At 43.1% G+C, this 288,358-nt stretch overlaps 1 pseudogene; it reads left to right on the top strand.

Moving 5' to 3' along the window:
* The first annotated feature begins 57,111 nt into the window (after nt 1-57,111).
* On the top strand, nt 57,112-233,086 carry LOC149870321 (uncharacterized; annotated as a pseudogene).
* The last annotated feature ends 55,272 nt before the right edge of the window (nt 233,087-288,358 follow it).

The raw sequence follows: 288,358 nt of genomic DNA, 5'->3' as shown, positions 1-288,358 counted from the left end.
AGAGAGCTAGACAGGCCGAACAACGTCTGGGATATCAGTGAGACGTGGGGTGTGGTAAAGGGGTGGTTGGAGCCACGCATAGCCCATAAGGCTGGAGTGCACCAAGTCATACAATTCAGAACAGGGGCCAGGATACATCAGAGTACCATGTCCAAGGGGACAAAAGGCAGCTTCCCTTATAGATATAAAAAAGATCAAGATGTGGCGGGTGAGAATGAGGGTGCTTTGAGATGAACTTGGCACAGTAGGGGGTGCTAGGAGAGATCATAGCCTCCCCTAAGACCCTGTGCCGTGACAGTATCCTTATTCCAGTGCAGGTTGAGTGAGTCTGCTAAGGGTTGGGTGCTGGCAGACTGGGTGCTATTTAGATGCTGATGGGTGGGGTGCTCACAAGTTGGGTGCTGCTGGGTATGGGTATGTGGGGGTTAGATAGAGCCAGTCCAATTCTTTGTAGGAGGCAGGTAAGGTATCTGGTGGGGTCTGTGCTGTTTGAGTAAAGGGGGTAGGGTCTGGTGGCCCCACTATTTTCCATATCCAACAGCATGGTTCTCACCAGAAACAAAGCCCACCAACTCCCCACCCCCCACCTTCTGCAAAACTACTGACAAGGACCTGGCCTTTTGGTAGGGGTCATGGTGGGGAGAGGATCAGGGAGCTCCTGCAATGCTAGGCGTAAGACAGGGTCAGGCTGGGACTATAAGGAGAGGGGTTGGAGGGTTCCAGAAATTCTGGGGTTGGGGTAGTTGGCCCATGTCAGTTGGGTGGAGTCAGTACACTGGTCTCCTCCAGTCTTCAAAGCCCACAACTGTATCCCATGTTTGGGGTTGTAGGTATACAACTCTGAAGTGCTATGAATGTGGGAGGGGGTCATGGGAGGCTGCCCTCCCACTTCTAGCCAGAACCTGTGGCCTTGCACATGGAGCTCTAGGTACTGGCTTTATGCCCTGTGGGGTGCTTACAGGCCTGAAGGATCTGGCAGGTGGCTTTCCTCCATGACTGCCTAGGATCAGGGGTGTAAAAATGCAGACCCTAGGGCTATCAAGAGGGACTGGGTTTCCCCAGCCCAGGGCTGATAGGGGGAAAAGTTTGGTCTGTGATTCAGCTGTAACAATGGAGTCTGGTCTAGTTAGACTGCTCTTTTCTGGAGGAGAGTTGAGGGTGGGATGCTAGAGGACAGCAGGGGAACAGAAGTAGATGTATTAACTCATTTTTAAGAGATTCAAGTAGTGTGGAATAGATTTGCACTTAGGCACATAAGGCCACTTACATGTCTAATAGATAGAATAGAACTTTACCCCTATTATTACTTTAACTTTTGTATATAATACCCATAATGCCATATGATAAGGAAATTGGTGAAAACATTTGCAGAGATTGAAAAAATAATAATAAAAATCAACATATCAGAGCATAATTCTACCATATTACATGCATCCAGACTACAAATTGAAGCCAATTAGTGTTAGGGTCTATCTATATCCTAAATCTGGTTAAGTCCTTGGCGATTGAGCACTCATTTTGAAGTCACTGAAGTGACTCCCTTTCCCTTTTCCATCCCAATTTAATTCTTGTTTTAACCATTTCTAGTACAGAAGAAATCATGACAACTCAGCTAAGTGGTTCTGACGGGTAATTCCTCTTATAGTTAATAATTTTGTATCTGTAGTCTGAATATTTTAACTTTAACTCTCAGGCATTGGCTCCAGCTTTTGCTAATGGTCTTTGTTGTCAAATGGTTGTTTCCAATATAGATACTTCTAGTCTCTAATCAGGTTACCATATAACCTTCTCATTGAGAAGCTAAACATGTGAATCCCTTTCATCTCTTGATATGAGACATGTTTTCTAATACTGTAATCATTTTTGTGATTTGTCTCTGACCTTTCTCCAAGTTATCAATGTACTTCTTGAAACACCTACTTGAAAGAATATGCTACAGTATTCCAGTAGCAATTGTATTAGAGCCTTGTTACACCTTATGCTGTGAGCTGCAGAAATATTGATGGGCATTAGTGATAGCTTGAATACTGTAAGCCAACAGGGGCCGGGAGGACTGAAAGGTAAGAATTTCCCTGCTCCTATTATGAGCTTCCCCCCTCCCAAACCTCCCCCACATCACCCTTGCCTGCCTGCCCCTCCCCCTGCCTCTGGGGCATTACTTACTTGTAGTTGCCCATGCTATCTGTCCCAGGGCAGCAGGCAGGGAAGGGTTAACTGGCCTGCCTGCCACAACTGTTGCCAGGCTGCTGATCTTCTGGCCCAGAGAGCAGCAGTTGCAGCAGCAGTGGCAGCCCGACAGGCAGTTTAACCCTTCCCTGCCTGCTCTGCTGGGACAGACAGTGCAGGCAGGCACAAGTAAGCAGGTGTTGGGGAAAAGAATGTGTGGGGATCTGGGTTGTTGGGGAGGGTGGAGACAGGGGGGAAATGAGCCTGATCTGAGACAGAAGGGCAGGAGGATGAGTAGAGTTTTTTCACTATGGTGTAGCCTAGAGTGGCTCTAGAGTGCCCACACCTTAGTGCAGGGGCAGGCAAAATAAGGCCCATGGGCCACATGTGGGCTCCACCCCACCCCCGGCCATTCTATCCGGCCCACAGGGCCCCTAAAAATATTAGAAATTTAATATTTATCTTCCCCTGGCTGCCTGTCATGTAGCCCTTGATGGCTTGCCAAAACTCAGTATGCGCCCTCCGCCCCCAAAAATTGTCCACCCCTGCGCTTAGTGCAACATGAGCGGAATAGCAGGGATCAGAGCTCTGGAGTGGTATAATTTCAGCCACATAATGAGTGCTTAAAATCAGTTTCAGGTGTTAATGAGTGAACAAGCTAGGAGTTAAGAGTTCCAGAAGCCGCCAACAATTACTATGTACAAAGGCCCTTAGTGTTAAACTGTATGAATGTTGCTACTGGCTTCAGTATGTGAAGAATTAGACTTCAGTTATTTTCACTAATGTTATTTGCCAAAGAATACAAAGACTAAGCATTTTTAGTTTCATCATTCCATAACTTTTTATCATTATTCTTCCCTGATGTTTCATGATCATAAGTGACTAGTTTATAAGTACTTATCATCCCAGAGGAAGTGCAGGAGCTGTAAGTCTGTCCACAACATATTGAGGTACATGGACAGAATGTAAGTAGGACACACTCTTACTACAAACCAGGACTCTCACTTCATTCTCTTGTGCTCATCCCTAGAGCAACAGGGTCCATATTCCATATATATCACATTTATCAGGTTGCAGTTATTTGCAGGACAAGATTAAGGTTTTTTACTGCCTCTCATCCCTTTAGCATTTGACTTCATAAAATAGATTCTCAATCACTAAAGGCCAGTGGGATTCATGGGGTCTTTGGATCTTTTTTCCTTTTGAGTTATATAAAGATATTCTGAAGCTGATTCTAAAGCATTTTCACACTAACTGGATGTACTTGTGTATTTCTTTTATTTTCTTTCTTAAGTATGGGGTGAAAATTATGTACAAAAAGAAGGAAGCTAATAAACCACTGGAAATGATAAATTATTTCAATTACTTCCTATTAGAATTCAGCAGGCAATGCAGTGACTTTTCCATGAATAAGACCATACACCTATTGAGATTAGACTAGATTTGGCTTTGTATGCTGATATTCTAACCATGTTAATGGAAATGATTACTGAGAATCTGCCAGTACCTGTAACTTTGTACAAGAATTACTTTGATGGTCATGACATTTCTTATGGTACTATTTTGCTATAGTTATAACAGTTCTTATTTTAACTTGTCTTTAGTTACTGAATACTACCTGAAATATATATAAAACACCCAAAAAAGTATCTCAGAAGAACGCTAAGGTTGCAAAGACCAGCAAAATTACCTTTTCACCTACAGAATTATGTTAAGAGAACATAACAGTTGCAAAGTTATGTCCTCAAAAGAAAGGAAGTGACAAAATCAATCTTGTACAGGTAACTTTATCTCGGTCTTTGATGCTATGGGGACTGGCTCACAAACCGTAAAGTAAACGAAAGTGGAAATTTTCAGTGTGTCAGCTGCTCTGTGGTAGTTGTCTGTGTACATACTTGTGAAAGCTACCCAAATAAAACCTTTCATTTAGGGATGAACTACTGCAAGTTAGCTTTTATTTACCATGGGCTAAGAACCATGGAAGAAATGAATGCTGCAAATCCTTATCTCATTTATGTCAAGGTAACATGGCTCTGTATGCAGGCTCAGCATATTACAAAGAAGTCTTTAATTCCATGATCAAGTATCAGTGATCAGATAATACAATAACTATCTCACTCAAACAGCCTCCATGTTTAATGACAAGAAACCATTCTGTAACTCACAAAATGCAGGATATATGTCCATCTTTCAGCTGAATTTCTTATGCCTCATTAGTTTTGTTGTTCTAAGTTTTTATTTTTTTCACGTATAGAGCCTATGGTGGATTTTTCACTTGCATTCATATAACACAGATGCACAGATAGGGAATCTCCCTCCTGATGGATACTTTTTTGTCCACTAAAAGTTTATGTATAATATAACAGGAGTTCTCAGTCTTTTTCTTCCTGAGGCCCCTCCTACCGTGCTATAAAAACTCCATGAACCACGTGAGCCACAACAATTATTTTTATGAATATCCAGTGTGCAGGGGGCATAGGCAATCTGCAAGGAGGAGGTGAGGGAGCATAGGTGGTGTGTCAAGGAGAATGGGGGGCATATGCCCCCCCCTCAGATTTGTGCACCCACAGCAGGCACAGGGCTTCCCCCTGGCTGGACCTCTGTGGCCCAGTAGGTGGGAGCATGGTGGGAGGGCAGAGCAGGGCAGTGAGACTTGTTGCCACCACTGAGACCCCCACATCACCTGCACCACTAACAGTGCAAGGAGTAATGGACCAGGGGAGTGGGGGTAGGAGGTGGGCTGCATTGCCCTCACCTCCTCCTACCTCCACCTCACCACCATGGCCCAGCCACTGCTTTCCTCAGGCCATGGCTCTACCCCAGAGGAGGGGTGGGGTGGTAAGCGGTGTGCACCCCAGGTTGAGAACCACTAAATTATAGTATAGTATAGTATAGTAATTTTGTAAGTGAAATATATATAGCTATCTAACAAAGAACACACACACACACACATATATGAAAATTATGTGTGTGTATGTGTGTGTGCGCCTTTGTGTGTGCAATAGTAGGGAGTCTAAAGCTTGTTACAGGACAAGGTTTTAAAATAATTTTCTCTGCATCAAAATTCTGACTCCTTCCCTGAATTGGAAGTCAAAGTAGCAGACTAATATTGTGGGAAGGGCTCCCAGTGCATGTATGTATGTACAGACATGCAGACACACATGTGCATGCACACATGCACATGCACACACATGAACACACACACGGAATGTTTAGTGTGTGAGCTAAATTATATATACTTTTATTTATTTAAAGCTTGAGGACTTTCTTTTTGATTTGTTATACCGTAGCCAAAACTAAGCAAGTTTAAGGAGCCATTAAAAGTGAATTGAGTGATTTAGAATAAGTGTTTCAAAACTCAGAACCAGATTCTTTTAAATGTGTATATATATTCAAATTACACACATGCATGCACACATATATACACTTATTCATATATTTATTCATTGGTAATGATCCCCCCAAAGATCAGTAGTTCATTCATAGATGCTAACAGGGATAAGATTTCTTCAGGTCTCTTCTTCACTGCGTGAGATACAGGAAATGATATGTGATGTGTGTGAACTTTGTAATAGGTCTACTGATTATTCACCATTTCTGTAATACATTTTAAAGCATTAAATTGGAGCGGTCCTTTAGAATGTAGCATACGCAGATCCCATAGGAAAAAGGGCATAAAAGTACAAACAAGAGATGAAATTTGACAATCAAAAGTGTAAACGTGGGCTATATAGGGGGAAAAAATTACTTTCAGGAAAGGCCTTGCCATTTTTGCATATCTATGAGCAATTATGTTATGACAGAGACAAGTATTATAAGGTAAGTACAACAGGCTTCTCGTGCACTCTCTGATGTGAAACAGTAATGCTTAAACTATGGGAAGAGCATCTTTTCAGCAAGGCCTGCTAACCTGATGAGGAGGGCTTTAAACTAGGTATGCTGGGAGTTGGAGATCAAAGCCCTGAGGTAAGGGCTGATGCCTCTTCATCCTTCCTGAGAAAGTAGGGCAATCAGCTAGTTACCTCAGGAGTCTGTACACAAATGTGCAGAACCTGGGAAACAAGCAGGAAGAATTGGAAGTCCTCACACAGTTAAGGGACTATGATGTGATTAGAATAACAGAGACTTGGGGGGGATAACTTGCATGACTGGAGCACTGTCATGGATGGGTATAAACTGTTTGAGAGGAGGAGACGGGAGAGAAGAGGAGGAGGAGTTGCATTGTATGTAAAAGGGCTGTACGGTTACTCAGAGCTCCAGAGATAGGTCTGTTGAAAGTCTCTGTGCTAAGGTTAGATGGGAGAGCAACAAAAGTGATGTTGTGCTGGGTGTCTGCTATAGACCACCAGATCAGGAGGATGAGATAGATGAGACTTTCTTCAGACAACTAGCAGAAGTTTCCTGATTACAGGCCCTGGTTCTTATGGGGTACTTCAATCACCCTGATTGAATCACCCTGAGATCTGCTGGGAGGGCAATAATGCAGTGCACAGGAAATCCAGGAAGTTTTTGGAGAGTGTTGCAGGCAACTGGTGTTGGACAGACCAACTACGGGCCATGCTGTTCTTGACCTACTGTTCACAAACAGGGAGGAAGTGGTGGGGGATATAGAAGTGGGTGGCAGCAGTGACTATGACATGGTCAAGTTCAGGATCCTGACAAAAGGAAGAAAGGGGAGCAGCATTTTATGGACCCTGGACTTCAGTAAATAGACTTTACCTCTCTCAGGCAACTGATGGACAGGATCCCCTGTGAGGCCTGCCTGAGGGGAAAAGGAATCCAGGACAGCTGGTTGTATTTTAAAGAAACCTTTCTGAGGGTGCAGGAACAAACTATCTGGAAGTGTGGGAAGAATAGAAAATATGGCCAGCAACTGGCTTGGCTTAGCAGAGAACTCTTCAATGCATTTAAACACAAAAAGGAAGCTTACAAGTGAAAGCTTGGACAGATGACTATGGAGGACTATGGATGAATATTGGTCATGCATGCAGCTATCAACAGATGTGAAGGGTAATAAGAAGTGTTTCCACAATATGTTAGCAACAAGAGGAAGGTCAGGAAACCTGTGGGCCTGTTACTGAATGAGGGAGGCAACCTAGTGACAGATGATGAGGAAAAGGCTGAAGTACTCAATGCCTTTTTTTACCTCAGTCTTCACAGGCAGTGCAAGCTCCCAGACCACTGCACTGGGCAGCAAAGTTTTGGGAGAATGTAAGCAGACCTCAGTGGTGAAAGAACAGATTAGGAACTATTTAGAAAAGCTGGATATTTACAATTCTATGGGGCCAGATGCACCAAGGGTGCTCAGGGAGTTGGTGTGATTGAAGATCCACTAGGTATTATCTTTGAAAACTCATGGCAATCAGGGGAGATCCCAGATGATTGTAAAAATGCAAATCTAGTGTTCATCTTTAAGAAAAGAAAGAAGTAGGATCCAGGGAACTACAGACCTCCCCTGAGTCCCTAGAAAAATCATGGAGCAGGTCCTCAAAGAACCCATTTAATAGATTTCAAAGACATTAGGGCCTGGATGGGACTTCATGAGATTGTTGGGCCCAGCTCCACCCCCTGCCCCCTGGCCATAGGTGGTAAGTCAGCTGGGATCAAGTGACTTCAGCAAGAAATATTTATAAGCACTTAAAGGAGAAGAAAATGTTCAGGCACAGTCAGTATGGATTCACCAAGGGCAAGTCATGCCTGACCAACCTGATGAACTTCTATGATGAGATAACTGGCTCTGCAGATATGGGGAAAGCAGTGGACATTGTTGGCACTGGATCACACAGTGATAGCAAATAAGCATAACGTGAACAAGTTTATATCTACCAGTTGTAGTTGCAGAGAGTCAACGTATGTCTGGCCAGTACGTGAGCTTCACTTTGAGGTTCTCTCTTAAATGTCAGTAGTTAGCAGCCTAAAGATTGGAGGTCGAGGGTCCTCCCCCCCCCCATTGGGTGGGTGAGATGGGCTGGTGGTATGCCCTGTATCCATGGTGGCTTTGGGTTCCCCTCTTGGGGACCCTTTTCTGCTCTGAAATCCCTCCTTTTGTATCTTTTTCCCTCTGTGATGATATTACATCTTTGGGGCCTCACTGATTGGCCTTTCTATGGTCGTCATACTGTCCACATTCTGTCCTGTCAGCACATTCCATTGTTTCACAAACCCACCACATGCACATATCCTAATATGGTCTTTTTTCCAGTCTTCTCCTAATTTGGCCTGTTCCCCAAAACTGGAAATCCCAAGGGCTCTGCAACTGGGCACTGTGACCTGGTGTTACCTTATCTCATGTTATGAAACAGTGTGGAACATGTCTTCAATTTCTCATCTTGTGTGGCTGTTTCCTGTTTGCCTGTGTCAGACACAGTGGGTCTTGAGGAAACTTTGTCACAAAACAGGCTTTTTAGAAATCGATTAACCCTTGAGATTGCCCTGGACCATTGTTCTAATGCACATATACTTTACAAGCTAGTTCCCAAAAACAACCCTCTAAATAGCTTTTTCTAGCCATCAGACATAATACACCTTAACTTTAGCTAGGCTTTTGATACCACATCCCACAACATTCTTGCAAGCAAGCTGAGGAAGTATAGGTTGGATGAATAGAATTTAAGCTGGATAGAAAGCTGGCTGGATCATCAAGCTCAGAAGGTATTGATCAATGGCTTAAGGTCTAATTGGAAGCTGGTATGAGTGGAATGCCCCAGGAGTCAACCCTGGGGCTAGTTTTGTTCAATATCTTCATTAACAATCTGGAAAATGGGATGGACCATACCCTAAGCAGCTTCGCAGATGACACCAAACTGGGTGGTGTAGTAGATATGTTGGAAGGTAAGGCTAAGATTCAGAGTGACCTAGACAAATTAGAGTATTGGAGGAAAAGAAATCCCATGAGGTTCAACAAGGACAAGTGCAAAGTCCTACACTTAGGATGGAAGAGTCCCATGTGCCACTTGGGACCAACTGGCTAAGCAACACCTCTGAAGAAAAGGACCTGGGGGTCACAGTGGACAATAAGCTGGCAATAAGTGGCAAATTGCTAGGGTTGTATAAATACAAGATTCAAAAGTGCACCCCTGTTGCCAAGAAGGCTAACAGTATACTGCCTGCATTAGTTGGAACATTGCCAGCAGATCAAGGGAGGTAATTATTCCCCTCTTTTCTGCATTTGTGAGGCCACATCTAGAATACTGTGTCAGTTTTAGGCCCCCCACTACAGAAAGGATGTGGACAAGTTGGAAAAAGTCCAGAGGTGAGCAACAAAAATGGTTAAGGGAATGGGGCACTTGACTTCTCTGGAGAGGCTGAGGGAACTGGGCTTATGTAGTCTAGAAAAGAGAAGACTGAGGGAGGATTTGATATCAGCCTTTAACTACCTGAAGGGTGGTTCCAAAGAGGATGGAGTTAGACTTTTCTCAGTGGTGAAAGATGATAGAACAAAGACCAATGTTCTCAAGTTGTATCAGGAGAGATTTAGGTTAGATATTAGGAAAAGTTTTCTTACTGGGATGGTGGTGAAGCAGTAGAACAGAGTGGTAGTGGAATCTCCATTCTTGGAGGTTTTTAAGACCTGGCTGAACAGAGCCCTGGCTGGAATTATTTAGTTGGACAGAGGGTTGGACTAGATGACTTCCTGGGGCCCCTTCCAATCCTAATTGTCTATGATACTATATGTCAGTATATTGCTGACCAGGTAGAGCCTAGTGAGCCAAAACTAACTCAGTTGTCAGTCAGCAATCCACTACATACCTTGCATCTTTGGGGGGATATTTTGTCTATTCTTTTGGGTAGTTTTCATTGAAAATTTCACACCAACAGATTGTCTTGAAGACCAAATTCTTGAACATATTGGATGCTTATACACATACAGAAATGCTGCTGCAATGCGCTGTAATCCAGTGGACTCCAGTGTTACATGTAACATGCTGAAAAATGGTAGTGGGGGTGCTTTAACTAAAGCTTGTTTGACATAGGGATGTGTATAAATGCCCATTTAATTTGCAGCTTTACATTTACTTTTTTCCCCATGGCTAAAATATACTGTGACTAAGAGAGATCCTGTAATATTTGAGTGATAGTCCATTGCCAAATGATAGTGTATATCTAAAGCAAGTCTTGTACACAACCCTACGAAGTTGCCATTATTTAAATACTAACCCTTTCCCAAGTCATATCTTCTAGGAATGGCTGGATAAACAGTCATTCAAAGGACCAGCTTGATTATCACTTCAAATGTTTGCTTTCCTAATTTGTTTCCTGTAAAACATGGGTCAGATTCAGTTCTTAATTATATTAGTGTAGAAATATCTAGGGGTCAAAAAAGACCACTCCACAGAACAGCACGGCAAGGCATGGTCCCAAACAGTGTGTGGAGCTATCAGGGAGTCAGTCCTCCAGGAGAGAGACTCTGGTTTCTGGCCAGAGCATCTCCATGGTGTTCCTGCTGCCCCAGCACTGTCAAAAGTAAATTAGGGACATGGGACTGGGGGTTATGGGTGTGAGTGGGAGAGCATGGGTGTGAGGAGTAGCTGGAGGGTGTTGGAAGTGGAGGGGGTTTTTGGGGCCTAGGGGGAGTGATGGGGGTTTTCGGAGGGTGTCAGGGGCTGTTGGGGGCTATGGGGAGTGGAGGGGGATGTCAAGGGGGTGTAGAGAGTACGGGGCTGGGAGCATAGTAGCCCATGTGGGGATGTGGGGGGGTGGGGGTGTAGTAGCTGTGGTGAAGCTGGTGATGTGTGGCGGGACCTGGCCCCACCTGGTTCAGCTCGCTAGTCTGGCTTTGCACCTGAGTGGATTCCATGGCTCTTGGAGGCATGCACTGGAGCTGCGCCTCCTGGAGCCATGTGGCCTGCTTTGGTGCAAAGCCAGACTAGTGAGCTGCACTGGGCTGGACTGGGTCCCGCCATGTGCCATGTCCTTGTGGGCACAGCAGGGCAGGCAGAACCGCTGCTGGAGGCAGGACCCGGTGCAGCACACAGAGAAAGTGCACTGAGCCCAGCCGGGCTCTGCTTGCTCCAAGGACCACATGTCATGCCGGTCCTGCCACCATCAGACCAGCCTGGCTGGGCCACAGGGCCAGTAGGACCAGGCTGGGCTTGGTACATGGCCCCTGAGAGCTGGGAGCTGGCAGCAGCGGGCTCAGAGTGCCGCACTCCCACTGTTGCTGCAGAAAGTAAGTTATGGGCCCTGTGGGGGGGGCGGTCTGTGGCCCTTCAGGGTGCCTGGGACCCTGTGCAGGGGGGGCTATAGCCCTTCAGTGGGGAGCTGGGGCCCTGTGTGAGATAGGGGCTGTGGCCCTTCAAGGGGGAACTGCATCCCTGTGGGGGATAGGGGTTCCAGAGGGGAGCTGCAGCCCTGCAGGGAGGGCAGTCCATGTGCTGTGTGGGGGGGCTGCACCCTGTGGGGGCCAAGGGAACCACTTCTCCTGAGAAGCCCGCTGACAAGGTCCCCTACACCCACAATCCCCACATCAATTGGCCCACACCTACCCACACACCAGCCTACATCCCTCCACACATACACACCCGCCTTCCTCCATGCCCTTTCCCACCCCTTCTTGCAAATACCACATGCCCCCATCACACATCCATCATGTGCAAAGAAAACCAAAAGCACACATATAGGTATTTAGAATTTATTTTATCATGATGATAGAGCCAGTGGTAAGCTTCTAAATTGCTTTAACATTGTAAATATACCAATAAAGCATTGCCCAAATGGTCTCTCTCTCTCATATAAATACACACACACACACACACCCATATGTGCTCTGCTGTGGAGTGTTGTACTCAGCAGCAGGATAGTACTTGTGTTTAATGCAGCACATATTTACAAGTACTATCCTGCTGTGGAGTAAATTAGTTTACTCCAGCTTTGTAGAGGCACATGTGTAGACATTTGCTGCAGAGCTAATTGGTCAACAGCTCAGTAAACTTCTCATGTAGAAATGCCTTTTGTGTTACAAAAGAAAGCATATTTACCGATGTTTTAAATTTGGTGTCCTAAATTTGGCCTTAAAACCTTTTATGGTCTCCACATTATCTCAAAAAATATTTTAATATTTTTCAGCAACTGGTAGATTTGTATATAAGCATTACCTGAAGGACACAGTTGACCTGGTATCAAGGTCCTGCCACTTCAGCCTTATATTCTGCTGCTAGCCACCACCAAAGCAAAAGTAGGTCTTTTATCTTTAACAGCAAAAAGTGCTAGCTTTTAAGAACAGGTTCTGATTCCACGAGTTCTGATTCCTTTAGTTTCTAAGAAGATACTCTGTACACTTAATGTACATGCATAAGACACCATTTGGTGGTTTCCTCATGTAAGTTAAGACTCTTGATGTATCCTGTACCTTGACATTTTAAAATAAATCTCTGTAAATGCATATTGACAAACAGATGCATCTCATGCTGTATCTATCTCCACTTTGAGACCTGAGACTAGTTACAGATACAGGATTATCACTCCTTCACAGCAAACCCTTACTGCTTTTCTATACCATTTGTGTCCTAATTTTCCTTTTCTATGGGAAAAAGAAAATCTGAACTGGAGTTTAGCTGAGCCTCAGGCACTCGCTTTGAAAAGCTGCCAACCAGGGGAGCTGAATGGGTGCCCTGATGTGCATTTGAAGAGTCACTGCCAGGAGATACTGAGAGTTTCATAGTGCAGTTTCAGTAGAGAAGGACTTGTATCCAGTCCTTGATGGAAGATATATGAGGAGCGAGTTATCTTTTTTCTTATTTAATAAGAAAGTATCAAGCTGGATGGGTGAAATATAGAGGCAGGAAGAGGGAGTGAGGGGAGAAGGACTTGGAGAAGTGGTGGCTGTGTGGCTTTCTCCAAGGAGGAAGGAAGTTTTTTTTGGGTGAGAGCTAACTTGTGCCTGCAGGTGTTTATTCTGGATTGTTTTCTACTTTCTGCTGAGCTCTATGATGCAGATCCACCTAGGGCTTTGAAACTTGTGTTGCTGGAACCAGGGTAAAGGTGTGTTTATTTTGAATTATGTTTTTGGCTGAGCCCTGTACAGCAGAAGAACCCTGAGCCTTATAGCCTGTATTGCTGAGCTTGGAGACAGACTGCATTGCTGAGGTAAGATTAAGGGAGTGGGTTAAGGGGTTCAAGGACTAACTTGTGCCTGGGAAGTCAAGTTAATACAGACCATGCTACACTTAACCAGACAAGACAGGACTGGTTTGTAGGGATATGTAGCTATTCAATAAAGTGTTGCTTGTTTGGGGTTTTTTTTGGGGGGGGGGGTCCTCCTAAAAAAGGAAGGGAAGTGTCTTACACTAAACTGCTTGATATTCTCACAAGTGTGCATCTTAATCTAAGTTTGTTAGTAAGGGGAATCCATGGTCTTTATAACATGATCTCATCCACATCTTGCCAATTCCCAAAAGAGCCAGATTAGACCCCCTGGATGAAAAGCATAAAATTAGCATACCAAAGAGAATCCTGTTGACTTGACAGGTTTTTATAGGAATGAAGCCCTGACTTGCATTTCTTAGTTCTGATTTACTTCAGGAAGAAGAGACTCCAGGTAAAGCATGCTGCTTAATACTTGCAGGGGGCTTACTGTGGGGTGTATGTATGGTGGCTCTTCATATAAGCAACGAGTTATACAAGGCAGGACCTTGATACCAGGTCAACTGTGTCCTTCAGGTAATGCTTATATACAAATCTACCAGTTGCTGAAAAATATTAAAATATTTTTTGAGATATTATCATGAAGGTAAATTCTTTCTCTTTTTTTCTTGACTCTACTTAGGACCATGAAACTTGGTGTTTGAGTTAATAAGTTTTAGCCAGAAAGTAGAGGACTATACACAACTTGGTGCTGGAAAAGTTCCATGGAAAAACTTTCTAACTGTGGATATATGAGTATAATTGGGAACCTACTCGAATCACTATTCACAGGTTTCATGGAAACCTTGAAAAACAGTGGTTTCCATGAACACTGCAAAATAGCAGTTTCTGCCATCTGCATGGAATTGCCAGAAACAAAAAAACCTACTAAACATAAGATGCTGGTTCCCCAGTAGGGGTTGCTGGTATGAAGAAGGGCAGCCAAGATAGTGGCCATCCCTTCCTTCTGCTGATTGACAAAGAAGACTGCCCTTCATGTTGCCGCACTCCTCATCGCTGATTGATAGAGGGGTGGGGCCACACGAGGCAGCTAGGGGCGGGGCCATGCAAAAGACATCCCTCTTATCCAATCACCAAGGAGCAAGGCAATTGCAAGGCAGCAATGGGAGGGACCACTAGGGCCCATTAGCCAATCACCAATGGCGGGGAGGGGCAGGCTGGCCCTGTTAAGCCTGCAAAAATAACAGCTGGTGCCATCATTGGCCTGCAAAATTACCTGTCTGCCACCTTGCTGTCAGCAGGTTTCTATATATAATCTACAAAGAAACACTTTATATTGACTATTTTGATCAGCTTATTTAAGTCTGTAGAGGAATTAACTAAATGATGGCCTTGTATGATTGGCAGTCATTCATCACTTTTTTTCATTGCATTCTATAATGATGATATGAATTATTGGAAAAGGATAGACGGGAACAAAAATGTGGGCCCATTCAGAGGAATTTAAAAGATTTCTCTTCTCATTTGCATGAGAAACTCGCATACATTTTTTAAAATGTATCTATTTTTTTTTCCTAAATAAGAATACAAGTGTGTGTTTCCCTAGTCAATCATACCCTGATCTGAGAAATTCATGCTGCTATCATTCCCTCCCCCTAGAGAGAGGTATTTAGCCAGGGTAAGTTAGTCTGAAGTCAGGCAGAACACGACCGGGTGCCGCCCTAACTGACTGAGGTAAGCATAAGCTTTTGTAGGAGACAGGATGTTGACAAAGTAGACCATTGCCTATGGAAGTTTATGCCTCAATTAGTCTCTAAGGCCAAGTACAGACATTCATAAAGCCCAAGGTAGAAGCAGTCTAAGCTTTTGTACTTTAAGTACCCTAGGTTAGGTCAGATTTACCAGAACAGATGTTTACCCTTCAGTATAGGGAGGACATGGAGGCTGCCTACATTGGCCAAGGCCATCAGATTGGGGTCACTCGAATGCTTCTTGGCATGCCCTGCAAGCTCCCTGGGCTACTGGAGACTCCCAAGCACAGCCCAATGGCTGATCCACCCCTGATTAGCTAGTGAACATGGGCAAGCATGTCCCCCTCCCCCTGTTATGTCACCACAGACCCTCCCACCCCCTTGAGCCCTAGGCTTCCAGGAGAGCCCAAGAGTGACTTGCACATGTCTCCTGCTATGGCATCCTGCTGCTCATGCCAAAGCAGGGAGATTCAGCACCTGGAGGCTGTGGAAACTTATGAACACCTGGACCTGATGAGGGTGTGGATCACCACATCATGCAGCTTCATACCCAGGAGCCAGCAGCCCCACATGGGGCCACCCACCACAGCTTGTGCCTGGTGAATGTCCTGGACTAGGACACTGACTTCCTTGTAGCTGACAAGGATGAGAGCACCCAGGATGCCATGGTCACCAGGATGCTGTGGCACCACCTCCAGAGGGTCAAGCAGCACTACTATTAGGCCCATGCCATCAGCAGCAACTGGTAGGAGCAGATAGTCTTGGGCACCTGGGACAGTGAACAGTGGGTTCAGACTTTCTGATTACACTGGGCCACCTTCATGAACACTGCCATCCAGGTGGCTCCCCTTCTTGTTTGCCAGGATGTCAGCAAGCAGTATCCCCTCCATCCAGAGAAGCAGATGGCCATCTCCATCATGAAACTGACCCCAACCCCCAGCAGTTACTTCTGTGTTGTGAACCAGTTCAACATGGACAAGAACATGGCCACAAAGGCAATCTAGGAGTGGAAACTGGTCATCCAGGACATGCTGGCCAACTGCTTCATTGACCTTGTCAACCTGCAGGAGGTGGTCTCTGGCTTCTGCCACACCAATTTCCAAAACTGCGTGCCCACATTTTCTGAAACTACCTGCTCCACAGTCTGATAGAGAGTTAGTGCCAGGGTCCCAGATTTCATCATTAGCAATATCACCATCTCATCATTCCCCGCCCCCTCCCCCAGGTGCTGGCTTATGAAGCCATATAAGGGCAGCTGAATCTCTGGAAGGAGCACTTCAGCTACTGTTCAAGCAGGTGCCACATGACTGTAAACTGTGCCTTCAGCCACTTCCGGGCATGCTGGCAGGCTCTTGGCATGCATCTCAAAGTGGATTACTGTTGCATGTGTTCTCCACAACAACTGTTAGACAAGGGATGAAGTCTTCCTTGAAGCCTGGGTTGAAGAGGCATGGTGCATGGGCAAGGCATGGCAGCACAAGCATGTGGTGCAAGGATGGAGGAAAGGGAAAGCCCCTACTTGATAGTTGGGATGCTGGCCCCATACAGCAGCAGGCAGTCTGGATCCATGAAGCCCTGGCTGACTATCTCCTCACCCTTGGGCACTGGGAGCCCTTCTCAGCTGAGTAGGTCTGGAGAGCTTTGAGTTTGTGTGGTCTGGCACCAGACCATGGTTTTCCTGCTTGGGTTCCTCTGCCCCTGCATTCTGGAGATTGCCTTGGCTACCTTGGTTGTGGGCAGCACTGTTCCCCTTCCCACACCTCTCCCTCTTCTTTCCCCCCCCACTCCACCCCCCCAGGCACACATCGGGATACAGTAGAATATGATGTGAGGAAGAGATGTGCCTCAGTTTAATAAAATGTTGCAGTTGCCAAACTTTCCATGTGTAAAAGAAAACTTCTTGAATGTTGCCCATATCTCCATTTGATCCCTCTTCTCAGTTAACAAAACCCATAAAACTTTGGAGGGAGAGGGTTAAGAAAGGGGTGAAAGAACCTGGAGGGTGCAATTAGGATGGGGAGGAGGAATGCTACAGGGGCTGAACTCAACAAACACAAAAATGGGGGGAGCAGATTTCTGTGCTTAGGAGCTGGCTGGGTGGTTGATCCTGGAACCACCATCTGAGAGGGCTACAGGGTCAGGTGGGGGTACAAAGTGATTGATGGGCTGGTGGGGAGAGGCACTGGGGCAGCAGGAATACCTGAGCAGGCACTGTGGACTTCTGGTTCTCTATCATGGTACTCCCAGCCCCTCAATTCCAGCCCCTGGGGCCCATTCTTCCCTCTTCAAGGACTCCAGATCTGGGGCCCCTGGCCATGACTTCAAAGGACCTAGGCCAGGAGTGGGGCTGTGGGAAGCAGAGAGCTCATCCTTAGGCCCTCTGGTTGGGGGGGGGGGTGAATAAGCTGGGAGCAGGAGGCTCTGGTGCCAGATGCTATCCCAGTGATAGCACATCTTAGTGGGCTGTGCTTTTCTCCTGATTCTTAGCACACCTGTTCCCCTTCAGGAATGACTTGAAACTGCTTTGGGGGCCTGCACACAAAGGGTGATAGCCAGCATGGGAGGTAATGGATGGCTCTGGGTGGGAAACAGTGTCCCTGATGGCACTAGCATGAAGCCCCAGGAAGCTCAGTTTTGCTTCCCTTACCCACCACTGCCTGCTGGAGTGGCCCCTGTCTGGTGTCTTTCTTACTTCCCAAACCACTCCTTATGTTCTAGCTCCCCCACCAGCCTTACCAACTCCCAGTTAGGGTATGGTGGGGAGTGTTACTCCCTGGCCAGAATCCAGGGGTCCCTCCAGTAGGACCTCTTTTGATGCTCCTGGGAAGAGTCCATGGAGCAGGCTGACATGCTGTGGTGGGTAGGGTGGCAACCTCTTCCACCATTCCTGGCTAGGAGGGCTACCAGCTCTCCATGGAAGGCAGTGTTAATGCCAGTCAGGGGTGGGATAGTTGGCCAAGTGGTCAAGGAACCTTTCCATAAACTCTCTCTTCTGGCACGTGACTCTCAGCTTCACACTGTGTGAATTACCTCTTTCAAACAGTGGGAGGCCATCTTGACCCCCTGTTCCTGCACCCTGGAAGGTTGTTCCTGCACCTCAGTAGCCTGCATGTAGGCATCCTGCAGCCTGACCATGTCTCTCTCCATGTCTCAAACCTCTCCTCAAGCTGGTCCCACAGCTCCTGGTATCAGGAGTTGGCAGTGTGTGCCTAGAGAAAAGAGGCAATGATCAAGACTGGCAGCATCTCCTTGTTTCTTTGATACCTCCTCTGAACATTTCTCATGTGCTTTGCAGCTGTTCGGGCCCCTGGTCTTGGACTGCTATTGCCTCTCTCATGCACTGTCCTACCTTACATGGGTGGGGGGGGTTGGGAGGATGGACTCTGGAGGAAGAAAAGAGAGGGCAGAGCTTTTGTGTAAGATTGTAATTATGAATGATTAAAAATGAAGTATAAAGGGAAGCATCTCGGACCTTCCCATCACTCAGCTAGGCAGCCCCCACAGAGACACTGAGGGAGCAATGGTGAATCCTCTGTCTGGACCCTTCCCCTGCTTAGGGTCAGGAGCCATGCCACTGGTCTCCACCCAACACAGTGGAGACCGTGGGTCCCAGCTGCCCAGGTGGATGGGCAGCCATCCCTGCAGCAGGGCAAGAATGGGTCGATAAGAGAGGAGATGGGCGGCTACCTGCTCTACTCCCTCAGAGGGTCTAGGGATCATTGTTCCTGTGGGGTCTCAGACCATCCCTGGAGCAGTCAGGGACTGACTGCTCTAGAGAATGGTGGTGGAGGTCTTAAACATCTCCCTTCCTGTGCCCTTCTCTTTCAGGAGAGGCAGATCAGTGCAGAGGCCCTGAAGGAGTGGCACCTAGGTCATGACATTGCCCTGGTGAGACCCAGCTGGGACAGAGGAGTGCTTATACCACCTTCCAGGAGAGATAATAATGATATATCAAGTTTTCATATTCTACCTCGGAAATGGCTGCATTATAATGACAGTTGAAATTACTTTTATATTTTTAAATAACTCTCCAGTTCTGAAGCCAAAGCTTTTTGGACCCTAACTTCTGGGAGATGCTATAATTTATACCAACTTACTATGACATCAACAGACCACGCTGTAGCTGAGAACTGGTGAAGCATGGATATCTCAAAACATTTGCAACTGTGGACATGGGGTAAGTAGATTATACATACTTGTCCCTCTATAGTAGGGAAATTCTCAGTTGTTAGTTAGGGCCATATTGTAGCCTAAGTTTGTGCAAAACTGGTGGCTTCAGGGTGGGACCTTGGTCTGTAGTTTTTAAATTTCCTGAAATCCTCCAGGTGGGGCTACCATGAAAATGCAAGTTTTTATTATTTATTTGATTGATTTGCTTCAAGAAATTCAAATGGTACCTAAAAAATTAACAAAATAACTGCATATCTTATGAAACAAGCATTTTTTCCCTCTGATTTCCATTGGCTTTCAGTGCAGCCACACTTAAACGAGAATTTTAAAACAAGTGTTGCAAAGAGTTACAATGCATTGACATTTGCATAATTAAATCACATAGTGGTTCACATCTCAGAAACACAAAGGAAGTGGCAAATTGTTTGCAATGCTCCTTTGTAAAGGAAGAAATATTACATCATCACCAAAGCAAAAGAAAGTGTGTGTGTGTGGTTAGTCGTAGGTTGGAAACATAGTATTTTTGCTTGCAAGTGCAAAAGGACTCCATATTATTTACCTTACAGTACTCTAAAATGATTATATGTATGTACAAAAATTGAGAGGCAAAGAAAATATATGGGGTTTGAAAATGTATGGTTTCTGTATATATGTTTGCAATTGTTCTGAATTTTCCTAACTCTTAAATAAATCTTTTTTTTTAATCTTTCGTGCCTGATAGGTTTCATTCACTCTGTAAATTCTCTCACTTGTTGTCTGCTTTTCAGTAGATGGGCCTAAACAATATAGTTCTCGAAGTATAAACTTGTCTCATGCTCTTTAAGGATATATTAATTTGCAGCTTACCTTGAGTCTTTAGCACTCAAAGGTCAAAGCTTTTCTGGTGTATATTGGCTTTGCTCCATTGACTTTAGCGGCATACAATAACGTACAATAGTTTAAGTCAGTTTATCCATCAGTTCAGTCAGATAAAACTTACTTATTATTACTAGAGCCCCTAGTAAGACAGGAGGAGCAGCAGCATTAAGGCTAAATTTAATAAAACTGTAGATTTGTGAGGAAAGAGAGACCCGGGGAAGAGGGGTAAGACCAAGGGTGACCCTTCTCTACAACTTACCCAGGCAGAGCAAGGAACATGATTGGGAACTGGAGCACCAGGCCATGCTTCTGGAGTCAGTGCTTGCTCTGTATTGGCAGTGACTAAGTCTGATGAAGTACTTCTAGCTGTGGAAAGGGGCAGCTGGGGAGAGACTGCAGCAATATCACAGAAAAGATGCTGGAGGATTCTTCCACTCATGCAAGTCTGTGGTGACTGGCTGGCAAGCATGAGCAACTGGCATAAACGACTGAAGCAGCTGGCATAGGCCAGCTGAGGAAGGTACCGGTGGTTAGGATGCTGGAGTTATAGGCTTAACCATGGTGGAAGGCTTGGGCTAAAGAGGAGCCAGATTGGGAGTGGCACAGGATGAACTGAGAACTGGGAGAGGGGCTGCTCCATGTGGAAGTCACTAAGAGGTGCCTATTTTTTTGTTGCTAAAAGACTGAAAGTAAAATTGAGGAAAAGCGGCTCAGAGAACATTGAGAGGCTTTACAGCTTATCTCACTCTGTGGATGGGGGTTTAATGGATGCAAGTACTTTGGGGTTTACCACTGATGGAAACCTAAATTGATGTTTACGTTTGGCCCTCTATGGGTCTGTTACAAGAGCAGTTGATAGGGGCATTGACCCTGAAGTCTAGGCATCCACTTCTTGAATTGATTCTATCTTGCTTCTGGATTATTAAAGGGAGTTGACTTTTCAGTTTACACGGGAACCTTGTCAGTGAACTCAGAACAGGGGAGAGACCATTTTTTGTTAATAAAAGCATCTTGTTGGACATCAGTTGAGGATTTGACCCTCAATTTCTTTGGGATACCCATATCTTTCAAACACGTACAGTGTTAGGTCATCTATATGTGTAGGGATTTCCTTCCATTGCATATCAGCAGCTTAGAGATATCTTAACATGTATAAGGCATTATACAACAATTATCAAATACATGCCAATATAAATGACAAGCCAGATTTTTTCTACAATTTGTATTCAAACAACTACAAAACAACACTGTTCATTTTCCTCTCTTTCAGGAACAATTGTCATTTACTGAAGTAAATGTAGTTAATACATATACGTCTTTTCACTTTTAGCGACCAGATGCTTTCTTTCATTCTGGATTGCCGTAGGAGTACAGAGCTAATGAAAATACATGCCTATAAAGCCCCATACTGAAATAAGTTTTTAGAAAACATGCTGTTATAGCTTTTAGAAATAAATAGCACACTTCTTATTTTTGTCCACTGTTAAAGTAGTCATCTTTCAAGAGAGCAATTTCCTTTTCCATTCATGTTGCTAGTCATGTGCTATTTGTCTTGAGATACTCCAACAATGGTATCCATTTACATATCAAAGTCATTGGAGAGAGATGCCAGATTTTGATAATATGTAGCCATATGCATGCTTTTTTTTAAAAGGCACATTTTACTAAATTAATTCAGCTACATTCAGGGAATTTCAAACGACAACCCTCAAAATATTCTCCTCTAAAAATCTTTGAACAAGCCTTAATAACAAAAACTAGCAATTCATTGATAAAAACAAGACAACATTTACTTTCTATATTGAAATAAATACACATACTTGTAGTCAGCCTGTGTTGTTTAGTAATCACTCAGAGCTACTGCATATGACTGAGGTCTGCTTTATTTAGTGTCTAAGTTCCATGTTTATTGGATACATCTGAGCAGCACTGAAGAACATGAACCTCTGCATAGCATAAGTATGTCTCTTTGATTCATGTAATCAAAGCCAAATATTTGTGCTTCTTTAATAGTGCATATAGTTAAATATTACAGTAACTGTTAATTGCATTACATTAAGTATATTATTATATGTTAATTAATTGTTAATCTTTACATTATATTAGTAATCATTAACAATTAACATTAGTATAATATGTTCTTTTAAATACCTGCACGTAATCTGTTAACTGTACTAGTTATCAATATGTTTCAGGTTTCCACACTGGTTTATGGACCTGTGGGTCTCTTCTGAGACATCAGCTCCACTGTTTTAGTGACATGTCCATTAGTTCTGATTGTGACGTGTCAGTCTGCTGCACCGCCTCGTTGTCAGATGAGACAGCTAATCAGTGTTTATTACCTCCCTTCTTTATGTGAGACTGTGTTGCATATTTTGTTGCAGGATGGGTAGTGTCCTTTCTTGAAGCAATGACAACTTATAGGACCTACATTATACCCAAGATTTTGTTTTATTTGCACCTTGTTTCGCTCCTTGCAGTTTGGGATTTCTACCAAACTTATGGGGTCCAAGCACTATCCATACACCATAAACTTCATTCTGGACTAGTTGACTTCGTTAACTTGGCACATTCTAATTGCTTTCTTAATGATGATGATATGAGACTACTGAGCATTCCAGTAGTCTCTCTCAGTTTAGTCTCTTGTTAAAGGCTCAGTTATCTCCAAATTGTAGGGTTCTCTCTATAACTTTAAAAACTTCTTTTTAGCTTTTTTTCTGTATACTTTGAAAACACGTTATTCATGTTTTATTTTTAGTTAGTCGCTACTGCCCAAATAAACTGAAAACTGTTAAGCACCTCATGTGCTTCAGAACTGACTATTGCCTGAAATTAGGTTGCCTGTAATAGGGTGGTCTGTCCCCTTAAAAGGAGGCAGCCAGCCCTGCTGAGTAGCCTGGAGAAGCCCACAGCCAAGCCAACCTGTTTACATTAGCTTGTTTTCCATTTTGCTAGCAATCATTACCTGGAGACTTATATTGAAATGCTGTTTAATCTTCTCTAGGTATGCCCATCATTTCCAAAGAGTTTCGGCTATGTTGGAGCTTCTAGTGATTCATACCTTCCATTAGGATATTTTTATATTTAGTTTAACTCTTGGTGCCCTGTGTTGCTCAGTAATCATTTGGAGCTGAATTAACTAAATTCTGATTCATAGATTCATAGATTATAGAGTTGGAAGGGACCCAATGGATCATCATGTCTGACCCCCTGCCCATGGCAGGAAAGAGGACCGAGGTCAGACTTGGAGGTCTCCTCTTGAAGACCTCCAAGTTTGGTGATAGTACCACCTCTCTTGGAAGCCCATTCCAGACTCTGGCCACCCTTACTATAAAAAAAAAAATCTTCCTAAAGTCTAACCTAAATCTACTGTCCACTGGTTTGCACCCATTTTTCCTAGTTACTCCCTGGGGCACTCTGGTAGATAGCACATCCCCAATTCCCTTCTGTCCTCCCCGATAAACATATAGGTGGCTACAAGGTCACCCCTTAGCCGTCTTTTCTTTAGGCTGAAGAGATCCAGATCTCTCAACCTCCCCTCGTAGGGTCTTTCACGGAGACCACTAATCATGCAAGTGTCCCTCCTCTTAACCCTCTCCAGATTCTCCATGACACAATACTCCAACTGTGGTCTGAGCAGTGCCTCATAGAGGGGGAACATGACCTCTTTTGATCTGTTGGTCATGCATCTGCTAATACACGACAAGGTGCGATTGGCTTTGTTGATGGCCTCATTACACTGCTGGCTCATGTTCATCTTGGAGTCAACTATGACTCCAAGATCTCTCTCAGCCTCTGAGCTGCTGAGGAGGTCATCCCCCGTGATGTGAACTTTGTCTAATGCAACATATTAGATTTGGATCATATCTCTTTTAAAGGCATAGTTCCCAACATAGGCCAGCATCATGTTGAGGAATAGTCATAATTACATTAAAAAAACATTTAAAATAGTGGTTCTCAGACTTTTTGAATGTCATACACCCCCTCCATACTTTTGTGACTTGAATTGCACCTGAACCTGTGTTTACCTGCTTATCCCCTCACACTTCATAGGACCTTTCAAAGGATCTGGCAGCATCACAAAGTGCTGTAGAAGTATAGTAGAGAATAACTGATCTAAAACATCCTTGTCAGGACTACTATCATAAGCTTCATTTTGAATGTGTTAACTCTGTAACAAACAGTGAATAGTGCCTTAAAAATTATTCTTTGCTTCTACAAAAACAACATGGAAACCTTAATGTTAATAATAAGACTTTGCAGCATGATGAGCTGTTATTCTTGTATGGTTTTGACACATTCTGATGATATTAAGAAATACAGATATTGCCTTATCTTAAAGTTGCACATTCTCTTTCATGCCATTCCAGAGTGGTGATGCACTTCCAATATCATGATGGTGCCAGAATCATGAAACCCAATCTAGGCACAAAACATGAAGTTGACTGTGACCCTATTAGACAAGATTTAAGAGGTATATGAACTACATTTAGAGATTGTGATGAGGATTTAGAGTTGGCATAAGACCAATAAAGAGGAAATTATTTCAAAGAAATCTCCTTTTGAAGCTTATACATTATGTAATAGTCTTATGGTGATAGATTTCATAATGTTTTCTATATGTTCAATTTTCCAGTATACAAGTGTTCTCTTTTATTAATAACACTACTAGAAATTCAGTATTAGCATTTTGAACCTAAGGCTCCTTAATCTTTTTCTCCTAGCTCTCACTACTTTTCAAGTTAATGTTTTCCCAGGTTCACAGGTTTCAGGGCAAAAAGAAGCTATTATGATTATCTACTCAGATTTGCTGCATAAGAACAGGTCAGAGCATTTCACCACATCCATAACTTCTGGTTGAAGTACAGCATAGTTTTAAGTTGTATTCCTGATTCTACCACAAACTGCTGGATGACCTTTTGCAATTTGTTTAATTTCTCTATACTTCAATTTCCTTATCAGTTTCTTAACTGCAGAGAAAAGTGGTATAGATAAAATGCATTTATGGCTGGAAAATGCTTAATGGTGATGGGAGGTCTATAAGTAGATAAATAGGGGAAGTACTCTGATCATCAGGGATCTGTTCACTGTGGAAAAATGTGGAAAAGTGTGGATTTCCCCCTTTTAGGGAGAAAAGCACAGGAAGCAGTGGGATTCCCTTTACAGGCTGGCAGAATTCCAGCTTTCAAGAGGCTGTTTGGGGGTGTGAGAAGTGGGAGGAGGGCAATCAGTCAGGGGGCATCATATGCATGTGCTGGAGCAAGATTGAGACCCCCATGATGAGGGAGGGAGGAGGTGGGGCAGGGCTGGAGCTGGGGCACTGCCCAGCTTGGACAGTAAATAGGGCCTGGGGCTAGGGTTGGAATGCATGGCTATGGGGCGTGGCCAGGGAGCAGGACAAAGCCATGGGCTTGTCTAGGAGGCCAGTGGGGGATCTGGCTCTCCACCACTGCATGTGCTGTTCGGGAGGGGAGAATGGATTGTGGGGGATGTGATTCCCAGATTTGCGTATGAGCTGCTCGCTGAAGGTTTGGGGCTCCCCACCCAGCTGCCCTTTCCTTGGGGGCCTCCATAGCCCAATATATGGGACCCAGCATGAGAGAGAAGAGCAGGGTGGGCGGGCTTGGTGCCGCTGGTCGGAGCTCCACACCAATCATGTCACCATGATAAACTGCCACCTGCCTCTTGCCTGCCTGGCAACAGCTGAGGGCACTGTCACCCCCACTGATGCTGGGCAGTCAGGGGCACCTTGCTATGAGAGTACAGTGGCCATGGAGCCCACAGAAGCAGCATCAAACCTTCGCATCCCACTCAGCTCTCCTGCACTGAATCCCACCCAATGGGCTGCAGAGGTCCCTTGGGGAAGAGTTGGGAGTTAGGGAGGCTGGCAGGGCTAGAGAGCTGCAGGTGGGAATGAGGGGCACTGGCAGTGCTGATGGTGGGGGCTGTGACTTGGGAATGAGGGGCAACAGATGGCCAGGGGCAGGGCACTGGCATATCAGGGCTGCTCAGAACCACAAAGCAACAGGGGTGGGGGCAGCCACAGCTGGTTCCACATGCTGGTAAGTGGAGGAGGCAGGGGAAGCTCTAATTCTCCATGATAAAAAATAAAAATAAAATCAAACACCAAAATATACAGGTATTTACATTTTATTTTATTATGATGGACAAGTTTATTTGGGTAAATATGCTATCTTTTATTAGATCAACCAAATAGTTGAAAAAATTGTTCTTGCAAGCTTTTGGGCACAAACACCCTTCTTCAGGCATAGGAAGAGTCTGTTGGTATTTGTGTGCTCTCCTGGGTAGAATAGAAGCATAAGCCAATAGGCAAAATGCAGGTCTGTGAAAATGCATTGCAGGGAATATCAGAGGGGAGATAATGTCAGAGGTGAGACAGGTAGGTGCAGTGGGGGAAGGGTGGGGAGAGGAATACTGACCTGGTGATAGAATCCAGCTGGTAAAATGTAGAGATGCTACCTGGGGTTATCAGATGGCTGGCAGGTTATAAAGTTCCAGAAATCCAATTAGTCCATGATTTTTGGTATCCAGTAGATTTATGAAGTGAAGTTCATAAGCTTGTCTATGAAAGATGTTTTGTAAATTCCCTTTGATGATTAGAACTGAGAAACTGACAGGAAAGTGCCTGTCTTGTGAGAAGTGTGCATCCATAGGTAACTGGATATTTTTGTCTTTGATAGGTTTTTTGGTGTGTTCATTCTGGTATGCAGTTGTTGGTTTTTCCCACATATTGTTCATCAGAGCATTTAGCACACTGGATAAGATATATTACATTTCTGGAGGTGTAGGTGTAAAACCCAGGAATGCTTATGGTTCTGTTGTGGGGTGTAGTGATTGTGGGAGTGATGGAGATGTGTTGGCAGGTTTTACATTTCTTGTCATGGCATGATCTGGATACATTCGATGTTTTGGGCTATAGGAAGTTTGCTTCTGGTGATGAGATTGGTGAGGCTTGGTACTTGTTTAAAGGGTAGGATGGGTGGTTCTGGGAAGATCTCTTTAAGAATTGGGTCATCTAGTGTGGGTTGCAATTGTTTGAGGATTTTCTGTATAAATTCCAGGGAAGAATGGTACACCATAACCAATGATGTGTGATTTGTGGGGATTTTCTTTTTGTATTGCAGCAGTTCTTCATGTGGTATTCGGGTGGCTCTTTCAAAAGTGTGATCTCTCTCTGGAGGAGCAGTGCCGATGTGTAGGGAATGCACAGGAGTTCACGTGCAGTACCAGCGCACCCCCTGTCAGGACATGCTTGCCATTTAGATGACTGGTAGGGGGGCAGGCAGGAGTGCCAGTGCCCCCCCACAAGCATCATCAGCAAAAGAGGTCATGCCGCTTCTGGAAGTGGCTGCAGGACTTTTTGATGAGTGAAATCAGCTGCCAGGGAGCCCCCCACCCCCTTGGTTACCTGGTCGCTGACTTGAGAGGTACCAGTCGCCCAGGTGGAGGAGTGTCCTTGTTGAGTGAAAGCTCTTTTGAGACTTGTGAGGTGACAATTGTAGGTGTTCTCATCAGTGCAAATTCAGTGGTATGGGAGAGCTTGGCTGTAGATTACAGTTTTCTTGGCGTGTTTAGAGTGATCAATGGTTCTGTGTAGATATGCTTGTTGGTCCCTGGGTTTAAACACCAGCAGACTCTCCCTATGACTGAAGAAGGGTGTTTCTGCCTGAAAGTTGCTTAAAAATGTAAATATATCAATAGAACACTGTGTTCAATTGATACCTATATTTATAGTGGTGTTTCATTTTAATTACATAAAAATGTGTATTTGGGTTTTTTATAAGAGAATTTGCAATTTTTAAACAGAAAACCAGGATTCCTACTGATCAGCTAATTACATTGCCTTAGAAGTCATATTGGCTAATGGAAAGGAGGAAAGGGAAAGAGAAAGGTAGTTAGACAAGAGCAAATGTGTGATTTTTCTCCTCCTAGCAGTAATCTCCTTTGGGTGCCATTGTGAAGTCAGTTGCTAGTTCATTTTCTATAGCCTTTCTCTCACTGATATTTTCTTCCATTTTAGAAAATATTATTAATGAGAAGAGGGAGGGAGTTTCCTTAAAGGCTATGGACCTAAAGGTATTAAAGTTCACCATGTAACAAAAACAAAGAGAAGGGAATATTATGGATACACAGGAAGTGATTTATCATAAGTAAACCCAGATGGGGGATGACTGGGCTTGTGCAGAACTGCAGTTGACTTTGAGGTGTTGTTCTGTTGGCTTAGGTTTGGATGAGAGCCTGGGTTGAAAATGGATGAGCTGTTTCTTTGCAGCAGGCAGCAAGGGATAGTTGATGAATGGCAGTAACCAGTCCCTGTGGCACATTTCAGTAGCGGTAAGAGCAACAACCCTATGACTTACATCCTAGACCTGCACTGAAAGAAGAAATTCACCAAAGTTCAGCAAACCCCATTAAGCCACAACATACTCTAAATACCAGGACAGTTCTAGAGGAGTAGTGAGTATTGCCATCCTTCTCAGTCAACATAATGAAACATTTTTTACTTTACTGACTTCTGAAAATTATGGTTAATAATAATGACTTGCAGTTATCATAGTATATGCAACTGCCATGAGACTCAAGTAAAAGAAGAATTCCTATTTCCTGTGGAAGATCACAAAATGTTTCCCTCCAGCACTCACTAGCAAATTTAGAGATTCTTATCCAGTGTTTTAGTTATAAGGATCATAACAGAAAAATAGGAAACATTTACTTCCTTCCTAGCCAGAGAATGTATCATTCTCCTCTGTATATTTTTTATGTGCCAATTTGCTGCATAAAGTGTAACAACTTTTTCCACAGTCTTCAGTCTGGAGGCCTTCAGTGGTGTGCCCCTCTCTAGGAATTTTCCAATAAATCACTGATTTTATTCCATATTTTTAGGCTAATCCAAGGGGAAAAAAAGCTACTCTGAAGCTTCTATTTTACCTGTGTACTTCTACCACAGACACAAACATTTTAAACATGGGAGAAAACCATCAGAATTTGCTGTTGTTATTATTACAGGAACGAGAACTAGTGATGGTAGCAAATTGCAAGAGGTTAGTGACTTTCATTAGATTTTATTTTCAAAACCAGGGGCTCTTATTTTTCCCAACAGCAACAAAAGAAAAGCAGGAACCAGCTAGAAGTCTTTTACATGCTTTAAGAACCTATTCATTATTATTAACCATAATTTTCAGAAGTCAGTAAAGTAAAAAATGTTTCATTATGTTGACTGAGAAGGATGGCAATACTCACTACTCCTCTAGAACTGTCCTGGTATTTAGAGTATGTTGTGGCTTAGTGGGGTTTGCTGAACTTTGGTGAATTTCTTTTTTCAGTACAGGTCTAGGATGTAAGTCATAGGGTTGTTGCTCTTACTGCTACTGAAATGTGCCACAGGGACTGGTTACTGCCATTCATCAACAAATTCAATGATGCACACTTAAGTTTGCCAGTTGTTTCTGTTGCCCTTTCAGATTGTCAGCTTGTGCAAAATTAAAATGTATGAAAGCCAGGAAATGAAGAATTTAGGTATTTCAAATTCAAATGGAGAAAAATAAATATTTAAATTGCATGCCCATACAAGTTTACTCTTCCTTCTTTTGAATGACGTGCACTATTCCTATAATGTGCCTGTTCAAGCTTTGCCTTTGCACTGCGCTGAACAGGACTGTCTCCCTCAGTACGTTCTCAGTGGTCAAACTATAGCCTATTCTATTCCTCTCCAGTGGATATTCTGAAACTGCTGTCATGAATCAAGCCTCATCCACTGGCTCTTACTCTACATGTTCTTCAGAGGATCTCTTAGGATCCCTATCTCTGGTATTCTCCTAAGAGTAACAAATGATTTGCCTGCAACTTCTTTCATAATAGCCATAAGCCATCTCCTCAGTGTGCAGCAGGGAGAACTGATCTCTCAGTGATGTATAAGGTCTTCAGAGGGAGCACTGCAACTGCTAACTTTCCATATCAAGAATGGGGTGCTTTTGAGTCTCTTCCTCTGCTCCTCCCCTCCTGCAAGTGACCTGGCAATTGAGGCAGCACTATTTTTCTGAGTATTGGCCAAAAATGGTGTGCTTCAAACATTTACTAACAGATTGTGTGGGGAAAGGGCAGCACAAGCCCAGGTGCCAATTATAAGGGCACATCAGACTCTTCTCCTCTCCCCAAGCCTGTACCATAGCAGAGATAGCACTGTGCAGCCCAGGCATTGGATTCAGGCAGTGCAGACCTGTACCCAACAGTTCATTGGTGATAGGGAGGGGAAAGGAAAGACTGGATTGTTCCCCCCCACCCCCCTGGCATTTTTTTTTCACTGGTGGTGCAGCCCTGCACCCAGTAGCATATTGGGTGGGGGTGGAGAAAAAGGAGCACCGGGGAGCCTGCACTATAGGTTTGCTGCCACTGAACTCTCTCTGTCACTGCTACCTGAGCTCTCTTCAAAGGGAAAGCAGTGGCTAGTGCCTTTCCCATGCAGAGAGCCCAGACATGTAAGACTTCCTTTCCCCTTACCCACCCACCCACCCTTCCTCTACAGCGTTCTTGCCCTGGGCAATGATAAACATATACCGCGCTGAAACAAGGAGGAACTGTTGACATATTGCAGGCTTTCAAGCATAGGAAATGGGGAAGAGAACACCCAATGACCATAAAGGAGTAGTTCACACCTCCCAGACCTATCCTTACTTAAGTACACAAGTACTATTTCACCTCTAAATCCAAATGTGAGTAAGCATCATTATTTACAGTTTGAAAGTTGATCTAATCACAAACAGAAATTTGAAGCAAACTACAGGAAATGCACTATAGTGAACCAACTTATAGTGAACGTGCTGGACTTTAGGAAAGCTGATTTCAGCGAACTCAGGCGATTAGTGAAGGACGCACTGCAGAGTAGTAGTTTTGAAATGATGGGAGCCCAAGAAGGGTGGCTGTGCCTTAAGGAAGCTATCCTTCGAGCACAAAGCGAGACGATCCCTGTGCGAGGTAAAAGAGGGAAAGGGGCCAGGAGGCTTCCCTGGCTGACCAGAGAAATCCAGGGCAGACTAAGGGCCAAAAGGGGAGCACATAAAAAGTGGAAACAGGGAGAGATCACCAAAGAGGAATATACCTCTTCTGCTCGTGCTTGTAGGGAGGCAGTTAGACAGGCCAAAGCTACCATGGAGCTGAGGATGGCAACTCAAGTAAAAGACAATAAGAAATTGTTTTTTAGATATATAGGGAGTAAAAGGAAGGCCCAGGGAGGAATAGGACCCCTGCTAAATGGGCAGAAACAATTGGTGACGGACAGAGGGGACAAGGCTGAACTCCTCAACGAGTTCTTCGCCTCAGTGTTCCTAAGCGAGAGGCATGACAAGTCTCTTACTGGGAGTGTAGGGAGGCAGCAGCAAGGCACCAGACTTCCATGCGTGGACCCTGAGGTGGTGCAGGGTCACTTGGAAGAACTGGATGCCTTTAAGTTGGCAGGCCCGGATGAGCTCCATCCGAGGGTACTGAAGGCACTGGCCGACATCATTGCAGAGCCACTGGCGGGAATATTTGAACGCTCGTGGCACACGGGTCAAGTCCCGGAGGACTGGAAAAGGGCCAATGTGGTTCCCATTTTCAAGAAGGGGAGGAAGGAGGACCCGGGTAACTATAGGCCAGTCAGTCTCACCTCCATCCTTGGCAAAATCTTTGAAAAAATCATCAAGGCTCACATTTGTGAGAGCCTGGCAGGACAAATTATGCTGAGGGGAAACCAGCACAGGTTCGTGGCAGGCAGATCGTGCCTGACCAATCTAGTCTCTTTTTATGACCAGGTCACAAAACGCCTCGACGCAGGAGGAGGGGTGGATGTCGTATACTTGGACTTCAGGAAGGCCTTTGATACGGTATCCCACCCCATACTGGTGAACAAGTTAAGGGGCTGTGACTTGGATGACTGCACAGTCCGGTGGGTGGAGAATTGGCTGGAGGGTCGCACCCAGAGAGTCGTGGTGGATGGGTCGGTTTCGACCTGGAAGAGTGTGGGCAGTGGGGTCCCGCAGGGCTCGGTGCTTGGACCGATACTCTTTAATGTCTTCATCAGTGACTTGGACGAGGGGGTAAAATGTACTCTGTCCAAGTTTGCAGATGACACTAAGCTATGGGGCGAAGTGGACACGCCGGAGGGCAGGAGCAGCTGCAAGCAGACCTGGACAGATTAGACAAGTGGGCAGAAAACAACAGAATGCAGTTCAACAAGGAGAAATGCAAAGTGCTGCATCTAGGGAGGAAAAATGTCCAGCACACCTACAGCCTAGGAAATGACCTGCTGGGTGGCACGGAAGTGGAAAGGGATCTTGGAGTCCTAGTGGACTCCAAGATGAACATGAGTCGGCAGTGTGACGAAACCATCAGAAAAGCCAATGGCACTTTATCGTGCATCAGCAGATGCATGACAAATAGGTCCAAGGAGGTGATACTTCCCCTCTATCGGGCGCTGGTCAGACCGCAGCTGGAGTACTGCGTGCAATTCTGGGCGCCGCACTTCAAGAAGGATGCGGATAATCTGGAGAGGGTCCAGAGAAGGGCCACTCGTATGGTTAAGGGCCTGCAGGCCAAGCCCTACGAGGAGAGATTAGAGAAACTCGACCTTTTCAGCCTCCGCAAGAGAAGGTTGAGAGGCGACCTGGTGGCTGCCTATAAGTTCGTCAGGGGGGCACAGAAGGGAATTGGTGAGTATTTATTCACCAAGGCGCCCCCGGGGGTTACAAGAAATAATGGCCACAAGCTAGAAGAGAGCAGATTTAGATTGGATATTAGGAGGAACTTCTTCACAGTTCGAGTGGCCAAGGTCTGGAACGGGCTCCCAAGGGAGGTGGTGCTCTCCCCTACCCTGGGGGTATTCAAGAGAAGGTTGGATGTGTATCTAGCTGGGGTAATGTAGGCCCAGCACTTTTTCCTGCTTATGCAGGGGGTCGGACTCGATGATCTATTGAGGTCCCTTCCGACCCTAACATCTATGAATCTATGAATCTATGAAACTTGGAATCAACAGTTTCAGATATATGGTTCCCTTCTCCAGGATCTACCATGAGCTTTCCAGGTAATTTTGGCAAAACATGTAACCCTCCTGGCTGTAATTATAGCTGCAGCCAAACGAGGCACAGTTCAGGAGTGAGGGTTAGCCTAGCAAGATATCTAGGGCAGCTTTGTAGCCCCCACTAGATTCAAAGAGATATTTCCTTATAGCAGTCCATGATATACACAATACTCATATTGCTTATGTTTAGAATAATTTTGGGGGGCTCCTACATGACAGACGTTAGTAATATTGTTTAGTGCGCTACAAGAAGGTGCTCAGATAATGTCCTGATACCGCTTGTCTTTGTAAGAACTGATTTGGAATAGAATGAGGTGTCTTGTGACTGTGTTACTGGCAGTAAGGATTAGAAGTAATCTATTCATCAAAATCGTTGTGATTGACTCTGCTGAAGCCATAACAAAATGCTAAAAAGAAGATGGGCTATTATAGCTTTTTGAAACCAGGGACTTAGATACGCATACCATTTTCAAATAGACAGAGAAACTTCAAGCTCTAAATCAAGCAAATTTAGGAATCGTATTAAATAAAGGATCCTCTTTTATTCATTTATGGTGAATCCTTGAGGACTTTAAACTCCTAGAGGGGATGATGACTCTGTACAGGAAATCTAATCTGCATAAATTTAAACTTTTCCCTGAACTGTGAAACATACAATAGGACTTGATGAAATGGCAACCTCTTCCCTGCTAACTTTGGGGAGAGCAAGTGTAATTAAAATGAATGTGCTTCCTGGGTTACTAGTAATGTTTCAAACCAAATCTTTTTCTTGATGGTTTACCTGTCCTGAATTAATACTGAATTTCTCATTCACTTTAATAGAATAATAAGCTCTGCAACTGAAAAAAAAAGATGCATCTGCAGGGGAAAGAGAGATTCACATATTAATACTGTAAAAAGTCTATATTGTCAATTGTCAGGTCTCAGTAATTTCTGGCTGATGGAGAATAGGTAACAGGGTGAAAGAATCCATTTACTTGTGGAGAGTTGCCATATTATGTGGTGCCGGTTCTCCACTCTGAACTCGGCTAAAGTGCATTAAGAGATAACTAAAGCATAATGGATATTTTCTTAATTTTTTTATTTAAAAAAATTCTGTTGTTACCAAGGCAGTGCAATGCAATAATGAGTCAGGGTTTTTCTTCTTTTTAAAAAAGTTTGAGAAACTCTGTTCAAAATCATATTCGGATAACTGGGTGATGCATGTCTCACTGCCATAACCAAACAACTGATGACAAGGTATGGATCCTGGGAATGGGGTGGGGGGCAATGGGTGCACCTGTACCCAGCTTTGATTCCAGGTCCACCCAAAGTTTAAAGTTAACTGTTTGGTAGTGGCAGCAGCATTTCTAGTGAGGCAGTCCTGAGGGAGTCAATTGACTTCATGGCTGGTTATAATCTACATGATCCCTTCTAAATTTGTAATTACACAGGTGTTAATGACCCTCCCTTCTTTTTAATAGTTTTCATGTGCCTCCAATCAAGCTATCCTTTGCTCTTCAGTTCTCCCCTCTGTTAGTTGCTCCTGATAATGAAGCTCTTATTTCACATCCCCGCAGATTTGTTTTTAAACTCATTTGAATGAAGTTTTATTTGTCTTAGCTTCAATCTTAAAATGAATAATGTAGCCCTAGGCCCCTAGCATATTAGTAAAGCTTCTAGTCTATTTTTAAGTGGAGAAAAATGTGTTGTTTCATATGTAATAATGCTCCTCGTCATCTACACCCTCACCTTCTCACAATTTTACATCTGCTCATGAGCTGATGGAAGGTGAAATAGTCATTTCTGTTGAGGGATAGGAACCAAATATCTCTCTTTCTGCATAAATCCAACCTAATTTTTCAGGGAGGGCCATCAGTGATTACATGCAGCTGAAAATGCTGCATGCTCCTGGCACACTACCTTGCACTTGGCTTTGGATTGATCATCAGGGGGCCAGGGTGGGGTGGGGAACAGCCTACACTCCTGTGGCTGTGAGCGCTGTCAGCTGATTGGGGGTCTCCAGCCAGGGGAACTCATTGTGTCTTTCCAGCTGGGACCCCACCAGCTGGCCAGTACTTCTGGCCTTTGGAGCACAAGGAACTGTGCTCCAGAGACTGGGAGCCCTGGCCACACATGTTCATTTAAAGGTTTGGTCGGAACCAGTGACAAAGTTATTACACAGTTTTTTGTATAATGTTTAACATTTTGTGTGACAGAGACTAGGAACAGGTGTTACATTTGTTCTTCAAGAAGTTGTGCCTGTGTTTGTCCTGGGAAAAAAAAGCATTCTGGGATTGGTGTGTTCACATCACCCTTGTAATAAGGATTTAGTATGGAAGGCGTGCCACTTCTCTGCCATTGATTCAATGATGCAATCCCAAGATAACTGTACAGACATCCTTTGCAATCTCCTGAGATGAACTGTTACTATCTCTTATCTAGAAAACATTTTTAGGATTTAACTTAGGACAATGGGTGCGGACATCTGTAAAGTTGCATTTTGTCCCAGGATAAATGCAATGTCTGTTTGCCATCACAGTGTCTTAAATCTAGCTGTGGTGATACTCCACATTTCTACATCTAAGCCTAGTGCCTGGTAAATTCCTGATGAAATAAGTGTGCAATTTTGAAAGAAATAGTGTTTTCTACTTTAAAGACAAATCATAGAGAAATTACAATGTGACACTTTGCCACATGAAGCACCCTCTTTATGCTTTATATAAAAACTGTAACCACATCATAGAAAATCTAGATGTATAGACATACATATGGATGGACAGATAGTCAAACTGTGTGGTTGACTGATCAAGTCTGAATGCTCTATGAAAGATTATCTTTCTTTCATGGAAAGGTTAGAAAAACAATAAAATCATTAGACTAGGTTATAGAAATGTAAATCTAAGGTGTAGTTCATGAAATTCTCCCATATATACTCAGAAATAAAGTGCCAATAGCTTTCCCAAAGAGTTCCTCTTTTAATGCTCTGATTGCACAAGCTGACATCAAAGGCCAGATTATTTCTGAGGCCAGGTTATTGCTGGTTCTGTACAGCTTAGAAGAGAGCAGACAACTTTTTATAGTTGTATTACTTTATAAATAGCAGTCTACTTTTGCCTTCCAACCTAAGAGTGAACTGCTTGATTTAACAGGAGCACAACTTATCACATCCTTCCACAACCTCAGATCTGAGTAGAATAATTAGGAACAACCAATTAGACATGGTCATAGTGTGTCGTGGAGTACAAAAGTATTAATAGGTGCATGATCATACTATAAATATTGCCATACTCCAATGTAGTAAAAAGTATATTTAAAGGGGGATAAATATCAGTATTATTTTTGTTACTGAAATATGAATGACATGAGGCAGAAAGACTGTATTTTACTTTTCAAAAGCTGTATAAATGGCCTGTAAAGTTTTCTTTGCTACATTAGAAAAAGCATAATTAAAAGTCTGCCAAAACAAAGGAATTGTACATTGAACACTGAGGCTTAGTCAAGCCACCAGAGGGAGTGAGTTCTATAAGCAGGGCCCCCATTATTGAAAGTGCCATTTATTAAAAAAAGCAACCCAACCATTCACTACAAGGACAGAGTCTCAGTGTGGTCCCAGGTCCTATTTTTGTCCAGCTTCTTTATATAAAAATCATGCATGTACTTACATTTGTCACTTTGCCTTCAGTTCCAACCAGGTTGAAACAGGAAAAGCAACTTATACAAGAAATATTCTGAATGTTCTGGGACCTGATTACAAAAGGAGCTGCTTCTGTCTGTGTGCTCTCTCATGATGCTTATGATTTGCTAGGGTGCTTCTCCTGTCAGTTCCTGAGATAAAATCCATTAGGACCTAGTGGATAAAGGAGGATATTGAACTGCATTATAAAACTTCCTTTCCAATCTACCTTTCTCTCTCTCTGTCTTTGGTTTATCTGGGTTTGCAAAAATTGATGATAGACTGAGTAATTTTTTTTGTAGTAGACGTCAAGATTTTTGTGCACCCCTCAAGGGCTATAAAATATACAACTTTAAAGATGTATAAATACATGACCATACTAGTGGGGATATTTTGCAGGTCTGTGTCATTAGATAACATACAGCTAAACTGTACTACTGGCCTCCATGACTTGTAATCTGGCTAGCCTTCTCTGCTCATCTAAAAATAAAATTTTTTTAATTCTACAGAAGAATTTACCTAGTCTTTATCCTTGTGCCTTTTCTTTATGCTGGCATTCATGATAGCCAGGCTAACCACTACATATTTGTGGGTATATAGGAATTTATTTGATATGGTACAAAAGACCTGTTTTTTTCCTTCTGAAGTCAATGAGAGTTCAGGATAATGAAAATTGTCCAAAAATTACTCAGTGCCTTTCGGAGTCTGGCTCCATGTTGAACAATTATAGGCACTGTCTCTCTAATCACACAAAATAGTTGTTTTCATTTGCTGAACAGCATGATGTGTATCAGTATTGGCCATTTTAGTTCCTGGAGACAAGGTAAGTTTAGTGATTGTTAAATTAACATCGACTTGAAAAAGGCCTAAATTGTGTTTTCTGATGGCAAAGCACAAAATGTGTCTGAAGCATATGCCTTTGAATAAATACCACCTGCTGGTGAGAATTATTCCCTGGTTCCCACTTTTAATTAAATATTTTTGTTCTCAAGGCTTGCCTTTTAACAGAGAGTGCTTGTGGTGGTAGTAATAATAATAAAAGCTACAGAGAGGAAAGGGTTTAGCTTTAAAACCTTAAAAAGCTAGTTATTTGCAAAGAGATGAAAGTGTATTCTGCTAACCCCATTATGTAGCATGATGTATGATAGCAATAAATGGGCAAAGTTCTTGGCACTATTTTTGAAGGATGCAAGTAATATGCTAATTTATTATCACATGCCAAATTAAAATACTCTTTTAAATAAAGAAAAACAACAACAGAGTGTATCAAATGTACTTGAAACAGTGGTAAACATTAAAGTACTCTTGCCAGTTTTCAGCAATCAATATTCACATTCATTTCCTCGTTCCAAAATACACAAGGCGGGCTGGAGAGATGAAACAAGTTCTCGTAGATAACAGCATTATTAAACCTCAGAATATGCCCGACAAATGCCTATGGGCCATTAGTTTATGAGGAACCTTGAAGAAAAGATACCTCTGACAATACATATGGTCTACTTTATGTCACAGAAATTCATAACCGAGTTGGTTATCATATTCTACTCCTGTCCCCCCATTTCACCCTGCAGACAACTGGAAACTCATTTTAAAGATATATATTGCACACTTTTTTCTTTATTATCTCTCGTTACCCTTTATAAAACATTCATCCACCTTGTTGTAACATATAAATCCTCATGTACAAGTGATGAGGCATTATAATATGTTAACTGGTAATAGGACTGAGATGTCTTCTGGGTTGACTAGATTTTTTTTCTGCATTTTGTAGCTAAGCAATATTTCAGGAGGAATGACAGTGTTGATAAAAGCGTTTATATTGTGAAGCAGTCTTTGGATCCAGGTATGATCTGAAGATAGAGTAAGAAGAAACAAATCTCTTTGATAAAGATTACAATTTTAATCAAAGCAACAGAATTATAGCGTGTGTTCATGTGTACTCTCGCATGTATATATGTAGTACATGACATTATAGAAACATTGTTAGGACATGAAAGCTTTGATTCAGAATGGAGAATGTAATCATTCTTATCAGTTAATGACAAATTTATTAACAACAGTAGTGTTTATTTAAATCTAAGCTAAACGTTAGTTACCAGTCATGGATGAAAACTATTTTATATATAGCAGATTATCTTCGACTATTAAGATTTTGGAAAAATACCTTGAGAAAGCATCCACATCACCTAAACAATAAAAAGTAGATGCTGGAGCCATAAATAAGCAGCAATGAACAAAATACATTTTTTTCTGTTGTGCTTTTCCACAGAGTATTCTTCCTCCATGAGAGTACTTCCGCAGCCAGTAAATCATTTTATATGGACGTCGTGTAAGTGTCTGCATCTTATATTGGGAGCCTGGTGATCTTACTGTAAATATCATGGTAATAAAATGATGGCTTGAATTGCTTGATTATCACTTAGAAAATGCATTACCCAAAAAGCCAAGTTATCAGAAACATTAATATTGACAAAAAGTAAGTAAAACTGAATATCTATCAACTTCCCTTCATTTCAAAGGTTATACAGCAAAGAGTAAATTTGTGTTGTGTGTGTATAATATTTTATATGGTTAATCCAATAATAAATCATTAGGGCTGTGTGAAATTTCACTGAGTGTTTCATTTTGAAGGTGTTTCAACGTATTTCGAGCTTGAAAGAGCAAAATCGAAACAAAAAGTTTCGAAACAACTTTGAAATGAAATGAGAACACTTGAAATGTTTTGTGTTTCGAAGCAGCCCAATGGTAGGAGGTAGGGGAGAGCCAGTGTGCCACCTCCTGCTGCTGGGCTGAGCTCCACGAGGCTGACAGAGCTAATTGGAGTGCAGCTTGGCAGCAGGAGGTGGGGAGAGCCAGAGCTGCAGTCAACCAGCTCCATCCACCCTCCCTGCACTGCTGGACTCCTCCAGGGGGTATAGGACCCCAGATCTGCGTGCCAGGTGACAGGAGGCTTTTATTGCTGCCTGGGACCAGCGGCAGCAGCAATTTTCCCTGGTGCTGGGCATGGGCTGCACCCAGCACCCGTCCCAGGTGGCAGTGGCAGCCTCCTCTCATCCAGCATGCAGATCTGGGGGCTTGCACCAAGAGGAGTTTGGCACAGCCTCACAAGACTCCTGGGGGTGCAGGCTTCCAGATCTGTGCACCAGATGACAGGAGGCTGCCACTGCCAGCAAGTGTCATGAGTTTTGCTTTGAAAAGTTTGAGGTACAGTTTCCCAGAAACATCTACACCTACCTCCTTGCAATTTGGCAGGCTTCATGCCCTCACAAGGGGCAACCATCTCTGCATGTTTTATCTGAATCAGGCAAGAAATTATAACATTTCAGGCATTTTCATGATTCCTCATTAGCCCATGGGCAAAATGTCAAAACAGTAAAACAGTTTTGATTAAACAAAAATCGAACAGTGCTTCAAAATGAAGCGCAACACTATCCCTTCAAAGAGGCAAAATGGATGTTGAAAGAAACGGTACTGTTTCACACAGTCCTAATAACTATACATACATATTCACTAGCTTTCATCCCTAAGGCTCCCAAAATTCTTTACAAATAGAGATGAATTATTTTACCTACCATTGAAATATAAGAATTGGAAATGCCTCAAAATGAGGATGTCAATCTTTCAGTAGTTGGTAAAGTCATCAGTGAGTCCATAGATGGCTGAGGCGGCTGCCATGAGGTCTACACATTCAACTACAGAACATGACAAGTAGTTCCAGGAGGAAGGAATCACTCCCAGGAACCCATATATAAGACTGTAGCAGCGTGGAGTCCTAGGGGTGGCAGTGATCACCCCTACTGCCCCCTACCATGCCAAGTCGGTGTTAAAGCAGCCTCATAATCTTGCCTGCCACATCTCTGATGTTTTGTAGTTATGTAGGGAGGGTGCCCTTCGTTCCCTTGGCTACTGTCCTGCTGGTTCCCCCTGCGGCTCGGTTCTATAACGGGGTCCCGGGCACCCAGCCTTATGGGCTACACGTGGCTCCAATCACCCCTGTACCACGCCCCAAGCCTTGCAGATGTACCAGACATTGTTTGGTTGATTTCACTCTCCTGCGCCCCACCAGTGCTTCTGGCTTGCCTCGCAACTGTGCACCCTGGCACTCGTCAACAATCTCCGCCCCCACTCTGGTGCTTCTCGCGCTGCCCGCTCTGGCACTGGGGTCAATGCACCCCAAATACTGTGCCCTCTCTGGCACCAGGGTCCCCACGCTACCATGGAGCCCTTATGAGGCCTCCTCCAACTCCTAATAGCCTCACCCAGTCCTCTGGTATAAGAACAACAACAAAAGCAATAACACAGGCCAATCGGCTATAACCAAATCTAAGCCTCCTGGTTAAACTTTGTCCAAACCACACCACATCTCTCACCCCTGTACCTAGCTGCTTGTACATCCAGACCTTTTCTCTTTCCCACATTCAGGGCCATGCTCTTTCACTTGGTGAGGCAGTACTCCTTCTTCCTGGCTGTCGGTTGAGAGAGAGAGCTTACAGCCTCCAGTCTGCGTTTTATAGTAGTCAGCCCTTCCCCTTCTGGTCAGCTGACTTACCAGGTGCGGGGCCCCTAGCTCCTCCTGGTTGCCCGGAGCAACTAACCCCTGAACCCATACTGCTGCTTTTCAAGTAGCAGGCACCTTAGTGCCCTGCTACAAAGACATTATGGAAAAGTTGCCAAGGTTCATCCAAACCATGAAATGATAAGAGTTCAAGAAAGTCTTAAGGAAAGGAAGGTAGGAGAGAAACAGAATAAAAGTCCTGGATTTCAGAAAAAAACAGGTTTTAGCAAACTCAGGGAACCAGTGGGCAGGATCCCCTAGGAGGCAAGTTGAGGGGAAAAGGAGTCAAAGAGACCTGGCTGCATTTTAAGGAGGTTTTGTTAAGAACACAGAGGCAAAATATTCACATATGAAACAGGAACAGGAAGTGCAGCAGGAATGACCTGGATAAATTGATAAAATTAGTTGGTTGAAATTCAGCCAGGATAAGTAGAAAGTCCTGCACTTGAGATGAAACAAGCCCCTTCCCTGCCATCCACCTTGAGGTGTGTGTGCAGCAGCCACGGGGAATGAGCTGGGACAGGGCTCCATGGACCCTGATGCAGCAACTTGCAACCTCCCTATTGCCTTCTGTAAGCAGCCCCAGTTCTGTGGCAGGCAGCAAGGGCCTGCCCAGAGCCTGGACTGGTTCTGGCAGGCAGCCAGGAGGCTGCAAGCAGCTGTACCAGGATCTGTAGAGCCCCAGCCCAGCTTGTTGCTGGCAGTGAGTAAATGCATGTTTAAGGGCAGACAGTGGGGAAGAAGTTTGGACTGTGCTGCTACAACAAGGATTGCAACCCTTGCAGCTCTCCTGCTGTTTGCCCCTGGCATGCCAACATCTTACAAGTCAAGGTTGGGGGTCTTTTAAGCACTTTTCCCAAAAATGTTGCCAACCCCTGCTCTATAAATTGTGGTACTCTGTATGGTTCTAATTATGAAGATGCTGGGGCATGAAGCAACCCCACTGGGAGCCATTTTGCCCCTGATAATTAATGTAGTTGTCCACCAAAAACTTTCCTGCCCCTAGAAGTAGACTGGGTATTTATAGTGAATAATATTCCTATTTTTTGCCTTATTTTTCTGCTCATAAATCATCCCCCAAATGGATTTTGACTTTTACCAGTATATTTGTTATTTGAACCAATTCATTGAATCAGTTGAACTATTCAATGAATTATGAACTATTATTTGGGTTTTGTTCTTAAGTATGTTTATTTGTTTGAGTGTGTGGTACGTCATGTAAACTCTGGTATTACTTTTGCTCCAGGATTGGTTTTTCTCCTGTGTTAATAAATGGTTAAAGATATTTTAAAATAGTGATGTGGACACTTACTAAGAATAAATACAACTACCTACACAGACTTTTTCTTTCTTCAAAAAAAGGTCTAATTTCTTCAAACATACAGAGGAAAGAAAATTGAAAGGTTCTTTACACCGTTAAACTGAAATCAGTTTTTATTCAAATGAATACAAATGAATACATTTTTGCAGTATTTGTTCACCTTTAATCTCCATAACACCAACGATCCTTTAAGAAGCAAATGCTATTTCAGCTTAACCACAGCTGCAAAGGCCATATCTGGAGTAGAACTAGTTTACTCAGTTCCAATGTGGCTGGTTCATTTGGACATCTGTTTCCTTTTGCCTAAGGTGTGGGTGTGTTCCAGGCATACTACAGTATTATACAGATTTGGAGTTGGCTGAGGAAAGGTGGGATCATGTTCACTCTGCAAAGCCACAAGACAAGTAGGAGGCTGGAGACCGTGAAGATGCTTCTTTGCTTAGAGTAGCACCTGTGGAGCAGGTCTGTAGCTGCAGCCAAACCTGAGGACTATGTCCTCTCACCTAGGGCTGTGTGAAGTTTTGGTCGCTGATTTGATTTGGCAGAGATCCTGCCTGATTCGGTGGCCGGATCTCCGAATGTGAATCAAATCAGAAGACCCATTATTAATCTCTCCAAATTGAATCGGAACCCTCCAAATTGATTCAGAAAGATTTGATGATTTAGACATAGACACAGCTTTAAATGTATTTTCTAATACCTCAGGGTACCAGGTGGTGTGTGAATGCTGAGATGCTGGGCCAGATGGAGAGTCACACACTCATACATAAAGGCTATGCAGAGTTCATTCACTTACGTCAAGCAGAAGGATACAAAATGGAGTTTTCAAATTGCTTACAGGACAAGACTAAGATGGTTATATTTTACTATTATTACACTCTATGTTAACATCAGCTACATTAGTTAAGTTCATGCTACATGTCCCCTCTTTGACCCTTCAAACATCAGTGATGAATGGGTCATAAACTACATTTGTTTGATAAGATATTTTGTTTTCAATTGCAGTTTTGGATACATTGATTTTATTTAACAACACATATAACACACGTCAAGAAATAAACTTGTTATTATGATAAATAAGGCGCAGCATGATATTAAGAATAGCCATCCTGGAAGGAGCCCATTTTGTGACGATATCATACTAATGATATGCTAACATCCATTTGGCTTGTTTTGAAACATTTAGGATTTTTTTGCCTAGATGCAACATAGAAATACTTTCCACCTGTGCATTATGAGTGGTTAGTGGTTAATTGGGTTATTTGCAAATTTTGCATTAGAAGGTTGAGCAGTGCTGTTTAACCAACTTTTATGGAAACATTAAAATGTAGCAAATTGTTATTTTTATACCTATATCCTTAATTATTTGTTTTGTGAAATAATATGTGAAAAGTGGAGTTTGAATAACAGTGACATTATACGTACATTGCTGCATGGGGGGAAATGAAACATTTTTCCCTTGTTAAATAATTTGTTTGAGTCCTACCACATACACAATTTATTTTATTAAAATACAGTTTGGTTGTGCTATTATTCAATTCATCCCAGTAACATGTGGATAGTCCATTGCTTTGGAATAAGCAGGGTTTTTCCAAGAGTGGCAATGTGGGGCATATCCATTGATTATTGGTCCATTTACGACACATACGATGACTGACAGTTTTGTTTTGGTTATTTAAATATTTGCCAATTAAATGAGGGGTTTAAATGTGCTTTTTTGAACAAATGGGAGGGTTATGAATGACTATAGTATTTCTGGGTGTGTGTTTGGTAATGCTTGAATTATCTGCATACTTAAGAGACCAGTTCGGGAGGTTACACATACTTTTGAAATTAAGGGTTTACTTAACAAAGCAAAAAACAAATGACTCAATAAGCAAAACTAAGTCAAAATATTATGATATACAAATATATTAAAATAGGAAAACACAACAACAAATACAAATCAACACTTGTTTTCCTTTATCGGTGTTTAACAGCCACTGTTCTTTTAGTTCATTGGTGTCATTGGCATTTTGTGACTTTTAAATAAATTTAATACAGTATATTTCATACACCACTGAATAACTTTAACTGAAATACATGTATTTATTTTGGGGGGGTTTAATTGTATTTTATACCACTGTGCTAAGATGGTTAATGATATGTCCAATTTACTTGGAATTTAAAGTAAGTTTTTTTATCCCAGTTATAAATACATAACTGATTATTAACCACAACATAAAACCTTATTCACCCCCACATGCATTCTCCACCAAAAATGTTACACAAATTGCCAATTGCTCAAATTACATGCAAGACTTCAGAAAGGGGGGATAAGGCAAGGTGCCGTGTTTATTGATTACATGAGTTAGACATAGAGGTTTAGACACACCATTTATACAAACACACACAAATAATCATACATATCATTACACACAGGAATACACATACACAAAACAACCATTTCATCCATACATACACCAGATATAGTTACCAGCAATAGTTGCTCAATATCAGCCCAGGGTGGCCAACCCAGACTTATTGAGTAGATGATGATGATTTGAAGATAGCAGATTTGAAGATAACAGCTGGAGTGGGGTGAACAGATGTATCTGTGCTCCAGTGAAACAGCAGTAGAGAAAGAGACTCACCCAACTTGGCATTTTCAAAATGTTCTTTTATAGGGATTGGCATCCTTTGTTTCAGTGCCTTGGGATTTTTCCATACCCAGCTTCTTTTTTTCAGTTGTTCTTCTTTTGTCTTCAGCTTATCTTAGCCGTGGAGTGTTCTTGTTGCCTGTCTGACAGAATTTCTTCTTCTGTTATCTCCTTTGTGCCCTCAAGCTTTAAAGGGATTCTTCAGCCGTTCATTAATTAGTTTACTGACTGGTAACTTACATTTGGTGCCTTGTTGCTTACATAAACAGTTAAATCTTTTTATTCCATCTCTATGCCATTCTCTCACCATTCACCCTTTTACACACACTCATACATAAAGTCTATGTCGAACTCATTCACTTATGTCAAGCAGAAGGATACAAAATGGAGTTTTCAAGTAGCTTACAGGACAAGACTAACATGTTTGAATTAGTGGGCTGGACAGGCAGGACTCTGTCCTGCCCAAAGAAGAAAAAAAAGAAAGGTAACCTTGTAGAAGAGGAAGATAGGGATGGGGGAACGCTCTTCTCTTATAGAAGATATTGGGACTGGGGCATAGCTGTTGGGGACGACATATTCAGAAGTTGGTTAGACACATTCTTAAAAAGGGAAACAAAATTCATAAAGAGAGAAATCACTGCAATTCTCAAGGAATAGAGATCACACTGCAGAGATAGAAAAGAAAAATTAGAAATAGAGTTCAAAGAAATAGAGTGCAAAGAAGACAGGATTGTCTTAAAAGTCATTGATAAGTAGATTGCTCTCAGTCAGTTTGGTGCTAGAATATCAATAATGGGGGCAATTCTTATTTAGGTGTTCACTGCCATTAAGACTGCCCAGGGACTACATGGTGCTACGCAATATCCATGAAGTTTAAAAGGGTTTGAAATAATAGGTTTCTCAAATTATATAAGGGTACTAGGGGATGCATCTTCTTATTTTGGCTCTTCCTCCCACCTTACATCTGTATGCTGACACAGAAAAACATTTCCATAGGTAGACAAATGCTGGTGAATAACCAAGGACATTTCGTAAATGTTATTATTGCTGGATCAGAGAAACTGCATTATACCTGCATTTTTAAAGATGCCAAACATTTTAAAATGATGAAAGTAAAGAATTTTTCCCCAGACTGGCACAATCACATTTTTTGGACTAGAAAACCAACGGTGATACTGGGGGACATGACCTATACTGTCTTTCCATCTGGTTTATGGAGAAAAATGGACACCTGGACAGAAAGGTAAGAGGCTGAATATCAGGAAGTCAAATATTCCCATTAGTTGCAATGCATGTGTTAGCCTTAATATTTGTGAACTGGAACAGAAAAACTATCTGATGATTTATGGTGCTGCAAACCTCTTTGTAGCACCATAAACTGCATGTGTTGCACATTAAACCATGCTCAGAGCTACTAATTTGCAGTACCAGAGCAAAGTTTGCTACCAGGATTTGCTACCAGAAAAAACCCCCAAACCCCTGAATAAAAAAAATGTTGCAAAGCACACCACAATGCATGTGCTAAGACAAATGTGGAGATAGAGCAGTAGACAGTTCTGGACTGCCTGCTCCCCTATCTCCCAGGGCTGTGGAGCCCCCCATGCTGAGGCACCCAACACCCCAGCCAGCTACTCCATGACTGGCTGGGGCTCAGTATTCCTCGAGACAGGGGAACAGGCAGCCCACAGCTGCCTGTTCCCCCATCTCTGCGTTTGTCCCAGAGCATGCCACTTTGGAATTCTTTATGCTACTTTTTTATTCAGGGTTTTGGGTTTTTTTGCTATTGGGAAATCCCAGTAGTAAATTTTGCCCTGGCACTGCAAATTCACAGCACTGCACATGGTTTAACGTGCAACATTTATGGCTTGTGGTGCCACAAAGTGGTTTGTGGCACTACAAACCACGTGAGCCTGCATATCTGGATCTGGGTCTAGGCGTTGTACAGCTGAGAGATTCTTTAAAAGATCACTTTACCAGTGTAAGATTGGACACCATCTTTCTTCAATAGGAACTCTTAGTTTAAAAGTTGGCTTTCTTTTTTCTGTATGTGCCAAACAAAATGTTTGTTTTTAATGTTTTAATTTATTGTTGCATAGTATTTAAAAAGTTAAAATCTGTGAATACCATTTTTTCACATATAAAATGCACCTTTTCACTTAAAAATTACCCCCCATTGGGGGACATGTATTAAAGGAGGAAACTGATTTTATGCCTTGGAAAGAGGCATTCATCTTTGAGTACTGCTTCATTGTGCAGTAGCCATTGCATTAGTATTCAGGTAACTGGCAGAGTCAATTGATTTCAAGACTCCTTGCTCTTCATTCTAGAGTTCTTAAAGATAGTCTCTCTTTTTTAATGGTATTGATGTTCCACTAATAAAAGTAGCCTGTCTTAGAGCAATTTTACTGTCTGCTAGCAGCTCCTGGCCTATCTCCTTGTTTCATAGCCCTGGCAACTCTTTAGCTCTTTCCAAAACTCATAGATCCAGTCATGGAAACCTGTCTCCAGCAGCAAGGGTTTCAGAGAGGGTGGCTGAGCTGAATATTAGGCTCTCTTCCTGTTCTATATAGCAATATTGCTGGAAAAATCTTTTCTTCTTCATTCTGCTTTTCAAAAACAGGGTGTGTATTATATTCGGGAGCATGTTGTATGTGAGAAAATACGGCAACGCAGTCTCAAAATGGACCACAAGCTTTTCATGTTTCAATATTCTGAGATAAACACAGCAAGTTTCATATACTGAAAATATCCATCCTATTGTCTGTATTCTCCTTTATTTGATGACCTTAGTTTTATTGTTGCCATACTGCTTATTACTACAACAACAATTTTCATTTCCTCAAGTATAATACTAAGGTGCCCATAATGCCAAGGACATCTATGAATATCACAATGAAACAATTTTAGTTTTCTTTGTTGCCTTGGAGGGAATATGCAATTCTATTCTGCATCCTCTAAGGAAAAAAAAATATTAAACTAAACCTTTCCAAGAACCTCTGTTTTGACTGCATTTCAAAATTAAATAAAGGGGTATTAAGTGACACAGTGGGTTAATTCACCAAGGCTTCAGATTCATAAGCTCAAGCCTCAATCTTCGCAGTAAAGCACAATGGGTTATAAGTGGGCTTCTAAAGTTGAGAATTTTGTTAGATAAATGCTTTCAGGCACCCCAGAAGTATGACTGTTGTAACAGTGTATACCTTTGATGGCCTTATTGGTGTTCCAAAATTGATTTATATTTTTATAAAACAGATTACCAAGGCACTTTATAAAAGAGTTCAGTCTTTGGTCTGCCAGTTTGTTTTATGTCATCTCATTATGCTTTAGAAACAGTTCATAAAGAGCTTGATCTTTTAAGGACAGGTCAGGAAACATTTTGCTTCAAAACTGTTTCACATAAAAGTAACATTAGTTCCACTACATTTTTTGGTTGGGACAATTTCAAGTGAACATTTTATTTCTTCTCAATATGCTCTTCTTTTTTTTTTATTAGTCACATAGCCTAAAAATTGTAGTAAGATTTGTTATAATATACAGTTCTCTCTAATTTATTGAATCTGAATTGCCATCAGAAAGTACTTTAATCTTACATGTAATCTTTATCTGATTTCCTTAAAGCTGGAATGTTCAAAGTACACTTTCATAACCTGCAGAATCTCACTTATTTTCCAATCATAAGATTTTTAGTAATGGAGATGCTATATGGGAAACAGCAGAACAATAAGCCTCTTAAATGGTGTTTTAATATAGTCAAATGCAAGATCATACATTTAAGAGGGAATGTAAGTCTCTCTTAAAAGATGTGGTCAAGTTTGGCATAAATCAATTATAGGACCAAGGAACTTAGAAGGCAGGTGCTGCAATACTCAATTTGTGCATAGCCAACTCCTCAAATAAATTTCAGAAGATAATCAGTTAAGGTCAGTCGCAATGCACACAGGGTGCACAGGGATGCACATGCACCTCATTGAGAGTGCTGGTGCACTGCTTGGCAGGCAGCATTCCCCACTTAGGCGATGGGCGGGGGGCAGGCAGGAGGACTGGTGCCTCCCTGAGAGCACTGGCTGGGGAGTGGGTGTGATAGGAAAAGCGCTGCTGGCACTTCTGAGTTGGCATGCACCACCAGCATGGGGAGACCCTTCCTTCCCCCCCCGGTCAGCATCAGCAGCAGCAGGGGAACTCCCCCCAGCCCCAGTCTCTGACTGGCCACTGTGGGGGCAAGTGTTCCCTGACTCAGGAGGCACCAGTCCCCCATGGTTAGGGTCCCTATATAGGAGAGCTAGCTTCTTTAGAAGTTGTCAAGGAAAAATCTTAAGTTTGGTGCTGCCATCACAGGGAGTTGAAACTATAGACAGGCCCCCAGAATGTGCCCTCTGGGTGACCTGGAGGCTTGTCAATCACAGAGCATGAGGTAATCTGATCTAACGCACATGCTCAGTTCACTGACTGCATGATGTAATTTGACTAGAAATTTCTCTGTGAAGAGAGTTCTGATTGGCCACTAAATTCTTATAAAAGGTTTGTGAGCCGCCACCCGGGTGTGGTGAGGTAGTGTGTGTGTGTTTTGGAGGAGAGACTGTGCTTGATCCTGCCTTTGCAGGGACTGTCTCACAGGGAGAGAACGATCGTATGAGCAAAGGCTGCAGACGGCAGGGACTGTGAGGCGCAAGCAGAGGCTGCGGATGGCAGGTGGAGCGACTCGTCTTTTTGATCTCGGTTATGGGACTGTTTGGCTTCGATTTTGACTTTGGCTTACTTTGTTCTGGCTTCTCATCTCTGACCTCGGTTTACGGACTGTCTTTTGGACTGGCGTCACGACCCCATTCCTTGATTCACTACGTTACAGTTTTGTTGTTTGTTATCCCGTTCATGAGCTGTTGACCAGCCCTGAGACTAGCTAGTGGGCAGCGGCACCTATCCCTCAGGGGGTAGAAAGCAAGGGCTTGCTAGTGAACCCCATGGGCCAACAGACCCCTTTGTTGTTCGCTATACTGTAACTGAAGAAATATCTGAGCCTCCACTTCCCAAGCGTGAGTAAATAAATAATCTGTGTTTAAACTTCCTGTACAGCTCACACTCCACTGCTGCTAATCCCACCTGTTCATATTCCAATTGCCACCCCGGCCCACCGTGACCTTGGGGCCTGATTCACTTGGTGTTCGGTTACCCTGACATGGTGTCACAAACAGGATTCATGGGAGGCGAGTTTGAGTCTGAGTTGATTCAGAGCTGCCCATGGCGCAGTGGAGTCCATCCAGCTGGCAACCCAGATGACTTGTGGGCCCATATCGTGTATCATCAGGCCCCAGATCCTGCCGTGAAGATGATTGATGGGTACCTGTCCCTCCGTGGGACAAGTGGGAAGGAATGGGCCATACGGCTTAGCCCCGGAGCCCTAAGCTGTGTTATGCGGGACCCCTGAGCCATTTATCACCCAAGGAAAGAGACAGGGCCCATTTCCCCAGTCTGTGTGAAAACTTTGGGCTCGACAAGCTCCAGCCCAATGCAGGAGTTTGCCCGGTGTGTGAGGTATATGAAGGAGGGAGGAGAGGACACCCCTCTGGACCAAGCCTCATTGCTGGATCAAGGGGGCACGAGCTGCTAACCCACCTCCGTGAAAGCCTTGAATGGGATGGAAGAAAAGAAAAGTGGATAGGGCTTAAATGGGAAAAGGGTCAGATGATAAATGTCCTTTTCCAAGAGTACTTGGTGGTACTGAAAGAACTCTGAGAATTTGGCTGAGCTGCCATTACAAGATGGCGCCAGCCGCTCTGAAAGCGCGCCAACCATTGCGCTGATGTCACTGCCCGCCAAGATTCCTCCCCCCCTTCACGTCACCCGCTGTCCCGCCCACCTGGGATCCACTTCCTCTGTCGTTCATTACCACCCCGGATCGCCTCCATGACATCATCGGTCTCCTGCAACAGCGCCACCTCCCGAGCCAGCATCACCGCCCCCGTACATGGATCAGCACCAATTAGAGGACGTACACGAGTATTGCAACCACACAAGCTGTCAACCTGCAACTAAGAGCATGGGAACAGAAACAATGGAGGAAACAAACAACTGCCGGAACACAAACACGATTGAAGCCAACAGAAACAACGAATTGGAGTGTGTAACTGCATACCCAATTGCAGTACAAAAATTTGTAACAGGGCCATAAGGACAGATGCAGACAACAATAACCACAAGATCTAGAAACCGATTGGAAATGAGTGAGCTCAGGAAAGATACTTAGATCCGTGACCATGAGACACCTATCACATGGTTAGGGTGTCTAGTAGTGGAAGCTGGTAGCGAAACTGTTAATCAAAAGAGGCACTACAGCTAGTAAGGAATTCTGGATGGAGTAGAGCGAAGGTGGTTGATCCCGTTCCGGTATTGGCAAACCAATATTGGCCAATACCAATACCTGCCTTGGCAGTAGAAGCCTTACAGCGAAAAGTTCACGCCTGGCATGAGAGTTCAGCTGACTGTGCCAGTGCTGCCTCACTGGTATACGCTGTGATCGGGGCATCTTATGCTCATTGGAAACCTACGTGTCAACCGTTAAACCTGACACCAGCCCATGTACAAGGAGCATGGCCGCACCGGTATGCTACCACCCCTGGAGATGTACCATGTCTGGCTGAAGCCATCGACGCCGCCACTGAGATTTATGGTGGGGACCAAGGAATCACTGCTAAGCTGCTATTAAACACTTCCATCAATGGTCCTGTCATCCACACTCTGGGCCGGTTGGACCAACTCCAAGGGGTGATAAAGAAAGCGAAAGTGAACCTCGCTTCTAGAGAAAAGTATGAGACTATCAAAGCATACCCAGTGGAGAACTGAGATTTAGGAACATGACAGGTCACCGTCATGCCCCTTCGGAAGACCCATGCAGCGGCTGTGATTTCGGCCCTAATCAGTATCTTTGCAGTCTGGCAAGTACCTAAAGTAATTCAGTTGGACGGGGGACCACCCTTCACATCGACTGCCATCGAGAAATTAGCACGCCTCCATAACATAAGCTGGCACCACCATATGCCCAGTCCAACAGGGTGGTGGAGCGAGCCGTAGGGCTGTACAAGGAAGCTCTGTGCCTGAAGCGACAAGGGTCATACAAAAATTGGACTAAATTTAATCATGAGGTCCTCATGAATTTAAATACCAGGAAAGAGATGTGGAATCAACGAGACATTAAGCCAGTGGAACCATGGAAACAGAAATTCAAAACATCTGAGCTAGTGTGGGTCACACTCCCTAACCCAAAAAATTGCCATCCAAAGGTCCTAAAGGGCGTAATAGCAAAAGTGGAATATTATCCTAACACTTACATGGTGGAGCTCGGAGAAAGTGGGCAAAAACTATTAGCTCACCATAACTGGCTATCTAGGCGGTCCAGCACTAACACCGTTACTTAGGCCCGTAATTTAATCTTATATATAGTTACATTATAGAACATAGACTGTCCTGTTTGTTTTGTGTTGTTCCAGGTTCACCGCCAAGACGTTAAGAAGCGTCACACAAGCCTGGACATCATGGCTACAGGACCAAGAAACGATGGATGTCGTGTTATGTTATGTTTCAACTCTTGTATTGACAGCAAGGGAGCATGTCAAGGAAAAATCTTAAGTTTGGTGCTGCCATCACAGGGAGTTGAAACTATAGACAGGCCCCCAGAATGTGCCCTCTGGGTGACCTGGAGGCTTGTCAATCACAGAGCATGAGGTAATCTGATCTAACGCACATGCTCAGTTCACTGACTACATGATGTAATTGGACTAGAAATTTCTCTGTGAAGAGAGTTCTGATTGGCCACTAAATTCTTATAAAAGGATTGTGAGCTGCCACCCGGGTGTGGTGAGGTAGTGTGTGTGTGTTTTGGAGGAGAGACTGTGCTTGATCCTGCCTTTGCAGGGACTGTCTCACAGGGAAAGAACGATCCTGTGAGCAAAGGCTGCGGACGGCAGGGACTGTGAGGCACAAGCAGAGGCTGCGGATGGCAGGTGGAGCGACTCATCTTTTCGATCTCAGTTATGAGACTGTTTGGCTTCGATTTTGACTTTGGCTTACTTTATTCTGGCTTCTCATCTCCGACCTCGGTTTACGGACTGTCTTTTGGACTGGCATCACAACCCCATTCCTCAGTTCACTACGTTACAGTTTTTGTTGTTTGTTATCCCATTCATGAGCTGTTGACCAGCCCTGAGACTAGCTAGTGGGCAGCGGCACCTATCCCTCAGGGGGTAGAAAGCAAGGGCTTGCTAGTGAACCCCGTGGGCCAACAGACCCCTTTGTTGTTCGCTATACTGTAACTGAAGAAATATCTGAGCCTCTGCTTCCCAAGCGTGAGTAAATAAATCATCTTTGTTTAAACTTCCTGTACAGCTCACACTCCACTGCCGCTAATCCCACCTGTTCGTATTCTGATTGCCACCCCGGCCCACCGTGACCTTGGGGCCCGATTCACTCGGTGTTCGGTTACCCCGACAGAAGTGTAATCCAAAATGGTCAGCAGGCTCAATAAGAAGTTACCTCCAGCTAACTGATAGGAAATACTGAGGACACCAGAACACCTCAGAGTGTAATAAAATTTTGGTAACACGCTCACATCTGTAGAGAAACATATTTATCTGCCTGGGATCCAGAGCCTAGAATCATTCCCTCAAGGTAGTTACCAATGAGCTTTTCTTCAAAGAACTGAGAAAGGTTTATTCATTCTTTTAAAGTACCCCTGCTGCTGCTGGTGGTGCCTCGCTTTCATCTAGTATCACAGTGGTTAGAACATATGACCATAAAATGGGATACTTCAGTGAGTACAAATCCACATCTCCCCCTGCTTAACTATCAAATTTACAGGATAGTTTTGAGACATTCTCCACCCTCCATCAATCAAAAAAGAATTCAGTATTCATAGAGCAAGAAACAGAGAGCAGAAGAAAAAGTGTGACTCTATTCTTGTTGTTAGCTCACTCACCTGCGAGGGAGAAGTATGGATTCTGATCCCTGCTCCCTGAACTATTTCTGTATTTTATCCAATGGCTCTTCAACATTAAAAGAGGCTGAACCAACACACGGCCACCAAAGGGAGAAATTCAAAAGTTTTTCACTTTAGAGGAGTATGGCTTAAAAAGAAAATGCAGGATTGTTTGTGGAATCCATGCAGGTGAACTTGAAACTTGTTCTACTGTACTTTTGTTTAGACTTTTTTATCTCAGGAAGCAAGGACTTTTCGTTTTACTGAAGAGCCATAAGAAACTGAAGCAAACGAACATCCAAGCAGGGAGCTCCCAAGAGGAATTTTGCTGACCAGCAGTAAACTTGGGAAATGGCTGCAACTGATGCTTGATTAGTAGCATCCCTCCCAAACCAGATTTGTAATCTGTTCCAATGCAAGACCAGGAAGTTTTTTTTATAAGCTGTGAAGTTCACTCATGTGACAAAACCAGCAATGGGCTTATGCTGTTTTAAGTCTAATGTAAATATTCAAAATAGGACCTACTGATGAGCCAGACTTTGCCCTGTCAGTCTATATATGAGTGTGGATTTCCAATACTTTTCTCATAAACAGCTTCCATTAACTCCAGTAGGAATTGAATGTTTTGTGCATTATTTGTTGTATATCTGATCTAAAAGAAATCCAGAAATAGCTGACCAGAATGGACTATTTTATCATGTCAGCCTTTTAGGTTTTTTTCTGTCATCTAGAAGTAAAACTTTTGCACTCACATCTGCCCTAACATATGGTCATTATCACATCCTGGAACTAAAACAAGTAGTTGATTAGTAAAGCTATTAAAGAGATGCATATTCAATACTTTTCTATTTCTGTATGGGGATTTATATTCAAAGACTGTGTACAGTCTGTTCCATGTGATTTCCATTTCATTTTATGTAACTGTTGTTAATTATTTGTGTGTGACCCATTAACAAGTTATATACATTTACTCCACTTTATGGTTATACACTAAAATAGCATGTAAATCCCATGTCTGTAAATAATTTGTTGAATATAACATATTTACAGTAAAAGCTGCATTATCCAGCACCTTACAAGCTGGAATGCTTTATTAACCGGCACACCCACTTGTAAGGTAAAAGCAAAGCCAGAAGAGCCCTCTGTGGTACTTCCAGTTTTGATAAGCCCCCATGACCCGGAGCAAAGCAGCCTGCACTTCTGACCCCCACAGCCTGGGGTAAAGTAGCCTGTGCGGGGCCTGCTTCCCTGTCCCTCCAGGCCTGCAGGAGGGGCGGCGATGCAGCAGGACAGGCAGCGATGCTCTGGATGTGGTGGGAGAGGTGGTGGCCCATACAGGCAAAGATAATTGTTTGGGCCTCTCAGGTAACTGGCATATTTTGTTATCTGGCACCCCCCATTCTCCATGGGTGCCGGATAACAAAGCTTTTGCTGTACTACAATATTGCTAGACTTCATTTATATCTATTGATATAATTGTTTAACTTCTTTCTAAAAGCCTGTCTACCATTTCAGTCACATGCATCCAATTGGCATCATCACATTTCAGAAAGCAAATGGGTTTAGTTAAGTGAAATAAAACTATGTTCTGGACAATCTACAAATATTCTAAATACAGAATAATAATTTCCATGTTAAAATATGGACTCAAATATATGACAACCATGATTATAAGACAATGCCCCAATAGTTAGATTTTTTATATGGAAAAAATATGAAGTTGATATAATTTTCCAAGTATAGAATCCAATTATTGGCAGCGTCTTTTGAATTTGTCAACCTCCTATTGCTACAGCTAGTAAACTAAATCAGAAGTTCAGCTAGCCCCTTAACCCCCACCCTCAACTATTTCCCCCTCCAGCCTCTATGCTCCAATCCTTTACTGTCAGACCCTGCTCCCCTGAGCATATGGAAGTGAGGAACAACCCTGAAAAAAACGACCTTGAAATAAACATGGCTGTAGCAATTTAGTACCCATAGACTTAATTCACCCAGAAGTGATGCATTTTACCATTTTTTAAACTGCTGCAAGTTTTAGCACAGGTACTCCATAGCATACTTTAAAGTGGCACTTTAGCACCTACTTAGAGTGAATACAAACTGAGCACATCTACATGAGATATTTACAGTGGATGACTATAAAACACATGGCCTGCCTACCAAATATATATATGTACCCATCTGGTTTCAAACATCTGGCCACGTGCTATACATCCTGAGATGTTCGGGGTTGTCCGCCCATCCATCCCTGTAATCCCGACGAGTTGATGTCATTGACCCAAATCGTCTCTCCCCAATCTCGCTTGCCATGACTTCGATCTTATCCCAGTGGTGGGGTTTGACTATCGGTGCTTCTTGTCCAGGGGACGCAGGATGACAACTTTCTGCAAGGCTCCACCTCCCCTCTACCTCGCCCTTACACCCCACCTTGCTGAATGTTGACGGTCTTTGGCCACGTCCCTCCGATAGTTGGGGCTTGGTGCCCTTTTCTTAGTACACTATAGGAGTCAGGCTAAAGGCTCCACCCCTTCTCCCCCTTCCTCCTAACAGCTATACCTCACAACCTCTCCAAAAGTGGGTAACAAAAACAAAGGAAAACACAAAGTATATCACTGGCAGAGAAACATCAGTGACAAAGGGATGCCCTTTGCCCCCTTATATGCCTATTCCTGCAGCCTGCCCTATTGCCACCAGCTGCAGCCTCTAAGGCCCTTGACCTGCCTAGACTCGGTCTGGGGTCAGCCTCCTGTATTCTTGGTGGATCCCCTTGGTGCGTCTCCCCATGGCTCTAGGAGAGGCAATTCTGTATGGTCATTGCCCGTCTTCTATCGCCTTTCCCGCATCTGGTGCCCTTCAGCCTCCACTAGGAGTACCTCCATGGGGCTGTCTGAGCCCTCTGTGATCCCACCTGATCCGGTGATCTGGCTTCTGCCACCTCGTCTGATCCTTTGTGGGCACCTCCAGGTCTCAATGTTCTCCAGCCCTCTTCTGCGTCTGCATCTCGGCTCTGCCTTCTTGCCTCCTGCCTTGTTGCCAGCAGAAACCTCCTCCTGCAAGGTCTCGCTCTCTCCACCAGGGCTGCAGGCTGCAAACCCCCGCAGTGCTCCACTCCGAGGGGACCCTGAGAGTGCTTCCCCCTCCGGCGCTCCTGCTGGTCTCCTCCCACTCTCCTTGCACACGACTCCTTTTAACTCCCCTGACCAGTTCCTGCAGCTGCTGCCATTAGCTGGCCGCAACTTTATAAAAATGTGGCTAATGAGCCGCTCGGGTCCCACCACCACTTTTGGTTTCATCACGGTTCTAGCTAAAGGTAAGAACCTTTCTGTTTGCTTCTCTTTTCTTTCTCTTCTTTCTCCACCCCGTTCCTGCTGCCTTGATTCCCCCTGGGCTCCCCGGGGTTTTCCCCTTGGTTGCTCCCTGGGACAATACATATATTTTTATTTTGGTAGGTTCCCATCAGCATGTTTGTCCCAATGTAGGCTACGTGTTTTATAATCACGGTCAGTGTTGGCAGCATTTAATCAACTTTACACTTGGATTCCATTACTGAGCAGTTCAACAATAGGCAATATATCTAATGTGACTTCCTTGTATGCAATTCTTAGACTTAGGCAATACCTATATTGGGGCTAGTTTTCTGAAATGCCCTATACTAGTTAAAAACTATAAATTCAGGGATTTATACTACTAAATAAAATCAACTATACCAGTAAAAGGCCTTTTTACTAACATAACCAGGGCTAGCCTTATGGTAGCATAACAGAGTATTCACCTCAGCCCTTGTGAAGTGTGTGGCACAGCCCATTGAAACCCAACTGAAGAATTTTAAAACTATAAGGCAACAATACATTTGAAAATATTTTAAAAAAAGAATTAATAAAGAACTACCTAAGATCAAATATGAGCCCAGAATCATTTAATAGTTTAAGTTATTCCTCAGCTAACAGATCAGTATGCTAGTGTCCTGTGTTTAAATGATCTTACATTTTACTTTTTTCCTGGACCCTGCAATTTGTAACACCATCTCTGAATATAAGTGCATCTGAACTAGGACTCTTTCTAGAGTTGTTTTGTCAGCCAGGGGTGGGAATTTTTGCACATTTTTAGATAGCAGAGCTGTATTGTGGTCAGTAGAGAAAAGAAGAAGGGTCATAGCTTTTCCCTTTTATCATGACATCCCACCACCATAAGTGACACTCTAATCTCTTGCCTGGCACAAATGCTTGGAAAAAGATTGTGACTTTCATCTATGCAGATACACATGGGATTTCAGGACCCTTCTTTGCTCATGCTCAAATTAAACTCAAGAGATGCATCAATTTTAATTCTGGAAAGGGCGATTTAATGACAATGTTGACTTCTTGTATATTACAGGCTTTAGATTTTTCATTCATTTACCAATATATTGTTCATGACTAGAGTATAATTACCTAGAAGGCATCCACAGGGTTGATTTAAAGAAATCCAAAGATGGAGAATTCAACATTTTTCTTGACTCTACAGTTTCTGGCAGCTAATCACCTTTCCTGTTCAATACTTTCACCTATTTGTAAGCAGATTTTTTCTGACTTTAGCTTCCAGACATTAGTTCTTTTTATGACCTCCTCTGCTAGATTAGATCCAAATCTTATTTTGTCATGGCATGGAGAAATATGAAAAACACATTTCTAACATCATCTAAACAATTTACCAATTACTGCTAGGTATACTTCACTGGAGATTTATTGTGTTAAAGAGATTTTCCCTTATTTAGATTTAAGTTAAAAGGCATTTCTTGAATTATTCTGAACTAACCATTTGATTTTCTGTATTACAATATAGCGTTAGACTACTCTGTTCTGAAAAATGTCTCCCACTATTTTATAAGAAGATACTCATTTTACAGTAGAAACGTAACTAATGATGATACACTTCTGCACTCTGTACTTAAGATCTAAGTCCTGTATCCAGCACTGGCAGATCCTTAGGAAGTAAGGTGAGAGTAGAGGTGTGCAAAATGGGCCCTATTCAAATTGGATTCAGATTCAGCCTGAATCAGGGACAGTGATTCAATTTGTTGATTTGGATCACTGTCCCAATTTGATTTGGCCAAATCCAAATCTGAAGATTCAATGCTGATTTGGAGAATCAGTGATTTGGCCAGTGTGTGTATGTGTGTGTGTGTGTGTGTGTGTGTGTGTGTGTGTGTGTGTGTGGTGGGGGGGGTCTAACCCAGTGCACTCTCCTAGGCTTTCGTAGATTGGATTGCACTGTCTGACATTATAATGGTATTTACCGATTCTCACCTGCCACATCTTGATCAATAAATGACATTATAAGTCAGGAGGTGTCAGTAATTATCTACCATTGTAATAGCTGGCAATCTACCTTGTGGGAGAGGATCATCTAAGTACACCCTTTGCATACCCTTTTACTTTCTTTTGTTTATTTTGTGAGGTGTCTAAGTGCCGACCATCAATTAGCAATTATAGCCTTATGTCATTCAAGTCTGGTTTACAGTGTCCTTTATTTATCAATATTCAAACTTACATCTATTATTGTCCTGCTATTTGCAAGACTATCTTTACTTCTTTACATCAATTAAGCCTTAACATCAACTTAAACAGAATCCTGCTCAGATATAAATTCAACTTAGCCGATTTCCTATGCATTTGTGGTACCATAGTTAAGGAACAAATGCAAAAAGAAGCCTTCCCCACCCCCCAAGTTTCTCCCTGTAAACAAAGCAGCTCAGTATAACTGCTTTCACAATGGAGAGGTCTTATAGTATTTAAGAAGGATGAAGCTGTACAGTTTTACATACATTTTTAAAAGGTAGTACAGAAATTACCCTGCAGAAACCTGGAGAAATTAATAATGAATAATATTCTTCCTCTGGTTTTTGGAATACTTGTACAGAATTCTGTAGTAGAAATGAGATTATAAGAAGTCAGTCTGGCCCTTTAAAAAGGAAATTGGCTCTTTTGAGGAAACCCAGCTTTGGGGTATTTGATAATGAGGGGAGCATCTCACTGGGATCTCAAAACCCCAAAGGAAAGAGCAGAAAGGTAGCAAACTATGAGGGAATAATTTGCCAGCAGGAGGCAAGCTGTGAGCAAAGCAACTTTATTACAGGGAAGGGCCAGGCTGCTGTGCTGGGGGCAGTGCCAATGGGCTTGTCTAGATGCCTAGGTGCAAGCAGCATGGTTTGATTTTGTTTGTTGATTTGTTAAAGCTTGGTTGCTGCTTAAAGGCTGTGTTTTAGTCGGAGAACTGCCTGAAGAACTCTTCAGGGAGCAAAATCTGCCTGCAGAAACCAGCAAGTTAGGCAACTCAGTTACAGTGGAAAAAACCTATAGAAAAATTGTAAGTTTCTAATAAAATCTATGGTTCTTGTCCATCTGACATGGTTTTTGCTGCAATGATGAATGTTCCTCAAGAAATAGTTAAAAGCAATGTTGAAGCATAAGTTTAAGCATTTTTTCTGCATTGGAGGCTTAAAGTTTGTTCTATTGTATTTGTTTATTTAGCAGGGAGGAGTATGTCTATATTGATATTAAGGCAGAATGGAGGGTGCAGCTACGTACTTCTCTCTACTGGTATTAAAATTGACTATGAGGTTGCCCTAAATCAATCCAAGCTATATAAGCTATCCTTGCTATTTGTATCATATCTTGCCATAAGTATCATACCATATGATCATACATTTTGTATGGGTTAATGGCATCACACATTAATGTACGTGAGTTTTGTGGTTTAAAATGAGTTTTCATTGTTGTAAACTAAGCTACATCCCAATGTAGTTTAGTTTGCAATTTTGCAACTCGGAATGCTACAGGTATTAGCCAGCTCATCCCTCAGCTACAGAAGAAGTGGGCAGGCTCCACAGAAAAAAAGGATCGGGCCCCTTGCCACTTTTGTCTTCAGATGGCTCCTGCAGCTGGCAGAATACCTGGGGCCACTCAGGAAGGTGGCAGGAGGGTGGCTGGGTGTGCTGGTGGCTGGAGAAGGTAGCGGGGACAGTGCACAGGGTGCTGGAAACCCGGGCAGGCTCAGGGAAACTAGTAGCCCACCTGGGCTGCTGTGCACCCCGTGCATCATCCCTGCTGCTTTCTCCAGCTGCCAGCACACCCAGCTGCCCTCCTGCTGCCTCCCTGCACTGCCCCAGAGACAAGCCAGCCCATTCCTAGGAGCTCCCAGGTGTCCTGCCAGCCTCAGGAGATTGCTGAAGACAGAAGTGGAAAGGGGCCCAATCCTTTTTTTCTGTGGAGCCTTCCCACCTCTTCTGTAGCTGGGGGATGAGCTGACAAATGGCTGCAATGTTCCAAGTTGCAACATTGCAAACTGAACTACATCGGGATGTAGTTTAGTTTGCAATAATGTAAACTCATTTTTAACCCCCAAAACTCACATACGTGTAATGTGTGATGCTTAAGGTTCTGAGCATTCTGGGTCCGTCCCATTAAGAATGTGAGGACTGGCTTTAGTACTTTGGTGAATCTAGACCTGATGCCTACAAAGGCTGTACACTGCTTTGGCATCATATCCTAATGAAATATCTTATTATTTTCCATATGAATAACAAGGAACATTCTTCTTGAATTCATAATCTTTTCCCAGGGTGCTTTCAGAGCAATTCACAATAAAACAGATGTGAATTAAGTTGCAGTTAAGGTTTAAAATATACAGCATATGTTGATTTTGAAACCTATACCATACAAAAACAATTCAAATTATGAAATCAATCACATCATTTTCGTCTTAATCAGAATAACACTTGAGTCTGTAATGAAATTGATATCTTGAAAGAAATATTAGCTTTCTTTTTATGTGTTATCATTCCCAGGAAACTGCATACACATTTACTTGCTGATAATTCAAATTAATTATGAGTAGACTTTTTAAGAAGTTATGTTTTCTTCACTTTCTTCACTTCATTATAGTTTGATCAAAAGTTTGGTAGAGTTTTCTTTTTAATAAAGTGGGGATAGATTCTCTGGTTACTACAGAATTAGATTTTTATGTCTGAAATTATTCAGAAACTGATTTAAGATGTGATGAAACCTCTTCAGCTTGCAGTCATCTAGTGTACACTGTGGTAAATTTTGACCTTGTCATGTGGAGACAGTTGAATTATGATTCCGCTTCTGTGAAAAATGATATGTCTACAATATTAGATTAATTTCCTGTAAACTTCACCATTTCACATTACCAAACCTTGTAAATGTCATCTTTATCAATCATCATGAAATATTTTGATGTTGCTTATTCAGTAATTCTCATTTCATTTTCAGCTTTTCTGAAGTGTGGATTATTTCCCTATAAGATCACCCCCCCCCTTTAAAGTTCTGCATTTTATTAGTTTTTTTGTAAGAATACACAATAATTCTTGAAAAGTTAATAACCATAGCTTGGTTTCATTGAAAATTAGTTGACAGTGCCTCTTCCTTCAAGAAACCTGGATTTCTTTATGTTCATGTTTATGGGTAAAAAACACAAGGTATTTGTTTTTGTTGATGTTAAAGCAGTAACAGAAGGTTATAAAAGAAGTTCAAAGCTAAATCTAAAGTTCTATCCTTTAACTAACTGGTATCCCATCTTTAACTCATCCTATCACTTCATATCCTAAAGCATAGAACTTTGATCTAGGGAACATGGAGGAAAAACAGAGTGAGTTATGGATTAAGAGACAAGCTATTGAAGGTAAATATCAGGTTTTTAAAAATGAGGGCCTACAGTTATGGTCTTCAGTTCATATGTACATATTCCTATCTGTATGAAAAATGAAGTGAAAATGTGTACTGGTGAATCAGATAATCAGACACATAAGAAAAATATCATACTACTCAGAATTTGTATAAATTATGAAAGACAAATCTTTTAATCCATTTTAATCCATTCTTCTAAAATTAAAAAGTATTGTTATACATTACAGTTGATATAATATTGTGATATTATATTTTATATCTAGGAACCCATTATTATAATTAAAACTAGATTCTGATTCCTTAGTTTTATTCATATGATGGTATCTCAGCCCACAATTTTGCTCTACTAGCTAATGATCATCCTTTATTGTCTTTTTTGCAAAATATTCAATCAGTTTTTCTTTTTACCTTACCTTGTTGAATGTTATTCTAATTTTTATCGCTGTGTCCACACAAGCACGGCAGTGCGATATGTGGCACCGCAGACCCAACTGTGCTGCCACATAAAAACTGGCTGGCTGGAAACATACTTTGGCTGCTGGTCTGGTTCCAGGATGCAGGAGGGACAGAGCTTCAGTTTCCCTGGCACCGAGAACCCCAGGTAAGGCTGCTGTTTATGAAACAAACAAACAAGACAGAATCAAACCCTTTTCAAAAGTGTGGTGTTTTTATAAAATTATTTTCAGTTTAGTTTTTTAAATTTATCTTTTTCCAGAAAACAATTTTTACTGATAATTTTATATAAGTAAAGTCATAAAACTGACATTTTGTTGGCTTTTATTTCAGGTTTTTTCAAGAAAAAACTGATTTTATAATAATAAATGGAAAATAAAAATGCTCTTAAAATTACAAAAGCGACTATTTTATATTTTGATTGGCTTGAATCAAAAATACTCAGGAGTGAATATTCAAATGTCTTCCTTCCTTCCTTACAGGTTTCTTCAAAATAATAGGTTCTTATGTTCTATATGGGTCAGAAGATGGAAATATGACCTCCCTTGATAATTCAAAATGTAACAATAAACATTAATATTTACACAAAAATGATAAGGCATTTCTCTCCCAAGCTGAAATTTTGTGACTGAATGAATGCATACAGAACATGTAACCAAATCCAACAAAATACATTCTAAGAAAATCATGATGATTTGATTATGAATGTATAACTTTCATTGATTTTAGTGGGAGATTCTGTAAGTGTATAGTGAACTTGGCAGAGACCTAAGCATTACTAATGCACTATTAAAATGATCAGTGTAGCATTTTTTTTCTCCTGTCACAGTTCTAAGACTTTTGTATTTTTTCAGTAGATGGATTGATTCAGAAATTTGAATTTGATGAAGAATGCATTGCATTTAAGAGCTTGTCTAACTTTTATCCCAACCACATAGCTGGTCCAATAAAGAGCTCACTCCCCCAAAATTCTTGCCTCTTGCATAAATCCTGGAGCATCACAACTAAAATATTACTCTAACACTTTTTAAATCACATGCATTTTAATTCAATTTTATTAATGTTTCTATGATAAGAAATGCTTTTGAAATGAAAATCTTATAGTTTGAGTATTGAAACACAGCCATAGTTCTTTATACATTTTTAATAATAAATTGATATTTCCAGGAAAATACTAGGTTTTTACTGAATCAGTACATTCATGGTGTTATAGTTCACATTTTAAGTTGAAAGGTAAAGAAGAATGGTTGAAAGGAAGATTTTCAGCATAAAGAATAGGAATCACAAAGGCTCTTTTGAACCTCCAGTTCAAACTTACTGACTTTCAAAAACTGACTCTTTAGAACCAGCATCTTCAAATCCCTGAAGACTTCACACAACGGTAAAACTTTCTGTATGGGGAAAAAATCTAGCCCAGTATAATAGGAATGACACCCACAGGTCATGAAGAATGACTCTTATGTCATGACTGTCCATGTTAAAGTTAGGCAGAAGGCAGGATAGAGGTGCACTTTATAGACTAACTGAATCAGAGATGCATCAGCTTTCATTTGCAGGGTCAAGTCTTGCATTTTCACATCTAAAATGTATTTATGTTCCAACTTGAAACCAAAGGTGCAATTAAGTGAAATAGTAAAGCGTATAAAGTGGAGTTTTTTTTCAGTTCTCTGCTCCTTCTCAGTATTGCTATTTGGAGACTACTGCATCAAAATGGAGCCTGAATTACAGTGCAGAACAAGAGAACTGTGCTATTATGATGCTCTTTTTTCCAATCAGGTACCTAAAAAAGGTCTATTCTACATGTCAGTTTAAGAAGAATTTGGCACAGCTGCAGGGTGTCTTTATTCCTGGAAAGCATTTTTGGGGGTGATATCTTTTATTGGACTAACTGCATGGTTGGGATAAAATTAGACAAGGTTGCAAAAACAATGCATTCTTCTTTACAACCTGAAGCTGGTCCTGAAGAAGAATGCTTCTCTTTTGAGTTTGTCCAGCTTTATCCCAACTGTGTAGTTGCTCCAATAAAGGGTATCACCCTTCCTTTCCCCTTGCATAATTTATGGACCATCAAGGCTCCAACATCATTCTAACTCTACTTCACACTCATTCCTGTCATTTTACCAGTATGTGTGTACAAGTGAATTGCTGTAAAAAGATAACTGCTCTAGCAATTTGCAGTGGTAAACTAATCTTAAGGGTGAAGTGTGTCTTATGAAGTGCTCAGCACCTCCATCCTACATTAACTATATAGGAAGTCATAAGTAGGCAGCTCTCTCATGCTAAATCAGTTGTCTTGGGCTAAAACCAGAAGTGAAGTTTTTCCTGGGTCTGATTTTCCTGGGCTTGGATTTCCACCAAAACACCTGTGGGATAGCCATACACATGCAACTTGAATGGGCATTAACTCACATTAACTCTGATTATCCCAGGGGGAAAAACTATTTTAGTTCTTCACAGATACTTAAAAAGGGACAATGGACTTGTACATCTGTAGGATCCTTGAATAAAAGGCTTTGTCCCGGGAGATAGCCCATGTCTGCTTTTAGCCTCAGTGGATTACTCAGGTTTCTGCTTTGTAAAGGGATTTGAGATAATGTGGGTTATAATTCAGTAACACATTTAAACACATGCTTAAATCAATCTCTATTTGGAAAACAAATTAAGGATGGTTGAACTCTTATTGCTTTCCAAGGGACTTAAACTCATATTAAAAGTTAAGTGTATGATTAAGTAATCTCCTGACCAAGGATGTGTTCTCAATCAAAGCTTTAATTTGAAAACTGCTACATGATGTTTTCCTTTGTAGCTTTATAATATATCCTATTACAATTCAAAGCCTAGAACATGCACAGAACACAATTCTATAAGCTTTATTAGCATTCCTGTCTTTGCAATAATTTGTACATAGTGCTGAAGTAATGATGCATCACGAGTTCTATAAATGATATCTGATCATATCTAATATAATCAGAGATTCAAAACTGTATAAAAATCAATAATACATTAAGTCTTTAGCTATAATAAGCAAAGCTGGCCTCTGAATGGCTGGCTGTCCTCTTTACCTAGCTGTGAACGAATAAAAAAAAAATCTATTATTATGACATATGAAGTAGCAAAGGGGAAATCCATTTCCATCTTCTTCTAGTTATGTTAAATCCTGTAGAAAATCTATATAACAGTCTGTGTCTGAAATGATTAAAAAATCAATAGCACACTTCTTTGAGAATTGTGTTTTGATAACCTTTCTACAAGTACTGTTCTGGACATCCTTCACCACTTGCCCAGTTGCATTATCTGTAATTGTCTTTTAATAGACTGAGACTAAATTATTAGAAAAGAATTGCATCACCAGGGAGTAAGGGTTGTCAGATACTACTGAGATGTAATACATCAAATGCTGTTGTGTATGGCCTTATCTCATAGGCTGTTTGTTTTTAGGAGACATATTAAGAAAAGAGTTTTTGACCCTTATAACCTAGTCTAGTTCAGAATAGGTAAAATAATGAGCCCAAAACAACATGCAGTTCCATAGACCTAATGAATCAATGGCAACATCGACATATTGGATAAAGAGTTTATGACCTGAAACGGAGATAATGGAAACTTTCTTTCAAGTCAAGCATGTATTCTGTTGCCCCAAAATTAATTAAAAAGTTTGCTGCTAGGAAAGTGTGTTCACATTTACTGTGGTGATGCTAGACATTTACTGACTTCTTCCAAAGTACTTTTGGTCTTTTGCAAATGCGTAGAGGTAGTAGTTACATTGTCATCTAATAGTCTTGACTCAAGTTTCTACTTCTGACTATGCAATTTACTCTCTGTCTCTGCTGAGTAAAGAATTTAATATTTCCATGCCTCAGGTTCCTTTCTGTTTAATACAGGTGGTTGGTAGAACTATCTGTAAGTTTGACAAGATTTACTGTGTGTATAAAGCTTCAAGATCCCTCACTTAAAGTAATGAAAGAAGTACACATTTTTATACATTATTATTTTATATAATTTATTTACATTATGGCATGTAATTATTACAGACATGCCTATGATAAGTTAAAATTAAAAGGGGAAATAAAGGGTGGCTGCAAACTTCATCAAGAGATTCAGCCTAAACTTCCCTGGAGATTTAAAAACAAATTTAGTCAGGACCTTTTGTCCTATACAAAAACTTCTGTACCTAGCTGGATGGAGTACAGCATTACATAATTCCAGAAGAAGAACCACAGGTTCTGCTTCTCAAAGTGATTTGCCTGATAGTGAAAAAGTGGAGGAAACACCTCCCCCCCATCACATTTCTGTCTTTTTAGGGGTTGCTTAAACTGCTGAGGATATAGCAGAAGCAATCCTTGAGCTCAAGGAAAAGCAGAAATAACACAGCTAGAGAAGGGGGAGTGGGGTGCGTATTATTTGCTTTGAAGATTGGAGTAGGAGTGCAATGGTACTGGCCACTCCTGTGATCCAGGAATTTTCTTTCTGATGCTGGCAGAATGGTTCATAGTAAGGATGTGAGTATGTTGGTGTAGGGAAGAGAGCAGTGGAGTCACAATACTGGATATATGTTTAATCTCCTTTTAAGAGGAGCTATGGCAATCATTTGCTGGGAGTGGAGTTGCCCTTTTTTCTAGGCAACAGCAAACTTATTTCCTTTATACGCACAGAGACTGAGCTCTCTTCCCCCTATTCTCCTGTATGTGCAGAATATATAGGAAATTTGCTTTGTTGTTACTGTATGTGGGTGCACTGGAGGGGAAAGTTTTCATACAATTTCACCACTCCCCAGTGCACCTTTGCAATATAAGGTACGATTTAGCCTTTTGAAATGATTTCTAAGCCTCTAGCTAATTTTTATGTTACTGTGCTCACTACACTGTTCTTTACTGATGGCACACTCTATAAATGTTTCCCTTTGGCATGTATGACACTCATAATTTTAAAAAGAAATGGCATGAGAGAATATTTCTTGTATGGACAATCATTGTGAAATAAATGCAATAGGAAATACAATGGCTGATCCTCCAGGATTTCACCCATGAAGCAGGTAGCCTAAAATGCTGGTAGCTTAGAGGTCTCAAATGTTCAAAGTCTGAATCAAAAGAAAGAAATACATTTGGAGGTTTTCAGACTGAAGATTCAAGCAGTCATGCTTTCTGTTTTCTCAGAGAATTGCTTCCTAATTTAACATTCATTCATCAAGTAAATTCATTACTTTGAGTTCTTGAACCCCAGGTTGTTGGTAACATCAGACTAAAAGGTAATTATATGGAGAGCTGAAAAAAACAATGAACATATTTCTTGAACAACCTCTGGGTTCTTTTTTTTTTTGGTAAAACACCCATTTATACAATCCTGATAAGAACAGCTTTATTACTTGACTGCATGAAATATTTCTACCTCAGAGCCAGGAGAAGTAACTGACAATTCTGCCACTGACTTGATCTTTCAAGACACAGTGCAAAAATCTGCATGTGTTTCTAGACCTTTGGGGAAAATAAATTTGGTTGCCTGTAGTTTTTTGGATATTTTGATAGTTTGTATTAATTTATGATGGATTGAAAGTATAGTGGTTCATAAAAAATGAATGAGTGAAATCCTGGATCTGCTAAAATGAATGAGAATTTCCTATTGACTTAATCCTACCCAAGTTTTCATCAGTTATACCACTTTCCAGATGCAAGCATAATGATTTAGGAAAGCAAGGAAGCAAGAGAATTGCAATCATAATATTAGGTCTGCAGAAGGCCCTTTTGCAAAGGTCACAAAGTGATTGTGTTTCTGTTGTCATTAGAAATTTGAACTTGTCTTAAATATGTACACCGTCTTTTAATATGGATTAGGTAATTCATGTCGGAAATACATGGTATTGGAAATATAGATTGCAAAGTACATTGTATAGTATTTGTTTTATTATTTCATGCATCAATCACACACAAGAAAAAAAGGAAAAGGCCTATCTTTGATATTCTAAGAAAGATACAGTATAGAGTGTACATAGTTTATGAGGCCAATAGAAAATATCTTGAAAATTGAAAATCAATCCAGAGCTTACAAAGAAGTTTTGACTAACCTTGTGGGATCTTTTGCTTGCCTTTTCTTTAGATACTAGAGTCAAGAATAATGAGAGAAGCATTTAGCACAAGTTTGATTTATGTTTCCATTTATTTTCCTATTGGAAAGGATGGATGTGGGCTGCAAATAGAATAAAATTTGCAGAATTAAGTCTGAGGTTAGCAGCGCAGCCAAAAGTTTTAAAAACACTCTCCCCTGAACATGATCAGCTTTTTTATTCAGCATTATGCTGTAGCCTATGTTGACTTTGCATTTTTAGCAGCTGTTATAGATGTTGCCTTTCTAGGAGAGGGGATGAAGTTTTCTTACATGGTGTATACTACCCAAGTTCAACTGGAACAACAAAATAACCAGTGATTTTAAAATATAAAGTAAGGTAGATAAGGTAAAATAATAGAACATGTAGACTTTCCTACAGTAGTCATGTTGAATGGAAAGCGCCCCCCTCCACCCCACTAAGGCATATCTAACTGCAGAACCTCTGGAATAAACACAATGAGAACTACTCTGTTGACTTTGTTAGAACTTGAATTATGCTTCTAACCCCTACTCAGGCTGAACTACACATATGCCCCAATGAAGATGCATTAATGTGTATTAGCATAATTTAATGTGCATTATGGACATGTGTAAACACATGCATGACCTTAATGTGCATGAAAAATGGTGAAATCAGGCTAATCATGCCTTAATTTGATAGCTGCGCTGGAAGTACCTTGTGGAAGTACTAAAGCATGGCACAATAAATATCCTTACTCTGCTGTGTGTATAAAGGTAGATTTCGCTGCTGTAAACCCATGTTATCACTGCGTCACTGTAGTGTGCCATACGGCGATGAAAGTGTTGCTACATTGCTGTAGGGCAAGATATAGATGTGCCCATTAACACATGTGTAGACATGACCCAACACTATTTTTAGTGCTGGGTTTGCTCAGCCACTATAGGCACATGGCAGGTCTGCAGGGACTTGGCACTGACTTTAGTACCAAGTGCCTACATGTGTAGACACCTGCCAAAAATTGTTTAATGGGCATTAAATTTAATTATGCTTAAATGCACATGTAGACATGACCATTAACTACTATTAGTTAAGGCTTTGGTCATTGGCTTAACTGGGACTATTCATGTGGATAAGTGCTACTCAAGAAGACAAGTGGTTGAAGATTCAAGGACTCTTCCTGGAACTATATTAGGATTTAAATGGGATAAACACAGAAATCCAGATTTATAAATGGTTTTAGATTTTTATAGAATTAGTTTTTAATTAAAATTAATTTCTTATTTCTTTGAATGTTTATGTCTTTAATAATTGCATAGTAGTCACCAGACAAAAAACAAATACCACATAGGTGCCAAAGTTATTCCCTATGTTAAGAATAAGAAAAATAGATCTTCAAGTATCACTGTACAGAGAGAACTGGCAAGTTACAATTTCATAATGATGACTACCATATTTTAGATTCTTGTAGCAATAGGAATAATCTCAGGATTATTTCTGGGGTACTTTTTCCAATGACTAATATAAAAAGCTGAAAAAGTTCAGAGATCAGAGCCCAGGACATCTCCCTTTCACATGAATGCTGTAAATGTTAGGCAACAAAGTCACGTTCCTTCTTGCTTGATTTCCTGTGTTTTAATTAGAAGAATGATCCCTGTTTAGTTAGTTCAAAGAATGTCTATAGATATGTACTTCCTAGATTGGATTTGAATCTCTGGACCTGACTACATCTTTTGCTACCCTCACTCAGATGCCTAAGCTCCAGAGAATGATGGGATTCCAGATGCACCTCTCTGTCTAGAGAGGTGGTTAGCTGTCTTAGTGTGTAGTCCAATAGAAGGTTGGGCGGAGTTTCATCTTAGGACGCATCCACATATGCAGGCATGTGGACTTGCAGCAGCTCAAATAGGAGTGGCACAAATTTGTGCCAGGGATTTTTGCCTCAGTGCACATGCCTGGACATGCACTCTAGTGTGGGGCAAGTTGTATCACTTGGGGCAAAATGACTCTGAACAGCTCCTCCCAGATCTGCAGCCAGAGCCTGGTGCTGGCCACATCAGTATAAAAACCTGCTCTGTGCTGGCCCCAGCAGCATAAAGAGCTGCCCTGGCAAGCAGCTCAGGGCTGCTTGCTCTCAGGAGCTTCTGGGGGCATAACTGGGGCACCCCAGTGGCTGAGTCTATACTCCACCCTCATGCCACTGGGGACCTCAGCTAGTGGCTCCTCCATGAAGCCATTGCCATGGGCATGTATGTGGCAAGCTTCATGGACACCCCTGTCTCCTGCCCCTTCTGCAGGCAGAGGGAGACCATTGTGCACATGACGCTCAAGTGTCCCCTCAGGTACGCTTATTTTCACGTTTTGACCCTCTGACCCACACAACACTCCTATCCTGTTTTTTTCATTACTTGTCCCAAGCATTTAGTTGTTCCATTCATCCATTAGCTCTTGTTAAAAAAGGCTACTAGTTAGCCAGGTGGGCCTTGCTCATGCTAATCAGATGGAAAAATAGACAGGAGCTCCTGGGGGCATAGCTGGGGCACCTCAGTGGCTGAATCTGTAATCCACCCTCATTCCACAAGTCACTGGAGACCTCAGCTGGCAGCTCCTCCATGGAACTATTGTCACAGGCATGTATATGGTGAGTTTTACTGACACCCGAGCCTCCTGTCTCTTCAGCGGGCAGAGGGAGACCTTGGCACACATGAAGCTCAAGTACACCAGGCTGCAGCCCTTCCACTTCTGGAACCTCTTTCTGAGGTTCTGGATGAACTTTATGCCCCACCTTTTTATTTTTGGACACCCCATTTCTAGCACCACCAAGTCCCAGGACCTCCTGGTCCACCTCCTCCTGGCTCTGGCCAAGTGGGCCCTGTACATAACCAGGAAGGAGGGTGGAAGGTGAACAGTGATCACTTTCCTCTCACTGGTCCACACATGCCTCCAAGCAGAGCACCACTGAGCAGTGTCCACAGGCTCCTTGAACACCTTTGAGGACTGGGGGGCTCTGCTTGGTGTCCCCCTCAGAAGCACTCATTTACATGTTTTGACCATTTGACCCTCATGGCACTCCTGTCCTGTTTTTTGCCTTTGTTATCCCAAGAATTTTGTTGTTCCATTCATCCATTAGCTCCTGTACAGCAGGGACTACTAGTTAGCTGGGTGGGCCTTAGAGTTCATGGTAATTGAATGGACAAATAGACAGGAGCTTCTGGAGCCCAGCCAATTGGTATCTGGGGACACTAGCCCCTTGTGCCAGCTGGATTGCTGAAGCAGACCTAACTTAGCATTCCCTATACCTTCTACCCACTGCAGCAGTCTGGCAGTGGGGGCTGCTTCCTGGATATGACCTACTGCCACCTGTGCCAGCATGTGGTCCCAAGGCCACCCTCCTGCCTGGACAGGGACCACACGGCCACAGAAGAGGCATCTGCACCTCTGGGCCAGCTGTGCTGTGGCTGGACATCTGGCCCTTATGCAACACTGCTGCATTCATGCCCTGCCCTGCCATCTGGGCAGCTATCACCTGGAAGATGTTCTCAGTGTGGTGGCCTGTTTTGGACTGTCAAAGTATGTCCTCCTGGCCACAAGTGGCTAGGAGGTCAGCCACCTCATTTGCCCACCAGCTAGGTCCTGGGTGCCAGCCATGAACAGGCTCCTCTGTCTGGGTCCTGCCACTTGCCTCAGTAACAGGTAGCCTGGTGTTCCCTATTTAAAAACTGCAAATTCTCTGATTAAAAAATATTTCAAATTCACTCTCAAATTCAAACATTCTTCCACATTTAAAACAAAAGACCTGTGTGTGTGTGTGTGTGTGTGTGTGTGTGTGTGTGTGTGTGTAGAGAGAGAGTTGGTCAATGTTTCATTGATATATTTACAATTTCTAAGCAATTGGAAGCCTACCAGTGTCTCTATCATCACAATAATATACACTCTAAATATCTATATGCTTTGATGTTTACTTTTGGCTTTCTTATTGTAAAAAATTAGAGCTCCTCCCTGACCCCTTCAGTAACCAGGATGTGAGGACAGCTGCCCTGCAGCCACAGCTCCTGCCAGCAGGTCTCATCCCATCTGGCAGCTGGGCATGTGATAGGAGGGATGTAAGGTTTGCGGGAGTGGGGTGGGAAGAAATGGTGGGTGTAGGGGTGGTGTGGGGTGTGCTGGTGGGTTTGGGGGGATGTGGGGTTTGCAGGAGGAGGATGGGGGATATGGGGGTGGTGTGGGGTGTGTGAGTGGGTGTGGCATTTGCTGACCCTCAGGGAGAATGTGCCCCGCTGGCCTGATGTGACCCTGCCCAGCCCGCCCAGCTAGCGCTCTCCTTTGGACAGGAGCTGCAGGTGCCAGAGCTGCTCATTCCAGTCCTGTGCAAAGGCGCACTAGCAGGCCATGCTGGGCTGAGTCAGGTTGGGTCTGGGCCCATTCTCCCTGCATGGGTCCAGCAGCACTGCTGCTGACATGGCCTGGGTTGTGCTGCAAGGAACAAGTGGGGTGACCATGTGGCAGCTCCCCCACAAACCTAACATAGCTTACATATTTCCCACACCCCCTGCCACTACCACACACCCTACACCCACAAATCCTCCCAGAAACCACACAGGATAACAGAGCATCCTTGGAAGAACCACCTCCAGTTTGCCTTAGGGCATGGTCCTGGACCATGTCTTGCCCTGCTTTTTTTCTGTGGATTATTTTTTGATACCTGGATCTCTAGGTATCTAATTTAGAGTCAACGTTGCAAATATACAGTGGGGGAACATTTTTTGTTCCCAGCATGCCTCTTGTGGAATCTCAAACTGATTTGAGATGCATATGGTTCAGTGAAGTATGAACCAGTATGAAGTAAAGTATGAACCTTACAGGCTAACTGGTTCAGTGAAGTATGAACCTTTGTAGAAAAACACCTACTTTTCCAGATACTATCAGATCAAATAGCATCAACTGTGAGTCATATAAATAGCAGTTATGGGTGCAACACAAGTACCTAGTATGGATGGTATCCTAGAAAAAGACACATGGTCCATGTCCCGACAAGCACAGCTGTGTTATGTGGTGCCACAAACATCTGCAGCACCACATACTGCACAGTCAGATGTACTCTTCACTGCGAGGGAGCGCTGCCCAAGCGTGCACTGCTCCTCTTTTTTCTTTTCCCCTGCAGTATTTTTCTAACCCCCAGATATCCAGGAGTCAAAAAAACCTGTGGAAAAAAGGTGGAACAATGTGTACTGCTCAAAAGTGGATATGTGCTATGGCTGCCAGCCAGGCTCAGCACAGCAGAATCACTACTGCTACAGTTCTGGGAGGCCCCACAGGACCCCAGGTAAGGCTTCTGGGACCAGCTCAGTGCTGGCCTCAGCCTCCCGTACCCCACCTGGAGTAACCTGCCGTGCACCAAAGTGCACGTGGCACAGGCATTCCCTGGGGACAAGTAGCAGTGGCACAAGGTGTACCGTTGCTACTTGTCCCTGGGGAACCAAACATCCATGCCACATGTGGATGCAGCCATAGATGTCTTTTGGTGAAGTGGAGGCAAAGAAAAAGGAGGAAAAATAGAAGAAGAGAAAAGGTTAGAGCTGTAGGCAAGAAATAAATACAAACACATTGAAGAATATAAATTTTAACTAATCAGAGAACAATGAGTGATCAGTAGAGGAATTAAAAAGTGGGAGGGATGGGGTCAAAAAGACAGGTCAAAAAGGTTATTTTAACAGCTATTCAGACAGTAAATGAAGGCAAGGTGGATGACAACAAGATCAGTAATGGAGTGACTGAGTAGTTAGGATAGGACTAAGGTGGATAGGATTTGGGTAAGTGATTTCACTGCATGGTTGGAGAGACATGTGCCAAGAATAGAAATGATACAATATTGCTACAGCTTCATTGTGAGAGGAATCAATAATATCCAGGTTGGAGCTTTGAGTGACTGGTAAGACACGGGTGTTGTCAGTTGTGAAGGATAAAAGTATAGCCATAGAAAAAAAAGTTAGGCTTAGACTGATAGTTATACTGAAGTAAAAGTGAAATGGCATGATGGGTCTAAGAACTACTGCTATCCATTGGCAGATGACAGAACAAGGAGCAAAGGTTTCAAGCTGCAGCAAGGGAAGTTTAGGTTAGCTGTTAGGAAAAACTCTCGTTATGAGGACAATAAAAGACTGGTACAGGTTACCCAGAGAACTTGTGCAGTCTCTGTCCTCGGAGGTTTTTAAGACTCAACTAGACAAAGCCTTGGCTGGGATGATCTAGTTGGGGACAGTCCTACTTTGAGCAGGGGTTTGGACTAGAAGACCTCCTGAGGTCCCTTCTAATTCTAATTTTCTGTGATTCTATGATCATCAAATTATCTCTTAAGTAGAAGGGAACATATATAAGTGCAGTGTATAGCTGTAAGTTTTGTATGATTACTACTATCCTAAAAGCAGAATGGTTTCTGGTTTTCCCTGATAAAAATGTGCAAATTCTCTGATAAAAAGAATCATAAATTATCTGATAAACCTCCCAAAATCCATAATTAAAAGTAAAGCTACCCCCCCCCCCACCAGCCGTACTGGTACCACTCACTCACCCCACAGCCCCTCTAACCCAGCTGGTCCCCTTTACTCCCCACAACAGCACCCCAACCCTACTGGTGCCCCTTACTCATGACACAGCCCCCCCTAGCCCTGCTGGAGGGGGGCCCCCAGCTGCCAGGGCTCAGGGGCCAGGGACCCAGGTCAGCAGCCCCCTGTCCCTGACACAAGGCAGAGGCTGTAGCAGAAGAAGGAGCATGGAGCCATCTCTCCCACTGCTCTCTGCCTGCTGAGGGCTTTGGCAGGGTTGGAGCTGTCTCCCAGCAGCAGTACTCACTCCTGGGGAGTAAAGGGGAGCTGCATCCCCCAGGTCTGTACAGGGGAGAGGGGTGGGGCAGGGGTGTGCTCCAGGCTCATGCTCCCCACCTGGCTGCCCCCCCTCCACAGGCCCCTGCAGCACAGTGTGTGAGACCTGGCATGGCAGAGCACAGCAGGCGGTGCTGTGAGCTCCACGCTGCCCTGGCAATGTTTCCTCTGCATGCAGGGGTAGCAGTGAAGGGTACAACCGTGCACCGCTGCCCATACTACCTGTGTGCATAGGGGAACTGTCACTAGGGCAGCATGGAGCTCACAGGGTCAAGCACTTTCCTGCACAGCCCCGCTCTGGCCTGCTGTACCAGGTTGCACACGCTGCACTGCAGAGGCCCTGGGGGAGCATGGGCGCACAGTGTGCAGCTGCCTTGCCCCTGCCCCGTGCACAGACCTGGGGTGTGCGGGTCCCCCTACCCCCCAGGAGGGCACACTGCAGTGGAGAACTGGCCCAAACCCCCAAACAAGCCACCTGTGCCTGTCCTGCTCCCTGCCAGGGCTCTGAGGCTGCATATTGCAGCCCTGGACCCCAAGTCCCACACACTGCCCAGCAGCTGCAGCCCCAGTCCCAATCCTTCCCAACTCCCTCCCTATGGGGGCCCCATCCCCCCTCACTTATTGGCAGGAGCTGCTGTCCAGGCTGCCTGGGGCCATGTGCATGCACACGCCCCCTTCCTGACCACCCTGCTCCTGCTCCCTCCCATTCCCGTGCAAGGTGGAAATATGCTAGCCCACAGAGGGTTCACTGCAAAACTACACAATCCACAGGTTTCTCTCACAGCACAATCACTCAAATATACTCATTTCACCTCACATGTTTTCCTGCCAAAATATGGGCACCACTAAGCATGCTCAGCAGTGATAATTAGGGCATCACTTGATTAAGGTTCAAGAGTTCAGCTCTTCCAGAAACCTCTGGGTCTGAACTCCACTGAAGCAACTCAAAACAGGAACAATTCTGGGAATTTGTCCCTTACACATTTCCTTATTAAATGAGCTTCATAAGTAACTTATGATAGATGAAAGGAAGTCATATCTCTTTGGGCCCTGCCACTTGTTCAAATTAAAGCTGGATAGAAATTGTTTATAGAGTTGTTACACATTTTCAAGCAATAACTTTATAGCTGGTTTGCTCTTTTTATAGTCATTTTTTAATTGTGTGATAATTACTTTGCACATGTGCCTGGTCTAAATTTATTGTGTGATTAACCAGTTAATTGTATGAAAATTGCTTTGCGCTTCCGGCTGGTGTTACTTTGCACCTGTGGCCAGTCTAAATTCATTGTGTGATTAACCATTTAATTGCGTAATATATGTAATGCATAGCAGGAGGCTTTAACTGCTATGTTTCTGTCCATCTCACTGCAGATTCAGAGGATGCCTATTTGAACTCTAAGACCAGAAAAATGCCAAATCTGTTCAATCAAACTTCTAGAAATGAAATATGAAGGATTTTATTGTGTTTTTTCTAGATATGTATTTTGTAAAAGGTGTGTTTTTAATGAGCATGAAGTCCCTAAGTGTTATAATTATTTGGACCATTTTTAAATCTGTTGAATTCTAAATAGTCAGAAGGGCATCAGTTTGTGCCAGGTCTACCTTCATTATCAGAAGGACTAAAGAAGGATTTTTTTTTCTTTTTTTCAAAAGACGTGAGAATTGAAAGAATGCTGTATAAGCCCTAACATTATGATTTGCCTGTACCTGGAGAATCATCATGCCCTTTAATTATTACTTATTACTCTAGAATCATGATATTTATTTTTACGTACTCACAACTTTCTCAGAATCTCTAATTTGTAGACTCCCTCCTTTCTCTGACTGATCACATAAGTTTGCCACAGGAGTTTGATGGTAGTTTGTCAGGAGTTTGATGGTAGCTAGACAGCTAATCCCTTTCCTCCAGTCTCCGAATCACACCTTATTAAACTATTTCTCTCTGCCTCTTGTCATTTTAGGGTTTGTCACATTTATCAAGGAAGAGAAAACTGGAAACAAATCTGAAACAGACTTGCATGCAAAGGCCAATACTTTGACCTTTAGCACATGAACAATACCTAAATCCATTATTTGACTTGAACTTTAGTCACCTAAGATTAAAATAATTGCTGAGATTAGTAAACTGCTTTTAAAAAGACTGGACTCTGGAGGAGAATTCAAAGCCCAGGACTACCATTAAAGAATTAAATCACATCATAATATAAAGATGGAGTACTGTGGAATTCCAGAGGGAGCTGTGAACCAGGTGTTCAGCTGTTAACTCTTAAGTGCTGCACACCACCTCTCCATTGTCAACTCTTTGAAAAATTCCATTTATAAAGCTTACTGATGTCAATAATCTTTGCATCCCTTGAAGCAGGGACAGAACACCACATAACAGTACACACCATGTAATTAGGAGATGGCCCAATTTGATTATTAAGCTATGTATATAATAGGGTGAATTAAGAAGTGAGGTCAAGATTCAGGGTACTAATATATTGTCTATTTATTAAGTGTCTGTACTCTATTCAGAAGAAGGTAAAATCCATGCCTTAAGGTACTTTGCTGTCATGCTTATGATTAATGAATGTGGCAATCACATGGACTTGGAAAGCTCTCAGTTGCAGAATCTACATTGCTTCTTAAAATAAATTCTCATCGATTATAAGCTTTTGCAAGATTTGCAGCATAGCTGTTCCTTTTGCAAACGTATCTTGTCTAAAATAATTGTTAATAGAAATCTTTAGGAACAGTAAGAAATTCTACTAAATTCTGTAAATGACTTGGTTGATAAATCATTTTGTTTCTTTATAACTCATTACTATATATTTATGATTGCTTGATCTCCTTGGACACTGAGAGAGCTCAGCATTTAGGGTGCCTGTAAATGTGCGGGACATCTGCTTCAATTCACTATTATTAAAGTGTGGAATAGACTGGACTAATTAGCATGATTCAGCAGCCTTAGTGTTTTGTGTATTCGGTTTGTCGAACAAACATTAGTTCAAGTGCCCCCACTGCCATTTTGAAGTGTGGGACACTGGCTACAAGTGATCTGCGAGTGCTTCAATTACAGCGGCTTTAATTATAGCACCCCCCCCAGCCCTGGAACACATATAAAGATGCCCTGAAATTCTATTTTAGAGGCCTTTACCTGTTAGTAGAGAATCCCTTGCCAATGTGTAGTATCTAATAGGCAGCAGTCTAGGTTCGCTTACTCTTTGTTTATATTCACTAATTCTACAGATTTAACTCGACTGTTAGGTTAAAATTAGACTCCATGACAACTGTAATTGTAACTCTGGTCCCTTTCTTCCTATGGCCGACTTGATTCCTTTTTCTGTCTGATGAATTCTGGAGACGGACCATTTACTATATTTGCTGCAGTTTTTCTAATGTACAAACAAAAGATGAATAAACATGTTATATAATAAAAGGCAGATTCAGTAATGAAATAAAATCTCTCATTTCATTGATTGGCAGGGCTAAGAGCTATCATAGAATATTTGATCTCCATTTTTTTTACTGACTCCGACTAGGAATTCTAAAGAGCATTATAAATGGATATCTAGTATTTGTATCTGAATCATAACTGTATTTGTTCTGAGGGAACTAGATCTCATTTGTATACTTTTTTTTTGCATTATGGACAAATTAGTTAACCTGTTAATTAAGAGGTATCTACCTCTTGCCCTACTAACACAATTGCAACTTTACATGACCTTTAGATTAAAAATACATAGACAAATGCTGGAGGGTAAAGGAAAAGAAACGACCTACAGGAAAATCTTGGCCTTGTGAAAGATAGTTCTATCTTTGTCTTCAGAGGAACCAAGATTCCCAAGTGTGGAACTGTGGTAGCATAATGTTCACTCGCACATCTCCTATTTTTTCTTAGCTTGGAAAAAAGAGACTGGGGACAAACCATTTACTATATTTGCTGGAGTTTTTCTAAATGGGAGGTGAAGGAAGGGAAGGGAGCACTAGGCTAATGGATTATTTTCTTTAACAAGACACTGGGCATATATATCTACGTGAGATGTTTATTGAGGAGTAGACTAATCATTAGTTCCAAAATAAATGTCTTGCATCTACAGATGCAGGGCTATTAGGCTGCAGTCAACTAATTAACTCCACAGCAGGACAGTACCTGTAAATACAAGTACTACCCTGCTGTGGATTTTTTTACTCCACAGCACTACACTTGCAGATGCTGCAAGGGCTGGCTGAGGCACAACGGTGCTTCAATGCAGGGGTTGCCTGCTGGCTAGCCCTGCACTGGAGCACACTTGTGCCCCAGCCAGCCCCTCCACAGCACGATGAGCTGGGCACGAGCAGTCCCAGGCTGGCAGGCTGACCCCTGGTGCCCCCTGCCAGCTGGGTCTGTTCTAACCTGACTCAACATGCAGTAACCCTGGGCACATATTTGAACAGTGTGCCTGGGAGCAATAAATTCTGGTGCAATAAGCAAAAAATTAGGTTTTGAAGACTATTCTGAAGATGGTCTAGCTTTTGTTCAACTCTATACAGAAACAGCACTGTGTTGTAAATATTTTAGAGATGGATGCATTTTGAAAGTTGCTTTGTTCAGTTATCTTTCACAATAAACTAAGTATTCTACATGTATTAATCCCACTTGCATACATAATCCAGAGTAAAAACAAATTAATGTAATTTAGTTCAGAATTGGAGCTAAGCAGGCATCACAGATATGGTATTCAAACTGATCAAAATTTAAATGAAGAAAGATATCAAAGCTCCTATTCATGAAACAGTGATATGGCAAAAACTTGACGCTTGTTGTGCTAAAAGACTGGAAACCTATCTGATTGAATTTAATGAGAGAGATTTCTTTAAAAGAGAACAACCTTTAAAAAATTCAGCCAAGCATGCTGTCTTCAGAGCAATTTGATGGATGTTTATGCAGTTAGCCAAAGTCTGTTTAATCATCAAGGAAACCTTGCTTTCATCTTTCCCTGGTTAATGAATTGTCTGGCAGATAATTATATCACTCTTAAGGTTAAACATGGGATTCTGCTTCTCTTTTCTGTTGGTGTAGATTGTGGTCCAAAATATGAGGCTCTCTTTGTTTGGTTGCTTTGGTGCTTTACTAACAATGCTAGAGGGTGGAGAATCTAAAAGCTGGAATAGGAAACAAATTAGTTTGGTTGCTGGAAGGAGAAGATCACTTCCTGAGTAGAACTGATGAGCTGCCAGGACTGTCATAAGGAAATATACCAATGCCTCCTAAGGGATCATACCGCAGACTGCTTTTTCAACAGGCCTTTCAAAGGATTTTGAATAGACTGGTACCAGATCTACAATGAGGCACTCCACAAAATTGTATACAAACCTACCAGTCAGTCAGACTTTAAAACACTTTAAGCAGAAGGCATTAGCAGAGTACCATGAGCATAAAAGAAGGCTTTTAGGCATTGTTTAAATCAGAGATCAAGTTATTTTCTTTTTAAAGAAAACTTGAAGAATATAAATGGTCCAGAATGCCACATTAGGTGAGCAATTTCTCTTTGTTTTTTCCCCTCTCCTTTTAAGTTTCTGTAACAAAACAAACATATAGACTTCAGACTCTTTTGTGCTAGTGCTGATAACTTATCTATTGAAATGCTTTCGGTATTTTGCTGTCGCAAAATGTTTTGTATATTGGGAATTTTATCTGGTTATTTTTCCCTTTTTGCTTTTAGAATTCATACAGATTGTATCACTTTTATTCAGGCATTTAGGTATTTCTGCTCCCCAGATTTGCTTCCAATCTGTAGCAAATGATTTTCCAATTCACTGTGAAATAGATTATTTATGCAGAACACCATTTTATATTATTAAAGAGGAGTCTACAATGATGATTCAAGCAGAAAACTAGCTTTAAGTTTTCACTATATGGGCTAACACTTCAGAATATTCTGGTAATGTGCTGTAAAACTTTTTGAAAATTGTGAAATATTAGCAACAATTTCACTGTCATCTCTGATATTAAATATTATCTCAAACGTGGGAGAAACTACCAGTTTGTGGCATATTGTTTGGCAGATTAGAGATTTTCTATGTACTCTGAAAATTTTTCATGCTGTCTTTATACTCACAAGAGGGTGCATCCACACATGCAAGCATGTGCGTTTGTAGCAGCTCATATAGAAGCAGTACAAATTAGTGTCAGGGCTTTTTGCTTCAGTGCACCTGCTCAGACATGCAATTTGGTGTGGGGCAAATTGTGCCACTTGGGGCAAAATAACCCTGCCAGTCTCCTGGATCTGCAGCCAGGGGGAGCTAGAACCTGGGGCCACCACCTGTGCTGTCCCCAGCAGTACAAAAAGCTGCCCTGTCCTGGCCCCGTCAGTACTTAAAGCTGCTCTGGCAAGTAGCTCAGGGCTACTCGCTCTCAGGAGCTCCTGGGGCCCAGCCACTTGGTACCAGGGGACACTACCCCTTGTGCCAGCTGGACTGCTGAAACAGCCCTGAGAGTTCCCTGCATCCTTTACTGGTGTTTCCTATTGGAAAACTGAAAAGTCCCTGATAAAAAAATTCCCAAAGTCACTCTGTAAAATACCCTGAAATTGATATTCCTCCACAATTAAAACAAAAGACCACAATATATATTAAAAAAAAGAAAAAAGAAAGAAAAAAGCCTCTACTCACTGTAGTAGCAGGAGCTGTGGGAGCTCTGGGGCCTCCTAGAAGATTCCCCCCCCCCCCAACAGCAGGGGGCAGTGGGGCCTGGGTGGAGGTGCTGAGACTGTTGCTCCCCCATGCTGTATGTTGGGGGGGGCAGTGACCCCGACAACAACTGCTAGTGCCAGTCAGTGCAGATTTTTTTGTTTTGTTTTTTTACTTGCTGGGATGCTGGAGAGGTAGGATGGGGGGGATGGGGCCGGGTAGGGCAGTGATGAGGGTACTTAGGGGGCAGGTGGGGGTTGAGGCCAGGTGAGGCAGGAATCGGGGATGGGGATAGGAAACCGAGGTCCCCACCATGGTTCTCTCCCCACTCCTCCAGGCCCTGCAACCTCTTACCTGCACTGCAGCCCAGGTCCAGCTCCCTGTAGCTGGCATGCTGCCTGACCTGCATGAGTAGGCAGTGTGCTTCAGCACCAAGGCAAGGGCCAGCTATAGAGACACTCTGGCTGCTACCAGAGCATCTCTGTGGAGGACCCAGCCTCCGGTTGCCTCAGGGCATGGACCAGGGACATGCCCTGCCCCAATTTTTTTCTCTCTGTGTTTGTTTTTTTTGTTTTGTGTTTTTTTTACCCCTGGATACCCAGGGGTTTAAATCTGAAGCACAGGGAATGTTTTCTCAAGAACCACAAAACAGCTGGGCATAATGCTTCTTTTTATTGTGTATTTATAAAATAACAGAAAAAAATTAACATGCACTTTTAGTTTGTCAAACATAAAATTGAATTATATCAAAAGAAAAGAAATCACTGAATTAAGTCTCCAAGAGACAGACAAATGAAATTGGAAAAGGACATTAGTAAATAAGCACATTTTCCTTTGATAGGTTATTAAATGGCTAGTTTATTTGAGAAGCCATTAATACATATATAGAAGTTTATAACAATCTTCAGCACTCCTTGGTATAACTTCTTATGTCCAAATTTATGCAAAATGATTTAGGGATAGATTTTCTTTATAATAATATGAAGATGTTATATAAGAAGTTCTAGGAAAAGAAAGATCATAAAATATCTCATTAGTTTAAAATATTTCATTTAATTAAAAAATATATATCTACTAACAATCCTTGTATGTATTGAAGTCAGACTTTTCAAATGTAGCAGCCTTCCTGTACCAACATTTTACTTCCATGAGTGTACATATCCAGGCTTTTCTTCCAGAGTCAAGATGGCTGCTTCAGTAGAAAAATAACTTGGGCACACCTAGTGTTAAACTACTTCCAGGAGAATTTCTCCTGGGAGAACCAATCTCTCTACATGCTATGGCTTTTCTCAGAAGAGTCCTCCAACACCCCCAGGGAGATTGTGAGAGACTCACTGGACTCTGCTGCAAAACATTTAAACACATTTAATATTAAACACATACCTTGATTTCCTGGGCGCATCCAGATGAGTGCGCACATACATCTTGCAGCATCTCAAGGCCATTTGAGATGCTGCAAGAGGCACATGCACGACCAACAAAACTATGGGGAGACTGCAGGAATTCTTTCTTCTCCTTGTCCATGCACATTTTGAAGCAGAACACCAGTGGGCAGCATCCACTAGCTCCTTAGATCCCTTTGAGGAGTGGTGGGTGCGGCCCAGGGGGCTCTGCTTGGTGTCCTCCTCCAGAGAACTTCTTTTCACATTTTAAACCTTTAGCCCCCCATGTCACTCCTACCATTTTCTCCCTTAGTTGTCCCATAAATAGCAAAAAGAAAAAAAAAACCCAAACAGTTGTTTCTTTCAAACTTTGGCCGCAGACAATGGGAGCTATTAGTTAACTAGGTGGGCCTTAAGACCCATGATCTCTGAAAGATACAAATAGATAGGAGCTTCTGAGACCCAGCAAGTGTTGCCAGTGCTGCTCTGCCCTGCAGGGAGGGGTGGGTGCCAAGCGCCTCGATGGCTGCGGCTGCTGTGGGAGGGGGGTGTTTGGGCCATGCAGAAGGGCAGGCAGAGGACCCAGCCCTTCTGAGCATCCCCCACAAAATCACCCACACCCTCACAGCTGCCCCCCACTCTAGTCCCCCCCCCAAGTCCCTACTTACCTGGGATGGAGCCTGGTTCCAGGTTACTGCAGCCTGCACCACTCTTTGCCTTGCACATAGAGGCAACATGGTGAAGCACCAGGGCAAGGGGCAGCCCTAGAGACAATCTGGCCATCTACCAGAGTATCTCCTAGGAGGAAACCAACCAAAGGCTACTTCAAGGCATGCTACAAGAGCATGCCTTGCACCATTTTTTTCCTGTGAACTTTTTTTTTATACCTGGTTTTCCAGGTATCAAACTTAGAGCCCACACTGCAATATTTTTTTGTTCCCAGCGTGCTTCTTGTGGCATCTCAAACTGTTTTGAGATGCCACAAGAGGCATATGTGGGCTTATCTGGATGCACCTGTTCAGTTTTTTTATTGCTTTTTTGGCTGTTGGACCCTTGAGTTTTTGTTTATATACCATATATGTCTGCTGCAAACCATGGACACCTTGTGCCCAGGAAAAAAAAATGAACAGTTTCCATCTTTCATGTCTCCACTGTATCCTAGGCATAATATGGCATGACAAAATCTCCAACTTTGCTGTTCTGCAATAGGCCAAGATACCCAGTATGTTTGTATTCCTGAGACAGAGGTCTCCATTGGTTAGCATGTGTGAATTGTACAATAAAAGCCACATTATCTGGCACTTCATTAACCAGCATACTCTATTAATCATCATGCTGGTCAACACTGGTTAATGTGGCAAAAGTAAAACTGGAATTGGGACTTCTGGTTTCACCGAGTCCTACTTTGGGCCATGGCCTAAAGCAAAGCAGCCTGCACAGGGCAAAGCAGCCTGCATGGGCCCCCCACTTCCTGTCCCCTGGCACACTGACACCAGGAGAGGGATGGGAGGGGTAGCTCAGTGCCTGTTCCCTGGCACACTGATGCACCGAATGCAGTGGGAGGGGCATCTTTGCCTGGCCAGGCAAAGATGCCTCTCAGGTAACCAGCATATTTGGTTATCTGGCACCCTGCATTCCCCATGGGTGCCGGACAATAGAGCTTTTGCTGTATAAGCAATGACTGAACACCCAAAGACATACTCTATGGTAGGGGTGGGCAATTATTTCAGCTGCAAGGCCACTTAGTAAGTTTTGGTGAGCTGTCAAGGACTGCAAAGGGATCCCTCCCCCTTAACAGATGTTCCACCCCTTGGTCACCATCTTGGGACAGGAAGTCCTTCCCCTAAGCCCTGATTTTTGATGCTAGATGACTCTCCTCTTGCCCCTGGGAGTATTCTTTGGAGTGGGAGGGGAGGGGAAGAGGGTTCTATCTTGGAACCAAAAAAACCCCCAAATCATCAAACCTCTACACAAACGCTCATAGTATGGGAAACAAGCAGGAAAAATTTACCCTCCTGCTAGCTAACACCAACCCAGACATAGTGGGCCTCACAGAAACATGGTGGGACCCAACGCATGACTGGGCAGTGAATATCAAGGGCTACAGGCTGTACAGGAGGGACAGGACAGGGAGGAAAGGCGGGGGTGTGGTGCTCTACATTAAGGAGGAATACACATCCTCATCAAGTAGCACAGAGTCAGATGAGGGGCACACTGAAGTGCTCTGGGTTAGAATACAAGGCAGTCAAGGGGAAAGAGACTTAACGGTGGGGTCTACTACAGACCATCCAACCAAGGGGAAGAGCTAGACCAGGGATTCTTAAGTCAGCTCACAGAGGTAGTTAGGTCAAAGGACATGGTCATCATGGGTGACCTGAACTTTCCAGACATCTGCTGGGAAGAGCAGTCAGCCAGGTCTGACCGCTCACATAGGTTCCTGGCTCAAATGTAGGACCTCCATCTAATCCAGGAGCCCCATCGGTGCACAGCCCCATCGGTGGAGATGCCTTGTTGAACGTGGTGCTGGCCACGGGTGATGACCTGGGTCGGGGGCTGCGGGTGCTTGACCACCTGGGTGACAGTGATCATTGCCTGCTGGAATTTACCATCCAGCACAAGGTGGCAAAGACCTGCAGCAAGGCAGCAGCCCTAGATTTGAGGAGCGCAGACTTCAATGAGCTAAGGAGAGTAGTCGCGGTGGCACTGAGGTCCTGCAGGGGAGGGGAGTCAGGTATCCAAGAAGAGTGGCCGCTCCTTAAGGATATGATCCTCCAAGCCCAAAGGGAGGTAATCCCAACAAGGATCAAAGGGAGCAGGAGACCACAAAAGCCCCCATGGCTCACCAGAAGCATCCGAGAATGTCTCCTAGCTAAAAGGTAGGAATACACCTCACCAGGGAGGACTATACTGTGGTTGCTCAGGAATGCAGGGGGCAGTCAGGAAGGCCAAGGCAGAGATGGAACTGGGACTAGCTATCCGGATCAAGGACAACAAGAAGTCCTTTTTTAATTACATAGGGAACAAAAAGAAGGTACTGGGTAATGTGGGGACCCTGCAAGACACGCTAGGAAATGTGGTCGTCACACCAGATGATGAAGCTAACCTATTTAACGACTTATTTGCCTCTATTTTCCTGAGCAGGAACCAGATCAGCCCCTCCCACAAGGGCCCCCTTAGGCCTCAGGGGAGGTGCACCTGGGTCAAGGGTCAGAGAAGATCTAGTCAGGGAACTTCTGGAGGGACTGGATGTATTTAAATCTTTTGGTCTGGACAATCTCCACCCCAGAGTTCTGAGGGAATTAGATGAGAGACCCCTGGCACGGCTTTAAGAGCACTCGTGGTGTTCTGGTATGGTGATGGAGGACTGGAAGAGGGCCAACATTGTTCCTATCTTCAAAAAAGGGAGGAAGGAGGAACCAGGAAACTATAGGCCAGTTAGTCTTTCCTCGATCCTGGGTAGGCTTTTTGAGACAATTATCTTGGCACTTGTCCACGAGGGGCCAGCAGGGGACATTATGATTAGGGGCAACCAACACAGGTTCATTAGAGGCAGGTCCTGTCAGACCAACCTAGTGGCCTTCTATGACCAGGTCACCAAATCCTTAGATGCAGGGGTAGCAGTGGACATAGTCTTTCTTGACTTTAGGAAGGCCTTCTACACTGTCTCTCACCCCATTCTCATTAAAAACCTGGGGGACTGTGTTGTTGACACCTAGACAGTCAAATGGGTCACCAACTGGCTGGAGGGCCACCATCAGAGAGTGGTAGTGAATGGATTATTTTTGACCTGGAGGGATGTGGGCAGTGGGGTTCGCAGGGCTCAGGGGTAAATAGCACGCTGTTCAAATTTGCTGATGACACTGAGATGTGGGGGGATGTGGGCACGCTAGAAGGAAGTAATAGGCTACAATCAGACCTAGACAGGTTACAGGGGTGAGCGGATGAGAATAGGATGGGATTCAACAATGACAAGTGCAAGGTGATGAATTTGGGGAGGAAGAATGAGGACCATACCTACAGGCTGGGGAACTCTCTTCTTGTCAATGCGGAGGCAGAAAAGGATCTTGGAGTCATCATTGATGCCAAGATGAATATGGGCTGGCAGTGTGAGGATGCAGTCAGGAAGGCCAACCGCACTTTGTCATGCATCCACAGATGCATCTCGAGCAGGTCCATGGAGGTGATACTCCCCCTCTGTGTGACACTGGTCAGGCCACAGCTAGAGTACTGCATCCAGTTCTGGGTGCTGCACTTCAAGAGGGATGTGGACAACATGGAGAGGGTCCAGAGGAGGGTCACTCACATGATTGGGGGTAGCAGGGCAGGCCCTATGAGTAGAGTCTATGGGACCTGAACCTGTTCAGCCTCCACAAGAGAAGGCTGAGGGGGATCTAGTGGCCTGTTACAAACCAGTCAGAGGGGACTAGCAGGCACTGGGGGAGTCTCTGTTTCCCCAAGCACTACCAAGAGTAACTAGAAATAACGGTCACAAGGTGGCAGAGGGTAATTTCAGATTAGACATCAGGAGGTGCTACTGCACTGCCAGGGAGACTAGGATCTGGAACCAACTTCCAAGCAAAGTGGTGCTGGCTCCTATGTTCCAGGTCTTTAAGACAAGGCTAGACAATCACCTTGCTGGGGTCGTTTGACCCCAGTACTCTTTCCTGCCATAGCAGGGGTGCAGACTTGATGATCTGCTCAGGTCCCTTCTGACCCTACTAACTATGAAACAAATTTTAATTTTATTTCAAAAAATATTTTTGCCCCATTTATGTGTGTTTGCATAGTTTATATAGAGGTCTTACTCTTGTATATTGTGTGTGGGGGGTGAGTGGATTGTGTTGGGGGTGTGTATACAGTGGGTTGTGGGATTTATGTGTGGATGGATGTGTGTGTGGGGTTTGTGAGGAGATATGGCTGTGTTAGGGGGTGTATATGATGCAGCCAGGTACCTTGCCTGCTGCCACATGTAGCTCCTGGGACTCTGCCAGGAAGCAGGGATCAGGCCATGAGCACTCTGAGGGTTCACCTTCTGTTGCTGCTGCCATTAGCAGTGAGAACTGTGGGTCTTGGGAGAGGCCTAGGTGGGGGGATAATTACACACCCCTACCCTCCCTCACACCCACACCCTGCCCACCCAAGCTCCATGCTCCCACTGCCCTTCTGGGTGCAGACCCCAGGCTCCATGCTTCTGCCAGTCCCAGACTCACACTTCATGTTCCTGCTCAGCTGAAGCTTCCCCCCACCTCCCTACCTGCTACCTGGAGTGAGGTCTGCAGCAGGCACATAAGGAGGACCCTCTGAAGGCTAGAAAAGCTGAGCAGGTCCCTTGGCAGTTGCAGCAGTGGCCCCACCTTAAAGCTGTGCATGTTGGCTGAGGCCAGGGCCAAGGCCTTCCCATGCACAAGGGTGAGAGGGAAACACATGGGCTGAGCAGTACTGGATGCCTGAGGGACAGATGAAAAAAAAAATCACTTGACAGGCCAGATTCAGCCCTTGGGCTGTATTTTGTCCACCCCTGCTCTACAGTGAGCTAGTCACTCTCAAGCATCTATCATGATCAGGTCCAAAGAGGTGATCCTCCCCCTCTATGTGACATTGGTTAGGCTGCAGTTGGATTACAGTGTCCAGTTCTGAGCATCGCACTTCAGGAGGGATGTGGACAGCATCGAGAGGGTCCAGAGGAAGGCTATTTGCATGGTCAGGGAGGCAGGCCCTATGAGCGGAGGCTACAGGACATGAACCTGTTCATCCTCCACAAGAGAAGGCTGAGGGGAGATCTGGTGGCCATCTACAAACTGGCCAAGGGGGACCGTCAGGCAATGGGAGAGTCCCTGTTCCCCTGAGCACTACTGGGAGTAACAAGGAATAAGGACCATAAGTTGATTGAGAGTAGATTCATGCTAGATATCAGGAGGCACTACTTCACTGACAGGGCGGCTAGGATCTGAAACCAACTTCCAAGGGAAGTGGTGGTCACTTCTACCCTGGGGCTCTTCAGAAGGAGGCTAGATAATCACCTGGCTGGGGTCGTTTGATCCCAGCTTTCTTTCTTTCTTTCCTGCCAAGTTCATCATGGGTTGAACCTGATGATCTGCTCAGGTCTCTTCCAACCCTACCAACTATGAAACTATGAAACTTGGATAGGTCAAACTCCATTTTGTCATTGTCTGCAAAAAGAAACTTTGTGAGCTCTGCATTGATGGCCAACACTGTGAATCAATCACTTCAGACTGCTGTAAGTAGAAAGCCACCATGAAGTAGGACCTACATCATTTTGAGCTGAAGAGGGTTAATAATGAGATAGAGAAGAGGTCTCAGAGGCAAGTAAAACAAGATGGTACTCAGCATGCTGGTGCAAACTCAACTGCGTTTGTATGCACAACTTGCCAGAGGATCTGATTGCTATGTATCAGACTTTTCAGCCACTCAAGTAGCTGTGGTGGTGCTTGGTAACCCACCAAAAGGCACAATCTCCATGGTCTCCTGAGACGAATGGCTGTGAATGAAGAACCACATCTAAACATTTAAATAGTGTATTTTAGCTGCTTTCAGAAGATGATTTCATCATTGTGTCTCTGAAATTCAGTGGTATATATAAATATATGGGACACCTTATGACTGAGTTCATAGCAATGAATAATTCTTGTTTCATCAGCAATATACTAAACATATCCATCCAAAATTTTACTACATTTTCATTAAAAACTTTTACAGTATTGAATATTCTAAAGTTTTTAATGAAAATGTAGTAAAATTTTGGATGGATATGTTTAGTATATTGCTGATGAAACAAGAATTATTCATTGCTATGAACTCAGTCATAAGGTGTAGATTGAATATTCTAGACAATCTAGTTCAGAAACTTAACATAGAATCAAACTTTTTACAATTAATGAAAGTGCTTCTGTTTTTCTTCAACTTTTCAATATTAAATTTCCACTGAATGTATTATGAGATTGCAAGATTTTATCTAAATTTGGAATATCTGTTACATAAAGACTACTGTAATAAATTGAAAAGTATCCCCAGTATCCTTGGGGGCTTTACCACTCCTCTGCGAGTATTCCTAATTTCTGGGATTGGGTGATTCTGAATTTCTTTAAGTTTTGTGGCTAGCAAAATGTGTTTCCCTTTATAGTGTCTTGATAGCAAAATTTCTTTGTGTAGCTCATGACTTGCTGTTTTCTCTGATGAAACTTAAATTGAATTTGCCTATCAAATTTGCCCCAGAATTCTAGTCTAACCTCTCTTTCACTCCCTCTGGGTAAAATATTAAGATTATTTGATTTGCTGTTCAAGTGCTCATCTGTGATGCAAGCTTCCTTTTCTCTTTAATTCAACTTTTTTTTTTACAGTTAAGATGTCTATCCCATGACATTGTGCTCTGAATACTCAGTTTACCATTATCCTCAAAATACTATGTTATTTATTTTAAATTATTCTGCTATTATTGGAGACTATCTAATTTTCAGTTGTACTTGAAATCACTTTTCACATATTAAATATCAGTTTAACTACACTATGACTAGTTTGAGTGAAACCATCTACAGTAGTTCTGATTGCTTTTAGAAGAGAATTAATAGTAAGAAGTATATCTGTCTATCTATCTTATGCATATAGTATGAGACAATAAACAACAAACAAAGATAAAATAAAATGATAGTATTTTTATGAGAGTCTGGTTCTTTCCAGCTGTCATTTAGTACTAACTTCATAATTTGTTCAAGGAGATATTAATCCATCCGTTTTTGTTATCTCTTGTGCCTTGTTTATGAAATAAACATTTTCATTTCATACAATGCTGAGAATAGCTAAAATTGTGAATACTTAGATTTCTCCTTTTTAAGTTGATAGCATTTTAACCAGCATCAGAGTGAAGTAGTCCTGCAAGTTGCAGAGCTGCTAAGAATTTCACTAATATTAATGAAAAGGAATGCAAGGTGCTTCTTGCAAGTTCTATCAATAGTTAGTGCCAAGACACATAATTCCTTCCACCTTTATTTTCAAGTAAGGTAATCTAAATAAAACTGGATGTATCCTTTTATATATATTGACAGAAATCATACAACTATTTGCTGTGGATTGCTTGCAACCAGAGCCAGAGTTTAGTATCAATTTTGGATAAGGTTATATATCTCATAGGCAGTGTGACCAAAGAATCAGAACATAGGGGTACATCAGACCAAGGGAAATTGAGTTCTAGTCATTGAATCTTCTACCGACAGTGGCTTGCTTTAGATCTCTAGAAATAAAATTCTAGGATGTGGCATTTAGTCTTCAGCTGATCGCAGGTGACAATGTCAGGCAAAAAGAAATTCTTCCTTAGTTGCACTTGTGCCCAGCCTTAGTAGATCTGATAATTAGAACCATTACTTTCAGTTATATTCTGGAAGACAGTGTGTTATTTGAAACTGAAGTGCAATATGATCTACGTGAGAAATAGGTCCTGATGATATCCAAGCTCCCCTGAATATGATGATATCAGAGTTCTCCAGACATGTAAATACTTACCTGATAATGTTTCTTTTATCCTGTTTTTATCAGGTAAAAAGAAAGGTATTTCTCTTGTCTGTTAGCTCTCTGATAATTTTTTATATCCTGTTTTTATTTACACAATTTACCGAAGACTTTGTTCTGCCTGCTATTTACCTCTGCTGTGCTTCTTTCATTATCAGAACCTGAGAAAGGGTATAGTAAAGCATACAATCTTGTCTAAATTTATCCCAACCATGCAGTTGATAAAATAAGAGATATCAAACACAAAAACTTTTGTCTCTCTCACATTTCCTTGGACTATCATGGCTTAAACATCACTTCAACATTACCATCATCATTGAATACATCTAAAGTGTGGGAAACCTTTTTCAGGTTTTATCTAGGTGGAGTGCATTGGAATAATCTGATTTGAAGGTGGCAAATATATGAACTATTCAGCTGATGTCTATATTTGGTGGGGGTGGGGGATGAAGGACATATCCTTCTTACTGAGTGAAGAATAGATCTTTGGCCACAGCTGTAATAATCAAGAAACTCAAGTATCAAGAAGATTATGGCTGGTATCTATACTACCCCTCAAACTATGATCTTGAACAACTAAGGGTATGTCTATATTCTTTCCATATCCTCCCATTCTGCACCCACTCCACATAAACCAAATTCAGAGATAAGACCATGAAGCAAACTTGGAGCATCCCTTTGCTATCACTGTCAAGCTCTCTGCCTCTGGTATGTTCAAGAGTAGTTGCTGACAACTACTTCAGAGTAGCTTCACCAATTCATTTTTGGGTATAGAAGGAGCACATGGGAATGGGGGGGTGGGGGAAATGTGCTTCTTAGCAGTGCTCTCAAGAGTACTACAGAAACAGTATAGACAATCTAAAAGGCAGCATGGGTCCTTGGTTAGGTATGATTCCAGGCATTTCCTTCTGTTATTTTCCATTTTTCTACCAGTATTACTATAACTTCTGTTAACTGACTTATATATAATTAACAACACATGAAAGCCATAAAATGTAATAGACAAGCAATATTATCATCCAGGTCTACTAAAAAAGTGAGAGTTAAGGTTATGTATCATTACAATACAGATGGGACTGCAGCTCATCAGGTCTCACAGAAGCAGATTTTCAAACCCAATATACAGACTTTTTTCCACTGCTAAGAAAGAACTATTGTTTTGATTTTGGCCATTTAGCTTTTTGGAATTATGATGTCATAATTATTACTGACTTTTGTTGAGTGAAAATATAATAGTATATATTATAAAAATATAATATTCCTAATGTCACAGATTCACTTCTGCTGGCAACGCTTTACTAATGCAGCCCAGTATGTGGTTAGTTTTCTTCACAACATGGACACACTGTATTCGCATATTTAGCTCTCTGGCCACGGAAAGGAGAATAGTCAGGGAAGCACTGAGGTCCCAGGGGGGAGGGGAGCCAGGTGTCTAAGGAGAGTGGTTGCTCCTTAAGGAGACTATCCTCCCAGCCCAAAGGGAGGTAATCCCAACATGGATCAAAGGGAGCAGGAGGGCACATAAGCCCCCATGGCTCACCAAAAGCATCCAGAAATGTCTCCTAGCAAAAAGGGAGGCATACACCCAATGGAAGGGAGGGGCCATCACCAGGGAGGACTATACTGTGGTTGCTCGGGTATGCAAGGGGGCAGTCAGGAAGGCCAAGGCAGAGATGGAACTGGGACTAGCTTCCAGAATCAAGGAAAACAAAAAGTCATTTTTTTAATACATAGGGGTCAAAAATAAGGTTCTGCGTATTGTGGGGCCCCTGCAGGACACGTTAGGAAATTTGGTCATCACATCAGATGACAAAGCTAACATATTTAATGATTTCTTTGCCTCCTTTTCCTAAGTAGGGACCAGAACAGTCACCCCCCGCTCTGGGCCCCCCTTAGATCCCAGGGGAGGCGCATGTAGACCAAGAGTTAGTGAGGAACTAGTTAGGGAACTTCTGGAAGGACTGGACATATTCAAATCAGCTGGTCCAGATGATCTCCACCCTAGAGTATTGAGGGAATTGGCTGAGGTCATTGCGGGACCCCTGGCATGGCTTTACAAGCACTTGTGGTGCTCTGGTGTGGTTCCAGAGGACTGGATGAGGGCCAATGTGGTTCCCATCTTCAAAAAGGGGAGGAAGGAGGACCTGGGAAACTATAGGCCAGTTAGTCTTACCTCAATCCTGGGAAAGCTTTTTGAGAAAATTATTCTGGCGCATATCCATGAGGGGCCAGCAGGGGAGATTATGCTTAGGGGCAACAAACATGGGTTCATTAGCAGCAGGTCCTGTCAGACCAACCTGGTGGCCTTCTATGATCAGATCATCAAATCCTTAGATGCAGGGATAGCAGTGGACATAGTCTTCCTGGACTTTCAGAAGGCTTTCAACACTGTCTCTCACCCTGTTCTCATTAAGAAACTAGGGGACTCTGGTGTCGACACCCACATAGTCAATTGGGTCACCAACTGGCTGGAGGGCCGCACCCAGAGAGTGGTGGTAGATGGGTCATTTTCAACTTGGAGGGATGTGGGGAGTGGGGTTCTGCAGGGCTCGGTCCTTGGGCCCGCACTGTTCAACATCTTCATCAGTGACTTGGACGAGGGGTAATAAGCACCCTGTTCAAATTTGCTGATGACAGTAAGATGTGGGGGGATGTAGGCACGCTAGAAGGGAGGAATAGGCTGCAATCAGATCTAGCCAGGTTACAAGGGTGGGCGGATGAGAATAGGATGGGATTCAGCAACAACAAGTGCAAAGTGATGCACCTGGGGAGGAACAACCGGCACCATACCTACAGGCTGGGGAACTCCATTCTTGTCAGTACAGAGGCGGAAAAGGATCTTGGAGTCATCATTGACTCCAAGGTGAACATGGGCCGGCAGTGTGGGGTTGCAGTCAGGAAGGCCAACCGTACCTTGTCATGCATCCACAGATGCATCTCAAGTAGGTCCAAGAAGGTGATCCTCCCCCTCTATGTGACGCTGGTCAGGCTGCAGCTGGAGTACTGTGTCCAGTTCTGGGTGCTGCACTTCAAAAGAGATGTGGACAACATGGAGAGGGTCCAGAGGAGGGCCACTCGCATGATCAGGGGGCAGCAGGGCAGGCCCTACGAGAAGAGGCTGTGGAACCTGAACCTGTTCAGCCTCCACAAGAGAAGGCTGAGGGGGGATCTAGTGGCCTGTTACAAACTAGTCAGAGGGGACCAGCAGGCACTGGGGAAGTCCCTGTTCCCCCGAGCACTACCAGGAGTGACTAGGAATAATGGTCACTAGCTGGCAGAGGGTAGATTTAGGCTAGATATCAGGAGGCGCTACTTCACTGTGAGGGCGGCTAGGATTTGGAACCAACTTCCAAGAGAAGTGGTGCTGGCTTCTACCCTGGGGGTCTTTAAGAGGAGGTTAAATGAACACCTTGCTGGGGTCGTTTGACCCCAGTACTCTTTCCTGCCATGGCACAGGGTCAGACTTGATGATCTGCTCAGGTCCCTTCTGACCCTAGAAACTATGAAAGCTCCAGGTACTTTTCTGCAGAGCTGCTGCTTAGCTAGTTGATTCTCAGCCTGTATCAATGGAAGGAACTGTTACATCCAGGACTTTGCACTAGTCCTTATTGAACCGCTTAAAATTTGTCCAATCTTCCAATTTATTATGATCTCTGAATCCTAGTCCTACCCTTCAGCATATCTATTACTTCCCCCAGCTTGGTGTCATCTGCAGACTTGTTGAGGGTGCACTCCATCCAATCTTCCAGGTCGTTGATGAAGATATTGAAGAAAACTGGCCCCAGGACTGACATGTGGGGTATTCTGCTTCATACTGGCTGCCAACTAAACTTCAAGCCATTGATTACTTCCCTCTGAGCTTGATCATCCAGCCAGTTTTTTATCCACTTTACTTCCTTAGCTTGCTTGTGAGAATGCTGTAGGAGACTAGCAAAAGCCTAGTAAAGTCAAGGTATATTATGTTCAGTGTTCTTCCTACACCACAAATCCAGCCATTTCATTACAGAAGACATCAGGTTGCTTAGGCATGACTTGCCTTTGGTGAATCCATTCATTGTTCCTAATCTCCTTCTCCTCAAAGTGCTGAAAAATGGATTCCTTGAGGCACTGCTTCATGATTTTTCCTGGGACTGACGTGAGCTGTAGTTTTCCAGATCCTCCTTCTTTCCTTTCTTAAAGATGGGCATTAGATTTGCCCTTTTCCAGTCATCTTGGACCTCTCCCAGTTGCCATGAGCTTTCAAAGATACTGGCCACCGGCTCTGTAGTCACATTAGCCAACTCCCTCCCTCCCTTGGGTGCATCACATATGGCCCTATGGGCTTGTACACATCCAACTTTCCTAAATAGTTCCTAACCTGTTCTTTCACCACTATTACCTTCTCATCTCTTCTCCAAACTGTGCTGCCATGTGCAATAGTCTTGGAGCTGACTTTGCCTGTGAAGACAGGTGAAAAAAGGCATTGAGTACTCTTCCTTAGTTGTTTGTGCAAGTTTCTCCTTCCTGTAAGCTTCCTTTTTGCGTTTTAGCTCACTGAAGAGATCCCTGCAATGCTAATTTGGTTTTCTGCCATACTTGCTAGTCATTGTGAGCACTGGGGTTGTTGATTCCTGTGCCCTCAGAAAAGCTTCTTTAAAGAATAGCCAGCTACCCTGGACTCTGTTATCCTTCAGACTGGTCTCCCAAGGGATCCTGCCCAATTTCCTGAGTGAGTCAAAGTCCGCTTTTCTGAAGTCTAGGGTCCTTACTTTCATCTCCTTCCTTACTTTTCTGGGGATCTTGAACTCAATCATTGTGTGATCACCGCTGCCCAGGTTGCCATGCTCTTCTATGTTCCCTGCCAATTTTTCCCTGTTTGTGAACACCATGTCAGGAAGAGCACGGCCCCTAGTTGGCCACTCCAGCAACTGCAGTAAGAGGTTGTCCCCAACACTATCAACACCTTCCTAGATTGCCTGTGCACTGCTGTATTGACCTCCCAGCAGATGTCAGAGTGACTGAAGTCCCTCATGAGAACAAAGGCCTATGATCAGGAAACTGCTAGCTGTTTGAAGAACATCTCATCCACCTGGTCTGGTGGTCTATAGCAGACATCCACCACCATATCTTTCTTGTTGGTCTCCCCTCTAATCTTAACCAAGAAACTTTCAACAGGCCTGGAGCTTTGAGCATTTATACAGCTTTTACATAAAGTGCAACACCTCTTCCCCTTCTCCTCTTCCTGTCTTTCCTGAACATTTTATACCTCTACTCATGCAAGCTATCCAACCAAGTCTGTTAGTCCAATCACATCATAGTTCTGTGACTGTGCAAGGACTTCCAGTTCTTCCTGCTTGTTTCCCAGGCTTTGTGTATTTGTGTACAGATACCTGAGGTAACAAGCCAATTATCCTATTGTAACAGGCACTCATCCAGAAGTGACTGCAATGCACCTGATAGCCACTCAACCCTTGCTCTCATTCCTCAGGCTTTCTCCCCTTCAAGTCACATGCCATGCCTTGTTGTTTTTAGTTCTTTAGAGAGGCTGTACATAGGCTTCCTGATCCCATATTGGTATTCAGGTGTTTCTACTTCACCATGCTCATGCCTCACAAATGTCACCCTTCGTTATCAAGCTCACTCTCTCTGCCCACACCTGGGCACTTCACCCACCTTGGGTGCTCCCTGGTGTGGCCCAGGTCTCTGACTCAGATTTCACTTCAAAGGCACTGGACCACTAGCCCTGACTCTACCTTTCTCTGGGCTGTGGGGCCCTGACCCTTCCTTGACCTTTAGCCCGTCCTGGGACCTGGCCCTTCTCCTAGACTACTTTAGATTTCCAGGATCCCTGGCCCCAGAAGTCCCAGCTGTGGTGTATCCTTGACCCTTGGCCCCTCCTGGCCCCACTCATTGGCCAGTTGAGACTGTTCGGCTCCCTGGCCCTGCTCACCTCTCCTGGGCTATGTGTCACTGACTTTGCCTCTTGCCCCTTGCAGACTACAGATCCCTGAATCTCTTTGCTCATGATTCTTCCCCTATGGCCGTGGACCTTGGCCTTGGCCCCTATCTGTTGGGCTTGGCTCTGCTCCTAGGCCAGTTAAGACCACCACCACTCCTGGTCTTAATCCCTAAACCACTAGTCTGCTTACACCAGATTAAGTGTTTGCCAGGAGTCTGGCTGCAGCCCTGCTGCTCAGGAGGTCTTCACATTTTGGTTGCCAGGATCATAGCCCTGCCCCAGTTCTGACTCTGGGCTTATAACCTGAAAGCCCAGTCCCCTTTTGGATTACATGACCCCTGATTGCCTTCTGCAGTGCCTGCAGACTGCTTCACCTGCAGTCTGCCTTCTCTTAAAGTAGCAGGAGCATCAAGCCTCTTGCTACACCTATTTTATCAGGAAGAATGAGAAGGCCTTTCCTATTGCCCTTTTTGTCTGTGTTTCCTCTAGATCACCTGCTCCCCCTCTTACCTCAGGGCTTTGGTCTCCATCCCCCAGAAAACCTAGTTTAAAGCCATCCTCAGTGGATTAGTGAACCTATCTGTTCATATATTTTATATCTGTATATCTTATTTGATAAACATGTATCTTTATCATTTCATGATGTAACCAGAAGATAATCAAGTGAGGTATTTAGCACACAACCAAGGCATTGTCTGCCTGTGGTGGGGAAATAAGAAATGGCCCTCTGGCCAGAAGAATTCCAGGTTCCTCAAGGTGACCAGAAGTTTCTACAGGATTCTGGTAACTCATGGGAAATTAGAATAATGCATGAATGAGGACACTTTGGATGGTTTTTACAGTCTACCTAGGATAGAATCAGGGTCTTTTAGATCCCAGGCTTTGGAGGTTCAATGGCCCCAGTAGCTATGGCTAGCTGAATCAGCAGGAAGTCTAAGTTGTGGAAACACTGATGGGACTCTCAGAAGGGCTAGGGTGTAGCCTGATGACAGGGTAATATACCTTAAAAAATATTTATGTCTTTAAATCTATAGTAACTTCTGTTTGCATAATTCTTTCCCCATATATAATAAATCATTCTGCTCCTTTGTCTTCTCATTGATTACCTGTGATTTCTGGGTGAGTGATATTCCAGACTAGCCCTTTCTATGGAAAGGGGGACCTCAAATTTCTTTCACAACCCAATGGGGAGGCCATCTAGGGCTGGCAGACATTCCTTTGCTTCAGTGGAGAGGTCCAGTATATGGATAGTGGAGCTGAGGTTTACTGGGGTAAAGGGTGACCTCAAGGAAACCTCTATCTGTTCCTTGGAACAAGTGGCAGCACAGCGGGAAGAAACTCAGTGCTCTGGGGGCCTCCTGTGATTGGTTTTGTTATGAAATTTAATTATTTCACTTTCTGAATACAGATGTATGTGTAAAGGTGCTGAAGGGTTTCCTCAGAGCTTGCAAGCTCAATCAGGGTATTTGCACTCTTGAGAAAAGATTCTGCAGCAGGCTTTGCACACAGAATGCATGCACATGATTGAACAGCTGTAACTCCAGGTCAGGAAGGCCAGGAAGAAACAGGAGACTAGCTGGGGAGGGGGTAGCTGAAGCTGTGCAGAGAAGGGCTGCTGCTCAGGGGTCTGCCAGCAGGACAATTGCTTCTGAGTGGACGACTGGCAGAAGAATTGTGACTGAATGAGCTGCTACAAAGGGCAGAGAAGCCACCAGCTGCTGAGTACCCAGGATCACCTGGTTTCCTTTACTAAAGGAGCAGGGGTTGTGCAAACAGGTTCTCCTCCCCACTCTCAAGATCCCTGGGTGCAGGGAGTCACTGGAGGGAATCAGGGACAGGGGTTGCTAGAGGAGGTTTCCTGGGAGAGCTAGAGAAAGCATCAGGGAATCGTGGCTGTGTGGGAGCTCCAGCAGAGAGGTCAATAAAGTGCAGTTGCGAAGGGGCACTCCAGATGCCAACCACGGGGGAGCTGCCTTGGGAAGTGTCTGGGGAATGGGGTGAATGATTGCAGGCATCCAGGAAAGACTGGACAAAGGAAGAAACCCCGGTCTCTGGAGCAGCCACACCTGAAGTCCTGACAGGAACCTCCATCTTCTGTCCAGATTATGGCATCGCTACCCCTCTTCTGAGGCAGAGCGAGCGCTACTCCTTGGGGATCCAGTGCAGCCACTCCACTGTGGGCTACTTTGCTGCAGGCAGAGTGATTTTTGTGGAGACCTGGATAAATAAGTGTATATACCTATTATAAATTGCCTGAGTGTTAAAGTTAATAATGTAATTGCTTTTATTATATGATATGTTTTTGCATTATCTGCTGGTATAGATTATTATTGAGCTTATTGAAAATAATTTGTTTGTTATTTATGGGATGTCACATTTGTCAATCTCTCAGTTACTATTGTAAAAAAATATTGTAAATAGTTATTTAGTGTGTGGTCTGGCATAGGGAGGACCACAGGGAGGTACTCCCATGAGTGGTAGTCCCAGCCAGTAGACAGAGTGGGAGTAGACTGTGACCTATTGGCACCCCAGGATCCTGAAAATTTGGACATGGCTGTAGGTAGCACTGCCGCCAGGGTTACATTTGTATGTAGAGATTATGAAGGGAAACAGGAGGTTTTGGTACTTGACTAAAAAACCTTGGGTGACATGGGGGCATGTTTGGCAGTTAAGATAAGAATGTTTCTGTTAAAATGATCAGCTGTGATAGTGATGTTGTTGGGATATCAGCTTCAGATTCCAGAGATAACAATACAGACAACAATACTGTAATGACATGAAATGTTAGAAAATTTGCACTCATATAGTGAAACTTATGTAGACACCTAAAGTAAATTGCAATAGAAAACAAGTGCAGTAACCCATAACAACAGTATAATGTTATACCACCAGTATATAGTGTCTACATTAGGGGTTTACACCAGTTTAGTAAATGTAGGTAGACAGTATACATGGTTCACACAGATAATTTATACTTCACAGTCATGACCACTAGAAATATATACTGTGATAGAAGCTCAGCTTCTGCACAACAGTTCTGTGGTCAAGAATGAGCAATGAATATATTCTGAAGCAAATACCTATATCTGTGATTTATCAAACCAGGAGATCTGCCTATAGTTAAAGATGATATACAGCATGCTGCTTCTAAATGTCCTATGGGAGAGATCTGAGGCTGATAGGATGATTGCTATACTAAATGTGCTGTTCTCTAAAATGCTGTTGAAAAGATGTAGTATGTCTCGAGAGATTCCCAAGTTGTTGTTTTTTTAAAAAATAGGCAGGAAAAGAATGAAAATGTATACAAGCAGACAGAGTTTGTTTGTTCCTAAAACTGGACCACCACTGCAACAAAATAATTGTGAACTAAAAGAATATGGTGTTTTCATTCTGCATCCCACCCAAAATTCATTCATTCTCTTAGCTCTCAGTTGTATTTTAAAGGCAGTGGCATATTCTAGGGTCAACGCTGCATGAACTGGAACTCCAAGTAGGATTGAGACCTCTTCTTACCTTCTTTCTGTAGCTTATAGTGTGGAGAGGCTGACAACAGATATGGGGCCTTCTGCCTTGTTTCTGGGATTCGGCATTGGCTGAAAGAGTGTGAGGGCCTGGGCATGTTTCTCAGTGGTGGTCTGGGACCTATGAGGAGAGAAACTATTGGAAACTGAGAAGAAAGAACAAAATGGAACCTCAGTGGAACACAGTGCATAAGCTTTCTTTGCTACAGGTTGGAGTAATTCTGGGAACAAAATGGTGCTACACCCTATACACCTAGGGCTCTAAGGCTGAACTACAATTAGAGCATCAAAGTTGCAGAGCTATGTACAGCACAAATTCAAGAGTGTGAAAATATTTATTGACCTAGAAACAGCTCTGTTTCTTTCCTTCTTTCCAGAACATAAGTATTATGCATGGTTCAGTGGAAAAATGCAATTTACATTTTGCAAACATAGGGAATTCACAGTAACTTGTCATTCTCAAATGATATCCACAGGAAAGATACACTTTAAAAATTTAAGCAAGAAAATAAAGTTTAAAAAACTCAGTAATATTTTTGACAGATAATTTTTCCTGTTTTTAGAAAGAATAGGCTTCACTACTGTAAAAAAACATAATGAGATAAGCATGTTTTTAAAAAATATAACATAAAAGCATAGTACACACAAATGAAATCACAACTTTTTAGCTAGGGGCATACATTAAAAAATCCTGAGCCTGAATTGATTCAGCCTTTGTAGGCTAATCTAACCTGGCTAGGCTAAACTGGTTTGTAACTACACAGACATTGTCTCTGGACTGAGGAAATTCAGGCACTTGTCTTCAGTGGCTCAGGCTAGAAGATGGGTGGGGGGGCAGGTGCTAGAACAACCCTCCCTTCCCTTCCACTATGCAGATCATAGGAGGGATATGGCCAGGCCAGGCAGGACTGCTGATCAGGGAGGTCTTCCTGCACCATCCCAGGCTTTTCCCCACTGGCTTGCTCAAGGGGTGGGAGTGTTGCCAGCCCCCAGCCCCAGACTAGCACTTTGAGGCAAGGGGGTGGGGATGCAGTGCAGTTATCAGTTGATGATATGGAGCTTTTCAATCTCCCTCCCTGCTTCTTTATACTGTCTGCAGCAAACTGACAGGCAAGCAAGCCAACAGGGGGCTGATAACAGTGTTTATCACCCCATCAGGAAAACAATATACTCTCTCCATTAGTCCAAGATCTTCTTAAACAGCTTTTTCCAAGGAAGGAATTACCAGCTGACCTGTTGATTAGCTACAAAAAGCCCTAAGCAGACATTGTTCTGTCTGGCTGTCCCAGTGAAATTGGAAATACACACACAGAAGCCTCTCAGCGTTAGCTAGTATACCACATGCCTAGGGTCTGTGGTGCTGGGGGTCTGTGCTGTGGGAGATGGGAGGGAGGGAGGAAGGGGGGATCCCTGCTTGAGCAGTGTGGGGTAGTGGGGCAGGGGGAAACCAGGAAGACCCTGCTGTACCTGCAGTCTCTGCCAGAGCTCTGGCCAGGGACCAGGGACAGCTCTGCTGTCTGGAGCAGAGAGTGCAGCCCAGAGAGTATGCCAGGATGCTGGGGGAGTCTGGTTTAACTTAAACCAGGAAGGGATCTGGGAGAGACATTGCATAAACTGGTTTGACCCAAATCAGTTAAATCTGATACTACATTCAACCAGATTTATCTTAAACCAGTTTCAGCCATTTTGAAACTGGTTTATGTGCACTGAACTTATGTTCTGTTACAGGTTTAAACCAGTTTCTGATCACTTAAACTAGTTTATGTGTAATCTCTGTCCCTAGTACTTAACAACTTTCTTCTCCTAATGGATAGCACAGATGCTAAAATATTCTGACGTGCCGTAGCTTGAAACTGTTGGAAATTATTTAGGACTAAAGTGCTTCTTTATGTTTCATCTGATTTAAGGTAAACCTGACTGGAAAAGAGAAGCTACTCTTTCACTGATTTTGTGGAATAACTCTATAGATGCTACTCCATATGACCTTTTTGACCTTTGTGAATTGGTTGTTATATAACTTTTCTCATTTCTGGGCACTAAAATTGTCACCGTTCTTTATTGGTAACAAATGAAGAATCCAGAATAAATATATAATTGCACATAATTTTCACCAATGTCATTAGAGCTACTTATAGTATTTTCTTTACATGTTCCTGACCTCATTGCCTATTAATAACTGGGCCTCTCTACATGTGGCTGTACAGTACCATTGTTACTGTGCCATCTTTTAGTACCTACTTTTGGAAGTAACAGCCTGTAACTTCCTTTTAGTCTTAGTCTTTTAGTACTCTTTCTGGCAGTAACAGCCTGTACTGTGCTGTGTCAGCCCAGCACAGTTATTTGTGGCTGCTACATCATGGTAGCAATGTGTTATAATGAAGGAGTGCATTCCTACAGTGATGTAGTGGTGGCATCATGATTTTTGCAGATGGTATATTGCTATAGCATCATAGTGCCCTGTGTAGATGCGCTCACTGTCTTTTAATCACCTAGAGGCACTGAGAGTTTCTTACAGAATTTAATTGTTTCTTAATACAAAGTCAGTGATCTTGGGTCAAATTTTTAAGGACCTTTAAGCTTCTGAAATTGTAGGGGCTAAAAGACACTTAGTGGGATTTTCCAAAAGCACCTATGCGTCTAAGGGTAGACAAAGATTGAGGAGGGATGTGGCTAAGTGGGATACAGGTGTAATTTAGCTATGTAATGATGATATTCAAAATATATTCATTTAGTACCTACATTTTGAACTGCTGTGTCCCATAGATATTTAAACTTAAGCTTCCACATATGTTATGTCCAAGGATTCAGCAAGGTGCAGTCATAGGCCGTGGCTAGTTTTAACCCACTCCCACTCCATTTCTAGGCTCTCTGAATCACCTGTAATTGGGAAGGCCTAGCCCCATCTATTTGGATTGCTCACCTGATGTTACACTCTATTTTAGACACTGCAATACCTAAAGTTGAGGCATATAGCATTCTATCTAGATTTGGTCCATCACCCATAATTCGCAATAGGCAATAAAATTTCAATAGGCAATATCTACTTAAGTCCTTTTGAAAATTGTACTAGATGCCCATCTTCATTTTTAGAGCCCTCAGTAGGTATAAAAATATGGTCTTATGTACATGAATATGTTGACTGCTAGTAATTTTAATATTTGTGTTACTGCAAGAGAATGTAAAATTACATTTATGAAATATTTTTTCATCTGATTCCTTGGCTTGTGAAGATAGTTCAAAATTTACGGTGATGGATTATCTAAGTAGACACTGAATCATTCTTTTATTATACATTTGGTACCTGATGAATAGTTGAATAAGAAAGAAGATATTCCATTTCTTATGCTGTCCTGGACAGAAGTGGAAATGCAATAAAATGATGAGAAAAATGGAACAGAGGGACAGTAAAATGGTAATAAAGATGCTTTCAACGTGGTTATTTATACTTTGTTGTTGCCAGACAGCTAAAAACAAGCAAAGGGGTTTTACAGTATGGACAGCACATTATTCAAATGTATACAGCAGAAAAATTGCAATATAGCCAAAATGAAAATCCTTTCACTTTTTTTTTTATTTTGTTACTTTATCTTCCAATATCTCAGTAACATGAGTGAGAACCGAGTTGTGTGTGAAACCTCACGATCTTTGATAAAGCACAGTATTTACCAGGGCAGGAAAATTAAGAATTAGAGAATTATAATCCATGGCAGTTGCTATAATCATGATGTTTGCGAGGTTTCAGATGCTCCCCAAAATAAGCATGTATGTCCCTAATACCAAGTTGACAGCAAGCACACTGAATTTTTTAGTGCTTGTGTGACAATTATGAGGCAACTGAGAAGACTCACCCTTTTGCCAGTGATTTTAAGAGCCTTGTTTTCAGCCCAGAAACTGCTTATTTGGTCGGAAGGGGATATGCTTGTACTGTCTCAGACCTGGCTGGCGTAGAGTTCTATAGGATCCCACTGTAATTATATGCAGCCTCAAATTATGACTCGGTCAACTCATTTCTTATTCCAGTTTATATTTGTAATTGTACTGAGTTTAGCTTTGTAGATAAATATGGTGTTTGCTGAGGTGCAAGCAATATTAATTTAAATGACTTCAATATCCTTATAGCAGCAGCCACAAGAGCAAATGAAAGGCAACAGAATCTAGAGTTTAAAAAGTGAGGGAAGAGGGTCTGGTGCATGCTCCAAAATAAGCCAGTGACTTTGGCTGAGTTTTTATGAAGTTTTCTTTTTCAGTTTTTTAACTTCTTTGTTATTCGGAAACATTCATAGAAACATAAGATATATTAAAAAGTCAGTGATACTAAAATTATTGGATTGTAATTTCAATCTCTAAATTAAAGACTGCCTCCCTACAAAATAGTTCAAAATGTATGTAAAAAAATGTCTTTCAGAAAATGGACTTACTTTTCTGGAAGAGTTTTTTCATGCCTCATAGGTCTGGTATAAAATTTTAAAAAACCCTGTAGATCTGAATAGGACCATGAAGATGAAAACAAATGAATTAACTTTATGAGTTGTCTTCCCTTCCTTCCAGAAGATTTTAGGTTCTGGCCAATCAAGCCATTTTCCATCTCAGTCAGGAGTTCACTTCTCCATGACTTTTGTCTTTTTAACACCATTTGCATTTTATTCCACCCAAATACTTCTATTGGGATTTCTGCAAAACTCTGTACTCCATAAAACAGAGTGGAGGTATGAGGCAAAAAGGAACTAGATAGTTAAACTTTTTAAAAGATTCTAAATCAAACGATAGACATTGTTGATCTTATTGAAAAAGTAAGAGCGGTGTGTTATTAGTATGAAGTAAAGAAATAAAAAATTGTGTTACAAGATTTTTAAATCTCTGTTGTTAATTTTCAGGCCACAGCTAACAAGTGTTTTATTTTAATTATAACATTTTGATTCAACCCTTTGGACTATTGAAACTCATTAAATTATAAAGAAACAAGTATAAATAATTCAATCAACATAAAAATTAAAGAAAATGTGGGATGGATGACAAAGGAAAACATTCTAACAGACTGAAAAAGAATTAACATAACATACTTTTTGTGATCCTCTCTGATTGTCTCGAGGCAAGGGTATGCTCTGCGAATGCGAATCACTATTACTTTTGAGCATAATGACCACAAAATATTTTTTTCCCAGAATGTTCCTTTTTTAGCATTTGTTTTTCATCTTGGAGGAAGCACTGCACCCAGATTCGCCAGAGATTCAAACTATGTTTTCATATGACATATCAGTGTTATTAGCTTTAAGCGCTTGAGACCACCCCCCTCCCCACATCTGAACCTCTCTTACAAAATAATGCACTTAAGAACTTACCTAGGGGGAGGTATGGCTCTCCTCTGAAGGAGCAATATACATCTTCCATAATCAAGATGGGATCTTAGAAGAGGCAACTTGAGGTATTGTGGGTCAGAATGCAAAGGAACTGGGGGGAAAGAGACTTGGTAGTGGGGGTCTACTACAGACCACTACATCAGGAGGAGGAGTTGGATGTGGAATTCTCCAGACAGCTCTCAAAGGCTGTACGGTCAAGGGACATGGTTGTCATGGGTGATCTAAACTACCCGGACATCTGCTGGGAGGCACAGTTGGCTAGATCCAACTGTTCATGTAGGTTCCTAACCTACATACAGGACTTTCACCTAACACAGGAGATATACAGTCCCACTAGGGGAGAAGCCTTACTGAACTTGGTCCTGGCTACAGAGGATGATTTCATGGGGAATCTACTGACATGAGGCAATCTAGGGGACAGTGACCATCACTTGATTGAATACACTATCTGGCATAGGGTGGGAAGGAAAACCAGTACGGCAAAAGTACTGAAGAACAGGAGAATTTGTGAGATGGAAGACCCGGAAGACTAGTCATTCCAAAAGGGAGCAGTCCTAAAGGAGCAGAAGAATGTCATGGAAAAACTTTGAGTATATGCTGCCAGCACAGAAGAGGTTGAACTGACATGCGCAGTTTGAAGCTGTGAGTGGAAATTTCCAAGGCTTACCCAGTCCTTGCCCCCTGGGTGACCTGCGGAGCTGTCAATCATTGTTGACCTACTTTCCCCACAGACGCATGCTCAGCTTGTGTCAGCTCCTGACTGAGAGCATGCTCAGTCAGAACCTGACATGAGGTAATCGGACTAGAAATTTCTCTGCGGAGAGCACGTTGATTGGCTACCAAATTGATATAAAAGTTCTGTGAGACCCTCCCTCGGTGTGGTGTGGGGGGAGATTGCGTGGACTAGAGACAGAGGCTGCTGCTGCAGGGACTGCTCTCTGAGTCAGGCTTTAGGGCCTATTGATCTCCTCCTTTGCCTCCTTCGCTTAGTATTTCGTATCACTCGTTACCATTGCGGTTTTCGACTACGTTTATCTGGCTCCTGATTTACCTTTTGAACTGACTAATGGCTTACGATTTCGGATCACCCTTTGGACTTTGTTTAACCCGGCTCTGGATCATCAACCTTGGCTTCCTTCACTAACTACGACTCTGCTTATCCCTCCAACTGACGTCTTCGCTGCATCACCTCCTGGCTACCGACCCCGGCTTCTCGTATTCGACCACCCGATTGTCCACTGCTGTGGACTGGCGTCACGCGACTCGTCACCTACGCGTTACAGTTTGTTTTATGTTATACCCATTTATGAGCTGTTGACCAGCCCTGGGACTAGGTCTTCGGACTGAACCTTGTGGGCCAACAGACCCCTTTGTTGTTAATTGTTTGTTTGTGTTTCAAAACTGTAGCTGAAGAAGCAACTGTGTGCCTCCGCTTCAAAGCGTGAGTAAAATAAACCATCTTTATTAAATCACTACGCCTGGGTACTTCTCAGACTCCAAAGCCGCTAATCCCGCCTGTCCGTGCCAATAGCCACCACCCGGCCAATCCACCGTGACCGCGACCCCGAGCTTGGCTTGCCAGCTCTGCCGGGTTCCTCGCGACAAAGAAGACTATCCCCTTGTGCAGGAAAGGGGGCAAAGAGGCTAAGAAACCTTCTTGGCTGAAGAGGGAAATCCAGGGAAGCCTTGGGGCAAAAAAAGAGGCATATAGGCTCTGGAAGCAGGGCATAGCTACCAAGGCAGAATATACCTACTTAGGCCGCACTTGCAGGAAGGCAGTCAGAAAGGCCAAAGCAGAAATGGAACTTAGGCTGGCAACAAAAATTAAAGACAACAAAAAGTCCTGCTTCAGGTATATAGGAAGCAAATAGAAGGTGCAGGGTAGCATAGGCCCCTACAAGACAGACAAGGGCAATTAGGGATGGATAGGAGGGACAAAGCTGAGCTTTTCAATGAGTTTTGTGCCTCTGTATTCCTGAACTTGGATCAGGACAAATCTCCCAATTGGATCATATACAGGCATAACGGGGGAACCAGCCCACCAACAGTTAGCACCAATTTAGTGAAGAGACACTTGGAGGGACTGGGTGTGTTTAAGTCAGCAGGACCAGATGATCTTTATCCAAGGGTGCTGAAGGAATTGGCTGGTGTCATAGCACAGCCACTGGCACAGCTGTTTGAGCACTCTTGGAGCTCAGGTTAAGTCCCTGAGGACTGGAAAAGGTCCAGGAGGTTTAAGCCTGGGTGGGGGGCACTACTTGGAGGCTTAAGCCTGGGTGGGGGGGGGCACTTCTTGGAGGTCCTTGCCTATCTCTTAGGACTGACTCCTGTTCAACTGCTGTTCACATGGAATCCTTCTCCACTTCGGCCTTCAAAGTTCTCATTTGAATATTTGCTACTACCACCAAGATCTGCACCTGCGGCGGCTCCACCTGGGCCCGCGCCCTAGGCTTCAAGGCCCACCGCAGCAGCCCTCCTACTGGATTATTAAATACACAACAAAAAGATGTGTGCTACCTCAAAGAAGTTTCAAGAAAATCATGGAAACTATGGACCCATATTGTTTGGTGGATTAAAACCGTATTGTCCACTCCTGTATGGTTTTGCATGGTTTTCTGCTGGCAACAACTCATTCTTCGTATAACTTGGAACTCCATGTTCTTTATTAAATGCTCTTTCCTTTCTTCAGAGTTGTTTGTAAATTTCCACTGTTTATATTTGTTTTGGATGTTCCCTCAGTTGCCTTCCAATAAAATAAAAACTAATGCATATGAAAAGAAGAATGTATTCTTTCTGGGGACATTTTAAAATTCAAGCTTAAAGATAGAATCAGTCATATTGTCCTCCCAAGTTGATTCTAGCAATATATATTTTTCTGATTTCTTGGAGGATATTTGCAGGCTGTAAAAAAAATGGATTAAAAATATGATCTGTTTATATTATGGATAATTTAATATTTTGATCATGAAAGCATTGCATTTCTGGAAGATATTTAACACATGCTTGCAAAAATGGTAAGATAGCTGGAGAAGAGATTTTTGACAATAACCTGTAATATTTATTTTATATATATTCAGATGGAGAAACTGGAAAATTAATTTGTGATACAGTATGTGACTGAATTGAGTTATTTATATTTTGTGGCTAAGATTTCTTTTTAGCATTCAATGCAATGTGAATCATTTAATCAAGACTACAATATAGAGAGAATCTTGTTAAAAACAACAACAACAAAACCCCCTAGAGTAATCTGACAGAGGCTGTTCACTTGGAGAGAAGTTAAGCTGTCCTTCCTGTTTTTCTTTTTGTTTCAGTTCATTGCCCTTATCTGCTCATAGTGTTATCTTAGCTTTTTAATGCAATTTCTTTCCTATCTTTTTGAATTATGAAAATTCATTTGCCATAAAAGCTCCTACTGAAACCTCATATCAAAAGTGACATTAGAGATATTTAAAGTATTGACATGAGATCACTTTAAAATATATTATTTGTTGATTAAGGGTTAGAGATATACCTCTTCTGAGATCAAAGTAACATTCCAGCATGTCTGAACATAGGTGTTTTCTTTCTTTTCTGTATGGATAGTTCCAAAAGCAGCATTTCTGGGAACCACACAGTAACAGTGCTGATCAACTGATTGGATAATGCTGCATGAAAACCATATTTAGAAAACATCACAGCATGGCAAATATGCCTGCACTATAGGAAACAATGAACCAAATTCATCCCTGGCCTAACTTCATTTAGGTTAATTTGGACCAACACATGCATCTGTGCTTTATCTAATTCATCAGCTTGAATTCAACAGCCAACAAAGGCTTCTGTACTCCTGTATTACACTGTATTGCTGCTATAGTGCTTCTCAGAATGACACCATTTTATGAAGGCCATGGCAGTATTATAAGTCATCTGTGGGTTTACAAATAGCTAAAAGTCAAAATAGTCAACTATCTTTACTTTAAAATTACTTTAAATCAAAACAAAATTGCTTTGCCCTGCAAAACTTATATCCACCAAAATTATCTCATTCATTAAAATCAGTATTAGCAATTTTATGTATCAAACCACACACAGTTTTTATATATGTTTTATATATATTACATTTATCTATGTTACAGTGGTGCTGTACAACCAATCTCTGTCCATTATTCAAGGAGAGAAAGGAGCTTTCCTTTGAAGCAAGTTATTTAAAGAAACAATAATCTAAATGAAAAAAGACCGCACGTTTTACTTTTACTACTAGAAATTACACCATTACTAGTAGCAATTCTAGTAGAAATGATACTCTCTACTTTTCTGAACTAATGTATGCCTAGTATTCCTAGTATGCCTGTAGATGTGTAATGAGGCTGCTCTGATACACTACGCATTGGAGCAGACTTGATTAATCAAATTTGCTGAAGTGTGGTGATTACTACACTCCAGCAGACTCCAGAACCATGTGTATCAGCATCCCCCCACTGAAAAATGGCAGCAGGGAAGCTCATTCAAGCTTTAATAAAAGTGCCCAACCCACCATTTTTCAGAGCAGGGCACATGACACTCTGGGTGCTTTATTAGAGCAGATCTCGGAGCTGCTCAAATTAAATCGCCCTCCCCTCCACTGTGTATAAATACCCCTAATTTTCAGATATTTTCATGTGGCTTAAAAAGGCTGAAGTATCAAAATTGGGACCTTGTGGTAGACTGCCATTTCCCATAAACATTAAATGCAATTAAATTACAATTTATTTTTATATCCTGGAGTTTCCTTCAGTCAGATCATCAAAAGATACTTACTAGAGAGAGTCAATCATAACCTAGGGACAGAGGGAATGTTTATAATGCTCGCTTCAGAGAGAGGGAGAGAGACTTGACTTTTTAAAAACTTTATTACACAAATATGAAAAGCAAATGGTGAAAGTGCAAAGATATGTGGCCCCCCCCAGGGGTGAAGCGTAACACGTCTGTCAATGACAAAATACACCAGGTCGCTGTTGCTTGAAACACCTCCCCTCTTCATGGAGTTACACATATAGGAACAACTGTCCATCATCCACCTTACAGAATGCGCCCTTTGCTCAGTGCAACACAAACTGGTCCATGTTTTGTTGCAATATGGAGTGACCAAATTCAAATATGATATGTGCCTAGACCAAAAAGCAAAAGAGTTGGAGAGCATCACTACAGCTGGCACCTGTGAGCTGATTTTGCAGCTTTTTAAAGTTGCCATCTTTGTCTGGTCCAGCAGGAAATCAGCCAGGCACATCATGCTACATTTGGCTGCTCAGTACAGGATAGAGAAATTGTACACAGTCTCAGAGAAGGCTAAGTTGAGTGCACGAAAGAGTGTGCTGTGGGCAGGAAAAAGTGGCTGCACCCTGTGGAAGTCCAGAAAGGCATGGAAGAGTCTTGTCCACCTCCTTCTTAGAGAAAGGGCAGGCTATTTATAATGCCGGGTCTAAGAGGTGGACAAAGGTGCCTGTGACCAGGGCCCCATGCATCAGTCATCTCTGGAAGTTGCCACTTCTTTTGTTTATGGGCAGATTACATAGGGAGGCCCAGGGTGGGTAGGCTTGCTTTGGTGCTGCTGCTGCTGCTAGGCATTGGCTCCAGGTCATGTCAGGGTGGGCAGTGAAGACAAATGCATGACACACTTTGATTGGCCAGGTGCAAAGAACTTTTCCAGGCAGGATCTCACTACAAAGCAGGTCCCACTAATGTTTTTGTTGGGCATGGGAAGAAAAAGTAGGGGACCAGGCCCATGACTCATTGCTGTCCACAGCCAAAGAAGCAGGCAGTGCCATCAGAAAGGGTTTGTGCATGGAGGTAGTCTTCCAGGCCCCTGCAGTTTTCACTTCAGCCTAGTGGCATGAAGCAAAATGGACAGACTGCAGAACCAGTCATTTGGCCAGGGCTGTGGCTGAAAGCCAGGTAGACAGCTTAGTTGAAGAGATGGGTCAGCTTGATGGTGTGTGACTGGATTAAGGAAGCAATGAGGCTTCTGCAGGCAAGGCTTAGTGCTCTCTTCTGCAAAGCCAAGTTATGAGCAGGGACTCCTGCAGCAGCTCTGAAAATTACAGGTACCTACCCTGGGTTCTCAGTTGGAGGTAGGTCTGCCAGTCCCAGGTTAAGTTATGGTAGAAGAGTAGTAAGGTGTCCCAGCCAAGGTAATCAGGATATAACAGAAAGACTTCCTGATCAAGGTTGAGGTCCCCTACCTACCACAGGAAACAAAGGCCACTTTTTGCTAGGGGAATGCTTCATCAGTAAAGAGCATGTATGGAAGGGCTTGAGGATAGAAGGCAACCATCCTATTTGCCAGGTCAGTTAGTCCCTGACCCTCCTCACTGGGGTGGGGCAGGGGCAGGTAGAGGACAGCCCACGGAGGCCAGTGGTGCCCATTCCAGAAGAAGTCCACAAAAACCTTCTGGAGCCTTTTAAGTAGGGTAATTGGTGGGTTCAGCACGGCACAGGACATGACTCCAGGTAGATCTGGGCACTCAGCATCAGCCCAGGTGTGCAACAGAAATGTGTCACTTTTGGATGAGTTGGCTAAGGTGGCATGCTCATAGGCCCACTGACACTTGATCAGAGATTGGATGTTACCATCACTGCTCACAAAATTGATCACATCATTGGCACATGTTGTCACCTAACTGGAGTTTCAGCCAATGGGAGGGCTAGGCCCATCAGGCACTGCCTCAGTGCATGGAGCAGCAGTTCAATGTTTAGTGTATAGAGCTGATTATAGTTGACTCCAAGATGAACATGAATCATCAGTGTGACACTAACCACACTTTATCATGCATTAGCAGATACATGACAAACAGGTCCAGGAAGGTAATGCTTCCCCTCTATGCAGCGCTGGTCAGGCTGCAGTTTGAGTACTGCATCCAGTTTTGGGCACCGCACTTCAAGAGGGAAGAAGAGATTCTTGAGAGGGTTCAGATGAGGGCCACTCATATAGTCAGAGGCCTGCAGGCAAAGGGCTATGAGGAGAGACTGAGGAATGTAGATCTCTTCAGCCTTCACAAGAGAAGGCTGAGAGATGATTTTGTGGCTGCCTATAAATTCATCAGGGGAGGGCAGCAGGAAATAGAAGATGCTGTATTTACTAGGGCACCCCCTACAGTAACTAGGAACAATGGCCACAAATTGATGGAGGACATATTTAGATTGGACATTAGAAAGAACTTGTTCATGGTAAGGGTTGCCAGAATCTGGAATGGGCTTTCAAGGGAGGTGGTGCTCTCCCCTACCCTGGGGGTCTTCAAGAGCAGACTGGACAAGCACGTAGCTGGGGTCATCTGACCCCGCACTTTCCTGCCCAGGGACTCGATGACCTACTGAGGTCCCTTCTGACCCTAACATCTATGAATCTATGAATCTTTATGCATGTGTATCTCATTTGATGTAACCTTACTGTGTAGGTTCAATTATTGTTCCGTCATTGCCAGATGTTCCTTTTGTTGATTTGGCTAACGTGTGTTTTATCATTGAGTGCTCTTTCAGTAGCTGCCTGGAAGGCCCTGTCAAAGGGCAGGGGCTGCATACTAACCAGAAGGCCACAGAAGTTACTGACTTTGTAAACATAAATTTGTAAATAACATATATATATGTGGCAGCATCTCTATCTTAATGTAACCCAGGTGGTACGCAAATGGTACCCCCTCTCCAAATGAAGGGATGTCAGCAGGTGTGTGTATGCTGTTGGAGCATGGCTGCCTAGCTGTAGACTAACCTACCTTCTTTCCCTACAAGAGCACAGCAGAGGAGGGACCAAGGATATCTAGTGATACTTAACTATTTACCAGTGTAATGACTATACCTTGGTCTCTGCTCTGCTCTGTTCTGCTCTGCTCTTCTTTGTAGGGAAAGGAGGTGAGCTGATCCGTAGCTAGGCAGCCGAGCTCCCACAGCATACACACACCTGCTGACATTCCTTCAATTGGAGAGGGGATACCATTTGCATACCACCTGGGTTACACTAGGATAGAGATTCTGCCACATGTTAGATAGGCTTACTGCTTGTAGGAGAGTCTTGAGCGGCTGAATATAGGGTGGGTGAGGCTCTGTTGAGCCATTCCTGTTATGCCTTTCCTGAAGGGTGCAGTTAAGGCCACCCCCTAGAATAAGGAGGTCATTGTGATTGGCTACAGTCTGTAAGTGGTCAGACAGCATCCTGAAAAAGAACACCCTCTCCTGACCTTTGTTGGATGCATACGTATTAATTAGGACATGATGATGCTGCATCAAAGTGGCTTGGACCATTAGCAGGTGACCAGAGATGATTTCCCAAGGAACCACAGAAACCAGTCTCATTTTGGTGAGAAGAAGATGCAATGGAGGTTGTGTTATGGCATAGGAAGGCTTTTCCCCTCTAAGCAGCATGCCAGTCTATTTCAATGGTCCTATTTGTATGCATCTCTAGTAACAAGGTGACCATTTCTGGTTCAGGAACTCAAAGAGAGCTATTTGCTTTCCTGCATCTATTTGTGTTGAGTGAGTCAAAGGTAAAGGTCAGCATTTTGAGAGGTTTGAGAATATGAAAGCAAAGGCAGACAGAAGATGAAGAAGGAAGGAAGAGCAGTGAGTCAGAAAGTCGCCCAGAAAGGTGACCAAGCATCCAAGGAGTTTGTTCTCTACTAACAAATTGGTCTTTTTTTACAATTGGTTTTATTTTTGGTTTCCTCTTCAATTTGTTGTGTTATCTTTTTTAGTCTGAAAGCATACTGTTTTGTTGCTTCCACAGCTGGGACTTTCTTTGTCAGACTCTGAGACAAGCCTAGGAAAAGTTTACAGCAAGGGAGCCATTCAGGTACTTGGCTGTCAAGCTCCCAGTGTCCCTTTGTTTCATCAAGGAACCTAATAGTTTTTTTCAAGGTAGTAACCTTCCCTGAATGCACCTCCCCAAGGAAGCTTCAGAGGACTCTGCAAAGGAGCATCATCCCTACTATGGTATAATCATTTCTCTCTTTGAAGCAGTGAGCTCTCAGACATGGTAGGGCCTCCAGAGTCCTTGGCTCCCCTTCTTTCATCTTGTCCTCAGACCCTGAATAAGCATACAGTTATGAATGGGAGAGGGGGATGGCCTCAAGATTGCTGTGAGTGGGATCTGAAGCTTGGAGGGAGTCACCTTCCTACCAGCACTGTCAGCATCCTCCTCTGAGGGTGCTTGTTTCTTAAGAGTATCTCTGAGGTTTCTGTCAAACCCAGTCTTGCTTCTGGCTCTTGGCCTTGCTTCACCTTTAGGCGTTGGGTTGGGGAAATTTAGCTCCCCAGTGCTAATTACCTCAGCTACCAAAGGGGTAAGAGAAAAGCCCTGGGAGAATTTTGGGGCAGCTGGGGCAGCTTTTTCCTGCTTCTGGGTTTGATTCTAGCAGTAGGAATTGGGGTTTCTCCTTAATGGTTTGGGTTCAATGAGAGTCCAGCTTCCCGGTGCCAGTAGCCCCAAAAGAAGCAGGGTTTCACTGCATGGGAGGCCTGGTTGTTCTGTCGTTCACCCCATTTTGGGGTAGTGTTGTTCTCCCCCTGGTTCAGATGGTCTTTGCTGCAGTTTGTTTCTTCACTGGGCACTGAATAGCCAGGGCAGTGGGGTTGCCACAACAAAAAACATGTCTTGTCTGTGGAGAGGTATACCACATGCTGCTGTCCATCCAATGTGTATCACAGGGTGGTTTTCAGAGCTTTCCCCCACTATCTTTTAGGCTTATAAAGACCTGCTTTCTGACATATAGGACATGCTTGATCTTAGGCGTTATACAGCCAAGCAAGATTTTACAAACGGGGTTCATTATCCTAACATAGCAAGCCAAATTGTCAACTAGCTCGTCATCACTGAGATAAGGGGCAACAGTATGGTATTAGTGTCTTGGTTGTCCAAAGGCAAAGTGGTGATGAAGGCATCCCTGATTGTGGCTTCTTGCTCAAAAGGTTTGGGGTACGTAAGAAAACCATGGGGACTCTGTTAATCTGAGAGGCATACCTGACGTGGTAGCCCACAAGTGTCCTATATAGCAGGCTGCATTCCTCTGACAGTCAGGAATGAGAAGCTACGGACCATGAGCTCTTGAAGATCTCTGACTTTCTGAGGTGTCCATTTTAACGTGGAAGTGGTTAAGCAAAAGAGCTCTCTGGCTGCTACTCCGGAGAAAGGGCGGGCTATGTCAGTGTTTGGGGGGGAGGGGGGGATAGTGGCTGAAATGAAAGTAGAGAAGAAAAACATTAAAAAGGGTAAAAAACAAAAAGGAGGGGTAAAGGGTAAACACCACAAAAAGCCAGTAATTATTAGTGTAGGGAAGGAAGCTTTAGTTTTGGTCAGGAATGGAGGCTGGTGGTGGTGGGGGGCATGGATGGGAAGAGGAGGGGTGCTAATACAAGAAGCATAAGACCTGCAAAAGAGGGGAAAGCTGATAAAAAGAACAGAATCTAGTTCAGGAGGGGGAGCCATACAGCACAAAATTGCAAAAGGCAGCAAGAGGAGAGGCAGTTTTGAAAGTTATCTTGGCAAATACCTCAGCAGAGCTGGGAGCAGAGCTGCTCAGTATCTGTCTCGAGATAGAGAAACATTGTGACCCACAGGGAGAGGGAAGGAGTTTTAGCTCATCTGGGAAACAAAGGAAAGCATCGTAGATAACTACTGTGAATTAATATAGAAAGAAGGAGAGAAAAAGTTGTCACTGAAAGAGGTGAAAAGAAGGGAGAATGGGAGTAGGCAATTTTGAATTACATTTGGACATGGATAAGGATGTAATGGCAGTGATAAAGGAGAAAGTTCAGGTCTTTGTTCAAAAGTTTGGAGGGAGCATAGTAATCCTGTCTGCATTCTGAACACCTGACAGCATAGGGTGTTTTTGGAGATGCTTAAGACAAAACAACTTTAAATGGGAGGAGAAAAAGTCAGATGATTTAGCTCTCACTTTCAAGTTTCCGGAGGTGCCTGGTAATGAAAGCACAGCATAGCTGGAATATAGCATCTGTACTGTATATGGGTCTTCATACTCACAAAACATTGGAATAGGCTGCAAAGCAGGTGGACCCAGATGATTCATACTTCATGGACCCTCTGAATCCTATTCTCAGTACTGAAGTGACCAAGTAGATGTCACAGAGGTTGCATTATCCATTGTCTGGATGGATTTGTAAAGAGCCTATTTCCTTCTATTATGGCAGTAATAACTGGAATTTTGGCTTCTTAGCAATGGGCTGGGCTGGGTGTGGTGTGCCTGTCAAGGTGCATGCTTGATAGCCCAGAGGTTATAAGTTCAAGTCCATAGCAAAAGGTCTCACAGCATAGCCCTATCAAATTCTAATGAATCTGCAAATTGTCCTTCTTGTTACACAGAAGGAAAGTTGGGACTGAGCCTTTGGAGTTGCTTGAGTGTGTTCTGGATACAACTTACAATGCTGTAACAGCCTTAATTCTTTTCTTTGGCCAATTGAATGGAAAAGAAAAATTCTGTGCCTAACCTACACTAAATTAATTGCTATCTTCATCAAATTGCCACTGAAGTTAAAAGAAGTGTTTTCATTGCCTTTAAAGAGCATTGGCTCATAACCCTGAGGGCAATGCCCCTTTGTGCAAAGCATTTATTGAAGATACAAACACAAGAGTAAAATAAGAGCAAGAGGAGAAACTCAGTCACCAGCTGTCATTCCAGTCTGTTCATCCTCCACTCTTGTTCTTCAGATCTCACAAATCCATCTGGCGATAGCACTCACAGGTGTAGTTGACAGTACTAGCAAGTCACATCAGATCTTCAGTTTTGCTGATATCAAGCCTAGAGCTCCAGTTTATAGTAGTCAGTGGCTCCATCATATAGTAGTGTAACTAGTGGCAGCAGCAGCCACTGCAGATTTGTGGGAAAACCCAGGTGGCAGCAGCTGCAGCTGGTGTGTAGGGAGCCAGCCCCCAATATGAGGGAGACACTCCTTTGCTTTGGTCTCCCCTCCCCTCCCCCTCTGCCAAAGGGCCAAAGTTCCCAGTTATAACTCTGCCCTCATAGGAGGAAATTGTTTCTTCAGAAATCCATGCTGGCTGTTACTTATTACCTTGATTATCTTGTTATCTTCTAAGACTGGTCTGTATCACTCTGAAATTTCCTTCTCTCTTTTTTCTAAAATATAGATGTTGTATTTCCAGTCTTTTGAAACTTCAGCTATTCCAGGCTGAGTTCTTTCCCCCTTATCACTGATGCTAATTGTTACCCATCAAATAAAAGTTACATCTTTTAAATATAGACTAAAGCAAAGGGAAAAAAGGAATTGAAAATTTGTTATTCTCAGCATTATCATCAAATTTTTAATGTTCCTTCCCTAGTTAATAGTGGACCAACATTTTCCTTGGACATTATTACTAATGTACTGATAGAATCTTTTGTTGTTAGCATTCCTGTCCCTTGGTAGTTTAATCTAGCAATTTGTGTTTTGATCTTTCTGATTCTGTGAATACACACTCTTGCTGTACCTTTATATCCCTTCTGTATTTTGACTTGTTTTCCAATTTTTGTAAAATTCCTCCTTGCGTTTCAGGTCAGTGATTTAGTGAAGATGATCTTTTACTACATGTCCTGTCTGTTCTATTCTCATTAGGTTAGTTTGAGTGCATACTGGGAATACCATTTCTTTAAGAAGCTGCCAGCTGTCCCTTACAGTTGCTTCCAATGGGATCTTCCTTACTTATAATCTGAGGGTGCTGTTACAGGTTACTTTTAACATATTTTAAATCTGTGGAGTATTATGCCATCAGACAGTTTCAGAGAGGTCACAGATGAAGGTGTAATTCTGTCTCAGACCTTCACAACTGTGACTGACTTGCCAATAGGGACATTTGGGGGCATTAGGGGGCATTAAATTGGGGGACATATGGGGGCATTAGGGGCATTAAATTGAATCAAAATGGCTGCCCAATATCAGTAAGATGATCAGTAAGATGGGGAGCTAACAGGGAGGTTGGGGAACCAGCAAGTGGGAGGGTATCAAGGGACTGCCAGGGGATGGGAAGGAGTGGGGGCAGGCATGACCCATGGCGGGGGCGTGGAGGGTAGGCGTGATCCTCATATGGAGTGGGGGGCAGGCATGACCCACAAGTTTTGGAGGTCCTGACATGATGCAGGGGTGGGGTGGGAACCTACACTCCTATCCTTTCCATCGTTCCCCCCCCACCCCCACTGGGACTTATTTTGCTTAGCTCCAACAATGGCAAGTGCTGATAAAAGTGGCTGCATGTGGAGTGGCTTGTGGAATAGAGGTTGAGAGGGCTGCCTGGTCAGGAGAGGTGGGGAGCAAGGGGTCGGAGGTGGCAAAAAATAGCCCAGTGCAGGGGGAGGGGTGAAAAGAACAGCCCTGGGGCTAGGGCTTGTAGCTGGGTTTTCCCAGCCCTGGTTCTGTGCAAGGAATGTGTACAGAAGTTCCATGCACCACTTTGACCTAAATCTAATACATTTGCTACTACATAGATCCAATTTTATCTTAAACTGGGTTCTGCAATTTTTAGACTGGCTTCTGTGCATGGAACTTCTGTACAGTTACAGGTTTAGACTGACTGCCAGTCACTGAGACAAGGGTCTGTAAGTGTAAGGTCAGCACTGGGACAAGCTAAGTTTAAATTGGGCAGAAATTTTGAGCCCAATTTAGCCTCCCCAAATGTCTGTACTTAGCCAAAAGGGCTTGGAAAGCAGTCGCATGGACAGGAGCTAAGACTCTCTCCTTGCTCTGCAGTGGGAGAGGAGGGAGGATGGCATGTAGGTTGGAGGTTTTGTGGCTTCCTTTACTCCACAGCCAACAGGAGCCAGCTGGACTTTTGGGCAGAAGGGGAAAAAAAAAGAAAACTGTTTGAAGTGAACTGGCAGGGGGAAGAGCTACAGAGAAAGGAGTGAAAAAAAAAATATATATATATATTTAAAGGACCGAAATATTGCACTTTTTACTGATTTGGGATTTGTCCAAGGTCAAGGGTTAAGATATTGGCCCAGGAAGCAGAGCTGATGCCATATCAGGGTAGGAGTTGAGGTTAGCACTCACACCAGGGCAGAGTTGAGACTCAATGGGCTTACTGCATTGGTTGAATAAAGGGGGTGCTGACAGAGCCATTTCTAATGAACAGTGATTATGTTCAAATGAATACTTCATTTCTGTTCAAATGTCTTCCTGTTTGAAACATCATTCTGGGAAGCCACAGCCCTCCCAGCAACACCATCTGCACAGTCCTGCATTTTTACCAACATGCGTCTGTTCCTGTCTAGGCCAATATCTTGACTAGAAGGATAAAAGAGAATGCTACTAGATCCAGCATTTTCATTGTCACTCCCAGAGCCTTTAGTCCCCACTGACAGTCAAGATCACACCTGGTAGCATCATTAGTGCCCACATGACTGAGTAGCAGTTACAGCACTGGTTGAACCTTGACAACCTGTTTGTAATGTCACAGATTTGAGCTTTGGGATGCCCCCAGCCCTGTTTCCTGAGAGATTTTTCCTGCAGGCATCTCTTACACCAAACTGTTTTGCAGCTTGGTCTGCTTTGACAGGAACATGCAGATCGCAAATCACAATCAGGAACTGGGTACAGACATTCAGTGTTTCTATTACTGTGCCTTAGTGTCGACTCCAGGGTCCATAACACGAAGCAACTTCTCTGTCATATCACCTTTAATGAAATCATGGTAGAAAAATTGTTCATATCTGAGTATAATTGGGGAGCCTATTTTAGACAAAAACAACATTAAAGACCATCCACTAGTGGTAGATCAGTCATACATATTATCTGTTCTCATATTAAGATAGGACACATGTAGAATTAGGATGTTCAGGCTGAAGAATGACTCAGTCTTAGTATTTAAAATTAATCTAGTTTGGTACAATTTTTAAGATAACAGAAAAATGTTGAGGTAGATTAGATACAGACTCTGACATTTCCTTAAGTTAATTCTTTGAAAGGTATGCTTCATTTTCTGTTTGTATAATGGAGAAAGGTTTGTGGCAGAGCATTTGACTGTTTGACAGTGATCTGTAAAAAGTCATGTGTTTTTGATGTGGATGATTGCTAATATCAATGTTGTTATATGGAGATTACTGATAGATGTACAATCTTTAAGTAAATGGAAGCCATTTCATATGCAAGGCAATTTTCAAATACAGGTAGTTAAATATTGTATTTTTCTGAGGAATCTCCATGGGACTAATTAAGGAACAGCCTTTTTTTTCTCTATTTTACCCTCATCTCCCAAACTTCCACTCTTGCCCAATCTAGTCTCTATCTTATCCTTGCAGTGCTGGTAAAACATGAGGTAAGCCATTTTTATGCAATGACTACAACACTTTGGTCATGGACAAGTTGAAACTTGAACCTATTCTTCATTGGATGTACCGGCCTGCATTTTCTGTTATATCAATTCTCATGTTGGTGCTATTCCAATTCTATTTTTAAAAAATAATTCCGGAGATTTGACTCAGTTTCCCTATTCATCTTAATCACTGTTAATCTCTCTGATTCAGTTATTTCCCAGTCAGCATCACCAACTTAACCCTATTTAGTTCAATGGGTAAATGCATAAATAGTTTTTACAATATCTGTGGACATTTACCTTATTCTGGACTCATGTGCAGATTTTATTCCAGCTATTGTGGTGTAACAGAAATTGGAATCTAGTTCTGCATCTTAAGCCTTAGTGTTCTATATACTTTTCCTAATGTGCATTAAATTTAGTACCTCCAATGTGAGGTACTAAATTAATGTGCATTAGGCTGCCCTAATGTGCAGTACCACAAGTGCATGCTTTTTAGGTGACACTTAATGCACAGTAGCCTATTTTATGGTGCATTAATATAATAGTATTTTTTTTATGCCGCACTTTAATGTGTAATAAAACAGGCTATTGCACATTAAAGCTCGTGTGTAGATTCTCCCACTATGGCCATGCCTATATAATAAAAGACTTTTTACTGAATATGAATTAACTTGCCCTTCCTGGTTTGCTAAGTAGGGGCGTTACATGGGCTAACTGGGGCTGGATTCCAAAAGCAAGGTGAGGACGCTTATATAGAAAAAGTCCACTAATTGTTTGTTCCCATGCTGACCTGTGAATTGATAGGAACTGCTTTAAACCATTCTTCTATAGATATATTGTACTTCTGTGGCTGTTTTGAACTCGGTTATATTTTGTGTGAATATTCAGATTTATATGCCAGGAATCATGCAAATTCGATCGCTTCCCAGTCTGAACAGACATTTCCTCATTTTCATTCTCCCTGCTACTAGCTGCTTCACTCTCATTTATTTATTTGTTACCATACACTTTCACAAAATGGTCCCTATGGTAACACTTTTTTCTTATCGCTCTATATGCTTTATATTGCCCATTATCACATTAATCTTTGTAATACCTACTTTTAAATTCAGCTTCTACGTATCGCATAGTACACATCTCAGTACTGGATTTTGTCCCAAGTCCATTCACTTTCTCAATGAATTTACCCTTCATGAATTTCCTTGGGGACTAAACTCTTCTATTTTTCCAAAGGAAAAAAATGTATTGCTGGCAGCAGAAATGCACGCCTCTTCCTAACTGCCCAGCTAATATGCTTAAACTGTAAACTGGAGAGATTCCATCTGGGGCTCCTAACTCATCTGTCTAATCATGTTTTTGTACCCTCTTCAGTGTAGTAACTGCCAGCTCCCAAGCAATTAACAGTAACTCCCACATCTAGTTCTGGGAGTGGTGATTTCTGTGTTTGTTCTTATCTCTTGAGGGAGTGAGTTCCATTGTCTACACATGAGCCTCCCTCAGTTGCTTGACAGTTATATTGTTCTAGTGGAAGGTAGATGTGGGAACTCCTGGTCCTGAAAGCAAAGGCAATAACTAGTGCCAATCCTATGAAACAGATTGGAATATTAAATTTAACTCTGCTCAATATGGAATTACTGCAGAGCATTAGAATATTATGATCATAGCAACTTGTGATGCTAAACAAACAAATGGCTACATTTTGTACAATTCAGAGCTTTTTCAGAGCTTAATTCCTAAATATGAGTTGTAATAATTAAACTGAGAGACCATGAATATACCAGTCAATGCAACTTGTACTGTGTCTGATAGGAAGGCACACAATGCTTTGGACATGCATAAATAAATAAATAAATAATTGATATATGACTGCAGTGACTGTTTAGAAATTTGGTACCACTGAGGATTCTGTGGCAGTGCACCTTTGGGTGCCTGCCACTTTAAGGGATGGGTCAGGGATCCAGCAGGTGCCTGATGGTAGCAGTCATTTTGGAGAACAAGGTATATAAAGGCCGCAGTTTGCTGCTGCCAGCCCAAGCAGAAGTATTACCTGTCTGAGCTGCAGCAGGAACACTAGGAGGTAAGGGGAAGAGCTTATGTGGATGGCTAGGAGGCTCTTGGTTCTGGGCGTGACCTAAAACTTCACCCTGCTAGGGATGGATGGCCTGGTAGGGCTCCTGGTGGTGTGGGAGCCCCCAGGAAATGCCAGGCCAGTTACCACCCTGATGAAAAGTGGGTCGGGGCACCTTAACCTCTAGGCACACAATTCAGTGGGTATGAGGGCCAGGCATGGCTATGGCTACCTGAACCCTAGGGAGTGGAAGACCCCGGTAGAAGAACGGGGCCAGGCATAGCTGCAGCCACCTGAGCCTGCAGGGGAGGAAGTAATTTTGTGGCCTTGAAGAGTGGGAGCTGTTGTGTAGTGTGAGAGAGGGCAGGTGTGAAGGCTCTGAGAGGACAGGGATGTAGGTGGCCCCGTGCGGAGTAGGGCTGAACTGGGAGTAAGCCTAAAAAGCAGCACAAGGGCCAGCTCCATGAGTAGTTGAGTGTGAGGACAATGAGAAGACCTGAGGGTGGGGCATGGTGTAGAGGCCCTAGAGTGGGCATAGTAGGAACCCCATGTGTGGGGAAGAGGCCAAGGTATGTTCATGGATGCCTGAGGCTGTAGTTGGGCCTGAGTCTGAATAGAGGGGCTCAGCCAGGAAGCTAAAGGTAATTCCTGACCCCGGTAAGTCCTCCACCACAAGGAGGTGAAGTGTGGGTCAAAAGAAAGACCTAAAGGTTGAGCACGACCTGCTACTTGAGGGAGGGAGAGTCCCTGTGAAACCCTGGAACATGAGTCATGGTATGGGCTAAGAACATCATGCAAATGCCATCTGTGAGGCATGGGCTGCAGTGTAGTGTCACGCTGCTGTCTGATCGCAGCACAAGGGACTGCAACGGAGGGGTTAGAAGGGCTGATTAGCTCTCTATGGGACGGTTAACGTGAGTCCAGCTCACATTGCCTGAAGAGACTGGAGGTGAGGTGACAGTCATGGAGACAGAGAGTAGTTGAAGGTAGAGGTTTATTCACTCACAGTGAGCGTTGAGGAGAGAAATGATATGCAGAGAAGTAGACTGCTAAACATGTCAGGACTGGCAATGAAGCGGCGTTCGGCGGTTGCTAATTGCGAACGGGAGGCGGAAGCTAGGTGACCAGGCTAGCGTCCCTTGTGATAATTGAAGTGGGTGATAAATGACTTGGGTGCAGTTGTGCACTCCCTTATATAATTCAGGTGATGTGCTCAACGGTGAGCTGGCTGTTTTCACCTATCACCTCTCAGGGTTCTGTATCCCGGCCTTATTTGGAGTTGCAGACTAGCTGACCTCACCTATGTTGGTGATGCTATGATAATGAAAGTAGTGGTATGGCAGCGTTTGTTTTACCCTTTTGTGATGGTTGTGGAGAAGAAGGGCGGGGCTCACCATCTTGGTGCCTCACGCGTCAATGCCACCATTATGGTGTGCATGTGACATGTAGGAGAGGTTTCAGAGCCATAGATAATTCCCCCTGGCATCAGGGCAAGAAATAGGCAGTATCCTACCTGGGTAATATCTTAATCACTTTCCATCAATGTGTGGCAGGAAAGAGAGGCAGGTGGTTAGCTCAGAAACAGGTGGGTGGGCCCACTTCTAACCAGCCCTAGGATGGCCCCTTGTTACAGATTCCAACTGACCTCATGTAGCAAACCAATGGATCATTTGGAGGGGTAATGCTATCATTATGGGCAAATGCTAGGGAAAAGGGCAAGTTCTTTAGTGCACCTATTTCTACTAGCTTTGCTTTAGCCATGCCTGTATTTACTAGGCCTGTGAGAATAGGGAAGTATTCAATTCCAGGGACAGTGATTCAATTAGAAAGTTTGGATAGACTGTCCTGAATTGATTTGGCTTAATCAGCTTCAGAAGATTTGGTACTGATTCAGAGAAATTTGGTGATTCGGATCGGCTGGGGACAGGCAGGCATAGCTGGGTGGCTGCAGGTTTCCCTGCAGCTCCTCCAGGTGTGCCTGCCTTTTGCCGGGCAGGGGGAGCCATGGGAGAAACCCCCCATGGCTGCCCTGCCCAGCTCCATCTCCTGACTAGCCTAGCCTCTTGGCACTTAAAAAAAAAAAAAGGAAAAAAAAGCCCCGCATTCACTAGCTGTAGCAGGGGCTCTGGGGCCATGTGGCAGAGCATACCCCCCCACACATCTCCAACTCCTCAATCTGCCCTCCTGCCCAGCCCCTCCCCTGATACCCAACCCCCTCCGACTGGCCCCAGCATCCTGGTACTTAAAAGAAAAAAAAAGCCCTGCACTCACCGGCTGTGGCAGTGGAGATTGAGGGCTCATGGCAAAGCACCCCCCCATGCAATGCGGGGCAGTGGGGGGGCCATCCCACCTGGCAACCTGGCACCTGCTCCATGGCAGGGGTGTAGTGTGGCTTGGCAGGGTGCCACAGGCTGCCTGGAAGCTGGGGCTGCTGGGGCTGATTGGTGCCCCAACGGGCTTACCAGCTGGAGGCAGCTATGTCAGCTGCCTGTTCAATCTATGGTTGAATCTCCAAAGCAGCCACATCTTTTCTGAAACTTTCTGAATCAATTTGGAGCTTTTTATTGGCCTCCCAATTTGATTCAGATTCGGTCCCTGACTCGGGCCGAATCTTCTCCTAATTGAATCAGCTACTGAAGCTTTACATAGCCCTAGTATTTAGCTTTAGTCTATTCTTTGCTGCCTAGAGACTGAGAGCTGGACATTTTTTTTATGTGAAGTATGGATCTGAGTCTATGCTGACACTTCAAGGTATAAGATCCTACCTGCTGTTATATATATGTAATGTTATGAGTGGTGTTGTGAGAGCTAATTTTTACACAGTAGTTTGAATACATGAAGTCCAATATAAAAAATACAAAATATAATTTTTAGTCCTATAGTAAGGACTATTGTTCTTGTCTACATTGTCAAATAACTTTCCTTCCCATAGCACCTTAATGCTTTCTAGTAGCATTTTAAGCATCTGTCTTCTTTGGTATATTTTCTCACCTTCTTTTCAGGGTAGATATATGCATTCATGTATATTATCTTGGTTTATTGGGTTCATAAAAATGATTTTATTTAAACAGAACTTGTTAAATCAAACCCAATTAAGAGTAGCTTCTTCTGTAGTCCAGTTTAAGCTTCAGTGGCAAATTTTTCCTCAGAGGCAAAAACAATAACCGACTTATTACATAGGAACATGGGACTAAAAGAGACCTCTTGTACAACTCTTGAGTACAATCCCCTGCAACTGATGCCAGGATATAACATGAACTGAACTTCTTAACACGAATACATTTTATTGCCTTAATCTCCTTATTGGAAGGTTGATCCAGAACTTCAAATCTTGGGTACATAGAAACAATTTAATTATTTTCAGTCTTAATTTCCTAGTTTTGCTCAGTTTATACCAATTTGTCCTAATGACACATTGTTTTTTAGTTTAAATATTTCTTTTATCTTTAGTGTTGCCCAAATGATAAATTTTTAGAAAACTTAAGTATGCTAAACAATTCAAGCTCTTACTGCCCCTTCTTATATAATAGCCTCCAATTTCCCTGAGAATTTCTGCACCTCTTCCAGTTTGAGTTCATCTTTCTTGAACATGGGTGACCAGAATTGTGCACACTATCCCAAATGAGGTCTTACTAGTGTCTTCTCCGCTGACATTAATACTTCCTTAGCTTTGCTGAAAATACTGCTCCTAATACAACCAAGAATTGCATTTGCCATTTTTACTGCTTCAGCACACTTATAATGATTTATAGTTATCCTATGATAGACTAGTACATCCTAGGCTTTTCCAATTGCTGAGCTCCCAGCTTATTTTTATCCAGATTCAAAAAGGGATTGGGCAAAGGGTTTTGGTCTCCCTGCTACAGAAAGGGTTATACACAAATTGAGAGTCCAGCAGAGGGCAATAAAAATGGTTAGGGAGCTAGGGGACATGATTTATGAAGAGAGGCTGAGGAAACTGGGCTTGATTACTCTGGAGAAGAGAAGAATGAGGGGAGAATTTAATAGCAACCTTCAACTTGATGGGTAGTTCTAAAGAGGATGGAGCGATATTCTTCTCAGTGGGAGCATCTACACATGCAGTAACTTAGTTTACTGCAGTCACTGAAAATTACTGCACACTTTGGGTACAGATTTACATGTGCATACCCATACTGCACTGTAACTGTGATTTATGCCCACTTGGGTTAAATTTGCTACTGCACAGTAACCCTGTGTGGACTGACTTGAGACTAGTTTTAGTCCCAAGGCAGTCTGCACATAGGATTACTATGCTGTAACACCCTGCATGTATAGACATCAATGTAAAGGCTGCTTACTGCACAGTAAATGAACATGTAGACTTGTCTAGTGATGGCAGATTACAAAACAAAGAGCAATGGGCTCAAGTTGCAGCAAGGGAAGTTGAGGTTAGATATTAGGAAAAACATTCTCACATGGGGCGTAGTAGAGCACTGGAACAAGTTACCCAGAAAGGTTGCGGAATCTCCATCCTTGTAGGTTTGTAAGACTCGGCTAGACAAAGCCTTGGTTGGGATGATATAGTTGGGGATGTTACTACTTTGACCTGTAGGTTGGACTAGATGATCCCTGAGGTCCCTTCCAGCCCTAATTTACTATGATACAGCCTCTGAATCTGAACATCCTAGACTTTAAATGCTGAGGTCTGCAAGTGAGGAAGAAACAGCTCACTCCCCATTTCATCATCCACTGTCTGCCACAGTGTGATACAGAATACTAGTCAAGATGGACCAGTAAATGACAGCCCTTATATTCTTACCACAGAAATTCTTATTCATCTTTGAAAACATTTTACACTTTGTACTATTGAATTATTGAATTTAATTCCATTTCTACACTTCAATACTAAAGGTCATCAAATCTCTTCCAGATGTTCCAATACTTCTTTATATTGATGATGCCTCCTAATTTTGTATCATCAACAAATTTCATTAGCATTCTCTTAACTTCTGTGCCAAGATCACTATTAAAATATTGAGTAAGATTACTAGAGAGGGGAGCTCTAGTAATAGCTTCCCTCTAGACTGATATGTCTCCTGTCAGCACAATCCATTGCCAATTTCCCCCTTTGCTTTCCTTCTTACCCACCATACAACTCAACCCCATCTTCACAGCATAATTAATAACTTCCTATATGGCATCATATCAAGTGCTTTACTGAAGAATATATTGATTAGATCTACTGCATTTCCTCTACCTAAAGTTAGTTTTCTTGTCAGAGGAAGATCAGGTTAGCCTACTATCATTGATCTTTGGCATGCATATGCTGTATTTTATCCTATTTTCCATTTACTTTAATCTTTTCTTCAAAATCTGCCATTAAACCTTGCAAATTATTCAGGTCAGATTTAAAGTCCCAAGTTGTCTGTAACAATACTTTCTTAAATATATATATTTATATATGTACCAACCTGTGATTTCCTTTGCTGGTTCTTTCAGAATTTTGTATGGAAATTATCTCATCCTAAAACCTGAGTGCACGAAGTTCTTTGATTTTGTTTCGGCTATTTATATTTCCATAACTTCTTTACTATTATCTAACCTGATTTTTCTTCCAGGGTCAGCAGCACGTTCCTTACTGAAAAGTGAGACAAAACCATTTAATTTCTTGATTCATACCCAAATTATCTTTAATCTCATCCCTATCTTTACTATTTGACTTAAAGTCTCCTTTCCCTACTCTCTTTTTATTTATATAATTGAAGACGCTTTTGCTATTTTTTTCAATATCCTTTGCAAGGTCTAACTCAGCTTGAGTTTTGGCAAACCTCACATTATGCCTTCACTTTTTGACCTCTAAGACCTAGCTGTCTTTGCTGATCATTCCTTTTTGCCATTTGCTATAGACTCGCTGCTTATTTCTGATGTTCTTTTGCAGGTACTTATTCATCCACTTCGGTCTATTTTTTTTTTACCCTCCTTGCTTGAGATATTTATAAACCCTTCCAAAATTGTTTCATGAATTATAACATCTACAATATGTTTGTATTCACAGATTTTGGAGGGTAGTTGGAGGTCTGTTACAAATTGATAAAATGTTTCCTTTGCCTTTTGTTGAACAGACGGAGTGCAAGCATGTTATTTTTTTTATGAAGTCAATCTTCAAACATTTTGATCAAAACATTGATTTGGTTCACTTGCTCATTTTCAAATATGAATGTGTTGTAAATCTCCTGGGCCTGTTTCCCCTGCACAGTGCAGTAATACTGAGCATTACATTTTCCCCCTCATTTGAAGCCCTTCACTGTTATGTTCATATATTGCTTGAATTGTTGTATCCACCCTTTCCAATGTTTTGATATATTCCCTTCAAAGCTTAACTGCTTAGGTGTATGAAATTCATCTGTCTTCTAGCAAAATCCTGACTTTCACGTCTAACACTTTATTCCGTGCATTTATTATCCTCGGTGTGAAATACTTCTGCTCCAGTTACCTTTATTTACTGTATTTACTTTCCTAGCTTTTAAACTTTTTAAAAAAAATCAATTTCTGTTGTTCAGACTAAAGTAGATTTGCCAAATTTTCAAAGATGCTGATGTCAAAGTCCATATTTATTTTTTTTGTCTCTGAAATGTATGTATGCGATGTCTGATGCAGCTTGATTATCTATCAGTCCTCTACATGTACTTTTCTTTTTTTGTATTCCTGCAAGTCAGGGGAAAAAGAATAAGAGAGAGAGATGCTTATTTCCCCCCCACCATTTCTAAATGTTTTCCATTTATATTGTATTTCCTCTCAGCAAATGCACTGAACACCATGGAAGAATTATTCATCAAATCCTTGATCCAGCATAACACTTAAGCATGCCTGTAAGCATGCTCCTTTTATTCACTGTATGGAACAGGGCAATTATTTTCATATTATAGCCTTCCAACTGAAAACATGCTTATGTCGCCAGCTGAACATTTTCACAGCTGGGTTACTACAAGTTCCACAGCTGCAGTGGACCTCATCTCAGTGTTTTATATATAGAAACTGCACATTTTCTGGACACTAATTTTTAATTAATCATTACTTGCTCAGTATTTGAGGTCAAATTAAACACCCTTACCAACTAAAATAAGGTTGTATGTGGAATTGAACTTAATTGTATTTTAGTTTATTGCAGACTTGTGTTCACACCAGGCAATTTTTTTCAGGTCTGTATGCACCATGCTTATACTTGGTATTTTGGGGGCTGAATTACATGATTAACTTGTATGTTTAGCATTACAAAAGCTTTATTGTCTGATGAAAAAAATGAAGTTGAACACTATCAATTGAAAATGGGGGATAAGAAACATGTCTCAGCCCTTTAAAAATATCTTAAGACTGATTACACATTCTGGACCTGTGCAGAATAATTTGCTGAATGATTAAATTCAGTATTATGTAAGAGCAAGCTCAGACCTATAGCAGTTGTAGACTATAAGAAGAGGGATTAATGAACCTATTTTGGGATTTCCATTGTTTGCAAGGGATTAATGTTCTTTGAGCCCAACCATGCAGGGAATGTAGATGGGTCAACTGATGAATACCTGTATCCCATAGTAACATGTTCATTCAGTGGCATGTAAAACTAAGACAACAACAAAATTGTTATTAAGGGAGAATATAAGATGTTTCTATAGGCATTGAATAATTGTTATAGTTGTTATATTGTATTATATGGCTATTGGGATTTTCAAAGCACACAGGGCAGGCAGGGACCAACCCTCATTGAATTTCAGAGTTCCCAATTACCTCCAGCACTTAAAAAATAATTACATACCTAATCTTTCTGAATATATTCTCAATGTATTGCCATAAATTGTCCTCAGCAAAGAATAAGAAAGACACTTTGACCTCTGGTGAAAAATTGCTGTTTTCTTCCCTGCTTATTACCCTATTCATTTTCTATCATAGTGGGGTGCATTTTGGATGACATACTTGCCCTACAGAGAGCTGCAGGACTCTGCAAAATCTGTACAGGACCCCCCTTCTCCATCATTTGTTGAGTCCTAACTCTTCTTTACATCACACAGAAAATTAGGGATTTGAAGAAATTCATGCTATAGGTGGATAAGGTAATCCAAAGCCTAGTTATAATTGAGGGTACATGCACACATTCACAAAACCTGAGCTGCAGTCATGTGGCTTAAAGTCATGTGATTTTTTTTTTTTATAAATAAGCTCTTGCTTGTACAAATGTTCACTGGTGCTATAAGCCATGCTGAAAACCTGATCTAAGTAAATTGGCATGCAGAGAGGGGTGGATGAGATCACAGGGAGGTTGGCAATTCCAGTGGGGGTTGGCAGAATTTGGGGGTTTGGGGGTTGGTGATATAGCCAGATTAATGCATGGGCCACCAGGGCCCGGGCTCAGGGGCCCCTGCCAATCAGAGTCCCTGCTTGCCCCTTGTTCCTCATCAGCAGGGAGGGGAAAGCTGTGGTTTTAAACCTGACACTGTTTTTGTCTCCCCAACAGTAGGCAGCAAGCAGCAGGGCCACCAGGGCCCCTCAGCCAATCAGCAGTGGGAGACAAAAACAGTGACAGGTTTAAAACTGCAGCTTTAGCTTCTCTGCTGAGGAGGAAGCTGTAAGCAGGGCCCCTCCACCAATCAGCAGTGGTGGGCACATGGTGGCACTTGCAAAATTAAAGGTGCTGCTGTGCATATGGCCAGGAGCACAGCTGGGCAGTCAGTGCCCCGCAGGTAAGTCTATGTGGGGGGAAGGGATATGGGGGAGGGAAGGGGCATGATGGGGCAGATCAAGGCTCCCATCTGAGGGAGGGAGTGGGGCAGGGGCAAGCACTGTCTCGCCAGGGTAGTGAATAGGACTGCAAAGCCAGGAGTGGGATGGGGTGGCTGGCAGCTTATCCAGGGGGTGTAGATGGCAGGTGGCCCCAAGCATCCCTGGGAGAGACATGGGCTGCATGTATCCTCCTCGATTTCTGCATGGAGTGAGGGCAGGCTGCTCATTGCAGGCTCAGGGCTAGGGGCTCAACTAGCCTCTTCCCAGTGTGGGGGCTGTGCCAGGGCTGGGCTCAGGGTGGGCTCAGTTGTGTGGAGTAGGCAGTAGTGGAAGCACTGGGGGGCTACAGGGAATTTTTGGGTGGATCTGGCCCTGCTTGGGGCACTCTGCATGGGGCTCCCAAGGGAAACACAGCACGACAGAGTGCTCTAAGCAGATGCAGTACAGGAGGGAGCTTGGGGGGCTGTAGCCACCCCCAAATTCCCCATAGTCCCTCCACCCCTCCCAGCAGTGCTGCCACCTGCCTCATGCTGCTGAACCCACCCCAAGCCCTACCCCTCTGCTGGGAAAAGTCTGGCACCACCCCTGGCCCTGAGCCCACAGTTGGCAACCTACACTTACCCCACACAAATGAAGGGGGGCACATGCCCCCCATGCCTCCTCCATGAATGCACAGAGCAGTGGGGAGACACCCCACCACACATACCCCACCCTTGGATCTGTCTGCTGCTCTATCCCACTCCTGGCTCTGGGGTCTTATTTGCTGCCCTGGCTGGGCACTGCCTGCCCCTGTTCCACTCCCTCCTTCCCTGTGGGGACCTCCATGTGCCTGCCCACCCTTTACCTCCCCCACACCCCTTCCCCCCCACCCCAGATATTTAATGGCAGGACACTCCTCTCCAAGCTGCTCAGCTGCATTCCTGGCTGTGTCCACATGACATTTATCAGTGACATTAATTGGCTACACTGGCTGATAGCAAAAAAAGCTGATGGCCAATAATGTTAATTTTCCTTTTATCAGTGTTGATCTGATATGTGACCAATATATTCATGATCCTCTAAAGGGGGCCCCCAATTTTGTGTTTGCTCAGGGCCTCAATAAATCTTAGTCTGCCTCTGGCTGGTGGGTTTGCTGGGGCAAGGTTGACGGATCTGTGGGGGTTAAATCCAAGGGTGGGAGGGTTTATAGCTAAAAATAGCCCAGTCATGGCTGGGGGGCAGGGTAGGAAGAGCAGAGCCCTGGAGCTGTGGTGAACAACTGGGCTTTCCCAGCCCTGGGGCTGTGCTCTGAATATGTACATAGATCAAGCGAACCCATTCCCAGGCTAAAGGAGTTCACCTTCTCAGGTAAACTAAGTTAGGTCAGACCTCCCTGAATGTCTGTATGGATCAGCCCTTAGATGGACCCTAAACCTAGTTAGGTTGATTTAAATGTAACATCTGCATGTACCCTGAGAGTCACAAGAGTCTGTGCACCTATTGTTTGAAACTTTAAAGTGATACTTTGTGTCAATTACTGCAATATTAAATGACCTGTCAAGTGTGAGCATGCAACATACAAAATACTTTTGTTCTCATACTACAGATTCTTTTACAAAGCTGACATCATTCATCCTTCCGATCAAGGCTTCAGATCCATTGCCCAGAAAGTTTCATAGCAATGTCCGAATACAGATATAGGCATGTCCATTGCATGAGGCTAGTGGAAAGTACCTTGATACAGTGTTTAGCATGGAGAACATCACTTGTCTTCCAAATAAGGGTTTTAATTAGATTACATTCAAGGTTGCTAACTACAGTGGAGAAAAAAAAAATCACCATGAAACACATTTGTAGAAATAGCCACAAATACACAACATAGTTTCTAAGAACAAGCTAAAGTAAAAAAAAAAATACTGAAAACCCTCAATGTTCAATTCACAATGGATACTATTAAACAGAAACATTCTCAGGAAAAAAAATCTCTCTGTTCTCCCCTTTCTTTCTTCCCACTGGCAAAGGAGATACCAGCTATTAGTTTATTAGGGGTTTTGGTCTTGTATATGTTTGTTTCTTTGGGCATAATTCTTTTGCCCTTGAGATGAGTGTGTCTGTGTATATGTAAAGAACAGATTATGTTAAAATTGTGGTAAGTCAAAAAAAAGATCTTCTACACTGAAAATAGTGAGTCTTATAATAATTAGCTTCTTTTGTGGATTCCAATATATAGGTCCTGTTCCAATGAACACGTTTGTGTAAAATAGTCAGGACTCCATTGACTTCAGTGGAACTATGACAACTTAAATTTTATAGCTGATAATTTGGCTGCCTTCTCTCTCTCATAACCATGAATCTCTCCTACTAATCAACAGTTTCACTGTTCTGGAATGTGGCTGTTGTCACAAGTGCTGAGGCAACTGCTTTAGTAGCTTGAATTAATTCAGCGGAGGCATTTGAATGTAATAACAGCTTGAAATGATCTCTGCATTAAATAAGAAATCAATACATAGAATAGATAGCGAAGTACTGTGCTCACTATAGCTTGTGCTATTGTGTTTTGTCCCAATTGGTGTCTTTTGGAGGAGTGAAATTCCTTGTATATCTAGGAGTGAGGTACAATTTAAGACACACACTGGGAACGTCTATATGTGATCTTAATGCAATGCAATAAATTCTGGCACAGTTTGTGCTGAAGTTTGTTGCTCCCGGGTGCAGCATTTTACATGTGTAGCTGGGACAGCAACATGTTGAGCTGGGGCAGTGCAGTCCCAGCTGGCAGGGGGTAGAGGGTTGTCAGCCTGCCAGCCCAGAAATGCTTCCCCCCAACTCAACATGCTGCGGAGGGGCTGGCTGGGGCACAACAGTTCTCCAGTGCAGGGCTAGCCAGCAGGCAGCCCCATGCTATAGCACCCTTGTGCCCCAGCCAGCCCTGGTCACTGTCTACACATGCATTGTGAAGAAGTAAATAATAAGTACTTGTGTCAGGCAGTACTATTGTATGGCAGAGTTGATTCATTTCCTCCAGGTAATACGAGTGCACGTGTAGATGGTGATGCTTTACTGCAGAGCTAATTAGTCAACTCCACAGTAAAGTGCCTCAGGTAGATGCACCCACTGACTTTTGGTATATGGATAAAGAAGCTAGATACATGAAGGATGTTGAATTGCTGTATCAAGACAGATGCAGAACAACTGGAATGGTCTGGTAGCTAGAAGAGCACATACAACCGTGATTCCTGCTTCTATCTCCATTCTTATGCAGCACAAGCAACATTGTGTCTTTTGCTTAACTAACAAGAATTTCAATTTCTAATGGCAAAATAGTCTCAAACTGCACCAGGTCCTGCTGGTGTTTCCCTCTGTTAGCAGCAATAGCAGTTGTGAGCACGATACTTATAAATATCAAATGGCACTCGGGTCACAGAAGTGAAAATCCAGAAATGGTCATCAAACTAATAGAGGAGTTCCGAGTGAAATGTTGGCTTGTTAACAGAAATACAATTTCCACTATAAACAACCAGAATATGTAAAAACCCATGTGTCTTTAATATGTTGTTCTTCTCTGTTGGAAGGCCTTTTTGTGGCAAACCTCATAACCCCTTCCCCCCTGCACCCCATAAAAAAATACTATTTATTCTATTGTGGGAGCATAGCCAAACTCCCTTCAATAAAATCACATGATCTAGGGTTCACCTATGCACAGGAAAACAAAACAGGGAAGCATTAATATTTTATCTCTTTCTATTTTCCTGTACATAGTAAAGAAGTTTTTTAGAGTGCTTTAACAAAAAGCAAAATTACTTGGTAAGAGTTAAGTGCTCCCTGCATTTAAATATTGGTGAAAGCAACTTCCTGTGACTCATAGTTCCACTACTGGGTCGGTGTGCTGACAGATCGAGTCAGTATCAATGAGGAGGTTGATTTCCACATCCAGAAAGTTAAATGCAGCCTGTGGTAAATTGACCAAGCAAGTCTGAAGGAAATGGGGAATCAAGGTCTCTATGAAGGTTAAAGCTTATAAAGCTGTAGTTATTATTTAGCATTGTGGATATGAAACCTGGAAATTGCCCAGGTGACTTTTTTGGAAGCTAAAGAACATCTAACAATATTTTTGTTGCCTCTAAAGGATGAGAAGATTGAACTGAGTAGCCCATACTGAGGTACTGCGATGAATCAACCATCTCAACATTGAAGCATTGATGCATAAGCAACACTTAAGCAGCTGCTATGTTGAAAACTGGAAGGTGATCAGTGAAAATGAGAACAACCACAGAAGTATTTTGCACCAGTAAAAGCCACCTTTAATTGTTGTCTTCTGAAGTTGAACACAGTTAGGTTGAGTGGCCTCAGATGCCTGAATTATTCCCCAATCCTGGGGAACTGATGACTTCAATAACCATCTTTATCCACAAGGAAGCACTGCTTTATACAAGGTGAAGGAGAAAAAAAAAGATTGATCATCATCTTGTTCTTTACTGTTTCTTTTATGTAGTTTGTCAGTGTTATGACAACAATGGTGAATAACACAATTCAGTGGTACTAACATCTGTCCTAAATGCTGGTTTCCAAGAATAGCATTCAAGGCTTAAAGAATGACAGCTTCTGTGGTCACAAATCATACATCTGACAAAGAATTGTAACTGGGTACTGAAAAGTTATAGCAAGCAGGTGGCTACTCCAATCTGTAGAAACTGGTAAGCTGCTGACTAGCTAAGTCCTTGGAGGTGTCTCTGCCTGAATATTACATGGTAGGAATTGAAGGGCAGTCCTCTATCCTGAAATTGGGATAAAGGAAGCTTATTTTCTTGGATGAGGCCCTGGGATAAAGAGACATCACACCTGTCTCCTAAGAGAACTACTTTCTAAGCATAGGATAACCACTACTCAAATCGGACAAAGGAAATGCAAAAAATATACTTGCGCCTGGGAGGATAGGTGTAAGCCAAACATCAGGGACTCTGATCTCTTGTTCAGGTCTTCCAACAGCTCGGGTCCATTATTCTCTGCTTCCCCCGGGTATACAATCATATATACAATTATTAATAGCATGCATTTATCTACTACCTGACTGGGTATGTGCTAATGAAAGGGCTTGATCATGAAGACCCTCTCCTGAGCTAAGTGAAGAATTTATGACAAATACTTAACTGTATAACTCAGATGGCCTCAGATGTTATCAGTTAGGTTACAACTCTAAACAATTAGAGACATTCCTTATGATAATGGGTTTCAATTGCCTTTGCGTGACTATAGTCAAATGTCCAGGATGTCTAATTTACATAAGCAAAAACAAGGAATCTGCCCTTGCAAGCCTGTCTTTCTACAAGGTTACCCAAAGTTTGTTTCAACAGTTATATAATGGGGGATGTCTACAAGATGGAGGCACTTGTGCTAAGATCCCTAATGCATTCCTTACAGGAGTTCTGCTGATTAGGGTCATAACTGGCTTGCATTAGTGGTGGACTAAGAGCAGCAATTCTCCTGGTAGATGAGAAGGATTAGGACTAGAAAATCAACTATATGAAATAACAGGAGCAGCATCCACTGCAGCTCTGTGCCTTTTGGCTGTTTCAAACAGGATAGTGATGTATTGGAGTTCAGCTACTGAATGAGGTACAGTAATAACAATAAGTAGTAATATAGATAACAGCTGGTAGAGATAGTTCAGCTGGATGCTCTGGGATCCATGGCTCTGAAGTGTGAAAATGTGGGGTTTCCTTTTTAGGACACTTTCTTCTCTGCCAACCTCCTCACCATTCTCTTCCCCCAGCTTTTTTCACAAGGGAAGATAGTTTAGCCTAAAAGTGAATAATGATGCTAATTATAGTATGGAGCTCATGTCAACATCCATCATATACTCTATATAAATATTTGTCACTTACACAACAACTTATAAAGGGGGTATCAATTACTGCACACATGGCTATATTGGATACTCCCAGAGATGAACCTAGAATTGCTTTCACATTAGTAATGACTGTTTCACAGTTTGCTGTGTTTGTAATTTCAAAATAAGTAATGCAATTGCATTTTTGTCTCAGACAGAAATAATTAACTTCCTCTCTACATTACTTCCATTGCACGTATCTGCCAGTGATTTAGGTTGTTTGTACAGTCATGCTACAACATGCAAAGGGGAAGGGACAAGCCATCTGTCATTTAATTTATTTCTGACTGCATTATGTACATAAAGTGAGTGTTTGTGCATTAACATCAACCAAATAAAAGATTTTTTTTGCAAATATATATGTATATTTGCAAAGAAATGTATATATGCTTCTAAAATGTATAAAGTATATAAGCTTCTAAACTGTCATCATTTTTATAGCCTTATATTTGGAAGATAAATGAATGCTTTCTGTTGGCCGCCTGTAGTATAATATTCAGAGATAGGTGTTAGGAAAAGAAATGAAACAAGCTAATAAAGCCATGTACAATATGCCCTCTGAAGGACAAAATTGTCTAATTTATACTGACATCTGAAAAAGACTTTATTGATTCACTTGTCATGAGTGAGTAGTCCCATATGTGATCTTCACTACCAGTCTGTACAGGTTCATCTCATAGCCTATATTACTGACATCAGTTAAGAACTAAATTCTGATTCAGACACTACTTTCTGTGAAATGCTGCTTCACTTCTGTATCACTTTAGATACTTCATACCCTTTTAGTTATGTTCTTTTTTGGGTTTAACAAGTTCTAGTTTAGGTCTGATAACTATGCTTATTGTGAGTTTCCCTCAAACTAAACACAATTAACTGAAGACTCCAGTTCTTTTTTCTTTGCCCTTTCTGAAATTACTCTTTTTAACTGTTCTCTGAAAAAAAAATAATCCCAGGCTACATCCACACGAGTAAGCATGTCTCTGTTACAGCATCTCAAAGCAGTCTGAGATACTGCAGCAGGCATGCCATGAACTAAAAAAATGTTCCCCACATTGCATGTTTGCAGTGTGGACTCTAAGTTTGATACTAGGGTATCAAAAAAAAAAAAAAAAAAAACCACACCAGAAAAGAGTGGTGCAGGACATGCTCCAGGAGCAGCCAGAGGCTCGGTCCTCCAAGGAGATGCTTTAGTACCTGGCAAGTGCCAGCAGGCTGGACTGGCTCCATGTGCCACATGTAGCCCCTGGATCTCAGGAGCCATCATGTGCTGTCAGGGGCTCTGTCTAAAATGGGCCATGAGAGTCCTGAGGGCCTGCTGCTGGCTGCTGCCATCAGTGATGGGGACTGTGTGCCATGGGTGAAGTGGGGAGTCAGGCATGTGGAGGCCTCCTTCACAAACCCCACAGCCACAACTCCCAGCCATGAACCCTCCACAATCTACCTACAAACCCCACACCACCTCCACCAACATACCCATCTACAAACCCCACATCAACAACCCCCTCCATAATCTCACACACAAGCCCCACAGACCCCCACATCCCTCCCACAAATCTCATACCCTGTCTGCCCAGCAACCAAATGGGATGGAACCTGCTGGCAGAAGCTGCGGCTGCAGAGGCAACTGTCACAGTGCAGCCCTGCCCTGTGCCCACACCAGTTCTGGGACATGTGGCCCCAACGCGGGGGGGAAGGGGGGAGGGTGCTCCTGGTCTGAGAAACCACTTTCGGGGTGTGATGGAATAGGGAGAGAGTGGAGGTGTCAGTGGGCTGGGTGGGGGGGAGGGATTGAGGTGGCAAAGGGAGTCTAAGGGTGCATGTAATGGGTCGGGGTGGAAGCAGGGGGGGTGTGAGAGAGAAAGATGGGGTGGGGTATGGGGGGAGTGCTCTGGATAGGAGCAGCCACCAGAGTCAGACTTGGAGACCCTCTATCCCACTAGAGAAGCCTGTGCAGGGGAGGCCAGTCTGGAAGGAAAGGGGCTTGCCCAACCCAGATGCTGAGCCCTAGTCAAGGGCTTCCCTTGAAGGGCATGGGGATCACTGAGGCCTGGACACATGCACAGGGGGGGCTGGAACTGCTCAGAGCCACAAAACAGCAGGTGGGACAGCTGTAGCTGAACCCATGTCCTGGTGCAAAGAGGGAGCTGTTGCCAGGAGGGAGCGAATGAGGGTGCAGGCACGGGCTGCGGGTCAGAAGTGAGGGACACTGGCAGGGCTGCAGATTGGGAGGGAGGGGCAAGGGCATAGGTAGGGACAAGGCACCAGTATATCACTGCTGCTCAGCACCACAAAGCAGCTGAGGGTACAGCTGCAGCTGTCCCCACATCCTAGTGAGTGAAGGGGGCAGGGGCAGCTCTGATTTTTTTTTAAAGATTTAAAAAAAAACAAAAGGAAAAGCTAAAGTGTATAGATATTTAGAATTTATTTTATTATTATCATAGAGGCACTGGTAGGTTTCCAAATTCTTTAAAATTGTAAATATATAAATAAAACACTGACCAACTGATCTTTTTATATATATAGTTGTGTTTCTTTTTAATTACAGAAAAATACATATTTTGGGTACTTTAATGATAAAATGTCGGCTTTTTATCAGAGAATTTGCAATTTTTAAACAGGGAGCACCAGGATCCTTGCTGATGAGGCAAGTGGAGGGGTCTGAGCTACAGAGCATGCCCAGGACCAGCACTAGGGACCCAGCTGGAGGGCAGATGAGGTGGATAACCTCTTGGAACAGGAGGACATGCTTCAACAGTTCAAAGTGGGCCACTGTAATGAACACATCTTCCAGGTTATAGCTGACTAGATGCCTGAACGGGAGCATGGACACACATGACAGTAGTGTCACATGAAGGACAACTGCAGCCACAGCCAAAACTGGCACAGATTTGTGCTGCTACTACTTGAGCTGCTGTAAGTGCATGTGCCTGCATGTGTGGCTGTGCCCCAAATGATCTGTTCTTGCCACAAGATAATAACCACATCAAGTGCTATTTACAATAACTTTGTTTGAATACATTTATTATCATTATTTTTTATATTGCCGTAGGTATGGGATAAAGATAGGGTTACCATACATCTGGGTTTTCCTGGAAATGTCCTATTTGGAGTCCTCCAATCCCCATCCAAGTGGGTATATCAAATCTGACCAAATGTCTGGGTTTTTGCTTTGCCCCTCTGGTGAGAGTGTAACATAACCCCCAGGGTTTTTTTTGTCTTTTTTTTCATATGTATATATATAGAGAGAGAGAGATCTGCATTCCCTTCCGTTCCCCAATGATTTTTTACTTTTTCTCTCCCTCTCTATTCCCTATAGATAAGTATAAATGAGCTAAGACATAGGATAAGCTTCAACATTTTATTTTGGCAGCAAGTTGTATTTGTTTTGTTTTTTCTCTTTCTTTATATTGTATAATTATTATTGTATGACATTATTAGGTTTATATTTTTAGTGTTCTATATTACTGTTTTACTGACGCTATATGATTTAGGCCTACATATATAAGTTAGCATAAGTCATGTCAAGTTTCCATTTTGTTTGTCAAGTCTCCATCCTTTCCCCACGCCCGATTGTGTAACCGATGACTCACACCTACCCCTCCTATGCAACTTGGTTCCTGAATGAATGGGGAGGAATGAGGCTGCTTGAGAGACAATGGCAGATCTAAAAATCGCTCACTCTGAATGACTGAACCATCTTAGCATTCAAGAAACAAAAGATGAGGCAACCCACCATTGTGCCAAGGATGCACGTGCTCAGTAAGAACACCTGGAACCCTGTGGAATAGGACTGACCTTGCCTGGACAGGCCCTCCCCAGAGGCCCTGCCGGTGACCTCCTCTGGACAACATTGAGCTGAAGGAGACTCCAACTGGCCATCAAGGATCAACCTTCAGCCTGGGATATGTAAATATCACCCGCACACTTCCTCCTACACTTTAACTCTCTCTCCTCCTGGACTTCAGCCCCTGCACCAAGCCTCTTTAACCCCTACTGCCACTTTGTGTGTGTGTGCATGTGTGTGCACAAAGGAACCAATAAGATATTGTGTCACCAGCTCCCTTGTTCAATAAAACCACTGTCATTTGCAATCCCGAGTTGGTTTGTGTTTTACTGAACTCTGGTCCCTCCCCTATTTTAAATTCAAGTCTCTCTCTCTCTCAGCTCCAGCCCCGCCTCACCCCGCCTTCATTTCCTAATCTCCCCTTACTTCCATCTCTCCTTTTCTGTCACCTTTAGCTTTCTGGCCCTGTTCTTGCTGTCCAGTGCTTCCTTCCTGCCATTTCTGCTGCTTTTAGCCTTCTGGACCCACTCCCACCATCCACCGCCACCTTCCTGTTATTTCTGCCACTTATTAGCCTCCAAGCCCTGCTCCCACTGTCCACTGCCACCTTCCTGTCATTTCTGCCACTTTCAGCCTCCCAGCCCCACTCCTACTATCCACCTCCTTCTTCTTGCCATTTCTGCCACTTTCAGCCTCCTGGCCCCACTCCTTCTTGCCTCTTGCCACCTCTCCCTATCTCTCTCTGACTTTTCTTCCCAACCTTTCCTGCCCCCTCTCTCTCTGTTCTCTGGTTTTCCTCGCACCCTCTCTAGTTGCCCCCTCTCCTCAGGGTGGCCCCGCAGTTTTCCCAGCAGCTGGAGCCCTTCTCCAGTTCCTGGCACCAGCAGCCCCTCCTCCCTGTAGCTTCCTGAGCTCCCTGCCAGTCCCTTTCCAGCACCCCTGGTTCCCTGAGCCAGCTCCCACTTCCCTCCACACTCTATCTCCCCTGCAGCCCCAGTCCCAGTTTCCTTCTCCCTGCTTACCTTTTGTCTCCCCTGTAGCTCCAGTCCCAACCTCTGTGCTGGCTTCTGTCCGGCATCACTCCCCTGTTCTGCAGGCTTTGGGCGTTGTCCTTTAATTAGTTAAGGTCAATTAACCTAAAGTAACCCCAAGCTTCAGTTTCTCAGCCGGCTTCTCTCCAGTATACCATTCTAATCCCAGTTCTGGCAGCTTTCACTCCTTACACTTTAACTCTCTCACCCTTCCCCCTCCAACTATCCCAAGTACACATGTACCCACACCGTACCATCCAAGTTAGGAACTCACCTGTGTGTATGTATAAGTGGGTGGTTTGTGTGTGAACTGGTGAATATACATATACATGTCACCAGGTGAATGATATACAAATTAGTGATCCATATATGTGTATTGGGTATGCAGCTATTGACAATTGATTTTTGTCTAACTCTTGATGTGTGTAGTATATGTGCCTAAGTTGTTAGTGTGTGTGTGTGCGCGCGCGCGCGCGTGCGTGGTGGGGGTGTATGCACCCAGAGTGTGTGTGTGCGCCTGGTGTGGGTGTATGTGTCTAGTGTGTGTATGCTCCTAATTGATTTTTGAGTGTGTGCATGTGCAATTTTACACCATGCCCTCCTGTCTAACAGCACAATATTGGGATCCTGAGCATTGGCCTGACCCCACAGGGCAACAGGAGCAGGTGGAGGGGTGATTGTAGGCAGAGAGCACCATATGTGTCTGTGTGGACCCTGAGACCTGCAGGTAGGTAAGTCTGGGTTGCGGGGGGGGGAGTAGGGGGGTTGCTTGCCTCTCCAGTGGGGGAAGGAGGTAGGGAGGCCTTTTGAGGGTAGCAGGTAATTCTGTGGCTGGGCTAGCAGCACAGGGGCTGGTGCCCATGCTTGCAGGGGTGAAGTGGCCAGGAGACACTGCCTAGGAGAGGGAGCCATGACCAGGCCAGGCCTCCTGGTGCAGCATGGCAGCCCCACCCTGGGCAGTGGGTGCCAGAAGCCTCTCCTCCTCTTCCCTCCAGCCTGTGCCAGGGCCAGATTTGCTCCGAGTCACCATGCTCTGGCCCAGTTCGTATGGGGGCAGCTGGGGACCCTCTGACAGGGCTAGGGGGAGCAGGGACCTGCAGGTCAGGGGTGAGGGGCACCAGCATGGCCCAGGGGGGCAGGGTATTGTGGTTTGGGAGTGAGTGGCACTGGCAGGGCCAGGATCTATGGGTTGGGAGTGAGGGACAGCAGCAGGGCTGGGGGGGCGGGCAGTGGCTTGGGAGTGAGGGGCAAAAAAATGGGCAGGAGCAGGGCACCCACATACCACTTCCACCCGTCCTGCCCAGTAATATCCCCTCTCAACCTATGTAATTTCTGACTGTTAAGCCTATGTTATGATTTTGAGGCCTTATGATTTTTTAATGCTTGTATTTGCCAGTATTGGTTCAAATAAATGTCATGGTTGAGATTTAAAGCCAACTGCAAAATTTAGCTATATTATAACTAATAAAATGAATGACAGTTATATATTCAAATTTCCTGGTCAGTTTAAATAACTTTCTTAAGTCATTTGATAGACTCATATTTTATGTGTACTCCTATATCCAGTGGGGGTGACCATGCTGCATTTCTTTATAGCTAATTCTACAGGGGTCCCTAGAATATTTCTACTTGTGTGACTTGGGGTCCTGGGATGGTAATGCTTTGTAATGCATTAAAATCCTTTGGATTTAGAGCCTTTATTGAATCTACATCATTTTACATGTAAAGATTAGGAAAATATTTAACTTGATCAAATATTAAATCTTTTTTTTTTAGTTTTTCTGTCTGAGTATTATGTATTGCTCATATATTATTAATATTGCCATTAAAGGCTCAGTCATAGACAAAGACCCCATTTTGCTAGACACAGTACAATTTAAAAAATAAGAGTCACAGTTCTAAAAAGTGTAAGACAGCAGGTGGAAGCAGACTAATGGGGGGCACATCTATAGGAAACGCTACATTGCCATAGTGTCAGTGTGCACTAACTGTGACACCTCTGCTACTGTGCAGTAGGGTCGGAAACCACCCTTGCACTGCTGGGACTATAGTACCAAATTCATAGTGGGTTGTGTGTGTAGATATTCCCAGGGAATACAAGGAAGTAATATTAATTCACATGTGCAGCGGTGGCCTCAACACATACTTGCTTTGCATAAACTCTTATTGCAGTTCAATGAGCCTCATCAGCATTTAACATTTTATGTGACTTTTTTTTTCTTCCTTAATAATAAAAGGTAATTGAAAATTACTGAAAATTGTGGAATACTAAGCACTTTCTTAATCAGAAGAATTCACTGGAGGTTTTAAAAACAAAGCCGCATTGGTATGTACCAGAGTTCGTTCAGAAATATTGAATTGTTCATCTATGCAATAGGGCTGGACTAGATGACTCTGGAGAACACTTACAAACATGAGGGATTTTTAAACTATTACTATGCACTGTACTGCAAACTGTCCCTGGCATAAGATGAACATAACTGTCTTCAGCAGTATAAGTGCATTGCAAAGGGATATGCTCTAGTCTCAAAAACCCCCAGTAAAGGCTGTTCTGCAACATATCACCTCTACTACAGCAGTAATGCACTGCTTCATTTTCAGGTCAGGATTTAAACCATTTAAGACCATTATCAAACCTGTCTAGTGGCCTTTATCATTAGAGTAGCTATTTTTGCTTTGTAATTTATATATGAGGAATAGCCCTAAGTAAAGCAGTATACTTTTTCAGTACTATACTTAGTGCCCTTTTTTACATATGTGCAACTTAAGGGTTGCCTATCCTTGCTTTGAATCTTGTATTGTAAAACTACTCTCAATACAGAACAGTTCAAATAATGTAATCAGATAATGACACAAAATAATTTGGTACAACGTCATCTATATAGTAAATAGCATTAAAAGTCAACAGCAACATCAGTGGAAATTAAAATATATTAATAGACTCATATTTCAAATGTGGGGTAGTTCTTGATTAACGCTTTGTAAGTACTATTGGGATATATGAGCTGTGTCTACACAAGACACTTTACTGTGCAGTAGATTAATCTACTGAATGGCAAAGCATCACTATGTAACTATGTGCAGGAGCTACTACTCAGTAGATTAGTCTAGTGTATGGTTTTCTACTACCTGTAAAAAAAAGTAGTAGATTTACTAGGGGGGAAGTGGGCAGCACAGTCCCCTAGGGCTCAGTCCTGGGGCCTGCGCGGTTCAATTTCTTCATCAGCGATTTGGACGACGGGGTGAATTGCAACCTGTTTAAATTCACTGATGATACCAAAATTTGGGGTGAGGTGAGCACGCTAGCAGGGAGGGAAAGACTGCAACAAGACCTGGATAGGTTACAGGAGTGGGCTGACATAAACAGGATGCATTTCAATACTGATAAGTGCAGGGTGCTGCACTTAGGCAGTAGAAACCAGCAGCACACTTATAAGATGGAAAACTCTCTTCTTGAGAGCATGGAGATGGAGAGGGATCTTGGAGTCATTATTGACTCCAAGATGAATATGGGCCGACAATGCAAGGTCACGGTTGGCAGGGCTAGCCGGACCTTGTTGTGCATCCACAGGTGCATCTCAAGTAGAACCAGGGAGGTGATCCTCCCCCTCTATGTGACACTGGTCGGGCCACAGCTGGAGTATTGCATCCAGTTCTGTGCGCCCCATTTCAGGAGGGATGTGGACAACATTGAGAGGGTCCAGAGGAGGGCCACCCGCATGATCCAGGGACAACAGGGCAGACCCTACAATGAACCTGTTCAGCCTTCACAAGAGAAGACTGAGGGGGGACCTGGTGACCATCTATAAACTCACTAGGGGGGACCAGAAGGGTTTAGGGGAGACACTGTTTCCCCTAGAACCCCCTGGCATGACAAGGAACAATGGACATAAGTTATTAGAGAGTAGATTTAGATTAGACATCCACAAGAACTACTTCACAGTCAGGGCGGCTAGGAGCTGGAACCAACTTCCAAGGAAAGTGGTGCTGGCTCCTACCCTGGGGATCTTTAAGAAGAGGCTTGATGACTACCTGGCTGGACTCATTTGAGTCCAGTCTTTTCTCCCGCCCAGGCGGGGAGTCGGACTTGAAGATCTACAAGGTCCCTTTGGACCCTACTTCTATGAGTCTATGATTCAGTCATTGGACACATCTACATGAGACACTTTACTGAGCAGTAGCTAGTTTACTATACAGATATACACATGTGCATGCATGCTTACTGCACAATAAATGACACTGCTTGTGAGTAAATTAGCTACTTGCAAATGCAAGTAGTAAACTTACCAGTGAGTAATTACTGCACAGTGACACATGGGTAAACTGGGAGCAGATTCACTCCCTGTCAGCCCTGCCACTAGGGGGACAGTCTGAGGCTAGCCCCAGGGCTCTAGGGCTAGGAGCCTCTCTTGCCTCAGGGCTTGGCTGTCCCAATGGCAGCTCCAGCCTCAGACCCTGAAAAGCCTGCAGGCATTTTGAGCCCTGGGCCACACAGGCAGCCTGAGGCCACTCCAGGCCCCTGTGTCCTCCTGGACAGGCCACAGGACATCTGCCCAGGCCCAGCTACACAGAGACAACCATGCAGAGGCCCAAAGAGGCAGAAAGGAAGCCCCAATAGTCTCACTGTTGCCACATCTGTGCCCTCCACCCACAGCCCCAACTGGTCCATGGAGACGATTGGCAAGTGGCAACAAGTCCATGCCCTTTATGTGACAACTGACAGAAATCCTTATTCCTATACACCCAGGCTGCAGCCATTCTGTGTAAAGCAGCATGGGCAGCCTGCCCAAGCCCCCACCCTAGCCTGGCACCCATGGTGATGTGTCACCAAGAAAGGGCCCCTTGGGGTGGCAGCAACCCATCTCACTGAGCTCCCCACCTTCAGCATCCACCAGCAGCTAAGAAAGCCTGGGCAAGTACTTGCCCTAATAGCTCTGCAGCCTCACCTCAGCCATGAGGCATGACTGCCATATCACCACCATCTGCCAGCATGCCACTTCCTGCCATTTAAGGACACCACCTGGAGCTCCACAACATTGCTGGCAGCCAGGACAGAGCAGAGCCAGAGCTGGGTCATGCCAGCCCCAGCCATATGGTAAGCCCTCCCCCAGCCCAAGCTCCCCCTTCATGCCTCAAGCCCAGGCACCATGGGCTTGGAGGCATCACAGAAGACAGGATGGCCTGTAGAAGGAAGGGGTGAGGGGCAGTGAGGCCTGGAGTCATGGCAGCAGGTGGTGTCAGGAACCTGTCCTGTCCCACTCTTGGGATGGGGTGGGGGAGGCAGGCAGATGTGGGGCTTGGCCAGCAGCTGCCTAGACCTGGGCCCCAGCATGCTTGGTCCCAGGGCACCCATGCACGCCAACCCCCTGATTTGAGGCTGGACAGTGCATGGCCCCTGGTATAGAGCATCTTATTTCAGACATGTTGCAGACTCTCACCAACAGCTTCTTTCTCATGGCTCTGCAGGGCCTACAGCTGCACATGGGGAAGAAACTGCAGTTGGCAACTGTGATGCAGGTGCAGGGTCATTGCCACCCACATCCAGGGCCTTGTGGATGCTCAGGCTCCACAGAAAGACCCAAGACCACACCATACTCCTGGATCAGCAGGTGATGGCATGAGAGGACCATCTGGTGAACATGTGGGCCTAGTGTGTGGAGGATGTGGCCCATGAGGAATCGTTGGACTGAGAAGACTGGGAGTTCCAGGAACAGATCTTGGCTCTGGAGTGTGAGTGGCTTCAGGAGCAGACTGCGGTCCAGGGCAAGGCAGTGCATGTTACAGATGGTGACTGCCAGGTGCTAATCACTATCCTGGCCCTGGCAGTTGCCTTCATGCTGCCTAGTGCCCAGGCACTGACCCTAGCCCTGCCTGACCCCTGAAAACCACCCACCACCTAGCAGCAGCCCCCTGCTCTCCTCCCCACCCCTCCAGCCTGAGCAGAATTCCAGCACCACCTCCACCAGCCAGGAGTCCCTGGCCCAGCCCCTGCCTTAGGTCCTCCACCACCCAGCCCCCATGCTTGGCCCAGGCCCCAGCCCAGGCCTTGGCAGAGCAGGGTAGGAGCAGCCCTGTATCGGGCTAGAAGCAAACTTGTAGACATGCCCATTGATACCTATAGCACATATAGACATGCTCCCCAGTAGGCTTACTGCACAGTAAGCCTACTTCAAATTAAAAGCATGTAAAGATGTGCCCACTGTTCCTTTAATGGTAACATCTTTGCATGCTTTTAATTTCAAGTATTAACCATTTAGCCTGACCTCTGAAGTTAACCATTTGCCAATACTTTTTTTTCAATCTTTGTCTGGACGTGGTCTCAGTTTTGACTTGGAAGATAACATTTATCTTAAGATTATATGCGTCTCAAGAGTAAATTGGATGCTTATCTTGCTGGGATCCTATGACCCCAGCTGACTTCCTGCCCTTTGGGCAGGGGGCTGGACTCGATGATCTCCCGAGGTCCCTTCCAGTCCTAATGTCTATGAAATCTATGAAATCTATGAAAGTCTGTATATACTTCAATAATGAAATTAGTTACCAACAAAACCTCCTAAACACTAATGAGGACTGATTTAAGCATAGGAAAACATAAACCCATTGGGTTAAATATGTTGATAAGAAGCTACATTTGTCATATATTTATATAGTAAATGATCAGAGTGGTCCCATCTTGACTTAAGATATATAAGCCTAGGAAGCCATAATTAACACACTCATTATGTCCTGTTGTTTTGTTATTAGTCAGCTGAATCTTATTTTTGGTGGATTTCATTCAGACTAATGGAAACAAATATTGAAGAACTATGGTATAGAATGTCATAATCTATTTTTATACTTGCAAGATAACTGAAGAGTTACCATAGAGTAAATACAAAGGGCCCTGAAGAGAATTTCTCTATTCCCGAATTAGGCCAAAGGGAGTGTACTTTGTCAGAAGGGAGCCCTGAAATAGAGAGAGAGTATGTCTGTCTCTTCCACTTTACTGGAAAGGAAAACATGAAGTTTAACTAGCATTTGGATGAGGCAAAAGAAATGCAAAAGCATACTCAGGCCTGGGAAGATGGGTATAGGTCAGACATGTGGATAACTGAATTCTGGTTAGTTGTTCAGGTACTCCAACAACTCAGGTCCATCATTCCCCAAATACTCCAGGTTTACAGTCAGGATTGCCAACTCAATAATTTTTTTATTACAAACTTCTTATTGATAACCAAACTGCTTTACTGACACATGTTTTTACTGATAAATACTTTATATAATGTGACTCTCTGCCAGGTGCTGCCCTGCTGCCAGGTCCCAGTAAGAAGGGCTGTTTTCAGATTTAGGAGTTTAACAACAAGCATAGAAAAAAAGTTTTTAAAAAAGTTTGGTTGTTAGTAAAAAGTTTGCAATAAAAATAAACTTCTTGGGTTAGCAAATCTGTTTAACTGAAGGAATTGGTTTATACCATGTTGCTCCCATTCCAGGGGTCCTCTAGTCACCCTCAAACCCTGATTCCCCCAACCACATCCTGCACCATGCTGGCCACCCAACCCAGCCTGCTAGGCTTACTTCCATTGCCCCCTCTCCCCCAATCCTGGCATAGACCCCTGGAGAAGCTTAGTTGTGAGCCAGCAGTATTCTAGGATGGGAAGGAGTGTCAGTACTGGTTAGTGGGGGAGGGGAGTAGGAAAGAGGAGGGGAAATCTAGCAAAACCTGAGAAAAGGTGCTGCTCTCCTACTAAGACAAAAGGTGGTACTACTGCACTCTCTCTTTCAACCAGTCACTAAGAAGAAGCTTCAAAAAGCAGCTAGAGATTGGTTGTTTTTATGGACATCTCAGATCTATTACAGACTTTATGGACAAGAATTTTTAGCCTAAATCTTTAGCAACAGTCCATAAAGTTATGGACAATTGGCAACCCTGCTTAGGTCAAGAGATATACAATCATTGGGCATTTATACACATACCTTTTTGTCCTGCAATGCTCCAGAGATCCAGTGGGTCTGAGCAGACTCAATCAAGTCTGCTCTGCATACAAGCTGGCATGCACTGCGCTGCACCATGTGCAGTTGTATCAGAGGTAAAATGCATGTCAACAAGCAGAAAATGGCGGCAGTGAGCTTTTGAACTAAAACACCTTCATTGTGTTTTAGTTTAAAAACACACCACCATAATTTCCTCAGTGCTGACACACATTTCGCCACTTATACAACTACATGCGCCGCAGCGCAAGCATGTGTACAAAAGCTCATTAATCATATGCAACTATCTACATTTTGGTTTAGGTATATTCAAATGTATTTGTTTCACTTTGGAAATGGACTAAGTAAGTTCTCTTGTGAATGTGGAAGGTGTCAATGGGCACATCTACACAAGACGCTAGAAGTGAAGCAGACTAATTCTACTGCATATTAGTGTATCATGGTGAAAGCTATGTTAATGTGCAGTAGAATTAGTCTACTGTGCAGCTGTGCTGATCACAGAGCATTAAGTTAGTATCTGTTATTATGGCTCATTAGTGCACATGTAGACGTGCCCAATTAGTTGGGATTTATGTTTTTGTGTAAGTTACACTTCTGGAAAGAAGGATTCCTTATCTCCTTCCTTCACCAGGATGGAATGTTAATTGCCACTAGTTTATTTTCTTGTTAACTTGTTTGTAGTCTTCATTGATATGACTGCTCTATTTTTTTTTTTACAACCCATCAAAGAAATTTAACACAAAACTACCTCTAATACATTTGGTTACATCAGTTATTCTTACTAATGTGTATAAATTAGGATGTAGTATGTGTGGATTATTCTATTTAAGGCTTTGTACTCTATTTAATCTGATCTTGTTCAGCTAGCATGTTAGTTGCTTGCTTTCTTTTGCTGACCAAGCTAGTTGTTTGCCAAAGTTCACTTTGTGCTCACTCAAAAGCAGGCATGTGGGGCATTTTGCTTTAACCACACTCCTACAGTTTAACCCAGAATTTCTATTATTTAGTTACACAGGACCAACATATGGTTCTGATCGTTATATAAATGGATAATATATACACAAGTTGAAGACACTTAGACTAAGGCCTCTAATGTGTTCCTTACAAGTCCTATGAGCACAAAATGAACACTGTTGTTCTGATCCTGCAAAGACATATGTACAGACTTAAGTGAAACTAGTTCCACTGATTTCAAATTCTATGCAAGTTAAATATGTACCTACATCTGTTCAGAAAAAAGCTATCATCCCCATATTTGATGATAAATAATATTGTGGGACAGAATGATATATGAACAGTTTGTAAGGTTACTTTATTGAATACTCTCTATTAAAATTATATGTTACAGTCCAAGATTCCAAAGGGTAGTCTCATTTTGATACACAAGGAATTATCTAAATGATAATTATCTGTTCACATTTTGCTGCTGAATCAGATTTTAAAACCCTGGTCATCAGAGAAAAAAATCATTATTTGAATACAAAGATAAAGCCTACTATGTAGCACAACTTGCCTGTGTTCTGGGTTTGGGTAACCAATCAATTCCTGGATAAATATTATGTAATATGTATAAATATTATGTAGTTTTCAAATTTGGCTGAAAAAAAATCATTTGTCTTTCCACTGGGACTAAAGTTTAAAAAAATCACTTAATTTTTTTTAAATGTGCAACAAAGGAAAAGAAAGAGGTCATAAAACAGTTATATGTTATGAAAACAGACCCTAAAACAAGACTTGTCTATATTTCAGTCCAGTACTCATTATAAACATATTTGTGTTTTAGCACTCCCTTATTGCATTGCTCCTAAAGTGTTTATTATTATGCTTATCTGGGTTTCAGGCACTCTAAAAGTATGCATTTAATCTGTTAGCTTTCAGTGTGTGTGCTTTACAAAATTGTATTGCTTGACTTGCTTGGCCCTTTCATCATGAATCATACTTATTTTTCATTGCAATCCGTCATTTTTCTTTCCCTCTTGTTGAATAATAAGTGATTAAGAGTCAGGTAAACTAAGATTTGTTTGAAAATATTTTGTGTGAATGCTTATTAGTTATGCTTATGTAGTCAAAATATCTGTTTTAATAGGGGGGTTTTGGGGTTGTTGTTTTTTGTGAAAAGACAGTTATGCTAAACTGAGCAAGACTCCCTGAATGCTTGGATACTTATAGTAAAAGGTAAAGCTAAACTTCAGGCTTTTGATATATGGGAGTCACTTCTGTTGGGCTCATTTAACTCTCATTCTAGTGTGTAGGTTTTTCAAAACAAATATAAGCAAGAGAAGGTTGCTTAAACTATACGGAAATGAATAATGCCTAGAATAAGGAACTGTTTAATCATTTGTAGGAATAGAATAAGTAAAATCATAGGCCCCTTCTACATGTTACAAGTAGCACACAAGGAACTGGTTAACTGTGCAATTACTTTGAGACCAGCTACAAATCCAAACTAGCTACAAAGTTAGACCTCAAAAATGTGTACTAACTTTCTAGTTAGTTGTTACTGAGCTCTAATTTGCATATGTCAGCTGGTGGGGTTCCCAGCCAAAGGGGCGCACCATGCCCAACTGGAAGTACTGCAACTTGGTGGAGTTTCAGCCCTGGAAGCTGCTGGGACTCAGCTTGTGGGGGGAGGGGGCGCAGCACTGGGAAGGCTACTTCAAGGATGCATGAAATCCCCTAGGGCTGGCGGATAATGGTTTCTGAAACCTTCCAGACTTGGAGGTATGTGAAACCCCTAGACATATGGGATTGTGGCTGCCATGATCCTGTGGCCTTAGGGGTTTCACATACCCCTGATGCTTAGAGATCACAGCTGCCATGATCCCCCAGCCCCAGGGGATTCATACAACCTGAAGCTCAGAGATTATGGTTGCCATAATCCCTCAGTCCTGGGGGTCTGTGGGATACCCCCACAGCTGGAAGCCCCTCAACTGAGAGGGCTCCTAGCTGCAGGAGTTTGCTTCTTGCCTGTTTGCTTCTTGACTGAGACTGTGGGGGCTGCCAGGCTTTATGAGGAGAAGCCATGCCTGTAGCACAGGGATGCAGTGTGCAGGGCTGGCAGCCAGGTGGTAGAGCTAGTCCCAAGGGTCACCGCTGGATTCTGTGAGTCTGCTGAAACCAGCACAAGGCCATTGCTTCAGGATCTGATGGCCAGAGACAGGCATCCAGTGGCACAGGCCCTGGTGTTACACTAGGAATTTAAAGGCTTGGCTGGGTCAGGCAAGAGCCATCCTAGCCCCAGGGCTGAGCCTTGTGTCTTTGAGGCAAGCCTGACGGTGGCCTCCTGGTGATGGTGCTGACCAGGAACAATTTTGCTACTAGTCAGCATCTACACATGTGCTACTGCGCAGTTAGTTTACTCCCTGTATTTGCAGATAGTAAACTGACCATGCAGTAGACTAAATTACTGAGCAGTAAGTGCTTGCACTTGTAAACAGTGATGCTTTGCTATGCAGTAGATTAGTCTATTGTGCAGTAAAGTGTTTTGTGTAGATGTTCTTAGTAGGTATATATTTACAAGGACTAGAGACAAGTAATTGCAGCAGCCTCATACAAAGAGGCACAACTGTGGAACAATACAGGATCCAAGAAAGAGCACAACCACGGACCTGATGACAAAAAAAACAGCTTATCTGTGCTCTGAGTTTGGATAACTGATCAATTCCCAGTTATGTCACCAAAATCTGAGTCAGTATCCATGCATGCTAGCATTCTCCACTTGCTGGGAGGAGGCATGGGCAGCTAGAAGCAAGTCAGTCAGGGAGAAAAGGGGTATGTAGGGGTTGGCAGGTCCAACAGGGGCTGGCAGTTCTGCAGCAGGGGTTGGCAGGTTTATTGGGATTGGGGGAGATGGTAAAAAGAGCCTGGTCAGGGTCAGTGGAGGCAAAAACAACATAGTCCTGGGATGTGGTGAGTAGCTAGGCTTTCCCAGCCCTGCTGCAAATATTCACTAGCTGGGTTAACTCTTGCTAGACCATATTAACTTTTGCTGATCTACAGCTTGATCTGAACTAACTTTAAATTGGGTATGCCATTTTCAGAGTGACCTTTAAGCCCTGTGAGTACTTACATACAGGGGCATTTAGATTATCCTAACCTTGGTTTGGACAATCTACATGTAGTGCTTGCACATACCCTAAGAGTCTCTCTCAATTCAATTTACTCTTAGAAACATATTCTAATTTGTGGATCAAATTTTGCTCATTAAATTATGTGTCACTTTGTCTATTGGTAAGCTATGCAAAAGGTGTGGTGACTATGTATGCATGATTGTGTCCTATGAATCTTTTCCCCATGTTGGGCATCTTTTAATGTGAAACATTAAGCAGAGACTAATCATTAAGCACTTTTCTTTTACACTGTGAATATGTTCATTCAAATTATTTTGCTAGTTTGAACATATATTTCTTATTTGAATGCTAAAAATGCGTCTCTGTTACAGCTCAGGTTCTCCTACAGTTAACAGAAAGATGCTATTCATGATGTAGGTCTCAAGGAAGTTTAATATCCATGTGATCAGCTTAGAAAGGTATAGTTTTTTCCCATCAAATACATTTTCCAAGTGTTCATTAGTTATACGAAAGCATATTTACCCTGAACAGAAAATCTGTTATTTTGTACTACTAGTAATATGTTAAGAGGAATAAATTATGGCATGCTGGCTGGATTGCCAAGTATTTTTATTGAAGTGTATCAGAATGTTGTCCTGCAGATCTTATAAGTATAGACAGGAGACCGACAAGATTCTAACTGCATTCATTATTCAATATATGACGCTAGTACTTTAAATGTTTATATACATTCTTATGTGTTAAGCACCTATGGTACACAGCTCCTGTAAGTTACCATGTAGTGCTATTTCAAATGCCACAGTTATGTATGGTGGGAAAACACTGGTTACTAACCCACATCAAAAAGTGACTTGTAATGTGTCTTTTATTTGGCTATTCCCAAGAATCATGATGTAAAAGGCAGAGTGAATGTAGGAGATGCCTATATGTCCTTATAGGATATGAAAATAAATGTTCATGTAATTTAGAAAAGTAAACCAAAAATTGTGTTTTTCTCCCCACTACCCCCTTGTATAGGCAGATATATATTTTTATCTGGATTATAAAATACAATTTTTATGAAGTAAAGTAGGCCAGGTTTGTGAACATGGATTCAGCATAGTAAACCTTAAAAGAATCTTAGGGTTTCTTCAACTAAACATCAACTAACTGTTAACAAATCAAAAATTTGTGCATGCTTGAAATTCACAAAAAGTGTAGGCTAGAATTTCAGTAAACCAAACTCAGAACTAACAATATTCAGAAACTTTCATAATCTTCACATCTTTCCATACCAATGCTTTCATTGGGCACAGGCAGGACTGTAGATCCTGGCTCAAACTCATGGTCATGCATAGAAAGCAACATGAGTTAGACTGATCCTCCCAACCCAACAGACATTAGCTGTTGGAGCCGGAAGGTGGAGGATGAGCTCTAACTTGGAACTGATCCAGGGAAAGAGACTGTCTCTATGCAGCTTCTCCCCCTAGCTCTCCCTCCCCCACCCCCCACAGCTCACGGGAGAGGGGAGAAGGCGGGGAGGGAGATACATCTTGTGGTTTTCTCAGCCCCACTCGAATGTGGGGAATGGGGTAGATCTGAGCCTCCCTGAGCTGGATTGGGGCTTCAATCCACGCCCCCCCACAAATCCAGCAGGGCACAGAAGACCCCAGAATGGACTTCCCTTCCCTGCCTTCATACCCTCCCATCCAGAGACAGCAGCTGGGGCTGGGCTATGCTGCAGCTGGAGCAGACATAAATTAATAAAGGTGTTCCAATTTGGGACATCTTTATTTGAATCCTTCTATAATGAGGGTTAATTTGTTACACAATCAGAGCATTCTGCAACTGTGCTCTTCTGTTTGGACATAGCTTTAGAGCGCTTTCAAGGGGCTTTCATGAAGAGAGGGAAAAACCCCAGTACATTTAGGAATCAACCGAACTTTTAAACTAAAACCAGATACCAATGAATTTTCTGCCTTAAAGAAATTGCAAGCCTTTCAAAAACGATAGTCTATTCCTAAGCCAGTAAAGTTCTGATTCTCGCAACATTTTTCTGAATTGTTTAATACGTTTCATCTCATTTACTTTTGGACTTCTATTCATAAACTGATTGTACTTTTGATATGCTTCACTTCTGCTGGGAGTGGGCTTTTTTATAGATTAGACACACTCTGCAGACATTGAAATGCCTTACCTGTAATCAGAAATTTCCCATGAAGTCAGCTGTGGTAACAGAGATGATAGTAATCTCAAGTGAAATGTTTTTATTTGATCTATCTTGTAGCCAGTGATACTTTTTAATTACCATTTTAGGATTACATTTTGAAAGGAAATACTTAAAAGTAATTGAATTACTTCAGTCTCTAAGAAAGTAAACTCATTTCTGTTTTATTTCAATGTTACTAAATCATCATATGAGCATTGGTTTCTGAATAATGCTGTACAATTTTAAGGTATCAGGAATATTTCCCTAGAAATAAAGAAATTCAGTATGTATCAAAATACCAACTACCTGTGTCTATTACATGCAGAGCTTTACCTGAATATCCAGCTTTGATATCCCAAGTGGCAAAGTAATAATGACATTTACTTGTCCTTATAACAGCCTTCTGGGCATTGCCAAGTCTAGGTGCTAGGTGACTTTATGCTAATACAATGGTGCTAGGTGACTTTATGCTAATACAATGATGTTCTCCAAAGACCTTGGTTAACATTCTATTTACTATAGATCAAAAATGAAAATGACTTTTCTGGTGTTATCGGAATTCCTAACTGGTCCATAGTGTCATAGTTTCTAGGGTCGGAAGGGACCTGAGTAGATCATCTAGTCCGACCCCCTGCCATGGCAGGAAAGAGTACTGGGGTCAAACGATCCCAGCAAGGTGTACATCTAGCCTCCTCTTAAAGACCCCCAGGGTAGGAGGGTTCCACTTCTCTTGGAAGTTGATTCCAGATCCTAGCTGCCCTGACCGTGAAGTAGCGCCTCCTGATATCTAGCCTAAATCTACCCTCTGCCAGCTTGTGACCATTATTCCTGGTCACTCCTGGCAGTGCTCAGAGGAACAGGGACTCCCCCAGTGCCTGCTGGTGCCCCCTGACTAGTTTGTAACAGGCCACTAGATCCCCCCTCAGCCTTCTCTTGTGGAGGCTGAACAGGTTCAGGTCCCTTAGCCTGCCCTGCTGCCCCCTGATCATGCGAGTGGCCCTCCTCTGGACCCTCTCCATGTTGTCCACATCCCTCTTGAAGTGCAGCACCCAGAACTGGATGCAGTACTCCAGCTGCAGCCTGAATCCTTAGCTCATTGACATCCGCCCTCCTGAAATCTAGGGCTGCTGCCTTGCTGCAGGCCTTTGCCAAATTACAGAATAGATATTATACAACCAAGCACTGCTATTAATTTATTTTAAATGTAAATTCCAAAGTAAGAAGCAGGCAGGGAGCAGTTGGTGCTGTGGGATTAGGAGTAGCTGCATCCCCATGCCTTTTTCAATCAGGGTGACCCCAGTCTTTGGAAGGCACAGAAGCCTTTTTTGCTGGCTTGGTTCCTTCTGGTCTCTAATAGTTAAACTGGGGGAAATGGTGCAGACATTCAGTCTTCTGGGAGAAATTCCCCTTCGTGGAATTTCTATCTTATTGTAGTTGAGTTATTTTTCTCAGTTGAGTCATTTTTGCTCTGGCAAAAGCTTCAACACCTGCATACTTTTGGTTTCTACTGAGAGAATGGCAATTCTCTCAGTACAAACTGAGTATCTGTACATGGCCTCTGTAATCAAAAGCTTCTGTAAAACTCAAATTGACCTTGCAAAGTAAAATATCCCATAGGATTCCTTGGCTCTCCAGTAATTACTTCCCCTACCGTGATACAAAAGCTTGTGATACATCTGATTATAATTTATTTCTGTGGTCTCTGTTTGCAGTCTTGCCCAGGTTAGTGTAGATAAAAAAATACTACTATCCAACTTTAGGGTTGATTTCACTTCATAAATTTACTGGATACAAAAAAATCATGAACTAAAAGTACATTGGATATATGATACATTATAACCTGCCTGCCATCTGATAACCCCATGTAATCTGTCTGCATTTTACCAGCTACATTTCTCTATCACCAGTTCAACATTCATTCTTTCTTCCCAGCCCCACCTACTTGTCTCACACCTATTGTCTCCCATTCCCTCTGATCCTCACTGCCATGTATTTGCATTTTCACAGACCTGCATTTGTATATTGGCTTCTATATATGTGTTGTGACAGAGGATAATTCCTGGGGCCCAGCCACAGTACCAGCCTACCCACCTGTCTAGGGCAGTCTGCCCAGTCTCTCCTGCCATGTCTTGTTGTTAGGACATTAGTTGTAAAAATGCAGGAGGCTGCCCATTTTTGACCCCTGTCACGGAGTGGGGCGCAGGGGCGGCCGTGATCCTGCTAGCGCCCCCTGCCGTGTCTAGTTAAGGTGGTCCAGCACCCTCTACTTGCCCACCACATCTTTGTTCTTAAGTTCAGTTATGGGAGGCTGCCTATTTCCACCATAACCGCTCATTGGTATCATCTCCATTACACGTAGGGTGCCCCTAACACCCCAGCCTTATGGGCAAATGCATGCCTCCAACCTCCCCTTTAGCACGCCCCAAGCCTCACAGCTCTTCGTGGATGATACCTGGTCCTTCTGTCTCCCTGCACCCTGCCTGGCACCTCCGGGCTAACCTCACAACCAGCGCCCCTTATCTGGTGCCTCTGGGCTTGCCTCGCCCAGGCTACGCCCCACTGGAGCCTGTCTTGCTCCTTCTACACCCTTGCCGTGCTGCTAGCGCCTCTCACCCCTCTCGGGGTCCTTGCCGCGCTTCTAGCGCCTCTCACCCCTCTCGGGGTCCTTGCCGCGCTTCTAGCGCCTCTCACCCCTCTCAGGGTCCTTGCCGCGCTTCTAGCGCCTCTCGCCCCTCTCGGGGTCCTTGCCGCGCTTCTCGCACTTGCTGCCCTCCCTGGGGCTTTCACCCGCCCTGGAGCCTCGCCTGCCCTGGGGCCTATACCGCGCTTCTCGCGCCGCACGTTTCCTGCGCTGCCGCCCACTCTGGGGCCTCGCCCACCCTGGGGCCTATATCGCGCTCCTCACACTGCCACCCACTCTGGGGCCTCGCCCACTCTGGGGCCTATACCGCGTTCCTCGCGTCACGCATTTTCCGCACTTGGGGCTCAGGTGGCTGCAGCCGTGCCTGGCCCCTTGACCCTTTTTGGGTTGTTTGCCCCACTGGGCAAACTACCACCCTCATGGGCCGGGGTCCAAAACCCCGTACACCACACCTCTCCGGCGCAAACAGCAGTGCCCCGCTGGCACCGCTCAGTGTGCCACTACTGGGCACGCGGGGTCCCCAAATTATTGGGGAGCTCCCGTGAGGCCTCCTCACACCCCTACAGCCTCACCCGGTCCTCTGGTTAACTATAACTGAAACCTGAGCCAACTGGCTATAACACAAACATCACAGAGCCTCTCTGCTCATAAAGTAAACTCCAAGCCCCCTCTAGGGCTCCCAACCCTACCTCTCTTCAGGGTTCACTACTCAAGGCTGCAACCACCAACTCTGGCCGCTCAGCTCAGCCACAGAGCTCCTGCTCCTGCAGCTGCCGGAAGGGAACTGCTAGCCAGGCTCTGGCCTGTGCTGTTTACGAAGGCCCGGCCCGGCTCCATTCTGGCCACATGACCTGCTTAGTTGTTACGGCAACTGGTACCTGGGGCTGCCCAGCTGATTGGCAGCAGCCCTTCTTAGTAGCGAGCACCCTAGTGCTCTGCTACAACCCCGATGCCTAAGGGTGTACACAAGACTCCAACCCCCTCTTATCATGTCTCATGTCTTCTGGATGGCATCCTAGAGTTGGTCTTTGCTCTGGCTGTTGGCTGGGCCAAACTCAGACCTTTGCTAGGCCTCATGCCTTCATCCTTAAAATATTTGCATTATACTAAAAGGCAAAGGCTCTTTTTTCCTGGTAGGCTTTAAACTATGGGCCTAATTGAAGAAAGGTCTTAAATATATGATTAACTTTAAGTATATACTTATGTCCAATTAAATTGAATGGAACATAAGTGCTTTTTTGAATGGAGTATTAATGTTTAAATTTTTTTTTGTGGAGAACTATGTAAATATAAGTTAATTAAGGTATAGATGAATCTTCTGCAGCATTTGAAATTCAAAATATGGCAGGTCATGAGGAAGGTCATTTAGATGGAATTTCCTATACTGACAGAAATTTTGAATCTGTCAGGTTTGATGCCAGGTCTGAAAAAGCATGATTTCTCCTGTCGAAGTGCTTCCAATTTGCATGGTGACACTTTGCTAATTCCTACATTAGCAGAAAATTAAATTTATTATTTAAAAGTTTCCACTAGAAAATGATTGGCTTCCTTCTAGATTATTTTCCTTTATAAAGGATACATTATTCTGACTCTTTCTTACTGAGGCTAAAATTAATCTGCATTACTTAAATCATACATGCTTTCTGTTTTCTTTGGCTGTGGAAAGCTGGCTATAATATCCATTTGCTAAGATCCTAGTCAAATGGGGAGGTCCCAGGGTCATTATTCTAGCTCAAATGCTTGCAGGTATCAAACTGGTCTAGGTTCATCTTAGGTATTCTTTTCCTAAGACTGATCTAAATTATGTCTCTCTGAAATTAGGTCTGTTGCATAACAGAGAAATATTGGGCCCATAGAATATTCTAGCCAAATTGCCTTCTCTGGCATGTAAGGGACAAGAAAAGGTAGCCCAATAACCAGGCATCCATGTGTTTTTCCAAGCTAAGGGAATGCTCACTTAAGGCTATTTTGCAGTCAAAATGGCCAAAGTCTTGAATGCTGTCTTCTATATTAAAACATGTCCCTTGTAGTTAGGCAATAAATATTTGAGGATCTGAATTCCTAAAGAATAGCTTAATCAGTTTTTAGTACATCAGTTCTGGTTCTAAGTGGTATCATAAAGTGCATCTAACTGGAGGGTCTGGTGGCAACATAGTGGGGCTATAAAATACCACAATGTTGCACAATTGGTGTGATGGTTGCAGGACTCCATAAGGGAATAAGGAACTTGACACAGCTACCAGGGGAACAAGTAGCTTTATTTAAGGGTGGCCTTCTTTCCTTTCTTGAGAAAGACCCTAGAAAAGGTAGGTCAAAATAGCCATGCCCCAACACAGTCTATCCTAGCCAAAAGAAATAAAGCATGTTGGAATGTTTGGACTCTGACCCCCAGATTTGATTTGGACTCTGATCTATGGAAAATGGAAGTACTAAACTATGAATCGTTTAGGCCCAGAATCAACACTGCTGCATTATTAGAAACTCAGCTCTCAGATACAGGTACAAGAGAATGATTCTGACGTGGAAAGCCAGCAGGATAAAGGAGAGAGCAGGGAGTAGGCTTTGTTATTAGAAACAGTTTATTATCTGCCTGTGAGAGCCCCATTGCTGAATCTATTCAACTCATGATGTTCAGAGTGCACACACAGAACACCTTCATCATGTTGTTTAGTGTCTATGCACTTACCCTTCAAGCTAGCAATAATGACAAGTATATTTTCTACCAACAACATGAAGAAGAGATTGAGAAAACTCACAGAAATTAGGCTATTATAATGCTCTGTGAGTTCAATGCAAGCTTTGGATGTCATTTTGAGAATTAGCCTGGTATTCTGGGCAAACATGGAGTTGGTAATATGAATAAAAATGGACAGCGAGTGTTAGAACTCTGTCCAAGTCAAAATCTATGTGATACCAACATCTACTTTGCTGAGAAAATTACAAGAACATCCATGGAAACATCCAGGATCAGGGCACTGGCTCCACCATTGATATCATATTTTCAACCAAGTAAATGCAAAAGTAGTGGAGAGAAAAATGAATACCACTGTAGATAGTCTTCATTGATCTGATGAAAACCTTTGATATAGTCAATAGATGGGGCCTTTCACTGTTTTGACGAAACTGGATTATTCCCCCAAATTGTTAAACATCATTCACTCAATACATCAAGATATGAAGGCAACTTTAGTGCATGAAACAAAGAATCAAAAACTTTTAACATACTAATGAGGTGAAACAGGGGTGTATATTAGCCACTGTGCTCTTTAACATCTACTTTTCATTTTTGCTTCTTCATATATATTCAAGGACAACAAGGATAGCATTTCTCTTTGAACCAGACTAGATGAAAGCTTGGTCAACATTGCAAGGTTTAGAGCAAAAACCAAGGTGAAAGAACTCATTCTGATAGATTTCCTGTTTGCAGGTGATGTGGCTTTGGTTGCCCACAGTGAATCGTCTCTGTAAAATCTCTTGGACAGATTTTATGAGTCATGTAAGAACTTTGGGTTGACAAGTAGGCTCAAGAAGACTATGGTCATTTACCAAGGAGTGAAAGAACCAATATCTGACATCACTCTGGAATATAAATCTGTTGGGGTACGTCTATACAAGATGCTACATCTCTGTAGTGATGATTTATGGCAATGTAGCTGGTTGCTATGGTGATATAGCATCGGCAGGCGTGACCCTTGATGCCAACACTACTACACAGTAGCAACAAGCTACTGCACAGTAGAGTCAGAAATAACTTGTGTGCCATGAAGGACTGCACAATAATTTCTAAAACAAGTACTAGATGACAAGACTGTGCAGTCATTTGCTAATGTAAGTCCGAAACGACTGTGCAGTAACAACTATGCAGTCAGGCGCACATGCAGATGAACACTTGGGTTCTAAGATCAGTAGGAATCTTGACCTTCAGACTGAACTAACAGAATCAGAAAAGCAGCTAAGAATTTCAGGCTATTATGAAAACATGCCTGGAATAACAGTAAACTGTTAATTAAGATGAAGATCCAAATTTGCAAAACTTGTGCTGTCATCCCTGCTTTATGGTTTAGAAATGTGGACTACATGTGCTAGGGACATTAGGAGATTGAACAGCTTCTACATGACATGCCTGCATAAGATCCTGAAAATGAAGTGGGAAGACAAAATACCAAACACAGAGGTGCTGAAGCATGCAGGATTAACACACTTAGAAACCACTATCAAAAAAAGGAGGTTGCAATGACTCCATATTAGGCCATATCAGGAGAATGGAAGGAGACTGTATCCACAAGAATATTTTGTACAGTGAAATTGAAGACAGCTCTAGAAAGCAGGACCACCCTGCATGGCAGTACGAAAATGTGTGCAAATATTATATGAAATCATTCAACATCAGTGTAGAAAGCTGGAAGGAGTATTCAGAATCCTGTCCAATCTGGAGGGAACATTTGGTACTAGGCAAGTTTAACATGAAGCTACTTTGATGCAGAGGATGGAAGCAAAGCGAGAAAGAAGAAAACAACACCCTGTAAACTGGGACTCCAACATAATCAACACATCTGTGAAACTTGTAACAAGTTGTGTTGCTCTCAAAATGGGCTGGCCAACCACAAGTGTATTCATCAGGCACCCAACTAGAATCCTTATGCATACTTCATGATCCAGAGGATCAATAGTTGTCTACAGCAGTGGTCTCCAAAGTGGGGTGCTCAAGACGATCCACTGGGGTGCAGGAAGAAAATATTAGAACTTCTATTTATATTTATTTTTTATCTAAAAAAATAAGAAAGCAATTATGCTTTACTAATATTTAATATACGGATTGACACTGGCGCCCTCACTCGGTCTGTATGTCAGACAGTCACATGTCACATACAGTAGGCGAGGTATTCTGAGGGAATTTCTATTTTTTGTGTATGTTTTATAATGTACATAGTATATTAGTACAGTAGTACATGTATATCATTTATCCATAAATAAATATACATATATTGGGGGTGCGTGCTCAAAAATTTTTTACTGATAGGGATGCACGATCAAAAAAGTTTGGAGACCACTGGTCTACAGAACACCAGTTACTACCCTTACAATGTGGTTGTGTGAGGTGTGCCCTGACCACTCAACTATTGCAGCTAAAACTTGGAAGGCTTCCCTCCTATAGTAGTGTTTAGTCAGGTAAAATACCCATTATTTACAAAGGAAATTTTGACTGAGTAGGCACTGCAGTAGTGAAACCTTATGTCTAATTCAAGTCCAAGAATGGCAATGATATGCAAGGAAAACTATAACATTTTATGGTTGTCCTCATTATCTTCTACATGCTTGCATTTTTTATTGTGCTTAAAGTATTAGATTAGCAGGTAAAATATCCAGTTTATTTTAATAAAAGAAGCAGTAATTGATCATTTTAAATACTAAATTTTGTATGATTTTTCATACCTAGAGAAATTCTTACATAATAAAGAAGAGCTAAAGTGTTACTTAATTTATGAAGTGTGTACTCTACATTTAGATCAAATTTAACATGGTAATGGTTCCCCGAGCAACAGTATCATTTCAAATCTACCTGTTGTATCCCTCAACCAATCTCTCTCACTGCTTCAGAGAAATATTATAGCTGTCAGGTTCATCTGTCCCTGGTTCTCTAGAAAACCAAACTTCTTCTCCTTTGAGACATCATTGAGTAATCCCATTAAATGAACAAGCAAAGGATAATTCAAATAGGAAATGGGGCATAGCTTTTCAAAAGCAAGGGTAATAAACAATCAGAACAGCTTACCAAAGGAAGCTGTAAATTCATCGTCTCATGGAATTTTGAAACAGAGACTATGTATCTTTCTAAAAGAAAGCTGTAGTTCATCAGAAAAAATGGTTTAGTTTTGTTCACTTACATAGCAAAGAATAATAATTCTGTACTTCAAAAATTGCTGGGTGAGTTTCTATAACTTGCCTTGTACAGCAACTCAGGGTATGGACCAATGCTTTTTAAGCACTTTAAAAGGGGAGTGGGAGCTGCTGAACATGCATCAGATTCACTTATTATGATCCAGTTGTTATGTTCATGGGATCCTGAAGTGACACAAGTTAGCTAAATAACCTTGAATGAAGCAGTGTTAAAGATGGAGTAGTTTGGCCACACTTGTATCACTACGTAATCAGAGAGACACAACAGTTGCATTGTAACAATTTACAACATAAACCCGATATTGCTACTATTGTTATGTTTCTCTGTACCTTCAGAGTAAAGGATCATTTTAGTCCCTTCTGGCTTTACAGTTTTCTATATGTCTGATAAGTGCCAAGCAAACAAGAGTGTACGGACTTTTTAGAGAGTAGAGAAAAAGCAGAAAAATGACATAGTTAGAACTTATCTATTTGACTATGAGGTAATATCTAAAAGCTGGCATTGTGTGTAATATAATTAATATATTACACATAATATATTCAGTTTAAACACCATTGAAAATTCAAAAGGGAAAGAAATTACCTGATAACTTCTATTTTGGCTAATCTCCACTTTGTTAGAATTACTGTCTACTGACACATCCTCAGAAAGAATTATGCCTGTGTGCCTGAAAAACTTGCCTATTTCCTTCTGTTGTTTCATGAAGTTGGTTTCAAAGTACATTACTAATCCTTTAATTCTTTATGAAGTTTCCCACCAATGAGCAGACATGTATGCTAGCATGGGGGCCTTGACAGCAGTGTCCTACATAATGGACGATCCATCCACAAGGAGGTCCTTATAGGATAATATAAATATTTTTGTGAGAAAAAATAAACACGTGTGAAATTTTTTTGTGTGTTTCCAAGAGCCAGATTATGCTAGAATGTTTGTTTCTTAGTAACAGATACATCAGTCATAAGACAGTATTTCAGCTTTATTTCACATAATTTGCAGATCGATTCCTACTGCTGTAGGGGCGAATGTCTTCTATCTGTTTCATTTATCTGGATTTTGTATTGCTAATAAGACTAAAGAGCATCTTTCTGAAAAATGATCATTAGTCTGTAATAATTCAACTCAGTTCAATGATTGTGCAAAAGGCAAGCCTTGATCCAAAGTCCATGACATGAATGGAAAGAACCCAGTGGAGCTTGGAGCAGTCCCCAGAAAAAAAGTATTGGTAAATACAGTTTAAAATTCACGGACAGGAATACATTCAAAAGTGAATGTATACCAGTTGAAAACAACTGGGAAATTATGAATAAGAGGCAAAATTTAGACTGTATGAGTGAAGTGCATAGAAAGGGGGAGCATATCATTTAATTAATGGTGTCATACTATAAAACCTGAAGGCAGGATTTTTTTTGGGTCATTTTGACCTAATTTCTTTTCTGCTAAGAACTGACCATATTTTTTTTAAACAGTAATTGACGACAGCTAAATTTATTTTTCCTATGTACAGTAAAGCCTAATCCTAAAACAGTGGGAAAGCTCATAGTTTTTTTTCCCCTACAAACAGTCCCAAGAATCACATAGACAGCTCGCTTATAAGTTGAGATCTTCTTCTGTCATGAATAGTGGGGTTCCAACATGAAGCCTGTCCCATACAGGAGACAACAATACAGGGAAGATGCAAAAATTAAAAATGTTGACCTAGCTCAAAACAAGACATTTAATTTCAATTTCGCTAATGGGTTATTTGTTTAAGTTAGGTATTCTTCCATGTAAACTTTGATTTCAATGAAATGGGTAAATTTAGTTTTTTTTAACTTCTGTTGACTTCCCACGTGTATAGTCATGGGGTAATAAGTCAGTCTTCTCTCATAAGAACTTCTCTGACAATTGGGAAAAAGGAAAACAATATTAAACATTGTAACATTAATGCAATGTTACAATTAAACTTCAAGTAAGTGAGAATGCTGCATTATAGTTACTTTGTGCCTCTCTAGAGCTACGCTGGATACAACATCTCCTCCCTGACTTTTTCTGCTTTCCCATCATATTCTATTACTTGGAAGAGATGCAGAAGTGTTTCACTTACTTCAGTCCATTTACTTAGAAGCTCTCTCCATCTATCAACAAGTATCTATCAACAAGTATCATAGGGGGATCTTTTTTCTCAGAACTTCAGTCTTTCACCCTGGAACTTTGAAGAAGTATAGGAGCTTTGATCAGGATCTTGCACTCTGCAAGTGTTACATTTGAAAGTGAAAAAAGTTGCTCTAGGACCATAGCAGCCCAAACCTACTAGCATGATTTGTCTATTTATAATACAAATTTCAAATACAAACCTGGGAAGAATCACTTTAACAACTAATATAATAGACAAGATCATGTTTCATGAATATGTCTATGGTGAAGTTTCTCAGCTGGGCAAATGCACCTGAGGATAGAGTCACTAGAGTGGAACTGATAACATATTTCATAATCATTTAGAGCCTCACAGTCATTTAGTCAGTAGGTATAAGCATTATTTGCTCAATATCCAACTATGATGTTGTTTCTCAGTTCATGTACTCTCATATGGACTCATCAGGCTAATTAACCTTTGGTGTAATGAAGTTACATCAAAGATACATTTTGTTCACCCTTTCTACAGTGCTCAAATGGAATGCCTACAACCTGTCACTGACAATCGTGAATTTCTGATTCCTTAATTGTTCAGTGAAATTAAAGCAACATTTTCAGTAAAACAAAAGTGGCAAACAAGCTTCTTTTAATGTTGACATTGATTGATCAGAAAATGTTTCATTTCATATAAACTACAATAGCTGACAAACTTCTAAAAATGGGTGATTTCTTTGTTCACGTTAGCACCCATTTAGCTGACAATACCAAACCCACTGTGTCTTCTTGGCATGAATAATAAGCATGTGTCAGTCTATCTGCATCTACAATTAAGATGTGAAATTGGTATACAAAGAAACAGAAGCTGAAAATACGCCTTTCTCCTTCTGCAATTATTCTGAGAATCACAGAGATGACATAGTATACATGGAGGATGTAACTGTGCCTTTTTATGCATCATGTGGAACACTTAAAAGAGGCAATGATATTTGAGGGTGATATCTTTTGTTGGACCAACTGCATGGTCCACAGTTCTTGGACTGTCATAGCTACAACATCACTCCCACACTACATAGAATACTTAAGCCTTTCACTGCAACTTTTGTCAGGAGGAGTGAACATCTTGCTGTCCATTTCATGATATCCTTCTTCAGAGTAGTCATTAATTAATTTCTTTATTGGAAGTCTAAGTAAAGACTAAATTCACTCAGAGATTGAAATAACCGTTCATTAAAAGAAGTGGTCTCTCTAGAGCATGACTGAGGCAGTCTGGTTTGTAGTATGGGAAAGTGTGCATGCTACTGCCCATGCTATGCAGGTTCTTTGAATATATAAAAAAAATTATCTCCATGGCTGTCAGGCCACTACCTCTCAAGAGAATTAAATTCAGCAACTAAAGCCTCATTGTTAGCATCTGCTTCAAAAATATTTAAACAAAATATACAGTCAACAAACAAGAACTCCTCAAACACAAGATATGTGTATTCGCTACTATTGCTATTCTTTTTTTTTAAATAACTAAGCTGTATTAGAACAAGTAGTATAATGCTAGCTCTGTTTAAATAAATGGGAAGAAGATCAATTCTTAACATGAATTATATTGGAAATGGGGGCATCTATCAGATACTCAAGTCAATTTCAGAAAATTGTACAGGTAATAAAGCAAAGGGACCATTGGTCAAGTATGGACTCTCTTCTCTGAACAGGAATTGCTTTATATTTAGAACATATGAACCATTCATTATGCACCTGGTTCAGATTAGTTTTTTAAATGATCTCCCCAGCTCCCTAACAATATTTATGACCAAGCTATTATCAACTTATGGTATCAAAGGCATAGCACACTCTGGACATTGGTTCAGGTCATCTTAATTGAATTAAAAACAAATAAAAATCATCAATACTCTACATTCAATATTGTTTGTAGGTCTTTATATGTATACATGTATGTAGCTATACATGAGTGTGTATATAGATGTGTGCAAATAACATGAGTGGGCAAAATACAGCCTGTGGGTTGGATCCAGCCCACCAACTGATTGGATCCAGCTTGTGGGCAGGCACCCACCAAGTGAATAGATCCAGCCTGCATGCAGGTGGTGGCTTTGGCTCCAGCAGCTGCATGTTACCAGCAGCCGGGGCTGCTTTTGGCATGTCAATAGCTCTCTCTCTTTTTCTCTTTCTGCTGGGGCTGCAGCAATCATGGAAATAGAAGCATGAGCCCACCTGCAGCTGTAGCACGCTCCCCTTCTCCACCCCTTCCCCTGCCCCCAAGTCAGGACCTGGCAGCTGTCAGCCATGTCCACAGCTCCCCAGACATGACTGGCAGCTTCTGGGTCATGCCAAAGTTGCTGGTGGGTGGACTCCGGCTGTGGGCAAGGTAGGGCATGGTAAAGCTCTGGGTGAGTTTAGAGAACTGGTCGCAGGCCCAGGACAGAGGGGCAGGGAGAGAGAGAAGTGTGGCCCTCAGCATGCCAGCAAAACTCATTAAGTGGTCCGCCAGCCCAAAGAACTGCCCATGCCTAATATATATTCAAAGAAATATACTAAATGAATATGAGACAAACTTTAGTTAGTTTGTACTTTTCTTTTTCTTACAGCTTCATGCACTGCAATAGATCTGTTTCAACTCACTGAAAGTTCATTTTAACACTGAGTAAAATACAAAACAAATATAAAATACTGGCTATTTTGCTTAAGAACTCAGAGTATATGACTTTTAAATTAAACTATAAGTTTTAAATTAAAAATCCTATAGATGAGGATTCCTTACCCTTGAATGGTCTGCCTGCTGGGAAGTTTTACTTGTTTACTCAATGTCTGTTCTGTAGCATACTTTGTAGCTTGACAATAGCATGTTAATGGCATAATCAGGAGAAGTAATCATTATGATACCAGGGTATGCTATCACTACTGTTATCAAGGGGCTGTCAGCATTTCCATTATAAACTACTACTATTAAAGTTTATAACTCATCCATAAAAGTTGAATCTGGGCTACAGCTTGTAAAAGGTTTCAATATGAGAACATTTTATCCAGTGGTCCTAAGCTACAGGTTTGCAACATGAGAAACATGAATAATATCCTCACTCTAATGTTTTGGAGGTTTCATATGGAGCTTCAGGTACCTAAAGAGTAAGTACGTGAAGAATGAAAAGGAAATTTGTAAACTTGATAGATGCATGAAGCAGGCAAATTTTCCTTAATTAATTGATATGTAAAGTAATTTATTTGTAAAGTTACAAATACCTGTGAAAATGGTACGAGTCAGATTTGTTTATTAACAACAAGTTTTTCCACAGCATTTTAGCTATGCATACCTGCATATTCTAAGTAATGACATCACTATTTTATACGTTAAGGATAATAATAATAAATTAAGAGGTCTGCAGTCTGCCACTGATTTCCATGAAAACCTTACAAAGATTCAAGAGGAGAGCTCTGTATGGATCAAGGGTATTTTTTAACATTTATGTGGCAGAGTCAGGATACCAGTAGTATTAAGAATAGTAAATGTTCAGTTCACCATGTAGCTTTCCACAGATATTCACTGATGTTACTCTCTAACTGTGGGAAATGAAAAAATCTTCTTAGGAAAACAGAGATAGAGGATATTTTGAAATATGGTAAAGAGCAGGGCCAGACACATCAGTCACAAGGCAAGAACAACTCAAGTAAATATGCAGATATTCCCTGGTCCTGGATCTCTTCATTGTAGCACTTATTGTCAGTGCATATTGATTGGGAAAGATACACTAACTTTAATGCCACATATATTCATTACATTTAAGATGTGCTTAACCTGTTAATCATCCCTTAAACAGTAATCTGGTCACATATTTGAGTCAACATAAAGCATGACAATACAGTAAATGAGCCACAAAGTTATTCCACATGTACTGTAATGTGAAATAGTTCTGTGGCTCATTTGTATAACACCTTAAATTAAATGTGTGGCTGGTTGGGGCTGATCCATGACAAATTCCAATGCTCAGCAGTGTCAGAATCCGTCATGGGTAGCCCCAGGGTTCAAGACACAGCTGTCCCTACCCAATCAGGCTGGAGGTAGAACAAGTCACTGAAGCCAGGGCCTCACCTGAGTCCAACATCAGGGAGTGTCTCCCTAATGTCAGGCTCACTGAACTTCAGCTATTTAAAAAATGAGTGTACTGCTGGGATACCCATGTGGATTTCTGACATCCAGAATATCCAGGGACCACAAGATTAAGAAGCCCCTCTGCAATCCTGAGGTTCCCAGCATGATAGGGAAGAGGCTCCCTGATCCTTGGGTCCCCATGCCCTGGGATTTGTAAAAGCCATGACTGCCACTCAGCTGGGCTTTTGACAATCAGCTGATTATCAGCTGGGTCCAGGGATCACATTGGGTTTGGACAATCAGCTGATTTGGGGCACTCATTTTCAACTTGCTGGTGCAGGGGAAGCTCAGGGTCATGATCCCAGGCTCCTCCTGCACTGGCAAGTAAGGCACGATCGGGATCGAATCCTCTCTCCCAAAATAGTACATATGTGGCATGGCAGGAGACATGGTTTTTTTGGGATCACAGAACAGATCCCAACATGCCTTTAAGTGAACATCTATCAGCATCCTAAGAGATGTAGACTGCTTTCTACTGATTTTGAATTTAGCCTTTTGTATTTATTCTGTATAATGTTTTGTGAAAAGTATTCTTTCCTTCATAAAAGAATAAAGAACATGCAAAGTCTGTTGGACTTGCATTGATCAGCCACCTGGAAGAAGAGCTTATCTTTTCTAAAAGAAAAGAAATTGCTTTTCATTTGAAACTCATACACCAGTTGATTAACTAGGAATTTCCAGTCCAACTTGTCTTCTAGCAAGGGAGAGTGATGATTCTCTGTAATTCATTCTAAAATCAGGTAACAAAGAAACATGTCAGTGCTAAAAATTGTGACAGTGGAGAAGTGAAGAGCCAAATGGAAATCCTAGAAATGTTCTAAATCTGACTGTGGGACACCGGTTTATATAGTAGTTTACACAGACAAAAGGGAATATAGGAAAAAGAAATTATAGAAAAAGACATTGCCAGAAGATGGGCAGAGAAAGCTCTGTAGTAATCTTCTCTTGTTGTTTTAGGTCACCTTCTCAGATGGCAGGCAAGTCTGTTGTCATTTCTATCCTGACTAGAATATACAGTGCAGTGAAGGCCTTACACCAGAAATGATAAATAAAAGTCAGTATCTGATCCGATAAATGAATGTGACAGTAAAATATTTTACTGTAAACAAATTGTTTCAAAATGTGATTTACAACAAATCGGGGAGCGAGGGAGAAAGAATGTGAAGATTTTTCTTAATATTTGGATCAGGATATTAAAGGCAGCTATTCAGACTGAAGAATTTAAATCTTCTCTGTAGGCATAGCACATACATATGCTATAAGCAGTTAAGGTGGGATTCTGATTCCCTTTTTGTGCCTAAATAGCAGCTTTCTAGCTGCGTAAGTTGTGATCTTGGTACTCGTGCACAGATAGCAATTCTATTTCGCCTGCAGTGTAGAAATGGAAATGTATGTGCATAGACTGAGCATACACAGATGGTTACAGCCAGACTAGGCAGATATGCTGCTATGTACACATGCCCATTGTGAATATATATATGCATCTGCATAATGAAAATGTAGGAGAACAGAAATACATGAACAAGGGTATTGGATACAGGTTGTACCTGCCAAATCTGGCTTTCCAAAATAGGGTGCATCTACACATGATGCTACATCACTGTAGTGATGTGCTCCCCCATTATAGCGCATCACTACAGCAAAATAGCTGCCAAAAATAACTGGACAGCATGCGTATGGTGCAGTATGGGTGGTTACCTCACCGTGCTTCAGTAATTCCAAAGGGAAGTACTAAAGTGCATTGCAGTAACAACATCACTGTAGGGGAATGTGTAGGCATGCCCACAGTACTTCAGCTCCTATGCCCCAGGTTAGGTATGTCCCACTCCCTTTTATAGGCCTCCTTTTGAAACTGGCCCCCTGGGCACTCAAGAAACGGAGATATGAAGGCCAGGAGGTTTGTGGCTCAGTGAGACAGATTCTGAATGGGACCGGTCCTGCATTCTAGCCTGGACCCTTTTCCCAAGTGGGACAGAAGCTTCTCCATTATGCTGTTTTCCATCCAATAACTCTTCAAGGCAAGGAACAATGCTTATTTTCAAAAGAGGCATAGGTAATGGCTTAACTATGGCACACTGGGTAGCACATTGGGCTGAGAAGTCAAAGAGTAGCAGGTTTAAATCTCCTGGGAGGCCTAGAACCTGGTTATACCATTTTCTAGGCAGGTGCCCTAGCCACTTAGATATTGCACTAAATAAGAACTCCTTTTTTTTGTATTCATGGATTTATGCTCAGGCATGTATATTCCTGGATTTACAAACAGGCAGGGCATGGCCTACTGAGCTTAGTCAGGCCGGATGTGCATGCTTTGTGCCCACAGTGCAGAAGGAAGGCCAAAAGTAAGCGGGTATTTGAATAGGAAACTGTCATTTAGGCACACAAGGGGGAAAAAAATTCCACTCTTAGTGCTGCAAGTTTACAGTCTGGCTTCTGACAATAAATCCTTCTGCAAAGATATTTTGATGTGCATAAATTTGTGTCATCCAGTTGCATCAGCGACCTGCTTTGTGTTATTCAAGCTGAATTATTAATTTCTTTGAATCATACAAAGGGATTCCCTAGAATCAAAGGGAATGCTGGACTAGGTTGGACTTCCAGAAATCCCATAAAATATCTAGAGTATATCTATATTTTATCTTTCTCCATTTGGAGAAGTTACATAGGCCCTCCCAAGATCTGGCTTGCTTCTATCTCTTTTAAGTGGTTGTGAGATTCTGAAGTCTCATTTCTTCCTTTGTCCTCATTCAGTATCTCTCACCCTTCTGCCAAATCAAAGATTTCTCCTGAACTATAATTTGATTACTTTGACTCTTACCAGATGCACTCAGCTGCTGCTTAGGCAGAAAATGTATGTTACAAAAGCCCATATTCTTCTTTAACTTATATCTTCTTCTGGCTTCTTGGCATTCAGAGAACACCTACTCAGACTGTCTGACACATCAGGAGATAGGGGGTAGGTAAGGTAAGAGGGGTCTAACAAAGAAAGGAAGTCATAGTGTCAAAAAGTCTATGTTACACTACAGTATTAATAACTGCTGAAATTGGCCCCATACATTTTAAGAAATCCATTGAGGAGAGGTTGCTGAATTTTTTAGCTCATTTCCTAGCCAAAAGGCAGTATTTGAAAATGTGACACTTGGCAACAAATCTGGACTGGTGCCTTTAGCTTGAGAAAAAAAGGCTTTCAGAGATTTGAGAAACACAGCTTTAAAAAGTGATTGCAGGAGTCACTCTATGAAAAGACTCAAAACATGTGGTGCGAAAAGCAGACAGATTTTCTTCCATAATAGTCAATGAGACAACAAAGCAAAAGTCAGCATAACTCATCAGTCCTGACAATACTATCTGTTATAATATTTTAGGTATGATTTTCTCATGGAAAGATTTCTACAACATAGCTTAAAATCACTTATGTCTGGGAAAGCTTCTCTTCTAATAAGACATATAGCATCATATAATTAACATTCACTTAATTAATGCCATTAACTTTGTAACCTTATATTAAGAACAATTGATGGTGCATGAAAAAACCTTGAAAAGAAATCATTTTGAGAACTTTTCACATAATAGTTTTCCATGAACCATTAATTGTTTCTTAGTGAAAGACTATACATGTCCTGGCATAACTTTTAATTATATTAATTATATGTAATACTGCTAATAAAAGACCTATTGTTTCTGTTACTTCCCAAGACATTTTATATGAGAATCGAAAAACTGCAAGGTAAGGGAAGGGACAACAGAATAAAACATGAAAAAAGGAATGAAAGCTAGAAAAAAGCGAAGAGGAAGAGAGAAAAAAAGCAACAAGACAAAGGACAAAGAAATACATTTCATATTTCTTGTTTTGAAGCTTTTGTCTCAGTTTACGAAAATTATATCTGTACAAAACCAAAACTGTATGTAGTAGTATACCATGTACCATTGCAAGCCTGTATACAAGGGCATGATAACTTCCATAGACATAACTGAAAATCCAGGTTCATAAATACATCCCAGAGCATAGTGAATTGGGAAGGCTGCTGAATTCTCAGCTTTTTTGGAAGTTGAGTTACTTAAGAAATTTTAGGAGAATAACTGCAAGTCGGGTTGTTTTTTTTTAATATTGGTCAGGCATTTTTATCACAGTTTCATTGGAATTAATGTTGTCTTTTTATAGATTTATTTTGGGAAGGATTATTTTTGTCATAATTTTATGTTAATGCTTTTTTAGCACCAATATTTATCACCAAGTCACTTGCCAAATAGTTGTGTGATGGAAATGAATTTGTCACAGAATTTTAAGGAAAAAATAAGTCCAAAAGAAACCAAACCACTATTGCTAACTAATAATGTCCACATAAGATTTGGAGAGCTGTGAATGGGCACATCTACACATAAAGCAGGTACCAAACATTTTGCCTTTAAGTACATTTTGCCTTTAAGTACAGGAAGCTAGACAACAAGTCTGATGCACTATGTTCAATGGAATTTCATTATCTTATCTTTATGACACATTTCTAACAATAATTTTTGTGCTTCATTCATTTTAGTCTAGGAACCAGAGCAGCTAGTTAGCAGTGACTGGGTGGACAGATTTCCCAACTTCTCTGATAAATCTAAGAGAAAGATTAAACAAAGTATTACTGGATATTACTGCCAGTTGTTTCCTCAGACCAGAACTTAAAGAAAGTGCACATACACTGTCTTGCACATATGTACTACATATCAAATTCCCAGTGGTTCATCAAACTCCTCCAATCTTCATTTTTAACTTCTCTCAAATGATTAAAAAAGCAAATTTAACTGAAAAACATTCTTAAATACTCTAGCTTTTGCTAAATCCTTCCTTTCCTTTTTTACTACCATCTGAATATCCCAAATTTTATTTAAAAAGTATGATGTTTCTGTCTTACAGATTTCAGAGAAAACCTTGACAATATGACCCAACTGTACATGATGCACTGGTATTTTCCAGACATCCTGATTATTTTGGGTGTTTTACAGAATGAAAGTTACCCCAATTTAGTCCAAAACTCTTGTATAAACATGTTTCATCACTGTAAAAAAAGACTGTTCTCAAAGTAATCCAATATGTCATGTTCATCACTATAGCAAGGCTGAATCCATGGGCACATCTACACATTCATTAACATGCTTTTACTAATGCTCATTAAATTGAGTATCTCCATTGTGAGGGTGTTTATACACAAGCATGGAGGCTGCTCCAACATGCTATGATTACAGTGTTTTGGACCAGACTCAGTAATTAAGCAGACTCAATTAATTGAGCAGACTTAAATAATTGACTCAATTAATTGTGTCTGCTGGAGCGTGGCAATTACCTTGCTCCATCAGCCTCCAGCATCTCATGTATCAGTATCCCGACACTTTAAAATCATTGTGGGAGTGCTTAAACTAAAGGTCATCAAACAAGTTTTAGTTTGAGTGCCCCCACCACAGGTTTGAAGCATGGAGACACTGATAATGTTGCTTTAATTAGAGTTTGGGGTGTCGTGGCATGGTTGCAGCCATGGGCAACTCATCAAGAGGCACATGGGGGCTCCTGCTGCCGTGCACAACCCAGGGGAGGAGCAGAGGACAACTGCCTCCTGGATTTGTGTGCGGGATATCTTGGAGGCAGGCTGCCAGTGCGGGCTGGACTCTGCATCTCACTGCCTTTGCCATGGGAGCTGCATGCGATGCCATGTGTCTTTCATATGCTGACTGCACTACATTGCCTGCACGCCCAGTGGTAGCAGACACATGGCATCGCATGTGGCTTCCAGGCAATAGCAGTGGGACACAGAGCCCAGCCCGCAGTGGCAGCCTGTCTCTGTGACATTCTGTGCACAAATCTGGGGGGCGCTTGCCCCCTGTGCCTTCCCCAGGATGCACACAGCAGCAGGAGCCCCCCAAGCCCCTGAATGAGCTGCCCCCAGCTGCAACTATTCTACAACCTACCCCGGCCTCAGGACCCCATTCACCCCAGCCCCTGCCCCACTCCCTCACTCACCACAGGGGCCTCAATAGCCACCCCCCATGCCCTTCCTCTTCACAGAGTTACCTGCTGGGCACTGCGTTCCTGGCTGCCTGTCTCTGCAGGCCAGGGCTGTGTCTCTGTCTATGCATGCCCCTCCCTCCCCCTGCATTCACTACCCCAGAGCCCTCAGGCTGGCTGCCCTGCAGTCCTCTGAGTACGCTGCCCCACATTTGGTGGGGCTGAGCCCTGTTAGCCCCATCCCTCTGCCACCTACAGACGTGCCCAATATTTCTGAGAGAGATGAACCACTAATTCAACCTAATGAATTGTTAGTGCAGAAACTTGTTTCCCTCTGCTTCACCTCACCCATCAACACACAAGGAAAAAATTATAGGGGAAAAGGAATGGGGGAACTTTCACTGCCATCTTCCTTCATGGCTCAGTTACTTCCTGCATCCTTCCCCTCACTGTCTTTAACATGAATGGATAAATGGTGAGTTCTCTTTTCCTGGGTTACATCCCAACCTGAGTGAAGAGAGGTCAAGTTGGCTTGGGAAGCAAAAGGTCCCCTCCTATTCTCTGAGGAGTATATAATTACAACAGCTCAGAAGACAGGGGCCTCTGCTCCCATGAACAAAGGTGGGACAAGGGGGGACAAAGCAAGAGTATGTGCTCTGTGGTATATATCTAGGGCACTGAATTGTTTAATTTATTTCTGGCAGCTGATAAAAATGAGCATTACAGAAGCCTTCCTTCTTGGTGCATATGAATAACTATTGCATCTAATTTTAAGGACTCATACACACATCTTTGTCTCTTTTACACTTACAACGTTTCTTAGGATCAAAAGAGAAGAGCAAAATAACAGGGAAAAAGCAAAGAGTAGAAAGAATCCTGAAGTTTGTAGGTAAAAATTAGTTAATAATTTGACCTTAGATATATTTTTTCTCCCTGATTGTTTTCTGCATTTTATCTTGGTAAATGTTCTGAAGGAATTATTACAGGTAAGTGTGGGCATGCATTGTGTGGACTTCTGCTTGCACAGCTCCAACAGTGTAACTCAGTCTTGGCCTCTGCTGACACCACTAATCTAATCCACAGGCTTTTTGGAGCAATAAAATGTCAACCTGTGTTGTGGCTCTAGTGATATAGGTGTCCACCCAGGCTTCTGCTCTGTACACTGAGTTTCATTCAGATGGAGTGGTAGATCTGAACACAGCTGAATAGTATTGTACTCCAAGATTTGTGTGTAAAAGCCAACATTGAGCATTGATAGAAAGGTCAAATAGAAATAATGAAAAACTTTAAAATTAATGAGATTAAAACAATAAAGGCACTGATTTTTACTTGTTGGTAGGGTTCAGTAGCTGTTGCAAAAGGATAGATTAGTGACACCTGAAAATACGTTACATAGTAAAATAATTGATCTATTTCTGTAAGGTGTTGTCATGTTATGAAAACATGAGATTGTTGGCTTGTTGGGTTTTTTCATCTATATTTGCACAAAGGCTCAGCCCAGTCTTCTGTTTCTTGACTTCTAAACAAAACTGGTCAGCTATCAAGGACAAATAATAAATCAGATCCCAAGTTCCTCTTCAGCCATCTTTCAATTACTCTTACAATTTCTGGATTCCTGGTCTGTCACTGCCATGGTGGCTCCATTGTACAATTTAAGGAAATCTCTGGGTTAGTTTTACATCATTGACTGGCTATAGGGGTTTATTGAAGTAAAACAATCATGAAAAAAAAATAAAGAGAAATTACTCAAATAAAATTATAGTTAAATGTAGAATTGTTTCTTGCACTTCATATGAAATATTGATATATATTTCTTCACAGAAAACAAAGAAAATTGTGAGGCACTTTTTTGCTGCTCATTTTTAAGCAAAAATACTAAGTGATTCAGTGCTAGGATACTTATTAAAAAAAGAGGTCTAAAATAATTCAGACACACAAGAGAAGAGAAGAAATACACACCATAACTTGTGGGTAGTCATACACAATCACACAGCACACTCAAATGAACAAACTTAAAGTGACTAAGAGAAATCTGTGCATCCATTCCTATTTCAAGAACTGACTTAAGAGTTGGAATGCATTTTGAAATATGGCTACACTCACACAAGCTTGTAACATTACAGAATCTCTCTTGCCCCCAGCTGTTTCCACAAGGATTGCTTTTCAAGCAGAAAGGCAATTTTAAACATTGCTTTGTTTACCTAGATTGATTACCTTTGTAAAGAAAATACTTTCTCAGTTAATAACAAACCTCACAACTAACTCCCATTGACTGATTTACAGTACAGGGGATAATTCCCTTATCCTGTCTAGCAAGAACCTCTAACCCACAGTCTTAATAAGGGACCTTGCTCAATTTGATTTCAGGGTCAGTATATCCTTGATGCAGATTCAGTAACTGTATCTCTTTGGTCTGTGAGACAGGATGGTCTGTAAGACTGTACCCTTTTACCCAAGTGGATATGAAAGCTGTTACTAAGACAGCTAATCCTTGTATCTGAAGGGACTACAGCAGTCTCAACTTTACTTTAATAACAACTGTTTTAATTGACAGCTACCTGTAATGTCACAGAGGGCTCTTGTGACAGACAGGGATTCTCAAAGTCCAGCACAGTTTGGCCACATTCTTGCTCTCCTTTTTCCTCTCAAATATGCTCCTGACATATTCTCTGTGTGGACAGGGGCCAGGCAGGGAGGGCATAGACATAGCTCCATCAGCTCCATCACATGCAGGGACTTCATTACTGGGGTGCTTTCATGTGCTACTCCAGTGTCAAGGTTAAAAGACTGGCTGCATCTTTCTTGCACTTCCATATCTCATTGGATATGTCTGTAGTGCTCAGTTCTGGTCAGGCAACACCATACTGAGACACCGGATCCAATTTGGATGTACCGGCTTCCAAACTGGAAGTAGCATAGCTGCCTGCATGTGCTATTCCATGCACATGATATGTGTGGGTAGAACTTACTGGTACATACTCACAGGCAGTGCAGTATCTCACTGGGTGCTGCCTTGTGCCAGAATTGAGCAACTGAGACATATCCTTTGAGTGTAGTCCAACAGGTATCATGCCTCATGCTTTTTCTGTTCTGGGGCAGAATCCACAACTCTCCCCTGCTTCCCATACTTCACCAAGGCAATCAGAAGTGTGACTGCAGTAGGGCCAGGCTTTAGTACACATACTAAAAACCAAAAAAGATATAGGGCCATATAAGTCAGCATGGGCTTCAGGGTACACCTAGAAACTCATGCAAACCTCATTAAAGACTGCACCGTCTCTTCACTGCTGTTAATAACCAGGGATCTGGGTTTTCTGTTTCCCACAGACAAATGCAGAAAAATGCTGATTTTCCCTAAGAAAAAATGGATTTTTTATTTTGACAGAATGAGTGAGCTCCACGCTGCCCTGGTGAGGCACCCCCTGCCCACGTGGGAGCAGCGGGGGCAGTGGCACGGGGTTGTGCCCCTCGCTGCTGCTGTGCAGGCTGGGGACACCTCGCAGGACAGTGCAGGGCTCACAGCAGTAAGGAGTTTCCCCACCTTGCCTTGCTGTTTCCTGCAGTGCTGGGTCACACCCACTGGGCTGTGGAGGCCTTGGGGGAGGGCAACAGGGCAGGGAGCCCAAGTTCACAGTGGGCAGCCTGAGCCTGCCCCTACCCTGCACAGAAATCTGGGGGGCAAGTGTCCCTCTGGGCATGTGCACAGCATCAGGGAGCCAGCCACACAACCTGCCCAAGGCCACAGTGGGCAGGCAGCAGGCAGCAGGGGGGAGCTGAGCTCTGTGCTCCGCTCTGCTGCAGCCGCTGCCTCTTGCAGGTGGTAGCCAGAGCGCAGGCACTTCTGCAGGGGGTAGGGGGCTGCAAACCTGGGCCCCTGGCCCTGTAGCCCTGGTCACTGGGGGGCCCCTCCAACAGGGGTGGGGGCAGCAGGGGGATGTGGAGGGGAGTGAGAGGCACTAGCAGGGCCAGGGGCTGTGGTGGGGAATGAGGGGCATCAGCAGGCCCAGGGGGTTTTGAGAAGAGAGTGAGGGGCCTGTGAGCTAAGGGGGCAGAGGGAGCTCTGATTTTCCATGATAAGCCCCCCAAATCAAATTATAAAATCTACAGGTATTTAGAATGTATTTTATTATAGTGATTGTTGCACTGGCAGGCTTTCAAATTGCTTTAAAATTGTAGATGTATCAAGGAAACATTGTGTTCAACTGATATCTATATAAATAGTCACCTTTCATATAATTACTGATTTGGGGTTTTTAATCAGAGAATTTGCAATTTTTGATTAGGGGAAACCAGGATCCCTGCTGATAACCAAGCCAGCTAGGTAAAAGATAGTGAGAGTTTGCCTACCTGTGCTGGAATTACATCTTCAACAGCAAACCCTTCCCTTAAATTTGAGTTCCTTAGGAGGAGAAAAATTACAAGTGAAAGACTCAAACTGCTGTTATTCTTTTGTTCTTGGATGTTATCCTGTCCTGTCATTGTCTCAAGTGTCTGTGCAGAAGTTGTTTACCTTGACTCATTCTTTTCCCTTTTTGGCTGTATTTTTCCTGGAGGGTCCTAATAAACTAAACCAAAATATTCAGGAAACAAACATGCCAGTAATGAACATACCAGTGTTAATACATTATGCAGGACAAATCCAAACCCATGGTCACAAAATAAGGATGAAGATCTGGTCCTCAGTTATCTTGTACTCCCTACAGCCACTCTCTTGGAACAAACAGAAACAATCCATCAGGACTGAACAGCTTACAAAAAAGACTTGCAAAGCCAGCAAAGCCTCATGACTGTGTAAGAATAGCCTTTGCCCATATGCTTTTCTTACTGCCAGGATGCAGAGCCTAACAGAAACCAAAAAAATGAAGAATGAATTAACATATTTAAAACATCAGACAAAATTTAAATACAAATTTTGAGGAAAAGCTCTTAAGAAAGTTACAGGAGGATCTTTTACCTGAATTTGTTTGGCCAGCTCTTATTTAGGACAGTCTGTCATCAGGCTATAAATTGAATAGTCAGTGTGACATGGCCATTTAGAAAGTAAACTAGAAGTTGGAATCAAAAAAATAGATCAGAAAAAAACCCAAACAAGAACAGAAAAAAGCTGGATTCCAACCAATTGTTGTTTGAAATAAAAGGCAAGGCAGGGAGCTGAAGTCTGACATTAGCTAATGCAATGCAATTGTTAGCAGACCACAAATCAAGGTGTCACAATCTGTGTTGAGCAGTAAAGTAGACATTATAAATAAGGGAAAGAGAGAGAGAGACTAAACAGGGTTCACAGCAGAGGGCAGAAGCCATCAACAAAGGACAGAACAAAAATTTTAAACTAATACCACAAATCACTGTTGTAAGTGAAGGGCAAAACATGATCCCCGAAAGCTGCCAACAAGCAAGCTTATAGGTGAATAGATCAGAAGGAGAAGAAATATTGGTGCTACACCTAGGTACGTACAGGTATGTAAAAAGTTAAATATCTCATGAGAAGGAAAGAAACATCTTTTTAGAAGGGAGAGGTTCAGCAGATACTAATTAGTTTTAATACTTGACATAAATATGTCCTGAAGTAAGAGAAGGGTTATGATGCTGCCCTTTCTGTTTATATGGTTTACATATCAGTTGAACAGAAACACAGCATATGGATTCTGGGTTGTATAGGAACTGCTCCCTAATTTTTCTCCTCCACTGGTAATCATCACATGACATAGAAAGCTCTGTATTATAACCAGATCTGCTCTGATCTCACCAATTGGGGTGTACATTTTACAGATTTGGAGCAGGGTCTCCTACAATTGCAATCCAATCCAAAACACTAGCCACTCAAATCAACAAAGCCAGACTCAGACTGAGATCTGACTTACAATATCAATTCCAGGACAAAGATAACAAAACCCCTCTGGTTGTCACCTCCACCTTGATCATCTATGTAAAATATGACCATCTCAAGGAAGCCATGGGAGACAAACCTGTCCAGCTTAGAGCCTGCCCCCAACCTTAAACAGCATCTCTCAATCAACAGATTAAGTAACACTCATACTCACCAAAGCATGAGGCCTTCAGTGGATTCAGATGCCTGCTGTGCTCCCATATCAATACAGACAACATTATAACTGGGCCAAATAATAGAGAGCACCTATACACGTGTAGAGTAATTGCAGTGCATTGGAGTAGACTCAATGGAGCGTGGTAATTACTGGGCTCCAACAGACTCCAGCATCACATGTATTAACGTCCCTGTGCTGTAAAATGGCAGCAGGGGTAGTTTAACTAAATCTCATTCAATAAATTTTAGCTAAAACGCCCCGTTACCATTTTGAAACACGGTGATGTTGATACATATCACGATTCAGGTACTTTAATTTGAGCGACTCTCAGAGTCCTATACCCCCCCACCACTCCCAGAGCACATGTATAATTGCCCCTCATGACAAGTCAGAGCTATGTAAGCAAGAAATAGTATTAACCCTTAATGTGCAACTGCTCTCAGCACACTCTAGCTTTAACACTGTGTAACACTCCAGCTTTACTACAGTCTAAGTGTAATGCGTAACTCCACCATTATGTAAACAACAAGCTTTCAGTGGAGTAGGGAATGGAAGCCAGATGTTCCATGTTCCACTATCTAGATGTGAGTCCTAGCAATTAAGCTAGAGAATCATGTTCTCTGGCTTACTGAATGTTACTTTTTTAATGCAAAGTTCAACAGTTTCTATAAGCAAGTTTAAAGGAGATCTCTCTCAGGGTACTCAACACTAGATAATTTGTAGAGTTTATTAGAAAGTGGACATGGACAACTGCTGCCTCCTGAGTCTGGGGGGGTACCAGATCGCCAACAGGGGGTAGGGGTCCCTCAACAGCCAATCGCCAAGCCAGCAGTGAAACCGGAAGTGCACTTCCAGGGGGTGCACGGCCGATCTCAGGGGGTGCATGTGGACCTGCAAGCACTCCCTACACTTCACTAATAAAAGTGGGGGTGGGGGCTTTTCATCTTAGGGTGGGGTAGAGAACTTTAAGTGAGTGCATGAGTGAGTGGAATCAAGAAAAAGATAGGGTAGCATTTTAGGGATTTTTACATATGCTCCGGGGGTGGGGGAGGGTATTTTAATTAGAGTGGTTCTCAGAGAGCCGCTCTAATTGAAGCACCCAGAGTGTCTTGCATATCAGAATTGCCACATGTCAAAATGGCAGTGGGGGCACTTCATCTAAAGCTCTTTGAATGAGCTTTAGTTAAAACACTCCCACCATCATTTTAAAGTACAGAGATGCTGATACACAAGACATGGAGGCTGGCTGAAGCACTGTAATTATCACACTCCAGCAGACTCAATTAATCTGCTCTGATTCTGCTCCAGTGGCTCATGTACAGTGTTACCTCTCAGCTGTGTTCTTGGGGAACCCTGACACAGGGCGCAGCCTGTCTGACTCACAAAGAGTTCTGCCCCCTCCCTTCCTCTACCTGAACAAGAACTAATAATGAAAGACAATGAAGATGCAGTGGGAGATGCACCTAAAGCTCTCCAGATAGCGGAGCAACTGTCCTAGGTCTCATTTCAATCTGAGATGGAACTAGATGACGATTCATTTACATGGGAGATGGAGAACAGAAAGCCCAAAGCAAAGGCCATAGTGAATTCTGGAATCAGAAAAGCAGGGGAGCACGGCATGCTGGGGAATCTGTGCTCTAAATGCTAATCAACCCACATTTACACACAGCCAGCTCAGCATTTATCAGACCAATTCTAACCTGGATTTACAAAGGACTTTCTGCCCACACACACCCCTTATCTAACCAGAACTAAGCAGAAATAAAATTTAATAGGCATCTCAGACCATACATTCCCTGGTCCCAGTATGGGAGGCCTATTTAAACTTGATTGACTAAAACTCGGTTTCTGGGTTAGGGAATGCTGAAGCAAGAGACCGAGTCAGAGGGGGTATGGGCAACATTTGAACAATGATTAAGGGTTCATCACAGCGTCCAGCCCACTGGAGCCCTGACTACCATTGATGTCATACTTCTTCCGGAATGACTGGTGGAAGTCCTCCCCACAAAAGCTTATGAACACTCCAATAATTCCCTTAAGTCTGTTAGAAGGCTATAGTAAGATCTGGAAAAGTCATGCCAAACTGAGGCTTATTCACAACAGGTAAAAATCCAAAACCTGATGCTGCAAGCTATCTATTGTTTCTGAAGAAACAATGAGGTACCCCATCCGGTATATCTGCTATCCATACAAATTTCAAGCTGCCTCTTAAGTGTCTGGTTATTCCTTAACCTTGTGTCTTTCCTGGTTATCGATCAGTTTTTTGAGATATTCCAAACCAGATAACCCCTTGTCAATAGAAAAGACAATTATTGACACTATTAAAAGAATGCTTTGAAGAAGCTGAACTGAGGGTATAAAAATCTGTAAAAAAAGCAGCAAAGTTGTGTTTCAAGAGGAGAAATCTCTCTGACACCATCCACTGTTGTTCCTGAGAAGCTGGAAGAAACAGATCATCTCCCTTCAAGGATTGTGCTAAGAACTTTACTTGTCAGCACTGGAACCCGAGTACCTTGGACTGGTGAGATCCCAGCTCTCACGCTTTCTCTCTCGTTTCTCTTTTCTCTCTAGGCATAGATTTCTGAACCTGACCTGTATTAGTAAAGCTTGAGCTAAGTTTCCCCAAATACTTACTGAAACCAGGGTAGTATTGTAATTGTTTGTGTTTGTTTTCCCTCTCATGTCTATTACGACTAGTACCATTATATATTTCATATACTTAGCAATAAATAACTTTTATAGTCAAACTGGTAGTAACTGGGTGTATTATTCCTTCCCTACTTTCCTTCCCTGCTTGCTCTGCAGCACCATTTCTTTTACCTAAGCTTAAGATCCCTGTGAAGCCCAGGAATACTGTGGGGTCAGCTTATCAAGACGCTACCCCTACTAGGACAGTTAGGACAAAAGATTGGGATGTGCTGAGTTTGAAACACATAAGGGGATCAGCTTGTACAGGCTGATTGACCCAGTTTTGCTCAGATGTGCCCTAATGAACTGAATGCTGGCCCATGAGGGTGTCAGCTGGACACCCAGCCAGATTCAGAGGTATTCTGTTTACTTGTGTGCTTGTGCCTGACTGATGCTCTGATGAACTGATTTTTGGCATATGAGGATGTCAGTCTGTCCATGCTGATCAACCTGGCTGGGTCAGGCATGTCATATTAATCTCTGTGTGTTTGTGTGTGTATGACTGATTTGGTGACTGGAGGAACCCAGCCCCATTTAAACTGAGTCTTGCAAGATAGCTCCATTGGGGGTGAGGACTTGCAGAAGGGAGATCTACAGCTCTGTATAGAAACACAAGTAACACAAGCAGCACATTGATAGAATTACAAAGACCCTGGAAATGAATAATAAATGAGCACACCCCAAAGTGATGGGCAAATCTGGTAAGAACAGGCACCCTTAGAGATTAACTGGTTCAGAGAGGCATGATTTTTCGTAAGCAACAACATACTTTGTCAGATGCTAGACCCAGTGTCACTTCTTATTAGTCCAAGCAGTTTTGTGAACTTGACCCTCCATGTTTATTGATTTCCTACAAGTTTTCAAAAATGAACACTTTTTGTTAGAAGAAACATTTAATTTAACACATTTTTTTTTTATTTAGTGAAGGCAAAAAGTGTTTATTTCAGTTCAGTTTGAATTAACACTTCCTTCAATATTTTGGTTTGGCCAAACCAAAAACACCCATTATTTTACTGCTTTAGTCCTCATTGCATCTATATGACTGCAGCAGTGGTGGGCTTCATTAACAACAGTCATCTCACACTTCTCTTACTGCTCCCATTTAGTGTTCTTTAATCCCTTGAGTCTCTCTCTCTCTCTCTGTCTCTCTCACACACACACACACAGACACCCCCCCCCCCCAAATCAGGCACCCACAAACTCAGACATGGGATGAACATTATCAAAGTTCATCCTTTTTTAACCATTTACTTTAATATCTGATCTGTCAATTGATCTAATTTTTGACTTTTTACACCAACCTCTAAAAGTTCAGGGCCATGTCCAATTTTTAGATTTGGGTATGCTTATTTCCTTTGTAATTTTATATATATAGCTCATTAACAAAATATGAATTACTAAATACATGAAATTGTTAATTAAATATGGGCTATAAGTATTTTAATTAATGTGCTTGCAATGTAAAATGTGTTATCACAAAAATGCAAATTATAACATTGTTTATAAGTCAATGTTAACCTTTTTATTATAATCTTAAACATATGGTAATTGGATGTTTTTCTTTCAGAATATATTGCTTGGAAAAGTGACTAATTAATACTGTGTAGTTTAATTTTGACTTTTGTCACCTCTCTGGAACATTAAATTAGAAAGTCTCAAAACGTCTAATTATAGTAGCTGCCTTGATCAGTGTTTTGTGATCTGTACACAAATGTCTTGACTTGCAGTAAAAGAAAACTGTAGAAGAACAAAGATATTTTTAAAAGCTTGGATCAACATCTTTTGGTTTCCTCCATCCTGTGACATTAATCTATGGCATTATGTCATCATCTCAAAGAAACAGATTAGTGAGTACAGTGAGCTAATGCCATATTTAATTATATTTAATGATGGAATGAATTAATAGAGAGAGATTCACAAACTTAGATGATGTTGTTGACTGAATGAATGTTAAAAGCTTAACTTTTTGTAAAACATAACAGGATGGTCTGAGACACGGAACCAAAAAGAAGGAAATTATATCAACTACCTCTTTTAAAAATTGGGAGGCAAGAGAAATAGATTTTGCTAGTGAAGGTGAAGCTAATTTTGGAAACCACTTAACTTTTCACCTTTATTACTGAAATCTAATTTCATGCCATCCTCAAACTTATTTTACCCTATCTAGTTCTGATGGTTTGTAAGTACAAGAGAATCCAAGGTGGACTGCTAAAATTAGCCAAAAGGAAGACCAAATAGATCCCTGCAATCTCAGAAGCTTCAATATAGCAGCAAAAAATCATATACATTTTCAATTTAAGATCTGATCAAAACTAGTATTTTGTGGTTTACAGAACCACTGGCATTAAGAACTTGCTTAGTTTTTGGAAGAACTAAAGGGTCATTCCATCCTCATAACATTAACATTTTTCTGGTGCATTTTTCCTGGTGATATAAATGTTCATGCAGTGTCAAAATTACATTTTATACAATGATTCTAATAACATTGAGCTAATGGGTTTCTTAGGGGCTGTTTCTGACCTTCATTCATAACAGGACACATATCTGAAGAACTGCAGTATTCTGAATGAGCTGTAATACTATTTCTCCTGTACTCCAGATATGTAAGCATGTATAAGAACATGCTCACTACAGTATGCACTGGCCAGGTATTTACACAGCTATGTCACAGGGATGTAGACAGCCAGAAACCTGTGAGTCAAAGACATTAGATGCTGGAAAAGGATGCTCCCATGCTTTAGTCCTAAGAGCTGGAGATTTAGAGGACTTATCCAGGGAGCCAGAAAACCAAGTCCTAGGCCTCTCCCACTCAGAGAAGCTAGATCCAGATGTGAAGGGATGTACAGTTTGTGGCACCACAAACTTCTTTGCGGTGCCACTGACTGCATGAGTTGCACATTAATCCATGCACAGTGGTGCAGTGTTTGGGCAAATATTGCTACCTGGATTTCCAAATATAAAAAAAAACCCTGAAAAAAAAGCAAACCACAGCAAAGTGGCATGATCCAGGAAAAATGCAGAGGTGCAGGAGCAGGCAGCCAAGTGCTGCCTGCTCCCCTGTCTCCGTACACTGCAGATCCCCCATTCTGAGGTGTTCTGCACCCAGCCAGCTGCTCCCTGATTGCTTGAGGTGCAGGGTGCCTTGACATGGAGAAGCCTAGACTGGCTTCTCCCCTGTCTTGAGGCACACTGGGCCCCAGCCAGCTGCTGACACTGTATGCCTCACAGCTGCCCACACTAGGCACAGTGTGTCTCAACACAAGGGAGCAACCAGTCCAGCACTGCCTGTTCCCCCACCTTGAGGTATCCTGTACCCCAACCAGTCAGTGAGCAGCTGGCTGGGGTGCAGGGTGTCTCAGCATGGTGGTGAGTCTCTGCAGCTCATGGTGATGGGGGAGCAGGCAAGTCCTGGGTTGCCTGTTCCCCCATGTCCACATGCTGCTCCCCAGCAGGCAGTGATACAGGGTACCCCGGTGGCAGGGCTGCCTGCTGGCTAACCCTGCACTCAAGCAGCCTGTGCCCCAGCCAGCCCCCACCCCCCACAGCACATGGAGCAGCAGAGCAATGTGTCCCACTGCAAAGTGCATGGGCAGGGGCATGCACTGCAGCACAAAGTATTGGCACACATTTGTGCCACTACTATGTGTGCTGCTGCAAACACAAGCCCCACCTTGTATGGATCAGTCAGAGAGTCTGACCCTATTTCTCTGACTTCCCAGCATAGCACACATTCCAAGTTAGACATTACTTCCTCATTTCCTTTTAAATAGCTCCTGGACAACTGAGAGAGGGACATATATGGATCCAAGATGAAGAGGAGAAACTAGAGGGTGTGTGGCTCAGTGTGATGACTGCTGTATTGAAAACAGACAGGCCCAGATGTTCTAACTGGTCCCTTGTCCCCAGCTGGGCAGAAATGTCCTTGTTGCATTGCTCTTTATCCATTTTATCCAATGACTGTTAAATGCAAGGATGAGTGGCTCAGCTTCAAAAGAAGCACTAAGGCAGGATGTAGATACTACCTAACCCACACCAAGAGTACTGTGCTGGGACGTGAGAGAGAGAGGTAAGGTGGACTACAACCTCCTAGATCTATCACTTCCTGTTCAAGTGCACTACCTCAGCACATAGCTGCCTGACTAGTGCATAATTTAGTCTATGAACACTTACATGACCACACTGCAGGACTAACAGAATAATACCCGTGGGTAAATGGAAAAAAATGCCACTTATGTGGCTATAAAATAGCCATTAGGATGCACAATGGGAAATAAAATTCCATCCACCAACAGTTTTGTTACAGTTTTACTATGCTTGATAATTAATACCCATACTTTAAAAAAGAAATCAGAAAAATGTAAGTGAATTAAATCATGCAATGGATCACTTAGTGTTTCTGTAAGAAAGGGAATATGCAGTATGGCTTGTGATAGGTTAACAAATTCAGTGGACATGGAAATTGGAAGAACCCATGTCACTGAGACAGATGCAGGAACTCATAAGAAAAGAATTAGACGGTCTGCAAAAAGTGCTTTAAAAAGCAAGTACAGGTTTCCTTTCATTTATGCGGGTTCTTGATATGTGAATTCACTCTTATGCAATGAGCATATTTAGACCCATAATTCATGATAAGTGAGGTAAATTTGCTTTTATACAATCAGCATACATGTGCCCCCTGCCCAAACAAGTAAGTCTATGGGGGGAAGGGAAAGGTCCATAGCCCCACTCACCACAAGCCTAGCTGCAGTGGCCCCAGGAGCAGCTGGTGCCAGCTGCCTATAGTGGGCATGTCTACATGAAACTACACAGCGGGCACTACATGAGACACTATGTTCCTGTATCAATGAGCTATGGTTCCATAGCTCATCTCTACAACAATGTAACACTGGAGGGCCTGAACTGTGATGCTGATGATACTGCTCAGTAGCAATGAGTTACTGTGCAGTAGTGTGTTGGTACTGCACAGGACAGTCAAAAACAACCCATGTGCTGTCAGGACTGAACAGTAACAGTCATTTAGTACAGTCATTTAGTACTTGCTGAAGTGATTTGCTAAGTAACAACTGTGCAGTTGGGAGCACATGTAGACCCACCCAGTAACTACTTACAGTATGTCTACCTGTAAGCAGTATTATCAGTCTCTTGCTTTTATGAGCTGAACCAATTTACAGTGTTCAAGATTTCATCATTTATGAGTAGAAAGAAGTATAAGATGCAACACGCTTAGCAGAATGATAAAGATGAATGAATAGGAGTACAAGCCTTCTCAGTAAAATAATTCTTCCAAGAGGAATTAATTAGCTAGTTTCTTGAAACAGCTATATTGTTCTTAAGAGGCCTTCCTGGGATTCCAAAAACTGTCTGTTGGGCAAATAGATCTTCCACAGTGTTTTTTAAAAATACAGATGCAAAACACAGTATAAACAGAAGATCAGGCAGGCCAACTTGGGCTGAGCACCTAAGCAGCCACACCTGCAGTAATTCCCCAATTTAGAAACAGTGAGTGTCTTGATAGGCTGCTGGAGGTGCCACCTATCTATTGAGTACCAATTGGATCCAAGGGTTTCCACATCAGTCAGCAATTTTGACCTAGTCTGCTGTGGATAGTCTCTTGATTCCTGCTCTCTTGGGTTTCCCTGGTTCCTGAGCCTGGCTTTGGCTTTTCCTGGAACTCTGGCCTCAAATTTCTCTTCGTTTCCTGGTTCCTGACCCTTGGATTGACTCAGTGCTCACCCTGTAAATTTCTCCTCAGCCATGGTAACCTGGTTACTGGTTTCTGCATTCTGACCCAAGACTGTGTTGTATACTCTGCTCCAGCTTCTCCCTCTGGATCTGATAACTTGTCCTCGGACCCTCAAACCTCCTTCAGAGACCCAGTTCCTGCACCAGACTACTTATGACCCAATTCCCTGGAAGTTCTAACTAACAAACTAATTGTATTTACATTTGTAGTGTTTAATTGTACACTACAAATTAGAAAGTAAAAAATCTTATCATTGTCACATGGTAGAAAATTTCATGTAGCTGGAGACAGTCATTTTGTGCCTATAGGTCAAAACCAAAACCTTGAATTATACTTATCAGTGGGTACATCTATACATGCACTTTAATGCACACTGGACTATTTTACTGTGCATTAAAGCATCACATAAAACACTGATATTATGCTAATGTAACAGTAAAATAGTCTACTGCATGTCAAAGATCAAAGTCTTTGATTTCAGATGCCGATAGGAAAAGGTCAGATGGCAAAAGGTCAGAAGCTAACACAACAAACTCTGTAATTGTAATTTATCCCTCTGTATTAACAGTGCTGCATATACATACCCCTGTCTGTGCCTCATCTCTAATCACTTGAGTCTCCCATATGAGAAAGAGAAGCTAACCTTGAATTGTACATAACTCAAGGGCTATGACGTCAAGAAAGATACCGTAACCTGGTAATGAGATACCAAATTGGCTGTCTTTGAAGAAATTGCAAAATTAAAGTAATATACTATGCGCGCCATCCTGTGACCAAACAGGACCAGTACCACCCAAGTAAAAATAACCCCCCTTTTTCTGAAACTTGAGCAAACAAAGAGAGCATAAGTGCCAACTCGTTAATTATTCATGCCTGGTGTGTAATAATTGGTCACTTTGCCAAGTATAACTTTGAAAGAACTTCCGCCCAAAGCAGAGAACTACGTATACATTCAAGAAGAACAGATTGTGCACAACAAATGTTATCTCTCCGCCGACGTATCTTTCTGACATACCCCCGTCTTGCCGGCCCATCTATCTCTGTCGTTATCTTTCTTATCAAGAGCTCTCGCTAATCTGCAGACTGCAACGGCTTATGTGAATCGCTCAAAATCTGTAACAAGCAGGGTTATTACCCACCCTATAATTGCTGGTTAACATGATATCTGCATGCTGTAACTGAATAAATCAACTCCTCTGCCTATGTTGCAAGCCATCAGTAGCGTAAGTAAAATAAACTTTTTGTGTAACCACTACACTTTAAATCATCTGACTCCTGCCATTAACCCCACCTGCCCGGTCATAAATCCCTCCTCGCACCAAGCCGGTTGTGTCGACCCAGGATCACAGTTCAAGGGTGCACCAGCAGTAGGGGCGTGACACTGCACATTAAATATCTCTTCAAAAGTGTGCAAATGTGCTACTGCATATTAGCACAGCCTAATGAAGCCTAATGCACAGGTGGTTTTCTCTTCTATCCTGCCAGTGAGTGGATGAGGCAGACGGCATGAAACACGCATCGTGGAGACCAACTGGCAGCTACAGGAATGGTGCTTCGAGGCGGGCTTTGGCTTCCTCAGCCATGACTGGCACATCACAATGAGAGACATGCTGGGATGGGAGGGGCTCCACCTTTCTCCTAAAGGTAAGCATGTGTTCTCTTCTAGGCTGGCGGACCTACTCCAGTGGGCTTTAAACTAGGCTAGTCTGGGGAAGGGGTAGACGAAGGTGGAGGAAACATCAGACTGCTAGACCAAACAGCACCCACAACTACAGCCCAGCCCAGCCCACCGTGCGAAACAAATAAACAGGTAAGAGATAGGGGCCAGGGTAATGCTGGGACTAGGGGGTCAGTACACACACCTACAGGAGCCCTCAAATGCCTCTACACAAACACTCGTAGTATGGGTAACAAGCAGGAGGAACTCACCCTCCTGCTGGCTGACACCAGCCCAGACATAGTGGGGATTACAGAAACGTGGTGGGACTCAACGCATGATTGGGCGGTCAATGTCAAGGGCCAGAGGCTGTACAGGAGGGACAGGATTGGAAAGAGAGGTGGGGGCGTGGTGCTCTATATTAAGGAGGAATACACATCCTCGTTAATTAGCAAGGAGTCAGGGGAGGGGCACTGTGAAGTGCTTTGGGTTAGAGTACAAGGCAGTCGAGGGGAAAGAGACTTAATGCTGGGAGTCTACTACAGACCTCCCAACCAGGGAGAGGAGCTTGACCAGGATTTATTGGGTCAGCTCACAGAGGTAGTGAAGGCTAAGGATGTGGTAGTCATGGAGGACCTGAACTTCCCGGACATCTGCTGGGAAGAGCAGTCAGCCAGGTCAGATCATTCATGTAGGTTCTTAGACAGAGTGCAGGACCATCATCTAACCCAGGAGGTGCATAGCCCCACCAGGGGAGACGCCTTGTTGGACCTAGTGCTGGCCACAGGTGATGACCTGGTGAGAGGGCTGCGGGTGCTCGACCACCTGGGCGACAGCGATCATCGCCTGCTGGAATTCACCATCCAGCGCAAGGTGGCAAAGGCAAGCAGTAAGGCAGTGGCCCTAGACTTTAAGAGGGCAAACTTCAATGAGCTAAAGAGGATAGTTGGAGAAGCGCTGAGATCCCAGAGGGGAGGGGAGCCAGGTGTCCAAGGTGAGTGTTCGCTCCTTAAGGAGACGAGCCTCCAAGCCCAAAGGAAGGTAATCCCAACAAGGATCAAAGGGAGCAGGAGAGCAAACAAGCCTCCATGGCTCACCAAAAGCATCTGGGAATGTCTCCTTGCTAAAAAGGAGGCTTACACCCAATGGAAAGAAGGGATCGTCTCCAGGGAGGACTATTCTGCAGTTGCTGGGGGATGCAGGGGGGTAGTTAGGAAGGCCAAGGCAGAGATGGAACAGGAATAGCTTCCCAGATTAAGGACAATAAGAAGTCCTTTTTTAAATACATAGGGGGTAAAAAGAAGGTCCCGGGTAATGTGGGGCCCTTGCAGGACGTGTTGGGAAACTTGGTCGTCACACCAGATGACAAAGCTAACATGTTTAACAATTTCTTTGCCTCTGTCTTACTAAGTAGGGACCAGAACAGCCACCTCTCTGCTGGGCCCCCCTCAGGCCCCGGGGGAGGCACACCTAGGCCAAGGGTTAGCGAGGATTTATTTAGGGAGCTTCTCGAGGGGCTGGATGTTTTCAAGTCAGCCGGTCCAGGTGATCTCTACCTTAGAGTTCTAAAGGAACTGGCCCAGGTCATTGCAAGTCCCCTGGCACGGCTTTATGAGCACTCGTGGTGCTCTGGAGAGATACCGGAGGACTGGAAGAGGGCCAACGTGGTTCCCATCTTCAAAAAAGGGAGGAGGGATGACCCGGGAAACTATAGGCCAGTTAGTCTTACCTCGATCCTAGGCAAGCTGTTCGAGAAAATTATTCTGGCACATATCCAGGAGGGGCCAGCAGGGGACTGCATGCTTAGGGGCAACCAGCATGGATTCATCAGTTGCAGGTCCTGTCAGACCCACCTGGTGGCCTTTTACGATCAGATCACCAGATCATTAGATACAGGGGGAGCAGTGGACATAGTCTTCCTGGACTTCTGGAAGGCTTTTGACACTGTCTCTCACCCCATTCTCATTAAGAAACTGGGGGGCTGTGGCGTAGACACTCACACAGTCAAATGGGTTGCCAACTGGCTGGTGGGCCGCACCCAGACGGTGGTAGTGGATGGGTCCTTCTCAACATGGAAGGACGTGGGCAGTGGGGTTCCGCAAGGCTCGGTCCTCGGGCCCGCACTGTTCAACATCCTCATCAGTGACTTGGACTAGGGGGTAAAAAGCACCCTGTTCAAATTTGCTGATGACACTAAGATGTGGGGGGACATGGGCACACCAGAAGGAAGCAACAGGATACAATCAGACCTAGACAGGTTACAAGGGTGGGCGGATGAGAATAGGATGGGTTTCAACACAGACAAGTGCAAGGTGATGCACCTGGGGAGGAACAACTGGCACCATACCTACAGGTTAGGGAACTCCCCTCTTGTCAGCACGGAGGCGGAAAAGGATCTTGGAGTCATCATTGACTCCAAGATGAACATGGGTTGGCAGTGTGGGGAGGCAGTTAGGAAGGCCAATGGTACCTTGTCATGCATCCACAAATGCATTTCAGGCAGGTCAAAAGAGGTGATCCTCCCCCTCTACCCGGCACTGGTCAGGCCGCAGCTGGAGTACTGCGTCCAGTTCTGGGCACCGCACTTCAAGAGGGATGTGGACAACATGGAGAGGGTCCAGAGGAGGGCCACTCGCATGATCAGGGGACAGCAGGGCAGGCCCTATGAGGAGGGGCTATGGGACCTGAACCTGTTCAGCCTCCAAAAGAGAAGGCTGAGGGGGGATCTTGTGGCCTGTTATAAACTAGTCAGGGGGGATCAGCAGGCATTGGGGGAGTCACTGTTCCCCCGAGCACCACCAGGAGTGACCAGGAATAACGGTCACAAGCTGGCAGAGGGTAGGTTTAGGTTAGACATCAGGAGGTGCTACTTCACAGTCAGGGCGGCTAGGGCCTGGAACCAACTTCCAAGGGATGTGGTGCAGGCTCCTACCCTGGGGGTTTTTAAGAGGAGGTTAGATGAATACCTTGCTGGGGTCCATTACTCTTTCCTGCCATGGCAGGGGGTCGGACTAGATGATCTGTTCAGGTCTCTTCTGACCATAGAAACTATGAAACTATGAAACTATTAAGTTAGTACCTCACCTTGGAGGTACTAAATTTAATGTACATTATAAAAAGCACATTAAAGCACATGTAGATGCACTCAGTCAGATGGAAACTAATACAGATGTTAGAATAAGTAATGTGCTTATTACTTGGGACACATATTTTAGCACGTCTGCTTGTTATACCAGCTACAGAGTTGGGGTGGATTTAATATATGGTTCAATATAAAGTACAGTCCAGTGATTAACCTTTTGGAACAAAAAGTCTGGATAACAGTAGTGAGGTCTACAAGAAAAAGTGGGTTACAGGATGAAAATGGGAAAAGTGCCATTCTGATCATTTCTGCTATTGGGGAGCTAAGAATAGCTATGAATTTGATCAGACCTGCAAAACTTGTTCACAAACAGAAAATACATTCCCTGAATCACAGACAGACTATATAATCCATTCCAAATCTTCCAGTTGTTTCTTTTGACCTATCAGATGTTGGAAGTGGATTAAGCATCAGCCAGCTGTCTCCTCCAGCATCATTGTGATGTTGATTGGCACCTATGGGCATTTTTACACATGCTCCTGTATGTGGTACTGGGAGCTTTATTTAGTGAGCTGCAGTAATTAAAATGCCTGTGCATCACATGTATCAGCATCACCATATGTCCCTGCACTGAAAAATAGTGCTGGTGTGCATTGAACTAAAGCGCATAGGACGCATTTTATTTCAAAGCACCCCACCACCATTTTGTCATTGTAGACACACACTGATACATGTAGCATGCAAGGCTGCCAGAGTGCATTCATTTCCACACTTCTGCAACACACTGGATATCCAGTGCATCAGAGCAGGCTCCATGCATGTGTACAGGAGTCCTATAGCTACAGTGGAGAGCAAGAAATGGACATCAAGAGAGTAATAAACATACCCGTTTTTCCTCCCTGCATCATGCTCACACATGGGAGCTATTGTGATCTTTATCAAATGCAATTAAAACAACCAACATCCAATGAAGTCTTTCCTATGACATTATTGTCATTTGCTTTTATTTTCAAAGCTCCAGCTTCCAGAATTCAAGTTATAAAAGTTCGTGCTTCTAAACAGGGTAGAGTTATTTCATACTGGAGAAAGGGGAACTGTCTGTAATGATCATTGGGATATTTATGGTGGTTTAGTAGTTCATAAGAGTCTGAGGCAATTAACAGCATCTAGTGTTCACAGTGGTTCCTCTTTTGGACAAGGTATGTATACATAATTGAACATTAGTTATTTAAATCAGGTATCTTTATCTTTTATTTTCCACTTCAAATACAAATGGTGCCTAAAGGACAGATGATTAAATAGGAGCCAGATATGCTGAAAATAATTCAGTGACTTCACAAAAAGATACTACTTTTTTAGGAAAATAAGTTAAAGGATATATTAAAAATCACCACTTCTGAAATAATTGTTTTACTAAAGGAAAAGGACTGGCAAATGGAAATTGGTACATGTGTTATCTGCATTTGATTGAGTGTTCCAGCCCACAAGGGTATTTATCACAGTATTTTACTGAACATTCAAATTATATTATGCTTCTATAAATTATATTGATTTGATAATATTATATTGATACAAAATCACATTGTGTTTCATCAGCATAATACTTGACTGACTTCTAGATAAATCACTACCAACATAGATCAGAGGTATAACTACTTTCCTTCCTATTTTTCCCCCCAAAAACTTCTATTATTGCGCTTTGCCAACATACATTCCTACACCCACCACACATAAACATATGTACACCATAACATATTCCTGGGTACCTGGAAATACAAGAATATTTCTAAATATGGTTCATAATCCTTGTTCATGATAGACACAGAGGGAGAAAAGCATGAATATATACTTCACTAAGGAAGCCATACTTCATAGTTGGGATCAGGTTATCTACCAAACATAGCATGCCGTATACAGGAAATCAGAAATTAAATTGGCTTACTGCAATAGCACACAAACTGTATAGGAATAAGATTGCCTCCTAAATTTAAAAATAGTCCCTTGTCAAAGAATTTTGCAGTCTTCCAGATTTTCTGTGAGCTCAGCTTAGCTCTTGCGGACCTAGATTCTTTTGAAGCCTGATTGTAGCATAAATAATCATTGAAATGATTTCATGGACATTTATGTAATCTGTTACATTTTCATGATGGAGCCACATAGTCACATGTAGATATGTGATAATGTAATACCCTGCCATAAGCGTGTCTAGTTATTGCAAATACATAGTTCAGGAGAATTATTGCTTTGAAATACATACACACAGGAATATGTACGTGTGTGTGGGGGGGGGTGTATGCATGTGTGTCTGTATATTTTTATATATAATATAACTTTTTCCCATTGCAGGTACTGGCCCAGTATGGATGATGGATGAACTTCCTTGTTTTGGTTTTGAAAGCTCTGTTGAAGAATGAACATTTAAAGACTGGGGTGTGATGGATTGTAAACATAATGAAAATGCTGGTGTCACTTGTAAAGTTTAATGAAGTCTAGATTTAAACTGAAGGAGTTTTTCATAAAGCTTTGATTTTTATTTTTGGCTGTAAATTTTCAGCTAGAAATATGCTGACTGCTATAAAGAGAGCTGTCTTTTCTTTTTTAAAAATTAGCTCGACAAAAGGACCTACCTGTCTAAATTTAGGTTTCAGAACACCTACTTTTAGATGTTGAGTCCCCAAAATGTGTGCCTTGTAAAGTTCTCTTAAATAAGACTAGTAGGCACCTAACCTCAGTAAGGATTCCAGGCCTTCCTTCTTGATTGGGCTGAACTGCCTCCTTACAGCCCTGACTTAGATGTTTAAGCCATAAAGAAGAGTAGAGTTTCATTCATACCCCCATCTTTAGTTACTAACTAGAGAGAGGGATGTGAGAATCTAAATTCTAGATTTAGGTCCTACAGTGACAGGAACTACTTGTGTCTTGAACGTAAGACTCTTTCCCTCTCAGAAAAGTACAATAATCTCTAGCCCACATTGTCAGGCTCCCTCATTTTCCTTCTCCTTCTGCCCCAATGACTCTTGTATTCTTGGCTGACCAATTTCCCTGCTTCAATAGGAAGAATAGAGAGAGCCCTTGCCATGCCTATTTTCTAGCTTGATAGACCACTCTCCTGGGAAGTGTGAGACCTAAGCCTACAAGGGTCATCCATTAGGATGTTGGGCAAAAGGTGGATATTCCCATTACCTTTAAGCCAAATTCAATTTTTTTACTGGTAGTTAATCTAGAATTTCTTTTTTCCCTCTTCTTATTGGTAGAGGCTCCACTCTTCTTAGAAGAAGTTAGGGTTTTTTTTCCAGCATCAAACTGGAATCTCTACAGAGCTTAGGCAGGATTTAGGTATTTTGATGCTTCACGTGATCACTGCTTAGGATGCTCAGCAGCTCTACTGCAGATGTACAAGGGATATTATAGTTTCATAGTTGGTAGGGTCAGAAGGGACCTGAGTAGATCATCAAGTCCGACCCCCTGCCATGGCAGGAAGGAGTACTGGGGTCAAACAACTCCAGCAAGGTGATTGTGAAGCCTTGTCTTAAAGACCCCCAGGGAAGAAGCCAGCACCACTTCGCTTGGAAGTTGGTTCCAGATCCTAGCTGCCCTGACAGTGAAGTAGCGCCTCCTGATGTCTAATCTGAATTTACCCTCTTCCAGCTTGTGACCGTTATTTCTAGTCACTCCTGGTAGTCCTCGGGGAAACAGGGACTCCCCCAGTGCCTACTGGTCCCCTCTGACTAGTTTATAACAGGCCACTAGATCCCCCCTCAGCCTTCTCTTATGGAGGCTGAACAGGTTCAGGTCCTGTAGCCTCTCCTCGTAGGGCCTGCCCTGCTGCCCCCTGATCATGGAAGCGGCCCTCCTCTGGACCCTCTCCATGTTGTCCACATCCCTCTTGAAGTGTGGCACCCAGAACTGGATGCAGTACTTCAGCTGCAGCCTTACCAGTGTCACATAAAGGGGGAGGATCACCTCCCTGAAGCTGCTCGAGATGCATCTGTGGATGCATGACAAGGTGCAGTTGGTCTTCCTGACTGCATCCCCACACTGCCGGCCCATGTTCATCTTGGCATCAGCGATGACTCCAAGATCCATTTTGTCTCTGCACTGATGAGAAGGGAGTTCCCCAGCCTGTAGGTATGGTGCTGGTTCTTCCTCCCCAGGTGCATCACCTTGCACATGTCAGTGTTGAATCCCATCCTATTCTCATCTGACCACCCCTGTAACCTGTCTAGGTCTGTTTGTAGCCTATTCCTTCCTTCTAATGTGCCCACATCCCCCCACATCTTAGTGTCATCAGCAAATTTGAACAGGGTGCTTTTTACTCCCTCGTCCAAGTCACTGATGAAGATGTTGAACAGTGCAGGCCTGAGGACCAAGACCTGCTGAACTCCACTGCCCACATCCCTCCAGCTTGAAAATGACCCATCCACTACCATTCTCTGGGTGTGGCCCTCCAGCCAGTTGGTGACCCAATTGACTATGTAGGTGTCAACACTACAGTCCCCCAGTTTCTTAATGAGAATGGGGTGAGAGATAGTGTCAAAGGCCTTCCAAAAGTCGAGAAAGACTATGTCCACTGCTACCCCTGCATCTAAGGATTTGGTGACCTGGTCATAGAAGGCTACCAGGTTGGTCTGACAGGCCCTGCCTCTGATGAACCCATGTTGGTTGCCTGTAAGCATAATCTCCCCTGCTGGCCTCTCGTGGACATGTACCAGAATAATTCTCTCAAAAAGCTTACCCAGGATCGAGGAAAGACTAACTGGCCTATAGTTCCCTGGGTCCTCCTTCCTCCCTTTTTTGAAGATGGGAACAACACTGGCCCTCTTCCAGTCCTTTGGCACCACACCAGAGCACCACGAGTGTTTGTAAAGCCATCCCAGGGGTCCTGCAATGACCTCAGCTAATTCCCTCAGCACTCTGGGGTGGAGATTGTCAGGACCAGCTGATTTAAATACATCCAGTCCCTCCAGAAGTTCCCTGACTAGATTCTCCCTGACCTTTAGCCTAGGTGCGCCTCCCCTGGGATCTGAGGGGAGCCCGGTGTGGGGACTGATCTGGTCCCTACTCAGGAAAATGGAGGCAAAGAAGTCATTAAATAGGTTAGCTTTGTCATCTGGTGTGACAACCAAATTTCCTAGCGTGTCTTGCAGGGGCCCCATGTTACCCAGTACCTTCTTTTTGCCCCCTATGAATTTAAAAAAGGACTTCTTGTTGTCCTTGATCTGGGAAGCTAGTCCCAGTTCCACCTCCACCTTGGCCTTCCTGATTGTCCCCCTGCATCCCTGAGCAACCGTAGTATAATCCTCCCTTTTAGCTAGAAGACATTCCCGGATGCTTTTGGTGAGCCATGGGGGCTTTTGTGCCCACCTGCTCTCTTTAATCTGTGTTGGGATTACCTCCTTTTGGGCTTGGAGGATCGTTTCCTTAAGGAGCAACCACTCTTCTTGGACACCTGACTCCCCTCCCCTCCGGGACCTCAATGCTTCCTTGACTATTCTCCTTAGCTCATTGAAGGCCGCCCTCCTGAAATCTAGGGCTGCTGCCTTGCTGCAGGCCTTTGCCACCTTGCGCTGGATGGTGAATTCTAGCAGGCGATGGTCGAGCACCCGCAGCCCCCTCACCAGGTCATCACCCATGGCCAGCACCAGGTTCAACAAGGCACCTCCCCCGGTGAGGTTGTGCACCTCCTGGGTTAGATGGAGGTCCTACATTTGGGCTAGGAACCTACATAAGCGGTCAGACATGGCTGACTGCTCTTCCCAGCAGATGTCTGGGAAGTTCAGGTCCCCCATGATGACCACGTCCTTTGACCTAACTACCTCCATGAGCTGACTTAAGAATTCCTGGTCTAGCTCTTCCCCTTAACTGGGTGGTCTGTAGTAGACCATTAAGTCTCTTTCCCCTCAACTGCCTTGTATTCTAACCCAGAGCACTTCCTTGTGCCCCTCCTCTGACTCTGTGCTACCTGGGGAGGATGTGTATTCCTCCTTAATGTAGAGTGCCACACCCCCACCTTTCCTCCCTGTCCTGTCCCTCCTGTACAGTCTATAGCCCTTGATATTCACCACCCAGTTATGCGTTGGGTCCCACCATGTTTCAGTGAACCCCTCTATGTCTGGGTTGGTGTCAGCTAGCAGGAGGGTATGTTCCTCCTGCTTGTTTCCCATACTATGAGCATTTGTGTAGAGACATTTGAGGCCTCCTGTGGATGTGTGCACTGGCCCCCTAATCACAGCATTGCCCTGGCCCCTTTTGCTTACCTGTGTACATGTTCCACTTGTCAGTCTAGGCTGGGCTGTACTTGTGAGTGCTGCTTGGTTTAGCGGTCCAAGGCTTCCTCCTCCCTCATCTTCCCTTTCCCCCGATGAGCCTAGTTTAAAGCCCATTGGAGGAGATCTGTCAACCTAGAAGAGAACACATGCTTACCTTTAGGGGAAAGGTGGAGCCCATCCCACCTGAGCATGTCTCTTGTCATGATGTGCGGGTCATTGTCAAGGAAGCCAAAGCTTGCCTCAAGACACCGTTCCTGAAGCCGCCAGTTCGTCTCTGAGATTATATGCTCTAATAATGTCAGTATCATCTAATAATCTAAGGCACCCAATGTTTTCTCTGGCTATGGTATAGGACATTTTCAATCATTGGTTAGAACTTAGTTGACTAAACTCTAAGTTCCATTCAGGTGGCTAAAAAGCAAATTGAATCCTGAACCAAATACAGAAAAAATAACTAAAGTTGTATACGTCAAACTTATCTTTCACTGACTTAGACTGTTTTATATTTTCCTAGACTAGCAGTTTTTAACCTTTCTAGACTCAAGAAACCCCCTATTAGACTCAAAGCACCCTTTACAGAATACCAGCTCTTCACTTTCACTTCATTTTTGAACATGGAAAAACAATAGAGCAATTCTTCTGTCACAAAGAACTCAGAAAGTCCATAACAGGTCAGAATGTTTTTGACACTATGAGTTCCTATTTGAAATCTTGTGAATCACATACAGATGTTTGCATACCTAACAGTACTAATGTTATGTGGTATACTGTGGCACCCAGACAGAGGATCTTAGGGTCCCTTAGAGTCCCATGGCGTTCTTGTTGAGAATCACTGTCTTAGATCATCATTACATAAGTATGCAAGGAAGACGCAGAAAAAAATCAGATACGGTAGCTCTCACTGTTCTTTGCTTATACCTTCTCTGAGTTTCTTTTACACTTAGCTAAACTTCCTCACCCATTAGTGTAATGAGTCTAAGGGTCTTCAGAACACCTCACTTGCTGCTGACATTCTCCCACTGTTGTTGATTGGAATTCTCCATTCTCTCAGTGAGGCACTGGTGGAAGAGGTGTTGCTTGCTTGGGTCCTTGAGTCCTTCAACATTGATCTTCTGTCAGCATTGCTTCTGCCACAGCTGTCATTTGGGAGCCAGCTTGGGTGACAGAACTGAGCAGATGAGTTGGTAATCAGTCCAGCAAACATCAGCTCCTAGCATAGACCAGATGATGTAGACTTCTTTGCTATCCTGGGCATGGATGATGACAGTCAACTGGGAGCCAATGCTTAAATAATGGGTGTTACCATGATGACTTGTGCCTGTTCTTCTAGTGGAGCAGGGTATTAGTGATGGTAAGTCCATGTTCTGTGCATTTGGTCAAGAGGAGTATGCCATTACAGTTGAACTTTCCTACTCCTTCTTTGCCAAAGGTTCTGTTCCAGAGGTTAGAGTCCCTTCCAACTCTGGAGTTGAAATCACCAAGAGGAATATGTCTGTATCCCTCTGGAACATCAGAAAGGACTCAATCAAGCTTTGCATAGAATTCCTTTTTGGTTTTATTGGCAAGGTCAAAGGTCAGGGCATATGTTCTGATAACAGAGGCATATTGGCTCCTTGTCAGTTTAAGATGGAGAGTCATGAGGTGTCCATTAATTCTGATAGGGAACTCATTGAGTTTGTTTATGAGTTCATTCTTAATGGCAAAAACAACACTGTCATCAATGCCTGTGAATGCCTGGTTTCTCTACCAGGAAACATCAAGAATGGTTTGATGAAAATGACTTGGAGATCGAAGAGTTGTTTGATCACAAACGCAAGAGCTTTTGTGCTTGGCAAAATGAAAGCAACTCCAAGCAAAAGAAACTTAATTTCCAACAATCTGAGGCAGAGGGCCAAAGAGGGATGCACAATATGAAGAACAAATGGTAGGAAGACAAGTCTAAGGAGATTCAACATAGAATCATAGAAAGTTAGGGTTGGAAGGTACCTCAGGAGGTCATCCATTACAACTCCCTGCTCAAAGCAGAACCATCCCCAACTAGATCATTCTAGCCAAAGCTTTGTCTAGCCAGGATTGGAAAATCACAAAGGATAGCGCTTCTACCACCTCTCTAGATAACCTGTTCCAGTGTTTTGTTACCAACCTAGTGATACAATTCTTCCTAATATCTAACCCAAACTTCCCTTGCTGCAGCTTTAGACTGTTGCTCCTTGTTCTGTCATCTGCCACCACTAAGAACAGTCCACCCTCTTTCAAACCCCGCTTCATGTAGTTGAAGGCTCCTATTAAATCCCCTCTGTCTCTTCTTCTCTGGACTAAATAAGCCCAGTTCCTTCAGTCCTTTCTTATAAGTCAGGTCCCCCAGCCCCATTCACCATTTTTGTTGCCCTCTTCTATACTCTCTCCAATTCATCCACATTCTTTAGTGGAGGGCCCCAAAGCTGAACACAGCATTCCAGATGTGGAATTCACCAGTGCTTAATAGAGGAGAATAATCACTTCCCTTGGCTCACTGGCAGCACTCTTACCAATGCAGCCCAGTATGCACATTGATGGCTCATATTCACCTTATTGTCCACTGTAACGCCCAGGTACTTTGCTGCAGAGCTGCTGCCCAGCCAGTCAACCCCCAGGTTGTACTGAAGCATGAGATTGTTGCATCCTAAGTGAAGGACTTTGCACTTGTCCTACTTGAACCTCATGAGATTTCTTCTGGCCCAGTCCTCCAATTTGTCTAGGTTACTCTGAATCCTAACCCTACCCTCCAGTGTTCTGACTACTTCCATCAGGTTGGTGCCATCTGCAAATTTGATGAGGGCACAATTTATGCCATCTTCCAGGTTGTTGATGAAGACACTGTACAAAACCAGCCCCAGGACCAACCCCTGGGGCACCCACTTGATACTGGCTGCCAACTAGACATCAAGCCATTGATTACTACTCTCTGAGCCTGATGCCATATTCTATATTTTTTTATGCTGAGAAGCAATACCCACAACAGGCAGAAGAGAAAGGGGGCCCTGGTACCTACTGTACCACTAGCCCTGGCTAGTGGCAGCTCCAACAAGCCCTGGGGGCCACCAGCTAAACCCAGCAACCTCCCTCCCACAATGCTCATGGTGGAAGCCAAGCTACCTCCACTGCTGCTGCCACCACCACTGCTGCAACTCACCTGCAACAGGAAGATACCAGAAACCCATCAGAGCCACACCTTCACTGGCCTGGGAATGTCATTGTCATTGTCACCATTGCCAGCCAGCCGCACTGCTTTGACTGCCTGCCATATGGGGGCATCTCAAAAGGCCTCCAGGCCTTTGAGATGCCAGGATATCAGGATGTTTCACTGATATCCATGATATGTGCAGTTTTTTCAGTGCTACTAAAGCCATCTATGGTCTGAGCATCCAGGGACCAACCCCCTTGAGACCTAATCAAGAAAAGAAGGAACCCATTGGAAGGATCATTTTGAAGACATTCTCAATCAAGATATTATTGTTGATGAGAGGGTTTTCAACTCCATCCCTAAACACCTAGTCAGAGAAGATCTCAGAATCCCTCAAACCCTTGACAAGGTGAGGAAAGCTATCAAGCAGATAGACAAGGCATTTGGTACAGATGGAATCCTGATGGAAACCTTCAAGCAGGTGAAAGGGAGTTCCTATCACAGAGCTTCATGTTCTCATCTTAAGGGTCTGGAATGATGAGGAAATCCCAGACAACCTCAGGGATACCATGGTTGTGACAATCTTCAAATAAGGAGACAAGTCTGACTGTGGAAACTATAGTGGGATAACTTTGCTGTCCACCACAGGAATGGCCTCCTGAATCATCTCCTTCTACTTGCTGAAGAGCTCCTCTTGGAATCTTAGCATGGGTTTAGGGCCAAGAAACACAACCTCTGAGACATGATCTACACAGCTTGCCAGCTCCAGAAGAATGCTGGAAATGACTTAAGCCTCTCTACATGACCTTTGACCTCATGAAATCTTTCAAGACTGTTAGCCAAGAAGTGCTGTGTAGGATCCTTCTGAACTATGGATGCCCACCGAAACTTGTCACCATATTCTGCCTGCTCCATGATGGTATACGAGTGGTGGTTCTTAGTAATGGATCTATCACAGATCCCTTTGAGGTTAAAATGGGAGTTAAACACAGCTATGTCATCACTCCACCATGCTTCTCAATCTTCCTGGCTGTGATGCTACACCTGACCAACAACAAGCTTGAAGCCAGACTGGTGCTAAGCTACCAAGTGGATGGTGAGCTGTTTAACCTCAGTTGACTCCAAGACCACCCCAACCTCAAACATTGAGCTTCAGAACACTGGTGATGCTGAACTATGTACATACTCAAAAGTAGATCTTCAGGCAATCATCAATGTCTTTACCAAGGCATGCAAGAAAATTGGACTGATGCTTAACATTCAGAAGACTAAGATCCTCCACCAACAAGTTTCTAATGAACAGTCCTCAGCTGCAGCAATCAAGATCTATGGTGATACTGGAGAATTTTAAATATTTCCCATACTTTGGTATCCATCTCTTACAAAAGGCTGACATAAACAAAGACATAAACAAAGAAATCCAGCATTGCCTCAAATGTTCAAATGCAGCCTTTGGATGCCTGAGGAAATGGTTATTCAAAGATCATGACATCTGGTCTGAAACTGAGCTCATGATTTTTCAGGTAGTCATGATCCCCACGTAAACTGACACAGGGACAACATACAGAAGACATCTAAAGTTGTTGGAAAAGTAGCATCGACACTGCCTGCAGAAGAGTCTCCAAATCCAATGGGAAAGCAGAAACACCAATGTTAGTGTCTTGCAAGCAAACAACATAAGTATTGAGCCAATGATCATCCAGCATCATTGGATGGGCCGGCCATGTCATCTGGATGTCTGACTCGAGACTCCTAGAGCAAAATTTTATTCTCTCAGCTAAGCCAAGGTGTACACTCAAGCAGAGGGCAGAGGAAGTGCTTCAGGGGTGTCTTAAAAAATCTTTAAAAAAATGCAACATGTGGGAGAATATTACCTAGAACCACCCCCAAAAGAGGAAGAGTCTGCTGTAGGGACTTCAGTACTTTGAAACCACATGACAACAACAGAAATAGGAAAGCAGGAGCAGCCAAAACAGTGTGTTGTGGAACAAATCAAGAATCCTATGCCACCCACCCCACATGGAAATACATGTCTGAGCTTCAGTATAATCTGTCACTCCCAGATAGGCCTCAACAGTTGTATTCAGACACACAGATAAAAAGAGTCATGGAAGACAATCATCCTCAACTGCAAGGGACTGCCAAAGAAGAAAAATCTAAAGATATTTCTATGTTATAATCACTGCATTGACTGCATCTTACATGGAAAAAACCTAGTTTTTTAAACATACTCACTCAGCTACTGCTAGCTTTGTAGCTGCATTAGACAGGACTCAGAGTGAGTTAACTGCCCAAGTATTTACTTAGTTTTGTGTGGGTGGGGATTGTAATCTGCGATGACTTCTGTACTAAAAGGGCTATACTATTAGCACTGTCCAAGACTACATAAACTGCAGTCAGTGCAGTGCATATATACCTTAAATAATGTTTAATTCAATAAAGTTAGACTCCCCTTTATACTAAGATGATGATCTGGGTCTTTAATAAAGCCATCACCATTTCCATTCTCTTTGAATCCTGCCGAAAGACGAAATCTCAATTCTGCAATTAGAAAATTCCATTTTGATCTTATATTGGTTTTACAGTGCCATAACTCTATTGATTTAAGTAGAATTATATCTGATTTATATGTGAGAGTAGAATCAGGCTCATAGCAATTTGGTTCAATCTATTTTGTGATGGACCATTTCCAGTTAAAAACATTTTAACTATTTTAACTTACCGAAAGAAAATCAGTTCTGGAATGTCCAGCCACGGGGTTGGACCAAGGTGGTCAAAGGCCCCAGGGCCCACCACACCAAGGCCCCTGACTCGCTGGAGCTTTGCAACATGTATGAGCCTCTTGCAGCTCCAGCAGAGCCTGCTGAGTTGCCAGCTCCCACCTGCAGCACAGAGGACACTGTAGCTATTGTCCCCACTCTCCACAAGATCAAACGCAAAGTGTTCGTCATGGGAGACTCCATCCTGAGGGGGACTGAAGGGGTAATCATCCACCCTGACCCCTTGGCCTGGGAAGTTTGCTGCTTCCTGGGGGCCTGCATCTGAGACATTGCGGAGAAGATTCTGAAGCTCCTCCAGCCCACAGACCACTATCCCATGCTCCTCATTCATGTGGGCACCAATGACATGGCTCAGAGTGCTCCTAGCTGGGTCATGAGGCACTACAGGGATTTGGGTGCGGGGCCAAAGATTCTGGGGGCACAGGTGGTGTTTTCTTTGATCCTCCCAGTCTCAGGCTATGGGCTGAGGGGGGAGAGGAGGATCCAGGTAGTCAACCAAAGACTGCAGCGCTGGTGTCATCAGGAAGGCTTTGGCTTCAATGACCACAGTTCGCTCTTTGGAGAGAGAGGCAGCAAGCTGTTGGGAAGGGATGACCTCCACCTCTCTCCGTTGGGGAGGAGGCTTTTCTCAGCTAGACTGACTGACCTGCTCCACCAGGCTTTAAACTAAGCCTTCTGGGGGATGGGGGAACTACTGCCACTGCTGGCCCACTGAATGGCCCTTGCAAAGCCAGCAGACTAAGACACATAAGGGATCCCACTCAAGCCCCAGCCCTGGAACAAAATGTAGGCAAGGCAAGGGCCCCTAAGGGGATACTTGTGTGTCTATACACAAATGCCAGGGCCTGGGGAATAAACAGGAAGAACTTGTTCTCCTGCTAAATGCAAATGACTATGATGTCATTGGGATAACGGAGACCTGGTGGGACTGCACCCGTGACTGGACCACGGATATAGATGGCTATACCCTGTACAGGAGGGATCGAGTGGATAAAAGGGGCGGGGGCGTAGCTCTCTATGTCAAGGAAAGCTACGTGTCCCTGCAAGCTGACATTGGCACCCATGGTGGATGACTTGAGACCCTCTGGGTTAAAATCTCTGGGGAACACGGCACAGGGGATACTATGGTGGGGGTCTACTACAGACCCCCTACCCAGAGTCAAGATCTTGACCAGGAGTTCACCAGGAAATTGACTGAGGCTGCACAATCCCAGTGTATGGTTGCATGGGAGACTTTAACTACCCAGACATCTCGTGGGAGGAGTGCTCAGCCAAATCCGAGTGATTGCAAAGCTTTGTCTCTTGTGTGGATGACCTCTATCTGATGCAGGAAGTCTATGGGCTGACAAGAGGTAAGGCACTGCTCAACCTTGTACTGGCAACTGGGGATGACCTTATCAGCAATGTAACAATTGAAGGGAAGCTGGGTGACAGTGATCATGAACTGATTACCTTCACCATCTGTCATTAAGCTGGCAAGTCAATCAGTAATACAGAAGTCCTTGACTTCAGAAAAGCTGACTTTGACAAGCTAAGAAGGCTTGTCAGAGAGGCCCTAAAAGGCCACAACCCAATGGAGAGTGGAGTTCAGGATGAGTGGTTGCTCCTCAAGGGAGCAATCCTGGATGCACAAGCAAAGTCCATCCCATCTCAGAGGAAAGGCAGCAAAAGGGCACAGCAGCCTCCTTGGCTCTCCAGGGAACTGCCAGACCTCCTCTGTCTTAAAAGGAAGACCTACAAAAGATGGAGGTTTGGAACTGCCACCAAGGAGGAATACTCTGCTTTAGTCCAGACTTGCAGAGAGCAAATCAAGAAAGCCAAGGCTGTGATGGAACTCCAGTTAGCTGCAAATATCAAGGAAAATAAATAGTCCTTTTTTAGATATGTGGGCAGCCGGAGGAAAAGTAAGGGCAACATTGGACCCCTGCTAAACCAAATGGGGCAACTGACAACTGACACCCAGGAAAAAGTGAACTTGCTAAATGGGTACTTTGCGTTAGTTTTTCACCAGTTCCATGAGACGGTCCTGCCCACTATGGGTCAGGGAGGCCTGGGTGAGGGAGATTCCTTGCTCTCCATCAACGCTGACCTCATGAAGGAACACCTTAACAGGCTGGAAACCTTCAAATCAGCTGGCCCTGATGGGTTACACCCAAGGGTACTCAGGGAGCTGGCGAGCATCATAGCTCAGCCCCTGGCACAGATCTTTGAGAGCTCTTGGCACTCTGGTGAAGTGCCCAATGATTGGAAGAAGGCCAATTTCATGCCTATCTTCAAGAAAGGGAGGAAAGTAGATCTGCTAAACTACAGGCCCATCAGCCTGACCTCTATCCTGGGGAAAGTCTTGGAAAAGATTATCAAGGAGGCCATCCTTAACAGACTAGCTGAACGCAATGTCCAGAGGGATACCTAGCACGGGTTTGTTGCGGGTAAGTCTTGTTTGACCAATCTCATTTATTTTTATGACCAGGCGACTTATCACCTAGACAAGGGGGAAGAGATTGATGTTGTATACCTCAACTTTAAAAAAGCCTTTGATCTGGTATCCCACGCTCACCTCTTGGCTAAACTGACTAACTGCAGCCTTGACATCACCATGATCCACTGGCTGGGGAACTGGCTCCGCGGTAGGACCCAGAGGGTGGTGGTTGACAGGAGCCAATCATCTTGATGCCTGTGACCCACAAGGCTCTGTTCTAGGGCCTATACTGTTTAACATCTTCATCAAAGATGTGGACATTGGTGTCAGAAGCAGACTGGCTAAGTTTTCCGACAACACCAAACTCTGGGGTAAAGCATCCACACCTGAGGACAGGAGGGTGATCCAGGCAGATCTGGATAGACTCATGAAATGAGCAGACAAGAACCTGATGATGTTCAACACCGAAAAATGCAAGGTTCTCCACCTTGGGAGGAAAAACCTGCACCATGCTTATAGGCTTGGTAGTTCTATGCTGGCTAGCACTACAGAAGAAAGGGACTTGGGGGTCATAGTTGACCACAAGATGACCATGAGCCTTCAGTGTGATGCTGCAGCTAGTAAAGTGAGCAAAACTCTGGCTTGCATCCATAGATGCTTCTCAAGCAAAACCCAGGACGTCATTCTCCCATTGTACTCGGCCTTGGTGAGGCCACAGCTGGAGTACTGCATCCAGTTTTGGGCTCCACAATTCAAAAGGATGTGGAGAAGCTTGAGAGGATGCAGAGGAGAGCCACGCACATGATCAGAGGTCAGGAAAACAGATCTTATGATGAGAGACTGAGAGCAATGGGGCTCTTCAGCTTGGAAGAGCACAGGCTCCGGGTATCTGGTGGCCACCTATAAGTTTATAAGGGGTGCTCATCAGGATCTGGGGGAACGTTTGTTCACCAGTCCCCCAAGGGATGACAAGATTAAATGGTCACAAACTCCACTGTGACCGATTCAGGCTGAAACAGTGAAAGAACTTCTTCACTGTCGGAGCCCCCAAGGTTTGGAATAGACTGCCACCGGAGGTGGTTCAAGCACCCACTTTGAATGCCTTCAAGACACATTTAGATTCTTATCTTGCTGGGATCCTATGATCCCTGCTGACTTCCTGCCCCTGGGGCAGGAGACTGGACTCGATGATCCTGCAGGGTCCCTTCCAGCCCAAATGTCTATGAAATCTATGAAATGTCTCTGTGTCAATGTACATGATGAAATTTTGGACTCCAGCCTAAAGTTAGAACAAAGAAGTCAGAAAGACATCCTTTAAAAGTTACAGACAATCTCCACATAAAATACAATTTGTTCTTAAAACTCTTATGTGATAGTTTTCTAGCTTAAGAATTGATGATGGGAGAAGCAAAATCCCATTTTGCTCCCAAATCAAGTACAAATAATTTCTGTCCGCTGGGCTGTCAATCCAGCAGTTACATAAAAGTTAAATTGACTTCTCATTTTTCCTCCATATAATATGAAACAGGAGCCCGAAGCCTGGTAATATATTATCATATTATTTTATTATGTATAGTGTTATTGACTAAGCACTGAATGTGTCCTTAGTGCTGTACAAACAAATACAGGGACACAAAGTTTACCCCCAAGGAGCTTGCAACATGGGTCAGATACAAGTGAAACAGAGAAAACACATTAAAAAGTGACAGACAGCACAAACTCAAGGTGATGAGGAAATCTTAGAGTCCTTACAGAGGTTAAACTTGAAAGGCTTTACTGAAAAGATATGCATTTTAAGAAGGGATTTGAAAGCAAAGGAGATTTGTGAACTAGAAAATGACTTAGTAGAAAAGAAAGATGGAGGAAATCAGCACCTATTTACCGCAGTGGGTACTGGAATGTATTTTTAAAGAGGTAGGTTCTTCAAGAATAGGGAAATACAGTCCTTTGCCATGGAAAACAGAATGAAAAGTTTTCCATCAACTGCAATAATCATTCACTTGCAGAAGCGAACAAGTGATGACAATGAAATCGTGAAGGAGAAGGATAATGGACAAGGGCATTGCAGAGGTCCTATAAGCAAATAAAAAGTTTTGCTATACCAACTATAAACATTTGGCTTTTGGGTTTCCTTTCTATGATTAGGAAAAACCATAAACTGAGAAGAAAATGACAAACTGGGTTACATTTCAATGACAGAAGATACTCCCTTTAGTAACTATTTTCTGCCTCCTCCCCTTATACTTCTCAGGCTAGCAAATTTAAATGGAATACTAAGGTTCCACCATGCAATGCATATTTTCATCTCTTTTCTATGCTGTGTTAGTATAAAATTTTCCCAAATCCATTTGTTAATCATCCATTAATAACCTATGTGACATCAGTTAAGCCAAACCTTTTCAGAAACACTTTTTTTCCCTCAAAAGGATAATGTTGATGTCTTGCATTTAAATAGGTGTTCTTTCAAAAAACTGTTTAAATTTAATCAGATAAATTACCCATTTCCCATGTTATTGTGATGCTATGGAGATTCAGGATTAGTATAAGATTTGATAACAAAGGCTAAAACATAGCTACCACTATATATTATTCATAATAATAGTAGATCATTTAAAGAAGGAAGACCAGCTGGATCCCAGAAAATGAACATATCCCACAAAGAAACCAATTATTAGGGTCAAATACAGAACTGAACTGAGATGAATCTAAAGGAGAATGAACTAGTGAAACTGATACCTTCTCCAGGCTTTTTCCGCTTATCTTCAGCTTCAGAGGAGTCAGATTCACACGCTGTAATTGACACATAATTTATATCCCCTTATCCATTCCCTCAAACTTTCATGTAATGACCTGATACAAGAAATTGACATGGAGTATCTTGAGAAAGATATATATTCTTTTAGGGAGTCCCAGATCAAATTTACAGTTATTAGGGGCTGTCTGGTCTGTTGCTGGTGTCCAGAATCTCTGCAGTGCCACACTAAATCATTGCTTTGAAATCACAGCATTTATTAACCTTTCCTTAAGGCCTTTTAGATGGATTTCTCTGTCTTTATTTACATATTTCTATAAACAATGAAAAATGGAATAAAATATTATAGCATACTCATTTATTAAGATGGAAAAGGTGGCATTAATGAGGTTTCTAGCAATCAGTCAATAACAGGTACTGTTGAACTTCTCTATTTTGAGTTTGCTGGAGTAAACACCTAATCTTATAATTCAGTACAGGTGTGTGTCTTTGATAACTTATATTTGCTAAGACATTTTGACACTGTTGTTATGTCCTGTGTCAAATTCACAATCTATGTTACCTGCTTCACTGCTGAAAGGCTAAATCAGGGGTGGGCAAAATACGGACCACAGGCTAGATCCAGCCCACCAGATGACTGGATCTAGCTCACAGCATTCCCTGCAGTGCTCCAGGAGAGCCTGCAACATGCTCCCACCCACACCCAGCTGGCTGGCCCAGGACCTGACTGGTGCATCTGCAGCTGGCCAGATGCTGTTCTGCTCCCCTCACCTTCAGCTGTGGCTCCTCCTCCTGCCTGTGCTGCACCTCTCTGAGAAGAATGGGAGCTTCAGCTGGGGGGATCCTGCCTCAGTGCCTGGGGCTCTGGCTCCAGCTCCAACTCCAGCTCCAGCTCATGGATGCCTGCCACCCATTCCAGCCAGCCAGCGTGATGAGCAGCCACCTGTGGGCAGGCAGAGTGGGTGGAAGGCAACTGGAAGCTGGAGCCCTATGCACTAGGGCAGGCATTGCCTGGCTGAAGCCTTTCCTCCTGCCTGTCTGCCTGCCCAGAGTGGTGCAGCAAGGTCAGAATCAGAAGGAGAAGCCACCACTGGAGACAAGGGGAGCATAGCATGCTGGGGAGGTGAAGTGGGTGGAGGGCAGCTGGAGCTGGAGCTGGAGCCGGAGCCGGAGCCGGAGCCACAGCCCTCTGTGCTGAGGCAAGAGCCACCTAGCTGAAGCTCCCTGCCACTTGGAGCAGTGCAGGGCAGGAGCAGGGGCAGAGGCAGGAGGAAGCACCACCGCTGCAAGCAAGGGAAACAAAGTATCACTCAGTCTGCTGCAGCTTCACTGGGTACAGCCCCACCAGGGGATGGAGTGAGGCTGAGCCAGCAGAAGAACGGCACAGACTGGCCCGTGCAGGAGCAGGTGGGGCTCAATCACATGTGGAGTGCCACAGGGGCACCTGTTTCTCCTCTTTTATGCTCCATGTGAACCAAAACTGGCCTATGTTACAGTGATATGAAGAGACTGCTTCAAATAGGGCAGTTAGGAGTTTCTGAATATGGAGAAAGCTTTTGATTAAAATATACTCTTTCCCAGAATGGAAGTAGCATGGCTGCCATATTACCAAAGCATACACAGTCGTTGTAGTTATAATGGACTTTACGGGGAGTATTGGAAGTCAGTACAACTAATGCTGAAGGAAAACAAAATTGGTAGAAAAGTACCATGTAGCTATACAAGAACACACACCAAAAGAATCAATTCTAATATTTGGAAGATGGCAACAGTTAGTATATCTTTTCTTTCTTTCATTTAAGTAGATGCATTTTGCTCCTTTTTTTCCCCAAATGTTTTTTTTAATAGACTGGGAGGAGAAAATCTCTACATTCTGCCTAATATAGATGAATATGCACCTCCAACCACATTCCAGAGTATAAGTCTTGAAACTTTAGCTTGGCAATAGCTAGAAGGAAGAGGAGCGCCCCCTCCCTCCCCCCAGGCTTCAGTGCAATTAACTAGCTGTTGGGGCATTCACCCAGGAAACCCAGGTTCTCCTCTCACCCAGAGAGGGTCTGAGTGTACTTCTGTCCAGCTTTCCAGAATAGTGCTGTAACCATCCATCACAAGTTAGCTATTATTCAGATTTTGTGCCAGCTAGTTCCTTGAAGTTAAACCACTGCACTTTTTGTTTGTTATTTATTGGATATTGTCACGGAAAAATCTTAAATGTATGCTGACAACACAGAAGAGCTGGAACGGACATGCGCATTTAACTCTGTGAACGGAAAATTCCAAGGCTCACCCAGCCCTTGCCCCCTGGGTGACCTGAGGGCCTGTCAGTCATTGCTGACCTACTTTCCCCAGAGATGCATGCTCAGTTACAGCAGTGGCATGAGGTAATCTGACCAGAAATTTCTATTGAGAAAGCGTTGTGATTGGCCACTAAATTGATATAAAAGACTACTGAGCCCCTCCCTCAGGGGGAGACCCGACCCAGTGTGAGTGCAGAGACCGCTCTTAGCGGAGACTGTCTCACAACTGGGAAGACCTGCGTGACTGAGAACAGAGGCTGTTCATCAGGGACTGTTTCTCAGTTAGGCTCTGCGGCCTATCGGTCTCCTCCGGCGTAGGCTCTCGCTGAGTTTCTGTTCTCAATCTCACTTCGTTAGTGTTATATTGACCTTCTGGCTTCTGAACTGGTTTGACATCTACTACCAACCACAATTCCGTATCATCCCTGTTGGCTTTGCTTCGTCTCATCACATCTCAGCTTCCGACCTCGGCTTCCATCTCCGACCGTTCATTTGTCCATCACTGGACTGGTGGCACGCGTTACAGTTCTTGTCTGTTTGTCATCCCTTACATGAGCTGTTGACCAGCCCTGGGACTAGCTAGTGGGCAGCCGCCCCTATCCCTCACGGGGTAGAAAGCAAGGGCTCGCAGACCCCTTTGTTGTTGTTGTTGATCATTCATTCACTGTAACTGAAGAAGCAGCTCTGCCTATGCCTCAAAGCGTAAGTTGAATAAATCCATTTTTAATTTGAAACCATACGCTTCCATGCCACTCAGACTCCGCCGCCACAAATCCCACCTGTTCGTGTTCCAATTGCCACCCTGGCCCACCGTGACCTTGGGGCCCAATTCATTTGGTTTCCCCGACAGATATGAAGTACCAGAAAAGTTTTTGTCTCATTGTAAGCAAGATTCTCAGCAATCAACTCACTAATCCACACACCATTGGTGTAATCATTTCCTTTTATTTCTACGTATCTCCTTCTCTCTTCTGCCAAGGAAGGACAGATTTAAAAAAGGGCTGCAGAATGGCCTTCATAATGCTGAAATTACGCCATGGTTATTAGAAGACTAACACTGGCAAGATGGAGGTCTTGAGCATAGGTCTCTTGCATACTGGGTGTGTGCCCCTAACCACTAAAGCAAAGGATGAATCTCTGTCACTGATTCTGGTGTGTACTAGTCATAGGTTTTTTATTTAGCTACAGTTTGTGATTTATGCTCACCCATGATGGCTAACTCGGATTGCTGGTATTGAATAGGATTGCTAACTGGGTATAAGTGTCTAAGTACCATTTGTGTGCATATAATGAAATAGGATTCTGCCCTGAGGGCCAAGAAGACTGGGGGATTTTGAGAGGGTAGGTGAGCATGAAGCCCAAAAAAATAAGGAGTTCATGGGAATGGCTCTTAAAGATCCTTGGAGAGTCAAATAAATTGGATATTAGTGCTAAAGAAGCTTGGACCAGCAGAAGAGAAGGATCTGTCCAAAAACAGGCTGTTCTCCAGACTGTCATTTTAGGAAAAATTAACTATTAAAATCCAATAAAACAAACTATAGGTAGTCTTACTCTCCCGGGATTCCAGCAGTTCATTCATAAATATATATGGAAAAATTTTAAATTGAGGACAGGCACCAATATTTTTATGCCTTATCTAACTTGAAGATTTAAATGACTGTGCCTAACATACAAATCCAGAGGTTTAAACCCCTGAAAGTCTCTTTCCTCCTTTCCTAGAGATTGCTTCTGCATTTCCTTTCCTTTTCCCTTACAATAATTAAAACTTCAGAAAACTAACATCCCATCCAACATACCTTCAAGTCAACATGTCAAACCAAAGTTCTGTGATACATTAGGCATATATAAGAACTTTGCCTAACAAAAATGTGGTACGATCCCTAGCTGAGGTCAGAAGTAATCACAGGGAATGCACTGTAATTTTGCCAACATTTATAAGCATTACTGAGTCACTATACAATTTACCCGAATGTAATCACAATTTCAAAGCAGTCCAGAATAAAAATATCAGGGGCTGCTGTAAATCAAGATTAATATTATATTGACAGAGAGGTCTCACAGAATATAACAATCAAAATCTGCACCATTAACGTCTCACTTTCACAGTAAAATATGCTTTGATATATTATTTTTAAGATATACGATCTCATTTGCAGGCATTGTTTTATGAAATATGATATTCTTTTTCCTCTTAGACAATAGAGAACATTGAAAAATTAAATTCCATGCATTTTAAAATAAATGTTGATTTTTTGGGGGTGATAAGTCAATGGTATAATGGAGGCAAAACATGAAATAGGGTAAGTGTAGTTTAGGGCTTTATACAAAAAATAAATGAGAGAGTTTTTGAAAGGTAAGTACATGGACACAAAGAAAGGGATCCAAATGTACTATATTAGATCCTTTTCTCTGTTATACACATAATACATATATAATTTAACTTTCCCTATAAAAATCTCTATTGATTTGTATTTTTCCTTTAAAACAATCTTTGCATTATCTATTAACTTTCCATGTTCAATGCATCTCAAAGATTAATGACTACAACATATCATAAAGGGACCTAGGGGTAATAATAAACCTTAGTATGAACATGAGCCATCAGTGTGATGTAGCCAGCAGGGCAAACAATACTCTGGCATGCATCAACTGATGCTTCTCAAGCAAAACCAAGGAAGTGATTCTTCTGCTTTACTCAGCATTGGTGAGACCTCAACTGGAGTACTGTGTCCAGTTCTGGGCACCGCACTTCAACAAGAACGTGGAAAGGCTTGAGAGAGTCCGGAGAAGAGCCACTGATCAGAGACTTGCAAGGCAAGCTATATGAGGAAAGGCTGAGGGACCTATGACTCTTCAGCCTGAAAAAGAGAAGGCTGAGAGGGGACTTGGTAGCAGCTTACTACTAAACCGGGGGAATAGATCAAGGGCTTGGCAAACAACTGTTCAACTTTGGGGAAACACAGAAGTAATGGCCATAAACTCCTGGAAGACTACTTCAAGCTTAACACTAGGAAAAACTTCTTCACTGTCAGTGTCCAGACTATGGAATAAACTCCCTCCAGAGGTGGTGAAATCACCTACCCTGAAAATCTTCAAAAGGAGAGTGGACAGTCACCTTGCTTGGGTCACCTGACCCAATTGTCTTTCCTGTCTAGTGCAAGGGGACCCCATGATTTTGTTAGGTTCCTTTCAACCCCTTACAATCTATGAATCTATGAACACTACTATGAAAATGCTGTCCTTTAATGACTTTAAATTTTGTATATTCAATAATTTTAAGGTGGAGATTGATTGTGCAGATAAGCCCTTAATCTTTTTACTGAAGAAGCACAAAATACCTTCTTTGAATTGACAGATGGAAATCATTTAAGGGATATGAAAGCAGTTATGAAAGCCATTAGGCAACAGAAAATGTCAGAATATGTTAATAGGTGCATCTTAAAAACATATCTGACTTGTGTGAGCTCATACGCCAATTTTATCCACTATTCTTAGAGATTCTGGGCACACTAGAATAGATTCAAGACATTCATTTAAGAAAATCATTCCTCCAAATCTATTATTAGTTTCATCGTCCAATACCAGTTGAGAACATCAGGCACTGTAAATGGAAGACTAGTATTCATTTTTATGCTATGCATCTTTCCCAGTAAATAAAAAATAAGGTTTCCCTTTTTATTAAAAGCAGTGGTTGCTATCTCCCTACTGAATTTTATATTCTTTAAGCTGTAATGATATGACTATATTAAACTATCATCTTTATAGTTAATAATTAAGCAGCATTATCATATCAAATATACTGAACACACCTATTACTATGCTATGATACTGTACAAAGCAAGAAATATTAGGGTTAAATATATAACAAATGTCTGCTAATTTGTAATCACATTCATGAAGTCTGGCAATAGGTAATGGGTTAGATAATGCCCTCCTGTAATAGAAGCTATAAGGCAGAGCAAGGGGGTAGATAAGAAATTTCCCCCAAAATGTTCTGTTTGTGGAAAGATTCCCTTTTTCCTCACCTATAAATAAACAGCAAGGCCCACCCACAAATTATTTTGGTGATGGGATACCAGAAGGAAGTTCTGGCTGTCTGTGCCCTTGTCCTTTTGTCTCCAGCAGCTGGGACAATTGTTTATCATTAAGCCTTTGATAATCAAGGCTGCATATAGATGAACTGAGAGGCATGTGTACACAACACTTTAAAGCAGGATAAATGTTTTTGCACTGCCTTAATGGTGTCAGTGTTTGCATGCCTCGGCGGCATACTGCACATTAATTCCAGATGCTGAAGGAAATCCAGCGGCATAACGAGACTTAAATGACTTGGGGCACAGCAAACTAAAACTCTTTCAAAAAGTTTTAGTTTGCTGCCCCTACAGCTGTGGAGCGAAGTACCGGGCTCTGTGCAGCTCTGGGGCTCTGCAGGAAGCCATGCAGGCAGCCTGGGAAAGCAGACTCCACCCAAGAAAAGCAGGGTTCCTGATCTTTTTTTTCTCACCCTGGAACCTGCCTGCCTGCCTGCCTGAGTTGCATGGGGGCCCAGTGCTTCCCTTCACAGATGCAGTGTCTCTCGGGACTGGCCGAGCTGGGTGCCTGTGGTCGGGTGCCACCAGGGGAGGGGGGAGAGATGCTGCTGCCGTGGAGGGAAGCACCAGCCCCTTCCTTCCCCCAATAGCCCAGAGACTGCTCTGCCCACTGGCAGCTTGCCCTCCCCTCACCGCCGAAGAGAGGCAGGTACATCAAAAGGGTTTGTACATGACACAGGGGTTTAATCAGCCCTAAACTGAAGCAGTGTTTTTTAAAACCTACCACTTCAATTTAGGGCCCTCGTTTTGTCCACACACATGTGAAGTTTGTGGTGCCTCAAAACTGTGTGAGGCACTGGAAACAGCATGTGGTGCACATGCAATGGTTTGCTGCACTGCAAATTTGCAGCACAGCATCAAAATTTGACACCAGGAGATCCCAGTGTAAAAAAAAATAATGGCTGCAAAAAAATGGGGTGTGGTGCACACAGCAGCAGTATCGGCCACCAGAAGCAGAGTCTGACTGGCTAGAGCCATACTGTAGCTGCCAGCCAGGCTCTCTGTGGCTGGATCAGCACTGGTGCTGCCCTGGGAGGTCCTCAGGACCCCAAGTAAGGCTGCTGAGACCAGCACAGAACTCAATGAAGACAGTGTCAAAGGCCTTTCTAAAGTCCAGAAAAACTACATCCACTGCAACATCTGTGTCCAAGGATTTTGTGACCTGGTCATAGAAGGCCACCAGGTTGGTCTGACAGGACCTGACTCTAACAAACCCATGTTGATTGCCCCTAAACATAATCTCCCCTGCTGGTTCCTTGCAGATGTGCTCCTGGATAATTTTCTCAAAGAGCTTTCCCAGGACCAAGGTAATACTAACGGGCTTATACTTTCCTGGGTCCTCTTTCCTCCCTTTTTTGAAAATGGGGACCGCATTGGCTCTTTTCCAGTCCTCTGGCACCTTGCCAGAGCACCATGAGTGCTCGTAAAGCCGTGCCAAGGGTCCTGCAATGACCTTCACCAATTCCCTCAGCACTCTGGGGTGGAGATCATCAGGACCTGCTGATATGAACACATCCACAAACCATCCTGATGTGCAGTAAGACTAGCAAGTATGGAAAAAGACCAGTTTGGCTTATCAGGGAACTCTTCAATAAGCTGAAATACAAAAAGGAAGCTTACAATAAGTGAAAATTTGGACAAACTACTAGAGAGCATGATGTAATCAGGAAGTCCAAAGTGCAAGCGGAGTTGCACCTAGCAAGGGATGTGAAGGGTAACGAGAAGGTTTCTACAAATATGTCAGCAACAAGAAGATCAGGGAAAGTGTATATCTCTTACTGAATGGGGTGGGGGGGCAACCTACTGACAAACGATACAGAGTAGGCTGAGGTGCTCAATGCTTGTTTTACCTCAGTCTTCACAATCAAGGTCAATTACCAGACTATAGCACCTGGCAGAACAATTTGTGGAAGCAGCCAACATTGGCAAAAGAACAGGTTAGGGACTATTTAGAAAAGCTGGATAGGTACAAATTCATGGGGCCAAATGTGATGCATCCAAGGGTGCTGAAGGAGTTAGCTGATGTGATTGCAGAATCGCTGGAGATTATCTTTGAAAACTTGTGGCAAATCAGGAGAGGTTCCAGATGATTAGGAAAGGGCAAATATATTGTCCATTTTTAAGAAAGTGAAGAAGATAGGTCTCAGGAACTTCAGACCAGTCAGCCTTACTTTGGTCCCTGGAAAAATCATGAAGCAGGTCCTCAAGGTATCCATTTCTAAGCAATTGGAGGAGAAGGCGGCAATTAGGAACAGTCATCATGGATTCAGCAAGGGTAAGTTATGACTGACCAACCTGATTACCTTCTATGACTGGCTGTGTGGATGTGGGGAGAACAGTGTACATGATATACCCTGACTTTAGCAAAACTGTTGATATGGTCTCCAACACCATTCTCACAAGCAAACTAAGGAACTATAGGTTGGATGAATGGCTTGTAAGGTGAATAGAAAACTAGCTGTATCATCAGGCTCAAAGGGTAGTACTCAATGGCTTGATATCTAGTTGGCACCCAGTATCAAGTGGAATGCCCCAGGGGTCAATTCTGGGGATAGTTTTGTTTAATATCTTCATCAATTATATGAAAGATGGGGTGAAGTGCACTCTCAACAAGTTTGTGAATTTTGCTAAGGTGGGTGGAGTAGTACATGCGCTGGAGGGTAGGGCTAGGATTTAGAGAGATCTTGACAAATTGGAAGATTGGACCAAAAGAAACCTTAAGAAGTTCAGTAAGGACAAGTGCAAAGTCCTGCACTTAGGACTGAACAATTCCATTCACCAGTACAGACTGGAGACTGAGTGGCTAAACAGAAGCTCTGCAGAAAAGGACCCGAGGGTTACAGTGGACAATAAGCTGAATATGAGCCAGCAGTGCGTCCTTGTTGTCAAGAAGGCTAATGGCATACTGGGCTGCATTGGTAGGAGTGTTGCCAGAAGGTCAAGGGAAGTGATTATTCTTCTCTATTCAACACTGTTGAGACCACATCTAGAGTACTTTGTCCAATTCTGGGACCCCCATTATAGAAAAGGATGTAGACAAATTGGAGAGAATCCAGCAGAGGGCAACAAAAATGTTTAGTGGGCTGCGGCACATGACTTCTGAGGAGAGGCTGAGGGAACTGGGCTTATTTAGTCTGAAGAAGAGAAGACTGACAGGAAATTTAATAGCAGCCTTCAGCTACCTGAAGGTGGTTCCAAAGAGGATGGATGTGTGTTCTCAGTGGTGGCAGAACAAGGAGCAGTGTTCTCAAATTGCAGCAAGAGAATTTTAGCTTAGATATTAGGAAAAATTCTCTCACTAGAAGTGTAATAAAGCACTGGAAAAGGCTATCCAGAGAGGTTATGGAATCTCCATCCTTGGAGGATTTTAAGACCTGGGTAGCCAAGGCCTTGACTGGGATGATCTAGTTGGTGATGTTCTGAGGTCCCTTCCAAACCTAATTTCCTATGATTCTGTGATTATTTAGAAGGGCCACTGAAGTTTTCTGTTTACAGTTTACAGTTATGGAGGGTCTGATTCTATCAAATAAGCAGTATTTCCTTCCTTCCATAGTCCTACTCCTTAATATAAGTTGAAGTGAAAATATCCAGCCTAGAGAAAATGAAAAATATTAGTCTTCCATCCCTGATTGTAAAAACACAGAACTAGCATCATGATTTGAGACCTGAGTTTCTAAACTGGCCACCTAAAATCCTGGAGAAAGACATACATACAAAATTGAACACACACTTGTTTGAGTAGACATGGTAAACTGGGGATGTATAGACTGTGAACAAGCAATAAGCTAATCAATTGAATGTGCCTGTATGTAAGTTGTGTATGCAACCAGAAACTATGGATTCAGTCCTAGAGACATTTTAAAACATTAAATTCAGTTGACTTGACCTTTAAAAGGAAGAATTCCCTTATCGGCCCTATATTTTATGTTAAATTGTCTCAGATGACAGTTGCCTTTTACAACATAGCACTATCCATAATTCTGAGTGGGTATAAATGACTAGCCAACTGCACAAGTCATAAGTGTTTAAAGGAATATATTTCTGATCTCTCTGTAAGTTAAATTTGAAGAAGCCATAAATATTGGAACTTTGGTGTTTATCTTTAGGCTTGTCAGAATAAGTGTTGGATAAATTGCTTTAAAATGGATGAAAATGCCTTAAGGTTTTTTTTTTTTCACCTCTGTAACTAGATAAGTGATGTCCCTAGTGATCTCTATACTTATGAATGCCTAGGAGTTGTCTGTTAGAGAATTTAGTATGGCATACTAGGAAAGCATTAATAGATGAAAATGCTGGAGAAAATCTTTTTCAAGTATGCAGGAGCTCTCTTGCAGAAAAATACACAACATGAAAGTTTCACACTGATTCCTTTTTTGGGTACAGTGTTTTTCATAGTCTCATAGAATTTAAGGCCAGAGGTGAACATCTTATCATGTAGCCTAGCCTTCTGTAAATCGTAGGCCACCAAGTCAGGAACCTTACTTCAAGCCCCAAAATCTTAGTTGCATCAACATAGTTCAGTCCTCAGGTTATTCAGCAATGTGCTACTGTCAGAGAAAAGAAAAGAACAAAGAACAATGGCAAGGCCCCAGCAATAAGTTAAAATGGGTAATATTATAAAAGTCACTATGAAAATCCCCCAATCACTAAAATCCTTTATGTGCATCTGTAACTTCCCTTATATGGTAGAAAGGAACTTTTCAAAATGCATCCATCCTGGGAAAGTCAATGAGATCCTCTTGAACATGCTCAGTGGGGTATGGTCCATGGCTGGTGGCCATGTTGCGTGTTTCAGTGGGAAGGCAAAACTGAAAAAAAAAGCCTCTATCCCTGCAGCCAGGTTGGAGTGTGTGTGGCAGATGGGCCCAGAGAAGAGTGTTTTGAAAGAGCTCTATGAACAGGATCTGGTAGGCTGTAATGGACGGTCCCATTGAAAAGACTGACTGATCAGGACTGGGTAAGCTCTGGAGCCTGCTGCCTCACTGTCCACTTGCCCGCATCAGTTCTGCTGCCCCACAGCCCAGATTGGGCCAGCCAGCCACCCCCCAGAACCCGTGTTGGGCCCCCATCTTCACTCACCACTTTTGCAGCAGCTCCCAGCTTACCTATGACAGCCAGCAATGTCCCCAGGGAGCAAGCAGGAAAAGAGAACCCACCTACCACCACTACTCTCTGGACTGGACTTAGCCTAGACAGCAATGGTGGCCTGGTGGCAGCAGTAGCAACTGGGTTCCACTTCCCTGCTTGCTCCCCCATGTGAGCCGGGAGCACAAGGGTGGGTGCGAGCCTTGATGGCCAGAGTGGACTGGGGGAACCCTGAGGTGCATGGAGGGAGTCCTGGGGGTGAGGAGAGTTGGGGGAGGACAGTGGCTGGCCTGATCTGGGCCAGTAGAAAAGAAGGGAAGGGGGTGGTAGGTCTAATCTGGGTGGTGGGGACATCAGGGACACAGGGAGGCAGGGGTTGGTAGGCCCAATGAGAGTCTGCCAATCTCTGGCTGCCTGTAGTCTTGGCCACCTACCCTGCCTCTGAGAGTAAGTGAGCGGGGCAGGCACAGAGCCCACTTAGCTCCTAGCCACACCAGCTTTCCAAGGGCAGGCTAGAGCCGTGCACATTACAGAGAGTATTAACCCTTAACATGTTACTACTCAAAGCACAAAGCACTTTAACACCAACCAAAATTAGTATGTTCTAATTGTAAGGTGTAACTACACCCTGTAAGTCTTCCAGGAGGTTTCACCTTCTTCCTAGGCTGACAAATAATCAGACCTTCCGAGTGACCTGCTTGTTGTTGATCTGGTTATTTTTCCATTTATGGGGCTAAGGTAGAACCACTGATTGAGAACAGTCCATGTCCCCCATTCTTTTAAGTCTCAAGAGTTCTCTGGGAGTGCTCCTTGATCTCAATAATTGCACCTCTACATGTTCCCTTAGTCTGTTCAGAGCAGACACAGCTCTGGATTCACTAGGTGACTGACACTACTACAGTTCCCATGTATTCCTCAAAATTACTCTGTCCCCAGATTTTAGTATTGGGGGCCCCTGGACTCTTTTGTCAAAATATAATTTTTGTTTCTGCTTCTGAGTTGCTTTTGTCTTCCTGACAGTGTCATTATTCTGATCTTTTAATAAGATTTAACAGATTGGCAGGTTAGAAAGTATCTGTCAACTCATTAATATCTGTGCTGGTGATGAGTCATTTGCCAGAGGTGTACTTTCATATACTAGTAATGCTTACAGAAAGTCACCCTCACTATCAAATGATTTTTTCAGTAGAATTTCTATGGTCTGAACTGACCCTTCCACAAGGCCATTTGATTAGAGATAATTAGGGTTCAAAGTATGTTTTGAATGTCCCAATCCTCAGCAAATTGTTTAAACTCAGAAGCAGATAACTCAGGTCCATTGTCACTAAATACCTTCTCTGGAATCCCATGCCCTGCAAAGATGGCTTTCAGGGTAGTTATCACTAACCTCCCAGTACTATTGGACATCTACTACTGGACTCCCAGTACTCCTGTTCGTACTTTTGAATACAGGGTTTAATAGTCTGTAACTACCATTAAATGAGTCTTTGAATTCAACATATATAAATCAATGGAAATCTTTTTATATGCCACGGATGGAATCATAAGAGCAGAGCTTACCCAGTAGTAGTGGCTCAGCCTGCTGATGTGACTGAAATTTGAAACAAGTGTAACAGTTTTCTACTATGCTTGCAATATAATTGATCTTAGGCCAGTACATCACGTCAAGTGCCCACCTCTCATTTCTTGACTCATATATGACCCTTGTGGATCTTCTGAAGAATTTCTTTCCTGAGGTTCCTCTGGTTACAGTTAAAGAAAAGATTTCTAAATGCAGCACAGTATTTGAGGTCATGTTGACTTCTACACTTGGTACATATCTGCTTAATTGTTCCTTCTCCTTAGCATTTTCCTTGCCAATGAAAATGTCCACCCTGTGAGGTAGTTTTTTCTAGTCACATGCTTTTATGACTACTGCCTAGTATAACTTTTAGTATATTTAGCTCTGCAGCCTGGACCTTCACAATTTATGTTGTCCTTCACGTTTGGATCATCTTTTTGAAGGACAGTTCTCCCCAGTGCATCTGGGCAACAGGTACGAGGCCCTGGCAGCCTTGGTAGAGGACGCAGAGGAGGATGCAGAGAACATGGTCCCTGCAGCCACTGCCAGGCAGACTGGGGGACCACTGCCCAAGCAAAAGAAGAAGTTATTATGGTGGGTGACTCAATCCTGAGAGGCACGGAAGGGCCAAACTGCCGACCAGATCCCATGATGAGAGGGGTCTCCTGCATGCCTGGAACTAAGATCAGTGACATCACTGCAAGGATTCCTAATCTCATCAAGCCCTCTGACTAGGTAGGCACTAGTGAGGTGGCTGGGAATAGTCCTGACCACATCATGAAGGACTTCCATGAGCTGGGAGTTGGGCTAAGAAAGTCAGGGGCACAGGTGGTATTCTCTTCCATCCTTCCAGTTGGCAGCAGCCAAAGGCACCAAGATGCCCACATCAGGAAAGTCAACCAGCGGCTCCAGAGATGATGTCTTCAGGAGGGATTCGGATTCTACAACCATGACCAGCACTTCCAGGGAGAAGGCTTTCTAGGATGGGATGATCTTCATCTCTCTCCTAGAGGTAAGCATCTGTTCTCCTGCAGGTTGGCTGATCTCCAAAAAGCTTTAAACTAGGTTTGATGGTGGTCGATGAGAACCCAGGGTTGGAAAGCCACAATCAAGGCACCAGACCTAACCAGGTAAGCACTAAGGGGAACACACGCCATCAAGGCAAAGGGACACCAAAAGCACCCACTGGGGAGGCTAAAATATCTTTACACAAATGCCAGGAGTATTTGGAACAAGGAGGAGAAGCTCACACTCCTACCTGCTAGCACACAGTATGACCTGGTCAGCTTAACTGAAACATGGTGGGATTCTATGCATGACTGGGCGGTAGGCATTGAGGGGTACAGTTTGTATAGACAAGACAGAGTGGAGAGAAAAGGAGGGGGTGTAGTGCTCTATGTTAAGGAGCAGTACACATCTTCCATCATCAAGGCAGGAGTGGAGGAGGGGAATATCGAGGCTTTGTGGGTCAGGATCCAGGGGGGCCCAAGGGAAAAGGACTTGGTAGTGGGGATCTACTACAGACCTCCTCACCAGGATGATGAGCTACATGAGGTATTCTCCAACTAGCTCTCAGATGCCATACAGGCAAGGGAGGTAATTTAGGTCATGGGGGGGACCTAAATTACCTGGACATCTGCTGGGAGGAACAGGCAGCCAAAACAAGCCACTTAAGGAGTTTCTTACACTGTGTGCAGGACCTCCACATAACCCAGATGGTATCCAGTCTCACCAGGGGTAGCACCTTGCTAGACCTGGCCTTAGCAACAGGGGATGATCTCATGGGGGACCTGGGGGGGTACACAGTAACCTGGGTGATAGTGACCACCACTTGGTAGAGTTCACTATCTAGCAAAGGGTGGGAAAAATATTCAGTGATGCTAAAGTTTTAGATTTCTGAAGTGCCAACTTTAGTAAACTTAAAAACCTGGTTAATGAGGTGGCGGAAATCAAGAGCATCGAGCTAATGGGAGTCCACGAGCGTTGGAAGTTTCTCAAGGAAGCAATCCTTGGGGCACAAAAGGAGTCTATCCCCTTACGCAGGAAAGGGGCTAATGGGATTAAAAAGCCCTCTTGGCTGAACAGGGAGCTTCAGGAAAGACTGGGGGCAAAGAAATAGATTTACATGCAGTGGAAGCAGGGGGCAGCCACCAAGGAGGCATACACAACTGTGACGTGCCATTGCAGGGAGTCAGGCAGGCCAAAGCAGGACTGGAGCTTAGGCTGGTTACAACAATTAAGGACAATAAAAAAGTCCTTCTACAGATACATAGCGAGCAAAAGGAAAGTGTAGAGTAACATAGGGCTCCTGCAGGACAAAATCAGGTCAGTTGGTGGTTGATGCAGGGAAAAAGGCAGAGCTCTTCATTGAGTTCTTTGCTTCAGTATTCTTTAATACTGACAAAGACAATTCCCCCACCTTGAGCATAGACAGATGTCCAAAAGGCACCAGACTGCCAAAGGTCAGTGATGATTTAGTTAAAGAGCACTTAGAAGGGCTGGATGGATACAAGTCATCCTGCCCAGATGGCCTCCATCCATGGGTGCTGAAGAAATTGGCCAGTGTCATGGCTGTCTGAGCTTTCATGGTGCTCCGGCTAGGTCCCTGAAGACTGGAAAAAGGCCAACATGGTGCCCATTCTTAAGAAAGGGAGAAGGGACAAGACAGGTAGCTTTAGGCCAGTCAGTCTTACCTCTATCCCTGGGAAAATACTAGAAAAAAATCATCAAAGAGTACATTTGTGAAGGCGCAGTAGGAGAAATGATGCTGAAAGGAAACCAGCATGGGTGCTTCACAGGTAGATCCTGCCTGACAAACCTGATAGCCTTTTATGACCAGGTCACATACTCCCTTGACACAGGAGCTGAGGCTGATGTCATCTACCTGTATTTTAGGATGGCCTTCGACACAATTTTGCAGCCTATTCTCATAGGGAAGCTAATGGGCTGTGGAGTGGATGCCTACACAGTCAGGTGGGTGGCTAACTGGCTTAGGGACTACACCCAGAGAGTGGTGGTGGACGGATCATTCTTGGCTTGGAAGGAGGTGGGCAGTTGGATCCTGCAGGGTTCAGTCCTTGGTCTGGTGTTATTTAATACCTTCATCAGCGATTTGAATGAGGGTGTGGAGAGAATCCTCTCCAAGTGCACAGATGATATCAAGTTATGGGGAAAAATTAATACACCAGAAGGCAGGGAGCAGATACAGGCCGACCTGGACAGGTTGGATCAATCAACGAAATAGGATGCAATTCAACAAAGATAAATGTAAGGTACTCCACCTAGGAAGGAGGAATCCCCAGCACACCTACAGGTTGGGGGATGACCTCCTCAGCAGCTCAGAGGCTGAGAGAGATCTTGGAGTCATAGTTGACTCCAAGATGAACAGGAGTCAGCAGTGTAACAAGGCCATCAACAAAGCCAATTGCACCTTGTCATGTATTAGCAGATGCATGACCAACAGATTGAAGGAGGTGATGCTCCCCCCATTTCACCATGAATCTAAATTATTGGAGCTGGGGACTGCTTGTGAAAAGCTTGTTGAGAGAGGACCTTTGTCTTCTGAATGTTAAACTTCAGTCCCATTTTACTGTATGCCTCAGTAAAGACTTTGGTGATTACCTGAAAGTCTGCTTCTGAGTGAGCACACACTACAGCATCATTAGTGTACTGGAGCTTGATGATTGATGTTGGTGTGGTCTTGGTTTTGGCTCAAAGTCAGCTGAGATTAAACAGCTTACCATCTATTTGGTAATTTAGTTCCACTCTGACTGGAAGCTTGTTTGTGGTCAGATGCAGCATCGTAATAAGGAATATTGAGAAGAATGTTGGAGTGATGATGCAGCCTTGCTTAACTCCCACCTTAACCTCTGTTCTAGATCCATTACTGAGAACCACTGCTTATACACCATCATGGAACAGGCAAAGAATGATGATGAATTTCAGTGGGCATCCATACTTCAGAAGGATTGTCCACAGTGCTTCTCATTTGACAGAGTTAAAGGCTTTATGAGATCAAAGAAGGTCATGAAGGCAATGGATTGCAGCTCTTCCCTGTCTCCTTGCAGTGGTGACCACATGGTCTGGAGCTGGAGCAGAGTTGCAATCCACTGCCTGCACACCCTGCCCTGGGCATGCAGGCTGCAGATTGCAGTTCTGCCCAGTCTCTAGACCATGCTGTCGCTGCCACAAGATCCCAGCCTGGCTCTGGAGCAGCTCTGTGCCCTGCCATGCATCCTACCTGCACTGCTGGGGCTGGTCAGCCCTGGCTCTGGACCATACCGTCACTGCTGCAAGATCCCAGCCCAGCTCCAGAGCAGCTCCCTGCCCAGCCACACACCCTGCCTGCAAGTGCAGTGTTGGGGAGGGCTTAGAGGGGCCATAGTCACCCCAAAATTACCTGTAGCCCCCCATAGCCACCCCTCCCAGTGACGCTGCTGCTGCCCACCACATAGAGGTGATGGCAGCTGAGTCCACCCTGCTCCCACCTGCAACACAGCCCACCCCCCGCAGGCCCCTCTCAGCTCCCCCACACCAGGAAAAGGCTGGTGTTGCTGCTGCCTGCTAGTGCTGCTGGGACTGGTCTTCACATAAACCCCAGGCCCATGTGATCATAGAGCGGCTGCTACTGGAGTCTCCATGGAAACTAGCCCCAGCCACATGGGCAGAGGCTGCTGGGAAATGGAGTCCACTGCCAGCTGTATCTTGCCCATGGGCTGGACTTTGCCTGCTTCTGCCTTAAACCCACAGCGAGATTCCAGAAGGAGCTCTTTAGCAAGTGGAAGGAGGCAGTTTAGGAGGGTTCTTGAAATGATCTTTCCTGTAGTGGATAGCAGGGTGACCCCTCTATAATTTTGGGCCCATCTCCTTTCTTGAAGATTGCCATGTTCATGGCACCCTTAAGGTCATCTGGAATTTCCTTATCGTTGCAGATCTTTAAGACGAGGGCATGGAGCTGTGATGGGAGCTCCTCTCCCCCCTGCACTTGAAGATTGTAGCAGGGGTTCCATCTACTCCAGATGCCTTGTCATTCATCTCCTTAATGGCTTTCCTCACCTTATCAAGGGTTGCAGGGAATACAGGATCATCTCTGACTAAGTATTGCAAGTCGGAGTTGAGAGCACTCTCATCAACAACAGAGTCTTGACCTTGAAAGTCTTTCTTCAAAATGCTCCTTCCAACAGGCATTGATGGCTCCTTTTTCCTTGATGAGGTTTCCTCCATATTTAGGTCTCAAGGTGATTGGTCTCTGAGTGCTCTGACCATAGATGGCATTAGTGGCACTGAAAAAAACCATGCATATAATGGGCATCAGTGAGATGGTGAATCTCCTTTGCCTCATCTTCCTTCCATCTCTTCTTCATACCGTGGTCCTCCTTTGGACCTCTGACTTGGCTTTCTGGTGATTCAATTTCTTCTGCTTGGAGTTCATGTTGTTCTTCCAAGCACAAAAAACTTGTGCTTGTGGTAAATTAACTTTTGGATCTTTCAGTCAGTCATTCTCATAAAACTGGTGTTGATGTTTACTGGTAGAGAAGCCAAGTGTCTCTTCACAAGAACTGATGACAGTGGACTTGAAGTCATCCTAAGCACTGCTGACATTCTCCTGCTGTTGTTGACTAGAATTCACAAGGATAACTCTGATGAATAAGCAGTCATGGACCAAGCAGCAGCATCACCACCAGGATGTGGTAGGGACAGCACATGACCATGTTTCCTGTCCTGAAAAACCATACACATCCTTTGACAGTGCTAAGATATGGTGAATACAAGTCACCATTATAATACGCCTGTCCAGTGCCCAGCCATGGGTCTACAAGTCAAATTGGGACACTTTTGCACTTAATTGCATATTTTAACCTTCTTTGAAAGTAACGTTTTTCTTTTCTACCCTAGTGGCTACTCAGTACCACTCAAACCTTTGCCTGAATTCCATCCAGGCCACAGTCCATTTAGGGACTAGACATGACCTAAATACATTTACCAATATGACTTCAAGTAACTTAGGTGGATGACTCCATTTTCTAAAGTTTTTTCAGCATCTATGAGCTAATAGGGTCACTAAAGTTCAATGGGACTGCAATTCCTGCCTTAAAACTGAAGGGCAGGTAGAGATTACAAAATTTCCATGACTAACTGTCCTTTAAGTCTAACTACCCAGGAAGATCATTTACAGCAGCCCTTGCCTTTCCATGCAGCAACATTGCTTCAATTGCTCTTTCCAACTTCTGTTTCAGTTAGAACTTGAAATAATTTGAATTCTATTCTCATTCATCACTTCAGACATCATGTAGTGATCACAATGTTCAATAAGCCTAGGTATACATGAATAAGAACTAATAATAACCTTTATTTGTGGAGCTCTTCTCACAAGTTGACCAACTAGCTACTTAACCAAGGGACACTCTCAATTCTCAACTTCCTCAATGACCTTAGTAAGGGACCATCTTTAAATTACAATAACTAGCACCATAACAACTAGCGATTCTGTCAAAAGTTTGTAGTACAGACCAGGCTAAAGATGAAGGCTTGAAAATCAGTCAGAAAGTTAAAACAGGGAAGAGATGCACAGGAAGCTTTAGGTCAGAGGGGAAGTGACTGAACATGTTTATGCAGGGTGAGGCTGGCATTACTGCAGAACTGATTGTGGTCAGAAAAGCCATACTAAGCCTGCCCACCTTCCATGACATGGAAAAACAGCCCTGAATTCCCCAGTTTTTCCTCTAATGATTTTTTTTCCTAATTCAGTCTCTTGTCCTTTATCATCAAGGTTAAAGGGTTGTGGTAAAAAAACTCTGGGCAAAGCCATTTTTTCCCCCAGATGCGCCTAAATGTTACAAATGTACCACAGAAGTCCTGAAGAGTTAAGGTCCAAATCCAAAGGTTCACACCATTGGTGACATTCTGGGGAAGTATGTTGAAATGTAAATCAGGAGTGACTTCATAGACAAATAATTGGACTGTGGGATCCTGCTTACAACTAGACTTGAAGCCTGTAGCTCAAGAATAAGCTTAGAGACTTCAAGACGGATGTAGTTCATGGCTTCTGCTCATGCTGCAGTGGTCCAGTCAACAGCTGCAGACCAAATGCAGCCCACAAAAGATTAAGTTGAATCCCTTTCCACCCCAGGGCTCCTGCATGGCCATGGTTCCCTCTATCACTCATTGCAGCTTCTGTTGCAATATATCTAAGCTCCATCTCCTTCCTCTGGTTTCTGCATTCTGAGCTGACCCCAGGGAATGGTGTGACATGATATTACATGGTGCAGGGTACTCAGGATGAGACCTGGGCCACATGGCACATTGAACAGTGATGGTGGGGAGGGCCAACCTGGGGTTGTTGCAGTGGAAGAGAGATGTAACAGGGAGGAGTCCATGCAGTGTGCATCTCAGGAGCCCATGACCCCCCATTTGTGCATCCTACAGGTATGTAGGCCTTAGTAGTGCAGCCCCTGGATGTTTAGCAATGTAGACAGCCCTACTTTAGCTGGGAAAAAAAGAAATCCCATATCACAATATATATAGCCACTAGTGCACTTGGTGGGGGCGGGGGGCAGAAATCCTTCCTGATCCATGAAGGTAACCAGATGAAGCCTTGGAGTAGGAGATATGATTATAAACACTGTTTAAAGGTTGAGATTCAAGTGTTATGAAAAATGTACTGTATTTGCTGCAGCCCATGAAGGGGGTTGGGGAGAGAAAAATATTGATCTAGATTCACAGGACAGATCAGTACAACCCTGCTCAACACCTTTGCCCTGGCCCGCAGTCTGAAATTTGTTTCCCAGAAGCTGGACTGAAGCCAAGCTTGCTGTATGATTTTGAAGTTTATAATTTAACTCCTTCAAATACAATTTCAGTGTTAAAAACAGCCATTAAGGCTCCACTGGCATCTCTGATTGATATCTAGGTCATTTTCTAAACTACATGTTTTACCCTCTCATTTTTATGCTGTCTCCTGACTGTTTCTTGTTGTTAAAGTTGGTTTTAAAAGTACAGGTCTTTGAGCAGCATTTTAATCTAAGGAGATTTTCATTGGGCTTGATTGCAAAGTCCTGAGCAAGAGGTGATAAGCTGAAGAAACCTTCCCTGGAGGCATCCTAGCCTGGATTTTTCAAGGTATTTAGCTACCCATGCTCTATTCCATCTTGTAAGGCAAGATTTGTGAAGGTATTTAGGTGCTCAGGGACACCAGTTACACTTAGTGGAATTCTCAAAAGTGCCTGGTGTTAATGGTTGTAAAGCACCATGTAAGTGCTTCTGAAAATCCCACTGCACACCTAGCTACATATTGAAATACCTATGGACATATCTAGATCACAACCTTACCCAAAGGGACCCTCAAGCCTGCTCTGTATTAGCTCCCAGACTGGAAGAACTGTAGTCAAGTCCATCAGGACCAGGAACAGGCTGATTAGCATTGCCCAGACCAGCTGCACAGGAAATCTGTTTGCTGGGCAATAAAGTTTGTGTTGCAGCTCTGCTACTGGCCACAGTCCATTTAGGGGCTAGACATGACCTAAATACATTTACCAATATGACTTCAAGTAACTTAGGTGGATGACTCCATTTTCTAAAGTTTTTTCAGCATCCTCAAGCTAATAGGGTCACTAAAGTTCAATGGGACTGCAATTCCTGTAAGTCGTGTCTGGAAATGAGACTGGAAAGTTTAAATCATGCCAAACTTGCAACACTGACTTACATTTCTGGACCTGGGTCTCAAAGACTATATTCTGAGGCCTAATACTTTGCCTGCTTCTCCTTGGATTCGTCTACATGTGCATATTCTGTGGCACCAGTTTTCTTGTGAATAAATTACTTACGATTAAGCTGTGCCAGGCAAGCATCTACACATGCAAGGAGCCAGGAGCAGATTTGCTGCCAATCTGCTCCTGCTTCCTGGTGCCCTGCAATGGGCCCCTCTTTCTACCCAGTGGGGCAGCTCCAGACTCTAGCTGCAGCTGCCAGCAGCTAGCAGCCCTCATGAAAAGGCAGTTCTGCTAGCTGCTCTCTGGCAAGAGTGCCAGACACTTCCCTGGCCAGGAGCAGTGTGCACAGGGACAGCACATGGCAGTGCTGTCCTCACCACCTCTGCCTCCCCACACCACAGCTAATCCAGCCCTTTCCCCTGGCAGTAACAACTAACACCCCACACTCCTCCTGGTCACTGCACTAGCCTGGCTGGCCTGCTATGCTGACCATCGCCTGGCCCCTGGACATGTCACCCCTCCCAGATCCCCCACATGCAGCAACTGCCTGCCTGGCCACTGTGCACTGTCCCAGGGCTGCCACTGCACACCTGCCACCTCCGCCCCATCTGCCGGGCCAGACTCCCCACCAGGGACACCAATGATGGGCTCCAGAATGCCACTGCCAGAGCTGCCCTTGGCACCCCAGCCTGCAAGACCACTGCCACTGGCCCTGCTGGACCAGCAGGGACTGGTGCCTGTACATAATCCAGAACACCTGGGATGCTGAGCAGTGGCTGGAGGCTTTCAGGATGACCTGTGCTACATTCCCTGTTCTGGATCAGCTCTGGCCACACCCAGATCACCAGCATGTGGCTGCCCCTCTCCTAGATACCCAGCTGGACCTCAGTCTGCTCAAGCTGGCCATGACCACCAGCCTGCGGCACATCAGTCACCTGTTTGGCATGGCCAAGGCCACTGCTGTGGAGGCCATCCTGGAGGTGTGCAGTCACCTCTAGGACATGCTGGGGGACACCGTGCTTTGTGTACACAACCCCTGGTGGTGCTGGTGGGTTTTCTTTTAAAATGCATTCCCTCCCCTTCCCCAACCATTTCTGACTTTTTCTTTCCCTCTCTATTCCCTATAGATAAGTATAAGTGAGCTAAGACATAGGATAAGCTTCAGCATTTTATTTTGGTAGCAAGTTGTATTTGTTCCATTTTTTCTCCTTCTTTATATTGTATAATTATTATGTGTATATTGATTTTTACTGTTCTATATTACTGTTTTACTGGTACTATATGACTTAGGTTACCTATGTAAGTTAGCATAAGTCATGTCAAGTTTCCATTTTATTTGTCAAGTCTCCATCCTGTCCCCCGGCCTTGTTGTGTAACCCATGACTCACACCTAAACCTCCTATGTAACTTGGTTCCTGAATGAATGGGGATGAATGCTTAAGAGACAATGGCAGTAGAACTAAAAATAGCTCCCTCTGAATGACCGAACCATCAACACCAATACCTGGACCAACAACCCAGCCCCTGGAACCACCCATCAGCATTCAAGAAACAAAAGATGAGACAACCCACCATTGTGCCAAGGTGGTACATGCTCAGTAAGAACACCTGGAGCCCTCTGGGACAGGACTGACATTGCCTGGACAGGCCCTCCCCATAGGAGATCAGAGGTAGTCTGCCCCATAAAAAGGGGTAGAGAAGACTGACTCCTTGGGATGCCCTCTCCACCTGGACCAGCACCGTGCCACACCACCTATCCACCCAGAGGCCCTGCCAGATACCCCCCTCTGGACAACACCTATTGGACTAGGACCCCTTTCCAGGCTGGATAGGTAGCTATCACCCCCACCCTCTCTTCAACCAACGACTTGGACTCTGTTTCTCTTCCCTACCTGGACTCCAGCCCTTCCACTGATTCTCTTTCTCCTGCTGCCATTGTGAGTGCGTGCGTGCATGCAGCAATAATTTCATGGACCTGTGTGGTGCATTGTCTGTTTCTCTTTCTCCTGCTTCTGGCTCACTGCCACCCGCAACACCTATCCTGATCTCCTCTCTGCCTCCAAACCCCCTGTTTCTTTGCCACTGTCTTATCCCCACTGCCTTTTCCCATGAGCAACCAGGTTGCTGCCTCAGTTTCTTTCCTGGCTGTCTCCTCCTTGCTACCAGTTTTTTGGGGTTTTTTTATTCCTCCCATGCACCAGTGACCTCAAGTAACCCTGGGGCCACTTGATCTTAAGTAAACCCAAGCCTCAGCTCCTCAGTCAGCTTCGCTTTAGTCCACCAGTTCTGGTAACTTTCACTCCCTATACATTCTCTTTCACCTTAACCTTCCCCCAGGTACCCCAAGCACACACATATATACCATACCATCCAAGTTAGAAACTTACTTATGTGTAAGTGGGTTGTGTGTGTGTGTATATATCATTGTGTGCATGATATACAAATTAGTGAGCTGTGTATGTATACTGAGTGTGTGGGTATTGATTTTTGTCTAATTTTTAGTGTGTAGTATGTATGTGCTTGAATTGGTGATAGGTATGCATGTGCCTAGGCTGGTTTGGATGCGTACATGTGTGTGTGTATGTGTGTATATGCACCTAATTGATTTGTGTGTTTGTATATGTGCAATTGTGTCACAGCCTCCTGTCTAACAGTGCTATATTGAGATCCTGAAAGTTGGCCTGACCCCACAGGGCAAAACCACCACCAACCCCCAAACCAACAATAAAAAAAATTTTCTCCTCCATAAAAGCTATGTACAGTGTCCTTTGCCTGCTGTCCTGGGGTGGGGGGCTATGGAGTAGGAGTACCTAGGGGATAGAGCCCAGGTACAGGCAGCCAGAACCCTGGCATCTGGCCATTCCCCTGCAGGTACACATGCTGTGGAGAGTGCAGCAGGTGGGAAGCTCACTCAGGGACAAGAGTAGATGGTTATCCCCCAGTGTAGCCAGTGTCCAGGGCTAGCAGGGCCATCATGCAATCCTGGTCCCACTGCAGACAGCTCTGGCTCCATGCCCACATGAAGTCAAGGTAAGCACTGGGACTGGGCTTAGGCCAGGGGGCTGGGAAGTACTAGCCCTGGGGCAGAGCCAGGGGTTCCTGGCTGGAGGAGGCAGCCCAGGGCCTCCTCCCAGGCCCAGGTGGAGTCCTTCTGCTGGGCAGTGGGGGGAGGGGGGCCGGCAAGGCTAGGGTAGGGGGCCAGGCAGTGGGCAGCATGAAAGCAACTGTAAGGGCCAGAACAGTATCCAGCACCTGGCATTTGTCATCCATGGTCTGCATTGCCCTGCCCAGGGCTATGGTCTGCTCCTACAGTGCCTCCCACTTGCATTCCAAGGCCAGGAGCTGTGCCTGGAACTCCAAGTCCACTTGGCCCCAGGGAATAGATGCTCTATACCAAAGGCCATGCACTAGTGACCAGGTTGGTGATCAGGCATGCAAGTGTGCCTATGGTAAGTCAGTTGGGCTGGTGGGGGCCCCATGTAGCTTCTAGCCAAGCATCCTATACCCACTCACTCCCCAGGGGCCACTCCATTCCCAGGGTGGGACAGGCCAGGATCCTGACAGTACCTGCTATTGTGGGTCTAGGCCCTGCTATCCTTCCCCCAGCTGCTCTCCTGCACTGCCATGCAGCCCATAGTGCCTAAACTTGTGGGCCATGGGGCTCCCAGATGACTGGGACAAGGAGCTGCCCAAGCCCTGACCCTCTCCACAGAGGTCTTTGTTCCATGGGTCCAGTTCCCCACCATCCACGGCACCACTATTCCCCAAGCATACCCCTGCTGCATAAGCTTTGGTGAGCAAGGAGCTGTTTATGTGGACTGAGGAATGTCCGACCCACTACATCCTGCTGCTGCTGGTGGTGACGGTGCCCCAGCTGCACTGGACACGTGGTACCGGAAACAAGCCCAGACTGTCCCGCTACCTCTGCTGCCACATGGACGCTACTTGTGGCTTTGCTACATGTCCCTGCCCTCCCACTGCTGACATTAACACATTCCTTGGTATGAGAGAGGCTAATGCTAGCCTAGCTGTGGGGGTATGGGCCACCCAGTAAAGTTTTGCATTCCCTGTGTGCTGTGAGGGGGAAAATCCATGGCCAGGGGAGTGCAGGCAGGCTGGGTGAGAAGGAAGGGCAGGGGTCAGGGGCAGAGGCCAGGGCAGGGATAGCCCACCCACCCCTTCCTACACACCTGGGTCTCTTTCTCCAGGTAGATTGTAGGTTTCTGGTCTCTCTCTGGCTCCCTGAAGGTCTTGGAGCCTTTCCCATATCTCCCTCTGTCTCCTTAATACCTTCTGGGCATATTCTTCTTTCCAAAATTCTATTTTTCCCTGGACAGCGAGTCTTCCTACCGGTCCCTTGTAGATCTTAATGTATGCCACTCCTCCAACTCTCTCTTCAATGATGTTTCTCCGCCTCCACCACGTGACCTGCCTAGGGATGTCATTTACATAGACCTGAGGCCTTTTCTCAGGCTCTGATCCCCTTTCGGTTGGTTGTTCTCTCCTCCTCATCTCACATGCCTTGGCTCTATCTTCCTTTCTGGGCTAAATTGCTGCCTTTTTTAGGGAGCCTGTCTTTGACCCGTGTTGACCTAGACCCTGGACTGTCTGTGCACAGTCCGGGTAAATTGAGCAGGAGGTCTCACTCCTGGAGGAAGTCTGTTCATCCTTCCTTGCTGTTCCTACATCTGTCAGGGCTACTTCCCTTGGCTGCCCCTTACTTGGTGCTACACTTTCTCCCTGGGCTTGTAGTCTGAATAATTTCCCCATCTGGATATGGGTGCAGGTGACAAACCGCACAGGTTGTTTTTCACCACATGCTTCCCCGTTTCTCCAGGCCTCTGTGACAGGTAAGTTTTTTCCTTACTCTGCCTTAGTCTAGGATCTGCCTCTGAACAAGGCTTCCCCATTTTCAGATCCTGTACCCTGGGACATCGCTCCCCCCGCAAGATGCCTTGGGGTGCTCTGCTTTCCCACCCTTGGGCCATAACTGGCAGGCTGATATTCTCTTCTCTTGAATCCTCTGAACCTTGGTCTCTGGGGAACCTTGCTGGCCCTGGATGCTGCAGCATCCTAGCCCGGGTGGTTTCTAGTAGGGTCTCAACTCCCCTTAAGGCCTCCTTCAATACTTCTGGCTCTGGGTATTGCCCCTGGAGTTCTGCCTTGGCAACCACCACATACTCCGGTAATTGATTTCCCAGTACCTCCAAACTTCCTCGCATTTTATCCATGGTGTTTATGGTTTGAGGTCTCTGTACTGCTTCTACCAAGTTTGCTACCTTCTCTTCTGGCTCTCAACCTTCCCCAGGTCTCAGATTTTTATAGTCATCTGATCATTTGCCTCTTGCAGGATCTTGTTTTCAGCTTCTAACCCCTGGATCTCTTTCCTTCTAGTCTGTACTTCAATCTGTAACTGTACTTTTTCTACATTTATACCTACTTCCTTAGCCTGCTATCCTCCAGGAGGATTTTAAGTGATTGTACCTGCTCGTCAAGTTGTTCTCTTTCCTCCTCCACGTTATATAACTGGACTCACAGCTGAGTGTTCTCACTCTCCCTGGCTCTTAGATTCTCTTCCAGGGACAGCCTCTGTTCACCTGAGGTCTTATAATCCACCATATAGGCTTTCATCTTTTCTAACTCCTACTGGAACCTTTCATCTGTCTCTACTGCCCAAGTATGGCTCTCCATTATCCTATCTTCCATTTCCTGCATTTGGTCCTCTGCACATACTTTGATGGCTGTTACTATTTCCAGCTCCCATTCTAACCAGATTACCTCTTCTTCCAGTTCCTCTCTTTGTTTACTCAGCAAAGTTGCTGGGTCTCTGACCTCCACCGTTTCTTGCCTGCATGGTCCTTATCTTGGTCCTACCCTCCTGGAGTGGCCTCAGTCTTGCTCCCAAAATTCTGGGCAATGGGTATTCTTCCTTCAGCCCAACCTAGTGAGCTGTGGCCCACTGCCTGACTGCCAAACCATCCATTGCTCTACTCTAACCTATGGGTTCGTTCCCCTTTTCAGGGACATGGGTTCCTCCCCTGTGCATGGCTGGCTTCCTGGCCAATGCACCAATTTGTCACGGCATGGGGTCTTAGGGATGGCCATGATTTCCCCTAGTGCCCCCTACCATGCCAAGTTAGTCTCAAAGCACCCTCGTTCTCACCTGCCACATCTTGATCTTTTGTATATACATAAGGGAGGCTACCTTTCATCCCCTTGGACACGGTGCTCTGTTGTACCCTGGCCCCAGTTCTGTACTGAATAACTCGGTGGACCCCAGCCTTATGGGCTATGTGTGGCTCAAACCACCCTTTTACCATACCCCAAGCCTCGCTGATATCCCGGATATTGTTCAGTCTGTCTGGCTCTCTGGGGCACCTTGCAACTGCCTCCTTGCCTCTGGGGCTACCACAGCCTTGAGGCTCAGGTGGCTGTAGCCATGCCTGGCCCCAAATCTCCTCCTCAGGGTCTCAAACCCCCTTGTAGGGCTCAGGAGGCCTCAACCTTACCTGACCTCCAATTCCCCACTCCCCTTCTGCACCCTCTCTGGCACTGGGGTCCCCACACTACTGTGGAGCCCCTATGAGGCCTCCTCCAACCCCTAATAGCCTCACCCAAACCACCAGTCACAAACAGTAAACCATCAACAAAAACTCAAACCCCTTGACTAAGCCATCCAGATATAACCGCATTCAAGCCTGTCCTAAGGGTTTCTCCCTCTCTCACCCGTAACAACTGCCCTTGCATCCTGGCCTCTTCCTTTTCCTCACTCTGGCAAAGTTCTCACCCCTATGGCTGCTGACAGGGAACTGCCCCTCTAGCCTCAGCCTGGATTTATATATAGGTCAGGACCTGCCTCCTTCTGATCAGCTGACCCACAGTGGTTACCTCTTAATTACTACTCTGGCTCCCTGCTAGAGCTCTCTCCCTAGTTGTTTCCACTCTAAGGAGCAGGGCACCTGCATGCTCTGTGACACCCAGCTTGGTCCCACAAATAATCAGCCCAACTTGCAGTCCTCCAGCATCCCAGGATGCAGTGTCTCTCCCCCCCACACCAGTTATGTGTCGACAAACTTTGAAGCCCCTGAACTCTACTGCCCAGGGGGTGATTCTGGCACCAAGCCAATTCTCCCTCCCACCGCTGGGCCTATGACCCCCAGGGATACAATCTCATGCAAACAGCTTGCAGAGAACGTGTCAGCTATCCAGGCAGCAGGGCACAGACAGGTTCCAGGAATGGTGTCTAAAGGGGGTGAGGGGGAAACAAGGTAGGGGACCAGATTGGGTCACCATGAGCTAGGACTTCCTTCCTGAGGCATGGGCAGTAGCTCCCACAAAATCACCTTTTCTCACCATTCCCACCTCTCAGACACTTCAGGAAACAGAAACAGCACCCCCCACACACACACCCCACCCCAATCCCAAATCCCAGTGTATTAAAACACAAGACCTTCTTTACTTACTTCCCCTTTACTTTTTTAAAAATTCTTTTTGTCTTTTTATTTTGTCCTTCAGTGACTGACTTCCTTCATTTCACCACCCTTCCCCATCCCCATTTCCTTTCCATTCCCATTTCATTACTCACCCCATCCCATTAACTCCAAGCTTCCCAGCTTTTCATCCTTCCCCAACTCTTTCTCTCACTCCCCCACCTATAGCAGGGATAGACTCCTGTTGTGGCTCACCAGCCCTGTAATGGCAACTCAGAGCTGTAGCTTCTAGCTAGACCCATACTCACAGCTATGCAGGTGGAAGGCAGTCAGAGAAGGTTTATAGCCTTAAGGTGTGACTGCTCCATGCTTGAGCTAACAATATGATGGATCAACATTTGAGCATCTCAAAGTGCAATGTGTAACAAGGACCTCAGAGTCTGTTTCTACCTGTGATTGAATAGACATACCCATATATAAAAACCTAAAGAAAGATGGAGGTAGACCCTTCCCAAATTTCAACATAGAGGTCAAGGTACTTGCTCATAGAATGAAAGATCTAGAAGCCCAGAAGAGGTTTACACCTGGCTCTCTTCTTCCTGTCTAAGTGCTCTAATCACCAGAGCATGGATTAGACTGGTCCCCAAACACTTTCCCCTCTTCCATATATAGCTGCAGGGGCATATAGTGTAAATCACAATCTATATTGTAATATTTCACAGTGCTTTAATCATAAGTGCCCAGCTATTATTTTATAGCAACTGAACCTGGAGAGTGCTAGGGGATCCATTAAGCATACACAGTCACTTGATATCCCAATCTAATGCTTTCCATTGAAGAAAGTTAGCAAGTCACTTCATGTGACCTGAAGTTAGGACCCCTTCCCACACCCTGCCCTTTTTAATATAGGAACAAGGTCTAGTGACAAAGAAAACTAAATAAATTGCTGAACTGGATGAACACTTGACTTGCTTTCTTCTTTGAGCCTATTCCTTCTCTTTCCTCTCCCCTTTCCCAACCATTCAAAATGCAGATGCTACCCCGATCTGTCCATCCTGCCATGCTTCGCATGCTCATCTTCTTCCTGAATTCCTGTTCTGGCTTGTACAAAGCTTATGTTCACTGCCTTGAAGTAAGTTTTGTGCATGTCTAGTCTGCCCTTATTTTCTTCAGTATTACATTCTTCTTTCTCTTCTGCAGTTGTTTCTCTTTTGTCTCTTTTACTTATTCTTAAGATTGTCAATTCTAGTAATTATTTATAATCGTACTGGAACAGTTTCCCAACTGAAGTATATCAAGCAACCTTTTCTTTCTTTTTTTCCCCTTCCTTCCAGAAAGTTTCTTAAATTGGAATTGTTTCATGTGGCTTTCTCTTTACAAAGATAATATGCTATGTTCTGTTCTGAAGAGCATTGCAAGAACCTGTAGGAGTGTTTAGGCTGCAAGTTCTTTCTGTCAGGGACTTTTTTGTTATATTTTACCCAAGACGTAATGCAGAGTACATCTATCATGTTAGTAAATATGTTAATATAATATATATTAATACATCTGTACAGTAGACAAAAAGGAAATCAGTTGCAGACTAGGAGGAACACTAGAGATGGATAACAACTAGAAGGGAAAAAGAATAAGAAAGAAGTAAGGAATAGAAAGAGCAAAGAAAGAAAAGATCAGTGTTAAAATAAGGATAAAAAAAGGCAGGTAGAAGAAGCCTTGTTTCAAATTACCTCTGCTGATTTGAAGGTTAAGCACACCAAAGCATACAATCCCATAGAATTACTTCTGCACATACTGGGGCTTTTACATGGCATAATACACTGCTCTGATGACCACAGACATGGACATGAATCAACTAATGGTTTTATATATGCTCATTTTTATGAAATAGAAGAAGCAGTTCAGTAATGTCCAGGGGAGAATTAGACTTGAAAGGAATATTTATCAAGTCAAAATAGATTGAGCCAATTTGAGGTCCCAGTTTTTTTACATTATATTCCTTTTGATTTCAAATGTCATGTACCATATTTTGATTGCTTTATCTGTGGCAGATCCCTAGAATAATCAATTTCTTTATAGCAATATATACGAGTGCTACTGGCTTTAGCATGGTTAATACAGCTCTGTTTAATATGAGTTCTATTAATCTCTTGGGTCTATAACCCCTTCTCAGGCATTTGCCTAATACATCAAGGTAATGCACACTTTAAACCTTGCTTTCCCAATATGCTTACATCTTTATTTAACCTTCTGTCTGTGATTAATGGAATGTTCTGTTTCTGCCTTACTGTAATGGATGGTTATGTTGGAGCAATATACAACTCAGTAATGACACCTCATTCCATGGACAGATTATAAGAAAAACACATAGATGAACCAGTGCTGACAAATATTTTTTTCTCAAATATTTTTTCTCTTTCTGAAGTCTATCTATACCCTAAATGGGATTCCTTGTTACCTCTCAGTAGTGACACTTCTGCTTGAGAATTCACTGCTGATCACCTTGAGCCTTATATTTTCTCAAAAACGTGAATTTACAAATTATACAGCTACTGTCCCAAGGTTTGGATTTGAATCCCCTTCTATGGTGAAGGCAATTGGGCAGGTCACAATTAAGAAAAGAATGTAATATCTCAAATTTATTAAAAGTGCAAATGCTTTCCATTTTCTTCAGTGCAAGAATGATAAAGGCCCTTTGTCTACATGAATCATTATCTCAGAAAGTGACTTTGACTGCACTCTTGGTTACTTTTTGCGATGTTCATTTTCCAGTTAAACCTAATTAACATAGGCAAATGCACATTGAGAGGACTATTGAGGGATTCTAAATTTATCAAATGTCAGAAATGCACATGTGGTTAAAACAGCTAACACTTGTATTGTCCTGATGTACCCTTTAGTAAAAAAGGGTTAAATTATGTGGTAATTTAGTCATCGTTCAAGGCCCAGTCCACTTATTAACATAGGGTGATGTTACAGGTTTCCTTTAAGCCATCATAAAGGCACTTAAAACAAGACTATGCATCTAGTAATAGAGTTAACCTATGCTAAGTATGCTCTAAACATATTAAAATTATGCCACTTTAGGTGAGGGTTATTGTGCCCACCGGGCTTTATTCACTCCGTAGGATACCACCCTTTTGATGTCGCCCCGCCCCAGGACCCTTGAGGGCAATGCGGGTGTTCTTTCTCCGCCTCGCTGCCCCTGTTCGTGCCTGCCATGTCTTGCTGTACCGTCAATGGGGGGCGGGGGGGGGCCGTCTAGCGAGTCCCTCATTGCCCAGGCCCGACCCGGCGGATGTACGCAGGGCTCCAACCACCCCTGCACCCCAGCTTCATGCCACCTTCAGAAGCGGACCCTAAGGTGGAGGTACATGGCTCCTCTTGCCCATCTGCAGCCTTTCCCTTATACCGATCCCTTACACCTAAAGCATCGAGCCTTTACAGTTACCAGTTTGGCTCCAGACCCTCAGTCCCTAGGACCTTCGCCCCTAATAGACACAGGCACCCGTGGTTCCAGCGGCGACCCCGCCCCGATCGAGCTCCTCCCTCGGGATTCTTGCCACGCTGCTGTGCCCAGCGTGCACCTGGTTCCCGTGGGTTCTCTGCGACGCCTGCTTTTCCCCGTCGTCTCGTCTGGACACCATTCATCTGCCACCAGCTCCTGGGAGCTGTTGCCTGTTCCCTCTCTCCGGCTCTTCCTGCTCCGACCCTTCGTCCTTCCCTGGACGCCGCGGGGCTTCACTCTCTTTTTCTGTTGCTGACCGATCTCCCTCTTCAGGACCATCCACCCCTTCCTCTGCAGCTGCCGCCACTTTTATCTTCACCGGTTGGCGTCTGGTGCTGACGTCACTGGCCGGCCGCAGGTGTATAAAGAGCCGGCTCACGAGCCGCATGGGTTTCGCCGGTGTGTCATCCCCTGCCGCAAGTAAGTGTCTTGTTTTACCCCGGTCTCCGGGACAGTTATCTTTGATCTGTTTTACTTAAATACCAAGGTATTGTTAGTCTGCTCCAAGGACATAGACACTCTATTTTCATTCCTCCCACATCCCAGGATGCACCATTCCTACTCCATTGCTCCATTGGCAAACTTTCAATCCTCCTGAACTCAGCCATGCATGGAGGTGGTGCTATTCTCAAGCCAACATGCCCTCCCACCCCCAGGGGGTACAACCCCAGCACACCCTGACCACTGAGCACCCAGGTGCAGCTCACCCATTTGTTGCTTGCTCTAGCACCCCCATGCAAACAGCAACAACAATCCTACTACCTACCTCCATCAAAAGAAGCAGCCAGAGAATGGAAACCAGGCAGGCTGCAAATGAGGTCTCAGCTGTGCCTGGTGTGGCATGCATACAGTGAGTTCACTGGGTCTCAGCTCTGCCCTGGCTTAAGTACTAACCCAGCTCTGCAGCACCTCCCGCAACCTAATCCAGATTCAGTGAAACACATGCAAGATTTTAGTCTTTTATTTTTTTCACTCCTTTCTCTTTACTAATCTCTATTTCTCCTCCCTGTCCATTCACTTCAAACAGGTCCCTGCCCCCCCCATTACTTTTGTCCTTCCACCCATGCTTCCTCCTGGCAAGCCACAGCCCACATGGTAGTTTCTCCGCCTCTGAGCTACATGCACCTTCTCTATTCCTCTCCTATCACACAGCAGGGTTTTGTTTATGCCCCTGCTCACTAGGCCTTCTAGTGACAAGTCACACATGTGCAGGTCTGAGACAACATTACACCTCAACCTGTAACTGCTCTGAAACTGATCTTACTTTATGATAGCATAATATTGCACAGATTTAAAATGTTTTAAAGGTAATCTGTAACAACACCCTACTTTGCCTGTTCACCTTCAAAAGTAATAGCTTGTAAACAGTACACAGAGCTGTGTAACCTATGTTAGTCTTACCGCTTTAGTCGTGTTTTCAATCATTCTTGTTATTATCTGCTTTTACTTTAGGACTGGCCGTGTGCAAAGACTTCAGGGTAAATAGCAGTGTAAATACCCATGAAAGATTAGAAACAACTTTTAGCCACAATTCTTTAATTTTCTGCTGACCTTCACTGCCAGCAAATTACACTACCATTTTCTTTGCCCACCAGTGAACAGGAGTACAGGCAAAGCTACGTACTGGAGGGAGAAGGCAAGCAGACATTTATTGCTTTCCTACTGTTATGTAATCCAGACCAAAAATGTAGGTAGTTTGCCTAGGAGATTTATAGAAGATATGTATGTTTGTCCATGAAAAGGTCTCCCCTAAGGTATGTGGTCTAAGGGTAACATTTTCAGTAGCTTAAGTAACGTAGACACTCATTGACTTTCACTGAGACCTAGTTTTTTAATGATGTAATGCAGATTTTTAAATTGTACCAAGATTTCTAATTCACATAAGATGTGTCTGTACCATTTCTGAGGTGTTCCTCAGGTGGTTGGCAAGGGACATACTCTGCCTAGTCAGTCCTGTTTTGTAAATACCAAATTTAGAAATGAGGCATTGAAGCCACCCTGAGGATGCTCCCTGCTGCCACACTCTAGAACTCATTATCTGACATACTTGGGACTGATGGTAGCAGGCACCCTGTCTCATTACCAGTTTTTATATATACAGAGTAAAAGAGCAGGGATGATCCTGGTCTGAGGAAGGCATGGGGAGCAGTGGCTGCAGTTCTCAGGAGTGGAGTACCTGAAGCAGCGGGCTGCTGCTGGTTCCCATTCTTTCTCCAAACAACAGTGACCCTGGTCTCAGGAAGCAGAGGGAACATTCCCTGATACTGGACCCTTTCCAGTGCAGGTCTTTGTTCCTGAATGAGAAACTTTTGTTCCCTACTGAAGGAAGAATAACTTTCTCCCATATCATATGCGCTTTGCATGGGGGAAATATAATGAATATTTGTACAGTCTTAGTTTCTATCAGAAGTGTGTCCAGTGCAGTCCTGAGACTTGGATCACTGATCAACTGACCAGTACTCCCAGCTCTGGGAGCACCCCAGTGCCCTTCATGACTCCAGTGCTCTTCCAGGGCTGGCAATGCTGACCAGCTGATTGGCATTTCCAGCCCTAGAAGCACCCAGTCACACATAATTTAAGACACGTTGGGAACCAGCCGCAAAGTTATTACATATATTTTGTGTAATAATGTTTAAGTTTATTCCCTGTTTTAACATACCATTAACTGCATGAAGATATGACTGGGTTACTACTTACGACATGATTAACTGGTTAATTACATCCTAAGTGCAATGTCTACAAGGGGTTTAAGTCAGTAAATGGCCTGTACATGGCCCTACTGATTTAAAACATCCAGCTTCTCTAAATAATTTCCACCCCAGGCTGATTATCTCTTCCCATACACTTGCTGACAACTGCACTTGGTATCTGATAGCTGACTTCATTCATGAAGACTGAAAGGCATTCTCCGTATCACCCATGATTAAATTGCCCTCCACATTCAGTAAGGGATCTGCTCTTTCCTTGGTCTTTCCTCTATTTATAACATCCTTATAGAATTTTTTTTTATTGCCTTTTATGTCCTTTACTAGCTGTATATTAATTTGTGCCTTGACCTTCCTGATTTTCTCCCTACCCACCTGTGCTATACTCTTACAATCATCGTTAGTTATATGGTCAAGTTAGCACTTTTTGTGAGATTCATTTTTAAGTTTTGACACATTGAAGAGTTAACTTTTTAGTCAAGATAGACACTTGCTACACTTCCTATCCTTTTTCACATGGGTAGGATTGGGGTAATCTGCTCTTGTGCTCTACATACGGTTTTTTAAAGTGACAGCCAGGTCTTCTGGGCTCCTTTTTCCCTTAGACTTGCTGCCCATGGGTTCCTGCCCACCAATTTCCTGACTTGCTCTCCTTCCTTCCATTCCTGGGTATCCTGAACACTATGATTTCATGATCACTGTCACCCAAGTTGCCTTTCATCTTCAGATTCTCAAGCAATTCCTCTTTATTTCTGAGCAACAAATCATGAAGAGCTTTCCACCATTGCTACCAAAATGTTGTCCCTGACACACACTAAAAACTTTCTGGGTTGGTTGTGCACTGCTCTGTTACCCTTTGAATAGACATCATGGTAACTAAAGTCCCCAATAAGTACCCGGTTTTATAGTATGGATACCTTGGTTAGTTGGTTTAAAAAAGGCTTCTCCAAGACCATTTCAAGCTGGACATAAGGAAGAACTTCTTTACAGTCTGTGCCCCCAAGACCTGAAACAGACTGCCACCAGAGGTGGTGCAAGCACCTACTCTGGATTCTTTTAAGAGTAAATTCGATGTTTATCTTGCTGGGATCCTGTGACCCCAGCTGACTTCCTGCCATTGGATTCAATGATCTTCTGAGGTCCCTTCCAGCCCAAAAGCCTATGAAATCTATGAAATTCATCCATCTTCTTCCCCAGTTTTGTGATATATAGTGAACAGCCTCCATGGCATCAGCCCATTGTTGTTCCCTTGACCCAGAGACTTTGAATTGATCTATCTGCCACATCATATAGCACCTCAGGATGAGTGAATGTTTCTTTTACCTATAAGGCACATTGCCTCTTCATTCCCCCTTGTTCGTCTTTCATGAACAAGAAATGAGTAGAGTGGGATTTATTGGTGACTCAGTTTTTTGTTATACATGAAAATTTTAATCCTGTTCTAGGTTGCTTGTTTAGACCTTGCCCTGGTCTAAGTCACATCCGTTGGGTATTTGATAGATCATATGAAATTGACTGGTGACCTCAGCTGTCTTCCTAGTTAGAAGATGTCAGCTTCAAGCTCTTCATCCACAGCTAGCAGCGTTTTAAACAGGCCGAGCCAAAAACTGAATGTAGCCTAACAAAATACTTGTCTGACTTTTAGTATTGGTTTCTCCGGGTCAGGTCTTATTAGCTGAACACTAAGCATGACTAATATTGCCACTACTCTTCTGCAGGTAAAGTTTTCATCTTCTCTATTTGACACCCATTGAAAACTTTAAATTCACTTAATCACTTGTTTTAAAACACTCACTACTATAGAATATACTTTTCATATTTTGTTTGCCAGACAAATAGGTTTACTGCCTGTAACTCACAAAAATTAGGTTAATCTCAGTTGCTTATTCCCATTTGTTCAGTCTACAAAAATATTTTCCTTTCTCTTTCCTTGCACTTCCCTCCTTTTTTCTTTGGCCATTTTAAAGAATTAATTTAACATTTGGGCAAATATTAATGAACTGCTCTATCATCTGTATTTGTTATTAAATGAGAAACAGAATTTTACAGGAAAGCTTTTCTGTTTTACCTCATAAATAAGCTACCTTTCCTACCCTCCTGGATAATCCCAGACTCTCTAACACTTTGGTATAATGATTTTAGTGACTATACTGTCATTGTTGATGGCATAGATGATTACAAAGTTTTCTCTTCAAGATACATAAAAGGCAGCTTTGGTTCATGATCTGTCAGGAGCTTGTATTTAAGGTCCACTCTTGTATGTTTCCTTCATGCATGGTTGACTTTGAAGTATTTATTCTGTATGTTATTAAAAAGCAAATGTTGCTGCCATTTATTTTTTTTCAGAGTACATAAATCAGCTAATATGTGAGTGAGAGAGGTTGTGTTTGCAAGTTAAAAGCTTTCATGCGGCATAAAAGAATGACAATGTCACTCCTCCTCACTGGAAAGACTAGTAAAGGGCAATAGTTTTCAAAAACACTGCAGCTGTTTTCAAAGAAAGAAACACATCAAAACAGATTTATAAGGCGGGGGAAGAACATTTATATCATTCAACTAGAAAAAATAATCATTGTATGAACTGCAAATGATCTCTTAGCTTCTCATACTGTGTATTTTACCAGAGCATAAAACTGCAAAGAACTCTGTTATCTAAAAAAGGAAACATCTAAATATGTAGATACATTTTAATTAAAGAAAGGAAATAATAATTCATACATCCAGAATACAACTGAAACAGTGTTAACGTATCAGATGTGTTTGTGTATTTCCAAAATAAAACATGACATAAATTCACTCATATACAAATATCCCCCTTCCCTTTAATCTTTATTGAGTGAAATCTTGAAAACCTAAAAATTTTCAAAAACAGACCGCTTACACTGAGGGTAAATATGTTTTTGACCTCAGCTAGCATCATGCTGAAAGAGAAGAAAGTTATCAGATTACAAAGAAAAATGGCTAGGTGCAAACAGAGGAGGGAGGAATCAAACTCTCATTAGACAGATAAAGAAGATGATAATAACATATCTAGTTTTATGGATATGGGAACATACTACCTGGGTCTGATTTCTCCTTAGATAAGGGGTTCTCAACATTTGAGAAGCTTAGATCAGCCCCAGAGTGTACCTGTATATGATGCAGGAGAGCACTGTACAGAGAAACCCTGAGCTAGCTATTCATGTTAGCTTTTTTATCATACCACTGCTCCTCAGATAGTATGTCCTGAAGCTCAGCAGAACTAATTAAGCCACAATAGAGTTATCCTAATGTATCTGTACTGTTTTCAATTCAACAGATAGTGAATGTAGGTCTAGCTTGAGGTATCACAGAATCATGGAATAAGTTTGGAAGGGACATCAAGAATCATCTAGCCTATTCCACTGAGTAAACGTAGGAATTGATTTTCTGCAATCCTGACTGATGCTTATCCAGCCTCTTCTGGAAGTGAGGAAGAGTCTACAACTTCCGTTGTTTCACATCCTGCCCTCTGCACCTTCTACTTTATGGCAGATTTTCAAATATTTGAAGACTGCTATCATGTACCCCCTTAATCACCTTCCCTCCAAGTTTTCTTTACTTGCATAGCATAAACAAAACCAAAATTGTAGTCTATCATCCTCAGGCATTCTCAAGAGCTGCATCCCACATTCCCACCACATTTCCCATTCTTCTTTGTCTTTCATCCTAAACCAGGACATTTTCTTCCTGGTAACTGAGCCTCTGAATCTAGGACCCAGAGGCACCAACTGTTGAGCTAAGTGCTAGATCATCATCTCATGTGAGAAGGAGAGAGAGAGTGGGAGATAGAGGAGGGAGAAACTACATGGCCCAAAGAGTGTGTCTTTAAATAGACAAGAAAGATAAAGAATGTGAGGAGAAATAAAGGTCAGTCACTACTTTAAGAAAAACCAAGTTAGCTGCAGTGCTGGGGAAAGGAAATTGTCTCTCATTCTCACAATCCAGGTGCATATACTTCAGGCTACAAAGAAAAACCTACTTCTTCTCCTTGCTTCCCCACCCAATTTATTCACATTCCTTGGTCATACAAAAGAGAAAATTTACCTTGTACTCAAAGATAACTTGTTTCTTTTTCTTCTGCTTTTCTTTGGCCTTCACTCAGTCCCAAGTATGCTCCTCTATTCATGCTGATAATATTGAGATAAGATAATTCAATCTGCAGATGACATGTCATCCACAGCATGGACCTCCCATCAGTGAAGCAGGCAATATGCTGCACAAGAACTGCAGCTAAAGAACTTCATCCCTAACACCAGCTTCCACCCTGCAGGCTAGCAGTTGCCTCACAGGGCCTGGACTGTTCTTAACTGTCTCAGAACGGGCGTTGGATGGTTTAAGGTGAGCATGCACTCTTGGGGCCTCAGCAATGACAGCGGTGGTTGCAGCTGTTGTGCTCAAGCTCACAGGGCTAACCACATCATCTATGAATGCTCTCATGGCCCCCCTTCATGTGACCAAGGTCTTATTGACATTGACCTGTCACTGGCTTTCTGACCCTTACATCTCTAACATATGAATGTGGTGACACTCGCTAAACCATCATCATCATCATCATTTAGAGATTGCAGAGTGGCCAGCCACTTCTGCTGAGCATGGAATTGGCAACTGTCATGTAACCTCACTCTTTAGGAAACCTCTTTTTGCATGCAAGAATAGCATGTGTGTAAAGCAATTAAGCTATAAAAATGTCCATCAATGAATGGATTATGAGTAAAGATTTATGAGGATACACTCTTGAATATTTTGTACACAGAATAAACCTCTGCTTTTAAAAATAAGTATGCATGTTTATATATGTATGCATGTTTACATATAAAGATTACTCAAGCATATGAAATTGTACTGTAAATCTGTCATGACCTGTTTGTCTAGAATAACTGAAAAGTTATTGATTTTGGCTGCACTGGAAAATGCAGTTAAAAATAAGATATCCAACATGGTCCCCATCTTTAACAAAGGGAGGAGGGAGGACCCAGGTAACTATAGGCCCGTCAGTCTTACCTCAATCCTAGGGAAACTCTTTGAGAAGATCATCATGGAGCACATCTGTGATGGGCCGGCCTCAGAGATGATGCTCAAAGGTAACCAGCACAGTGTCATTAGGGGCAGGTCATGTCAGACCAACCTGATTGCCTTTTATGATCAGGTCACAAAAGCCTTGGATGCAGGTGTTGCCGTGGGTGTACTCTTTCTGGACTTCAGCAAGGCCTTTGACACCGTCTCCCACCCCATCCTTATTAAAAAATTGGATGACTGTGGCATCGATGCCTACACAGTCAGATGGATTGCAGATTGCCTGAAGGGTTGCACTCAGAGGGTGGTGGTGGACTGGTCATATTTGACCTGGGGAGAAGTGGACGGCAGAGTCCCCCAGGGCTTGGTCCTTGGGCCGGCGCTGTTCAATTTCTTTATCAGCGATTTGGATGATGGGGTGAAAAGCAACCTGTTTAAATTCACTGATGATACCAAAATTTGGGGTGAGGTGAGCATGCTAGTAGGGAAGGAAAGACTGCAGCAAGACTTGGATAGGTTACAGGGGTGGGCTAGCAAAAACAGGATGTGCTTCAATCCTGACAAGTGCAGGGTGCTGCACTTGGGCAGTAGTAACCAGCAGCACACTTATAAGATGGGAAACTCCCTTCCTGAGAGCATGGAGACAGAAAGGGATCTTGGAGTCATTATTGACTCCAAGATGAACATGGGCTGACAATGCGAGGTCACGGTTGGCAGGGCTAACGGGACCTTGTCGTGCATCCACAGGTGTATCTCTAGCAGGGCCAAGGAGGTGATCCTCCCCTTCAATGCAACACTGGCCAGGCCACAGCTGGAGCAATGTGTCCAGTTCTGTGTGCCCCACTTCAGGAGGGATATGGACACATTGAGAGAGTCCAGAGGAGGGCCACCTGCATGATCTGGGGATAACAGGGCAGACCCTACAACGAGAGACTGCAGGACCTGAACCTGTTCAGCCTTCACAAGACAAGGCTGAGGGGGGACCTGGTGACCATCTATAAACTCACTAGGGGGGACCTGAAGGGTTTGGGAGAGACCTTGTTTCCCCTAGCGCCCCCTGGCATAACAAGGAATAACAGCCATAAGTTGTTGGAGACGAGGTTTAGATTAGACATCCGCAAGAACTACTTCACTGTCAGGACAGCTAGGATCTGGAACCAACTTCCAAGGGAAGTGGTGCTGGCTCCTACCTTGGGGGTCTTTAAGAGGAGGCTTGATGCCTACCTAGCTGGGATCATTTGAGCCCAGTTTTTTTTCCTGCCCAGGCAGGGGGTCGGACTTGAAGATCTACAAGGTCCCTTCCAACCCTACTTCTATGATTCTATGAAATCTTTTCTTATAGTATCTTAAGACAATTCTTTCAGTCCACAGCAAAAAAAAGTGCAGGGTTGCATGCATGCTCTAGTGTTTGGCAAGTTGCCTTGGGTGGGGTAGGGGAGGCTGGGGTCAGCACCTGGGCTGGCCCCAGCAGCATAACCTGGGATCATGGAGACCACCTGGGGCTCCAGCAGCAGCAACCCGGGTGTGCAGAGCCTTGCCAGCAGCCAGAGCATGGCTCTGTCCAGGCAGGCTCTGGTTTCAGGTGGTGCATGCTGCTGCCATGTGAACATGCATTGTTGCAAGTTTGCAAAACAGTGAATGCCTGCATGTGCAGCACATGAGGTATGAGCTGCAGACAGATCTGCAGTGCCAGAAACCACACATGCGTGCTTGTGGGGATGCACCTATACTGTTTGAATATAAAAATGGTTTAGTTCTTGTATTGGTAAAACCAGTCTAGCTCCCACTACTGGATCAGATAGGAGATGGTTACCTGAACCTTATAAATATTGATTTTTGAGATTTGCTACAAAACATGAGCCAGTCCAAAAAATAATCCAGTCTCCTTTTTTTAACCATCTGTTCTATTCCTAATCTCTATAAGGTTAAATTCTGTTGTTACTAAATATTTTCAATATTTCTGGGCTTCTGTAATGAGAAGACTGTATGATGAAGCAGTCTCCAAGCTTAGCATAATGAAAATGTTTATAGACTTTAGACTAATCCTCCAAATAAAGAGGACAAGCAAACTGACAAAAACATTTGACCCCAGGAGGAATAATCTATTAATTTGGGGATTGCAGAGACGAATGCCAAACTGTTCCCAGGAAGAAAAACAATGCAGCTAAATACTTGGGACTCCAGAGAAGAGAGTTGGAACTTTGTTGGCTTATGTGAAAACAGGGACCAGTATAGTCATGGTGACTGGAAGATTCGTAATTGATTTGGTGGCTTCACATGGTGGGTGGTAATATACTGTATTTTCTCACATCCATATGCATCTTCCCCAAAATCAGTTCCTAAAAATTGGGGTACATTTTAAGCAGAGAAGCTGTTTTCTTCACTGAAAAAGGAGCACTCCTGGAGACACTGTGAAACCCTTACAGCTGCTAAGATGGCTGCTGCTTGTCTCTGCTCAGGAAACTTGTGTTAGCCAACTCACAACTGTAGCCTGTGAGCACTGACCATTGTCTGAGCTCTGTAGCTTGTACCCAAAGCAGCAAGTGTGGTATTGGTAATATCTTGATGAGGCTTGTCATGTGAAAATAACACTTTCTTTACAGGAACCTATATTAAAAAACTACTTATGGGAAAGAAGTTACAGTTCCTTTCCATGGGCCTGGGGCCTTACCTTTTCTCTTTTGTACATCAGAAACTGATGACCATCTGCTATTGCTGCCATCCTTCTCCACTTCCCCACACCCAACCCATAACCATTCCCTGCACCTGGAGCCCATGGGCTGGTGAGGGAAATTCAGAGGAAGAGACAGGGAGCAGAGACCCATCTGCAGCTGGTGCTGGTGAGCCTGGCAGCCCCCCAGATGGAGTGTAGCATGAGCAACATGGGGCTTTCCCTGGCCCTGGTTAGCTTGGGTCATCAGCAGCAGTGGGTCCCCCACTTATTTACCTGCTCCCTGTTTGGTGGCCCTAGGTATCCCTTACCAGCCCAGGCATCTGTGACTGTGGGAAACTGAAGCAACTGGCAGGTGAGCTACACTGTTGAAGTTGGTGGGATTTCTGCCACTGCACCCTCATCTCCCCACAGGATGTACCTCTGTGGTATAATAAGTCAAGATGAGACACAGCAGTTGGCCTACCTGGTATGAATCAGTCAGCCTTGGTAGTCTTAGGGCAACAGTGACATTTCACTCTGAAAGTCAATGGTTGCCACTGCTGCTTGAGATAGAGGTAAAAATATGATGATTTTCTAGAGGCAAAACTGACAATATTCCTGTGTTTGGGGCCATGCAGCTGCCAACTAACAGTGACACCTGTGGCTGATCAAGTCATGAATGAGAAGAACTAAAGGATGAGATGAATGCTGTGGAAAGTGAGAAAGACAACTTGATAGCATCAAAAAGAAGCAGCAGCTCATGGAGAAGTAAATAAGAAAGCCCTCAGTGAAACCGATATGCAGAGAGGAGACAAGATGTGGAGCAAATTTTCTTACTATACTGTCCTTCTGTCGCAACAACCAGTGTTGCAAAAACAACTATACAATGTGCAAGAAACAGACGGCTTTGAAGTACCTTATTTTCTTGCATACAATACCCCCCCCCAACAAAAAACCCGGAAACCACATACTATTTTTTGGAAGGCAGAATGTAGACAAAAGAAAAAATCAAGAGTCCTGGCTGACTTTGTGTTAAGTGTTCTTGGAAACATTGAGTGGAAGTATGGCATCAGCAACTTCCTGGTAAGTCTCTCTTGTGCTGTCACACTTTCTGGCACCTGCTACTTGCCAGTGGGGGGCATCAAGGAGAAGGGGAAGGGAGCAGGCTAGTCCTGGCTGGGCCTGGAATCCAAGCAGCCACTCACTGAAGCTCCTAGCTGGAGTGGGGCAGGAGCAGCTCTGGGGCTTCCCCTGCCCCAGGGTCAGTGGGAGACAGCAGCAATCATGAGTATGCCCCCACTTCTGTGCCCAAGGATAACCCCTGCTGTAGAGGGGAAAGGGGGAGTGAAAGGGGAAGGTATGTACCACTGATTGCTGAAGGAGACAGGGTGCCCAAAGTAGGTTGGTGGGGCAGGGGACTTGTATCTGTTTTGAGGACATTAAAGAGTCCCTGGCAGCTGCTGCCATTGCAGGGGTGGGGAGGGCAAATGCAACTGTACTCATGCTATGGTGCCAGTCACATCACCTGCCTCCCCCTTTTTTTGAATTCATAAATCCAACTGCACGTAGTCATTCATGTACATTTCCTGCTGGCCCAGGACAGGCTGCAGAAGGCATGTAGAGGAGGGGACTTGACACATATGTGGGTCTGTCCAACTTTGGTTCCACTCCAGTTGCAGATGAAGATTTGGATGTGAGGTTTTGGGTTTTGTTTTGGTTTTTTGAGGGGGTTGCCAGCTGGACAAATGGCTGCAGGAGACAATTGACAAAACAAGCCCTGCTTTCTGTGTGTACCAGACTTTTTTCATCTATATGGAAAGTTAAGCCATTACTTTCCCCATGTACGTAATTGCACTTTTTTGGACACCTAAACTGAAAAGAAATAATTATAACGTAAAAGACATGCTATCTGGTTTTCCTTTCTATTTATGCAGTGACTAAGAATGTCCTTGCATTTTAATGGTACTGTACTTGGATTATTCATCTGATTTGAATAAGGTTTCATAAAAACTTCTCAGCAGTTATTTAGGGAGCACATTGCTGAATTCAGCCTTTATTTAAAAAAAACAACAATTCAAGTTTCTATTTTGTACAAACCATGAAAAGCATAAGCTGTTTTTGTTAGGCATTCTTTTTTAATAATGAAAATGTCATGGAAAGGAGAAGACTTTAGTGATAAATCCAAATGCTCTTGCACTTGTAAATCTAAAGTTTGTTAGTGATTTACCCAGTGCTAAACCAAATACCTTTACTGGTATCTGGAACCAAAACCAAGCTTTTCCGTCCATTTCAATGGACTTTAGAACAGAAGAGACCTGGTAATGTCAAGTTGCAGAAGATAAGTCCTGAGATAGCTAGGAATAAACACATGGCAGCTGATTTCCAAAGTTCTTTTCAAAATTGTTTGCCTTAATTTGTATTTTTATAAGCTGGAAGAGCTATGGTTATTTAGTCTAGCTGAGGGAAGATTTAATAACAGTCTTCAAATATCTATAGGATAATTATAAAGAAGTTGGAGATGGGCTTTTCTCTGTGGCTGTAGGGACAGGACTAGTAACAATGGCCTCAAGCTTCAGCAGGGGAAATTTAGGTTGGAGATTAGGAGGAACTTGTTGACCATGAGACTGATTATCAAGCCTGGGAACACGCTACCTAGAGGAATTGTGGAAGCTCCAAGCTTGTAAGTCTTCAACAGCAAGTTGGATAAACACCTGGCCAGTGTGGTTTAGTCACAGATCATCCAGGTTTGAGCACAGGGCTGGACTGGATGACATTGTAAGGTCCCTTCCAGTCCTATTTTCCTATAATCGTATGATCCAATAATTTATGGGGACAGTTACCCAGTCTGTTACAAAATGCACATTTTATGCCCAAGATTTCTGGTGCCTCACATTTATGAATTTTTTAGCATATTTCATTTTACAACTCAAGTTTGAGATTGCTGGTGCCTCATATTTATACATGGTTATAACTCCCTGTTGTAATTTTAATTCCTTCTCCCCTCCTTTAAAACTATTATTTTCTAGTAGCTGTTAATTGGTATTTTTATAAAATAACCTGTTTTAATGTCCTAAATTTATATATGAATACACACACACAAACATATGTAGAACATTTTGACACTATTTTTTGAGGTACTTGTTCAGTGATATACAGAATACTTATTGACAAAAAATAATGGCTAACCTGCCACCTTTCATTTAAGATTTTATCTCTTCAGAGAAAACTGACACTGTTTATTGACCCAGCGGAGTCAGTCTATTATTGTAACTGCTTTAGATGTACCTAAAATACTATTCTATGAACATCACATGATAAAGCCAGTTCATATGCAAATATACCATAAAAGAAAGTGGGGTTAAAATAACTTTACTGTATTTCATATCTAATATGTGTGGTAATAAAAATGTCAATAATCTGGTTAAACAATATTTACATAGTTTTGTGCAGACTGACAAACGTGATACAAATAATATGTAAAATCATATTAATGGATTCATTTGCTCCCTAGTACAATGATATGTTTAAGAGATACTGAAATGGTTACTGGAAGTGTTGCTTATTTTATTCTTACAAATCATAATGATATATTGTTGGCACAGAGGAATTTAGCTGATTTCAAATAGCAGCAAGCTGAAGCAGGAACTCTTAAATCATGGCGAGACTTCTGATAAAGAAACTGGGTCCCAGATCTCTGTTAGACCAAAGAACAAAGGCTTTTTAATGAGGCACTGGGCTCCAGAGATACTGCTCAGTACAGAAGAATAAATCCTAAAAAAACAAGTATAAAAACGCTGACCATAATTTGTCTTATCCTGAGTGAAAAAGTGCAGTTTATTGAGAGCTGTCTAAAAATGGGGCACATGAGAGTGGAAAAGAAGTGAAGAAAGCAAAATTCTGAGTAGAAACCAGAGCAGATTAAGTACTGCTGAATTCCTGAAAGTCCCAAAAACAAAGTGATAAACTCTATATAACTTGCAGGATGGATGACTTCTGGAAAACAAAAAAAAGGGGAGTTTGACCTTTTCCTGGAGTCTTGAATCATGACATACACACGCTGAATATTTTTAAAACTGCTTTGTATTTGAGGTTTATAACATTACCTGTAGAGGAAGGTACCAATAAAACTTGTAAATCCCAAAGCCATCTCAAATTTATTCCAAGTCTAAGCAATATGAATTTCAAGCAAATTTGTGACAAAAGTTTGAAATGTCTAATTAAAATATTTGACCTAACAAATGTCCTGAATGGCCTTTCAGAAGAGAAGTCATATTTTAAGTATGAATATTATACAGTTCACATGTGATGCTCTCTATGAGGCACATTTTCATTATGAGAGATAGCCATGGCATATTTGTGCATTATGTGCATAAAATTCAGATGTGCCCACACATGCTCCAATGCCCTTAGGGCAATAAAATCAAGGACCTCAGAACAAGACCAGCCTCGTGCTTCAGTATCACTACTCAGCAATTATTAACTAGGAATATGACACAGGTATCTGAGCTCCACACATGCTGGAATCATGAAGGACAGATGCTGGCTGTGCAATGCAATTTAAATTGCAATGTAAAATCCAGTCAGAATAACCCCAGAGGCAATAAAGGTCATGCAAGAATTTATGCAGGCAACCCAGTAAAGTAGAGGGGAAAAGCAGTGGGAGGACTTGACAAATATTCAACTGTTCTGCAATGGGGATGCATCCATACCTATTTTTCTATGAGTAAATTCATCTCACATTCAAATAAATCTACTAGTATAATAAGTAGATTTATTTGAATGTACCTTATTAACTAGGTACGTGTGAACAGCAAGAATATGCACCCAAATATCTGACCCAGGGGGATAGGCATTTTCTGTATAATGTATATCCTGTCTCCCCAAGGTTTTTTATTGTATATTTATTACTGTAATGTTCATCTGCCTGGGAGTAATTCAAACATTTTTGGGTGCCAGAGGGGAGAAAGCCCAACTGGGACTAGCTGAGAGAGTGCTATACAAAATTATTTTCTTTCCTCCCATCCTCTCCCTTGGCCTTCAGTGCATTGTCCTGGCTTTCTCCTCTCTCTGGAGTATGTCACATGCAGCTTTAAGGAGCCCAGACCAGACCTGTCCCATTGCTACTATCCTTGGCTGGTGGGGCTGGTCCTATGCCCAAAAGTTCACAGGGGCTGAGTCTCCATGAAATGCTGACTGTGTCATGACAGTAGTATGACAGTAGCATCGCAAAAAAGCCATTTTTTGGTGCTCTTGTGCAGTAAGGACTTCACAGTTAGCATCTTGTGTAGATGTAGCCAGGAAGGAGTAAGCCTTGGTCTTCTGCAGTTTGTGGCTCCCTTTTTTTACCATTCCAGGCTGGAGACTAGTGACTCTGCTTTTCAGTAAGACTTTTGGCTGGCCTGAGCGGGGTGGGGGAGGCATTTCGTCTTCAAACTCTCCAGCCCTGATAATTATTTAAGGATGAATAGCCCAGTGAGATGATAGCTGTAAATAAGTATGGCGTCTGCATTTAACCATATCATGGTAATGGTGTGTCTGTACCAACATTTAGCTGGGGTGATATGATCCCGGCACCCATTCATGCCTAGGGCAGGGAGTCAGACCTGATGATCTGTTTAGGTTCTAGGATACCTCATGGCTAGGGACAGAAATTACCTATATAGGTATCAGAAACTGGTTCAAATCTGTAACACAACAGAAGTTCAGTGCACAAAAACTGCTTTCAAAATGGCCAAAACAGGTTTTAAGATAAATCTGAAACTACATCCATCCAGGTTTAACCGATTTAGGTTAAACCACTTTCTTGAACTTCTATCCAGATCCCTTCAGATACAAGTTAATACACAGCCCCCCAGCATCCCAAGATGCTTTGTACCTACCCTGGAAACCCCTCCTCACATGGTGGGCAAGTGAACCTTGGCCTAAATTGTCTGCTCCAGATAAGCAGAGAGGCATACTCTAGCACCCATTAGCTTCTGGCCTGGGACACTGCAGGCATGTGACTGCATTTCTGGAATCAAAAGTGAATATTCATTTGCTTATCAGTTCAACCTATGCATCTTGAACTAACCTGCAGTGATTTAATTGATTCAGCCTTAGGCTTTTTGACTGTCTGTACTTAGCCCATATGTTTTCATGTCCTCATCACTGTTTGGTTTTATACCTGCCATCATTCTTAAGTTGTGCTCCCTGGTTAGGTTTTTTAAGCTCTGTTCCTTGTCAGTCATTATCTCTGTTTTGAGGGACTATGGCAATTACAATTTACTTTGGCAAAGGACACAAAGTGCAGGTCACCATGGAGGTCATTGATAGTATTGCCTTATTCAACTTAACTTTCCCCTCCTCTTGTAAATCATCTCCTTCATTAATAGCAGATTGAAGTGAAAATGTAGAGAGGGTGTTGACAGCTAAGACAGCTGGGTCCAGACTTCAGAGGATCTCTCAGATCCCTCCTTTGTTAGAAAGCTAAAACAACCATATGCAATAAATGTCAAGTAACAGCATTGGGTCCTGCAAGATTTATGATAAACTCTAGCAAATCCTGGAGAGGCTGTCCCAGGTGTTATTATGATTAAATGTATTTTGTTTGCTTGTTGGTTTTGTATCAGGCAAGCAGATATGTATAAAATAACTTTTGTGAAAAGAAATCCCTCTCCCGAGAACAGTAAGCCAACAAAGAGAGGGGAGGAAACATGATGAGAAGAAAAAGGGAAGAAAAGACTCACAGGACATGGTATGAGAGAGAAAAGTTTGGTAATTGGATCTGCAATTGGACAATGGGAGAGAGTTTATCCCCCGCTGTAACTTGTCTCTGACACTGGAAATAGGAGGCACAATTTTCACCTTTACATTTATACTGTCCTCCTCGAGCCCTTGCAAGCCCAAGAGCAGTGATTCTCAGTCTTTTTAGATTTGAGGAACCCCTACGTAGACTTGAGGCACCCCTAGGAAAATGCCAGGTCTTAGCTTGTAGTCTTTTTTGCCTACAGAAAAATAAGAGACCAGTTTTTGTATTGCAAAGAATTCAGAAAGACCACACCTATGGAATTAATCTTATGAGTCACGTTTGTAAACCTAACAGTGCTAACTCTGTGTGGCACACTGCAATACCCCTGAAAAGATTTCAAGCGACCCTTGAAAGGTTCTGGAGCCAGAAAAGTTTGTGTTAGTATGTTACTAAGGTTATTCTGACATTTGTCGCAAGTGATTCACAGCATTGGGAAAGCTCCAGTAACTTTGGGGCACCTTCATATAAGGCAAAATGCTGACTGTCAGAAGCCTTTAGTAGCACAGAATATCATCGTGCAAAGATGGCTCAGGGCTATTTTTACTTCCCTTTTGGTCAGCACCTTCTTTGCTTTGCTTCATGGAGGCAGAGCATGGGGTTGGGCTATAGGATTAATGGCATGTGAGGGCACCAAAAAAAAAAAAAAAAATCAGGATTTTACTATACAGCTGGCACATCTAAATGTGCCGCTATGGCACCATTGTTACTGTGTCATCTTTTAGTACTTCCAAAAGGAAGTACTAAAAGATGATGTAGTAATGGCCCATACTGCACTGCGCACATTGTACACAGTTATTTTTAGGCACCACATCACCATAGCAACCTGCTCTAGTGGGGGGAGTGCGTCACTACAGTGACATAGTTGCAGTGTCACAGGTTTTGCCTGTGGATGCTGTGTCACCATAGCACTTTGCTACAGCAACATAGCATCATGTGTATACACACCCACTCCTACACATATTAGATAGGCATTTGTGCACACAGGAGTTACTTTGGTATTTTCAGGCACAATTATATAACTAGTGTATGCACTCACAGAAATTATGTGTGCTGTACACATGCCATTGCTAATGATTTTTTTTTTGCATGGAACAATTTTAAAAAATAGGCCCAGAAAGAAACTTGTAAGATGTGATTTTTACTGATCTTCAGACTTGTATTTGGGCACTGATCTGAAAAAGAGCAAGTAAGCAAGCACAAATAATTTTCAATGGTTAAAGTGGGAAAAAAGACTTTTGTCAGCTCTGCTCTAGACAGTGCTTACATAGCACAAATCCCAGATTTAAGGCTCTTTGTCAAACACCACCTAGGGTATGTTTATGTTTTCTCACTTTTTTACATTTTTTTTCTCACTGATTGTTTGCTACTCTCTTTTTTTTCAACCATGCTACAAGTACAAGCTAAGGCAGCTGTAACCAAAGCATATCTGGTTCTATTCTTGCTATAAACTCTTAATTGTAGGCATTACAACAATTTTCTTATCTTATCTTATATTTCTTATGTGATGGAAGTGGAAGCAAGTGTCTCTTCCCTTAAAGAACATTTTGGTTTAAATTTAGTTTTGAAAGATAGCATTTGCAGAAAAAAAACCCTTGGTCTTATTCCCTAGAATACACCAGAAAATTTTAAATCTGATACCAACCAATGCAAAAGATAATATGTAATAAAATATAAATGTATTACCTAGGACACATTACTATTCTCTCCATTCCACAGTAATACATCACCTGGTAGTATTTTGCCTTCTCTAGCAACAAACTATATAGAAGTTTTGGGGTTTTATTTTTTTCAGAAAGATATTTTTGTGGTTTTAAATGCAGCTCCACTGGAAAACATAGCCTATAAAATGAATCAAGTTACACTTTTTAAACAGTCAATTTTATTTTCCACAGAGCAATTACTCTTGTTGTCAGCAGGATCAAAATTTACTACCAAAGGAAGTCATGAAGACACTTGCATTCTTGCAAAACACACTGTGACCTGCATGTCAATGAAGCCACACCTTTCAAGGAACCCCCTTCTTCTCATCACGGTGCTGAAAGTAATCCTTTCATCCTTTGAACATTATTTGTACTTGTTGCACAATAGGAAACAGAATGGAGATTCACATGAGCACAATTCATGTTAAATATAAGTAAGAAAACACAGATTGGGCACATCTGCACATGCTATTAATATGCTGCAAGCTTATCATGCAGTAAAATACTACACAGTAAACTTTCCCTGGGAGCGCATCTACACATATGTTCATCAGAAGCAAATATGTTCCTGATGGAAACAAGTCAGTACAGGGCTACTCCTGGCCTGCTCTGTCCCCTTGCAGCAGCCAAGGGGAGCTCTAGGTTCCCCCAGGTACCACCCCTGGGCTGGCAGGGGGCACTGAGATCAGATCAGTGCTTTTCTGCCTCCTGGGCAGCTTTTTTCTAGCCCTATGCCTTGATTGGCAAATCAGAGCAGGGGGCTGGGAAAGCATCCCCTCCCCTGCAGCTGTTTCCCAGCCCTGTGCGCTGGTAAGCCAATTGGAGCAGGGGGCTGGAAAACAACTGCAGGGGAGGGGACCCTTTCTGAGCCCCCTGTCCTGACTGGCCAATCAAGGCACAGAGCTGGGAAACAGCCGCTGGAATGGGGACAGTTCCCTCCACCCCCTGCTACCTGGGCTGCCTGGAATTTGCTCCTGGTCAACTGTCTACACAAGTGGGTAGTAGAAAACTGTGCATTAGCCTAATTTACTATGCAGTAGCTACTGCACATGGTTTCATGATGACATTTTACTGTGCAGTAGATTAAGCTCATGTAGACATACCATTTATCTACTTATGTCAAATATCTATCTGGTAAGTATTTTTATGCCAGTTTTAGGGTGCATGTGTGTTTTCTAAAAGACTCATATTAATAGATTAGTATTGCTAAAGTGCTTGACTGAAACATTGTGGGTTATTAAGGCTGTTGCTCTGAAAGGAGGTAAAGCATAATTTTTTGGTCATGATCTTGCTTGTTATCAATTGAGTTGAATATAATCATATTGATTTTAATGGTGCAAGAATAAGCCTTTTATGAGTAGCTAAAAGGTAGAAAACTACAATTAATTGAAGGTCAAAATCCTCTGTTTATTTAAAATGTATCTTTTACACTGGCTGAATACTGAAAATGTATCTGATTTAAATTAGCTATAAATTAGCTCCCATGTTTTTTCATTTGGCTGTACCTAGGGCCAAATCCTATTCTACCTAGTAGTCATGGACCTGGATACCTAAATACAATTCTATTCCATCTTGCTTGTAACAAGGAACTGGACCCAGTCCCAGTTTCAAGTGATGAATGCTGCCAGGATGTGGCTGGGCAACTGACTTACCCCAAAAGGACCTGTAAGGTTACACAGCTGCCAGAGCAGCCAGAGAAGGGGTCCATGGGTGGTCCATGGAGAGGAAGCAAAATCCCAGCTGCATACAGTCACATGCAGAGGGAACAAGCCTTCATTGGTCCCCAGGAATTCCCACAGGCTAGAAGAAAGGAGCCACCTCACAGACATCCCCCTTAGAGGGGGATGTACAGCAAACTTGAAGCACTGTGCATGCTGTTTGGAGACATGGGGTCATGACTTCCTAGCAACAGCTTGGGGACAAAATGGTGTTGCCCAGTAAGCTGGGGAGATGGGATTGAACCAGTGAATGAGAGTGAGTGAATGAAGAAGAACTCAACTGGTAGAAGAAAAGATTCAACTCAGGGAGGTAATGCATTAAGTGTGAGTGGTTCCAGACAGCTGATGAACTGATGGGATGATCTTGCAAAATCTGGAGCCTCATTTATTGAGTAGAAGAAAAGAGAAAATTAACTGAGTTGTATAACATCCTGGGACTGAGGAGTTCAGGGATAGCCAACTGACCTTCTATGAATAGAGGGAAACTGTTGAATTCATTGATAATTAATGGATCCTCTATGAATTAAGGGAAAGCATTGAATTCATTGATAAGTAATTTATTTTGGATGCATTAAGTGAAGCTGTTGAATTCATTTATAAATAATTGATTTCCTAGGGCACGTCCAGATGAGTGCACAGGTGCCTCTTGCAGCATCCTACACCAGTTTGAGACACTACAAGAGCCATGCTGCAAACACAAAAGAGCAGCCTGCTGTGACCTCTGATGCCTCAGCTCTACCTGCCTCACCTAGATCTTGCCAGCGGGGATTTGCCGGTTAGAAGAATCATGCCATTGTCCAGTCATGCACTTAGCAAACATGGATCCCCTCTTCTGTGGAAGAGGCCTGCCTGTATGGTCAACTGCTCTGGAGAGCAGCAGTGTTAGCTGTGTTAGCCTGAAGTCAGTCGGAAGGCAGGATTTCAGGGGTCAGAAGGCACCTGCAATTACAGTTGTCACTGACAAGAAGTGGATAAAAAGATAGCAAAAAGAATTAACAGAAAGAAACAAGAGTAAATATAAGGAATCAGTAACCATATGTTAAGATACAACCAGAGAAAGAAAAATAAACAAAAGAAAATATCAGAACCATTAATCGGATCTTACCTCATATCATAAACTCAAGAATTCTGTTTTTACTCATCCCACTAGCTGAGGGACCAAAGCACCTGATGCCCAGGGAGCTTTAGACCAAAACTTGCTCTCAGGGCAAAATTTAAGTATAGTTTCTTATCTGACCATTTATATACATCCTCTACTGGATTCTTAGGGGAAGCCATCCCATGCACATAATTACCTGCTACCCCAGAAGTGCATGTTTACCAGACTAAATGTCATTTCTGATCTAATTACAACAAGCTGAATATTTGCATCCTTTCAAATGTATCCCAAGAATACTGTCTCTCACTTAATTTCCCCATTCTGAAGAATACTTTTCCTTGGATAGTCTGTCTGCAGATGACATTTTTGCTAGGGTATCTCCTTTTACAATGTAAATCTGTTATTGTCTTTGGGCCAGACTGCTGTGCTTCACAGCAGGTCTGCAAGGGTGATGAATAGACAAACTGAAATGCTAGTTCTCAGCAATTACTTCTCCTAATTGTGAATAGGTGAGTGTAGCAGGACACTAAGGTGCCTGCTACTTTGAAAGCAGAGATAAGAACCCAGGTGCCGGTTGCTAGGGTGACCAGAGGGAGCTAGTGACCCAAACTTGCCAGAGGTCAGCTGACCAGAAGGGGCCGGGCTTGGCTCACATTTAAACCCCAGGGCTGAGGCCAAGCGGGCAGTTCCCTGCCAGCAGCCATGGGGGAAGGAGCTCTCCCAAAGCAAAGAGAGGGGAGAGGTCAGATGGCAGGTACAGCTCCGAGACTGGGGGAAGGATGGATCATCCCTGGTGCGGCTGGAATAATCATAGAATCATAGAATCAATGAGTCGGAAGGGACCTAGACAGATCTAGTCCGACCCCCTGCCATGGGCAGGAAGGAGCATTGGGAGTGGCAGGTGTCATAAGACTCCAACCCCTCTTGAAGATTTCCAGGGAAGGTGAGAGCACCACCTTTCTGGGAAACCTAGTCCAGGCTCTGGCCACCCTTACAGTACAGTAGTTCTTCCAAATATCTAACCTAAACGTATCCTCCCTCAGCTTGTGGCCATTGTTCCTGGTGACTGCAAGGGAGACCCTGGTGAACACATTTTCCCTGAATCCCTACTGGTGGCCCCTGATGAAGTTGTAGGCAGCCACAAGATCCCCGCTCTGTCTCCTCTTGTGGAAGGAGGCTATAATGTTATAGCCACATGGCTAGGATGTATGTTATAGCCCAGGGGCTTGTGTTTTGTTTGTTTTTTGACCAGAGGTTTGGGTGAGGCTATTAGGGGTTGGAGGAGGCTTCATAGGGTACCCACAGCAGCGAGCAGCCCCAGAGAGAGGGGGTAGCGATTCCTAAGCGCCCATGGGGCGTAGTGCGAGACCAAAGAACATCAGTTCCATCAGCAAGGCTTGGGGCATGGTAAAGGGGTGGTTGGAGCCATGCATAGCCCGTAAGGCGAGAGTGCTGCGAAATACCCAACACAGAACGGGGCCCAGCAGGGGTGCAGGAGCCCTAAGGACAATGTACAGCCAGAAACTGTGTCAAAGATGACGAAAAGGCAGCCTCCCTATTACATATTATCCATCAATGACATGGGGGGCAAGAATTGAGGGTGCCCTTTAAGACCTTGGCATGGCAAAGGGGGAGGCCTTAGGGGAGATCATGGCAACCCCTAAGACACCAGGCTGTTACAGTGAGGAATACTTGAGTTAATCACTACCTTACTAAACATCCCTGGCTAAAATATTACAATATATTAACATTATATCTATATCAAATACTACAATTCATATAAACATAAGAACAACAGAACTGAACACAGCATAGTACTACCTATACATAGCACGCATCTACATGTGATGCTACATTGCCATAGCAACGTGCTACACCAATGTAAAGTCCACAGGCATCTATATGTGACCAGCAGCTACTCTGCCATAGCGATGGACTCGCTCAGTATAGTACATTGTCATGGTGAAATAACTGCTAAAAATAACCCTGTGCCATGATTTAGTATTTCCAAAAGGTGCAGTAACAATGTCACCAAAACAGCATGTGTAGAGGCACCCATAGAGACTGTACATGCCATAAAAATAAAATAAACTCAAGAAAATATGTATAACATCTCACAAACCCCTCCAAAACATTGTAGGTTCATGATACATACCTAGTAGCTTCACTAAGGGGGTTGGATGACCAAGGCAAAAGCCTTGAGCACTGCCTTTGGTCCGGGAGAAGGCAGGATACAAAAATAGAAATTATCACAGCTGTAGCCAGCCATGATGCCACTGGCAGCAGCCTTTCACAGCTGGTAGCTCACTCATGCAACCCTGCTGCCCAGGACACAGAGCTTCCCTTACACTGATGAGGAAGGGAAAAGTACTGAAAGGAGTGTATACGTGTCAGGACAGAATGGGAGGTGTAGGTGAAGGCCGAGCAGGAACAACATGGCAACCTTCAGGATAAGCTTATCAGGAGACAGCTTGAGAAAATGTGCCTGGTTCAGCAAGACACCAGGATGAGTCGCTGTCAGAGTGCCAAAAGTATGCTATGGGGCAGGCTGATCTGTATGTGACTTATTAGTATATAAAGAAGTCTGTGCTTTGCTTTTGTTGAGAATTAGCTGCCCCTTGCTTTTTCTCCCGTGGCCATGCAAAGTAAAGTGCTTCGGATAGCCAAACAGTAATCCTGTCTAAATTTCCACTTCAACACCTCTATACAGTTGGGTTTCAATTTACACAGTGGTTACATTCTTGAAAAAACACCGTTCAAATAGAAATCACACCAAAAGTTACCAAGGGTCTATGGGAAATAAGGGTTTAGGTTCCAGATGCGGCCAATAATTTGGGTGATAAATGCCCGTGACTGTGCACAGCCACAGCACAGTATGCAACCAGAGAGGAGCAGAGCCTGGCAGCTTGCAGAGCTGCATGCAGCTGGTAAGTATGGTGTGATGGAAGGGGGAGGGAAGCAGTATAGGAGGAGTAAATCAACGCCCTGTGCAGTGAGGGAGGAGTGTGGCAGGATGCTGTCCAGCCAGAACAGGGCAGACATGAGACAGAGCTATGGCACATACCCGGATCTGTGCACAGCAGGGCAGGGCAGGTGGGCTGCAGCTGTGGGCTGGAGCTGGGGCTCCACAGGGCTTTTCTCTGTGGGGACTTGGCTCAGGGTGGGTGGCAGCAGCACTGGGAGGGCGCTACATGGGGGAATGCAGCCACCCCAAACTTCACTGTAGCCCCGCCCATAGCTCCCTTCCATGACTGCTGCCACTCGCCCCAAGCATCTTGGCAACTGCACTGCACCTTTTAAAAGTGAATCCATACCATGTACAAAAATAAAGGGTCACAATTAATTGACTGTGCATAACTGAAACCATGCAAAAAAATACCATGTAAATTGAGGCCCAACTATATGCTCCTAAAAGGTGGAATAGAATCTGGGCCTTACTGACTATTAGAGAGAAAGCGTCTGTAAAGAACAGTTGGGAACTTCTATTCCCACTTCTTCTCCCTGCTTGATATTACCCATAATAATGATTTGTGGGATTACATTCTTTTCCTTGCAAACAGATTTTAGTATCACAAAATGTATAGTATTGCTGTGATCCTTAGAGGCAAGCCAAACTAGGAACCACATGGCACTAAAGGAAATATACAGATACAGTTGGGATTTACATCCTCAAAGAACGTGTAATCTCAGTAAGTAAGAAGGATCAAATAAAAAATAGATTCTTAACTTTACAGGAAACAAACTGTGGCATGTGGGAGATTAAATGATTTGTCTAAGGTCATGCAGGAAGACTCTGGCAGAGCTTCAAGTTGAGTGAATCTTTTTGATACGGTAAGATGGACTTTTGGACTGGAATTATTTTACTGTAAAATTGAAGCACACTGAAAAGCTAACTTGTTAGGAAGAAAGCCTCATCTGAACACAAACAGGAGTCACAGAGGACATGCAGAAAATGCTTGGTTAATTATATTGATTTGTACATATGCTTACTACATTTTGAAAATATTCTGTAGTACCATCTGTTTGTTTTCTTTGACATTCATAATTTTATTATAAGCTTTCCATTTTTAAGATATTTCTTCTACTGACAAACCAACTAACAGACTTTATTTGAAGATCTCTTTGAATTAGGTATAGAAAGGAATTTCCTTAAGGGCTTCAGTTCATATGATCAAGTCCGTGTATTCTTGTATGACACTTCAAAGAGAATTATAGATTAAGCAAATAATACCTCTACCATTTTGTTCTGTCCCTATTCAGTGCAGAAACACATGTTTATTCAGTGGATTTTTATTTTCTGCCCATTTATAGCTTAATATTCCTTGTCTAACTGCTGCAATGGTTGCTAATTTTATAGAAAAAAATGATAGTACAATTCAAATGCAAGCCCCCTACATGTAACAAATATAGACAGAAGATTTTTGTTTCGCAAATACCTTATTTTAGATCAGCAGTAACATATAAAGAATACTCTGAAGTAAACCCATACTTATTATTATCATTACAATCCATTTCTTCTCTTTCTTACATCAAGTTCTACAGCTGTATATAACATTGCATGTTGTAGGTATTCCCATAGCCTGCCATCCATATAGGTTTCCAGATGTGTCTAACTAGCTGTCTCTTCAATTCAGTCATCAAGGAGACCTGTCTAATAGTTGAATTTCATTATCAAATAGATCTAACTTAATCATAACCAAAACAGACTGCCTTATGATTTGAATGTGTTATGGAGAATAAAGCCTTAGGATTCTGTGGATTCCCTTCAGAAAAATGCAGTAAGCATTTACACGAGGGATCTTGCTAAGATGATTCCAAACACTCTTCTACAGCTTCAGGTGTTCTGGAGACTTCACATTGGTTTGTCCTCTCTTTTCTTTTAGTGAATCTGTATCCTAGTTCATGCTCTTTTTGACTGAACAAGAATGTATTTATTTGGTTTATTTTTTACATTATTTATCTTTACAGTTGTTAGTCATAGTATGATCATATCTGCAACCCATAGGTTTTTTTATGCAACTTCCTCATTAAAAGGAGGAATAGCGTGGCAGTGGAACGGACTGCCTAGGGAAGCTGTAGACTCTGTCACTGGAGGTGTTCAAGAAGAGGTTGGACAGCCACTGGTAAGGGTTGATTTAGGTATAGCTATGCCTATGTTCTACCACGGGTATTTCCCATGCTTCTGGGCTTTGCTGATTGTCCCTGCCCCCCACCCTTTTCTGCTATATGTACTAGGGTCTTTTTACACCTTCCCAGAGGCATTGGGTGTTGGCTAAAGCCAAGGATGGGGACTTTGACTGGGGGTGCTAAAACTCTTGCTGGGAAGCAAAGCCAGAGGCTCCTAGCTACAGGGTCTTTCCTCACAGCTCAGGGTCAGGATCACCATATTTGCGGTCAGGAAGGATTTTTACACCAGGGTCTAATTGATACAGACTGTGAGTGGTTTTCTAGAGGTCCCTTCCAGCACTATGACTCTTGGTTGTGCAGTTGTGTTTCCAATAATCTTCACATCTCGATATGTCATCTGACCTGGGGTCCTCTCCCGTCCATGGCCAACTCCATTTGTCGAAGAGGAAAGCTGATAATAGGTCCATATATATTTCTTTCAGTTTGGGAGCCATTACTTTTGTAGTAAGTCTTTGATATGCATTGCAAATAATCAGATACATAAAATGTGATCAAGTCTTTTTTTTTGCCAGCAGATCATGACATTTTCCATTTCCATTTTACCAAGCCATTGATAAACAGACATTTCCTAAGATACCTTCACTGACCATGGTCAAGTTTCTGCCATGAATTTCATATGGCAGATTCTGCCTTAGAGTTAACTAATATGTCAGGTACATCAAGACAAGCTCCATCCAAAAGTATCATTAAAGGCTCAAAATGATCTCATGAAGGTTCATCTTCTCCTCTCCTGGTATAATTCCTTATTGTCTTTTAGTGATATAACCAGGAAATAAAAATTTTAAAAGAGGTCATGAAGCACTCAAAGAAAACACAAAACTTTTTTTTAAACTAATATTTTCAGGAATATTTGTATAACTTTCCTCAAGCTCTACTCATATACTTTGTTTCCTGTGCTGCCAACTGTTATTTTATAATCTGAAATTATTTTCTGTGTTATCAGATTGATTCTGGAATGCCTTTAATATTCTTAGCTAAGATAACATCATGACCATCACTTGTTATCATCATGTATTCAGGTTTTATCTCAGACTCCTGAAATGTTAAATCAAGGTTTTAAAATTTTGTTTCCAGTGAAGCCAATGTACCTGGAATCATAAGCAACCTAATAACAATGACTCAGTTCTTACTTAAATATGACAATAGATGAAATATTAAATGTGCAACTCTTAAAGCATGAAAGCACAGCAATAAACTCCTCAACTGGATAACAAACGATGAACATAAAATGGTACTTTTTTAAAAACAGTGCCTAAGTACATATTTGGCATTAGAAGATCTGAGATCTTCTAACAGTTGGCATAAAAGAAACAGAATATTCCACTTTGTCCCAGGTTCAGAAAATGGACTCTCCCTAGGAAATACCATAATGCAAATCACAGTGTTATATGGGGCAGAGGAGTAATGGAAACAGGGAAAGTTACATGACACGATCAACCTGTCTCATTATTAGGAGGCTTCTGTTGCTTCCAGTAAAAGCAAAAAGTGGCATCTTGAAAAACACCTGCTCTCCCTTTCTTCCATCTGTGCTGGTCCCTAAAATTATATGGTTGAAGAACCATCTTTTGTAAACATGGTATCGGTTTCCAACAGCAACAACATAGCGGTTCAAATTTCTCCTCTCACCTGAAGCACCCTGACTCCACAGAACACTCCAAAAACTGCTGAGAGGAGGGAGCAGAAAGACTGAAAACCGATGGAGAACTACTGCTCTAAGGTTTACAGGGAGGGAGAACATCTAATTAATCCAATCTAAATTCTAACAAGCAGAGGTTAGAAAATCAGGGATTTGGAGCAACTGCTTCTAGGTTGCTGCTTCCTTCAGTCCTTTCAAAGTTGTTAAGTTTTTAACTGGTTTATGAAAATACAGTTGGTGGGCTTGGGTTTTTCTATAATGTTATACCTGTTGAATAAAACCAAGACTAAGGATGATATCCTTATCAGCCAATAAGATATTCATACATGATCCGGATAGAATTTAGGTGCGCAAGCAATATTAATGGACCCTACTTAGCATCTGCAAAACTGCTTAAATACCTCCACTAGCACCTGAAATTATCCCCTGGCCCCTAGACTTCAGCTGCTGTACAAGCTGAGAAGATATTCAGATGAACCCCCATTACACCTCACTACCACATAAGTTCACTTGTGTTCCAAATCAGTGCTAGGAAGCACATACAGAGCACATATACACATGTACTTTAATGTGCAGTAGCCTATTTTATTGTGCATTACAGCATCATGGCAAAAACCATGCTATTATGCTAATGCACAGTAAAATTAAGCTACTGTACATTAAGTGTCATTAAAAAATATATGCTTTTACCACTGTGCATTACGGCAGCCTAATATGCATTTAGTTAATACTTTACATTAAAGACAACATTTAAAGAATGAAAGAGTTAAAGAACTGGATTAAAGACAATGAAAAGTCTTTTTTAGGTATGTAGGGGGTAAAAGGAAGGCACAGGACAGCATAGGACCCCTGGTGAACAAGAAGGAGCAATTAGTGACAGACAGGAGGGACAAGGCTGAGCTATTCAATGAGTTTTTTTGTCTCAGTGTTCTATAACTAGGGTCAAGATTAGTCTACTAATGGGTTCTTAGATGGGCATCAGAGGGACACCAGCCTACCAATTGTCAATACTGACTTGGATAGACTGGATGTGTTTAAGTCAGCAGGCCTGGATGAGCTGCATCTGAGAGTACTGAAGGAATTGGCTGGTGTTATAGCAGAACCACTGGCACGGCTGTTTGAGTGCTCATGGTGCTCAGATCAGGTCCTGGAGGACTGGAAAAGGGCCAGTGTGGTCCCTATTTTCAAGAACAGGAGGAAGGAAGACCTGAGTAATTATAGACCAGTCAGTCTCACCTCCATCCTTGGAAAGGTCTTTGAAAAGATTATGAAGGCTCATATTTTTAGAAATCTAGTAGGAAAAATACTGCAGCAGGGCAACCAGCATGGATTCATAGAAGGTAGATCATGCCTGAGCAATCTGGCTTCTTTTTATGACAGGATCACAAAAAGCTTAGACACAGGTGTAGAGGTAGGTGTTGTTTTCTTGGATTTTAGCAAGGCCTTTGATATGGCATCTCATCACATTCTCATAAATAAATTAAATTAAGTGGCTGTGACACAGATGTTTACACAGTCTGGTGGGTGGCAAATTGCTGAGTGATCACACCCAGAGAGTGGTAGTAGACAGGTTGGTAGCAACCTAGAAGGATATGGGCAGTGGGGTCCCACAGGGCTCAGTCCTTGGACCTGTTCTCTTCAATATCTTCATCAGTGACTTGGATGTGGGTGTGACGTGTACTCTGTCTAAGTTTGCAGATGATACTAAATTGTGGGATGAAGTGCACACTCCGGAGGGTATGGAATGATTGTGGGCTGTACACTATAGGATGCAGTACAACAAGAACATTGGACTCAATGATCTGTTGAGGTCCCTTCCCACCCTAGTATCTATGAGTTACTAAATTTAACATGCAGTAGCAAAAGTGCATTAATGAGTGTGTAGATGCACCCATATTCTGCTTAAACCCACAATTAAGACTAAGTCTTTGAAGAGTGCTGGGTTATAGCACTGTATCCAGGACTTTTTATGATTTTGTCCTAAGCATGGTGCCTACAGTGTAGGCATTATGACACCAAAGTGCAGATGCTTTAGAGGTCATTTAGCTCTACTCCTAACTCAGCAGACTTACTCATCTGCACAGACTAAAATATATACTTGCTTCTAGAGGTAGGCCCTCCAAGGTGAGGTTGAGGCACATTATAGAGCAGAATTGCAAAGCTGACACTTCTTCCCCTCAGACTCAATTTTCTATTAAATAATAAGAAAGCTTATAGTGTTAACATCTGAGGGGTCTGGCCCTATAGGTGTCCTATACATGTATGTACCTTTGTGAGATTCTCTTCATAGCATGCCATTCCCCCAAGTTACGTTACAATAAATCTCCAGTTACTATATAGGTTATACCTAATATATTCTTTATATATTGATATATCAATAACAAAGCTCTTCAAATGCAGGGAAACAAATTAAAAGCAATACACACTATAAATTTCATGCTTGCGTGACACCTTCTCATTTGCCCAACCTTTCAAGGAAAGAAAAATTGTGCTCAGTTATATTAAGCATTTTTTGTTGAGATACCAAGAATGTCAATTTTATAATAAATCAACTTGCAAAATTTAACAACCTGTTTTCATTTAAATAAATGCTATTTTCCCTGTAACATTCTTTTGTCTCACTATCATTACCTAAAACACAATAGGATGAGCAGTTATTGCTGTTGTCTAAAATGTGCATGGTGCAGACAACCAGCAAAAGAGTATGCAAATTGCAACATTATCCAAAATCACAGTACTCCCAGGAAATCTTATATGGGCAGTGAGAGATCATTCCTAAACAAATGAAAGGAAAACTACAACAAAAAATTGTACAAGATATATTAATATACTGTACTGCTTGTACAGCTTTACAGCTCTACAAATCATATCACCGTAGAATAAAGACTAATTCCACAGACAAGAGAATACTATTACAGAGTCTTCATTACTGGATTATTAGCCCATTAAAGCCATCAACAGATCATTCCTGAATAATCAACATAATGATGAGACTCTGCCCTGAAACATAATGATGTGTATCTGCCCTGCAGCAATAATGAAGTCACAAAGTAAAGTATACTAATACAACAAAATATTAAGTGGTGCTGAAAACAATCAATAAAAAGACTGAATTTTCTGTTTTGCATGTTTAAAGCAATGAGAACACTATGTGAGAACTTGTAAATACACTGTGGCCATGTCTACAAGAGACGCTGACTGTAAAGTAGCTCATTATTACTGCGCAGTAGCACCGCGTGGCACAAAGCATGATGTGATACTACTACACAGTAGAAACAAGCTACTGTGCAGTCATTTACTACTTGTGTACGTAAGTACTAAATGACTGCACAGTAACAACTGCACAGTCAGTCTCATGTTCATGTGACCTGTGTTATACAATTTATGATACAGGAAGGGAAACCTGTTTTGTGATCAAGTGTGTACTTGAAGCCATGTAGGTAAAGCAAGGCTGTCTCATTAGCCTGTAAGAATAATGTATCATGAAACAGCTGATTTACTGGTTGGGTACATGCTTTTCAGATCTTTTTCATCCTTGTTTATTAATACCAGCAGCTTAACTAGGTGTGGGTGAATGGGCACTCATCCCAGGTGCTGATTTATAGGGTATATCAGAGTGGCAGCCCCCAGGGAGCCCATGAAGCACCTGCTACCTGGGTGTTCGACTTTCCATTAATACTCTTGACCCCTCAGTATAAATACCTGCTCTCAAGTCCTTGGCACAGCCCTTCTCATGCATACCCCATTGATGTCCCTGCCCAGAGCACCAAATTTTCCTAGTTATACCCCCAATTAATACAAGGAATTTTGACTCAAAAGGTGTAAGACTGAAAATCCTGAAGACCCAGTCCTACACAGTTCCAAAGGAAAGTTATTACATAGCCATTAGTACTGCCGGGGCATTTCCCCCACATTTTTTATGTTATTTTGCTAATGTGCCTTTAAACTGGAAGGACCACCACATAAGGAAAGAACAGATCATTTTCAGTGCTCACTGAATCCTTGTCTTCTCTTCTGAGAGTACCAACAAGTTTATCAATTAGTTATGACAAGTTTTGTGATGTGGACTGTAGTGAACTGTATTGAGACTATAATTATATCATTCAGGTCACTGCCTAACCATCATTAAGTAATGCATTATTAATGAAGAAACTTCTAAATGTTATGGTTTGCCCCCAATTGTTTTTTCTTTTTTAATCTAATGGAAGATCAAGTTCTTCAGCTCATGAATTGCTACCTTTAGCTCAGGGCTGTCCAACTTCTGAGTGACTAAAGGTCACATGTCACATGGGTCCCGCAACTGCATGCACTCCCTGCCCTCCCCCACCACAAGGACTGCATGGATTTCTGAGGCCTCTGCAACTTCCCTGCCATTAGGGCTATGCGAGGCTTCAGACCGTGCTTTGGATGAGAATTTTCAGACATTTTGGCATTCAGATCAAAGCACTGGCTTTGTTAGGGATTCTGAAGTAGTTCGGAGCTCCCAAACTGCTTCAAAAAATCTTCGACGCCTCTTTGGAGATCTGGCTATAGGTATAATGGGGAACCAATAAAATATGTATAACTTTGTTGTTTTTTGTCTGATTTGGATGAACCTTGGAGGGGTGGTAGCTTCTGCTCAGAGCATGAAGTTTGCCAAGTGACAAGAAGATTGGTTTAGGGATTCCGGGGGAACTGCACCCCAAATTCTTGAAAACAAAACTCATGTAATGTGTGTGTGTTACACCACAGGGGAGTGAAAACTGCAGGGATGGTAGCCCCTGGTGAGGCCACAAAGCCTGCCAAGTTTCAAGAAGATCAGTACAAGGTTTGGGGGGGGAACTGCACCTCAAGCTGCTGACAGGCAACACTCATGACATAGATGACCCTGTGTGTGTTAAGGCACAGCGGGCTGAAAACTGCAGGGGTGGTCACCCCTGTTCAGGCCACAAAGCCTGCCAGCTGTCAAGGAGATAGGTGCAGGGGTTCTGCGACCCTGCAGCCCTAGCTGCTGACAAGCAAAACTCGTGACATGGGTGCTTGTGCAACTGACTGTCTCTGTCTTGGTGCAGCTGATTATTTCCTCTCCTTAGTCTGTGGTTTTGTAGGTGTTAATCATTGCTAATTAACTAATTACCTAGTAGCTAAATACTGTGTATTGAGCTGGTCCCTGAGTGAATCATGATTGATTGGTAACTGGTAACACAGTAGCTTTGCAGCCAGACCTGCAGTAGTTCCCCATCCCAACCCTGTGCCCCAAGACAGACACAGTTGCACAAGCAGCCACATCACAAGTTTTGCCTGTTTGCAGCCAGAGTTGCAGGGCCCCAGAACCCCTGCACTTACCTCCTCGACAGCTGGCAGGCTCAGCAAATGGGTGTACGAGGACCTGATGGTGTTTAACACTGAAAAATGCAAGGTTCTCCACCTTGGGAGGAAAAACCTATAGCATCCTTATGGACTCGGCAGTGCTACGCTGGCTAGTACTATGGATGAAAGAGACTTGGGGGTCATTATTGACCACAAGATGAACATGAGCCTGCAATGCAATGCTGCAGGTAGTAAAGCGACCAAAATGCTGGCTTGCATCCATAGATGCTTCTCAAGCAAATCCTGGGATGTCATTCTCCCCTTGTACTTGGCCTTGGTGATGCTGCAGCTAGAGTACTGTGTCCAGTTTTGGGCCCCATAATTCAAAGAGGATGTGGAGAAGCTTGAGAGAGTCCAGAGAAAAACCACGTGCATGATCAGAGGTCAGGAAAACAGACCTTATGACGACAGGCTGAGAGCTATGGGGCTCTTTAGCTTAGAAAAGCGTATGCTCAGGGGTGATCTGATGGCCACCTATAAGTTTATCAGGGGTGACCACCAGGATCTGGGGGAACATTCATTCACCAGAGCGCCCCAAGGGAAGATGAGGCTGAATGGTAATAAACTACTGCAAGACCGTTTCAGGCTGGACATAAGGAAGAATTTCTTTACTGTCCAAGCCCCCAAGGTCTGGAACAGCCTGCCATCAGAGATGATTCAAGCACCTACATTGAACAGCTTCAAGAGCAAATTGGATGCTTATCTTGCTGGGATCCTATGAACCCCAGCTGACTTCCTGCCCTTTGGGCAGGGGGCTGGACTCGATAATCTTGCGAGGTCCCTTCCAGCTCTAATGTCTATGAAATCTATGAAATTTACTGGACTCAGCATATGGGCAACTAGGTGAAATGTAATGGCCTGCAATGTAGAGTAACTTAGATTAAATGACTTAGTAGTCTCTTCTGGCTTTAAATTCAATAAATCTATGAACCTTAAATAAATTATCCATGCTTACTGAATCTACAAAACTGTACTTAAATTCTTCAATATACACCATCTTCATTGACAAATACTTATTAAACTTCTCCCCAAATAGGGTTTCTCCTGAAAAATCTAAGGAATAGTCAATAGACTTCAATAATTGTTCATTGCTCAGACACTAAGCCACAGTTGAACCCTAGCTATCATTCTTGTTGCCATTTTATGGACTCTATGTGCATGGCCAGACAAGCATGCACTTGCATTTCCCTAGGAACAAACAGCAGTGGCATATAGCTGTGCTGCTTCACTTGTCCATGAGGAATGCCCCTGCAGCCTTATCTGGGATCCTGGAGGCCTCATGGTAAGGCAGCAGCACCAAGCTCGGTAAGCAGAGCCTGGCCAGCAGCTGGAGCATGGCTCTGGCGGGCCAGCTTCCAATTTTGGGTGGTGCACATGCACCACCCACTTTTTTTTGCTGTGTTTTGTTTAGATATTGGGAGTTCCCAGTATCTAATTTTGTTGCAGTGTGAAGAACGCTGTCAAGTGCACCATGTGCATTTTGCAGTGCCTCAAAAGCCTCTGAGGTACCGCAAAGCGTACACATTCATGCATTTGAATGCACCCTACGGATCCATGTACTTCAACATTTTCTTTCCCTGAGGTACATTATTATCACTATAAAATTAGTAGGGAGCAGAGGGGGAATGAGCAGCTATACTTTCTCCATTTTTCCTCAGCAATCATTGTGGTCCAGCAATTTGTTTGGAGTACATAAGTAGTAATTGGGTCTCCATGTGCTTAAATAAAAGCTGTAGTAATCTTTTTTTTTTCTGCACTTGGCAACTTGCAGAAACAAGCCCTAGAAATCCGGCTTCTTCTCCCTGTATAGCCTTTGCCAGTGAACTTTTTGATTCTGCAGTTTATCTCCCATGGCCAGAAGACATGTGGCTGCTGACAACAGCATACCAGCTAGAGATGTAACAGATGGAGAGGGTACACTAAAACTTTAGATTTCTGCATATATTAGGCTGTAATACTCCACCTGGGACTCACATTTCCTTTGTGCTTCAACAAATCTCTCTTCAGAGTTTAACAGGCAACCTCGCTTTTCTGCTTTATAAAAAGTCTCTCACAAATTACTAAATATGTGGGCAAAACATTTTAGTCCACCTTTTGCTTAAACATATTTAATCTCTGCAGGGGCACCTTAACATTTTCACCTTCAAAATTTAAGCTACACAGAGAAGAGAATGCAATAGAAAGAACAGATAATGTTTCAATTCAAGCAGATTAATAATAGAGTCCTATTAAGGTAATCATATGTTTATGGAACAAAACAATTTAAAAAGTTAACTGTTTTGGATTGCTATGATTCTTAACCTGAAACCTCATAAATCTTGGAAAGTTAGTATTGTAGTGGCTACTTTTTAATTTAACTGCCTGATTCACTGTGGGTTGATAATATATAAAGTAACAAATGACAGAATTCAAACACTACTAAAACATCCTTTAATCGTTTTTGCAGCTGTCATCTTGTATCACAATCTTTTCAACAATTTGGGCTATACATAAAAATATTCATACCACTTGGTTTGTGCTACATTATAGGTCCAATAAATTATATTTTTTCCCAAAAAACCCTCAAGTGCTTGCAGTTACAAACTCCAAGTACTGTATGTCCAGTACCAGAAGGAGACTGTTATCTTGTGACAAATACTATTTTAATTGCATTAGCTCTTAAATATAGCAGCACTGTGAGGCCAAACTTCTATATGGTGGGGATATTACATTAAGAATTTCTTCCCCATTAATTTGATTCATGGAATTGTTTACTTTTTGCCAAACTGGAAGTGATATATTTATAATATAGAATGCAAATGAAAAATAGGATTTGTTCACAGACACTGTAGTGCAAGATCTGCCTGGCACAGCTGAAAAGAAAGCATCAGCCTAAATCTGACTTTAATTTTATTAAAATGGTTATTCAAATATTGCAACATGGAAAATTAAATTGTAGATACTGAATTCTGGAAGAGCTTTGGGTCATTTAAAAAATACATTTTGATACAGAGTTATGCTGCATATACACATTGCTTTTTAGCTCATGAATCACAGCAAAAAAAGGAGTATTCCAGAGTAAACAGCATTATTGCATTGTTTAGCTCACTAGATGATTGCATCCAACAACTGCTAATATTATATTCTAGTATTAGCAGTGGCAGGAAAAATAATAAGTGGGAAGAACCAAGGAAAAAAGCAAAATAAGGGGATTTATTCTTTTCTGAACACTTGTCTATTACTCCTACTAACTTCATTAAGAAATTTGTGCATATCAAGGGTCAAATTATTTTTGCCAGCTGTGTGGACAACCTAGCAAGGGAAGAAAGTGATGGAGAAGTTGATGGAGAAAAGCATTCTTCACACTGGGTAAATCTACATGTGCATTTATGCCAGCTTAAATTTACTGTGCAGTAAATTACTCTGCACTAAGAGAATAGGCCAGCATCAACATGTGGAGGAGTTAAAACCCAATAACACTGTGTGAGGACTAACTTAGGACTCAAGTTCATAGATTTGTAGATGCAAGTTAATCCCAAGTTAATCCACACACAGTGTTACTGTGCAGTAGGGCATCTACTACTGTGCAGTAATTAATCAGGCATAAATTTGACACCTGCATGATGCAGGTATCAGATTTGCACTCAAGTTGGCATAATTCACCATATTTACTATTGAGTATGGGCATGCACATGTAGACGTGTGCCCGTACTGTACAGTAATTTTGGTCACTAAGCAGTAAATGAGCACTTATAGATATACCCAGTGTCTCAGACAGGGAATGATGTAATGAACCTGACCAGGACCCACTGAAATCAATGGAAACATTTCTGTTACCTTCAATGAACTCTGAATCAGCCTTTTACTCCAATTTCCAGTGCACAGACTATTAAAGTGCACATGGAACCACGGAAATCGAAAAAGCACCATTTGGTTCTGTGGACATGAAATCTTGCCTACCCGTTGTCCTTCCACCAATGTGATACTTGCACCTGAAGGACATGTTAGTATGAAGACTGCCATATTGCAGTTCCAGTGTACTAATCTGGGCATGATGACCCTGGTATCCCCACTTTGATGAGGTTGTCCCTCCCCTACCTGAGCAGGAGTCCCATCTGAGAAATGTCCTTTCATACACAAAGGCATGAGTTTTGACACATGAATAGACTTAAAGAAGAGTTATGGCATACTTTTAAACTAAAAATTATCAACGTTAGTAATAGAATAAGAAATAAATAAAGGTGTAAATGGAATAAATAATGATGATTGATATTAGCTTGAACTGATAGGAGCAATGCAAGATTATCTGTATTTAGTTTATCCAGTGCTAAGCATAAATGTAGAAAGAAGAAAGCCTTGCCAGAAGAAGGCAACCAATCATATGGGTAGTATATTTAAAAAGTAGGCCAAATTAGAAAATAAAATCAGAAAAAAAAACCCCATGAGAATTAAAAAAAAAAATTGTAATTCTGATGATCAGGCTTGTAATCAGTGGGCAGGTTAATAGAAATCTTTAGCATTTCTTAGAGTATTTTATTCAATATTTAGTTTCCCATGGCTGATTAGTCTCTATATCTGGCCATGGACAATGGATCTTTGAAATCTTCTGCACTGTATTTAGTGCTGAATTGGACCACTTTTGACTAAATAATATCACATTTTAGTGCTTAGTGCTGTGAATGAGCTGAGCTATTTATCAGTATGCTTTGTATTACACACATGCTATTAATATAGAATATCTGCTGCTTTAAACTCTGTTTTCCAGGCTCCATTTGATCCACAGATATAGAAGTGTCATGTGCTTTGGGAACTGTGTAAAATTGTTCAGTGACTTCTGTTAACATTCATTGTAAACATGGAAAATGCAGTTATGAAGAGGGGCTAGGAGCTCTTTTGAACCCTTGCAAACAAATACTTTCTTGTGATTCTTTCCTCCAGTGTGCTTTTATTCAATCCACGATTCCTTCATGCTGTGCTTATATGGTTGCTTCAGTTGGGTACAAGAAAGAAAAAAAAAGATATCATAACTGAATGCACTGACTAGATATAGGAATGTGCAAAATGTGTGCTTGCACAGGCAAGAACTGAGAGTTTTTGGAACACCTTATACCCATCCGAGAGTGACCAGAGCTGAGTAGTTTGGCAAGAGACTTAAGCCATTCTCTGTCTGAGACAGACTGTTGAGGATGCCTCTCTCCATCACATTGAAGATTTCTAGCCATAAAACATAAATCTATCATGACTTCTGTTTGCAGTCACCAACTTCTGGACCATAAAGGTAGTCTCACAGTCAAAAACTGATGAATAAGCAAAGTTTTGTCCCATTTTTTACCCAATTCGCATCTTGGAAGGTAAGAAACTTTAGTGTTGTCTCACTTGGATTGCTTGACAAGCTGATCTGAAAAATGTTTGATTTTGTTTTCTTATAGCTAAAGTGAGGCTACACCATGAACAACCCAGATTGTCAAACTGTAATTTGTTAGTATTATAAATATGAAGAGAGCAAGTGTCACCAGATGGTGCTATTATATATCATCTTCTAACTTCTTTTTGTGAGTCTGATGGAACGATTTTAGACTTAGTAAACATACTGCATTGGATAAATTTTGGTTTATGTAAGTTCTGTGTACAGCTGCCTTCTGGAAGAGGGCTGAGTGAGCTGCAGGAATAGATTCAATTACTGGAGCAGGATTAATCTCTGGAAGCTAGGCATTGACACTGAGCCAAGCTTCCTGTGACAGACAGACAGACAGACAGACAGACAGACAGAGACACTGGCTTCCCTGGAACAACC

The sequence above is a fragment of the Crocodylus siamensis genome, chromosome 2, assembly GCF_052110815.1.
Source record: "Crocodylus siamensis isolate JL-2025a chromosome 2, ASM5211081v1, whole genome shotgun sequence".
Classification (NCBI taxonomy): domain Eukaryota; kingdom Metazoa; phylum Chordata; order Crocodylia; family Crocodylidae; genus Crocodylus; species Crocodylus siamensis.
The sequence above is the reverse complement of the archived record's forward strand: the minus strand, read 5'-3'. Positions and strand labels throughout refer to the sequence as shown.